Genomic DNA, 288358 nt, shown 5'->3' on the forward strand with positions numbered 1-288358 from the left:
TTCCAGATCACCCCCGCTGGATACCATATTCTGCAGACAACTTCATTTGATTGGTTGTTTCATTTAAAAAGACAAAAGAACTTCTGGAGGTGGATAGTGGTAATGATTGTACAATTTGAATGTACTTAATGCCAATGACCTACACTCAGAAAAGGTTAAAATATAAGTTTTAAAATGACAAAGAAGAAAATAAATTTATTATAAAAATTTCAAATACACACAATAGTAGAAAAATGGTTCAATGAATTTCCATATACTTATCACCTGGATTCAACCTTTAAGATTTTTGCCATACTTGCTTCATCTATCCTTACTTTCTCTCTCTTTTTAAAAAAGTGTTTTAAAGCAAATCTCAGACATTACATCATTTCACCCCTACATGTGAACATTACATGTAACTTTGATTTTATTACCGCACCTGATACAATGAACTGATTCAAATAATATTCTTTTCCTTAGAAGATTTAAAAATTGTAATTTCATCCCATTACAATTATAATCATACTCTGTTCTTTTCACTTCTTACTGTTCTATATGACTTCTTTATTATTTATTGCTTATCTTCTTTCTGCCCTCATTAAACTCTACAAAGGCAGGAACCTTTGTTTTGTTCACTGATGTACCCTTAGGCCTAGGTCAGTGCCTAATAGCAGATACTGGACGGCTCAATAAATCTTTGTGAGATGAATGAGTTTATGAATAGGCAATCTGAAAGGATATCTGAACACAACATAGCAAGACAAAATAAATTTAAAATAAGTAGGAAAAGGGAGATGAAATGAAAATAAGAGTAAGAGGAAGCCAGGAGTCAGGTTGGAAGTAGAACAGATCTGTGAGACCCCCTTACTTACTAGAGATAGGTCACCAGTTTGGCTCTAAGCTTCCTAGCAAGCAAGGCAAAGAAGGAAACTTCATTTATTCACTCAACACATATTTATTGCATGTTCATTATGTGACAGGCACTGTACTAGGAACCGGAGGATATAGTAGAGAATAAGACAAATATGGCCCCTGCTCTACTGGACTTTATATTTGGTGGGAGGGAGACAGATAATAAATTCTTATAAGTCCAGACAGTGATTCATGCTAAAAAGAATATAAACACTGACAACAGACTTGGTGGGGGCTGGTTTAGCCAGGGTGGCTAGGGAATGTGGTGAGACATGCAGTGGTTGAATTGTGCCTCCCAAAAGATATGTCCACCAGGAATCTCCAAATGTGACCTTATTTGGAATAAGGTTTATTGTAGGTGTACTTAAGGTAAAGACCTCAAGATGAGATCCTCCTAGATTAGGGTGGGCCCTAAACCCAATAGTAAACTTCCTTATAGGAGACAGAAAAGGAGAAGACACAGAACATAGAGAGAAGAGGGCCATGTGAAGACAGAGGCAGAGATCCAAGTTATGAAGCCCCAAGGAAGGCCAAGGGTTGCCAGCAGCTCCCAGAAGCAAGCAGAGAGACATGGAACAGATTGTCCCTCAGAGCCTCCACAAGGAACCGACACTGCCAACCTTGATTTTGGACTTCTGGCTTTAGGAAGTGTTAGATAATATATTTATGTTGCTTTAAGCTACCAAGTTTGTGATAATTTGTTATGGCAGCCCTAGAAATTAATACAAGACCCGCATGGTGAGAAGCAGCTGGCCATGAGAGGATCTGGTTATAGTCTTCCAGGCAGAGGAAATGGCATGCGCAAAGGCCCAGAGACATGATTGATTACATCAGTGGTTCTCAGCCCAGGCTGCATCTTAGAATCATCAGGGACCCTTAAAAATTTTTTGAAGAACAATAAAATCAGAACTTCTGGAGGTGAGGCCCAGGAATTAGTATTTTTTAAAAGCTCCACAGATAATTCTACCTTGCAACCAGGAAGGAGTCTACCACTGAATTCCATGATTCACAATCTTTACAAGTCAAAATAAATTCATGAAAAATTAAATTATTAAAATGATTCCTGGTGCCCCTGGTACTCTTGGGAAGCTTTGTCCAGACCTAAGGGGCCAGGCTGTTCAGATTATCACATACAACTGTACAACTGTAGTGAATTGAAAAAATAAATGAATAAGACCACCATTTTTGGCTAATATCATCAACAGGTGGAGTCTATTTCTCCCCCATAAATCTAGGTTTGGCTTTGTGACTTCCTTTAGCCAATAGATCCTTAGCAAAGTGATACAAGCAGAGGCTTGGAAACTGCTGGGGCCTGGGGCTTGTACTCTCTTGCTGCTGAGAACCCTTAAACCATCATGTGAACAGGCCCAGGCCACCTTCTGGAGGATAAGAGACCACATGGAGAGAGACCCAGATATTCTAGCTGCTGCAGACTTGAACTGCCCCATCAACCCACCAAATCGGGAGAAATATTAACTGCTGTTTAAAGCCACTATGCAGCAAAAGCTGATCTACCTACCTTTAATTTTTCCCTAAATGAATAATGGGGACACCTTTGCTATAGAAACAGAGTTGTTTCTTCTTAGAGTAACGCAGCTGTAAGTTTTATAAAGACATTTCTTTATTGTCCTGGATTAGGTGATGGCATCTGTTGCTGTGAGCACTCGGGGGGAGGGGTAGGCATGTCCTGCACTGAGCTCCAGTGCCTAGCCTTTGCCCTTCTGGCCCAGGAAGCGCCTCCTCTCCTTACATGCAACCACGGACTCTCACGCCCTTGCTTCCTTTCTTAATTAAAAACCAAGGAGAGTTCTTCCTCAGGCTTACCGCATTTCTCAATCTAAGTATCAAAAGTCAGGCTTATGTTGGGCATCACTTCAGGGTGAAAAAAGTAGTCAGGACACTTAAGTTTGGATACCAAGGTGTTAGATTTCAGGACAATTTGGGAGATTTATGTGGATAAAGAGAGAATATTTGAAATTAGGATTAATTCCAGAAAATTGAAGGCTGGGCAGCCTCTGCAAGTGTCAGGGATTCCAGATTCCTCGGGACCCGGAGAGCACAACTAATTTAGCACATGGCAGAAACCAGCTCAACCCCCCTCCTTCCTCCCTAAGCCATTCTCATCTCTCACCCACCCAGAGAGATTTATGCCCTGCAAGGAGACCATGTGGAATGCAGCACAGGGCCCTGCTCAGAACTGTGGTTAACTCCTTCCTGACCTGCTGCTCCGTGGGCTGGAAGCCAGGCAGGAGGATGACTTCACCCACCTGGGACCAGTGGGACTTACAGAGTGGCTACCACGCTACTGCTGCTCTTTCAACTGCCCCAGAACCCCAGTTTTACAGATGAGGAACATGAGGTCAGAGAAGTGAATTGAGTTGCTCTAAGTCTAAGAGCAGTCAGTAATGATAGTATTAATAAAAGTAATCATAGTAATCATATAAAATAGTACAGTAATAATAGTAATAACGACAGAGTAACAATACATTGTATTGAGCTCTTCGGTGTGGTCTACTACCTGCCTTACATTTATTTACTCATTTAACCCTCACCGCAACCCTGTGAGGTAGGCACTGTTACGAACTCCATTTTATACAGGAGAGAACTAAGGCGCAGACAAGTAAGGTCACACATCTAGAAAGTGGATGGTGGAGGCTCGAAGCTAACTGTGAGTGATCTTAAAGCCTCTGGTCTCTTTAGGGTCACTTTAACCAACGTAATCACAATGTCAGCAAACATCTATGAAGCGCTTTCTGTGGCTTTCGACTTACGCTGGAGCCTTGCCTGCATTACCTCATTGAACCCTCATCTCAAGCCTGTGCCGTAGATGCCTTTCTGCACCTGTTTCCTCATCTGTAGAAAAAGGCTTGCCATGAGGGTTAAGTGATTTACTTCTTTTATATCACATAGGACAGTGCCAGGCATGTAGGAAGCATCCAGTTAAGTATTATTCTCTTGTTTCACTGCGTTGTATTATTTCCTGGTATTATTAAGGATAACAGCCCCAAATCTCCGTAGCTTTGTGCATGGAATCATTCAGGGGCCCAGGCTCCTTCCATCTCTTCCAGATCTTTTAAATCCCCTCAGCTGAGACACCAGGAGAGGGAAGTGGGGATGGATGGTGTGTGGAAGGTTTATCAGGAACCAGGCCTGGAAGTGGCCAGCACTGTGACTTCTCACTTTCCATGTGTGGCACAAGCCACGTGGTCTCTCTGCACGGCAGGAGGGTCTGGGAAATGCTTTCTGGCTGGTGCTGACAAGAAAAAGGGAATGTGGATATGGTGAATACTATTGTCATTTTAATTCCGTTTACAAATGAAGAACTGAGGCCTGACCAAGGTCCCAGGACTAATCAGTGCAGGAGCTTTAGTGACCCAGAACCACCCACTTCCCTACAGACCTGGAGCCTTATGAGCGAGTGCTAATTGTGGGACACATGGTGTTTTCCCTTTGTCACAGTTCAATGGCTCCCATGGCTATGTCATGTAGTCCATACACTTTCCTTTTCCATGACCCAGCATATTTCACCTCACCCGGAAGATGAGCATGGAATCCAAGGCAAAGCCCTCACTCTGATCAAGCCTCTCACAAGCCCCAGAATCTGGCATGAGCAAGGGGCCACATTTAACGTAAGCCCTTCGCAACAGGATTTCACACGAGGAGCTCATCACGTCCAGTTTGTCTATGGTTTTGAGGGGAGCCGGAAAATGCTCACGCTCTGTCTCCTAATGGGAGAGAGCGGAGAGCCCCCACTCTGGGACCTATTGCAGGGCCCGTAACAGACCCTAACAGACCCCAGAACCCCATCTTAAATTAGCCAGAGGAGAATAGGTGGAGGCAGAAAAGCCTGGGTGGCAAAGAGTGAAAGTCAGCTGGACCCAGCGGGAGACCCAGGCCTGGATCACCTAAAATAAAAATATAAGGGGGGCTAATGTGTAGTAGGCATTTAGCATGTGCCAGGCCCTTTACATGGATTGTCTCCTTCAGTCCTGACAACAACCAAATCAATGACATAGTAATATTACCCCCATTTCCCAGGCGAGGAAACTGAGGCGCACAGGCAGACAGTGTTGCTTGCTTAAGGTCAGGTAGCTGGAAACAGGCAGAGTTGGGATCTGAGCTCTGATATGTCTGAGGCTAAACCCTGTGTTCTTCTGAGTTCCGTGGACCGCTGCCTCCCTGGGGCCGGGAGCGGGGCCCTGGCAGAGCTCGAGAGCCAGGAAGTCATGAGCAGGCTCTGGACCTTCCCAACTTTGTGAATAATGACAGGAACCTCAGGCTGAGATCATCGGCCCTACCTAGAACAACTTTTTTCTCCCCAGCACTTAAGAGACCTTGGTGTAAGCGTCAGGATCAGGGGCCCGCATTCTGGACTTCCACATGCTCCCATCCCACCCTGGGCTTCCCAATGATGACTCCTAGCTCTCCTAGGAGACAGTTCCTGGCAGAGCGTGTGGTCAATAAATATTGGTCAAATGGATGAGTGAATGAACAAAAGAATGAAAAGATACAGCCTTTTCTCTCAACATTATCCTGCTTTTTTCACTTCTATTACTATGTTTTGTGTTTCGTTGATTGTAAGAAGCATACTTTCCACATTTTACCACCTTTGCAATCGTGTTAAGAAATCTCACAACGGCTCTCGGCAACATGGCAGTCATGCCAAAATTGTCATTGCCTAAAAATATCTTGATCCACTTGTTTCAACAATACACATAATGCTGTACACATAATTTTTTTACGTACACATAGATGCTATGTTATATGATAAAGCGACTTTTCCAATGGAAAGAAAAATAAACATCCTAAGTGATAATAGCTTTCCATCAGTTTAATTGGCAATTTTCTCTTTCTTATTGGCACATGAAATAATGGTGTGTTCTTATGATCCAGGACATCTTGGAGTCGATGAATCACAGCATGTCGTAAGCATCTGCCAAGAATGGGAACAGCTGACAAGCACTGAGCTCTTTCCAGACTTTACAGGCACTATCTAATTATAACCTAGATAATTACTGCCTAGACCTAATTATTATTCCCATTTTGCCAAAGGGGAGACTGAGGCATGGAAAAGTCAAGTTACCTCCTCAGGGTCAGTGAGAAGTGGAACCAAGACATGGCCAGTGGCAATTTTACAGCAGAGCCTGGGTGCCAACCACTGGCACACACTCCCCTCTCACTCAATGAGCGAAGAGAAACAATGGCATTATCATTTGCATTTTTAACAGTTGGTGGGGCGATATGTCAGTTTGGCAATGTTTAGTGCCCACTTACTGTGTGCTGAGTGAGCCATGGGGAATCCCTATGAAAAGGCCCAGGCCTCTCTGGGTATACCAGATCATTCTTGGTGTACAGAACCTTTAGCCACCATACTAACTTAAAAATTCCTATAATGGTCACAGATGTTTGTGATGTAAGCACTTTAAGTGCTAGTATGTACAGAATGGAGGGGCTCAGCCAGTGGGATAATCCAGTAGGGCTTCACAGAGGTGATGATAGCTTAAGCCCATAAACCTCTTCCAGGGCTTCAACCAGGATCCAACAGGGCAGCTGCCTTCCTGAGAGAACAGGAGGCAGATTTCCCAGGAAGGTGGTGTCCTTGCCCACAGTCAGCTTTGCCCCTTCCTGACAGTTGGCACTACAGCTCAGACCTTGGCCCTGACCCTTTTCCTGAGCTGGGGAGGCTGTGAGTTAGAGAAATACAATGCCTAGAGCCTCCTGAGGGGCAGACACTCAGTTCAGCTGCTGTGTACTATCTGGGCAGGGACAGCCACCAAGTATCAGACCCTGACAGAGAGGTTGGCTTCTCCATGCTGAGGCCACTGGATCCTCCTTGGCTGGCCTGGATCCAGGACTTGCCAGTTGACGCCAACCCATTACTCATGCAGTCCTAGATCAGTCATTTATAAGCATGACATCGGCTTGCCCTGCTGAGCCTCACTTTCCTCTTTTCTAGAACGAGGATGTTAACGGTACTAACTTCACAGTGTTTCTGGGAGGATTCAGAGACAAGGCCTGTGGGCCCAGTGCTCAGCACAGTGCCCTGACAGCTAGCGAAGGCTCAGGAACAGGATCTGGTGAGTGGGGCCAGGCACCATTCTGGTGTTGAGCAGAGTGGGAGATGCCTGCAGGAGCCAGAGAATCAACTCTCAGGTGCTTGCGGGGAGCCGGACAGTTTATTTTCTCTGAGCCTCAGTTGAGGCCTCTGTAGAATGGAGATGAGAGCAGGAGGGGCTGCCTCATATTGTCATGATTCAATAACATAAACACGCATACAGCCGGTACTTAATATACAGCAGATTTTGTGAAGATCTTCTTCACCTCTGGCAAAAACCTTCCAGTTGTCTCTATTTTTCAAAAAGGAGAAGGCACAGAGAGGTGGAGGACTTGCCCTAAGTCACACAGTGGAAGGGGTAGAATGAAGCCTGACTGAGGGTCTTCAGCCTACACCACCAGCTCCCCCTCCTCCAGCTCTGATAAAGAAGCAGTAGGGGTAAATAATAAAGCTCAGGCTGGGAAAACTGCCTTGGGTGCTACAACTAGCCAGCAGCAGCACCCAGGGCTCCAGACTCCCTGTCTAGCATGTCTGCTGACTTAGGCACCACACCCTGAGTGGGCGGGGCCGGGAGCTCTGGTATGAGTGCCTGAGGGGGGAGTTGCCCCCAGATTCCTGCAGCCACTAATGAGAAGGACAGTGAAGCTACTTGTATATCCACATTATTTTTTTAAGCCTCATAACCCTCGAAAACATGTATTGGATGTCATTAGCCCCATTTTATACAAGAAAAATACAAGCCCAGAGAGGTTAAGAAACTTGCCTGAGGTCACACAGCCCAGACGTAGCAGGGTCAGGATTCTAACCAATAGGGCTGCAATGGTGGGAAAGATGATACGAAACAAGGAGACTTGGAGTAAGGAAGCCCTCGGAAGGGGTCTGAGGGCATGGCGAGCCCACAGACCCTCCTCAGAGGCAGATCCTTCCTTACACGGTTCCATTGCTGGATGGGAAAAAAACAAGGGAAGGAGGAGGAGGAAACTCTATTTGGGGTTATTGAATGTGTTCCCATATCCATTGTCCCTTGTCACTTTAGTGCCCGCTGCCCGACTTTCACCTACCAGCACCTGCTTTCTCCCCACCCTGTGCCACACATCAGGCCTGACAGGCCGCCTTCATCTCAGCCTCTCCAATAGGACTGACGGCAGATGGTGCATAGATACTCCAGCGCCCTGTTCCCTCGGTCCGTCTGTCCCATCCCATTTCCCAGGGTTGTGGTACCAAGCCCCAGCTGATGACCTGCTCATTAACACACTTGGTATCAGCTGTCTTCTCCTCCATCCCACTTCTTTACTCCCTACTTATGCTGCCTGAGATTCCTCGTCTCAATGTTCGCTTCTGGGACCATCTCAAGCAGGGCAATTTTGCCCCAGGGACATTCAGCAAGGTCCAGAGACATTTTCGACTGTTACAGTGAAAGAGGGGAAAGATGCTACTGGTTTCTAGTGGGTCGGGGCCAGAGATGCTGCTAAACATCCCATAATGCACAGAACAGACCCCACAACAAAAAAATTATCTGGCCCAAAATGTCAATAGTGCTGAGGTCGAAAACCCCTGATGAAAATAAGACAACGAGTGGGCCTCTTTGTGGTGATAACTCCTCCAGCATCCTTGGCCCAGCAAATTCTGGGTATGTAAAGTCTCCGTGGGTGGGGAGTTAGCCCCTGGGGTCCCGTGGCTTTTGTCTGCCTCCACCTCTTCCTGTTCCATCTCCCACCCATTCCGTGTGGTTCTGCTACTCTGCTGTTCCAGCCCCACAACAAAGATCCAGTGTGAGAAAAGGCACACAAGCGCAAGGCTTGGCCAATCCGAAAACCCCCTCCCCAGACCGTGGTGATTTGTTCAGGGAAGCATGTGACTCAAGATAAACTGATCTGAATCTTCTCTGGGACTTTTCTGCCAGAGGCTCTCTATTTGCACTAAGACCAGTGAGCTGGCCGGACATGAGCCCGGGGCACCTGGCAGGCGTGCAGAAAACAACGTCAGATCTGACTGATAAATGCTGAGAGGACAGAGTCCTGACGACAAATAGATGGTTCTGTGACATGAATCAGAACCTTCCCTTCTTTGGAATGGTTTTTCTGTCTTGACTAATAGGGCTCTGTCTCTCCTACTGGGCTGGGAATTTCCTGTTCTTTTATCTCGATTTCAAGCACCAGCCTCCTCCCCCTTCCAAGAACCTAGAAGAGGAGCCTGCCTACCGCAGGGCCACGCAACTGTTCATTTATGAACTCTGGTTACTCACCTGTCTGGCCCACAGAGAACACCTGAACCAGTCTCTCATCACATCACACGGATGAGGGAATTGAGGCTGGGAAAGCACCATGTCGACCTTGGTAGGATGCCCTGGGGCAGTGATCTGTTTGAGCGCCTTTGGAGGACCTGATGTAAGCTATTGATGATCCTCAAGGGGTTCATAAAACTCCTGAAGCCCATCCCCTGACCCGCCTACCATCCCTCTGTTTGGATTTTTCAAGAGTGTTGTCTATGAATTTTGGACTGGGCTTGAATCCTGAATCTGCTGCTTCCTGGCTGAGTAAATCTCAGTAATTCCCTTCCTCGCTCTGAACCTCAGTTTCATCATCTGCAAAATGTGGAGAGTGGTAATACCAACTCCTCAGAGTTGTTATTGGGGTGAAGATTAAAGGAGATAGTATAGGCAAAAACCTTTAGTCTAGTGTCTGGTGCTTAGTGGATGGATAGTCAATGCTTTTGGGGAATAATATTCTGGAAATATTTTCTGTTTGAAAAATAAAGAGGAGACACCCTGGGCTGCCCCTCCCTTCCTAAGTTAGCAAGGCAAGGAATCTCCTCTGTGGCCTTAGTCAGGAGGTGGGTGTGGAGGCCGGACACACTCCCATCAGGGATATCCCTTCCCTGGCCAGTTGATGTTTGGTGGGTGGTGCAGGGCCTGGTGTTGCAGGCTCCCCCATCCCCACCCCCACCCCCACCCCGGCACACCCAGCCCCACCCCCATGAGTCAGACCCACTCCTTAAGGCACAGTAAAACCCACAAGTCACTTCCTGGCGGCCCCAAACAGAGACCTAGAACCCGCAGTGCAGGAACTGACCCCTTATCACTCCTCGGGCCTGATAAGAAGGGCAGGAGGGTCTGAGTCAGCCAGGAGTAACTAACTAGCTGTTTCATGATTCTGCTCCCACCCTGCTCCCAGCCCAACCCGCTGCTTCTCCCTCTCCTCCACAGTTATGCTGCCCTGCAGGTCCACCATTCAGCCCTCCAGCATCATCTCCAGAAGAAATCGGCTAAAACCTCTCTGGGAGGAGCAACAGCCATGCAGTGGAGCACTCCCCAGAGTTTATCAGATAGGCAGGCTCTTCTGGGGCCCAGGGAGTGGGGCAGGAGACAGGAACAGTGAAAGGAAGGAGGGAAAAGGTGAAGGGAGTGGTGGGGCCACACCCTCCCAGGAAGGAGCTCCAAAGGGAGGAGCTGGGGCTGCAGTCTCCTCCCTCAGTGGCACCCCAGCCTCCCACCCAGCCCCACTCTGGTCTGAGTATTCTCCACCTAGCAGCTAGTAACACTCTCTTTTAAGCTGTATCTGCTTGTCCCACCCCACCGCCCTTGGGGGAGAGGCCAGGTTTTCTTCTGACTCCCAAGGCCTCATTCCTGCCATGCTCCAGATGGAGCTATTCACAGTTTGTAGAAAGGAACTTCTCACACTGCTGGTTTTTATGCTGCCAGGGCCCGGAGGAGGGGGGTATAGAAACTTTCTGGGTGAGTGGGTAGAGGTTTGAGTGAAGGCTTCCTGGACGAGGTGGCATTTAGCTGTGCTGGTATTCTGACAGGAATGACAGAAGCAAGAGAGGAAGGCAGGTGATTCCCAAATAAGCCAACAACTCCTATTCACCTAGCTTCTCCCTGAGCGAGTGGAAAGAATGAGAAGCTCTGCACTTATCAGCTGTGTGAACTTGGACAAGTATCTCTCTGTCTCTGAGGCTACCTGTCAGAGCTGCCAGAGGAGAGGAAAGCTCACAATATGTATCAATGCCAAGTAAGTGCTTGAGCCATTTGGTCTATGAGGGAGTTTTCTCTGGGATAATCTCTTGGTTGCTCTTCTGGTCTGAGTCAAGGGAAAGGGCCATGCTTGGGGGGAAACAAGGCCAGGCTAATCCGGATTTTCCAATTGTTCCCGGCTATGTGTTTGCTCCTTAGGCCTGGTGGGAGGAAATTCTCTGCACAAAGACAGGAAGGCAGAGGTGCTCTGTGACAAAGGCAAAGCTCACAGTGGCGCCTGGTGTGATCCAAGAGTCTGCACCTAGAGAGCCAGGCAGGGGGATCACAGAAGAGGCTCAGTTACCTCAGCACCACCTACTCCCTCTAAGGGCGTCAATTCATAATGTCACAGACGGGGAAACTGAGACCCAAACAGAGTTTGGACCTGCTCTAGGTCACATAAAGGCTTCCAATTCAGTTCTCTCCTCACTTTTTTTGAAGTTCACAATCATTGACAGAGGACATTCTATCAAGTACCTAGAAGATAGTAATCCCTCACTAATTGTGGTTGTAAGAGAATTCACACACACACACACACACACACACACACACACACACACACGCAACAGCTTTATCGAAAAGCAATTTACATTCTATACAATTCACCCACAGTAAGTATACTGTTTGGTGAGTGAATTTATGCAACAGTTCAACCACCAACACAAACCAGTTTTCAAGTACTTCCATCACCCTGTTTGCCCATCTGCAGTCAATTCCACCCCCAGCCCCAGGAAACAACTGATCTGCTTTCTGTCTCTGTAATTTTGCAATTTGTAGAAATACCCACTCTCTTAAAAAAAAAAACAGTAAAAACCCAGGTAGAACCCAGCACTCTCTGGGCTTGTAAAGGGGAAAACTTTAAGGGCAAAAAGAATGTGTCCGTGAGGGGCCTAGAGAGTGGAGGCCTGACTCCTCCCGGTTCAACTTAGAGAACTCCCAGGTGAACTTAGGGTCAGAGAGGCCTGGGTGGGAAGGGGCCTTCGTGGTCCTACCAACCCAGGCCTTCATTCCACAGACCATATTCAAAGTGGCAGCAGCAATGGTTACTACTCAGGGCCTGGCCTGGCTATGTGTCAGCTACCCCTGGCAACCACCTGAGAAGGGAAGCTAGGTCTGCATGTAGATGGCAGGGGGTCCTTGCTTCCCAAGGACCAGTGCGTGAGGAGCTCACAAGGTTCAGATAGGTCTTATCTTACACAGTTTGGATGTCATATGCCAGGCCTGGAGTCTGCTTAGGCCTCTAACGTGCCCTGCGGGGCCCGGTGGGGGGGCTTGCTTTCTTGGGCTGGGCGGTTCTATTTCCCAACTTTTGCCTCTGGGTCCTGATAAGCTCGTCATAGGTTACAAGCGTTCAAAACTAAAATTGCCAGCTGCATGGACTTATAAATGACTGGGCAAATCACCTTAGAAACTAGACCCAGAGCAAGCAGCCATAAAAGAGCTCATTCACAAAAGCAGGGCTGGCCTTGGCCTACCTGGGCAAGTGAAAATTGGAGAGGCCTCCTTTGTCCTAATCGAGAATTTGCCACATTTTCCAGAGACTGGACTGCAGGCAGATTATAATTTTATTTTTAATTCCATGACAAAGCTCAAGAAGGAAGGGGAACTTTCCAGTGCTTCCAGTAGGACAGCCTTTTTCACCCCCAAAAGAGCAAAGCTGTTAATCTGTGAGTGAGCGTGACTAGGATAATAATAATGATGATAACAGTGAACATTTATTCAGAGCTTCATATGTACTGTTCTAAGCACCATCTTATGGAGGATGTGCCATTATCACCCTTGTTTCACAGATGAAGAAATTGAGGCCCAGAGAGGTGAAGAAGTGTCGGGAGTCACACACAGTGGGGAGTGGAGCTGGGAGCTGAACTCTGCAAGTTGGCTCCATTTATGCCTCGCGTAGTGCTGACTTCTGCCACGGAGATGCCTTGCCTCCCCTCGAGCCTTGTTACTAGGCCATTACTCCATCCTGGAACACTAGAGACCCATCGAAGCTGACACCAAGGGTGGCCATGCCTCTGCTCTTTCCAACATATCCCAAACTGTCCCTATGAAGCCAGGGGTCTGTGATGCTGAATTATGAGAAATGAGTTTGGGAAGGTAGTTTTTATAAGTTGAGCCGTCTCCCAAAAGGAGATGTTCCAGTCCTAACCCCAGCACCTGTGCAAGTGACCTTATTTGGAAATAGGTTCTCGGCAGATGTCATCGAGTTAAGATGAGGTCATCCTGGATTAGGGTGGCTCTAAATCCAATGACTGGTGTCCTTATAAGGACAGGGCAATTTGGAAATCACAGATACACACACAAGGAAGAGGTCTCATGATTGCAGAGGCAGAGACTGAAGCGCTATGTTTACAAGCCAAGGAACGCCAAGGATTGTCAGCAGCTACTGGCAGCTGGGAGAGAGTCATGGAATAGATTCTCCCTCAGAGCCTCCAGAAGGAACCACCCCTGTCTACACCTCAGTTTTGGATTTTGGGCTTTATTAATTGTGAGAGAATACGTTTCTGTTGTTATAAGCTACCCGGCTGATGGTAATTTGTTATGGAACTACCAGCAAACTATTTTTTTTTTCCCTCAAATCTTTCCCAGTCAGCTTTGTCATTGTGCTGGTTCCCTCATTAATGAATTAAACTTTGACCTTCGGTCACTATATACTTGCATGAGAACCCTTTAGAAAATTATACTTTGCTATAGTATAGACCCAGAGCTGTTATTTCGGCTTACTCTGTCCACTGTCTGATAAGCAATGTCCCTCCACTGTCCATCCCTCTGTCCTGGACATTGGGCAAATCCAGGCTAAGCCCCCAGCTCTTCATGAATGGCAGTCCACCAGATGGTGGCAGGAGGTAAACAGCTCTCTCAGCCTTGGTGCTTTTTAGAAGGTAGAAGGCAGGCCAGCCTGGCGACCAAAAGCTGTGAGGTGGGGGATAGGGGTGAGTAACCTTTTTAAACGTAGCCACGTCTGAGGAGTGGGGTAGAGAAAATACTTATAAACCCATGCCAGAGATGCTGGGGGCCGGGGCTCGTGACATGAAACAGAAGGCCAGACAGCCCACTGAGGACACTGAGGTCATTTTCAGGCTGACTCACTCAGCTTGGCAGAGAAGAGTGTGTAAGGAGGAAGTCACCCCCCAAGAACCAGAAACAAGTGGGGTGCATAGGGTGGGCCTGGGAGCTTCATCTTTCATCCTGGTGCTTACCAAGGCTTCCGGTAGAAGCTCTCTCGGGACACCCTCAGAACCCAGGCTTGTGGTGAGATGTGGTTGGGGCAGTGGGCTAGGTTTGAATCTCATCTCCCACATTTACTCTCTGGGTGAATAGGAACAAGAATCTGACCATCAGTTTCCTTGACGAGTAAATGACCACCTTTCCCCACCAATTCCCGCGAGGCCTTGATGGACTCAGGGACAAGAAAGCACTTAGCACAGGGCCTGGCATGAAACTGGTACAGAAAGGCTAAAAAAAAAAAAAAAAAAAAAAATTCACATTAAGTCATCCTCAAACATTCTTTTGGCTTTTTTCGAGGAAATCACTCTGAACATGGGGGTGGGAGGTGAAAGCAACTCTAGTAGTTTTTCCAAAAATGGAAAATATCTTGTAATGTAAAAACATTACTGCATTCCATTAATTCTAAGGTGCACATTTTTTTCGTATTTTAACATCTCAAAAACTCAGATGTGTCTTACTAATTGGTGACATGTTGTTTAATTGATAGCAGTTTTCCTTCAAGCTAGTATATGAAAAAATAGTGTCTTTCAATCAATGGCATCTTAGACTTATGAAATGTGGTCTAAAATTGACAAACACTCATTGTATAAAGTTCAGACATAGAGAAGTATACATAGTAAAGGTTCCTGAATTCCCTAACACCACCTCCCTAAAGACAGCCCCACTCTGTGTGGAAGTGCATGTTTCTGTCTTCATTCTCTTTAATTGCTGGGGAAATATCCTCTGACCAGTCACCTAGACCTCCTCCAGTGTACCAAAGCCAAATTAATGCTCATCTAAAGACAGCAACATGTTACAAGTTGGGATTTCATGATCAGACACCTTCCCCACCCACACCCCACGTGGCTGGTGCCTCTCCTGCTGCCCAGTCCTGTCTGCAGCGCAGTGCCCTATGCTGACCAGATGTGGGGTTGAGGGAGTCCATGACTTCAGCCTTTTAAAAAATGTATGTGTAGTACGGTTTGTAGTTTTACTATTTGCAAGTGACAAAAATCATGGAGTTGTGGGACCTGAAGAGGGAAAGTAGTGGGAAATCAGAAATTTGTGTCTTATGCAAGGACAGGTTTGTTTTTGTGTTTTGTGGGTTTTTTTGTTTGTTTGTTTGTTTACCAACGATAGGATTTAGCAGAACCACTAAGGAGCCCTCGTACTCAGCTCTATGCCAATTTAACCAAACTAGGAGGAAGAAGGCACAGAGTTTCATAATAAGCACAATGTGAATGATGAACAAGTAGCAGCTGTCAGGAGCACTGGACTGAAAGATTCTGAGAACTACATTTTTCAGAGGAGAAGGGGAAAATTACTTGTCCAATGTCATTTGACTAGTGATCAGTGGAACCAGCCTGGAATCCAGTCTAGTCTCTCGGCAAGCAAATCTGGGGCTCTTCCTGCCACACTACATGGCCTCCGACGGGATGCCCTCCTGCCCCCATTCGACTGTGCACAAAGTCTGCTTTGCTCTGAGTCTACCTCCATGGCCTCCTGTGGATCACAACTTGAACAGAAGACTGAAATGAGAGGCAAGGGGAAGGAGGCGGGGCAACACACCAGCCTGGGGGCCCACCGGCTATGAATGAGACTTCTGTTTGCCTGCCCTGTGTGTCTGGAATTTTGTATGAAAACAATGAACTGGAAGGAGGTGAAACTACGTTCCCAAAAGCAAGCCCCCTTCCAATCCCACTTTAATAAAAGAACTGCTTTGTTTCAAGCAAAGCAAAGGAGAAGCTGGGGAATATGCTAAGATTCAGGGGAGTTCAGGAGTTTGGGGTTGACATGCCAATGCCTAGGAAGAGGCAGCTATCAGAAAAATCAGGAGCCAAACCAAAACTCTCATCATCTTCCTAACTGCGCTGATATTGAGCGGTGCTTTACACAAACTTGTAAAATGCTTTCTCAGATATTTTCTCAATAGAGTGAGAGCTTCGGGAGGGACACTAAACACTGATTTCTTCAGGCTTCCCTCTTGTTGTCTGGGTGGCCATGGTGTGTCAGGCACTAAGGGTACACTGCTTTGTCCATCACTGTCCTCATCTTTGGAAGTCTGACAGACTGGCTGGGGTCCTGGCTTCTGCGCCTGCTAGCTTCAATACCTTGTGCAGGTTAATGGATCATAGTACCAGCTGCAAAAGAGAGAATGGTAATGGCTGCCTGCCACGGATGGCTGTGAGGATTGAATGAGCTCCTGGGGTAAGAGGTCTGGCTTATGGCAAGACCTCGTTTGGTGGTGACCATTAGCTATTATGGCTAGTGAGGGGTTTACAGTAAGGCAGAGAGTATGGTCTAGCCTGGAAGCATCTGGGTATGTTACCTGCATGTAAGTCCCATCCAGAGAAACTGGGTGTATGGGGGGCAGGGGAAGACAGGGGGAGCATCATACCAGGCAGACTGAGTGACGCTCCAGGCAGGCAGAGGCCCACAGGTTGGAATCCTGGTTGACAGAGTTGTAGGAGCTGTGCAGCTTTTCTTCTTAACTACAATCCACAAGTACTGACATCTAATGAGGGTCAGATTATATCACTCCTCTCCTTCAACCCTCCCCTGAGTCCTCATCTCACTCAGAATAGTTACAGTCCTTACAGTAGGGCCTGACACAATTGGGTTCCCACTACCTCTCTGACCTCCACTCCTACACTGTCTTCCTTACTCTCTCTGCCCTGGTCACACTGGCCTCCTTGCTCACCCTCAAACACGACGAGCATGCTCCTGCCTCAGGGCCCTTGCATATGCTGTTCTCACTGCCAGATGTGTTCTTCTCCTAGATATTCACACAACTCCCTCGTTTCCTTCAGATTTCTGCACAAATACTACCTTTCCAAAGAGGCTTCCTTTGGCCATCCTATATAAAATAGTAACCTGCCAATGATGTCCCTATCTGCAGTATCAGGCTAAATTTTCCTCCAGTTTACTTATCAGACTATGACATACTTCATAAAATATACACTTTTGTTATCTGTCTCTCTCTCTCCACTAGAACTTAAGCTCTATGAGGGCAAAGATTTTTAGTTAGCTCGCTAGGACTTAGCACTATGCCTGACATGCAATGGGCACTCAAAAAAGTACACACTGAATGAATAAACTTCTGTTAAGAGAACACAGCAGGCTGCTGTACAGTAGTATGGCAATAGTTCTTTTTGGTTGTTTAGAACTAACACTTGTTGGCAATTGCTTTGTACCAGGTATTAGACTAAGCCCTTGACATGAATTAGCTTATTTAAGCAAGTATTATTATCCCATTTTATAGATGAGGAAACTGGATCTCAAAGTTTAGTCCCCTTACTCAGGCAGTAATGGCAGAGCCAGAACTATGTCTAATTCTGATGACCCCAGATGTGTGGGTTCCTAGCTACACACTGTGCTTATTCCTGATGCAGCAGGAATCTGAAAGGATGGAAACCTGACTATAGGAGGCCTATAGGTGATCCGTATGCTTCTTCATATTTTTCTAAATTTATGAATTCTGCACCCCCCACCCCCAATAAGCAGATATTCGTTTTATAATTAGAGAAAGGAAAGGTCGATCGTGTCTGTCCATCTATCTATCCACCAGGCATCACTAAAAAAGTGGGGACCCTAAAAAGGTAGGTTGCCCGCAACTCTGTGCCTCAGTCTCTGAATCTCTGGGAACCTGGTTAAGAGCAGCGGGGATCTGAGGACCCCTTCTCCAGATGATGATGGCAGAAACAGCTTTCCGGTCGGCTGTGAGGACTGCGACTATTACCAGAGGCAGCAAGGGCAAAAGACGGAAGAGAAACTTTCCTCCACGAGTGCAATGGTGCGACTTTTTTTTCCTCTGGATTCTGGCACCACATGGACAATAAAAATGCTTCAAGGTTTGAGACTGGCTCACTTAATTGATGCCACCTTCCCCACATTGTGCTTGGTTTTGGAGCTGTAATGAGGCTCACATTTTCACCCAGAAACAACAGGCAGACTCTTCTAAGAAAACTCAACCCCACCCCTTCTTAGTGTGGGTTTCTGTCCCTGTAGGGCCCAGTCAGGAGGAAAGGAACGCTGTGACACATGTGTGACTAAACCCCTTAGATCAATGAGACAGCCCCTCTCCTCATCCTCCAATTCTCAGTAAACACCATATTAGGGCCAAGAAATCAGCACTCCCAGGAAGAAGTGAAAAACCAAGAGAATGTCTATGTTCTTAGGAAATATACACTACAGCAAAAGAACACCGTGAATGAGCTGACATTCTCAAACAGTTCAGAAGAAAGTATGTGTGTGTATGTGCGTGTGTGTACACATATAGAGTGACAGAGCCAAATGGGCAAAACATAAACAATTAGTGAATCTGAGTGAAGGGCGAATGTGAGTTTCTTGTGCTATTCTTGCACTGTTTCTGTAAGTTTGAAATCACCTCAAAATAAAAAGTTACAAAGAAAAGAAAGTACACGAGTGCTGAATTAACTAAGGTGTTCAGCTCAGTGTTCAGAGAAGCTGAGCGAAGGGTTCAATTCTTTTCTTGTGCTAAATTAGTGAAGAAAATTGTGATCACTTTATTCCTCTTCTTGTGGGTCACTCTGGATCCTCTTAAACTTCCTGGTATGGAAAACATCCTGCTTGGACAAGAGCTTTGATCAGAAAAATGCAATAAATGTCTGGAGCCTGAGATTGGAATCTTTGCAAGGGAAGGTAGGAAATAAAATGAAAGGGAAAACTTGGGTACCTCCCCATGAAGAGGCCAAGGCAGGGTCAACATGGAGAAAATCTGACAACTTGCAGCTTGTGCCTCCCAGGGCAGCAAAGGTGAGTGAGGCACAACCCTGCCATTAAGAGACCACAGTTAAATAGGGGAGAAGCTACACACAGATAGATGACTAGAGGAGTGGAAAGTGCTCGGGGCACAGAAAAATCCTCCAAGGGCTAAGAGCAGGCAGGCTGCTTGGGGAGTTTTCTAAGGAGAATGGGAAGGACACAGAGGGACAGGAACAGAAATGCCCTGCAGTGTAGCCTCCTGATAAATGCCCTTTCTGCTTAAGTCAGTCTGCTGTCTCCTCACTACCAAAAGCACGAATCCTCCTTGCAGTGGGTGGGGCAGCGATTGCTCCCTTCAAGGTCTGCACAGTCAGCCTCCTCTATCTCAACCATTTCTTTCAACTGAAATCCTCTCTTCCCAGTCTCCTCCCAAACTCTGCTCTTCCTCCAGGCCCAGCTCTTCTGCATGAAACCACTCACGCATACCCAGTGCTTTCCTACTTTCCTTGCAATGCCTTCCTGTTTACATCCCCAATAAGTCCATATCTTTCTTGCCCTTCAAGGCCTGTCTGCAAAGTCTTGCCCCCTTCCAATTCCTCAAGCTGCTTCCTGGAGAAGTCATTCGATTCTGAAACAATGAAAGGCATTAGTATGACTTCGTCGTTCAAACATTTAATGCTCAGGATGCATGGACAGAAAGCTATTTTGAACTGCCCAGTCCCACTATATTCTTTGGGGTTCAGATCCTTCTGGGAGCCATTCTTGAAACCCTTAACACACCAATGCTGCTCCAGAAAGCACTCAGCATGGAGGGCAACCTTGTCATATGACAGGGACAGCTGAGAGAGCCAAGCTCATTGGGCCTGGAGAGGTGCATTCCAGTAATTCAAGCGTGTCATGAAAGAAGCAGCTGAGTTCTGGGTAGCAAAGAGATCAGAATTAGGACCAATACACCAATACAGTTGGAGATACAAGGACTTAGGACTCCAAAGGCAAGAAACATTTACGTTATGAAATGCTGCCATAGACGGCGTGTGCTCCCTGTTGCAAGAGGGAGCCAGATGAAAGTGGGAAAGCATATAAAGATTTGTCTTGGCCTACATCAGAAACTCCCAAATGTCTAACCATTAGGGCAGTCTCCAGTGGTCTAGGGTAACTTGAGAAAAATAAGGACAACATGCTGAGGTTTTCCAAAAGCTGGTCCATTTAAAGGACTTTTTTCCTTTTTGATATACGTCTATAATCCAAAGAGGTCTGAAAACCAGGTTTTCTGGTTTGGCACGAAAACTCACTTGGCAGAAAATCCTGTCTTGAACTGACATATGGTTATTTATAGACTTTACTTATTCCACTTAGTTGAATATTGATATATTCACTCAGAAATTTTATATTTTATTATGGAGTGTTTATATGTACTATATTACCTTTCAAAAATGTAAAAAAAAAAAAAAGAAAAGAAAAGAAAAGAAAAAAGACAAACGAACAAAAAACCAAAACACAAAAAATTTTCAATTCCAAAACAAAGCTGGCTTCCAGGGTTTTGTAAGGAATTTTGGACTGCTATTAGGTGCATCCTACTTCTAGGTATATAATGGCCTTTCTTTAATGAAATATTTAAACAGTAGTGCTGTGTGTGTATGTGTGAGTTTTCTTTTCGTGTGTTTTTAATAAAAAAAAAATGTTATTGCTTGGTAAAATAAAAAGCTGGCAACACTATGTCTAGCTCCAAAATTTTGGGAACATTTTATTGTTCTGTGAAGTTCAACTCTGGCATAAAGCACTTCTGGTGCTTTTACAAATTTAGGCTTGATTAGAACACAAGTTGCTAGCTGGTAGCCCCACTAGCCAAACTGAGCCTGCAGACATGTTTTTTTTGCCTCACACAGTGCACTCTTCCCTCCATTTTAATTTGGAAAGTGAACCTAGTTTAGTTTCCAGTTTCTCTTAAAAATTCAGAAGATATTGACAACAGTCCTACATGGAACACAACCAGCTGGAGCCAAGATGCAAGTGGCCCCCTGCTTTCCAGGTGACTCCTCTCTGGAGATTGGAACACCCAGTTTGCTTTACTACTGCCAATGCACAAACCAAACGAGACTGCTTTTCCTAGGTTAGGATTGCTGGTCACCAGCTCCATATAAGAAAGGTGCCCTGGCCAATACCTCCACGCAAAACCAGGAGGCTGCTGCTCCAAGGAAGGCCTGGAGTAGAGTACTGGGAGCCTAGGAGGCCAAGAACAATTTGCTGGGCTCAGCCAACGCCTTAGCTGATGGCAAAAGAACTGGCTTGATGAGGAATTCTTCCTCACTTTCACAGAAACTCCTGCAGAAGCTGCAATTGTCAGTTATATTATCACAGCCTGGCTGATGCCCTCCTATTGAAAGCCTGAATGGAATATGGTCCTTTGTCTACAAGGATGGCAGTACTGTATTCTGAGAGGAAAGTTTCAAAAGATGGCATTAGTGCATTTAAAACATCTTTTTTTTTTTTTAAGGCACAATATAAAAAAGCAAAATAAAACTAGTCATTTTTGGTTACTCAACCTGTACCTGTCCAAACAAAGCTAACACTTTGGTCATAGTGGAGCTTGTACAGTAGTCCCCCCATCCATGTTTTCACTTTCCATGGTTTCAGTTACCTGCACTCAACTTCGGTCTGAAAACATTAAATGGAAAATTCCGGAAATAATTCATAAGCTATAAATTGCACGCCATTCTGAGTAGCATAATGACATCTTGAGCCGTCCCACCCTGTCCTGCCTGGGATGTGAATCATTCCTTTGTCCAGCATCTCCTTGCTATATTCGCTCTCTGCCTGTTAGTTGCTTAGTAGCAGTCTCAGTCATCAGATCTACAGTCATGAAACTGCAGTACTTGTGTTCAAGTAGCCCTCATTTTACTTAAGAATGGCTGCAAAGCCATTCACGTAACTTTTATTATAGTATAATTGCTTTAATTATTGTTGTTAATCTTTTATTGTGCATAATTTATACATTGAACTTTACCTTACATAAGTATAGAAAAAAACATTGTATATAAAGGGTTTGGTACTATCCACAGTTTTAGGCATCCAATGGGGGTCTCAGAAGGTATCATACTCCCATGGATTCAAGAGGGCACTAATGTATAGTATAGGTAGAATATGCCACTCATAGAGAAGGTCTGTTTAATGGAAAGAGACAGAACTCTTTTCTTCGAATACAAAGCATGTAATATAAAAAACACCCACAGATGAACAAATGTTAAATTCTGCCACCTGTGTCTTTTTTTTTTTTAAAGTAATAAAGCATTTATCTCAGTTGAAGTTGATGTCCCTTCCCTGGTTCTCCTTCGCTTCTTTAAAAATCATTTTCCTTGCACCACTACCCCAGAAGCAAATACACAAAGTTAGTATTTCTGCTGTCACTAGCTACAATTTTCCTACATAGAAAACATGGAGTGGTTTTTGTCTTTCATTCAATATTGTTTGAGTTCCAGCAGAGTTGATATACACATAAACCCATTCATTAAGTTTAACTGTTGTATAGTGTTCCATCACATAGCCATATGCCACAATTCATCTCCTTCCTTATTGATGGACATTTAGCTTGTTTCTAAATTTTTGCTATTACATAGAATGCTTCTGTGAATAAAGATCCTTGTACATATACATCTCAGGTTCTCATATAATTAGAAGAGGGATTGTTGGTCAAAGTGTTATACATTTTCAACTTTATTAAATATTGCTCAATTGCTCTCCCAAGTGGCCATATCAAGTTATATTCCTGCATTCAATGAATTTGTTTTTCTACACCTTTACTAATACTTAGTAAGCATCGTCAGACTTTCAATTTTTAAAATGTGAAGATGCATTTAAAACATCTAAAAAAGGAGGAACAATTAAAAGCAAAATAAAGAGGATTATTTTTATATCTCAAAGGTGTTCTAGTTTGTATTTCCCTGATCTTTTTACATTTTATTGGCCATCTGGAGTCTTTGCCTGAGACTTGCTAGTTCACATCCTTTGATCATTTTTCTTTTGGATTTTTCTCACCAGATTGTAGCTACTAAGTTTGGGATAGTAATCCTGTTATATATGTTGCAAATACCTCCAAGTTTGTCTCTTAATTTATTAAATATCTCTCAATGTACAAAAGTACTTAATGTTAGTATAGTTGAGCTTATTTTTACTTTCGTATGTTTATCCAACACCAAGGTCATAAATTTGTCCCTCCCTCCTTTTTTTTCTAATAGTTTGACATCTTTAATTTACCTGGCATTTATTTTTGTGAAAGGTATAGAGATTAGCCTTTTTTTTTCCCTATATGGAAACTCAACTGCCCTCAAGCTGTTTAATTATTTCTCTGTGATTTATAATGTAATGTGACCTCTCTTATAATGTATCAAGATTCCATAGGTGCTTGGATTAATTTCTGAGCTCTTTTGTTCCATTGACAAGTGTCTGGCTCCACCCTACTGCTATATTTTAAATCATTATAGCTTTATTTGAAGTCTTGAAATTTGATGGAGCAAGTCTGCCCTTTTTCATTTGCAGAAGTTCCTGACAATTATTGAAACTTTAAATTTCTTCATAAATGTATCAGTTTTTTATATATAAAGAAAAATCCCATTGTAATTTTGATTGGAATTACATTTATAGATTCATTTTGGGAGAACTGCCATCTTTATGACACTAAGCTTTCCCCTTCATGAACATAGTATATTTCTCTATGAATTCAAAGCTTTATTCCAGGTAATTCATAGTTTCTGTTGCTATCAGGCATGGGCTCTTTTTTCTATTACAATTTAAAATTAGTTGTTACTGGTACTTAGAAACACTATTGATGTTTGTATGTCGATCTTATAATGAGCAACCTTTATTCAATTCTTATGAGTCCTAATAGTTGACAGATGTTCTAAATTTTCTATACAGATCATTACAAGATCTGAAAATGACAGATTTATCTTCCTTTCTAGCCCCTATATTGCATTTCTTATGTCATAGAGCACTAGCTAGATCAATGTCAAGAATTTGGGGGTAAGAATGTGTATTAGGTCCAGTACTAGACTTATAAAAATGCTACTTAGGTTACCCTAAGTATGATGATTGCTGCACATTTTAAAACACTTAAAACTATTGTGGGAAATTTCAAACAGAAGTAAAAGTAGAGCAAATAGTATAATGAATCCCCAGTTACTCTTCTCAGCTTTGACAAATAGTAGTAATCTTTTTCATCTACTTTGAATACTTTTGAAAAGAAGATACTCAGGACTCCCTACATCATATTGCATGCATACTTTTTAAGAGCCATTTTAAATTCACAGCAAAATTGAGCAGAATATAGCATGCATTTTTTAAAAGCTCTGAGAAATTGCTCATTTTCATACTTCTCAATAACTTACTAATCGTACAAACAACACTGACTGGTAACTGACTAGGATTTTTGGTTTGGTTACTAGAAAGCTTAGAGCCAGCCATATGTGCAGGGTGGCACAGAGCAGTTTTTTCCCCCCTCTCAGTTTTGGCTCAGTTTTATATCCTCACGCTTGTTTTTTCTTCTTTTCCCATCCATGCTCATTTTAACGACACTTTCCCATAATTTAGGTATCTGCGTAGGCCAGATACAGAATAAAGCAGGGCATAAATAAATGTGCATTCAGTATCTTTTTACTTGGTAATTGGTAAAAACTAGATCTGGCTTTTTTTGTTGTGATGTTTAAGTGTATATTTTAAATAAGGCTAAAAGTCTATAAGAAACGAGGTCCTCCTCTACAGCCAAATTTACATTCATGGTAACAGAATTTTCACTGCCACTAATGGATTTTATTCCAGACTCGGGGAGCCCATCAGCATACTGTCTGCCAGTGGCTACCACTAACAACTAGAAAGTAGTGCCTCAAGACCACCTTAAGACTTGGCTTCTACTTCCTTTATCCAACTAGTATTTGTTGAGTAATACATGCTAGGCACTGCACTAGGCTCTAGATAGATCAAAGCAAGTAAAGCCCCAGTACTAGCCGTTAGGGAGCTTATAGTCTAGTGGGGAAGACAGAGAAGAAACCAGCAATTACAGCCCAGGGAATGAGAGGTTCACCTAGCCCAGAGTGACCAAAGAAGTTTCCCCTCGGCTTTTAACATAGTGGTCGAAGATAAAGGACAATTTTAAGAGAACTATCTAGTTTGAGAAATCTTGATAAAAACTTCTAAATTTGTTTTTGTTGTCTTGAGGATACACAAGCTTGATAATTCGACATCCAAAGAAATGTATTTTGTTTTGGACTTTATACGACTTGTTCAGAATCAATAGTATCAATGATACAAGATGTGGGGACAAAAAAATAATTTTTTTCCCACCTTCCTAAGTTCTTCTGGTTGGGCTAATAATCAAATTAACATGAGACAGAATAACAGGAGAAAATGTCCAAAATTACATACGTATATGTGGAGGTTCCATAAAATTACGAGACCTGAGGATGCACCGGGCAGTTAAGGTTTATAAGCTATTATGGACTAAGAAGAGAGGCAGAAGTCTGCGACTTCAAAAGGAAAGCAGGTAATTCACAGGTAATGAGAAAGAGCAAAGATGTAAACAAATTCTTGATGAAACATCCAGAAACAATGGGACACAGGGGAGTCCCGCAAACAAGCTTGGCTAGATTTCTCCATCTGCCACACTTAATTCATATATGCTAAGGGGAATATGCCAAGGCTCCCTTCCTGAAAGTTTTTTTTTTTTAATCTGAATTCCTTTAGGACAGGCAAGAGTCAAAGGTTCTTTCTCAGTCTTTTGTTCTTTAATAACTAGCTTAAAATCAGTAGCCCAAAAGTCATATTTTGGGTTGGTAAACTAGGTCCCCCTCAAAGGGAAGGATTGTAATTCTTACAGAAGTCTCTTTAGTCTATTGATTTTGATATATTTCTTAATATCAAGTTGGCCGACAATTCAGAAGTTTCCTAATGGGAAGTTAGGTGAGGAACCAGTCTCCGAACTGGCTTCCAATGATCCCTGCTGCCTCTTGGTATCCGTGCCCTTGGTTACCCGCTCCTCCCCACCTGCAAATTGTACCTGGGTTGGTCTGTGTGACCAGTAAAATATGGCAGAGTGATGGTATATCACTCCAGAAATTAAAAAAAAAAATTCTATCCTTGGTGCTCTTCTCTCCCTCTTCTATCACTTGCTCTGGGGGGGCGGGGGGAAGCCAGAGGCTGTGCCTGAGCAGCCCTATGGAGAGGCCCCTGTGGTGAGGAACTGAAGCGTCAGGCTAACAGCCACCTGAAGGAGCTTAGAAATGAATCCTCTAACCCCAGCTAATAGCTTGACTGCAACTTCATGAGAGACCCTGGTCCAGAACCACCCAGCTAAGCTGCTCTTCAATTCTTAGAATCAGTGTGAGATAACGAATATTTGCTATTTTAAGCTCATAAATTTGGGAGTAATTTGTTATACAACAATGGACAACTAAAACAGATTTGAAGACTTTGAAGACCAAAAAATAAACGTAGTTTAAGTATTCAAAGACAAATGACTTGAGTAGGTAGAAGGTTCTATTTACTCTAGATGTTCTCATAGTACTTACTCGTCTTCATTGATAAAAAGGGCTTTACATGGACACAGCACATATATAATTCATCACCTAATTTTTTGGCTAGAGTATTTAAAATACAAAGCTTTTTTTTTTTTTTTTTTTTTTTTTTTTGGCTAAAGTTGCGTGACTGAATAAATTCTTCCCATGGATTTTTAAAAATGTGATTTCATTAGCTACATAAAGTGTTAAATTAGAATGTCCAACTTTAAAACTATACCAAATTTAGTTTGTCAAAGAAAATACGATCAGCTCTATATACACTGACATTTTAAGGGAAATAAAAATTTGATTAAAAATATCCAAAACACATTAACTCTTTCAAAGTTAGTTATGAAGTATATGAGGAGGATGGGCAGTGTTTGTGATAAGGGCAGTTTAATAGCATATGCTAATTATCTCAGAGCAAGTTTTCAACCAAAACCAGAATGGCATAACTATGCAAAGACTTTATGAACAATGAAATAACATAGCAGATACCTGGGATTCAAGTGGAAATGGTCAAGGTTTTGAGCGCCTTTGCTGTTCCTTCCTTGTCTGCTTGAAGATCCTACCCTGAGGAATAAATCCCTGCCATTTAAGACGGCAAGGAATGCTGTCTAAGCAGGCATGCCTGCTTCAAATTCTATATGGGACAAATACAAATTTAAGATTTAAAATAACCCTCTAGAGTAAAAGTTTAAATCTCTACTAAATGAAGTTTGGCTACCTGGATGTATTCTGGCCAATTCTGAAGGAGTCAAAATGAAAAAATGAAGTGAACAGCAGCTGTGGACAGTGGGAGTATAACCAGCAAAAATTCCTTTTCCCCATGTCCCTTTGCTTTTATTTATTCTCAATGTTCTTGTCTTTTTCATAAGCATATTTATCTCAGTGTCCTTGTATGATAGGATAACAAATCATACTAGATCTGAGCTGAAACATGCTTAATCTATGGGCAGAAATATACAGTTGCTTAATCTACTGAATGAGCAGCATCATAAACACAGGCAATAAGATATGGTGAACTTGCTTCTACGTGCATGGGGTTATTGGCTCCGTCCAATCCATACCTCAGTCCATCAATGAAAGATTTCTTTCAAAGAGCAAGTCTGGTTAAGACACATCCCTGGCTTCAAAAAAATCCTTTACTAGTCATCTGTTACTTGCAAAGTACAGTTCAAACCATTAAATGGCAAAACTCCAAGACGGTACATAAAGCTTTAAAACTGCTGTCCAATCACAATGCCTCTTCTAGGAAAATCAATTTCTAATCTTAATAGTTTATAAAACATGATATTCAAGAGAAACCAGTCCTATTCCCCAGACTAATTGTAAGAGAAATTCACTTCTGGCTCCATGGGCTCGTGTCTTCCTCTAGTTCACTGTATTTTAATTGCCAGCTTCCTTGCCTGTACTTCCCCACTAGGCCAAAAGCTCTATGACGATAGGGACCGAGTAGTACCAGGACCGGGCACAGTGCCTCATATCAGACACTCATTGTTTGCTAAATGAATGGATATAAAACCATCGAAGCCTGGAGATACAATGTAGACTGACAAAAAAAATCATCATCATCATCTTAATTCTCAACTTTATAACTATTATTCTGACTCTAAGTAAAAAATATTTTGGATTTTCTCCCTGATAGGCAAAAAGGTGAAAAACGACTGCTAAGACCTCCTCCAGTACTCTAATTCTATGTACATGTATACAAATGTTTAAAATTATGATTCTTAAATGAACACACCAGAATTCCTAAGTGCAAATGAACATTAGCCCCTTTAAATGTACATACTTTGACAAATTACTTACTCATTTAATTATAGAAATCAATTTGGAATTCTACAGAATTTTTTGTTTCTATTCAAAGAAAAATCAAATAGCTTTTTAAAAATTTACAAAAGAAACATATTTACTACTAAAAATAAATCAGAAATCATAAAAGGAGAAAATAATTGATAACAATTATACAGATATAAGCACCGCTGTAGCTTAGGTATAAATCTTTCTGAGTTCTCCTGCTATAAACATATCTTGTATGTCTACATTATTTCTTTATAAAACCAGGGTTATTCTATACTGGTAACCTCTTTTACTTAATGTACTATGAATATATCCCCATATATTCTGCAAGCACAGTAATCTGTAGAATGGCAAGATTAATTTATTTCACTGCTGGATATTTAGGTTGTTTACCCATCTCTATTACAAAAAGAAAAAAGAGAGAGAGAGAAAAAAAAGCTACATTAAATGCCCTGGTAGTTAAAATTTTGTGCACACAATTATGTTTTCAGAAGAAATTTCCAGAAGTGAATTTTTTGGAGCAAAGCTGTACATTTTTACCATAGTCGATTTGTATGTAGTTTTTTCTTTTTGGTAGCAGATTTCCATCCTTTTGATAGTAGATGTAAACACTGGAAGCAGTCAAAAGTCACTGGGGGTCAAGTTTGGTGATTAAAGTGAGAGATCAAGTTAGGCAATACTATTTTTGGTTGAAAGCCTCTGATTATTCAGCAATGTGACTGGTTTCCACATGAGAATCAAAGTAGCTCTCAGTTGGCAGTTACAACAGGCATTCCAAACTGTTGCAAGCAATTGGCTCATTATCAAACTAGGCATAACCCAAAGACACAACAGAGATTGGTGAAGATGCTTTCTTCAGATTCATTACTTTGTAGTAATATCTCATTCACAACATAGAAAGTCATGACATTTGAGTCAATTCATTTTAAATAGCTGTAATGGTTCACTTAAATGTTTGCAGTATTTTTTTTCTAATATAACATTCATAAACACTTATTTACCACTTGAGTGACACTTCACATACATTATCTTTTAAATTTTTCTACCACCACTAAAAATATAGATATTATTCCCTCCATTTTATAAGTGAGGAAATTGGAGACTCAGAGAAGATAAATGATTTGCCCAAGGCAATATAGCTGATAAAAGGCAAGCCAGAATGCCAAAAACGGTTCTGTTTAGCATCAAATGCCACATTCTTTTCCTTTTCTGACCCAGCCATATAATGCCTTTGAGTAATTCTTAAATGTATCATTATACGGTTGTTTAATTCTTAACTGCTATGACTAAAATTTCTTAATGACTCTATCATTACCAGTGAATAATCCTACTCTTTATTTAACCTGGAAGTGAAGTGGAGGGTATTGCTTATGAATAGGCTCATTTATATTTGTAAGAAAAACTGGCAGTAACTACAAAAACTCATTTATTCAATTTGAATAAAGTAAATATTGATACTAGACTTTATGTTTAGAGAGACTTGTCTGGCAAGTGAGTCATGTTTTAACAATAACCATAGTAAAAGAGGAAAAAAATTAGAGAAGTTAAATAAAAGGCTAATAAAACCTGGAGGAAACAGCTCAGTGTTTTCTTTTAAACCCTGAAGAACACCAAACATATATTATGTTGCATAAAGAGTCATTTTAAGAAAAGACTTATTAACAATCCAATAGCAGAGTCAGCACTAAGAATTTCAATGATATCCAACTCAAAAATACATAGGGAGAGTAAAGTTATTTTATTAAATCATGCACATCACGTGTGTTAGTGCAAATAGTTTAATCTGTACTCCAGAAATTCTATTGTACTTTATATCTTTACAAAATAGATTTAAAACAATTATTTACTTTAAAAAATGTAATTCTGAAGTTAAGCATTTCAGAACAATATTTGCAATAACCTATATACAAGAGGTACTGGGTACCACTGGCATATTAGCATTCTGTGGTGGAGTGGCTTCCTGCAACAGAAAATGATGAAATGAACTATATGACAGTTTTTTCTACAAGTCATTTGTGGACTAATTCCTCCATAAATCTAGTGATCCTCGAACAGCAAATCCCGAATAGCTTAAAATATAACCTTTTAAAGTATAAACAATGACTGCCAAACATCACAAGGCAAATTATATCCTAAACTTCTATTTCAATACTTGGCTAGGCCTGTGGATTGCCACAGAACATTTAAGCCAATTCACTGACATTCCCTCCCAGTCTTCACTGACTGAAAAATTTAACCATGTGATATTTAAGATATTCTATGATCTAAATAAACTTTATTGACGTAACTGTGGTGCCGCACAAAACCATAGCTAAACTTTTACTTCTGTGTTTTAAATTTATAACATCAAGCAGTGTTTAGGTGCTTCATTGTGCATGGAACATTATTAATCTTGGGAATAGTGCTTCTCATTAATAGAATGTCCCAATTAACAACAATAAAAAGAAAATAACCAGTTGCATACCCAACCAGGAAATCTGTTGGTAGGTAACAATAGCTTACCTCGAACATTAGTTAGCTTTGAAATATCATAACCAAATTAAGTCAGTAAAAGCTTATCTAAAGAGATATTAATTCTTTCTTCAATTAAACATGCTTGGAGGAAGAGATGATAGAAAAAAAAACCATGCTTCCTAAAATGCTGTATATGAAAGTAACTTGGCTTTAAAAGAAAATATCTCTTTAAATACATGAGGTTTAATAAATTACATTCCAATTGACTCAACAGTTTGGTTTACTGCACTGAAATGATATAATTACTATGTTTTTGCTCCCAGAAATACTTCAGTTTGCTCAAGAAAATACACACTCTCATGGAAAGTTTTTCAAAGTTGATGTCCTCCACATCATCAAGTCACATTAAGGCTGAACAAGTGTGCACGTACTCCTCAAATTATCACTAGAACAGAATATTTCCCAAGTGCATTATTTCTCTTTAAAAAAAAAAAAAAATCCACGCAGAGTTGTCTCTAAATCTTGTTCCCAATAGCTCAGTGGTTTTATAACAAGTAAAAATGGCGTAAATATGTAAAAAATATATATATATGTGTATATATTTCAAACTGATAGGCACTGAGCACACAGGGCCTCTCTTCCCATGTATGTATCGGTTGTTTGGTTTGGGTAGTTATCGAATCAGAAAAATGAATTATCTGGCCATTAAAATTCAGAGTAAAATACCCATAAATTTAATGTTATAAATAATTTGGTGTACCGAGAAGCCTACTTTAGGCCACCATAATATTCAGAATCTCAACATACTAATTTAAAAATTACATGAAAAATTGCAAGCAAATTATTGCTTACAGAAGAATAAAGTCACAATTTTATATTCTCTTTATAGACAGATACATTTTATATAATTTAAAGCAATGACCCTACAGCTGTATTCTTGCACTTCTGCTGTTTTAAGAGGTAAAAAGGAAGAAAATGGTTCTGTCTCTCCCCAGCATGAGTGTGATGCCAGCTTCTAGAGGGAGACGGTGTACGGACTCAAGAAACACTCTCACGGAGAAGCTCTGGCCAGACCCGGCACGTACAGCACGATGGCTGTCACTGCAACCAGGGCAGCCAACATGGGCATCCAGGGCCAGGGTTTCTGTGTGGAAAGAAACCAAGAGTCAATATCACATTCTCCCCTCTCTTTTCATACCTATTAACCTGTTGGGTTCCAGAGAGTCCTGAGTACTCAGAATATTAGAAAAACCTTATCTTTGCATAAGAATGAATTTTTAAAAAGAAAAGAAATAAAGGTGAGGGAGTGCAGGTGTGAAGAGAGCCATAATAGCAGGAGCTCTTTTAGAGGGCCATTGTGTGGAAGCCTGATATATCTCAGCAAAGTCTTGGGTAGCTTTTAATTTTGTTACAGTTGAAACCTAACAGTGACTTCTAAGAAATGCTCTGGGCTCAGCCTGCTTTATTTATTCTGGTACCCATATATTACGACTAACTTATGTACACAGATGTCTACACTATGTTTCTACCTAAAATGTTTATTTATTGATAAAAACCGGACTCAACTGGTGGGGTAGCTTTATACAAAGGGCTGGCGTATAAGTTGATAGAAAAAAAAGTGGTCTAAGTTTTGATCCTCTCTAATTTGAAACCATGTAAGACAAAATCAGATGGGGTTCAAGATGGAGAAGTGCTATTTAGGGACACTATGTAGTTGATACTTTTGGTAAAGACCATGTCCAGTGTAATAATGTCATACAATCATCTTATATAATCTATTAACATGCACGCCTGCTGAGGCAAGCGTGGATGGGCTGGTCCCTGTTAACTTTCAGAGGGCTTTACATATCAAGTGGCTTTGGTTGATAGCTTTATTTTCACTACGGTCTTAGAGTCTTATTGAGAAAGTTGGCTATTAAAGATATATTCTACTGTTGCAGATCAGGGTTCAGAAAGATGTGGGATAGGTTTACTCTTATAAGTAAATGCACATTGTGGCTGAGATTGTGAGCCAATGGTCCATTATGCTAGTCTCATCCTTTTTAATCTTTATAGCCATGGTGTGAAGAAACTACACTATGAAAAAGAAGAGGGAAGGTAGGAGGGGGAAGAAAGCTGGCTGAAAACTTCAAAGAGGCAAACTCTTCATTTCTCATTCGAATTTGATTAAAAATATAATTGGGAAGGGGTTACTAATATTGCAGAAATTTATAGTTTACTCCAGTTTGCTAGAGACAAAGACCAAGTTAAAGGCAGAATATTAAAAACTGGTTAGGTTGAAATTAATTCATGGTTAGCATTACTACAAAGGCAACAAGACAAAATGTTATGTGATTAGTTGATCGTTCAGTTCATTCATATGACACAATACATGGCATACTAAATGAAGGGTTTGCTTCAGGTAACAAAATACCTGTGTGGTTTTGCCATGCATTATATTACAAATATGGCACAAACAGGTGACGGGGACAAACAGACAAGGACTCAACAGTATTGCTTGTACCTTTCTCTACCACAATGGACCGAAACACCAAAACAGGAAAGCCAGGAATAGGCCGATGAATACGGCTGGGACGGGTTGTAATATGGAAGGCTAAAGAAGGGAAGGGATATTAAAATCATTTTATGCTATAAAAAAATCAGATAAGATGATTTAGACCTCAGGGAGGTAGGAGAAAGGGTAGGAAGACTGAGGTAATAGAAGTAAGAGCACTCAGGTTTTGTACTGAATCAAACATTTTAAAGACATCTAATACAATCCAGAATGGAGTGTGGTATGTAAGCTGGCAGACTATCAGTTTAAAAGGAATAGCTGGAGGCAATGGCATTGTGGGTGTCCCTAACATCCTAATGAAATGTAGCATGTTAAGACAGAGCAATGACAACACCTCAATAACTGATGCTCTGCTTGACAGTACATTATTTTTGTTCCATACTTGGAATCCATTATTTGACAATGAGTACACTGGAAATGGTTGTAGTTTATTTTATTGCTCCATCAAAACCTTTTTTTAAACCAGAACTCTTTTGCCTGAGGTGATACTGCATTCAAGTTTAAAAATAAATGCCCTGTGATGCGTGCTTCCTAAACCAAACAAGAGATATGATACAATGTACGATAAACATTTGGTATATGAAGACAGGCAGCTAAGTTTCAGGGCTTTCAGTTATATTACCAGAATATAATCAATTTTTAAAAGTAAAAGAAAATGACCACAATGAATATTACAGAGTAATATTTTAGTACCATAAGTCCGATATCATAAAAAATTTACCCTTAAGGTAAATTATTTGTACAACTATAAATAATAACAAGGTTACTTTTGAAAGGTTCTAACTACAGGGGGATCCATTCTGATTATGCTAGATGTCTTCACAGGTTAATTTAGTGGAAGGTGAACTGAAATTCCATACTCAGAGGGATATGAATTAAGATAAAAGAAAGAAGTTACCAAACCATTATGATATGATTTCAGAAGAGTTCTGTAATCTACATTTTCAAAATAAACGCAATTTATTTTTGCTTAGCATAAAGCCTCCAGACTCAATTAATCAACTTCTAAAAGGATTCCAACTAAGCAACAAGCTTTATTTTCTAAAAAACTAAGACCTTCTTTAGCAAAGGACAGTTGGACACAACTCATGAGCATTCTGTGATGGCCATGCAACATCATTCTTTCGTATTTGTGCTGCGAGTTAAGGAAAGTGCCTTCCTCTGTAGGAAGTGTGTGACTCACACTCACTGCAGTGTCCAAGCCATGACAAGAGTTTGAAATAAGTCAGAGCACAACCAACTACACTGAACATCATCCATCAGTTAGGGCCCACAAAGGCAATGACCACCAAAACATATAACACGACATTTATTTAGTATAACATCTTTTTAAGACCATCTGCCTTTCTAGCAAATGCAAAACAATATTAAACTCAATTTATACCAAAATGTTCCAACTTCTCTTTCTCTCCCTCCCCCCTGCCATGCATCCCTACAGAAACTCACCAAATACTTCCTAATATTTATAGTAGGCTAAAAAGACACTAAGCTTTTTAGGAATATGCCTTGGTGAGAACATTAACAGTATAAAATGAAAACCATAATTAAGTCTCCATTTTTAGATATAGCCAAATGCTAAGGAGTCAACATGAACTACTCTTTCTTAGGTGGGTCTCTGGTGGTACAGCACTTCATTTCCCAGCAGGGGAAATACAAGAGCCAAATGATGGTGTAGTGACAGAACTTCAGATTCATCTGGGAAAAGCTGACAGTTCTTAGGTAATTATTTTTCTTACAAACAAGGCTCTTCCTCTAGGTAGTCTTTAGGTTCTTCTAGGAGTACAGAGTAAAGGGGAAAATTCTTACTAAAAAAAAAAACCTCGCAGTACAACTATTCCATCATGGCATTTCATAATGAAAAGTTTAGTTCATGTTTATTACAGGCCTTAGTTTCTCAAGTCAGTAATAAAATCTTCTGAAACATCAATTTCAGGGCCCTCACCTGCCTTTCAATCAAAGCTAAGCCAAGTTTGCAAAGACTTACATTATTTCCTTTCTCTCGGAGCAGCTTCAGGTTGTCTTTACACTGTTTGAGCTCATCAGTGATTGACTGTTTTTCCTGCTCAGTCATTTCAAACTTCAACTTCAGTTCTGAGAGTACAGTCTGTGTCTTTTCGTACTAAAGGCAAAGAAAAAAGAGTGTGCAGACTCAACTTAAAATGGGTATGAAGTTATGGTCCTAGTTAGGCTTACATAGCAGATCTATTTCGTTACCTGCAACACCAAAGTCAAGCCTTTTTTGTTTTAAGGAGAATAAGAATCATTTGCACTAATATAAGATTCTTTAATGTTAACTTGATTATATGTAAGAATTTTCTGGAATTAAAAAAATTAAAAATTGAGAAGTCACCATTGTGTCATATAAAGGATCACTTTTCCCACTGAGTTAGAAGAGAAAAGCAAAATTTCAAACTGAGCAAAAGAAAGCAAGTGAAGAAAACTCCATAGCTTAATTAAAGAGCAAGGTTAGGAAGTTTATATCCTGGTAAGCAACGTCGGCCAAGCTATTTTAGTCTTGAAGTCCAAAGTATTAATTCCCATTAGGCCTTTCTTTATACGGGGTATATAGGGTATAACAAGTGTTTTGGATAGCTGAACTTACAGGCAAATGAAGCAAAGAAATACATCTAAGGTACTAACCACTATGACTGAAGACATTTCTATCTCTCCAGTTAAATTTATAAGCATCAATTAAAAATAATTTTTAAAAATCTTTTCTGATATTTTTCCATAGTTCTGAAGCTACTTCCTGCTCTGAAAAAACAGTTCACTGTATATAACTTGACTTTCAGATGCAGTAGCTATCCCTTTTACACAGGTGATGTCAATGTGAAACATAGTATGATTTGCCCCTACTTTAAATGCCCCCGGAGGCAGGAATTTTAGACTGGTTCTACTTTTAGATATTGCATCTTACATGCAAGTTGGGCTCCCAGTCAAAGAACAAAGACTGTTCTGCTGCTGGCTGTGCCTCTGTCTTGGCCTCTGTTGCCCCATTCTGCCATCTCTGAAGGTTTTAGAAGAAAGAAAGAAAGACAAAGGCTGAGTATAAAATATACCATGGGTCTGGCATATCAGAAGGTTTCTCCTTTTCCCTAAATATAGCCCATGAGGCTGGAAAGTCTCCAGCTCTTTTATGCCTATATCCTAGAAATTCTACAATAAAGGATATCTTTATATGGTGTTTCTGAATAATGCAAATATCTTAGAATGATTATTTAGGAACTTATCATTATGCATTCCAAAGATAGATATTAAGAAGGATGCCAATGTACAAAAACATTAGAAGAAATGGAGGCAGGGGAATTAGGGTCAGCAGAGAGGTCACTAGAACGTGGAAGGAAAGATATGAGTACAGAGAGGGAGGTAAAATATGAAAGGAGCTCCCTATTACCTACCAACATTCTCAAAACAAGTCCAGGTAGTATGCCAGAGAATGAACTGAGGAGTAAGATTTATGGACTTTATGACAGCTTTTTTTGTGGGGTCTATGGACTTCCTTCCAGAATGCAGGTTATGAGCGGCTGCCAAGGCAAATTCAGTGTACCTAGACTAGTCTCCAAACCTTAGAATAATCAATTCTCAATAATCTGATTCTTAACAAGGACTAAAAAATAAGTGAAAAGTGCTTTGCTAACCTAAATTTTCCCTTACTTTCCCTTTTCACCATTCTCACACCCAGCCTGCCCTTGACATCAAAGTGCTTAGTCATTTCTCCATTGCAAGAGCTGTGAAGCAGAATGACAGGAAGGCAGCTCGATCAGGAAGATCCGGCTGTTTACCTTCAGCATGTGAGTTGGGTGGGAAGGACTCTGGCCTCAGTGCAATATGGTGAAGCCAAACAACTTGCCTGAGTCAGTCTTTGCAGGGTGGACTTGTGTGTTCAATGTACTACAAATTCTTAAGTCAAATATAAAGGTGATATACCATTATTCTTCTCTTATTACTGATGGTTAAAATTTACTGTTTACATGTACTTTTCCTTTGTTAAATGTTCAAATAAAAGCTGCCATATGTAAAAATTTAATTGTTGGAGCAAAGGTCACCTTCTGCAGCCTTAGTTTGAAATCTCGCTGGATATCATTTTTGCTCCATCTTGCTTTCTAACTCGGTGGTGAGAAACGAGCTAAGTTGTGACTAAAGTGGAAATACCACACAATACACCAACACCTTTGGTTTTTCTACATACAAATAATCCTATCTGGGCCTCCTTATTAGCTTGTAATATTTTAGCCTTTTACAGTGCTGAAGATACATAATCGTGGTACTATGCATATTAATCATGATTCTATGAGAGAAAGAAGAACAAAGGGGAAATATTGAAAGGGAACATATGTGCATTAATAAAAATATTTGCAGTGGATTACACAGATATAAGAACCTCTTTAAAGAACATTTTAGTTACAGACTAGTATCAAATCGCTGACATCAGGACAAACAAGAAAGAGAAGCAATTTTACATTACAAAAGACTGTGATGACTACACGTCATTTGACAATGGAAAACAATGAACAAGAAAATAGAAAAAAAACATATTGACAAGATCAGACATATTTTTAAATGTGCTGCATTTAATGCAATCCAAAGGCTATCAACAATTTAGATGCTGTGGCAACATGCCACTGCCACTTGTGGAAACAGTTAAAGCATTTTTGCACTGATTGGGTAGTGACCAAAAGCAGGCAAACAAATAATGCAACAAAATGGTTAATGCATTCATAGTAACATACAATAGAATCATCTTCCAACCACAGCATTCTTCCTAGATTTTGAAAGAATTATGGCATATGGACTGGAAGGACACAAAGTGCTTACAGTATTAAATACCAGGATATTTACTTTGGCACAAAATTTGTATTCAAACTAAATAAAATGAGATTTCTCCCAAAACAAATATCCTTAGCAAGAGGATATAAATGAATATATTACAAAATCAATATGGCCACATATAAATAAAGAATGTTACAGGTTTTTTTTTTCCCTTTAAGAACAAACATGAAGACAGAAAAACAATAATCATTTCCAAGTTCAAGATACCACAAGGAAAGGAAAAAGCACAAAAAACTATATTAATTAAACAGATCTTCTAAAAACAATTTCGAGAAAATTCATTATTAAAGACAAAGAATTGTCTTCACCTTCCTTCTATTTATAACAAATCCTTCTTTTAAGAGAATCTACAACTGGGGTGGGCCCTAACCAGTAGATCAAGATGCATCATCCTTCTCCATCCCCGAGCTGGTCAGGAGTCAATGTAGGGAGTAGTATAAAGCCAGAAGGACTGAACACAGCTTTTACGGCCCCATAGTCAACTTCAAGGCTTTGCTCAGGAAGAGGCTGGGTGGGGTCACTGCTCCAAAGTCAATTCTCACCCTTTTTAACATGATTTTTTAAAAAGACACCAAGTCAAGGTTTTAAGCAAAATGACATGAAAAGAAAGTATGCAAATTTGTGAAGAAGGGGAAATAGGGATGGGGAGGGTAGGTGGGAAGAAGTAAAAGGTCACAGAACATGTGTTTTGCTGGCTGTCTATACGAATTTTAAGTAACTTCTCAGGCCAGTTTCACCTGAAGTGTTTAAAAAGCATGATAATAGTGTGGCCCTAGTTTGCTTTCCCAAGTATTCTAAGTAAAATAAGGTATTGTCTTTGAAAGAGAAACAATGAATTGAGTGATCTGGTACAAAAGGCTTTTCATATAGGTTAACTAATTGGTAGAGAAAAAATTTTAATGTAACTTTGTATATTTATATTTTTGAGGCCAAACCCTACTAATGAATTCTCTATATGTGTATCATGATATACAGCTAGAAATAACCATGTAGAAATGCTCCAAGTATCAATTTTGTGACAGGTAATGACTTTGTTTCTAACTAGCATGAATATCTGATTTGCCTTTGGCTTTAAGTCCAACCATAATTGGGCTCATGTCTTTTCACTTTACCTCTTTCTGTACATCCTTTGCTTGGTTTTCAGCCTTACTGAGAAGAGTTTTTAAATCAGCTGAATCCCGAAGATGCTGTTCTTTTAAGGATCCCACTTGATTCTCGAGCTCTTTTCTAGTCATCTGAAGGATGCTGAGATCACTGGTAAGCTCTAAACTCTGCTTCTGAGAACTGTAAAATAAATATTGACAGAGTTATTCATGTAGAAATAGACACAGCAGAAAGTCTAATTCCTTATACATTTCACCAGGAGGGATGGACTAGATTTCAGAGGAGAAAAGAAAAGTGTAAAAAGGAATAATAAGTAAAAAGTGTTAAAATATCAAAAAAGGTAACTTTAAAGCTGTGTCTTATTTTCAGATAATCAAATATACACAAAGATTAAAAATTTAAAAAGATTCAGTGTAGGTCTTCTACAGGAAAGAACAGCATATATTTCAACTATTACAAGTTTAAGTACTTAACAAATAGGATGGGGGACAAAACCTTAAAGTTTAGGAGCCACTGACAAATCAAGTAACGATAAATCTACTCAAATGAGAAGATACATCAAACTATGAAAAAGCCCAGGACAAAGAACCAAGAGACTGAGTTCTAGACCCCAGCTCTGCCACTAATTAGCTGTGGGATGTTGAGCAAGTCATTAAACTGGTGTAATTTCATTCTCTGAGTAAGCATTTCCTGAGCTCTTAGATCTGTGCTAGGCATCATGTTTTACAGACACAAATAACACAAGGGGTGTCCCAGGCCCTCCACTGCCAAACAGGAAGACAGAACTCAATATCTGAGGCTGTTTTCTAACTTAAATTGTACAATTACTTTTATATCTTGATGGAAAAAAAATAACTCCAACTTACACACTAGCAAACCAGATTGAGAAGCATAAATAGAAATTCTTTTTTTGACTCCTTCTATATTACAGATGACAAAGAACAAAAGACCTGTATAATGCAGCTGTGTTAAAGAATGAAGTAGTTAAAGGAGGACAGGTTTTCAAAATGACAGCTTTATGCCTCTCAGGATGAACTGTAAGACTCAGACTCAATACTGCAACTGAGGTACTATACATTATAAATCCCATTCCAACTGTATGCTAGGCAGATTCTTAGGGGCAGGTCTGATGTTGTCAGACCAATAAAGCTAGGAACTAAATGGCAGATGAGACCCTGTAAAAAAAGGACTAGCTTCTAAATACAAGTATACTGAAGAGGCTTACCCAATAAATTTAGAGAACTACTAAACCAGAAAAGTTTAAGAAAAAAAATTAATTTGTCTTAAATAGTTTATGAGTTTAGGCAGACAACTTGACCAATAATCTAATATAGTCCACCCTCTGGGACCTAACATTTTTAAGCCACATGCTTGTAACTCATAAGGAGTTTGTTGGCTTATTTTTTAATACTTAAAATTTGAACTAAAAATATAACATTTAATACTCTGTCAGATTCCAATTATTAATCACATTTCAAAAATGAAGGACCAAGTCCGAATTTTTAAAATATCAATAATTCCAAAATAAGAATAATTTAAGATAATCATTACTGGTAATCAAACATCAGTATTTCTTGCTTGTTAGAATACTAAACTAAGTGGATTCATGAAGAGCCAAATGTATTCCAAATATAAAGAATTTGAGTGTCTATATCATCTTACACATACTTTATAACCAAACAATTTGCCTATATGTGTGGTCACATAGATAATCAGTTGATACACTCATATGTGTGTGTATATGTATTCATATATATTTTTGTATTTGGGGCCTTTATTATGTCCTATTCATATTTTGGAATTGCTTTTACAAACTTCTATATGTTATGAACAAATATTTGTTGTATTTTTTTATCATTAATTATCTCTAAACATTAAAAACACACATAAATGTACAAAAAGACTACATAAAGATATGACACTGGAAGAGAAAATGCTTTATAGATATTGATATTGAGAACATATGGTATTTTAAGGAGGAGTTTTAGAGAATAAATCAGCACATCTTGTTCCTTCAACTAGTTCTTGCTTTTTAAAAATGTATAATCATTATAATTGTTTTTGTTTTTATACGCAGATAATGAGGCTTACTCTTTTGATATATCTAGTCTTTTTTTCACTGTTTTCCCTAAAGCTTGTTTTATATGGGAACTGACCTTGACCACTGAGTTTTTGCTAACCTCAATGCCCTTGAGGAGTACAACCACAAGGCTAACGAAAGAATGATGACTTCCATTTTTGGTGTACTACTATCATGTTCTGAATTAGAACACATTGTTTAAATATAAATACAGAACAGATTAAATTTTTAAGGAAAAATTTTGTTGAAATAAATCTATTGTATTCACTGGTTTGCCTGTAAGGTACTGAATATTAGAAAGATTTAACTGGTTTTAGAGAAGTTTTAATCTTATATATTACTCTTTATATAACGCTGTTTGAAATTCTGAAGCTGAATTTGTATTTTTCAATAGTATAAGTTCTTTATTATAGTCATCTCCTGATCACCCTTATTAAAAGAAGGGATCACTGGCATGAAAGAAAAGCAAACTTGTAATTGAAATTTACTATCGTTTAGTTTATAGGGCCAATTCGATCACTAATTATAGATTTTTGCTGTTTGTTTGTTTGAGAGGGAGCATTTAATGAATCTGTATTCCATGAGCACATCAAAAGGAAAGGAAATGTATGATGATGTGGGCAGGAAAAAAATGCTGAAGTATTCATTTACCATGGTTAACCTGCCAAATAGTCAGAGTCTGGCTGAACATTTTGCTCCAAAAAGGTATTTATTTAAGTACCAAAATTAAATTTAATTTAGATGAAAATATGAGATAAAGGAATATCTTGAAGCTAAAAAAGAGTTCTTGCATACTTGTGCAATTCTTTCTCTTGACGCTGCAGTTCTGATGATAGCAAAACATTTTCCTTTTTTAGAGAATGACATTCAGTTTCCAATACATTCCATTCCTTTCTCAACTTCTCTAGTTCACCTAAAAGAGTCCCAAAACATGTTTGTTAAATATAGGAACATAACTTCCATAGTAATTCAAGGAATAAAGGGAAATATTTCAGAGAAGAACATAATTTTTCCTATGTAAAAACAAGTAGATTTTACATGGTTATCCTTAGATTTGTTACTCTGCATCTATACCTCAGGGAAGTTCCATCACCTTGAACTTTTGTAACAATTTTTCCTACTTCATTTTTATAAGACAAATAAATTTTAATAGTATTTAAATAAAATATAAAATTATAAAAAATTTAAGTTTATTGTAGAACTTTGCAGACTTAAAGAATGTTTATAGCCCCAATATAAGAATACTACTTTATACAACTAATTGTTATCAAAGAGAAAAACAGGTTGAATGGTTATTTTGTACAAGTTATCAATGTCAAGAGGTAAGGGCTTTAATGTAAAATACATTTATGCACCTTGTAGCCTTATTGCTTCCTCTCTCTGCTGATCCTCACACTGCTGGCATCGAAGCTGAAAACTGTTTTGAAGACCAGTGATTTCTTTCTCATATTCAGATGCTGCTTTTCGCCACCGCTCAAGCTCAGCTCGCACCTTCTTAAGCTCTTCTTGTAAAGAAGCAATGTCAGTGTCCCGCTCAGAGGCAGCCCTTTCTGCTGCTTGATGAAGAAGCAAAATTTCATCTCGGGCACTAAGCAATTCATCTCGAGTGCTTGTGATTTCACTGTCTTTCTCCTCCCGGAGATTCTCAATATTGATGTGTAACCTCTGCAGTTGGGCTACAAAAGTATATTTATCCATCATTTTCTTAATCCACGGCAATTACGAATAAAAGAACAGCTCATATGAGACTATAGTTACTAAACAGCCCAGGCTGTCACACCTGTTTGTTGCTTTTGATTAAACTTACAAGCAATCTATGTTTAATGCGGAATGTCAAAATACAGAAACACAAAGAGAAAAAAAATCAGTGATCTTTATTTCCCCTACACAAATTGTTTTTAACATTTGCTACTTAATCCTTCTAGATATTTTCTATGCATTTATATACATTAAAAACAAAAAATAAGGAGTGATCATAATATATGTAGTATTCTCTATTCTGCCGGTGCTGAACATCTTTTAGTAACAAAAAATAGCTATACTGTAACTTTTTTGGCTGATCCTTTATTTTAGACATTGTAGGCTATTTAGTTTTTAATTACTAGAAACAGTGTTGCTTATAACACAATCCTGACTTTTTTCCTTAGGGTAAATTCCCTTGACATAGAATTGCTTGGTCAAATGGTAAGCATTAGAAAAACCTTTGATGTTCGATTAAATTTTTCGTTCAAATGTCAATTCTTTAAAGAAGATTTCACTGATGACTTATCTAAAAATAGCTCGCTGTCATTCTCTACCCTTTACTCTGCCTCTACTGGATGTTACATTATATTATTTGCTTATTGTTTCTCTTTTCCACTAAACTGTACATCTCGTGCATGCTCTATTCTCAATACTAGCAAAGTAAACAATCAGGAATTATTGGTTGAATTAATAAAATTAAAGAATACTGCCTAATCAAAGAGGTACATTTTTAAAAGATTTGGTCTCATGCCCTCATGATCAAACCGAAAATAATCTGTATAAAATTATATTTGGTTCAGAAGTAAAATATTAGTCTTGGTTATTATAATTCAAATAAATTATAGATAGAAAAAGTTCCTTAGGTAGAAGAAAAGATAATTAAAATAATTAAGAGTATTAAAGTTGGAAGAGGGGGAGGTTGCTCCATAAATAAACATTAAATATTATGCTATTTAAGTCTATAGGAAGTATCGAGGTAACTGGTTCAAGATCTGAAAAGACACAATGATAACATGACCATGGATTTGTGGATAAAGTCCTGAAATACACATGCTGGCACTAGGGGGCACTCAATGATGCCTAGGTAAGACAGTTTTAAGATAAAAGACAGCACTATGTCACAGAACCTTTAGGGAAAACTGCCCAAACACAATACAGGATGGAAATACAGATTCAAATCAGATTTATATAAGCTAATGGATAATGACATTAAGCTATAAGAGTTTAAAAGTTTTCAACTTAAAAAGATATACAATTTGCCTCAGAAATTCTAATTTGACCACGATAAAGTTAAAATTTTTAAATAATTCAAATGTTCCACTCCAAAATAAGAAAAGAAAACCCCAAAAGATTGTTTTTTTCTGGAATATGTTAGGGCAAATATCATAGGTCTCATACAATGACTATCCATTTCTTCTGAAATAAAATTGTTTGGCTATTTAATTTCTTCTCATCTTACCTCTCAAACTAAAATTTTAAAATAACATTGGTTCCCTCTTTGATAATAAAGGCAAATTAATTTTGCTTTAGGAATTTTATAATGGCATAGGAAAAAAGACCTCTCCTAGGGTATCTCATAATTACAGTCTCACAGTACTAGGAGCACCAGTTTAAAGAAAACCCTTGACAGGCAGGGGTCTTTCTGGTCATTTCTGTAATGACCCTGCAATAGACCACAAAGAGGTAGCAAAACAGTGGGTATGAAGAGCAGCCTATACCATGGAAGGCAGTACAGGGAGCACTATTCCATTCCATGTGGTATATAATTTTTGTTGCAATGTCAAGTGTGCTATGAGCACTAGAAATAATGCCACCAAAAAGCTAAAAGTGCTAATGTACAAGGAGGTCAAAGTGATTTCCTGTCTGAAGGCCCTCTCTACATAACCCAGTAACTCACTACATAATCCAGAAAGTGACAGTCTTACCAAATCCATATCTTTACCCCTGCTCCTCCCATTCCATGTGTCTATTATTGGATTATGAGGGAATCTTCTCTTGTTATCTTCTTTAAAAAAAAACAAAAGTTCACCCAGTTATAGCCTCAGATTCTAGGTTAGAAGAAAGCCATGAAAAATGGGAAACTTCTGCATTCTTATTTTTCATTCCTTTTGACTCACTAAAAATAAGCAAAACAACAATCTCAAATACCCTTGGGGTGTTCCATACCTTGAAGAACCTGTATTTGTTTAGTGGATTCCTCAACTTGATTTCGATAGGCTTTTCTTTCTTCTTCCAAAAGAGCTAAAAGAAGAACATAGTATACCTAATTTTGTGAGTTAATGTAAGTATTCAAAATTGAGCAGCTGGAAATTTGTAAAAAACTCTTTCCTAAAGCTTACTGAAGGAAACAAAAGTTAGGCAGTAAGTATTATCAGTATTTGCAGTTAGTTTAAAGATTTTAGGAACACAAAACAGTAGTAAGTAATAAATCTATTCAATTTAGTGGGGTTTTCTAGATCTTGTATCACCAAGATAATATGTACTATTCTTCACATGAGAAACATTCTTAATAGTTGTTTATCAGCATTTCGATCTATATTTAAAAACCAAACTTAAAATCTTCATGTTTAGTACCAAGCACAAAGTAAGTGCTAAATAAGTAACTGATGTTTGTTAATATTTTTTCATTATAATTAAATAAATTAGCTTGGACCCTCTAAGAGGCTGAATACCAATTCTAATTTCTTTAGGAAGCAGAAAAGGAAGGAAGCAGTAACAAGTTCCCAGTTCTGAGAATCTTGCTCCTTGTCAGGAAAGCCATCTTAGAGAACATGAGGATTCCACAGGCCATTCACTTTCTCTTCATTCTAAGACTTTCTAAGGTACTAACTGACCACAACCAGGTAGTTAGTGTGAATGATATAGAAAATGTGAGCTCTAGGGAATAGCAGACTCCACTGGCCTATGACACTACAGATAAGTGAGCTGCTAGAAAAGAAGTGGTTGAGACATTAGAAGATTTGATACCTTAACCTAGACTCATTCCTCCCATTTACTGATGAATAAATACACTATAAAGTCACAGGGAATAGACATTTCCTTTATCTTATAATGAGTAGCTAACATTAGATGTAACTAAAACTTTGAAATTTATATACATTAGGCTTTTTCCCATTTGTTGTACTTAATATGTATTTAACTATTGAGACTTTTTACTGGTATAGGTCTTTCTTGATCTTCACATCAATAAGATGAAGAAAGTAGAGCAAATGAACTCTCCTCATTTTATTGATCTGAAAAATATAAATGCAAAGAGGTTACGTGAATGTTTCAAAAACATATGTCTAATAAAGCTGTGGTTCTGAAACAAGATACCATGCCTCCGGACTGCAAATTTGGGGCCATTCAGTTATGTCATGTCGTCGCCACATCCCTTAAAGAATTAAAGTAATCTTGATCTCACCTTGAAGTTCAAAGCATTTTTGTTTACTTGCTCTAGCTAGCTCCTGGGCTTCAATCAATTCCTTTCGAAGATGCTGAATTTCTTGTTTTGCCTCAGTTTCTGACTGTGCACCCTGTAAGTCATCTGACGAAAATGTTTATTTTAAAAGCAAGAGTTAGTATCACACTATAATCTCTACAACCAAAGATTAGCAATCTCTTTCATGTTTAGACATGCATAGTTAAACGACATAGCACAACTAAGTTATGTGAAATTTGGAAGGAAATTATGTTAAGCATTTTAGTTATTTGACCTTGGAGAAAGAACACAGTACAGTTAAATACATATTAGTAATTCATGGCATGGCACTATAAAATGTATAATTTTTTTTTAAGGCTACAGCACCCAGTATTCCTAGGTGGTCTCCCATCCAATTACTAACCAGGCCCGACCCTGCTTAATTTCCGAGATCAGACGAGATTGGGCATGTTCAGGGTGGCATAGACAAAACGTATAAAATGTAGATTAATATATACTAAAAGTATATATTTCACTCATGTAGAGCTTATGTAAGGCTTGAAATTCAGTAAGATGAACATCATGCAATTCTTTATCAATTGAGAAATTTCTTGATAACAAGTCAGAAAAATTACACTTGGAACTGAATTGGAAATGGAAAAACAGAAACAAACTTTTCTTCGAGAAAAAGCATTTCAGTACGATTTCCCCAGCTGTGGAATACAAAATAAAAACTAGGCTGAAAGCTGCATTGTGCTCACTTTGCCATCACTGCTTTCCCCAACACTACACACATAACAAATATTTGCTGAATTTTAAATGACACTTAAATGATTATATTGCAATAAATCAGATTTAGCATTACATCTCAAACATGCTCCCTCCTGTAATTTCTTTCTTCTCTACTCACTCTGCTCATCTTTCATTGTATTAAAACTTTCTGCTACTGAACACTGCCTGAAATAAATAAATCATCAGGTAGGCTATAAGTCTTCTAACAAATTCTATTTGACTATTACTTTGGTTTACAAATAGCTCACACATAACAACTTTATCAAAAAAGAGCTGAGAATAAAACTTCACAATATGATCACAGTAGGTCTCAGATGATACATATACACATTTTCATACGCATAGACTATATCTTACTTTTCCCTAGTCAACCTATCAATTCTTCTCTCAAACAGTCTCTTGGTAAGGGTGGGCACATATACATAGAGAGAGGTTTTCCAGTGGCTAAGGCACTGTCACAACAACTACAAAGCTTTTCTTTCAAACCACATGTTGGAGTCTGCAATAGTCCTAGCTGCCCATCTCTGGATTTGTCCTTATGTAGAACAATGTCCTTATTTTTAGGAATATTTAAGAGGGAAGTGTCATGATGCTTAAATCTTATTTTCAAGTGGTTTAGCAAAAAAAAAAAAAAAATCCTTCACTAGATATTTTCTTCGTTGTATGTAAGCATTTTTTAACCTTAGCACTTTTGACATTTTGGGCGAAATAATTCTTTGTTCTGGGGCGTTTGTTGTGGGGTAGTTAGTAGTTTCTCTGGTTTCTACCCACTAGATGCTAGTAGCACTCCCTCTGAGTTGTAACCATCAAAAATATTTCCATATTTTGCCAAATATCCCTTGGGGAGTAAAGCTGTTCCATGTTGAGAACTACTGTTCCATGTTAATAATTTGAAAACCAAGAAAAAACAAATCTATACAAAGCCTTCTTTTCCACAGAAGCATTGGTTGGCAATTCTGAAACTATTTTCTGTGTATTCTAACAATGATCAGATAAATATATTGTAGATAAAAGGAGCCAGGTTTCTCACTGTTGGAGAAGAGAATTACAGATATGGAAATAGAGAATATAGAATTAATCCTGCAGTATAGGGTATAAATTAGAGAATGAACTCTAATAGATTTGAATGTACAGAAAAATAAAGATACAGAAATAAATACAGATATGTGAGATTGTGTAGATATACATACATGTTTGTATATATAATATACATACATATCTATTGCTTAACTCTGTCCATCGAGTGGGCCTAGAATCACAACAAATACTCAGATCTTGGTTTCTAAATACCATTCTCCACTAAAGAGACCTAGGGCTCACTGGAGAAATGGCTGATTTCAGGGCTATGATCAGGAAAAGCATAAGATGAATGGAGAACATCTTTTTCATCAGAAAAAAAAGGCTCAAAGAATGATTGGGTTATGTCAAAAAGACATAAAGAGCTCCCACTGGCCAAACATGGAACACTTTGAGCATCGAAATAATTAATGATAGTGACAGATTATAATCTACCAAATACAATATGAATCCATGAATTCACACTGATACAGCAGAAGGGAGGGAAGGGAGAAGAGGAAAGAGGGGAAAAGAGAAAACTCTTCCTTAAAGTAGAAAGTCAGCTAATAAATGTTGAAAGAATTATGAAATCACTATTCGGCAACTAACATAGTAATAACCGATTCAGGCAAGAATCATCAGTAGATGCTAAAACTAAAGAGATAAAAGTTTGAGGAATTACAGGATTTTACATAAAGTTATCATCATCAGTGACAGAATGATTCAAAATCAGAGACTTTCTGATATGATGCCCAATATTATTACTGTTACATTCTTACTAAAAATGCATAGTTTGAATGTAATCATGAAAAAACATAAGATGCAGACAAACTAAGGAATATTTAATAAACTAACTATGCTCTTCAAAAATGTCAATGTCATGAAACACAAAGAAAGACTGAGGAACTGAAGAGATAGGACAACAGAATGCAACGCATGACTCAGGATTTTCTTTTGTCATAAAGGTCATTATTGAGACAATCAACAAAATATGAATAAAGGTCTGTGTTTTGATAATAGTAATATATCAATGTCAATTTCCTAATTTTGCAACTTGTATGGTGGTTATATAACAGAAACAGGAAATTCACACTGAAGTATTTAGGAATAAAAGCTATCATGTCTTGCAATGTACTCTTAATAGTTTAGGAACAGAGAGGGAGGGGAAAGGAAAAGGGAGAGGGAGATGGAAAAATCAAATGTGGTAAAATGTTAACATCACATGAGGTGAAATGTTAACATTTGGAGAATCTGGATGAAGGGTACATGGATTCTTTGTTCTAGTCTTATGACTTTTCTATAAGTCTGATAGTGTATCAAAATAAAAAGTCAAAAGAAAAATTTCTTCATATATACACAATACAAATAAAATATAGCAAAATACCAACAATTGTTGAATCTAAGCAATAGGCATATATGTATGTTTTGGTCCTTTTCAACTTTCCTTGTGTTTGAAAGTTTTCATGATTAAAAAGGTCTCTTGAAATTACCAATTCTAATGCCACAATCTTAGAACCTCAATCACTTCTTCCTAAAGTCTTATCCTTAATCTATCTTGTCCTTTTACATTCTATCCTTCATTGTGATACTACAGCAATTCTCTTACTTAGATCAAGAACCTGCACTGACTCCCTATCATCTTTATGTGGCTTTTAAAGTTCTCCATAACCATCATTACTTATTTTCCATTACCCACTAATATACTCAATTCCTAATAGTCACCGTCGTAGCTCACACTCATGACTATTTTCTTTACTCATCTTTGCTCATACCATTCTCCTTTACTCCTACAAACCTGCACATCCTTTAAAGCTCAGGCTCGAGCATCTGCATTTAACCCTGTGACTGCATCTAACTCCCAGCACACAATGGTCTCTTTTGCTTGATTTCTAGAGCTTGACAGTAAAACCCAAGCAAACCAGGAAGGCCTTTCAAGTTCCTTAATTGTTTAATAGCATTCAATTTCATTTTTAAAGGACCATAAAACCACGCAGATACACAGGATTTGGAAGAGACCTTTAAGATCAAGTAACCTATTCCTTTCATTTGACAGATGAAGAAATAAAAGTCTAGAGTTCTGAAATGGCTTATACATCTGGGCAGTGGAGACAACCAGAATTCTCACTCTAGCTCAATCGTTGTTTCCATAAATCATGGTACCTTCTTAGTTAAATCAATAACGATTAAGTGGCATGCTTTTCTAACAAACTCTTATTTTCTTCCCCAGAAATAAGAGGATTCCTATCACTGTTTTCATTTAACAAATGTTAAATGTATATATGTTTCACATTTCTGCTCCATACTACATGGAACATACTATATTCCACCTAATACAAAGCTAGACATAGAGTAGGCACTTAACTATCTGATTAATATACAAAATATTTGAACTTAAAATGTATAGATTTTTTAAATAAACACAATAAATGTAAATAAATTAATGCAACAACTAAAGCACTACTTTATTTTGAGGAAGAGAATTCTTTTATAAATGCAGAATAACTGTGTAATTCATCTTGAAAGTCTGTAAAAGCAGACATTTCTTGTCTGCAGTAGAACAATTCTCTTGATCAGTGATGTGAAACAAAACTAATACTTGCTTTTTGAGCTAAAAATAATGGAATAGATTTTATGTTAAGTAATTCTGTTTTGGTAGACAAAATATAATCTAAGCAATAATGAGTTCTGCTAACACAGGGATCTATTGTTTGCAAATTTGTTCTCTGTATCACATAATAAAAAATTAGCATTTAATTAGAGCAAATAAAATGCTATGTGTCAAATAATGTAAATATACAAACTCTATACAGTGCTTGATTATAGAAGTAGAGATATTGTTTAATAAACACAAATTACTATATTCGAACTAATTAAGTAGTTAGTGTGCAGATCCTCTTTTTAGAAAACCAAGTACCATTTTTTTTTACCAAAGACAAATGAGCAAATCTTTTTGAGCTAAGGTTGATCAAGGGCTCACTGCATTTCTTATGGTTGTGGGGGAAAATGCATTACTAGTTTATTGTGGTCTACTCTCACTGTGCCTCACTTTTGTCACAGAAAGGGACTTTTTGTATCAATCTATTTCATGATCTTGGGAAAAGTCTTGTGATGAGTATTAGTGGAAAGTGCTTAAATGAAGATCAATAAATGACTTACTGAGTCAAATCTATTTTATTTAGGTGTGCAAGTCAAAGAGAAAGAAATGATTTTTAGGAACTATGATGCTATGGAAAGATTAACAGAATCTGTTTTTCCCTTAACACGAATGGTGTATATTTAGAAATGCTTGGTATATTATGGGCCAGTGGCTAACTTTTCTCAGTCTAAGGCTAAATCCCGTAAAGAGATCCATACCACACAAGAACCCACAAATCAATCAGCCTTGGCACACAGAATACCTACATGAGATCCTAAATTAAATTTGGTGTGACTACTTCTTTCAAAGAGTGACTGGAGAGTTAACTTAAATACTGCCCTTTGCTCTAAACATGGTTGAGATATTATGAACCACTTGGTAAGGGGCCAAATCAAAGTATCTTTTCCCAAGTTCTATTTTGCATGTGCATGTTTGTTGAAGGCTGATGTAGCCACATCATCTGTTAACTCATCAATTGATAGAAACATCTGACTGAGAGAGCTGGCCGGGTGGGTGTATCTTTTTTCAACTACTAGCACTCTTCCCTTTGAAAGGTCTGTAATTGCAGGCTTGTTTGATGAGAACAAGCTTCACTACAAACAAGACTGTTTTTTTCATCAAGGGTATATGCAGCCATATGAGGTAGTCCTAAGTAGTAGCCTAATTATGAATTTAATTTTGGGCATAGCCTCTTATTGTTAATTCTCACTCTTTTGCCATTCTTTCTGACCAGCTAGGTTCCTTCTTGACAATTGGATCTTTCTGACCAGCTAGGTTCCTTCTTGACAATTGGATCTGTCCTCTTCATTGTCCTCGTTTCTCTGTAATTTTCTCCTGCAGTACTACAGTCCACCCCTACACAGAGAATTCTCAAAACATGGTTAAGCTAGGCTCTCCAAAGTTCCCACCACACCTATTCAAAATACAATTACACTATCAACACTATCCTTCATAATTCTGCAGCTTCTGCATGTGTCTTATCTTTTTATCTCTCAGGTCAATAAATGTCTCGGCAATAAATGACAATGACTTTCTAGTCCTAATTTCTGTCTTGCACTTCCAACTGCATTTCTCATTTCCAGGGTGATAATATGAAACTGGGACACTTTTGAATGTAAAAGGGAGTACTTTCAATAATTACACTGGGACAACAGGCATACACAGTTCCAGGCAAACGAGAGTCTATGGTCACTTTTCCTGTTCAACAGGTACCAAACTAAAACCATCACTTTCCCCACCAGGATACCTCTTCTTCCAGAAATAAATACTTCTTTTAATAACACCACTATCCTTTCAGTCATTCAGGGTCAAACACTGGAATTATATCTGACTTTCATTTCTCTCTCATATTCTGTTTCTCAGGCCAATGGATTCCAGATGATTACCAAAGAAGTGATGATAAAGACAAGAACTGGGCCCAAACCTGAATTTTGTTCTTTGGTTTAAATTTCTCACCCTAGTTCAGACTCTCAATGATTACCTAAGCCTCCTAACTGACTGTCTTACCTCCAGCCTCTACCTATTCCAATTCATCCAACAATCTCCCCAAAATACAGGTCTAATATTTCTGTGCTCAGAGCTACTGAATTCTGCCAAAATAATCACCTCAACTTATAAAATACTCAAATGATTATATGAACAAACTTTAAGTATACTGTACTTGTCAAACCCAACCCATATTATCTAGCTTGTAGTTTTTAATGTTTCCTTTGTCTGAGAAGATATCTCAGTCTTCTCTTAATCCTACTCACAGTGGTAGAGCCACTATGTGTAACAGTCTGGAGGTTCCTCAAAAAATTAAAAATGGATATACCTTTTGACCCAGCAATTACACTTCTGGGTATTTAGCCAAAGAAAACCAAAATAATAATTCGTAAAGATTTATGCACCCCTATGTTCATGGCATCAGTATTTACAATAGCCAAGATATGGAAGCATCCTAATTGCCCATCAACAGACGATTGGATAAAGAAGTTATGGTTCCTTTATTCAATGGACTATTACTCAGCTATAAAAAAAAAAAAAAAAAATGAAATCCTACCATTTGCAATGACATGGATGGACTTAGCAGTTATTATGCTGAGTAAAATAAGTCAAGACAGAGAAAGATAAATACCATATGATTTCACGTATATGCAGAATCTAAGGAACAAAAGGAACAAATTAAATGAAAATAGACTTACAAATAGAGAGGACAATCTGGTGACAGCCAAAAGGGAGGGGGTTAGAGGGCTGGGAGAAAGGGGTGAGGGGTTAAAGAAATACAAATTAGGAGTTGATGGTGTTAGGTCCAGGAGGGCCCTATCCCCCGTAGTGTAGGAACCACTATGCCAATTTACTCGCTCAAAATATTCTCACCAAAAAAACCTGCCTCAAGCCCCACATAAGTTTCAGATCCCCTTGCGCATTCAGGGCTGATGCCATCTTCAGCTCAGCCAGGCTGTCCCTCTGCTACAATAAATCTTGCTTAACCTCTTCAGCCTTGTGCATTCCTCCTTCAGCGAACCTAACTGATAGATGGTCCTGGGGATGACAGCATAGGGAATGCAGTCAGCAGTAATATAATGGCTAGATGCAGAGCCAGAGGAGAGAAAAAGTAATCAGGGGGATCATTTCATAAACTATATAAATGTCTAACCAATGTGCTGTATACTTGAAACTAATAATGAAATAACAAATTTAAAAAATCTATGTAATCTATAAAAAAAACCCAAATGACTAATAACACTATCACATTGACAATAATAAGTAATTCTTTAATATCAAGTATCCATTTAGTATTAAAATTTTCCCACTGTCTCAAATTTCTTTTGCATTTGGATTGTTTGAATGAAGATCCTAATAAGGTTCACACATTGCAGTTAGCTGACACATTTCTTAAATCTCTCTTAATTTATAGGATCTCTCATGGCTCTTTCCTCCCCACTCTCCCAATCTTGCAATTTACTTGAAAAAACTGAGTCATGTGCCCTGCAGAATTTTCCAATCCGAATTTTGCCGTTTTATCCCTACCACATCATTTAGAATACATTCCTAGCCCTTTATATGTCCTGCAAGTTGGTAGCCAAATCTAGAATCTTGACCAGGTTCAGATTCAATTTTTTTAATTACTGAATATGTCATATATGGTATGACACACTTTCAGGGTCATCTCAAATGATATTTCTTCCACGAAGCTCAAACTGCCTTTCTTCTTCATCTTCCAAAATAAACACAAAGAAACAAATAAAAAATCTTTCCTTTCTTTGACTCCTAATAGTAACAACTACCAAGAAGCAGCTTATCATCTATAACTCTCTTATCACCAAGGACAGAAACTCCTTAAACCCCAAGAACAGTCTTATCAGACTTTGAAACCATGAGAGGCACAGTTTCCTAAAAAGAGCAAATTGCATTAGATACTACTTGGACTGAATTTCAGTTCTCTTTTTACCTTTTTTGGAGAAATGATTCCAAGCATATAAAAACTTGTAGTTTGAGTCACATCTTTCTCTTTCGAAAGTGGCATAAATTGGTTGAAAATGATTAATATTGCAGGAAAAATGTTATCTATCATCTTTTTATTTACATCTCATGGTGAATGTTTAATCTACTTTAGATTATTTTCCTAATCCTAGATGACTAACATGAAGGGTAGCACACCGTAATTCTAAATAAAGATTGGCTATAATTTTTAAAAAGGAAAGAATAAAATTTGAAAATAATGGTTCAAGAAGTCAGGCATAGGGTTTCAATGAGGAAAATAAAGGAGCTACTTAAATGTTCTTAAAATTAAGCTCCAAAATCTTTTGACAGGTGTTGATGAAGACACTACTTCAGTAACAACGTCGGTAGTCATACAGAAATGTTAAGAAAAGTTTTGGGATTCTATTTTTGTTTTTGTCACTTGAACAGCACCCCAAGCAATTAATAGCAGCATTAGTACATCCACTCTCCTTCCACAGGCACCTTATATTTTCCAGTCTCTTTCTCTCCAACTTCCCCTTTTATTCCTTCTTCCTTGAGTCTGATTTCCCAGCTTTTATTATGGGCACTTTTACAAATACAATTTAGCCTTCCCATGGTACTCAAAGATTAAAAAAAATTTTCCTTTACTTGTGGCAAAGAAACACACATTATTATTATTTTTTAAAGATCTAATTGGCTTTATGAAATGATTCATGAACTGAGTAGCATCCCATCAAGCAACTAGAAGGGCGCTCCCTATTATTAACAGGAAAAGGTCTACCACCAATTGTTTTGTTAAACTCTACAATCTTATTCAATTAACGAAAAGTTACTCTTTAATAGATAGCTCTGCTTTTATCAATCACTATCATCATTATCAGTGTCTTCACTACAGTGCATAACACACTATGTTCTCTACACCATGGTACGTGATCTACATGCATTATTTCATTTAATCCTCACACTAATCCTATGATGTCAATCTTTCCCAATCTGACCAATGAAAAAAAGTGAAGCACAGAGGAGTTAAGCAGTTTGCCCAAAGACATATTACGAATAGATGGCAGAGCTGAGATTGAGCCCAGAGCTCTCTGATTCTTAGCTTCCTGGCTGGAGTGTGTTATTTTCCTAATGCTCTTATGGTTTTATAACTTTGATGTAAGAGGTCTGTTATTAATTCATTCAACAAATATCTTAGTTTTACTGAACATCTGGCATTGTGGTAAGCAATGGGGTAAAAATAAAATCTAGAACAGATTGACACATAAAATTACAAAAGCACTAATAACAGTTGAATATAATTAACATAATCATAAATGATACTTATAAACCAATCTGAACTTGGCTGCTGAAAAGATTTCTGGGACATTTCTAGAGTAAAAAAGACCACAAGAACAGCTACTTTTGTATGATTGGTTTTCATTATTCATTCACCCCCGCTCTTGTTTCTCTATGTTCCTACAGAGGCCCAGGGGTTCAGTATCAGTAACAATTTTTTATACAATAATAGTATTGCATTTCTGAGAAGAATCAGAAATGCTCCAAGATGAGATTCTAGACTGTGCAAACACTAACTTAGATTTATTACTACAACACTAGAAAAAAAGCATGCTCATCAACACCAAAGGTAAGAGTGCTAGAAACTATGCTCATACTTAGAGATACTTAAAGGTTGGCAAATGGTTGCCTGAGCCAGTAATCCTCAGCGTGTCCCTTGTTAATGGAATTCAATCAAAGGTGGCTTCGAAGAGCCACATGAGCTTCAGTATCTATGGGGAAGAAACGAGAAGTCCAGGATGCCCTAAGGAACTCTAAGAGAATCTAGGTAATCTCTGCTAACCATACCCAATCCCAATCATTGTAAAACTAGGCCAGCAGCAGGGTCATGCAGGGTGAAACTAAGGTTTCCTTATATAATCCAAACTCAGGGCCTAGACTGGGATAGGAGATCCCTTAATAGCCCAGTCAGAAGCATAAGTATTTCTACAGTGAGAAACTTCCACAGGCTGCTTCTGCTGCTGATTCCAGAGAGCTGCCTGGTGCTAGTCCATTGCTACCAACATGTTTGACACACTGGGCTGAACTTACATGTCAACTTTTCTTTGTATAATAGGCAATATAAAAGAGGCTAAATGGTGACAACCACGGATTTATCAATAAGCTATCCTAAGGCATCTTATTTTTAAAAAACATTTATGAATGCTGATTTATTTCCCACCCATTTCATTCTAAACAAGTTAACATCAATAAATAAATGTACTTCTTATTTAGAAGTGAGACAAGAGAAAGAATTTATTGCATGCACTGCTTATTTTAGCCCCACTCAAAATATCTAGAAGAATGTCCTAAGAACCTAGGTATATTTATTGGAGGATGAGGAGGACCAGAAAATGAGGAAATTTACAACTGCTACCATGTATAATAATAAATCAAAAAGGTGGTTGTTTCAAGTTAATATTTTCATCTTTTTCTAATTTGTGTTAAAAGTGGTAGTGAGTTTATATAAGAGACATCAAGGTAAATACAAAAAAACTACAGCTGCATTTCAAATTCTACCACTTACTGCTTTGCCCTTCATAACCTTGATTGATACAATTTATTTTACATTAAATTCTTTGAAACACTGGCCCAACACCAACATTTTAAATTTTAGTTCTTGCTACTTTATAGAACCTGTCAATCTTTTAACTAAAACTTAAAACTTCATATTATACATAGAACTGATTTTGTAGCAAAAGGTAAATAAATCTCATGCCCTGGTTTAAAATATCATAAAAACATGTTAAAGTACCTTTTAAAAGGGACACTTTAGCAAGGGATTCATTTAGGTCTTGCTCATCCATTTGTGCATCTATGGGAGAAAAAGATAATTACAAACAAAAACAATAATCAGCTCTATACTGTTATCACAATAAATAACTTAAATTTATACTGCTATTGTATTTGGATAGTTAAAATTTAAACATCTATTGTATTCAGATAGTTTAAACAATATATCCAAGATTCAAGAAAGTGACTTGATAAAGGGAAGCAATGCTCTGAAATCTACACCCACATTCATTTGCATACTTAAACTGTTTAGCAACAATAACATCTGCAGATCTGTAAACATTAGGTTAAAGCTCACCTGTAGTGTCGTCACTACTTTTCTCCTTGCTTGGACTCAGAGTATCTGATAAATCAGATTCCTTTGCTCTTGCCTGGTTTTCTAACAAGTAAAAGAATAAAAAGAAAAGAATGTCATTATAATTAAATAGCTTCTATCAATAAAACTGCTGCAGGCTATGCGTGCTTTAAATCTACTGGTACGCAAAATACTTTTAAAATTAACTGAGGTCACTGAATCTCTTACTTCTTCACCACTGCTAGTTCGAAATGGAATGATGGTTATTAAATGTAGCTCATATTAAATTATAATGTGGATCATGTCTGCTGAGCAGAGGGCTGGGACTTTTGTTCAAAGCGTCCACTGGCCAATTGGAAACAAAAATGAAGCATGCTTTGCTAAAGTATTCAAGAGAACTGCAACAAATATAGCAAAATTCCCAGGATAATGTGGACATTGTATGAAGATGACGAAAGGAAATAGCTGTTATATAAAAACACTAGTTAGGTTGCCTTAGTACTATTTATTGATAAAATTCTAAAATAATCACAATTATTTGTTATAAAAGTAACATTTAAAATAATAAAATTAAGTCTTTTACATCTAAAGAAAATATTATATCTGAACCACATTGAGAAAAACATTTTTAAAAGTCTTGAAATTATTTCCAAGTGATGTGCTACCTGATCCAATGAAGACATACTACGTCTAGTTTTCAATGAAGTGCTCTCAAAAATCCTAACTGTAAGTCCAACAATTTCATAAAGATGATTGGAAATTAATTAGGCCCGAAATTCTCATCTGTAGTAGCACATCTGTGTACAGAATGGCATGCATGAAGATAGCATTCGCAGAGGTCATTTCTCTGACCATAGTCCTATATCAGCTCTCCATTCTCCACAAGACCTCAACCAAGCTTGACATCCCAGAATTTAGCCGGTCCCTGTATTAATTCCCACATGAGCTCTGTTTCAGCCAGACCAGCCTCTGTACAGGGCTGAAGCAAGTCACCTCATTATGGCCTACAATTCTTTCCTTAAGTTGAATTTCCCTGAACTCAATGACCATTCTCTCTCTACATGGCCTATTCATTCTGTGAGATACAGCTTAAGACCTATTATCTCTAAAGAAGTATTCATATCTCCATCATGCTGCTCCTTTTTATTGCATCTTCTGTGTGTCATATACTTTTTACAATTAATCGTGTTCTATTTTATATCATGCTGTGTCTGTAGCTTATTTCCTTAGTGAGATTATAAATTCACTAAGCATATGATCATTTTTTATATTGTTACATACTTGACTGTTCTGTTTGTGGTAATATATATCAAAAATTTTAATGTGCATATCCACTTCTAGTACTTTTCCTAAGGAAAGAATAGACTACATATAGTATATATAAGGATGTTCACTACACCATTGTCCATTATGGAATGGAAAATATTCAAAATATACTCACTACTATTAGATAAAAATAGTCTGTTAAAGAACAGTACGTATAATATGACCCCATTTAGATTGAAAATAGCTATACATTTAGCTTATGAATATTTATATTATAATTTAGTCTCATATATATATATAGTTGTAGTAGAAGAATCTACAACAGAAATACTAATGGTTACTTTTGGAAATAGGGCCATGGTGGACATTTACTTTCTAACTTCACATAGCCACATATTGTTTGAAATTACAGTGAATATATATTGTTTTATAATCAACTAAGCCAAAAGATATTTTCCATTTTGAAAGTAATCAGAGACATATCTAAAACCATTACTGTCAAAATATTTAATTCAATATGCAAAAATAATTTATTATGGCTATTTCATATAAGAACACCCCTAGAATTTGTCGCTTAACTTGTGAAATGGATGATGGATTACAAAAAGCCTTTTGCTTCTTTTCTCACTGCCATTTCTAGTCAAAGGCCAACTGATGAGAGACAGGGAACTTAGATGAGAAGTAAAGTCACTGACCACAGAGGCTCATGGGAATCCAGTCAGTTCTGGTACATTCACAGTGTGCTATAAATCAGACATTTCTGAATGTTCCAGTTTTGATCACAAAGTTGGTCTCAAATAAGGCAGGCTAATATATCTAATCTATAGATAGATAAAAAAGGATCTGGGAGAACAGAAAGGAAAACAGAAAAATGAGTCTCTTCTGATTTTGATGGTTTTGGAAATTTTATGATCAAGATATTGAGGTAAACCAAGAGGAATATACTTTCTAAAGTATTTTTCTGGCTTAGAAAGAACTTTCATATTTAGAGTATTAGCCAAGAAGGTAAAATTGTCTTAAAAGTGGGGTCAAATCTTTCACTGAGATCTTACTAGAATATAAGCTCTACGAGGGTAGGGATTTTTGCGTTTTGTTAACTGCTATATCTCAATTGCACAGAACAGTGCACAGTCCATAGCAGGTGCTCCAAAAAAATGATGACTGAAGGCACAAATCCACTGTAAGTAAAAAGGCAAGCTTTTACCAAGTCACTGTACTACTTATTAATAGACATGTAGTTACTGCCATTCTTTATTCATATATAAATTTTTTAATTCATATTTTGACACATTTTTTTTCTTCTTCTTAAAGAAGTCCCTCCAACATTTCCTGTAATACTGGCTTCGTGGTGATGAACTCTTTTAGCTTTTTCTTGTCTGGGAATTCTTTATCTGTCCTTCGATTCTAAATGATAGCCTTGCTGGGAGGAGTAATCTTGATTATAGGTCCTTGCTTTATATCACTTTGAATATTCTGTGCCAAGCGCTTCTGGCTTGCAAAGTTTCTGTTGAGAAGTCAGCTGATGGTCTTATGAGAGCTCCCTTGTAGGTAACTAATTGCTTTTCTCTTGCTGCTTTTAATATTCTTTCTTTGTCTTTAACCTTTGGCATTTTAATTATGATGTGTCTTGGTGTGGGCCTCGTTGGGTTCATCTTGTTTGTGACTCTGAGCTTCCTGTAGTTGTATATCTATTTCCTTCACCAGATTAGGGAAGTTTTCCATCACTATTTCTTCAAATAGGTTTTCAATTTCTTGTTCTCTCTCTCTCTTCTCCTTCTGGCACCCCTGTTATGTGAATGTTGTTGCACCTGAGGTTGTCCCAGAGGCCCCTTAAACTATTTTTTTGGATTCTTTTTTCCTGTTGCTGTTCTGATTGGGTGTCCTCTAGTATCCCATCCCCTAAATCATTGATTCAATCCTCCACTTCATCCAATCTGTTGATTCCCTCGAATGCACACTTTTCAGATACTGTTTCTTCATTTATGACTGGTTCCCTTTTATGTTTTTCATCTCCATTTTTATGTTTCCTCTTTGTTAAAGTTCTCACTGAGTTCATCTACTTTTCCTGTAAGTTCACTGAGCATCCTTATCACCAGTGTTTTGAACTCTGCATCTGGTAGATTGCTCGTCTCCATTTTGTTGAGTTCTTCTTCTGGAGCTTTGTTCTGTTCTTTCATATGGGACATGTTTCTTTGTCTTCCCATTTTTCTTGCCTCCCTGTGTTTGTTTCTATGTATTAAGTAGGGCTCCTAAGTCTCCTGGTCTTAATAGAGTGGCTTTATGTAGCAGGTGTTCTGTGGGGCCCAGTGGCACAGTCTTCCCTGGTCACCTGAGCAATATGCTGAAGGTGTGTCCCTTGTGTGGGTTGTGTGCCCTCCTGTTGTAGCTGAGTCTTGGCTGCTATTTGCATGTTGATGAGAGCAAATGACCCTTGAGCTGAATGGTTCTGAGGACTGGCTGGTGAGGGGCTAACCCTATGGAGCAGGATTCACTTTAGTTGGGCTCTGGTACCTGCCCAGTTGGCCCTCTGGGTGTGTCCTCCTCTGATGCTGCCCTGGGTGGTGGTTGAAGTAGGCCACTGGGTGTGCCGGCCCAAGGGCTTCCTGGGAGGGGCCTAGCTGCAGGCCAAGTTCAATCACAGCCTGTGCACTTCTGGGACCACCTGATAAAAGTCACCAAGCAATCTACAGATGGCTGCCACCCATGCTAGGTTTATAGGTGCCTTGAGAGACCAAGCCAGAAATCAAGGCCAGCTGCCGCTAGTGCCAGGCTTGGTGTTGCTCGGCAAGAGGTATGGGGCATACTGAGGACAGAGGCTGCTTCCTTGGGTTTTGTGAGCCTTTCAGAGATTTTAGGAAAGTTGGCAGCATAAGCCAAGACAGGCAATTTGTATGGAATAAATAACTGGAGGCAGCTTGGGTGGGCCCACAAGGTGGAAGTGGGGCGGGGTCTCAGGGAATCACCCGCGTGGAGCGACCTGTATTAATCAGGTTGCTGGAGACTCAGATATGGTGGCTGCTCAACTAAGGAATAATGGATAGTTTAATCTGGGAGAAAGCCACCCCTCCAGCCCTCGATCTGAAGCCTGACAACTCAGTTCCTCCTCGTATGTCTCTGGAACTCTCTGAGCAGCTGCTCTGGCATTGGAGCTCAGAGCAAGTGAGTTCATCACTGAGTAAGTCCAGGTGCAGGCCTTTCAAGAGGAATGTCTGCGATTTCTGCAGCCCCATGTCTCACTCAGCCACAATTTCTGCTGCTTTTCACAGCCAGAAGTGCAGGGACTTCTCTTCCCAGTAGTGGAACTCTGGGCTGAGGAGCCCAGTATAGAGCTGGGACCCATTGCTCCTCCAGGAGGGATGGGGCTCTACAGCCAATATACTCCTCCTGATTCTTGACCATTACACATGGTTGTGGAACCAGGCCATTTCACATCTCCTCCCCTCCTACCAGTCTTGAGATGACCCATTATGTATGTCCTCAGTTGCAGAACTTCTTTTCATCCTGACTTCAGGCAACTCCCAGTGATGGTTTTTCTGTAGTTTTGTTATAATTTTAGTGTGGTCACAAGAGGAGGTGAGCACAGCATCCACCTTCTACACCATCTTGACTGGATTTCTGTATTATTATTCTTAAGAGTGTAGTCTATTCTTTTGCATGGATTTACTTGCTATAATTTATTTAATAAATGCGCTTATTATTGGACATTTATGTTTTTCTCTTTTTGCTTTTAAACAACACTAAAACGAATACCCTTTCATATTTGTTCAATTTGTTCCTGAAGATGAAAACCCAGAAGTAGAACTGCTGAATCAAAAAGCATGCTCTTTAAAGCTTTCAATATATATTTTATAGCCAGGTTTCAAAAGAAAATCAATAACATTGCACAAATCTTTTTCACATAATTTTGAGTAAATATATTATTATTCAGAATGCATTAAAAAGAAGCACCAAGATACTTTTCTTTAATTAAAGAAGTGCTGGGGTCTTTTTCCCTAAGGCTCTACTTCTGCTTCAAAGTGTTGGCTATTCAACCAACTAATCCGAATAGGTATTTAGGTGGTGAAGTAAAAGTTATTTTAATGTCTGTTCTCATCTCACTTTAATAAGATGAAATCAATTGCTGTATGTACTAAAAATAGTTCACTGTTCTGAAACTCAATGCCTGCTTGCCAGAACAACATTAGTGATGCATATTCTACGCATTCTTTCCCCAAATATGGCATCTGCCATGCATAAAATTCAGAATGGAAGCCACCAGATATTTGAAATAACAGAATCCTTTTAAATATTTTTAAAAGCTAAATAGATCCAATTACTTTCCTAAAACAGAATACACTAAAATTCAATATTCCAAACTTTTATCACTCATTTTTAATTCACCAAGATGATTAAGAAGCTAGCTTTTAAATTTATGCTGGTATGTTCTGATGAAAGTCCTAGAATAATAATAAGCATATGCCACCAAATTTATTTGCCTGATCTCCCTATGCACAAAAGTGACTTGACAATATGATGCTTTAAAATTCATTTTTCTTTTCTAACAATTGTAAGAAAAGAATTAACAGAATAAACTACTTCAGGCAATTATAAGATGATTTATTATAAAATATATAAGAAGATTCTACATATTTACTTTTGTTTAAATCAAATTGAGATGCCAAAAATTAAGAAAATATTAAATATCGTAAGGAATGTTAAAGATATGATAAGCCCCAAAACGAAACTGCAAATATTTTTCACCTGTTGTTTTATAAAAGATTTACATGTGTTTGATTAAAAATTTGAGATCAAGGCTGAAAACAATGCTGGAAGTGAGAGAGATTACAACAAATGTTTAATACACAAAGAAATCTATTCCAAGCATTTAAAAACACACACACTCATATATATATATATATATACCCTTTTAAAAAGAAACTTTCCAATTAAGATATCCTTCTTAAAACAGAAAAAACTATTTTATGTTATCTAATACTATTACAGAACTGCCATTTTGTGAGCTTTAAGAAGTAAACTGTTAAAATACTATGACCTTGAAAATGTACACTAACCTTCATTATCCAAAAGTATTGTCGAAAAACAGAAAACCCATAGCAAACAAACCTTTTGAAAGCTTTGCTTCTTCTACCACTTTGGTTAGATGCCCCTCGACGATCAGCTTCTCTGCCAAAGAAAATAAACGTTACTATCCAAGCCCAAACCGAGTAGCATTCCCTGAGCGGGGAAGTGTAACACATTCCATGACCAAATTTAAAGATGATAACATTACTCCCATGACTAGGCTCAAACAAAAACTTGAACCTGGAAGGGGAACTAAGAGAATTTGAAGTATAATAGAACAATCAGATTAATGCAGAAATCTGGGGGTAGAACCATTTGCCTTTTATTTTCACTAGTTTTCACCTTATTTTAAAAGCCTAGACCTTTTTTGAAAAAAGAACTCAGAACAAACAAACAAAGCAACCCTCTTTAAATCAAGAATATTAAGTTGAAATAAAGAAATTCTGAGAAGGAATTTTATTTAAATAAAGAAGTAATGCAAATTATATTATACCAATAGTTTTCTTTTCTCTACTGATGCAATTTAACAGAGATGCCTACATGTTTCAGTAAAATGAATCATTGTAGAAGAGCTAATTATTTAAATAAACAAAAAAAGTTTGTTTTTTTTTGTTTGTTTTGTGGGAGATTCTCTGTAAATGTATAATGGAGCTTCTTTATAATTTATTTAAAGTCAGATTTTCACATTCTGTATTTCACTGAGGATAACATTTCTTTTCTGTAGATCCTCCTATTTAATGCTGTATGTCAGCTGGTCTCCTTCGATTTACACTTTTACAGTATGTAACATACCTTCTTTATTCTTTCACTTTTCACCCACTGCAACTTGGTCTAGATCCACCAGTCACCCACTGAAACTGCTCCAATATCACTATAACCACCTATCTGCCAAAGCCTATGGCTCCTTTCCAAATTTTCATTTCATATAGGCTCTTTGCAGTATGTGGTACTGTTTGCCCTGCCTCCTTAAAAAAAAGAAGTCAAACTAATAGATTTAGATAATTTTAAAAAGCATTAGTTCTACAAGATGTATAATGCAAGCTGTTCTACTGCATTCCACTCTTAAAATTCACTTCCTAGAAGCAACAACCTTTAAATCTAAGCCATTTCTTCTGGCATTTCCATTTATATATCTAAATAATTTATTGCTATTTCTTTATTTTTCCATTTTAGACATTATTTACTGACAATCTCTTATAGATGACTAAGCTCTTGTATGTCCTATCATCCTCATAAGAGTTACGTTTTGTCCAGCTATAATCAGTACTTATAGTATGACTATTATTTTCATAGTGTCATATAATATGCTATGATTACATTTCTCTTTCTATATAGCCATTTAATATTTTTGGAGCATATAATGTCTTGTTTTGCTAATTTTTTACATATCTATCTTAAACACAGAGCAAATTCTTATAGAACCACAAAACTCTCAATATTGTCAAACATATCAGATAATCTATCACATTACATTTCCTTGTTCCCCCATCCTCCCAGCCTTTTAATATTCCTGCCCTAGTCTGGGCTGTATCCAGTGCAAAATCCTATGCGCCCAGATTTCAAATCTTTCTCTTCCTCCTTTATTCCCTTTTTAAGTGTAACATATCCTCTGTTAACTTCCTGAAATAGAAGGATAGAAGGTAAATGCTTTGAGACTTTGTTCATCTGAAAATGTTAATTTTCTACCCTTACATTTGACTGATGGTTTGACTAGATACACAATTTTATAGGAAATAATTTTCCTTCAGAATTTTGAAAGCATTATTCCACTGTCTCCTAGCTTCAAACTAGGTGAGTCTAATGCTAGTCTAACTCCTGTTCCTTAGTATGCACAGTAGAGACTTCCTGTGCTCAGCAGTTCCTGGTTTGCCTGTTCCTTCTGGGCACTTGGGAAGACTGCATATTCTAACTTCCTAGCACTGAAGAAGATCCACACGACTGGTTCTAGCCAGGGCCAAAGCATTTGAGAGTAGGAACTTTCTACACTTTCTTTTCTCCCATTCTAGAAACCACGTTGAGATGGCAACAGAAGATGGCAAAGCCTCCATTAGCCTAGATATCTGAGTAACGATGTGTAGCAGAGTGTTCTACCTCACCATAAACATGTGGCATGAGTGAAAAATGTTCAATTAAGCCATTAAAATTCCAGGCTTTATTATTTTTTTGTTATAATTTAGTTTATTATGAGTAATATAAGATCCTTTGTTTCTCTCTGGCTATTTTCAGAATCTCTTTATCTCTGATGTTCTTAAATTTCATATATCTCAGTATATAGTTTTCTTTTTTTTTTAACTGAGGTCAAATTCACAAAACTCATAATCTTTTAAAGTGAATAATTCAGTGGTATTTAGTACATTCACGACGTTATGCAACCACTACCTTACATTCACAATGTTATGCAACTACTACCTCCATCTAATTCCAAAATATTTTTATCACTCCAAAAGGAAATCTCATACTCATTAAGAATTTAATTCCCATCCTCCCTCCCCAGCCCCAGCCCTCATTCATCTGCTTTCTGTCTCTATATAGTCCTATTCTGGATACTTCTTATAAATAGAATCATACAATATTTAACTTATTGTGTCTAACTTAGTGTGAGGTCTTTTAAAATATATCGTGTTAAGCATTCGGTGCATTCTTTTAGTTTAGAGGCTCATAGTTTCAATTCTGAGGAATTCTCTTTGTATTCTATTTCATTAATAAATTCTCTTTCTGCTCTCCTCTTCTCCTACTCTCTCCTTTCCCAAACTCCGGAAATCTTATTATTCAGATATTAGATCTCCAAGCTTAATTCCCTAATTTTCTTAAAATTTCTCTCCTTTTTTTCTTAAAACAAATAACCTTTTTGCTTTTTTGTTACGTTTTCTGGAATATTTCTTCTACTTTCTCTTCTAATCCTTCTACTAATTTAATTTTTTTTAATGCCTGGTGTCATATTTTTAGTTTTCAAGAATTTTACTTTTACTTTCTTTTTAAAAATAGTGTTTTTATCTTGGTTCATCCATGAACCATCTTATCTGATGAAATTATACATTTTTTTAAAAAGTTTTCTTCTACTCCCTGTATTTTTCAATCTTCAATCATATTTTGTGTTTGCTTTTTATTTGTTTTGATCTCTGTCTTTCTCAGCAGAGAATTTCCTCGAAGTCTGGTGATCTTAGCTGTCTCTTCATATTCACGATGAGGCAGTAAAAAGTTCTACGTGCATGAGCAGGACTTGTTATTTGCTATGAGACAGGATAGTTAGTCTAGGGAGCACCATCCCCCGCCACCCCTCCCCATACAGCTCTGGAATTTCTCCCTTGCCCACTACTCAGCCTTCTCCCAGTTTTGATTTCAAACTTGAGACTCCAGCTTGAGAAACAAGTCAAGGCCAGGATACAAGATAGATGGCCCTGGGCTGCCTCCTCCCCTCCAGGTGGCATGAGAAACAAGCCAAGGCCAGGAGGCAGGATGGATAGCCTTGGGACACCCCTCGCTCCTGAGAAAACAAAAGCCCATTATTCAGAAAGCTCAGGGCAGATTCTTTCTTAGGGCTGCTGGTATTTTTTTCTTAAGCGTGTACTTTTGCTTTAATAAAACTTGTGCTTTCCTACTTGTTGTTTGTTGTGTCCATGAATTCTTTCTCATGGCATAAGACAAGAACCTGGTCACTGGAGCAGCTATCCAGCATCAGCTAGGCCACACACACAGTGACAGGTTGTTTGGAGACTTTCAAATGTCAGTATCAGTGTTTTCTCTTGGTCTGATCAGTTTCCCTGGAGTAGAATTCTCTCAAGCTCCTTTCTGGAGAGTGTGAAGTTGGTCACCAGCACTCTGATTCAATATACAGACTTTCATTTGATTTTCCCACTTTATTTTTCCGGTAAGATGCTCATTGCCCACCCTCAGCCATGCCTGAGGTATCCTAGTCTAGAGACTCTCCATTTCACCTCCAGAGATCAAACCTTCAGTCTTTATATGGGAGGAAAGAGACACTTGTCTGTCTGCATGGACTGGGGGAAGAAAAATGAGAGTCAGACAATTCCTTACACAAACTTTTAAACCTGCTCTCAATACCACCTTGTTCTCCTGCCCTGCCTGACAGGTAATGAGTGCTTCTGATATCTGAGCCATAGTTTTAACGTGATTTTGGGGGGCTTCCTTCACCCTTCCCCATTCACAGGCCCTTAAAATAAAAGAATAAAAACCCAAATCTCTTACCACTCAATTATCTGTTTTATATCTTCCAAATTTTGCTGACATCTATTATCTGCTATAGTCTCCACTCTATTCTTTTTGTCTTTTATAATCTTTTACTATGAATGGCTTCATTTACCATATTAAATCAAAAAATTACTGCCTCTCTTTTAAAACTCTTTTCCTTTGACTTCTAGGATACCACTCATTCCTACTTCTTTTATGTGCTTGCTCATTCTTTCCTTTTCATGCTTCATTGGCCTTCCTTTCTTCTGTTTGTGATCTAAATACATGTTAGTCTTCAAGATCTCTGTCAACAACAAAAATTCTTTTTTAATGGTATTAACAACCTGCTACATTTGAATAATTTCTAAATGTGGATGCCTAGTCTAGATTTCTCTCTTAGGTCCCAGAACACTATTGTCTAACTACTTCCTAAACATCTTCATCCAGAAATCTCACAGGAATTTAATCTCACTATGTCTAAAATGGAATTTATCTTCTCTTCCTTTTTCCTGTAGATGGATTTGGTATTGCTCTCCTCTTCTCTTTCAGAGCTTTTAATCCATATCTCTGTTAAGCTATTGCAACTATTTATGTCTACCTTTTCCAAAATACTATGAACTCTTTAAGGAATTATATAGTCATTCCTTCAAATATTTACTATGCATCATGTATAGTACTAGGTACTTCTCAAAGATTATCAAGAGTGATAATCTAGGAATTTAGAGTCTTAATGAAAGCAGGGAGGTATCTTATTAATAATTTAATTACTAACAATTCCGACAAAAATACAGGTTCCACAAGTGTTTGTTACATGAATATAGCAGATAAAAAAATAATATAAACACAGATTTTGAAAGCCATTCCAAACTTCCTCTAGTATGTTGAATATCTAAATATTTTATTTTAAAAATGATAAACATACATAAATAGTAATTTATTGCTTAAAACTCTCTCACCCTTAGAACAAAATCTGAAGTCCCTACCATGACCTACATGGTCTATATGATATAACCCAGGGGTGAGCCAACTACAGCCTCACAGGGCCAAATCCAGCCTGCTGCCTGTTCGGTAAGGTTTTATAGGAACACAGCCAGGTCTATTCATTTACAGATTGACCATGGCTGCTTCCACTACAATGGCACAGTTTGGTAGTTGCAACAGAGATCTTATAGCTTGCAAAGCTTAAAATATTTACGATCTGGTCCTTTATTATTTTTTAAAGGCATTTTTATTATTCTAAAACTCCAATTTCAGATCCACTTTGGGTTTTCAAACAATTTCTATCTCACACACCCTTTCCCCAGATACATGTACAACTCATACAGCTTTGCTGCATCTCTGATCAAATCCCACACACTACCACTTTCGTTCTCTACTGACTTATATTCTTTTACTTTTCTTCAATGGACTTATCACTACTTGACATATTTTTAGTTTATTAGTTTTTGTCTCTTCAAGAAAATGTAAATTCCATGAAGGCAAAGCTTTGTCTTGTTCATTTCTATACCCATAACAGCTAAAATTACACCTGGTATATACATAGTAGATACTTAATACATAGTTGGTGAATGAATGAATGAATTGAGCATCTATTTTTAAAGAGAGCAAAGTTGAAAAAACTATTTGAATGTTCTCATTCTAAAACTAACAAATACATATAAAAAGTTTTGAATAGTACTAGTACATGAGTGCTAAATAATAATCAACTGCTGCTATTATCAATATTGAAATTATTTAAGGTTATTTTATCAAATCTTGTGAATCATTAGTGGCCTGGGATTAAAGAAGAAAAAAATATTGTTTTTAAAAAAGTTCCTAACCACTGGTTCTCAAACTTGGGGTGGGGACTTCAATTCTTTAGGAGTACTAAAGTCAGAGACCCCTCAGAGACTCAAAAGAGAACTTCCCTGTAATGATAACTGCAGGTCTTAAAAGAGCTATTTGCCTTGGCACAACTGAAAGATAAAGTAGAGGATTTTCTTTCTTTTTGAAAATTCTCTTTTTGAAGGATACTCTGGAGAAACGATTATTCATTTTCCCCTATTTTAAAACCATATTGTGAAAAACAACAACACATAAAAGAGGCATGAAACACAAAAGCACAGGTTAATAAAATTTTTTAAAGCAAATGTCTGCAGACTACACCCCAAATTAAGAAACAGAACCTAACCACCACCCCCAGAGCCTCCACATTCCCCTTTCCAATCCTGACTTTTATGGTATTTAATTTCTTGCATTTCTTTATAGTCACACTACCCAAATATGCATGGCTAAATAATACAATATAATTTTAGTGGTTCTGAACTTTATATAAATGGAATACTGCAGTATGTATTCTGTTATATCAGGCTTCTTTCATCCAATATACCTTAATGTATTTATCCATTTGACTACTGAAGGTCTTTCAGGTTGTTTTGAACTACTGTGAATAATGAAGATGTGAACATTCTTAAATTTGTACCTATACATATGTCGTAAACATTTCTGTAGGGAACCTACCAAGGTGTAGAACTGATGGGTATAATAAGTCTGACATTTGAGAATCATCACCTAAACACTTAGTTTAGTCAGAAAACATATGGTAGAGTTGCAAACATGATCAAATCTTGTCAAAGTCTGAATAGAACAGAACCAAATTTATTTCTAGGCTTATAAAAATAAATTATGTACTAAATATACTACTATACACACAAAATAAAAATTAAAAAAACACAAACAATGTATTCAAAAGAAGCTCAACAGGAGCACAGGGATGCCTAGACTGGATTCAGTTCTTAAAGCTTAAAGAGCCACTTTCCTCACTTAAAAGCTACAACCAATTGAAAACAGAAGATAAACAGTATTGACTATCAGTTACTGATATCGGTTGCCTAGTGATCTTAAATAAATTGACAGAAGAGTAGACAAAAATAAAAGAAATATATAATCTGATGTTGTACTGCCAACGTGGAAAATATTTCTAAATCTTGAAGTTAGGTTTCATTCAAAAAATAATGTTATGACTAGGGCATCAAAATAATGTGCTTGAGACCAACTTTTTAAAATGTCACGCATACTGGTAATTAAAAAGTTAATTTCTAGAGTGTCAGAAACATATTACTTTAATAGGAACAATAACGCTATATCAATCAATTTTCACTATCTTGTGACTGGGAATGCAAAGGAGGAAAAGAAGTTACTTCAATAAGAAAGCTCCCACTAAAATCCTCTCCCCACTGCCTCCCACCCCAAGTAAGTTTTCTACCTATCAGTAATGTGTGTGCCAGGCATTACTTAGAGGGCTCAGTAAATACCATCTCATTTACTTTTCATAATAATCCTATGAACTAGGTACTACCATCCCACTTTATAAATGAGGAAATTGAAGTTTAAAGAGGTCATACTGCCCAGAGTCATAACTACTAGTGAGGGAGCAAATCAAAATTCACATCAAGATTCCTCTGATCCTATTCTAAACATCAGAAATGAAAATAAGCTAAAGTCATCTAAAGAGTTATTAAAGAGAAATGGCAAAGAAACTGAGATTAGAATTAACATCAACATACAATCAAAGTAAAAATTAACAATCAGCATTCAACATCAAGCCAACAATTTCCCTTTAGAGAGTAGCAGTTCGAAGTAAAAATAGAGCTTTAGAACCTCATGGGGGAGGTCCTGTGAGGTTGCTAATTTTAATAATACAGAGTTTCACAAGGTTATTAATTTCTGCAACAAAATAAAATTAGCAAAAGCAATTCCTGCTATCATAGTCTGCATTTTCATAAAAACAGTTCCAGAAGCTATTTGTCCTAAAACCTAAGAATAAGGAAGAACAAAAGAGGAAAAATATTTGGAATTCAAGGGCAGATTAAAAACTAAATGACTTGACCAATTTCAAGAACATGAAAACAGATCTTTAAAAAAAATCTACATACTAAATCACTACTGGCATGAATTTTAAGACTATCTTCTGTGCTGTTATATATTGGGAGGAAATCTGGTAGAAAGCTGGAAAGCTAGCTGACTAGAGAAATGACTGGTTCATAGAAACAACAAACAAAAACTCTCCAATATATTCTAGATTGGACAACTACTCTAAGAACAAAGAAATAGAAAATTAGCAACACCTAATTTAAACTTAAGAATTTTCCTTTAATGGGGACAGGGCATAAACTACTATGAGCCGGGAGGGAACCACACCAAGTGTTTCTATTCTTTGTCATAAACTGCTTTGGCTTAGAGAAATAAAAGTTTAAAAATGAAAAAAATTTAAGACTGTTTCAAGTTGAATATGTAATCAGAATAATTCAGAGATTGTTCAAAGAGGCTGATCTCATAAGTGATGAACAGTAAACAGTCACAAGAACAACACTGATTTAATGTATTACTCCAAATAAGGCAATTTCTGTGTGAGAGCAAAGCCTTAGAAGAGAAAGAGAAAGAAGGAGAGAATGAGAGGAGTGACTGTAGTTTCAAAATGGGGGTAGGAGGCAAGGAAAGAATTTTTTTTTAAATTGGGAAAAAACCAATAAGACATGAAATATCAAGAAAATTAGACTCTTGCCTAATAATAATAAAAACCGGCTCTCTGGATTCCAACCGAGTTTGTGGCGACGTGGCTAAATACATCAAGAAGGTCGTAGTCATTGGTAAATACAAGACCCATTATGGCACCTCCCTCAGGAAAATAGTGAAGAGAATAGAAATCAGCCAGCATGTCAAATACACTTGCTCCTGTGGCAAAACCAAGATGAAGAGACAAGCTGTGGGGATCTGTCACTGTAGTTCCTGCATGAAAATGGTAGCTGGTGGTGCCTAGACCTACACCACCACTTCTGCCCTAACAGTAAAGTCTGCCATCAGAAGACTGAAGGAATTCAAAGACTGGTAGAAGCTCCACAATTTGAAACACTGCTAGCCTATAATAAATGAGTTAATTTGTGTAAAAATAAATAAATAAATAAATAAAAAGCATTAAGTCTCCTAGTAAGCATGGATTAAGAATATAAAGACATGAGGTTTATTTCAGGGCACTTGTTAATGCCATCTTCAAAAGGGAGATGCCCTTGGAGTAGGGCACAGTTTATCTCTACAAAGTATATCTCAGAGGAAAATTTCTCTGGCACCCAGCAATGATGCCTCTGCCCTCTCCCAGGCAGATGACAGCAAGAGAAATCAAAGGGGCAAGCAGCAATCCAGAGAAGGCTGTCTTTCACTCTATGCCCATGAAGTGATGGCAGGGATCTAAGTCCTTAGATTCACATTTTACACTTTATCTTTTCACTCAGCATACAAGTTAACCAAGTGACAAAAGTTCAAGAAATATGTATGAAACAGATTTAGAGATGCACGATTTAACTGAGAAAGCATTTTCAGCAGACAAAAGTCTCAACATATTCATTAAGTTTTGTGGTAAACTGGAAGTAACTAAAATTTGCAGAGAACATCAAATGTAGAGTCCTCCTTAAACCAAACTTCATTCCTGAAACACTGAAGGAGGAAATATTGCTTGAGCTTTATATCAAGTTTTACTAAAGTTAGTGGTTAATTTTAGATTTTATATGGTGTATTTTTATACAGAAAATTTAGTTCACAATTCTGGAATTATGCAAAAAGTTATATTTAAATCTGTTCAAAATCTAATCTCTTTGCCTGGGATTAAGTTTTCTTCCTAAAAAGAATTAAAAGAAACACAGTGTATTTTACCATAAAAGGAAAACAAATTGAAATGTGTTCCAACTCATTTAATTTCCTCAAATCACCTTAAAACTGAGAGAGTCAACAACCAAATTGTCTCTTATGGATTTACACACATAAACTGCAAAAACAAACAAACAAAAAAAACACCTCAATAAATTAAAAATATACAAGTGAATCGTTTGCTTTCTAATTTTTAAAATAAAGGTGAATTTATTCTATATGAGTACAGTAAATAATGAAAGCTAGCTATTTAATATTTGCTTTTTAAGAGACTGGAAACAAGAATATGAAGTCTCACTGCTCACAAATATGCACTTCATGTTCAAGATCATAAATCAGTTCAAGATGCCTATCTATCAAAATAATGGTAAAAAAGTTTGTATGTGCTTGACAAAAAATAATCCAAGTGTTTCAAAAGCTCATTTGTGTAAGATTTTTGCTAAAATTGCCTTGCTTGCCATAATACTTATTAAACATAACAGTTTCTATAATGGCAACCTGTTATAAAATAATGAAAATTTCCCTTCTGATAACAAATTCAACCAAAGATAACCCTTACTATGCCAACTCTATCCAAATTTAAGAGCCAAACATATTTGAAAAAATGAGATAAAACTAGTATCTTCATTAAGCAACTTGATACTGAAACTCAGAAACCAAACAGATTCAGATAATGGGCTTCATTCCGAGCTAAATTTATAGTCTCAACTTTCACTGTTTGCACTTAGGGACCAAATGGATTCAGATGTCTAGAAATATCTGCATTTTTTTTTTCTTCTGCTCCTTGGTTTATTTTTTGTTCACAAGTACAGGATTTTATACTCACTCCTCTCCTCACCCATGTACTGCATTTAGCATTTTCCAACGTCATTACATAGTTCTCGTAAACATTTCACTGGCTAATTTCCCTATTGAGAGGACTGTTGTAATTTACATAAATTCTGACTGTTTATTTGGTCCATTTTCTCCCAGTAACTGTGACTCGATAAAGGCCTCCAAATATCATTTTCTTTACTTAAACATTCTGTGTTATAACTACAGCTAAATATTTTACATATTTTATAATATTTTAAATGATTCCAGAACTGTTAGTAAAACATTCTTTTGATAGTTCTCTGTTCTTACTTCCTTAGGCTCAAAATATAAATCTCAAAAGTTCAAAATAAAGATAACATTAAAAAATGGTTACATATAAAATTTCCAGTCAAGATGGCAGAGTAGGTAAATGCTGTGTTTGCTTCCTCTCATGACACCAAAATTACAACTACAGAACAACCATCATTGAAAATTGCCTGAAGTTTAGATGAACAGAATTTCTACAACTAAGGATATACAGAAGGGGCCACCTTGAGACTGATAAAACACATCTATATCACTCGTTGGGTATAATGCAAAGAGGAGACAAAGATGATATGTAAGCATATTCCTTTTTTGGTCATAATATCACTCCTCGGCTTGTCAAAAAAATCACCTGTTCCTGTCACAGCTTATTCCAGGTCTATCTAAACTATAAAATAGTTTCCAAGGTGCTTAAAGCAAATAGATAAAGGAGGACTCCACTTGTCACCCTGTCTACATTGCAAAATCATTCCCTTGCTATTCTTAGAAAGCTGTACCTTCTCATACATGACAAGTGACAATTCTGACATATAGCTGGCTGAAGAAAGTGTAAATATGTGCAATAAATAAAAATATAGCTCAAATAAGTGGTCGCATGCAACAAAACTAAGTATAAAGTCCTAAAGATTTATACTTTCGATTATATATTCTGCTTTTAATTGGTTTCAGTGGGTACCAATTTCTTCTAAAAGTGAAATAATAAAAAGATAACAAAAGTAATAAAAAGATAACAAAAGATAACAAAAAGATGCACATATTTTTGCTTTATAAATTTTTTTTCCAAAAAATTTTAAAAGTTAAAGAAATGTTATATTTGTTAAATAATTTGCCTCAAAGTAATATTAAACTTATATATGCAACATTATAGTGTCTAAAATGGACAAAAACAGAAGCTTTTCTAAATTATTATGTAAAATCCCTTTAAAAGCATCTCTAAGGAGTATATTTAATCTGCTGAGTTTGTGTCTGCTCTAATTGCCAGGTAAGACCCTTACAAACCCCAAATGCTCCTGAGATGGGGTAAGGGGCACACTGCACATGTGTACACACTCACTAAATGAATTCGTGAGCATAAAAATATGGAAAAACACTCATTTCAAAAGAGAGCGCTAATGGGAAGAGAAAAATGCCTGACAACGTATGTGTCTGATAGAAAAAAGTAAAAATATCATCAAAGAACTATACAACACATAGTGACCTTTAATTGTCACTAACAAGATCAAGAATATCTCAACCTCATGACTAACAAATTTAAGCAGCCACGTGATTTTCAAGTAAGAAAAAATCACGATACTTTTGTTCAGAATTCAGCAGAGGTCTACCTCAAAAGCAAATCTATCTAGCTTTAAAATATTATTAAAGATATCCTTGTATAAGTTCCTTAGGGTAGGCAGTTGATGTCAGACTATAGGACAATCTGTTGCTACTCCTTTCTCTAGAAACACCTGCTACCGTTATGGCCATCTTCATAACTGACTGCCCAAACTAAGTCACTGTTTTTATGGCTTCACTTAATCATTTAAGAAATTTATTTAAGAATCTCAAAATCCAAATCTGTGACAGAATTAGAGTTTAATTAAAACAGGTTAATGTAAAAATAAATAAATAAATAAACAGACAAACAAACAAACAAATAAATGATAAAATAAAAAATAAAACTAAATTAAATTAAAACAGGTTAACAGTATTACTCTCTTAAGTAGCCACACAGAAAGTATAGGTTCTTGACATTCTATTTTATATCCTGCTCAATACCAATTTTTAATTAACGAGCTTCAAACTTCCTCTTTTTCTGTGGGCAATATGAAGTGTTCACCTCCATCTGTGAAGGAGAGTACAACAGAAATATTTTTCTCAAAAGAGAGAAACATAAACAGTATGAAAAAGTTCACTACTATCTGAAGATGGTTCTTTGTACACTGCTACAATAAAAAACACACTGAGATCTTAATTTTTTCTGTTATTTTTCAATTTTAGCCCCTAACTTCATTAAAATCAATGTGAAAAATACTCTGTACTCACTCTGGCATTCTATGAATTGATGAAAAAAAGTGCAGTCCCCGCCACTCTTTGAAAACAAGTGCTCTAATAAAGAAAGAAACACCTTTAAGGATATAGTCTGTTGCTGTTTTTGAAAACCAACAGCAAAGGTAGAAAAAGTGAAACGTTTTAACATGGATAACTCTGAATTAGATTAATAAAAGTTTAATATATTTTAATACTAACAGCAGACATATTTTGGAGTTAAAAGACTGAAAATTGTAATTCAATAATCATTAATTTATACTCTGAATGGTTAGCTTTTAAAGGTGTAGTTTCTATCCAAAGAGCTTGAGAAAACCTAGAAATGTATTGCTTTAAAAAGTTTCTCCCATTTTAAAATACACCTTTCTCCATGAGAGCTTAAATAACTTAAATACTTTCAAATTTTTACATTTGTTCTTACTGAATCCTTAAAATTTTAAGAAACTGATGCAATATTTTAATTCTTACACTTTCATTTCACAGGTAGTCTTCTCCTTTTTGTCACACTTAATCTGTACTTCATATACATTTAAAATATTACATTGTTTATCTCTGCCTAAATGATTAAACTTGATGCCTGCACATTTTAAAATAAGAGCTTGGTAAATAGTTTTGCTCAGGTCAAACAGAATTTGTTTTTGTTTTTGTTTTTGTTTTTTAGGTGCATAAGATCAGACTCTAACACAGTAGTAGAATAGAAGTTTCAGCTTTTTTCTTATAATCTTTGACTTAAAGAGTTAACTTCTAAATCTGGATAACATCCTTCAATTATATATTTGTAGCTTTCAAAACTGCCAAACAGACTTTGGAAGTTCAAATGTTAAAAATATACTCTAACATGATAACTATCTGGAAGGTGTGAAAGCACTAAAATCTGTCAAAGAGGACAGTGAGTTAGCACCACTTAAACCATTAAAGTCTATTTTCTCTTCTCTATCTCAACCCAGTTCATCCCGCTTCATCTCAACTATGCTTAAGAGGCAAGCATCTCTTACTCTGATCACTCATCAACCTCTCTTGACATCCTTACTGACAGCCCTCCTCTTTACCTTCATTCTCAAATCTATCATTATCCTTTATCTAGTTACATGTGTGCAGCCTATAGTCATCATCAGTATAAGACAAAAACATGGGAGAAGTTGCTAAAAATCATGTTTTAGAAACCAATGCATTACATACTTAGAATAGACACAATATAGCCCCAAAAAGAAAAGAAAAAAGAGTAACTGCAACAAAAACTTGAAATTTAACAAAAAAAATCCAATAAATAGTGGTTGCCAACTGGAGCCAAAAAATCCAAATAGGAGCCCTCAGTTGAATAGTAATTACCAAGATAAAAAGTTGTTTTACATAAATCCTATTAAGCTATAATATTTTCAGAACTCAAACTATACAAACAGCACTGTAAAATATGAAAACTCATTTAAAACCAAATTTTAACCTAACTAAAAGACTTTATAAAACTTATTTGAAACCTAACTAACATCACAGGACTTTAGATGACATTTATTAATACAGGGCATCCCACCATCACTCACCAAGCCAAAAATCATCCTTCTGTCTACTCTGATTTTAACATCTAGACTTTACATTAAAATATTTACTTCACTAGTTTAGATAAAATACAAGATTAAGTATATATGTATATGACTTCCACAAAGGCATCTCCTAAGACACATGAGAAAAAACATCTTTCAGATAAGACATGTAAAGGATTTAGATCATGACACTTTTAATACTCCATTACTTAAATTCTGGCTCTTGGGAACTCGCTCGCCAAAACTATAAAAGATGTCACTGATATTCCAAAAGGAATCAGATACTTATGCGGGGGGTGTAGTGGGGACTAGAATAATGTGTCTAAGATACTTAATAGGGTCGTAGGAATGTAAAGAAAAAGATGGATCCATAAACATAATAGAGAACCATGATACTTAAAATGTGTTTTATTTATACATATGAGTTTCCTATGGATTTTGATTGTCTATAACTGTATTGTCCAGTACAATAGTCATTAGCCACATGTAGCTATTGAGCTCTTTAAAGAATGTGAAATACTTCATTTATAATCATTTAATACTGAATACATGTTAAAATAATATTTTGGATATAGTGGATCAATTTTATTATTAATCCTGTTAAAAAATGGGCGGAGGACCTGAACAGATACTTTTCTCAAGAAGACATCCAAATGGCCAACAGACATATGAAAAGCTGCTTAACTTCAGTAGCAATTAGGGAAATGCAAATAAAAATCACAATGAGATACCTCACATTTGTTAGAATAGCTATCATCAACAGGACAAATAATAACAAGTGTTAAAGAGGTTGTGGGGGAAAAGGGATGACCTTCACACACTGCTGGTGGGAATGCAAACTGATACAACCACTATGGAAAACAGTATGGAGGTGCCTCAAAAAACTAAGAATAGAATTACAATATGACCCAGCAATCCCTCTTCTAGGTATTTACCTAAAATAACTTGAAAACATTTATCCTCAAAGATATATGCACCCCGATATTCATAGCAGCATTGTCCACAGTGGCCAAAACATGGAAACAACCAAAATGTCCATTGACAGATGACTGGATAAAGAAGATGTGGTACATATATACAATGGAATATTACTCAGCCGTAAGAAAAGATGAAATACTGCCATTTGTGACAACATGGATGGATCTTGAGATTACCATGCTAAGCAAAATAAGTGAGACAAAAAGTTGAGAATCATATGATTTCACTCATATGTGGGATATAAAACGGAAAGCAACAAATAAACATGACAAACAGAGACTCATGGACATGAACAGTGGATTAGAGGGAAGTAGGGGAGGTAGAGGTAGACAGGGGTAAAAGGGGACAAGTATTTAACTTTGGAAGGAAATTAACGGAAGGAAATTTAACTTTGATGAACACACAATGTAATACACAGTTGATATATTATTGAATTGTACATTTGAAATCTATTTGATTTTATTAACTAATGTCACCCCAATAACTGTAAAAAATTAACTGTATTATTTAAAATAATTACTAGAATTTTACCTGTTTCTTTTTATATTTTTAATGTAATGACAAAAAAAATTTTTTAATTATGTATGTGGCTCTCATAATATTTCTATTAGGCAGCATTTTTCTATATCCTCTAAGATATATTCAAATTATGCTTATTAGACAAGATTTAAAATTTACAGTATAAACCTGTGCTTATAGCAGCATGTTAGATATAAGTAATTTCAAAAATGGGGTTTACTGGAGAAGTTTTAATCTTAATATCTCCAGATATTTTTGAAATTTTTGAAATATTTTTGAAATATTCTCTTATAATTATACTTGGTTCTCTTTCTACTATTTAAAGAGTAATTTTAGTTAAAATCATATCTGGTAGCCTATTATGGCTATAGATTTTGGTGATATTAAAATACTTAATAATTGGTTTATTATTATATCTCAAATAACAAATGATTCAGAATAGATCCATCATATTCCAAAATCCACTCTAAGCCTGATGTAATGAAGCTTTTGTGCATATCCAGATATTTACTACTCAGTTTCTTTAAAGATATTCTTTTTTTAAATTAAATTGATTGAGGTGACATTGGTTAATAAAATTATATAGTTTTCAAGTGTACAATTCCATAATATATCATCTGTATGTTGCATTGTGTTTACCACCCAAAGTCAAATCTCCTATTAGTCACTTTCACACTATTCAATTTATCACCACTAAAAAAATAAACACACCAGCAAGGGAAAAATAATTATAGTAAGGAATACCTTAAAGTATTCAAAATATCTTATTTAGTCTTAAATCAAGGAGTTGTCTACAGCTATTCTCATATACATCTATTGAAATTGGGAAAAAAAATATTTTAAGCAGTAATTTGACAATTCTAACTAGTATAAAGATGGTTCAGTATATATAAAAGAATTCTCTTAACTAAAGGAAAAAATGTTCCCAGCTTGAGTTAACACTAATATTAACAAATGTATGCTTAAGTTAAAAGGGTGAAGGATTTGAATAAAAAGTATTCATGCAGAGGAAAAAAAAGACAATAACAACAGAAAACATAAATTAAGGATGACAAGCTTTTAGAAGATTAGCATTGTCATTTTACATACGTTTGCTAAATATACTTAATAAACAGAAATTAGTTATACTGGTACAATGAATATAAACTACACCTTTAAAAATTCTCAAGTTGAAACTCAGTCAAACTGTAATTTTAAAATGTCAATGTATTTTATAAAACATACAGAATAGTCAAATAACAATGATTAATGAAACTTTTTAAAAATTTAGTTTCAAAGTTTACTATATATTCAATATTAGGTCTTGACCTTGCAGCTTACATATAGATGATTACTTGAGCCAATTTTGCCAGTACTTAATTCAAAACAAACTGACCAAAGAAAAACAAAACAAAAAGTTCCACATAACTTTATCAAAGTTTGGTTGCTGCCCCAAAACTATAAAGATATCACCTGATACATGAAAAAAATATTTAATAAGAAGTTCTGAGTATCAACCTTGATATCTTCCATTAACTTCTGTATAAAAACTGAGATGAAAGGCATACAAATTTGCAAACACAGAAAACAGTTTCATTCATTCTATACTCCAAGCATCTAATGCAGAATCTGGCACATAGTTGGTGTTCAATTAATGTGGGATGGATGGGGAAGGGAAGAGTATGTAAGGATCATCATGACTGAAGTAATTTAGAAGTCATTGGGTAAAAAGTACACCATGCAGTAGTAGGAAAATCAACAGTGTCTATAGATTTTTGGCAAGAGATAATCTAAGCTATCTAGAAAGAAGTGTCATATTACCAAGAACAATAATAGATTTTTCAGATGGCAGAAATGACTGACCCTGTTTTCTCTGATCTATGAGACAGAAGGATAAAGAAAGCAGTTTCTATGACATACATGTTCAAGGGCTTAATGGACTGTTAAGTATGCTCATGGCTGAGGCATAAATATTAAAAACGGGGGCTAATTATCCACAGGAAGCAGTACTTATGGAAGAGGATTATAGTATGGTTCTTTGAAAAATAAAGTGGAGGAAAAGCTAAATTACTCTTGCATCATTTGAATAACTGAAATTTCCATATAACAAAGGATATCTAAAAATAGATTATAGTCTTAAGAATTACAAAACAAAGAGACTCAATGGCCTATGAACAGCATGCTTTTCATTCTAAACACTTAAAACCTTAAAACCCTGACCTCTCTATCCTGCTTAAATAGTAAAAGAATATCATGAAAGAAAAATAGTTAAGTTTTTTACACTACCTTTTTCTGTGCTCCCATTTATTTTAGGTAAGAAGTCATCAACTTGTATCCCTAGGATTAAGACAGTGTATCATTGCCTGATCAAAGAAAGTATTACTTTAAAACTAGTCTAAAGTATAACCATGGCATTTTGAATTCCTACTTACATTAAGACTGTATAAGGATACTTTAAATTTATTTTTTACAAGAAGGTTCAACTTGCTATCTTCTTTCTCTTAACTCAGAGAAAAGATTACAACTGCTATAATAGTAGCTAGCCTTCCAATGAACCTCAAAAAATTGGCGGGGGAGGGATCCTACTGTTCATGTATTTTTCTTATTTAAACATCTCTAAGTAGAATGTCTCAGATGCAGAAATTTCATTCATTTCAAGGGCTAAACAATGGTGCCCACTGGTGGTAATCAAGCATATTTTTAAAGGAAATTTTCTGAAAGAATGTAGATATTTTATACCTAATATGAAAACATCACTCTTAAAGAATACAAGTACACAATGTGATACTGTAAACATCAAAAGTTTAATGATAAAGTTCACCTTTAAATATGAAATTTGAGGACACCTACCTAAACTGCTGCATTCTTTAAGAGTTTTCTCCTGAAGATGTTCTAACCGTACTGTAAATAAAAGTCCAAGAAAAAGATATTTCACAGGTAAAAAGAAAAAAAATCAAATCAAATCAATTTCTGGGTTAGCTAATTTACCTTGTAAAGCTGTTAGCCTTTCATTGGTGAAGTCATTATCAGCCTGTAAAGCTTCTATTTTTGCCTGGAGTTCCTGTTCTTTTTCTTCCATTTCATCTATTTTATGTTGTAATTCTTTTTTCTCAGCTTGTCCTTTCTGTTGGATTTCCTCTTGTTTTCCCTCTGCTACCTGTTGATAAAGAAATAGAAAGTTCAGTTATTTAATAAAAACTTATCTTGTTTTAAGAGGCCTAAAGCAGGACTATTTTTATTCACAAAACTTCTAAGGAGAATATTCAATATTTTAGAAGATATTTGTAGATATTAAAATGATGTCAAAAGTGATCTGCATTGGGGTCATGCCTCCATATCACTTAGGAAAGAAAAAATTGTATCAAGCAAGCAGACTCAATACATTAGAGATAAAGTAGTCAAAATGAAAATCTCCACATTTTAAAAAAGAGAAATAAGTTTTCTCTTGAAATTACTATTGTTTCAATTAGTTTCTAAGTTCTAAAATGTAACTTATTCTGAAATGGAAAAAAAAAATGTTTCGCTAAAGGAATGATGGTAATAAGCATTTTTCAAAATGACCTCCTTTTAATAGGACCAACCTTTAAAACGATTATAGGCTACCCATCCGCACAGAGGGGAGGCATGCTCTCTTCTCTAACAAATGTATACCTTTTAGCTACTCAATTCATGGTTTGAATTATATAAAGATGGGTCTTCACAAACTCTGTTTATAACATTTTATAGGACCAATTTGCCATTACCTATGGTCTGGTCTATCTTTATTTATCCTAAATGTCCTATAGCTACAGGAAGCTGCAGCTGAGGCAAAGTTAACATTATCGTTGGAGGATACAGGGTTCAAGCAGATCATTCTAAGGTTCCCTTTGGGCTTGTTTCAGCACTAACATATCTGGACCCTGCCTTTGGGACTGCCTAAAGATAAGCAGATGTAAGTTAAAAAAAAAAAAAAAAGTCTGAATATCATGGGTTTTGCTGATTCTTATCTACTTCCTCTAATATATGAAAAGATGCCTATCATGAAGTACTATTTCCATTCAGAGGAAATATGTCAGCATTCACAGACTTCCAATTATCTATGGCAATGAGGTTGGGCTAAATGGAATACAAGCATCTTATGTTTGCTATAAATTTCAACCATTACCAAATTTTACTATTTAGCAATACCTAAACTTAAGCTATCTAGTGTGTTAGGGACATTTAACTTAATAACTTTCTGGCTGAGTAAATACATACCTTTAATTTATCAGATAAATCTTTAATCTCATTAACTGCTCCATTATATTTATTGGCTAATTCTCTTAATTCTTCCTGAGTCCGTTCATTCATTTCTTTCAGGTGGGTACATTCATCTTCTGTATTACTCAGACTTCGCTGCAATTCAAGTTTACAGGCAATTGATAGAGAATAAATGCACATTCTAAATTCAATTTATAAAAAGAGTTGCTCTAAATCAACATCTGCCCTGGACTTTACATAAGCCTGAGTTAAATACTTCAGGTACACGTTAAAACAGAAAATACAACTAAGAAAAAAAAACAGGGACAAGGAGTAGAGGATGCTATATAATTACACTTTTAAAGGCCACTGAGTATGACTTCTATTTAGTCTTGAAGATATTTTAAGCCTATCAATTCTTAAAAGCAAGTTTAATAATACCCAGCAATCAATTTAATAACAATATTATAAGACAACTAGCAACTTTCTTTCCTTGCATGTCAAATTAATGATGTGATAGTGAATCAGCCATATGAGATGGGGCCATTATAGAAACTTATCCTTATACTAAGGTATATTTACCACTTAGTTTACAATGGGCATTTTAACTAAACCCAGCAATAGATAACTTCTGTAATTTTGAATTATTACAAAGGAATAACCTATGCTATCAATCAGGTTGTTTTTAAAGCAATGTGAATCACATTATGATTATTTGTAAAAGGCTTAGAAAGGACCTTAGAAATAATTTACCCTTTGAACCTCCAAAGTTAAGATGCAGTGGTTTTCCTCTCTGGAGAATGAGTAAAGTAAGAACAATTGGTGCAAATTCTCTGCCTTATACTGACTATCTTCAATTGGAAAAATGGCACAAATAGGTCTTTGTTGGAGGATGAATCCTAAGCAAAGTGCAAACAGTAATTCCCTGATTTTTAGGCTGTTATTTCCTTAATCACTGACTAAGCACCAGAACTCACATAGTAATGCTGAGAATTCCTGACAATGAAAATAGCATACTGCTCTTTCCCACTTGACAGACAGGAAACATTTCCTAGCTATATAATAATACCCAAGTTTAAAATGTCCTGAAACGTTTGTAATTTTAGGATAAAATTTAAAACTCATACTATTTAATATTTGTTAAACTAAATTACCTCAACTTCTGAAAGTTTTCTAACCACATCAATTTTCTCCTGAAGAACACGCCTCAGGGACTCTTTGGCTGTCGTCTCATAGTTGTGTTTATCCTCCTGTAATGCTATGAGTTCCTTCCGTAAACTATCTTCTGTTTGATTCTAGAATTAAAAAATATTTGTAATTATAGCCAAGTTATTTTTTTTTTAAGTATTTACCATTTGGAAAAATAACACATAATGATACTCTTTGAATTCTACATTAGGGTACTTCCAAACACAAATGATGTTGGGTATTAACTGAAACTGTATTTAAAAGGTGCATTAGTAAATTATGCCTCTAAGAATACATTAATTCACACTTCTAATGGAAAAAAAAAACACAAAGGAAATTTAGAATTTCTCTTAAATGTACAAAATGAATTAACTCTCATATTTTTCATATTCTCTGTAAGCCATAATGCTTACATTTGTGGGCAAAAATAATCTATTACATTTAAAAGGCCCAAGCATTTTAGAACAATGGTTAAACCAAAAGGAATAGCACCGTGGGGAAAAAAGCTGATTCCAAGTTTCAGACAGGAAATGTACAAGATGAGCTTGGAACATCTCGTCTGATATGACAGCAGAAAACTATCAAAGTCTGCTAAAGTTCCATCAAAAAGACTCAGGTGCAAACATGAGGAGGTTCCTATGGATCAAAGATAGGGTAATTTGAACATCAACAAGAAAAAAAATGTAATAAGTCAAAACACATTACATATATTTAAATCTAGGTTAGGAGAAAAAACAGTTCATGATTGTTCTTTGATGGATAAGAAGAAACAAATTCATTATTTTGAAATCTAGTAAATAAAGAGAGAAAATCGCTTATTCTGCTTTTCCTAAAGAAAATGTACCTTGCTGTAACCAAATGGTTTATGAGAAGTTCCCCTTTATAGAAATATCGAAATAATAAATGAAAGAATGACAGGATTACAAAATCACCATTTTTGTAACTGTTAATGAAATAATGAATCTAGATAAGGATCGTCAACGATTGCTACTGCCTCAAAAGAAAGACAACTAGACATTATGGGCCTCCTGGTCAGAGTGCACGATACCACAAATGAAGTGGGTTGGCAAAAAAAGAAAACTGAACCTAAACCAGATCAAATCTATAGATCAAACTACCAATTTATGGTGTGGGATGAGAAGCGAGAAGAATGTTTAAATAATAATCCCGATTGCGAGAAATTAGAGGACAAATGGCCCAGATTCCAATAAATATTACCTGTGATGGAAAAAAGACAGAGTTGAATATGGATATTCACTATACAATTCTTTCTATTTACGTATATATTTGAAATTTCCCATAATGACAAAAGATTTAAAAGACATAAGTGTTTTAGCATGTACTCAAAATGACAAAGAAATGATGCTACATAAAAAATTATGCATTTTTCTTTATGTACTTGAGATTAATACCTACTTTGGAGCATGCCTGTAATTGGTTTCCCATAACTTCTAGCCGTGATAACAGTCTATCTTCATCTATTAAAGCCTGTTGAATAAAAATTAAATATAAATAAAACCCGAGAGCAATTAAAAATGACACATATCAAAAAGGTTGCTATTGCTAAAAAAGATAGAAAATCATAAAACTGACCAACATCCAGTGTAAAATGCTAAATTTTCAATATTTGTTCATTAGGAAGTAACTGTCTTTGCTACGAAATTTTAGTTTTAGTTTAATCAACATCTAAGGGATGTTAAACTATGCTTACATGCTTCTTGAATAAAAAGGCAATTAGAATACCTGCCAACTGGTATCGGAAGCCTCTTGGGTGATGGCTAGTAGCCTCTGAAGTGTGGCTAACTTCTGTTCCAACATCTGTTCCCGATGTAAGGCCTCCTAATATTACAAATCACAAGATATTTTAATGAACTCAGCATGATTCCTTTGAAAAACAATAAATTTTTAGCACATTCTGAAAATACTCTCATATTACATCCCACTCTATCTTACTTTCGAACTTGATAAATCTACTTTGTAAAATATATATAAGCTACATCATTTTAACCTCATTTCTTGGGCTGTAAGAACTGCTGTAAGGGTGTTCTAGCTGCAACTTTCCCTACAACAGAAAACAAGTCATCTTGTTTTCTTTTTATGCATAATTCATAAGTATGAGTTTTAAAAAACACCTATATTAGAAGAATCCAACAAATATTTTAACCCTGCATTTTATAGATATCAATCAATCAATCAATCAATCCAGAACAAACTCATCCCAATCAAGGCAAAACAATCTGGTTGGTAGCAAATACGTCTTAATGGCTTAGTTGCATGGGCATATAACAGCTAAAATAAATATCTTAACTTTTCCATTTTAAAATGTTATATATGTAAATGTGCATATACTATTTTTTAAAAGAGAGACTGCTTTACTCACATAGTCTACTACATTTTCAGGTGTTCTGATTCTCTCTGCATACCAAGTGTATACCATTTGGCAGCAATTAAATATGCTAACGTAAGTAAGTGTCCACCAAGTACTGGTTCAATGTAATTAAGGGATCAAAGAGTTATATAATTACCTGGCAGCTCCAGAGGAATATTTTTACAGAGAAAGACACTGGCGAGAAAAGCCTTATCTCTTGGTCACTTGTTAACATTTGATAGCTGTTAAAAAGTTCTCCTTCAACTTGAAGTCAAGGTAAAAATGCTCACACAGCATTCAGTTGTGGTTTTGGCACATCTTTAAATTTTTCTTTCTTCTATTTCTATCATTATCTAAAGAAGAACACTTACTACCCTAATACCTCTGAGCCATCTTAATAGAGAAGTATATGCCTCAAATACAGTACTTGAGGTTGAAAGCATGCACTTATTGTTTTCCACATCCTTGATAAATAATGATTGGAGTTAGACAGAGGTACTGTTTTTCAATATAACTCTAAAAGTATAGATTAAAGAATCTAATAAAAGCATACTGCCTCAGAATCTGGATTAAAACAAGCTTACAAGAGACTAGTTGCCAAGTTTATTTTAAACTTCTAGAACATTCCCAATATTCAGGAAATTACATTCATGCTGCAAAAAGTTTTACTTAAAAAAAAACAAAAAACAAAAAAACAAATAACCACTCTTTCCACTAGATGGTGTAATTTCACTTTTTTCTTACTCAATTCCATTTAGAGTTTCATAACTCCATGAACCACATCTTAACAGAAATCTAACACTTTCAGGAATAGGCTTTTAGTTTTAAGTCATGAAATGCATCTACCCCACTTTTTATTCAAAAGATTTATAATTTACATTAGAATTTTAGCAATTCAAAAAGATGTACACAGAAAAGACAGTGCAGTAAAATTTTCTCTCAAAGAATTATATAAAGAACAGTGAAAGATTATGCCTGTTATGACTATTTAAAGACCTGACAAGAAAGTGAGAAAGTACTGCAGTTGAGTCAGGGCAGTACTTTCACAGTCCACAATGACTAGTGACAATTGTGTAAATTGGGAAATAAGCCCTATATTTCTCATATGAAAAATGAAGGTTAGACTAAATTAATCTCAAAGTTTACTACCATCTCCAAATATAAGATAGATCTAGGCCAATAAATGTGCCTTCTTATTGAATGGTAAACTGCTAACATTTATGGCATACATTCCAAGTGCCAGGCACTGTTTTAGGTGCTTTACACATATTAAATCGTTTGTTCTTCACAATTCTGTGAGACAAGTGCTATTATTATGCCCATATCACAGATGAGGCACAAAAAGGTTAAACAATTTTCTCAACAGGTTAGAAGTTAAAGCCACAGATCGAGTTCAGGGAATTCTGGCTCGAGTCTATGTTTTTAAACACTCTACTAAACTGCAAGTCTGTAAGGCTTTTCTATGCACCATTACGTCCAGTGGAAGATAAGATTTGATTGATACATTGATAATTTCCTGTTTACATTCACAGAATTTCTCTTACTGATTGATTCCTATAAAAGAATGTAGGGGAAAAAAAAAAAAAGAACATAGGGACCCAGGATCACGGGTTTGGTCCTATTGTTTTAAACAAAAGGTGACTGGAAGACCTACACATGTAAAATGACTCACCCACAGTCACAACACTCATTGAACAGCAGAGCCAAGATAAAAACCTCAATCTCTAAATTCCTGAGCCAGGGTTTTCCTTAACCATGCTCCTTCACCAAAATAAGAAGAATCATAATCCAGCCCAAATCTATCAAAACCACAAAAAAAAAAAATACCCACTTATTTCCTTTTTAGAGATTTATATAGCTCTTTAAATATAGTATTAACTTCCATTCCAAGTATGTATCCTATCAAGAAATCTTCTCCTAGAACCAAGATCTGACTGTCTGGGTTCAAATTCCAGCTCTATAACATGCTAGGTATGTGATATTGTATAAATTATTTAACCTCCCTGTCCCTCAGTTACTCCATCTATAAAAATGAAAATAAAGTACATATTTATAGAATTCCGAGGATTAAATGAATTAATATAGGTGAAGCGCTAGAATCTGGCATATTAGTACTATATATAATTATCTGCTATTACTATCATATTAAGCAACCAAATCTCTCCAGGTTTAATTTTATTTAAAAGTCATCTATAGATAAAGAACTATTTTTGAACTTCCTCATATTTGAAGGAAAAAAACTTCTCTTGTACAGAATCTTATCTTCTCTAGATTTAACAATCTTGAATCTTTTTATCCTTTCTTAACTTATTTTTAATACTTTTTTCTTTAAATTGTTTTGTACTTGAATTCAACCAATATTTCTTTAGTAGATATTTGTGAAATAGCAAAATTAAACCTAAGTTATTTAATTTTGTTTTCAAAAACTAATAATTCTCAAGATTTACTTTTACCTGTAGATACTGAGAAAGCTGGAATAGTTCCTGAGAGTACATACTTGGAGTGTTAGCAGCAACCTAGAAACGAAATGACATAATGTCAATAGTCATACAAAACATTTATATTAAATATTTAATATTAAGACATTAAAGCCAAGTCCTTGAAATGTCTATTTACTGAAATATGCAAAATAAAAATTATTCTTTTCTTTTTTTAATTAAATTTTTTTCTAAGCCTAACCAAAATTATTTTTCAAATTAACAAGTTCCTTTAGTTCTCAAAATATTTCTGCCCCATGTCTAGAATTTGTAAATGGTATTCAATTATGCTAACCAGTTTGAGATTTATAAGCAGGGTGATGAAACAAGTGCTATTCATGAAAACATTCCTTAATAAACCAAATCACAAACTTATATAGCAAGAAGGCTATATAGTCTTTTCTTAATCTAGAAATTATACCTCCTGAATAAATAGATCTATATTTTCTCCTTTCAAATTTATATTTGAAATAGTTCTTCAATATGTGAACAAGTCTCAATTGATTTAGAGGCAGCACTTCAAAATGGTATTTGTATGTAAGAATGGGGAGAAGCAGGACATGAAATATAATACCGTGCCCAATGGCCAGAGGCAATAAAAATAGTTTTGTCTTTTTTTTTCCCTTTAATCTATAGTTAGGTTTTAAGAAGAAAAAGATAGGAAAGCACAGTATTTAAATATTACAAACCACAATCAAATGCTTAGAACTCAAGAGTAAAAGAACAAAAATCTCTTATGAGGTTTCTCCCAACTATGGAATATAAAATCATTGCATTATTCCAAAATAAAACAAAACAAAACAAGACTAAAAACAAAAAAGAAGGGCACTAATAGGTTGTTGTAACATTTACCCATATCCTCATTACTTACCAAGCTTTATACCTTAACTTATTCACAATCATATCATTATTGTTAATTATTAATGATCATTAATAGCATCAATCTTGATTAAGCTCAGAAAGTATCTCTTTATTAATATGCCGACTAGAAGGCAGAGAGATGGCATTATTTTTTAAAGTTAGTTCTAAATCAGCAAGGCTATCATTTACTTCTGAAATAATTCTTAGTATTGCTGAAGTCAATGATTAAATTTTTACTTCTAAAACAGGAATCTAATAGAGAACTTCAGTTTCAAGCAGGTTTTCATTTTTTATCCAAACGGAGAAAAAAAAGTAAAATATTTTTCCCAATAATTTAGTTATTACACTAAAAAAACTCAACATCTACATTAACGTTAAAAAATGCAAAAGTTTTTTTCTTTTTTGCTATTACCAATGATATCTATGGTTTTATACACCATTATTTCTGAACAAAAGAAAAAATATTTCCTCACAATTATTTCAAAGTTTCTGACCAAATGAGGCTAAAACTGATCTTTAAGATCAATAAAAGAGCAATTTCTATAAGACCATATTTCTGTGCTTTTTCCAGGTATATGTTGAGTGAACCATCTAGGCAGAAGCTTTAATAAATATTTCTTGAAAGAATGTAGTTCGGAATAAAGAGTAGTAACACTTCTCACCTCTAGTTAGGCACAAAACAAGTACTCCCAGTCTACACAGTCAGCCATTTACTTGAGATAACAAAGGATTTTTCATAAAAATATCCATCCTAAATTCTCCAGATACTGAAGATCAGAAGACCACAGTAACTATATAGCTATATGCATTCTATAGACTTTGTTACAAAAGAGAAATAAATTTCTAGGTAAAGTATATTAAAAACAAACAAACATTTTCCAAAGCAATATAGCTGAGTTAATTCAGAAAAAATCATTAGCAACTTACTTTGTCAACAGGACTTGGTAATGGAGCATGGATGACGCTGAAAAGTAAAATTTAGAATTTTTATCTAATTTCCTGACAATGGAGGAAACAGAGTATGACAGTATGACAGTACTAGAATATCTTAAACCCCGAAGTTGATATATTGCCTTCATATAGTTAAAACAATGTGAATTATTTTTCAAGCCTTCATAAATGTACAGATTTCTTAGAAAACAAGGTAATAAATGTACAAACCTACTTTTTACATATAATATATTTCTAAACAAAAATTCAAAGTCCAAAATGTATTAAATGCCCTTTCGAGATCCACTACTTAATAAATAATGACTATGGTGAATTAATTACTTGGTTATAAGAACTTCCATATGGAAAAGAAGTACTCCTTAAATTATCCATTTTCAATTTCAAATATGTAAATTAAGTTCTTTTAAAATTAAATATTCCTATACAGAAATAAAAAGCAATGTTCTACTTGAAGGAAGTTATAATTTGGAAATGTATCAAAACAGTAGTACTACTCTTCTCCACCCAGTCACCTCACATAACTAATAACAGAAAGCTCAGATTTAGGTAAAAAACTAAACTCAGTATATCACTTTAAAACTAAAGAGTAAACAGACAGTATTAATTGGTACTAATTGTCTTTTGGCCTTATAAAATACTGCTGACAGAGAGGCTGTACAGTATAAGCATGCAGGCTCAGAAGCTATATTGACTGAGTCCAAATTCTGGTTCTACTTACCAGTTGTGTAATTTTGGGCAAGTTACCTAATCATTTATAAATCTCAGCTTCCTCATCCATAAAATGGGAATAATTGTAAAACCAACAACATAGGGTTATTAAATGTCTTAATACAAATAAAGAGCTTAAAACAGTAACTAGGACATAGTAGTACTTGATCACTAGAACTCCTCCCATGAGGACACAGCAGCTAAGGAAGCCAGGGTTCCTATCTTATAATGCGCGTAAGATACTGTATGTGGGTTGGGAGGTTGGTGGGGGAGCAAAGAGCAAGGATGCCACCCATGTCCCTTACAAGTTGCTAATCATGCCATATCCATCACTCTGGTGATGGTCAGTTTGAAGGTCAACTGGGTAAAGTTCCTAGATTCAACTAGTTAATCATGTGTAAGCTGTTGAGAAACTGATCTTGAAGGACTTAAAAATAAGAACGACAATTCTAATCCCATTGTAGTAACCACAAACATCCTAAGAACTGTTTTAATTCAGTTAATCACAAATATACTAAAATGCTGAATAAAATGGAATATTAAGTACCAGGACTTACCCCCATTCTGAGCACCCATGATATCCTGTACAGACTCACATTGAAACCACATAACCCTTTACTTCTTTGATTTCATGTCTGTGTTGCCCAGTACCATGACCAATTCACCTCTGCATCCCCAGAACCTATCACAAAGCCCTAACAAAGCTGGTGCCTAATGCTTTTAAAACTTAAGTGCAACTTTAGTTTTTTTCTCTACCCCATTAAAATGGAACAGATACTTTAAACAAGTTTCTTTTTCTTGACTATACAAGTAATACATACTGATTATGAAAAATGTATGAAGTAAAGCATGAGGAAATAAATAAAATGACCCAATGCCAGCACCCAGAGAAGACCATTTTGGGTATATATCCTTTTATCTGTAGATATGCACATAGAGGGGAATGAACTTAAGAAAGTCTAAATAGAAGCAAATGGTATAAATGAAGTTTTTTTAAATCCAGTTTTCTTACTGACCCAAGTACAAAATTGTCTGTTCCTGTAAAAATCTGATTAACAAAGTCTAAAAATCCAGCAAAATATTCCATAAGTAATATATATTTGTATTTTATAAAAACTATCTTGGATATAGGTGTATTCTATTTGAATTATAGAAAAAGTTGATATGCAACAAGGAATGCAGAAAAGGAAAATCGTTTAGTGTTAGGGTAGTGGGATTTGTTTCATTTAAAAATGATATATACAAAATCAAGAAAGAAAAAGAATAAACATTTTGAGAACTACTAAAGACTCTAAAAACATGAAATGCTATATAATGTATATGATGTACCTTAAACTCTTAAGCATTCTGGTATACCTGAAAGCATCTTAATTGCTAAAAAATATTAGATTAAAATAACAGAAATACCATGTGTTTATTATGTGCCAGGTAATTATACCAAGCTCTTTAAGTGAACAATCTTGCTTAATCCTCCTCATAAAATTCCAAATGAGAAATTTCAAATGAGAAAAGGGAGGCCTGATCAAGTCATAGCACAGGTGGAGTCAGGCTTTGAACTGGACAATCTGCCTCAAATGACGATTCTGATCTTCTTCCAGCTCTAGAAACTTGCCTGTTCAAAATTCATCTTGTCCAGAAAGTCAGCTAGATTATGTACAATAAAACTGGCAATAAATTTTTAATGATACTAATACTTAACCACATAAGGAAAACCAAACAATGAGAAGGAAACAGGAGCAAAGATGAAAAGCATTGAGGAAATGAGAGGGATAGGGACACAATTCACTGAAACAGGTTTTGAAAAAATTAATGTGCCCTACTAAGTAAAACCCAAGAACACAGACGACCTTTTATATAATTGCTCAAAGCTTTTGACTCCATAAAAGAAAAATCTCATTATCAAATGCAAACATCATGGTCTTTAGGAAGCCATATTTCATTAGTTGATTAATAGTTACTCTTATTTTTTATATCTTAACTCTTGAGTCATAAAAGCTGAGTCACATTAAAGTTCCCAACGTTAATTTCATTTTAAATAGTGAACTACAATTCAGAATAAATTTAAAATGTTTTGCTTCAGATATCCTTGAAGCTAAAAAAAAAAAAAATGATAGCTTCTAACTGAAGCATAATATAAAATAATTCTAATGAAAGCACAGACTATCACAGTAATAGGAGGGCCTCTCTGCTTTCTTTTTCCTTTTCTCTTTCCTACTCACTACTCTATCTACTTTGCCTTCAATTCGATGCTTCTCTCAACCTCTTACCCTCAGATCTTTCTCTCTGCTTTTGAAGAACAGAAAATATTATGTTGGATACAGAAACAAGCTTCTAGTATATTTAAGGTGTTCTCCCAAAATAAAAATGCTTAAGTTTAAAGACTGTTTAGCTCCCTTCAACACTTCATAATGAAAATCTGTGAAAAGCACAAATCGAAATGTACTTATGTTTACATTTCAACATTTACATTTTGACTAATTTTTCCCTTTCAAGTTTGTCCTCCTCTAAGTGATCTTTCTATTGCTGCATAAAAAAAATAAAAAAAAAAGTTACAGCATTGGAAAATCCCTCCAAAAACTCCCATCAAAGTAGGTTACTAATTGTATCAACATCCTCAAGGTCCTATTAGATTGTGACACTGGCATTAACCTCAAAGGCAATCATAGTCAAAGAAGTCCTAAATATTAAATGCAGATCAAAGTGAATACAGTTATCACTCACCAATAACTTATATATTCCAAATATTTTGGAAAACAACTACCCATCAAAATATAAGCTAGAACATTAAATTTGGAAACAACCTGTACCTTCTTAGACCTTAATATTTACTTGAATTGCAACTAATATGAAAACCAATTAAACTAAAGTGCATTATATTCCAAAAGTACTCATAAACTTCCTGACATTAGAATAATTCTGAAGTATTAATAGTACACCATCATCTAGAATATTATTAACCAAGGTAATTAATACAAAAACTTCATAACACTAAATTATACTCACTCTGAGCGGAGCCGGGCTTCCATACCATCTGGTAGAAAAAGTTTTATTGTGGAAACAATACACCCATGGGTCACTGGTTAAAATAAACAAATAAGATGGATAAAATAATTGTTTAAAAATATATGTCTTTATACTTCCCATATCTAAACATATATTTTATTTTTATATGTAGTAACTTCTGGAAAAGAAAATAAATCTGGTGGTTTAATGACAGCATTCATTCTCCTAGAGAAACACATCCCTATCCATAATAAATCACAATTACAAGATAGAACTACAGATAGAATTGTTTCAAAAAGTGTCCTAATCTCCAATGCTATAACAAGTCAATAAAAGGTCAATGGAATACAGGGAAATACAACTGGAGTGGGGTGGGGCTGGGGGTGGGGGGAAATGCACTTTTCCCCTAATCTGCAGGCATCAAACCTAAGTCTAACTATTCCCCAGTTTAAAATTTAGCTCTTATTCATAATTCTCCTGTCCCCAATCCATAACTCCTATCTATACCTCACAAAACTCTAAAAGTTCTACATAATGCAGTTTGGAATATGCCATTCAATTCCCTCATTTTATGAGTGAGAAAACCAAGATCTCAAATGAAACTACTTCTACAACTTTCTGCCACTAAGTATCAGAGCTGTCTGCTGGAATTCAAGTCTAAAGTTTCCAGGTCAGTATTTAAAATTTTGGTTTTGTTTTCTTGGTGGTTGTTTCTTCCTCTACTTCCAAACCTCTTCATACCAGTCATTATATAGACAACTTTTAACCCTTGCATCTTACTTTCTCTTTTTTCTTCTGAAGATTTCAAGAGACCCCCACCCAAAAGGTAGCACTTATCCAGAGAGCTTTTCTTTGTATGAAGTTTTTATAAAAAAAAAATTTTTTGGCTGGTTTAAAGGTTGATAGTTTTTTTTTTCTTTATTCTTCAGATATTATGTCTTCCAGGGTTCAAAGAGTTAATTTTGTTTACCAAACTCTAATTAAAAGTTAATGCAGGGTGATGAAAATATCCTTTATCATGACTAGAAGAGTGGTGGTTATCTGACTATACATTTGTCAAAACTCACTAAATTGTTCATGTGAAATTGATGTTGTACATAAATTGTTTCTCAATAAAACTGGTTTCAAAGAATAGAGCTAATGAATTTATAGGAAGGTAATTGATTAAGTAATCAGGCTCATGAATCATCAAGATGGTATTATAAACATGAGGTAATATGATTACTTGTCATCTGGAAATGCACATTAAATTTAAGTAATTTAGTATAGTTTACTCAATATTAATTTTCATTAACTAATTTATTATATGCAAAGTGCTAACCGATCAGGAACCATAGATGGGACAGCATTTTAAATTCTCAACCAAACAGCATTGACCACCATAAACTACTGGGCTCCTTCCTTCCTTTCGGGCTTCATCCTCCATCCTGTTATCACAAATATCCTATACTAAAACAAAGCTACTTTTATCTTCAAATACCTCACTTTTCACAAGCATGCCTTTTACCTCTATATTAGCTGCCCTCTATATTAGAGATGTCCTTTGTCCCCCGGCCTGCATAATCAAATGCTACTTATCCTCCAGGCTCAGACTTTCTACTTCCTTCACCAAAGCTCAGTTAGGTATCCCCAGAGCCTCCTATATCTACTTATTATAACACTAAGCACACTGTATTTTGAATATTCTCATCATTGACACAATAGTTAGATTCAACTGTTTGAAGGCAGCAAGGATTGGTTGCTTCTGGTACAAAGCAAGCATTTAATATATGCTTATTGAATATGTTAAAGAACTTCCCTGGCAGCAGACAGGGAAAGGACAGATTTATCCCAGCTCTATGGCTCCCCCAGAGATGTGCTATAAATAAGCTACAATAAATACAAGAATACAACACAAGAAGATCCAGCAATACTGACACTTTACCAATACATTTAAGTTGATAATAAAGTTGCTTTTTAAAAATAAGTATAGTGAGTTACAGTGCCAAGCTGATAACTGTGATATGTTACATGGGACTATAGCTATATTGTCCGGAAGCCCAGCAACTGAACTGATAAACAGACTGTGAGATGAACCAAGGGCTAATACAGAGTTGCTGCACTAATGAAGGCATTTAAAGACCATGTCTGACTACACTAACAATCTAGTCTAACTAACCCTGCCTTTGAAAAGGTTCTTGTGAAAACCAGATGCACAGAAAGTTATTTATCACTTTAATATGCGATAGGCAAGTATTTAAAGCAACCTGGTGGGGAAAAAAATACACTTATAATAACCAGTTCTACATAGCAGTATTTCCCCAAATGGAGTGCCGGTAGATGTTAACAAAAAGAGGATTTGGGGGTCAGATGAGTTTAGAAAATATTTGGTTAAAAGAAGTTAAAAGAGTTAAAAAATATTTTAACCATAGGCTTTCTTGGAGCTTAATGGACTTTCTGTCCCTCATGATGCATTTCCCAAACTTATTTAACCATTTGAGCATTCTTGTCCCCTTTTTAGGAACACTTAACACAGGCTTGTGTAATTATGGCATTATATAGATTGCACAGATGGTATTATAAAAAAAATACTGTGAAAAATGCTGCTGTAGTCTATGAAGTACTGTAAAAACAAATTTACCCAGAACATTATTGTACTTCCAAAATTCAAAGACAAAATTGATTGTAAAACACACAATTTAAAAGTTTCTCAGGCAGGGTAAGGAGGACATAGGTACATTGCCACATTAAAAATACACATGCATTGTATGACACATGCAAATTTCAGAAATGTTAAAACATGAAAAAAAGGTGTCTGAATTGGGGAAACAAGGTATCTGCAGAAGAAAAATCTGCAATTACCTGCTGTAGTTATGAGGTTTTACTAAAAATCAGAATTAAGACTACACGAGCTTACTGCCATTTGTGTGGGGTTTTTCTCTATTACCTTGTACAGATTATTTATTTACTTTTGAGTTAATATATTTACTTTATGGTATGTAGTCGGCCTTTTCTATTGTCTCTTCACACAAACATCACTTAAAGGACCAATGTTTACTCTGATAAATTTAAAAATTGTTTAAGGCCCTAGACTAGAAACTAAAACTTTTAAATAATATTGTAGTCTGGTTCTATCCCCATTCCTGCCCTGTGGAAGAAAGTCAATACAATCTATGTATGTTTGAGCTGTCTGAAGGATCTCTTGAAATGACTGGCAACAACAGAAAATACAATGAGTAAGGCCATAAAAGCCAAAGAAATATTTAAAAAACCAAGACCTAAATGAGAGGTGTTAACATTTCCTACAGAGGTGTTAATAATTCCCCAGACTGGGAAATCACTTAATTGCCTTTTGACTATAATCTAAGATAAAACAGTTACTAAACTTTCACTCCTGAACTTTTGCTTCATAAAGCTTCTGATTCAGACTTTTTTTTTTTTTTTTAAAGCTATAACCGAGGCAGGGAAAGTTAGATGAACAGACAAATACTCTTAATTCTGAAAAATATTTTTTAATTGATATTGTATCATTCTGTCTTTGTGAGCTGGATCTCAGTAATAAAAACTATCTCAGGTGGAATTCCTACAGGAAAGGTAGCATAAATGCTTTATTCTCTTCTCCTGTTTTAAGAATGATAAATGGGTTTCTTAAGTTCTTACAAAGGTGATCGAATCTTCTTTTTAAAATCATTGTAAATTCATGGATTTAAACATATCTGATCTATTTCAATCCACTGCTGTTATTAATATTTGATTTAATTCCTGAGTCCTTCTGACAACCCCAGCAGTCTTAGATAGCTTCATTGGTTTCTGATAATAACAAAATCTTCTAGACTCAATTTATATATTTCCTGCCTTAGACTCAATTTGCTACTCTCATCCCCAGGGATCATGTTTTTACCTATTTATTTGGTGGGAGGAATCCTTTCTCTAGGTATGTGGATTCATTTACCACTTTCCTCTAGCATACTGTGGAGTGATAGTTCTCATTGGCTTATTTTTAAATTTATTTATTTTAATTAGTTTCAAGTATACAGTACATTGGTTAGGCATCTATATAGTTCATAAAACGATCCCCCCAATTGCTCCCTCCCTCCCCTGACCCTCCACCGAGCCAACATATCAATGCTAACTGCATTCCCTATGCCGTGCTCCCCATCCCGGTGACCATCCATCAGCTACTAATTTGTACTTGCCCTTCACCCCATTCTCCCAGCCCCTCAAACCCTTCCTCCCCTCTGTCCGTCACCAAATTGTCCACTATATTTGTGAGTCTGTTTTGGATTAGTTCGTTCTTTTTATTCCTTAGATTCCGCATATAAGTGAAATCATATAATGTTTATCTTTCTCTGACTTAAATACCTTCTAAGTCCATCAAAACAATATCTTTTTCCATCCCCTTCCTTTTCATATGTAGGGGTCTTGTTTTCTTATCCTTTCAGCCACTCTATCTTTTGGTTGGAGCACTTAATTCTTTTCCATTTAAGGTACTTATTGACAGGAATGTAGCTGTTACCATTCTTTATTTGTATTTTTGATACATGTTTTTCCTTCTTAAAGAAGTCCCTCCAACATTTCCTGTAATACTGGGTTGGTGGTGATAAATTTTTTTAGCTTATTTTTGTCTGGGAAGTTATTTATCTGTCCTTCAACTCTGAATGATAGCTTTGCAGGATAAAGTATCCTTGGTTGAAGATCCTGGGTCTTCATCATGTTGAATATTTTGTGTCAAGCCCTTCTGTCTTGCATAATTTCTTTTGAGAAATCAGCTGCCAGTCTTATGTGTGTTCCCTTATAGGTAACTATTTGCTTTTCTCTTGCTGCTTTTAATATTCTTTCTTTGTATTTAACCTTTGGTATTTTAATTACGATGTGTCTTGGTGTGGGCCTCTTTGGATCCCTGATTTTTGGAATTCTCTGAGCTTCCTGGAGTTTTATGTTCATTTCCTTCACCAGGTTCAGGAAGTTTTCCATCATTATTTCTTCAACCAGCTGTTCAACATCTTGTTTTCCTTTAGGTACGTTGATCAGACAGATATTTTGACACTTAATAGGGTCCCATGTACTCCTTAAATTATTTTTATAGTCTTGGCATCTTATCTCTTGCCATTCTGATTGAGTGTCCTTGGCTTTCCCGTCCTCTAGATAGGGCATTTGATCCCTTTTCTTTATTCACTTTGTTGATTTCTTTGTTTATTCCATTTAACATATTTCTCATCTCAGATAATGTGTTCTTCATTTCAGACTGGTTCCCTCTTATAATATCCATTTCCAATCTCTTTGTTGAAGTTCTCACTGAATTTATCTACACTTCCCAAAAGTTCATTGAGCATCTTTATAACTAGTGTTTTGAATTCTGCATCTCTTAGATTACTCGACTCCATTTTATCTGGATCTCTATCCTGTTTTGTCATATGGTTTCTGCTTCTTTGTGTTCCCATTTTGGCTGCCTTTCTGTGAATGTTTCTATGTACTAAGCAAAGCTCTTAAGTCTCCTAGTCTTATCAGTGTGGCTTTGTGAAGTAGGTGTCCAGTGGCACAGTCCTGAGAGGGGTTCAGCTGCAGACCAAATTTAGCCCAAGCCGTTACCTTTCCAGGTCCACCTGTTAAGATTCAGCAAGCTATCCATAGATGCTGTGCTTACAGTTGCCTCAAAAGGCCACACCAGAAACAGAGGCCAGCTGCCTCCAGTGTGTTTAAGCACTGCTCAGCAAGGAGCACCTGATTCGCTGAGGATACACCTGGATGTAGCTTGAGTGGGGCCGTGAGTTGGGGGAGGCGGGGTTTCAGGGAATACTCTGCGAGGATTGACCTCTGTTATCCAGTTTGATGACGTCAGGGCTATGGCATCGCTGTGTTCATGCACTGGGAGGGAGAGGGCTCAACAGTGAACAATGGATACTGCCAGCACTTCTGTACAGAGCGAGTCTCGCCTCTGCCCTCACTCTGACAATGTCTCCCTGGAAGTCCCTGGTGCCCCCTGAGTGCAGCTGAATGAACACTGGTGCTCACAGAAAGTAGGTTCATCACCGCGAAAATCCGCTCGAGGCACGGCCCCTTTAAGAGGCTTCTGTAGCTGCCGCTGCCTCGGTCTCACTTAGCCGCCCGAGACCAGACAGCCTAGCGTCCTTGCTCTGTCCTACCTTCTGCCGTTGCAGAGTGCTTTCTTAGATTTCTCCCTAGTTATATGGCTTATTCCTCTATATCCCAGGTGAATTTTCCTTGCTGCTGCTCCTTGTTTCCGTCACAACTTTGATTTGGTCACCAGAGAGATAAACAGAGCCTCTATCATCTATGCCATTTTTTTCCGCCTGCTTTTTAAGACTAAGATCAAATTCAGCTGTGAATGCCTTTGTTTCTGGTCAATCTTCAAAAACTTTTTAGTCTTTTAAGAAAATTGATTTATTCAAGTTTTCCACATCTTGTGATAATTTTGCTAGAAAAACATTAATTTTCTCTAGATTTTTTTTTCTTTACCATAAGTTGTCATGAGTCTCTTAGAATTCTCTTAGTATATCCTGTACTTGTCTCCTTTTTCATTCTTTATCTTGTATAATTTTGCTAGTATTTTTTTAACCTAATAAATGAATCAAGGCTTATGAATTATCTATTTTTAAAAAGCAGAACCAGCATTTGGGTTTGTTTATCCCTTCTTGAGTTTTTAATTTCATTAATTTCTGCTGCTGCTTTTTCTAATTTCTTTGTTGTTCTTTTTCTGATTTCTTCTAAGTGCCAAGTTTCTTCATTGTTTGTCTTTCTTCTTTACTACTGAAGGAATTTAAGATTATAAATTTTTATCTGAGTTAAGGATTTACTGCATTTTGGTATAAAAGACTTTCTACATAGTCTGAAATTCTCCTTTTGATTTCTTTTTGATTCAGGGGTTATGCAGTAGTGTTGTATAAATTTAGTAGGATTTTCCAAGTGGTAAAAAGCTTATAGTACTTTTTAGCATAGAACAAAGTTTATCTTCTTTTTTCCTGGCATATGCTTAAACAGGCAGTACTCAACTTGTGACAGAGCTGTATCCCAAGAGTCCATGCATAACACAAGTCAACTTTTTGAAGCCAACAAATACCAAAATAAACAATACTTAAAATGAAGATATTTTTCTTAATTTCCTTAAAGTTTAAAAAGATATTTAAATTTTCAAAGAAGCCTGCAAGAATCTATGTTGATGAAATAATATTGTACTAACACACAGTAACCCTGTTATGGGTTACCTTAGCTTTCTACAGCATTTCCTAAAGAGTGACCCTCACAGCTATATTGGGAAAAAGAGTGGGAAGGAGATAGGACAGAGTTGCATTCTATAATAGTCACCCCTTTAGAGATCTGCATATGCGTTAGCCTATTAAGAGTTCTGAGAAGTACTGCTTGCCTTTGGTTAAGATTTCTAAATATATTTGATTACTTCATTCTTTTATCAATTAACACCTATTAACTCTCTTTGGGAGATGCAAGCCAAGGAGATAAGACACTCCTTGGAGAGAAAGACAGTGTAATCAAATTCTGTCTTTTCTGTGGGTTACTCACACCTGGGGCTCAGTAAATGTTTGCTCAATGACTTGGTACCAGAGGAGGTGGGATGTAGCAACAGCAGATGTTAGTGTCCACTGCAGCTATTCTCAGTATGGTCATACATAAGTTGCATTCTCTTATTAATGAGTACTAAATATTTTGCATCAAAACATAAACTTTATTTCCTATTTCACAACTGTAAATGGAAATTGATTAATCTTTAGCCCTACCCAAATTCAAATATCAAAACCTAACACCCTGAGGAGGCCAACAAAACCCAGTAAAAATAATATTGCAGTGGCAGCACCAACGAAAGTAGGTGAAAATATATACACACGTGCGCGTGTACACACGTGCACACACACACGCACACACATACACACACACACACTAGCATCACCACTACCACCCAGTCCCCGTGTATACTGAGTGAAATGTCAGAGACTGATGACTTAGGGAATCGCCAGACCAGAGTATGTATATGACCTAACCATGTGGCGAGTGAGACAAAAGGAGAAATCTGCTGGGAAGATTCTATGAAAGATTGTTCTTTCAACATAGAAAGAGAGCTACACAGAAGTCATTTTGTCTCCACCTCATTCTTTTGCCTAGAACACTGCTGTGAGGAAAATAATACCTAGGGCTGCAGCCATCACTTTCTGACCATGAGGCAACAAACAAAACATAAGAAACCAACATGTTAAGAATGGGAGGACAGTAAGACCCTGGAACCCTGATAGCATCATTGAGCCTATCTCCAGACTTCTTGTTAAATTAACAATAAATATCTTTATGGTTTAAGCTCCTCCTGATTGGGTACGAAGTCAATGTAGCCAACTGTTTTCTAACTTACACAGTAGTGCCCTGTGTTTTCATACTGTGACGAAAGATATAAATTATTAATATTTCAGAATTTAAAATTTTATAAAAGGAATAGGGGATATGAAAGACTTTAAACTTTCAGTGCATATAATGCCATATTTAAACTGCTTTTACAAGCACAAAATGGTTTTTTTTTTCCAATTAGAGTTGACATTCAGTATTTTATATTAGTTTCAGGTGTAAGCATGAAATGTTTTGTAACATTTAATGATAGAATTTTAAAAAAAAACTTAAAAAGACACATAATAAGAAAAATCGATCCATACCCGTACCTTTCCGTGTGTTCTCCGTCACATCTACCCCAAACTGGATAATGTCACCAGAAAGAATTTCACATGGTGGACTTTCTTCAGAGCCTCGACTCAATCTCTGGCTATTTATAAAGGTACCATTACTACTTTTAGTGTCTTGGAGATAAAACTGCAAAAATAAAATTGAAAAAAAAAAAGATTAATAGTAATAATTCCAAACCTACTTTAAAAAGAAGTACTTCCAGTTTGCAAACTGCTGCAGGTAGATTTTCTGCCCCTATCAATTCAAACCACTGTTTCAGCTAAGGTTCTATATATGTATATACACATATACATATACATATATATATATATATATATATATAATATATATACACACACACACACACACACACACACATATATATATATAAGGTTCTCTATATATATACACACACACACACACACACACATACATATATATGTATATGTATGTATAGAACCCTAAAAAGTGATTTAAAATCTAGCTAGACAAAATAGTACAATCATTTTGGAAAAGTTTATAAGGTCCTTGAAATGTTAAACATAATGTTAGCATATGACCCAAGAATTCCACTCAAAATATATACTCAAGAGAACAGAAAGCATATATCCTCACAAAAACTCATACACAAATGTTCATAGCAGCATTATTCATAATAGCCAAAAAGTAGAAATAATCCAAAAGTCTATCAACCAATGAATAGGTACACAAAACGTAGTATATCCATATGATGTTATATTATTTGGCAATAAAAAGGAATGAAGTACAAAATCACACTACAACATGAACCTTTAAGACATTATACTAAATAGATGAAGTCAGTCACAAGAGACTATATATTACAGAATTCCATTTATATTTACTATCCAGAAAAGCAAATCCACGGAGACAAAAAGTATATTATGGATTGCAACTGCTGAAATGCCAAGGAATGGAGGATAGGGTAGGTGAGAATGACTGCTAATGTGTAAAGTTTCTTTTTGGAATGATTAAAATGTTCTAAAATTATACAGTGGTGATAGTTGCATAACTCTGTGAATATATTTAAAAAACCTCTGAATTGTACACTTTTTTTAAAAGGGTGAATTTTATGGTACATGAATTCTATCTCAATAAAGCCATTATTTAAAGAAAAAAAGCCAGCTAGACAAAATTCTATCTTTCCATTTCACTCTGACTTGGTAATTTTCCTAGGATGTCTGGTTGAATCAAAGGAAGTGTTGTTTATTCCACAGGCAAGGACAACTGGTCTTAGATAACACTTATAATTAATAGCTATTAGTTAGCTAACATACTTGATATCAGGACCAACACACCTTCAGTAAATCCTCTGTGATAAAGCAGATTGGGGACACTAGAAACCAAAATACGGGAATCAACTACGAAGGTACTACTTCCTGGCTTTCCAAACTTGCCTTTCATCACTTAGGTAATCTTCTCTCTTTAAAAAGGGAAGGGATAGGAAGAAGCACAGGAAGCCTTACCCATTTATCACCTACCTAACCTAAAAAAAATTAGGAACAACTGAGAGCACACACGGTAGACTACCTAAGAAGAGAACAACCAATAAAAAAAGATGTACCTTTCTTTTTGAATTTTTCTACACTCGCCAACTCTGCTTATTCTAGAAACATATTTTCACTGAATTGTTTCCTAAGGAAGAAAGGAAAGGAAAAAAACCCTAATATTTATTAAAATACACGTAACATCACCAGGCCCTCATTTAATGTTAACCTTAACATTAAAGCTGTGACATAAAGATATTCCATTTATAAATGAGAAAAGTGAGGCACAGGCAAGTATCTTTCTAAAGGTCACAGAGCTATGAAACACAGGAGCAAAGATTCAAATAATAGAATTAAAAGGACCATTTTTCCCATGACTTCACATTGACCTTTATGTTTCATTTATCCTTCACTCCTCCCACAAGTTCTCATCCAAAATGAAACACAACAAAATAAACAATTTGCAGAAAATATGAAAATGACATTTTATTAATTCCTAGGTGGCAATTTAAAGGCCAGCAGGCTGTCTATAAATGACTTATTCTCCATTTATAATTCAAAAGAGATCAACTGTTACTTTGGCTAACAGCTTGTATATTTAATTGCAGACCACAATAAAGAAAATTGTGTTGATATTTTACAAGTCTATTTGAAATTTACAGGCCTAAACATTTTCTACCAGGGAGAATAGCACAGGCAATACACTCAAGTAGGAATATCCTCGCAATTTTTCCTACACAGCAGTGGAACCTACTGTTACACTATATAAGGGAGTATGGTTTTTGCTTTTTAATAAATATATTCTTGGGAAATGCAGCAATATCTGGATTCTGGGTGATTATTTGCAGTAATGTGTGCCTTGGCAAACCAAATAAAGAAACTACACTAGATTTACAATGGTTTTCAAACTTCAAGTTCTGATCCATTAGCGGTACTAAATCAATTTCGTGGGCAGCTACCAGCATTTCATTTTAAACATTAAAGAGAACAGACTAGAAATAAGAATATATGAAATAAGGTTCAGTACTGTTAAGCAAACTGTTTGGAAAACAATGTGTGTGTGTATGTGTGTGTATCTCAATACCTCATATCTGTAACTCTTACACAACTCTAAAACCACAATTTTCAAATTAAAAAAATTTAAATTAATATTAACCCAGGTTCTTTTCATTTTGACATGTCTATATTACTGTCCAAAACACTCCGTGGTATTTTTGGCATTCCTTTAGCTTGAATATATCATTTACATTAGTTGCTCATTCTTCTTTTGCTCTCAAGCTAATGGCTTCCACACACTTTAGAATAAAATCCAGCATTCTTACCATTACAGACTATAAAGCCCTGATCTGGCTCCTGGGTTCCTCTCCAAACTCATTCACTTCCACCATTCTCTTTCCTCATCCCTCTCAGCCACACTAACCTCCACTCATGCCCCGAAGCCTCTGAACTTGTACATAGCTAGACAGTGTTGGTTTACTTTCCTGCAGAAATATTTTCATTGATACAATTTAACTTTCTGCCCTTGGCAGTTCTGAAAGATTGATATAAAAACTGTCTCTGCACCACCTATGAAACAATCTGTTATTATTAGGTCTACACTGAACAGAAGATACTCAATTTAAAATTAGGTTAGGTTCCTCAAGGTACATATAAAGAAGTTAATTTGTTTGCAAGGGACAGAGAAAGGATTGTGCTTACAGTCCCTGGCTTGTATTTCCTGTAAGTATGTTAGTTGGTCCTTTGTCACTTTCAAACCAGAAAAATCTTTCTTCTCTATGCTGATAACCTTCCATCAGTCTACCCACCCCTCTCCCCTCACCAGGGGAAGAAATTAGTTTTGGCTACGCTAAAAAAAAAAAAAAATCAGTTGAAGTTTTAACTATCTTAATTTCCGAATAGCTTAAGGAATGTCCAAGCAGCTCTAGTACTTACACTAGCCACCTGCCATTTATTTTGATGTTGAACAGCTATGTAAGTAGCACTGAATTTATAAAACTTTCTGTAGCTTGTGGCCAAATTTCACCTTTCACTGTATTCAGGCTTTACCTTGAATTAACCCTTTGCTTTCTTTCCCCTAAATGAATGTTAACTCCCAGAAATCAGGCATTGATAGTGATCCTTGAACTGAAAGGTTGTTTCTGCCCCATCGGTCACTTTTCCTCATCTCTGCATCATCATTATGCTTATTTTAATGATACAACACAGCTACAGCACTTCACAGGTGGCATAATTTGCTCTTTGGCCTTCTAAACATTTCAGAATGAACAGAAAAGTCCTGATGCTCATTCCATAAGCAAATACATTTTGAATCACTTTCAACTTTGTTACAAACAGCAAATACTTTTATTTCCACTATAATAATGAAATGTTTTTTTCTAGCCCTTTTTACACTGATAAGTTTCGCAATATCCAAACGCCAAAAAATTTATGCCATTTGAACAAAGCAGACACAGTAGACATGCCAAAGCCCAGAGGTCAGAAACTCTTAAGTCCACACAGAGGAGTTTTAAAAATGTGAACACAGAATGAAATATGGATTCTAGATGCCAGATGCTGTATCATATCTTTTTAATCTACCTGAAATCACCACCTAAAATTAGAGTGACTAAGATAGCAAAACCAAAATCCCATAGACAACATTTATAACAAAAGTAGGTGACAAGGTATCCACATGTACCTCAAAATACAAGTGAGTGGGGAAAACCATCAACAGCTACAGAATCTGCATGAAATCAGCATCTGTGCCGGAGGATGCATAGGGAAGCAATGGGGCATTTGAGGGACTTGAGGAGAACATCAAAATAGTCAATAGGTATTTATTGGACAGTATGATGGTCAGTTTGAGAAGAGAAGCTGAAAATTAGAAAGGTTTAGCCCAATCTAATAACAAGAGAGTGGCAGGTTAAGTTCTGGAAAAGGCTGGAGCAGTCTGAGTCATATAAATTCTTAAAATTAACCTCTCAACAAAGCTGCCTTCCAGAACAAGGCCCTACACTGAGGGAAAGCTGCAAAGTGTAGAAAATTGAGCAAAACAAGAAATACAGTTACAAGGAAATAAAAGTCTAGATAAAAGTGGAGATGGGAAAAAGTCCCCATACTTTTTTAACATTTTATGAAAAAATAAAAATAAAAACAAAAACAAAAGCAAACAAACGAACAAACACCCAAAAGAGGGAGCTCTGTGACATTAGAAAAGTTATTCTGAATCATGACCCCTTGTAAAAGTTCAGGAAAACAAATTTCACATAAAAATGAGCAACAGAAAAATGTCAAGGTCCCATCCCATACAGTTATTTTAAGAAAAAATGAGCTAAAGAACAGAATAACATCCCTACAGATAGACAGACCTTGAGCACAGATCAAAATTATACAATTTCAAAACAAGCTAAAAGGCATTGAGAAAATAATTCAAAACATGAAAGAGAAATACAAATTACAATTACAAAGAAAAGGTGAAAGAACTCAAAACATAGGAATAAAAGGGAAAATCATTTCAGAAATGAATACAAAATTAGAAGGTCATGAATGCCTAAATATAATGCATTAAGAGAAATGAAAGGTAAAAAGGAAGAAATTTTTAAAAGTCAAAAAGAAATTAAGAAAGTGACATCAGCAATGTAGCGCAGTAGGCAGCTCTAAGCTCCTAGCTCTCTTCAGAAACATTGAAAAACAAGCAGAAACTGTCAGAAATATCTTTGTTAGAACTCTGGAATACGTTCACAGCAGCCAAAGGAACACTGAATCAAAAACTTAAAAATGGTAGGAAATCTTTGTGGTATTACTTACCCTTGTTCCATCCCCTTCTCCAGAACAACAAAAGTCTCTAAGCCATGACTCTGCATTCCCAGTGCAGGACCTTGGTACCTGGTTCCAGAGTGAGCAGAGCAGACCTAAATCTCAAATTTTTGTGTTTATCTGTTCTAACCTGTCTGGGGGCTGCCTGATGGACTGACGCAAGGCTCTTATCTCTGTTTAGCCTAACTTGGAACTAACCCAAGCTTAAAAAGCTGCCACTGGCTAAAAAAGTGGGATTTATCCCAGTGGTCCAAAATAAGAAAGTCAACCAATATACCACATTAATAGAAAAAAGGGGGGGGGGAATCCAAACAATTATTTCAGTTGATGCAAAAAAAATATTTGACAAAATCCAACACCATTTAATGATAAAAGGTAGGACCAGAAGAAAACTTCCTCAACATGATAAAGAACATTTATGAAAAACACACTAGTAACATAAGACTGAAAGCTTTCTTCTTAAGATCAGAAATATGACAAGGAAGCCTGCTTTTACCACGGTTGCATAATACTGTACTAGAAGTTCTAGCCATGCACAAGAAAATGAAATAAAACACATCCAAATTTGAAAGGAATAGACAAATCCAAAACACTAATCCGAAAAGATATACACAACCTATGTTCACTGCAGCATTATTTACAACAGCCAAGATATGGAAGCAAACTAAGTATCCATCAATAGATGACAGGATGAAAAAGATGTGGTACATATATATAATGGAATATTACTCAGTCATAAAAAAGAATGAAATCTTACCATTTGTAACAACACAGATGGACCCAAAGAGTATTATGCTAAGTGAAATAAGTCAGACAGAGAAAGACAAATAGACATCTGGAATCTAAATTAAACAAAATAAATGAACAAACAAAACAGAAACAAACTCATAGGTACAGAGAACAAATAAATAGTTGCCAGTGGAAGGGGGTTGGGAGGCTGGGTGAAAAAAGGCAAAGGGATTAAGAAGTACAAATTGACAGTTACAAAACAGTCACAGGGATATAAAGTACAGCATAGAAAATATAGTCACTAATATTGTAATAACTATGTATGGTGTCAAATGGGTAGTAGATTTATCGGGGTGATCACTTTGTCAGTTATATAAATGTCTAGCCACTATACTGTACATTTAAAACTAATATAATATTGAATGTCAACTTAATTGAAAACAAATTATTTTAAAGACTCTGTGTAAGGCACCGCTAGAAATAAAAGTTGAAAAGGGGAAAAAAATTGGAAAAGGATAAGTAAGCTATGTCTATTCACAGATAACACGATTCTATATATGGTAAGTCCCATAGAACCCACAAGAAAACAACCAGAGCTAATAAATAAATTCAGCAATGTTACAGCAAAACAAGATAAACACATAAAAATCAATTGTGTTTTTATATATCAGCAATGAACAATCCCCCCCCCAAAAAATTAAGAAAGCAATTCCATTTAAAATAGCATCTAACTAAAATACCTAGGAATAAATTTAACCAAAAAGATAAAAAGACTTGTACACTGAAAACTATAAAATACTGCTGAAAGAAATTAAAGACAAATAGAAAGATATTCCATGTTCATGGATAGGAAGACTTAATGTTTTTGTCAATATTAACCAAAGTGATCTACAGATTCAATGCAATCCCTATCAAAATTCCAATAGCCTTTTATACAGAAATGGAAAAGCTGATGCTCAAATTAAAATGGAATTGCAAGGGATCCTGAATAAGCAAAACAATCTTGAAAAAGAACAAAACTAGAGGATGTACACTTCTTGGATTCAAAATTTCCTATAAAACTGCAATAATCAAAACAATGAGGTACTGGCACAAGGACAGACATAAATGGAACAGAATTAAGAGTCCATAAAATAACTTGTACAGCTATAGCCAACTGAATTTCTACAAAGGTGCCAAGTCCATCTAATGGGATAAGAATAGTCTCTTTAACAAATGGTGCTGGAACAACTGGATAACCACATGCAAAAGAATGCAGTTGGACCCATACTTCACTCCAAATACAAAAATTAACAAAATGGATCAAAAACCTAAATATAAGATCTAAAACCATAATATTCTTTTCAGTGATTATTTCTTCTGAATATTCAATTCTTTTTTCTGTCCCTTTCTCTTACTCTTCTCCTTCTGGAATTTCCATAATGTATATGTTGGTATACTTGATGGTCTTCCATAAGTCCTTTTGTTACTCTTCATTTTTCTTCATCTTTTCTTTCTGGTCCTCAGACAGGGTAATTTCAATTGCCCTATTCTCAAGTTTTTGATCCTTCTTCTGCCTCCTCAATTCTGCAACTGAATCTTCCATCGAATTTTTATTTCAGCTATTGTGCTTTTTACAATTTCTATCCCTCTATTGATATTCCCCACTTGTTCACATTGTTCTCTTGATTTCCTTCAGTTCTTTGTCCACAGTTTCTTTCAGAATTCTGAGCATACTTAAAATAGTTAAAGTCTTTGTCTAATAAGTCTAATGTCTGGGCTTCCTCAGGATTGATTTCTATCAATTTCTTTGTTCCTGTGAATGGGCCATAATTCCTTAATACTTTGAATGTTTTGTAATCCTTTTTTGAGAATGAGACATTTTGTATATCATAATGTGGTAACTCTAGAAATTAGGCTCTCTCCCTTCTCTAGGGATTTACTTTTGCTTCTTGATGAAGTCTGCAGTAGTCTGTTTACTGAGTTTTCCAAACTTTTGGGGGGAGTTGGGGGAGGGCAAAGACCATATTCCTTATTGTGTGTTGTCACTGAAGTCACTGTTCTGTTATCTCTGTGGTCAGCCAGTGACCTGACAGAGATTTCCTTAAATGCCAAGGTTCCAAAAAGAAAAAAGCAGGGAGGGGTGTTTATCTCTTTAAATCCCCTTGGCAGATGCCAGGGAAGCCACTAGGCCTGTAGAGTTTGAAATGGCCAGCTTCTGTGCTGGCCCCTCAGCAACCAAAAGCAGCGATCACAACACACAACCCCAATTTCTAAAGGATAAACAAGTCACACCAGGCACCACAGGCCACCATATTCACAGCTGCTGCCACAAAGCTGGAAGATGGGAGATGGTAGCCACTATGAGAAACATAAAAATTTTTGAAAATTTACCAGTTTCTTTTTCCATTAAGCACTCCACTGGATACTGCAAGTGTCTGACTAGACTCCAGAGTTCCAAATTAATTGCTTCAGACAGTTCATGCTAGCTTAACAGTCCTGGTGAAGGAAACCAGTTTTTGAAGTTCCTTCTCTGACTTTTTCCATTACACTACTCCCATTAGCCATATTTCAACCTACAAATCTTTTCTTGGGCCGAACCAGTCCCTAATCTATAATAGCTACCATTTATTGACTACCTGGTACATGTAGACACTTCTGATCCTCAAAACAATCCTACTAAGTAGATATTACCAACTCCATTTTCTAGATTAAGAAACTGATATTCAGATATATTAAGTAGATTGCCTTTGACACTGTTACTCTTTCAAAAACTCCATAATGCCTGCCCCATCTACCACTTTGACTAAACACTCTCTGGTCTTTGAGTCCAAACTTATGAAATCTCACTTTATTTATGAAGTTTTCATGAAGCAATTAGAATAGAAAGAGCCAGTTTCAACTCCAACTTTAAGGCAAATCAGTTTATAACATTAAGTTTACTTGGCACCTATCTCAGAGAGATCACACATCTATAAAATCAAATGCTGAGTAACTCTACACTGACAATAAATTAAGAGAGTATGAATTAAGTACCAAAATATTGGGAGGCTGGTGAGAAATAAGTTAGGCACCGTCAGTTGCTAAGGATGCACTTATGAGTGAGGATGGTGATCTGAATGAAAGGCAAGTAAGAGGAGGATGAAGAGAAGGAGGAAGAAGAAGAGAAACAGGTTACTGCAGTACATTTATATATATAAGTAAGGCCCAGCCCCAGAGGGTAACAAAAAACAAAAGAAGAAATGATAGAGTGAAGCTGTAAGAGAGGGCTTTGCGCACTGGACTAAGGAGTTGAGATTTCTTAAAAGAGAAGCCACTACCAAAGGATTTGTTTTAGGGAGATTATTCTAACAGCTCTGATAAGCAAACAGCTGCATGTAGGATGGACTGCAGTGGGAGTCACTAGAAATAGGGAGATCCCTGATCTGTACATTTTTTTCACCAATAATTTAGTTATTTCTTAGAGTATACAAAAGTCTTTATATGCATATCATATGCAAATTTGTTTGCATAACCTTCTTAGCTTCCTGACTAGCAAAGTACCATGTGTTTCAGAAGCTGGAAATTTTAAGTTGTGACAATGATTGCGGAAACATAAAGTTTTATTCATAAGCTATAGGAAAACACATCGAAAAGTGGTAAAATGTTCTTGCCAAAATAAAATTTCACATGTAAACTAGAAGGAACTTGTCAACATATATCCAAAGGTCTTATGAATGTTAGGAATTTGCCAGGACTTTTTTCCATCTCCAAGTGACATTCCAGACACATTCAATGTACAGCAATTTTTTTCTCGTGGAGCTAGCTCACAAGAGAAAGAGGAGAAAAAGTAAGTCTATCTCTCTACATAGGAACAGAGAAAAGATTATGAAGAACAAAAGTAGAGAAGGTAGAAAGGAGAAATTTTTAAAATTTAATGAGAACACTACAAAACATACAAAACATAGCTAGAATGATTACATCCTTTAAATATACAATCAAATTGTGACAATCTTTCACTAGGATTTAGGACAAGGTAAATTAGACTTCTGAAGCTCAGCAAGATAAAAAATAAACATATCATCAGAACATTATAGTTCTCAGAGATAAGACTATTGAATGCCTACACCAAATTCTAATTTAGAGGAGATTAATCTATTTTCAACATCCCAACTGATGGGTTGACAAAGAAATTCTGATTATTTTCTCCCCTAATGGTGTGTTAATCACAGCAAGATGCATTTAACTTAGTAATTGGTCTTAAAGAACAAATACTGATTCCAAATTCAATCTTTTAGACCCCAAGAGGTTTCTAATTATCTCAAGGAATGTCAAAATTTTAATTCCAATATTTAAAATAAGTACATATTTATTAAAATGCCATTAGCATATTAAGGATAGAACAAGAAGATATTGTGATATTTTAAATACACAATACTCTGACTGTATTTGATAGGTCAATATTTTCCTTACAAAATGTGAGCTCAAACCATCCTGAGATCAGCTGAAACAACAAAATAATTGCACCACCACTCTTTATCCCTGATAGTTAAAAATTTAAAAAAAACTCATCCACAGAAATCATTGTGATCACATTTGTGGAAAATATAAAACAAGGTCATTATGTTTAAAAGATGTAGCCTTATATATTGTTTAAGAATGCACACAATGGGCTTGCTCTAAGGACAGCTGATAATGATTTATATAGTCACTAAGAGGTAGGGGAGAGGGAGAGACTTTCAAAAACATTTTCCATTAAGACTGGCAAAACTGGTAAAACACAGGAATCTATATCTTATTTAGCGGGGGAAACTGCCCACACATAAAACAGTTTATTTGGCAAACAAACTCAACAGAAATTTTAAAAGATGCAAATAGTCCATTTGCCTCCAAAAGGAATATTCACAGCTTTTTAAAATGCTTGCTTAAGCATTTAAAAGGGAACAAGCATTAGCTTATGCCAGGGACTATGCTAGGCACTTTATATACATTACCTCATCTAAACTTCAGAATACTGTGAAATAAGCAGTATACCACATCAATAATAGATAAGGTTCGGAGTTCAATCATATGCCCAAAGATTTAAACAGAAAGTAAGAACAGCAAAGAAGGCCTACTGGCCTCCTCGTGACTATGGTAAATTCCTTTAAGTTCAAGATCAGTGGTATTCCTTCTTAGTGATATTACTAGACTTTAACAAAATGCCTGCTATGAATAGGCACAAAATAAGTATTTTAAATAAATATTTCATGAATACAACATTTACAAGCCAGACTCATTCCATCATTTACCCACCATTTCCTGAATACCTCTGGACAGAAATTCAGCCATCATCCACATTCTAGTAATAGAATGAATATGACTATCAGAAGCCACTTAGAGCAAATGCAAAACAGTAGTTATAACAAATACTATTAGTAATAAGTAATATCTATAACCTCCTAGGGTATTTAACATGTAACCAATTCTTACGAATTCTGATTCAGAACAATCTCTCAATTCCACACAGCCTTTCCCTTCCCATTACTGTTCCTCTAACCCAGGCCCATAACAGTTGCCAAGGTGATGGCTATGACTCCACACTCTTCCTCCTCCCACAATGATGCTAGAGTTACTTCCTAAAATACAAACCTGATTACTTTATTTCTCTTTATAAAAGAGCTATTGACCCTCTGCTGCCTTCAAAATCAAATCCTAGAGCAGTGATAACTTTCAAAACGACCCCAATCAGCCCAGCTAACCTGATCTTCCACTCTTCCTAAAAATACTAGCCATTCCATCCTTGCTTATCTACTGGAAATTCCCTATAGAAGCCCAGCCTCTGTGTGTTTGCTTATGCTGTTCTTGGACCTGCTTCCAACCACCCACACTGTTGACTTGTTAAAAGCCTTCTTTTCTTTCTGAAGCCCAGTTTAAACATCTTACCAAATTAAGATTTCTGTCTCATATACCATTTCTCACTAAATAAACACCTAAAACAGAGACTCAAGGCTTTATTCCACTTAAGCAGCTAACTCCCAAATCTTTACAGCCAAATCACATTTTGAACTGTACTATAATCCCATCTTTTCTATTCTATAACATTCATTCTCTGTCAGAAAGTTCCAGTAGGCACAAGTCACAAATAGATTTTTTTTAATATAGAATAAATAAAATAATTCATACTCTAGAATGGAAGTTACAAAGTTTTGATTTAACATAGGATAGCCCAAACTGTATTACATCTAAATAACAATATGCTATATGGAACAGACACACATTAAAAGTTTGAATTCCAGTTCCATTACATTCTAATTTATTGTGTGACCTTGTGCATGTTTCTTAACCTCTCTAAACATCTCTTTAGTTATAAAGAGATATTTATAAATCTCTATGTATAAATTGAGGATAATATCAGTACATACCTCAGTGTTTGTGATAAAGGTTAAATTATGTTAAGCATGTTAAGTATTTAGCACAGTATATTTACATACTAACTATTAAACAAATGGCAGCTATTATTGTTAAATTCATAGAATATAGCATAAATATGTAATTGCTTTGACTTTTTTCAGTCAGGGAACTGATATAAGACTTCCCTTTACGGGCTAAAGTTCTTAAAAATAAAGTTCTTTGCCAATTAATTACTTAAAACAGTCAACAGCTGATAGAGATATAAATAGATCAGTAACAGCTGAACTCTAACACATACAGGTATTAAAAATAGTATGCCACTGACGCTGTTACACGTGAATATTACCCTAAGTAACAACAACCTGTGTAGCTAAGCCTCTGTCTCACAGCATAGTCTAAAAACCTTTTATGAAAAATATGACACACTATGGATCAGAGAATTCTCTAATCAAAGTTAAATCACAAGGAAATTACTACTCAGGTACACATAAATGCACTTAGAAAATATTAACATAGATTAGCAATCTACAGCTCACTTAACAGTGTGAACCAGCTTATGGATAAATTAAGCCAAGTGATATTTAGCAGACCTCACAACTCCATTTCTAATGTACTTCTATGTACTCCTGACCCTTAAGTGACAGGGCTTAACCTCAGACAATTCTTGGAATAATACAAACAGAAGGCCGTAACTCAGTTCAAAACTCCAAATGCTTACGTTGGACACCCTATAAACTGTTAGGGTGGGGGCTGATGTTTTCTCATTATACCCTCCTATACTATTTGAACTTTTATTTTTGGGGTGGGGGCACACATGCGTGCGTGCGCGCGCGCACACACACACACACACACACACACACACAGAGGAAGGGGAAAATAAGCATCTAACTCCAAAACTCTCAAGAGACCTAAAAGCTCAGGAAGATGGGCAAGTAACAAAATGATGAATATCAGTTTGGCAAAGATTAAGACTAGTGATACTTGGCTCTGGCAACAATGTGGAGAAACAGCACTCTCATACTCTAGGCATGAGAATATAAACTGCTACAATCTTTTTGAAAAACGATTCAGCAATACCTATTAAAATTTTAAATGCTATACTCTTGACTGAGTCATTCCACATCTAGGAATCTAACCTATAGAAACATGAAATACACACATGTACAAAGACAAATGCATAAATAAGTATGTTCACTGAAGCAAGGTTAAAAGAAGTTAAAAACTGGAAACAACTAATGCCCAACCAAACTGTACTATGGTCATCTGACAAAATATCAGACATCTCAATCGCAATATCACAATCATCGAAAATAATGAGGCAGAGTTATCGATACTGAAATTAAAATATATCAAGATATACAGTGATCCTTTTTTAAAAAAGAATAATATATTCTAATATATCAAAACAAAAATCTATAAGAATGTATACAAATTGTTAGCAGTGCTTATCTTCACAAAAACAAATCTTAAGGAGTTAAACTTTAAAATTAAAAAAGCTGTAAAACTTTATTCAATAAGCCTAACAAATCTTCAATTCCATATTATGCTCATTTAGTGGAGAAGAGTGGAAGGAAAATGAAAAGAAGGGGAAAAAAAAACAAAAAAACAAAAAAAACCAGGGAGACAAATATAACTATGCAATGACAGAAAAACAACAAAAACAATATTTGCCAGAAAGAAAAGAGGCAAACATCAAGGGAGATCAAAGAGGAAAGAAGTTCAAAAAATTTAAAAAGGTTAGTAAACCAGACATCACCTTGCACATGTGAATAGACTTCAGAAGTAAAATTATTGACTTCAGGGGTAAAATCGCTGACTTTTGAAATGAACTAAAGAGTTTTCACAGATCACTTCCTCTTTCAGTTTATAGGACTCAATTCTGGTGGAATAGCTTCAGCAAGATGGGGAGTGTAATTCAAATCAAGAGACCTGGTAAAACAATGGTCTTCAAGATCCCTACTCTTAAAATAAAATAATGTTGTAAAACTGAAAAAGCATAACATTAACCTTATATATATACAATGTAGCACACAGAGAAAATGGTAATATTTGCACAAGATTTCCTGACAGATTGAATAAACAATATAAAAAGAGTCAAGGAGGATACCAGAGTTTTTGACCCAAGCAACTTAGGAGGTAGTTGCCTTTATGTGAGCTGGGAGGGCTGAAGGTTGGAAGCTTTTTTATTGAGGTTGTCAAGAGTTTAGCTTTGGACGTATTAAATTTAAGATAATATTAGGTGGACATGTCAAAAAGGCAGTTGGATATGAGCCTGGACTTCAGGGAAGAAGTCTGGAGTTGAGACAGAAACTTTTGGTTGTCATCAGCATATGTGTACAAAGAATCTAAAGATAAGAGACAGGATGAAATCACCAAGAGAGAAAGCAAGTACAGACAGACAAGAGGACCAAGGACAGACACTTGGAGCAGTGTAAAGTTTACAGGTCAGCGAGATGAAGACTAAACAAATAAAATGTAAAAGGTGGCCAGTAAAGTATAAGAAAAACCAAGGCAGAGTGGTGTGCCCTGAAAGCCATGTAAATGTTTTCCAAGTATACAGGAGACATCAACTGCATCAAATGACACTAAAAAGATCAAGTAAGATAAAGAATAAGAATTCACCACTGGAAAAGCAACTTAGAAGCATTGATGATCTTAACAAGAACTGCGTGGATATAGCAGAGAATGAAAGCCCAACCAGAATAATTCAAGAGAAAATAGACAGGAAGGAATAAGAAATCACACACATAGACAAATCTTTTAAGGAGTTCTGCTTTAAAGGGCAGAGAAGAAATGAACATGCATAGAAAAGGAAACCATAAACAAAATGAAAAGGCAACCTACCGAATGGGAGAAAATATTTGTAAATCACTAATCTAAGAGGCTAATACCCAAAATATATACAGAACTCATACAATTCAAAAGGGAAAAAAATCAGATTAAAAAATGAGTAGAGGATCTGAATAGCCATTTTTCCAGGTACATGAAAAGATGCTCAACCACCATCACTAATCATTAGGGAAATGCAAACCAAAACTTCAATGAGATATAACCTCACACCTATTAAAGAGTAGCTAGTATCAGAAGATAAGAAATGACAAATGTCAGCTAGGATGTGGAAAAAAGAGAACCCTTGTGCACTGCTGGTGGGAATGTAAATTGGTGCAACCACTACGTTAAACAGTCTGGAAGTTGTTCAAAAAACTAAAGCTAGGACTACCATATGATCCAGCAATTCTACTTGGGGATATTTATTTGAAGAAAACACTAACTCAAAAAGATATATGCACCCGTATGTTCACTGCAGCATTATAATATCCAAAATATGACAACCTAAAAGTCTACTAACAGATGAATGGATAAAGAAAATGTGTTATAGATATACAATAGAATATGATTCAGCTATTAAAAAGAATGAAATCTTGCCATTTGCAACAACATGGATGGACTTCGAGAACATTATGCTAAATGAAATAAATCAGACAGAAAGATAAATACCACATGATCTCACTTACATGTAGAATCTTAAACAAACAAACAAAAACAAGCTCATAGATACAGAGAACAGACTACTGGTTGCTAGAGGTAAGGGTAGGTGAAGTGGGTGAAGGGAATCAAAAGGTACAAGTTTCCAGTTATAAAACAAATAAGTCATAGGAATACAATGTACATACAACTATAGTTAATAATACTCTATTGTATACCTGAAAGCTGCTAAGAGAGTATACCTTAAAAGTTCTCATCACAAAAAAATTCTGTAACTATGTATGGTTATGCACATTAACTAGACTTATTGTGGTGATCATTCTGCAATATATATATATATCAAATTATTATATTATACACCTGAAACTAATATGTTTCAATTATACCGCAATATGTTTCAATATAATAATATAATTGACATATCAATTAAACTTCAATAAAAATTTTTTTAATGCAAAGGAGAGAAAGAAATGAGCAGTAGCTAGAAAGGAAAGGTGTCGAGATATATACATATATATTTTAATACGAGAAAAATAACACTGTTTTATACACTAACAAGAATGATCCATTAAAGAGGAGGGGCACTTGGCCCAACCCTGAAGAATCAGAAAAGGCTTCCTGAAGGAGCTGTCCTATGCTGAGTCATGAAGGGTAAGAGTGAGTCAGGATGAGTGGGAAGGAGACTGAGACAGCATGAGCAAATAGAGGTAAGAAACAACAGTGTATATGTGTGTGTGGCAGTGGGGGGTGGGGAGGACAAAGGGGCATGTAAAATACAAAACTGAGAATGACAGATGAGGGTGAGGCTGGAGAGGTGAGCAGTCATCAAGCCTTTTAACAGGAATCAAGCAGTGCAACCATTATCATATAGATAACAGGGGACTTGCCACTACAGGGTTTTCAGGCAGGGATGTACTGAGATCAAACTGCCAATTCACTGAAGGAGGGCATGGCTTGAGGGGTATTAGAAGGCAACGAGACCAGTTATAAGGCTATTGAAATAAAGAGATAATAAAGTCGTAAACTAGGATAGTGTTAAAAATAGTAAAAGGGGCTTAGTGACAGATCCTATGTACTCAATGTTGAAGGCAACAGTTTTGAACATGGGCTGCTGGGCAGATGATAATGCCATTACCTGTATTTGGAAATACTGATGGGAGGTTAGTGAATGATTCATTTCAGTTTTCTGTATATTGCTTTTGGAGTCTCTGGAAGACATCTAAGTGAGTAAATGTTAGCAGGCAGCTGGGTAGACAACTCAGACCTGACGGCTTGAGACATCTGAAAGTCATCAGCATTTGAATGGTTATTAAAATTATTGTAATATATAAGATAATCCAAAAATATTTAAAGGGAAAACAATAACTGAACTTTTGGAACACTAACATTTAAGTAGAAATTAGTAGAGAAAATGCTTGAAGGAATTCCAGATAGAACAGTGAGAAAAGTATAAGAAAAATCAGAAGAAACATTCAAAAGGCCAGGGAAATAGCCAAGAGCTAATACCTCTATCAGTCAGTGTAAAAACAACACTATAGTGACCTGAATAAGCTGGCAGAGATCAGAGATGAAGAAAAGTCACATCACATAACAGTCTGAATTTTCCAAATCTGTTGTACTAATTTTTCAAAACTTAGGGCCATCTCTTCACGAGGTTCTTAAGTAGTGAAGCCAATCTGACTGAAAAAGACTAAAGAGATTATACAGTTGGTATACTACCTATAGCAGATTACTTACAGTTGTAATAGGGGAGTATTTATGGTTGCTCTATACAAAGAAAATTGGTAATATGTTTCTTGATAAAACAAAAATTAAGCATAATAAAATAGAAAAATGTTTACTTTTTTATCTTTCCTGACTTCTTGTCACACATTACCTCACCTATGACTTCATATAAACTCAACTAACAATATAAAAATCTTACAGCCTTATGTAACAAGGAAAAGTATTTAAGCATAAAAGACATAGGAATCTATAATGCGAATAATTAGGGAAAAATATTACAAATACAATAAAAATTTATCAGAAATGGAAAGAATTTTTGATGTTAGAAGGGAAAAGATAACTTGAAAGATATAGAGAGAAATAAACAGAGCAAGGATCAACTTCCATTTCTTGATTTTAGCCCTTCTTTATCACTTTTTTGGCAGACTATTTGTCAAACTAAAAATATCATTCTTGGATAGTTGTACTGTACTGTACTAACTGGGAGTGATTCCCAAGTGTTTGGTCCCACCTATACAGAAGAACTTCATGAAGAACTTTTAAAAAAAATCAACAGGAAACATATTATCAGATAAGCAATTAAGCAAAATCAGTAAAACATAGAAAGGACATGACAGAATTATTTATTCAAAATGGGAAAGGTAATAGAATTTCCTTGGTATGGGGTGGGGGGAACTCCTAATGTATGTATCATCAGATTAAAGGATGATACATACATCTAGGATTTAGCCAAAACAGGAAAAGCAAGATTCAGACCACCACAGAGCTTTTCTTTCTCTAGGTCAGAAAGAAAAAAAAAGTTTGCTGGATTAGTGCCTCCAGAGTTTGGGTGAGTCAGAGACAGAGTAGAGAAGAAAACACCACCAGATTTGATTTCAACATAAGGGTAAAACGTGCTGCTGTCTTACCTTTTGGGTTATTGCTTCCTTTATTAAATTACTATTAAAACATTTTAATTACATCCAAGGAAGCTAAAATGGAAGTTACCTCAGAATCTTACTACTCCAAGGATCTGGACAGGTTTTGCCACATTGCCTTCCACATGGACCAGACCAAAATACAAAGCTAACATCACTAGCACAACCTTTCTAGTAGCAGATATTTTGATTTTGTTAATTAAATATAACAATCAATTTGTAAAATATTTATTTCTACGGTTACTAGCAAAGATGAATGTTTATTTACTAAATATATTCATCTTGAACTAACTGCTCGTTTCTTTGGCCATGTTTATCTACAATAATCTTTATGGCCTTTTATTTTGGTAAGGGCATTTTAAGCATTACATATATTCATTTTTCTATCATAACAAATGCACATGATGTCCCATTTCTATTTTTCTTGGAACAAAAGTTTTCAATATTTATTTATATGCTCATTGATTTTATTTGCCTTCACTTGGTTTTAGGCTGTAGTAATTATTCATTAACCAATAAATCCTGAAGTGGTTTCCATTACTATACAGTTATACTACATGTCTTTGAACTTGTCACCTGCCAGCTCCAATCATTCCACTTTAACTGTTTCATATCATTTAATTGTGTTTCTTCTCAAGTATAATGCTATCATCCATTTCCTAAAAGAAATGGGTTTTTTGGTGTGGCTAAGTAACAATACAAAATTTAACAGGTTCCAAGCAATTCTACTCCTAGGTATCAACCTGAGAGAAATGAAAGACATAAAGAACTGTAAGCAAATGTTCCTAGCAGCATTTTTCATAATAACCAAAAGTTGGAAGCAGTACAAATGATTGTATATACTATGATTTTGTTTATTTAATATTTCCACAGTATGTAAATCTATAGTGACAGAAAGTAGATCAGTGGTTGCCTAAGGCTGGGTGTGAGATCAAAGACTGAATGCAAATGATGCACAAGGGAACTTTTTGGGGTAATGAGAAGTTTTCCAGCTGGACTGTGGTAATGGTTACAGAATCATAGATATACTAAAATCATTAACTTCTATTAAACTCGACTTACATATACAATGGGGAAATTTTATAGAATGTAAATTATACTTTAACAAAGCTGTTTTTGAAAAGCCAATGGACAGAGAGGAAGGAGAAAAAGAAATATATACACACATATTAAGTCATCTTGAAATATAAAAATTTAAGGGATTCATTCTATTACTGATGAAAGTAGCAGAAGGTATTTAAAATAACAAATATTCAGTGCTTCCAAGAGTGACATAAGAGAAACATTTACACAAGCTGATCATGGGAGTATAAATTGGCACGACCTGTCTGGAAAGCAGTTTGACAAGGTTTACCAAGAGAGCTTTAGACATGTGTCCTTTGACTCACTTCTGAGGATCCAGCTTAAAGAAGTAATAAAAAATATGAATGAAGATCTTTAGACCTCTAGATAAAGGTCTAAAGACAGTCATCAAAGCAAAATTTATAATAGTTCCTAAAAATAAAAACTATGTAAATATTCGATAATGGAAGAATGGCTAAGAAAATTACAGCTCATCCATGAATGTTTTACAGCCTTAAAAAAAAATGTTTGTGGGCCCATGGCCCAGTGCAGAGCATGACATTATCGCCACTGCCACCACAGCCTCACTCATGAAGAAGATGCTCTAAAAGGTAGATAGTTTCCTGCATGTCATGGCTAGCAGAGTGCTGGTATTATATCCTGTAACTTTGCAAATATTGTACATTTGAAATTAAGAAATGTTACCTTCATACTTTGGAAGAGGGTCCTCCTACCATAACAGTGATCAGCAGGGAAGAGGGACTCGATACAGATGATATAGACTGTTTGCCAGTGGTGTTAAACAGAAAATCATTGGTGGTTTCTGTCACTGTGTAATGTCAAGAAGCTTGGTGGGGGGGCTTGGGTTGGGATAAATATCAAGAGTCATCTCATCACAGCCTATTGGGCTCCTGTCTTTAGCTTTATACTTGTAGACCTTCTATTCCAGAAATTTGAAGACTTTACAGGAAAAAGAGAAAGCTGCACTAAAGGAAAAGCAGAATCAATACACATATACACCACGAAATTCTACTGAGGCAATGGCATTATCAGAGCTCAGGTCTCCCTGGGAGTTGGTACTGGTCTGGCCTGTAGTATAATGAAAAAGATGAGGTCTGTTTGACTTCCTATTTGAAGTTCATAATATAGAAGCTTTGTGGAAATCACTGTTTATTTTCATCTGTTAGAATAACCACAATGGAATGGGAGTATCTATTGAGAGAGCAGTAGCCAGCATTGATCACTACAAGAAAGGCAATTTTATTTCTGGGCTAAGGGCAGATGGAATAGATGCTCTATGTGTCCAGGAGGCAACAAGGATTTCAGCTGTCTATTACAGATCTGTAAAGGAGATCATGCTGATGGAGCAGCAGACTTAACCATTATCAGGGACATAGTGTGAGTGATCCTAGAGTCGGTTATCATATACGAGAAGAAATTCAATGAGTGATCTTATTATGCTTCTCAAAGACGGAATGGTACACAGCACTGCCAGTGTTGAAGAATTAAAGGAAACTGATGTTGAAGTGAGGAAAGAAATTGAGAATATGGTTTAGTTTGCTACAGTTGATTCCAAACCACCTTTAAAAAAATTAAGCCATCTCATATCTACAGTAGTGATATACCTTTTGAAGTTTATGCAAACCAGTAAGTCAAGTTTAAGTATATCATTTAAAAAAAGACTGTAAATTTATTATTATGCCTTCAATGAGACATTCACGATCAACTTTAAGAAATTTTATGGTCTCAATTTTAAAAGGAATAAAACCCATAAAACAAAAATTTGTGAATGTGTTTATGCTATGCTATAAAATTAAGTTTAAAAAATTGTTTAAAAAAATTGTAATAGGTTACAAAGGTCTAGTGGCGGAGTGAAAAATACATCATCTTCCCTATGTTCTACGGTTTCCCAATCTCCCTTCACAGAAGCAAACATGTTACCAGTCTCTTCTATATTAAAAACAAACAAACAAACAATTTTTTTAAACTGAAACGAACTGACACAAAAAGACTGCTCAAAATGATTAAAAGAAAAGCCCATAAATTCTTACATTCACAAAGAAAAACACAGTGGGAGAAATACAAACACTACGTAATTAACACAATCCAAGTAGAAGATACAAAAAGTATACACTTGGGGAATTTGGAGGCATTAAGTTAAAACTCTGGGAAGACAGAATAAGGTATGTGACATGTAGGGTAGGAACTCTCTCATATTTATACTTACACAAATAATTAATCCTAAAATAAAATCCAATCCTTAAGACAAGCAGAACTCTCCCCTCTTCTGTTAGTGAGTCACAATGCTTTCTCGGGGTGATTTTGCACATTAAGCCCAAAGACATACCACCTCTTTCCTGTTATGAGGGTTTAGCTAGGTATGTTTTATAAACAAAAGCGATGATTAGAGGAAAATATCCTCTAAATACCAGTTATAAGTAACAAATTGTATCCTTCAACTGTGGCTGTCAAATTCCTATCTTTTGCTTCCTGGCAATATTACTCTATTAAATTATCTCTCTAACACAGAAATAAAGACCCCTGTAGTGGGCTGCCTAAAGCAGCTAACACTATGCAGAAAAGGGGAGAGTTTATGAAGATCTAAAAATAAATGTATAAAAATACAACTTTCATTCTTACCTCTAGTAAGAATGAATGCCAATATAAACTGAGGTATCAGAATGACTTGCTCACAGACAAAAATTTCCAAAACGATGGGAATAGCTGAGTCACTTATTCACTGAATACTTATCTCATATAATCAGTGAAAAAAAAAAAACAATATAATATTATGAAAGTCATCTATTTCTATAGTCTTTACTCAAGTTTCCAAAATTCAACATGGTTCTGACTCTGAAAGTGATTTTCACATATTCAGATTTATCTCTTAAAGCATTTGGTCACGCCCTACCAACTTCTAGCTGAACTTCCATTATGTTAGCTTTTCCTAGGATGGGCTAGTCAATTGAGATATAACATTCTCTTTGGAATGAATGGCTTTAAGCCATTTTCTACATTTAAAATTGAAACATCAGTTGAAGAAAAATAGGTACAACCTAACAGCCTATGCAAATTGCAGATCAAGCTGCACCCACTAGCTTCAGAACAAAAAGTCAAAAAAACTCTAGAAAATCAAATCTGAGATTTTTACTGCTGAAAAGGTTTAACTCATCGACGAAATAACTTAGGGCCCCAAAGATACTGCCTGTATAAGAACGCAAGACAAATAAGCAAAGCTGAGGAAGGGGCCAGGGACTCCAAAATATTCTATTTCACAAATCAGTAGTCTCAACAATCTCAAAAATACCTAGATAGAAAATTAGCCAAAGCTTCAAATGATAGACAAATTTAAAAAGATAAATAACCTAATTTTTAAAATTCAGAAAAGATGCAAACAGACATTTCTCAAAAATATACATATACAAATGGCCAATAAGTACATGAAAAGATGCTCAACATTGTTAGTTACCAGGAAAAAACAAATCAAAAACACAATGAGATACCACTTCATATTCGCTAGATGATTATAATAAAAAAGACAGACAAAAGAAGTGTTGGCCAGGAAGAAGAGAAATTGAACCTTCATATACTGCTGGTGGAAATATATAATAGTCGAACAACTTTGGTTATAGTTTGGCAGTTCCTCAAAATATTAAATATGGAGTTGTGCTATGACCCAGTGATTCTACTCCTAGGTTTATTACTACCAAGAGAACTGAAAACATATGTCCACACGAAAACTTGTACATGTATGTTGACTGCAGCATTATTCATACTAGCAAAAAAGTAGAAACAACCCAAATGTCTATCAACTGATGAGCAGGTAAATGGAAATGCGGTATATCCCTACAATGGAATATTATTTAGCAATAAAAGATACGAAGTACCACAACATGGATAAACCTTGAAAACACTGAAAATGCTGAATGAAAGAAGTCAGAAACAAAAGGTCACATGTTATGTGATTCCATTAACATGAATTATCTAGACAGACAAATTCTATAGAGACGGAAAGTAGATTAGTGGCTGTCAGGGTTAATTACTTGGCTGGGAGAGGAGGAAATGGGGAGTGACTGGTAATGGGTACAGAGCTTCTTCCGGGACAATGAAAATGTACTGGAATTGAATAATGCTAACAGCTGCAAAATTTTTTAATATATTAAAAGCCGCTGAAGTGCACACTTTAAAAAATTAAAAAGAAACTAAAAATATGGTTAAGAAATTCATAAGGAGATAAATTCTGAAATAAAGTGCTTAGAAAAGTCTTTAGGGAAACCACAGACAATGGAAACAAAAATGGAGATGTCAAAACTGTCAAAAATTAAGAACTAGGAAAGTACACTGTCATACAAATAAACTTTTGAAAAGTTCTATTAAAAGACATACTGAGGAAGATGGAAAAGTGAGTTTCTAAGCAGGGAGAGAACAAAAGGAATAATCACCAAAACAAAATCATTCAATGACTCATCTAAGAGGTTCCCTGATGACTTTATAAAATAATTTAAGTGAAGGTTAACCTGTTAGTAAAGAACAAGAACAAGAAGATACGTATGTAATCTAAATTTATAAAATTGAAAGAGATATGAACGGATTTCACCAAATGCAGAGCACTAGTAATTGAGGGCAAAACTGAAATTTAACAAGTACACATTGGGGATATAGTGATAGTATTGCTTTTACACAGCAAATTTAATGGATTCCCTGTCAATAAATTAGAAGCACTCTCATTTGTCCTAAATAGGCTGAGATGATGATGAAAGATGGATGATGAAACACTGTACACTAGAATATCAGCTCCATGGGGCCAGATAATTTATATTGTTCAACTGCTATGTGCTTGGCACATAGGATATGCTCAATAATAATGGCTAAATGAATCAACAGCACTCTGAAATCTACAGAATACTGTGCATAAGTTTTAGGAATTCATATCTAAATTAGGGAATTCTACACATCTGGAAGTGAAATTTTAATGGATGAAAAGCCAGAGATATCTGAGATCTAAAACTAGAGTTTAGGGGTGGAAAAGAATTTCCCTCTAAATACCACAATGATCGGAGGAAGATAAGCCTATAAAACTTGCTTGTATTATTAAATGTTTAAACTTATTCATAAATTTCCCTTATTTTTTACATTGTTAGTATAATAAAAAATATAAGTGAATCTAAACACTTCTAAAGAGTTAGCTACTTAAATGATAAAAATAACTATAAACACTTAGAATTCATTATGGGCAAGTTAACAGAACATAAAATATAGAAGATAAAATCCCCCAAAGATGACGTAAAATATAATAGACAAAATCAGTATCTAAGAAAGTATAAAACCTGTTAAAATCTATTCAATACTAACTAAACTTAGAACAATGAACACAGAAGACAAAGTCTCCCACCTTAAAGGAATTCAATTCAGGATAACAGATGAGAAAAAAACTATAATACAGTGACAAAAGTTACAACAGAGATAAGGACAATTTCTAACAATGACTGATTCGTCTAATTATAAGTTTATATGAAGAATAAAAAAAGATGCATCTTATTTTAAAGCATTAGTACATGTATAAAAAGTTTCTATACCTGTCACTTAAATACTAATAAAATAATAGTATTTATATAACAGTAACATTTAAACAGGGTTGCATTTAAATATTTAATCGACGTCATTAATATAAAATTCTGTTCTTTAAAGCACAGTACTCTATTGTTAGAATAATGACAGAAGTCACTAGTTAGTTCATTTTACCACACTTTTCTTTTTAACAAGATATCTGCAGGCAATAGACACACAATTAAAGCTGTAGCTCAAGTTCAAACAATTCCCTTTGAACACACCAAAAAGAAAGCCCACTAAAAGGACCTGTTATACTTCTCACATTTGAAAAACAGTTTTAGATTTACTTCTATTAAGAACTTCATTTGAATCTAAAATATCAAGCTGGATTTCTGATGAAATGTTTTGCTTTCCATTAACAGATATGTCTTTCAATGGATCAGTTTCACCTCCAAAGTTTAGTAAAGAACGAATATTGGTTCAAGTATGAGAGACTTCTATTACTCACAAAATTACAATTTTTGAGTACTTAATCTGAGTGAATTTCGATGTAATGCCAAAAACAAGCAAGAGTTCATTTGATAGTTTTTGAAAATTATATTGAAAATATTAAAATGAACTTTTAAATATTTATAACTTAAAAAATTAAGCATACCTTAACTTTTTTTCATTCTCAAACTGTTTTTCAAGATCCTGAGAAATGTACACTGTTTTAAGCATGTTATTTTAGTAGCAGAGCCGGACTTACAATAAGGAAGTGACAATGCAGATTCTGGGTTTTGACATATATGCTTTACAATAGAAAACATTGTGCAAGTAAAAGAGTACTAAGGTTCAGAAATGCAACACATGCTAAATAAAATGGTGCATTTTTTAAAAAGTAAGACTGCTGTTATATACTTATACTGGGACAAAACTCATAAAAAGTTCCTCCAAAATCTCCTTTTTCCCTAATCCCCTGTTCAAAATAAGTTTTTCCATCCTAAAACTCATAAAATATATTTATAAAACATATCTCAGTACATCTTTATTCTCTTTACATTCACGGATATAACTCTCTAAAACTGAAAATATTTTATTTGACTCTTATGCTCTAAAGTAACTTACGTTTTCCTATTAAATTTACAGAGAATTTTAAATATTTTTCCTATATTTAAAATTAACTTCTTAATTTCTATCTAGTTTATAGAATAGTTCCACATACATGACCTCATTTTATATGGTATAAATTTAAGGAATCACATTTTACGTGTTTAATTAGAAATTGCTTAATATCTTCATTTTTACTTAATGTTGAAACTACATTTTAATAGTCCCATATTCAGCTCCTACCACAAACACAAGAATACAAAACTGAGGAACTGTTATAAAGTTATATAAATAGAAAATAAGTGACCAAAGCAACATAAAATTAAGCAATACAATCTGATAATTCACAAACTGGATCGCTCACTGCAAAGACATTCAAATTTTACCATGGTATTTCACTTTTTTTTACCTTGGTTTATAAGTTCCTTTAACTATTTTTAATAGGTTTTTGTCAGGATAGATACTAAAACATTAACCCTTTTGTTGACTATTACAGGATTTATGCTAAAAATTTAATTTTGGCCAAATGTAAAATAACTATCAATCATCCCCAGGTTAAGCAGTCCTCAGAGAGTCTCTCATACGTATTTTTTGAGTATGCGCACGTGCTCAAACACACACACACACACACACACACACACACACACACACACACTTTGCATAGAAGTACTTGTATTTTTAACCAACAGAGATGCAAAGATAAATTCCTAGCTTTAAAAACTCAGAACATTAAAAAATACTAGGGAATATCATCTATGGCTACTGAATTTCTAATTTGTGTGGAATTATAAAGTTTTAACATTCCTATATATTTTTGACATTTGTGACTCATGTCCCATTTACACAAATTATACTTAATTTCAGCTTACATTTAAGTCTATTGAAAAATTAATCTGGATAGGAGTGCCTAACCTATATAGTTTCCTCATTCCACTCCTCCCCACCCCTGCCACCACCTCAGCCCAAGCATGTGGGGAACCACTATGGTCTCCTTGAAAGTAGAAACTAAAATTGGAGAAACAAATTATCATCTTTGAAGTAGACACACATGTATTTTATATGGAAATGCCCTTAATTACCCTCTGCATCCACTCAGCTGAGCACTTCCAGAGCTGTCACACTCACAGCCTTCTTAACCTATTGCCAGTGAGTTCCCATATCCACCAATCTATTGAACAGTCCTCAAACCATTGATGAGACTCCTACCTGCCAAACCCATGGACTATTTTCAGCCCTTATAAGGTGACTCCAGAGTGTTACTAACAGCTACCTTCTTAAAAACTCTCCCTTGTACCTCACAAATCCAGTCTTTCGTGGTCCTCTTTCTTCTCTGGTTGTTCTTTCAACTGTTTTCTTTTACCTGCCAGCTGTTCAAATGTTGATCATCCCCAGGGTTCTTCTCTAGCCTTCTAGTTTTCTAGGAATGGACAAACTTCCCTGGGAGTGTATTTCCTACAGTATATTTCCTACACTGGTTGATGACTCTCAAATCTGTCTCTCACCATCCCGATGATTTATTGAACTCCAGGAATTTATTTCTAACTAGTCTTTTTACTAGATCACTCTACCATGTCTCTTTGTCTCTAGGCACAATTCCAATATCTTCCACATTATCACCAAGACTGCTGCTCTAAACACAGCTAACCATGTGATTCTATTACTTAAAATCTTTTCAAACTCAATACCTGTCCTAAAGGAAAAAGCAGCATGAAATTAAAATATTTCAAACCTTGGTCCTAAATTACTTTTTCTTCCTCATCTTCTGTCCCTTCCCCTACATGATGTCACACAAAATCACTCAAAGTTTCTGAAACAAGTCATCTATTTTTACTCCTTCATGATATTACTCATGCTATTTAGTAGTGCTGCCTAAAATGTACTTTTCCCTCATTTGCATGTTAAAACCCTGCTCTTCTAAGACTTCAGATATCACCTCCAGTGAAACCATTTTATTCCTTCCTTTATTGCCTTATCAATTGATCATTCCATCTTCAACATTTCTACCACAGTTCATTTGAATAGTATCTCTCTTAGCAATTATTTCACTGTATTGTAATTATCTGTAGATATGTCCACTTACGCAGAATCCCTAAAAGCAAGGGTCATATCTTTTCACCCTGTATCCCTCTCAGCTAGCAAACATGCCACATGGTAAACAGTTAATAGATGCTCAATAAGCAAATGCTATGTAATTTATGTCGCTCTCTATTTTAACTATCCTAATGTTTGATTCTATAAACTAATATATCCTAGGGTTTTATTTGGAAATATAATTGATATAGATTCAGTCTGTGACAAAGCAGATGAAGAAAAAGAAAACTGAAGAAATTTTGTAAAAAAACACATAACTAAACCCCATAACTCAATGTCAGAGTTATTCACAAAAGATATTAAGTAGTGTATCAATGATATAGTCTTCTATCTCTCTACTTTTTCATCTAAAGGCAATTTATTAATAGAAAACAATAATTTGAGGAGTCCTGTTCACAGATGGCGATCACAGCAACCCTCTTCCCACAGGTGCTGTTGGAGGGGATGGGAATGACATCCTCAATCTATCCAATCTTCATTCCTAAGCAGGCAAGAGCTCTACGAGCTGGCTGGGCCCCTAGTCCAGAGGTCTTGGTCCTATTTCTTCCTGTGGCCTGGAGTTAGATGTGGAGGGCAGTGATGTCCAGCTCCTTGCACCTCTGGGCCACATCCTGGGCAGCCAACACGGCAGTGTATGAAGAGGACTCATTTCAGTCAGCCTTTATCTTCATCCCACCAGTCACACAGTAGATGGTTTCCTTGCCAGAAAGATCGGTGATATGGATAAAAGTGTCACTGAAAGATGCAAAGATGTGGCAGATATCAAATACATTTTCTCCTTCAGCCACTTGAGGTCTGAGGCTGATGACCTGTTCTTCCTTCTTTTCCTTCCCCTCGCGAGGTGCCATTTCTACACATCTTCTCCAGACTCTCCCACCAGAAAGCTCTTCTATCTCTCTTAAGAAGAATACTACTTCAAATTATAATTTCTTTATGCTTTAATTTTCTCTTCTCTGAGATATAAGCCATTTAACTTATGGATATTAGAATACCCATAAAGGACTGGAAAAAACTTCATTTTCTGCTAAAATGCATTCTTATTTGATAGCTCCCAAAGCTACATAATTTTCACTTTGAGTTGGGAAGAAGCCGAGTGTAACAATGTATGACTGTACTCAATTATTCCACTGCTTCTTCCTATACAAATATTAATTACACTTCTCTGCCCAAATGTTGGCCACGTGACTTGCTTTGGCCAATAAAATGTGAGTGGAAAAGACAGGTGCCACTTTTGAGCAGAAGCTTTAATGGTAATTCCATGGCTCTGCATAGCTCTTTGCCTTCAACTACCAGAACATGTCCCGGATAGGAACTACTCCTTTAGCTTGAATTCCAGAAAAGAAAACAACTGTGGATAGTGCTGCCATCTACCTAAACAAGTAACATGAGCAAGAAATAAATCTTTGTTGTTATAAAACACTGAGGTCTTGGAGTTATTACCACAGTATAACTAGCATAAACTAACTGATAACACTGAATTAGATGCTCCTCCTCTATAATATCATGACACCCAGGCATATGCCAGTATAAAAATATTATTCTATACAGATGTTTCTTGACTTACAATGAGGTTACGTCCCAATAAACCTATTGTAAGCTGAAAACACCGTAAGTGAAAAATGCATTTAATATACATCATAGCTTAGCCTAGCTTACCTTAAATGTGCTCAGAACATCTACTTTAGATTACAGTTGGGCAAAATCATCTAACGCAATTAATATACCAGAGATTATTGGCTGTTTATTCTTGTGATTACATGGCTCACTGGCAGCTATAGTTCGCTGCCTCTGCCTAGCTGCCTCAGGAGAGTATTGTATCACATATCACTAGCCCTAGAAAAGATCAAAATTTGAGATTTGGAATTTGAAGTACGGTTTCTACTTCAAATGCATATTGCTTTTGCATCATTGTAAAGCTGAAAACTCATTAAGTTAAACCATTTTAAGTCAGGGAACTTCTATAAACTGAAAAGTTTTCCTTTCATCCTTATTTCATATCAACCTGGTCTCCATCCCTATCCCACTCCCAGGTAACCAGTTACTAATTCCTTATGTATCTTTCCAGATTTCTTTATGCATAAATAAATGTCAAATAGAGATTCTTATTTTTTCCTCCTCTGACAAAAGGTAGGTTATTATATACACTGTACTGTACCTCATTTGTTGTGTTGTTTTGTTACCTGACAATATACATCCTCATTCTTTTTATAGACTTTCCAATGAAACAGGATCTCAAAAAGTTAGCCCCTTTACTTTATAGCTCATTTTATAATCCTCTTACAATAATCCCAGCAAAGATATACATAATGCAAGTGCAATAAGAAACCTCTGGAATTTAAAATATTTTATCTGATATTTTTATTCTAAAGAATTTATTGAAGTATGGAATACCTACAAAGAAGTGAACAAATCAAAAGTGAATAACCCTAAGTGAATGCACTCTTCTAACTAACACTCAGGTCAAGACGTAAAACATTAATAACATGTCATCTATCTGATTTTTTAATATTTCATGATCTATTAGCATCTAGGAAATATGTCAGAGGAAATTAATAGTACTGACCTTCCATCTGGGATTGTTTAGGGAATTACGTTTCTTACATTCCATTTCAGGTGACTTGACCTTTGTCATTTTCTTTTAAAATTTTATTAAATAGTTCATACATACAAAAAATAAACATAAATATAGGAATAAAAACTAACAAATAATAAAAATATCCATGTACCTAACACTCAGCTTGAGAAGCCTCTCTCCTCCTCCCATCAGGGCAAGCAGTATGGCTTAATGGTCAAGAGTACAGACTCTGGAGCCAGACTGCCTGGGTTTTATTAGGTTTACCACTTACTGGCAGTGTAATTTTGGGAAGTTAAAGTTTTCTGAACCCTAAAAGTTCCTTTATTTGTAAATGAGAATAATAATAAGAATATTATTCTTCACAGCAAGTATTCACACTTATGAGAAGTATATATTTGTAAAGTATTTAAAACTTTCCAGCATATATTATGCAAAATTTAGCTATTTTTACACTCTCTTCCTCCCTCATAAAGAATTATGTTTACCATTCTATTACTATATATGTAGTAAAATAGATTTGTGAATACTGTGATTTTTAAATTTTATATTAACTAGCATTACAGTCTAAGTATTCCTTTACAACTTGCTTTTTTCATTAAACATTTCTTAGATTCATCTAATTTATATATACAGCTGTTGTTCATTCATATTCACTCCTGCACAGTATTCCATGGTGTAAATTAACAGAAGTGTTTACATATTCCTGTCAATGGACATCTGGATTATTTCCATTTTGTTTTTTGCGATTATAAAAAACGCTATTATGAACATGCTTGAACATGTCTCCTGATGCAAATATAACAAAGTTTTTATAGAGTATATACCTAGGTGAATAACTGCAAGGTCATTAGGCATAAGCAAATTTAGCATTATAACAAATTGTTTATCGAGATGGTTATGTTATAGCATTACATGCTTTTATTAGAAGTGAGGTCTTACGTGAATGACCTAAGGCAGCAGTTTCCAACATTTTTGGCACCAGCGACTGGTGCTCCTAAGAGAATCTAATGCCTGATGATCTGAGGTGGAGCTGAGGTGGTGATGTTAGTGCTGCAGAGCAGCTGCAAAGACAGATGAAGCTTCGCTCACTGGCCCACCATTCACCTTCTGCTGTGTGGCCTGGTTCCTAACAGGTCACGGACCAGTACTGGAACACGTTCCAGAGGTTGGAGACCCCTGATCTAAGGTGTTCAATTTAAGAAATTAGAATATAGAAGAGGAAATTAAACCCAAAGTAAGCAGAAAGACTATAATAAAGATAAGAACAGAAATCCAAGAAAAAACAAAAATATCATAGGAAAATCCATTAAAAATAACTGATTCTTTAAACTTCCGGCCAACATGACGAAGAAAAAAAAAGATACAAATTACCAATACTGGAAGCAAGAGAGGTGACATCACTATGGATTCTATAGATACTAAAAGGATAGCAAAGTACTGTTACAAATAATTTTATGCCAATAAAGCCAACTTAGATGAAATAGACATATTTCTTGAATGACACAAACTATGAAAGTTAACTGGAGAAGAAATAAATGGCCTGAAAAGCCCTATATCTATCAAAGAAATTGAACTTAGTTTAAAACTTTCCACATACACACACACACACACACACACACACACACACACACACACACACAAAACAAAACAAAACAAAAATAAAACACAAACAGATTCAGATGGCTTCATTGGTGAATTCTAACAAGAATTTAAGACAAATCTTTCATGAACAGAGATGCAACAATCTTTAACAAAATTTAAACAAATCAAACCCAGCAATATAACAGGATAACACAATGTAATAGGATTGTACATTGTGAAATTTATCCCAGGAATGCAAAGTTGGTTTAATATTCAAAAATCAATCAATGTAACTCATCATACCAACAACAGAACATGAGAGTCTCTATTGCTCTATAGTGTCTCCCACAGTTGATATCATCCAACTTTGTAAATGAGTATAAATGATATCTCAAGTTTAAGTTTACAGTTCCCTAGTTACACTGAACATCTTGTATGTGTTTATTGGCCATTCTAATTTCTTTTGTGAAATTCTTGTGTGTCTTTTAACCATCTTTTTATCTTTTAGGTTGCATTTTTTATTATTTGGAGAAGTCCTTTCTATATTCTGGATACTAATTCTTTTCAAGAGATATGTATTATAAATAACCTCCCATAGTTTTTTTCTTCTTTACTTTTTCATTCTATTTGAATGAAAAAATTAATTTTAAAGTATCTGAATTTATCAATCTTTTACTTCAGTGTATGCTTTTTGTGAATTACTTACTATTCTTCCCTATCCCAAGGTCATAAACATATTCTACATTCTCTTCTTAAAGCCTTTAAAAAATGTCAAATTTCTTAAGTTAGTACTTCTATAATTTCTTTGGAGAAAAGTACAGTGTTGGCAATTTTTTTAACTACCTACTAGATACTTGGCACTGTACCTATTTGTAGAGCTACAAGGCAGCATAAGCTATTACAGTGGCCTTTAAGGAGATTATAAACTAATTAGGGCTGTAATAATTACAGAGCTAACCCCGAATAATATATAATCAAGGGTTAACTTTTATGATATAAATTATCAACGTTTAAAATATTAAGAAAAAAGGATAAATCAGTGAGAATTGTGGCAATCAATAAAATCCCATGAAGAAAGCATTAAACTTTCACTTAATTCTGATTTAGAGTAACAACGAAATCCAGAATTAACCCAAAACATATCCATACTTCAGAGCCAACAGATAAAAACTACAGTCTGAATTAATGCAAAATGTGTATGTGACAGCAACAGAAAATGGAAAATATAATAAAAGCAACAATGTAAAACATACATAAACATTACATTTGTATTTTGTGTGTCGGCATTACTTAGGGCCATACATAACTAAGATATTCTCAGCCCAACTCTGCAGACAATCAGAAAATTCAAATTTCAAAAGCAAAAGAGCATTGACAGGTTAAGTTAGAAAGATTACAGAATTAACTATTACTATCAGAATATTACAAAGTTATAAAACTAGAAGTATGACACCAATTCTAGAAACAAGAAAAAGTACTCTCTTCAAGCAATTCTTTTTAAAAGTGACTGAACTTAAAAACGTGAAGTTTTTCCTCCAGCCCCAACATTCACATACCAACATTCCAAATATTTTGTTTTGGTGAATAATATTTTGGCAGCAGGACTTAAATATCAAAAATGAATAATTTATATATGAAACAGCATAGTAATCAATCAGAAAACCTATAAAAAGGAGTCATTTCAGAAAATAATTGTCTATTAAAGTCTATAATTTACTAGCATTTAAGCCTCTATATCGCTACGATGACAAAGTTGTAATAATAAAGATTAGTAGAAGAAATAATGACTAATTTTTACAACACAACCATCTAATATTTAAAAGTGCTTTTTAATCACTTTCTCACACATTATTCAAATAGTTTACCTACTGTTAAATCACCTTTCAAAATACAAAGGATAAAATTTTGATAGAATTCTCAAATCAGGTCACTGGCAAGAGAGAGGAGAACTATTAAAACCAAGTATAATGCTTACCTGAAATCTCTGAAGTCTCCTCACAACTGACGATTATGACCAAAAACCTCAGCATAGAGTATCAATTTAAAATGGCAAGAAAAGTACTACTACCTAAGTCTTATGTTTTAAAATATATTTCTATTGAAATTCTGATGTAGGTTCTATCACTTAACACCTGCCTCTGACTTGGACATTTACATGCAATATTTTCTTCATCATTATCCTTGTAACTTCTTTTGTTTTCATTCAAAATATTAAATCTATACTCTGGCAAGATCAGAAATGGTATTTAAATGAGTTGATTCCAGAATTAAAAATGACTGACAAAAAATACACCTTAAAATGCTGCACACAGCAAAATGTTTTAATATGCCAAGAGAAAAACAATCTTGAAAATAAGAAATTATACTTTGGAACCTTTAAGTCTTGTCTACTCACTACATCTACAAATCTAATCCTCATCATTTTTGAATCACCCTATTATGAAGTCAACATAATAAAGCAGATGGGTGTTTCATAATCCACTACAGAACATACCAATTTAGTTATGTGAATGGATTAAGGGGAGGCATGGCTTTCCCAAAATTGCAAATCCAAAATTCTCACCCCCAAGGTTTGTGCCTTCATTCCCTACAGGTTTCTGCCCTATTGCCCCATTAACCCTGAACTTCAACCCTTATACAACCTTCTTGAAATGGAACCTTACTCAGGTTCACCTCTATCCTTTAATCTGACCAATCCAGTAGTAGGGCTCCTTAACATGCAATTTCCTACTGACTACCATTCTGGTCTTAAGCCTTTTTATGCAGACCTCTATATACCAAGGATACCTGTTACTTTCTACCCTGAATCTTCAGAGTCCAATTCAAGTTCCCCTTTCCAGACAAATAAGCCTTCCCTACCTTGATTACAAGGAGCTCTAAACTCCATCTTAATACCTCCATAATGCCCCATGTTGCCTAATACAGCATATACTTTTACATGTTTCCTGATTGACTAGATTATATCATGTAACTTACTCAACACATTTAATTTCAAATCTTCAAGTAAGACAAGCCAAGTATGCTACTGATTTTTCTTGCTTTTAACAGGGAAACTATACAAACTTGACAGTACTAGATAATGGATATTAATTATAAGACTATTTGAACTGTTTTTACTTATAACACTTCTAACACCAAATGTGTGGTGTCTTTTCCAACATCATTTCTCCAACTCTCCAGTACAAACTGGGTGTCCTTCAATTTAATTCTGACACAATCTACCTGGAGTTAATATAGATTCCACAAATTAAGGGCTCAGTCCCACAAGACTGCCCCCACTTCAGATGCTAGTCCAAAAGTTCCAGGTTGTCACTGATACTTCCAACCAACCAGCTATAAATTCAGGGAGTTCCCAATTTGCTACCCAATGGGTTCAATGATTCACTAAAATGACTCAAAGATCTCAGGAAAGTGTTTTACTTACTATTACTAGTTTATTATAAAGGATACAACTCAGGAACAACCAAATGGAAGAGATGCACAGGGCAAGATGGAAGAAGGGGCTCACCCCTCTAGGTGAGCCACCCTCCCAGCACCTCAATGTGTTCACCAAACCCAAAGTTCAATGAATCTATATGTTCAAGAGATTTTATCCCTCTAATCACTTGGTCTTTCTGGTAATCAGCCCCATTTCGAAGCTATCTAGGGGGTCCCAGCCACCAGTGAATTTATTATCATACAAAAGATTTTCTTATCACTGAGGAGATTCCAAGAGTTTCAGGAACTGTGTGCCAGGAACCTGTGACGAAGACCAAATATTTGTTTTTTATTATATCATATTATTTCTCTAGCACTTTCTAAAAAATTTCAAGGTATCAAAGAATCATCTTAGTTTAGGTACCTCCAAAGACAGTTATCAAAAAAGAAAATTTATTTAACAATGAAAAAACACATTTACAGACAATAAGCATACAGGTCTTACTGTGCAAGCACACCAACTAAAGCAATAAAGAAAAATTATAATAGCCACAAGTTATTGAGTACTTATTCTGTGCTAGGCATTCTGTTAAGTGTTATATATGAATTTTCATTAAATCTCTATAACAATCCTGTGAGGTGAATCCCACTATTAGCCTCTTACAGATGACAAAAACTGAGGCACAGAGACTCCCAAAGGTCACACATCTAATAAGCAGTGGAGCCAGGATTCCAACTCAGGTAGTCCAACTCCAGAACCAGGGTTCAAATACCTCCAAAGATCTGATAGCAGCTCTACTGCCACTACCCCCACCCCCCCTCACCACCCAAATTCTGTTAACTTCTGGGTTTGCATTTCCCAGAATACATCATTCTCTTTCATGCTTTTCTGCCTTAAATACATACTAGTCCCTTGGGCTGGAATGCCCTACTCTTTTTTATTCAGCTAGTAAAACCCTACTCATTCTTCAAACAGCAGCTTAAAAACAACTTTCTCTGTGAAGCCCTCTTCATTCCTTGCACATTTTCTGCCCCCAATCTTGGGGGAAGGAATACATCACTCCCTTAGCTCCTTGGAAACAATGATTCACAGGTACTTCTATTGTTTTACTTATTTGTATCGTAATTATGTTTTTCAGAACTATGTACCTACTGGGCACTACACTGCACTGCAAGCATGAGATACTCAGATAACTGGTTAAAGACCAAGAATGCATAATGGTCCCAGTTTAAGTTCAACTATAATTTAAATGAATACTTTCTTCTAGTCAAGACAATATCATTCATTCTAACAATAATTTACCACTCTCTATGTGCCCGCATACACAAAAGATGCATTAGTGAGTAAAATTCATATCTTAAGCTTTCAGGTTCAAACTAAGACTTTTAAATTGTATTTTTCCAACCATTTCTCAACTTACACATTAAGACTTTGGCACTACAATTTCTCAATAATATACCAACTGTGCCTATTAACAAGTATTTTGAAATTAGAAACACACTCTTCATCTACTAAATTTGTTAAAACAAAAGTCTAATCAAGAGTAAGACATTTACACTAGGGAAGTAGTGACAAAAATTAAGCTACACAGTACATCAAAAGCTGCTCTACTATTTCTACCCCCATCTAATGAACATTTGCTCTACACTCTTCTACCTCTTACACTCTAATCTGCTTTCACCAAAATATTACTCTATCTAACATTTCCTTTTTTTAAATGAGCTTTTTTGAGATATAATTCACATACCATACAACTCACCAATTTAAAGTACACAATTCAGAGTGTGCAACCACCACAATCAACTTTATAACATTTTCATCATCCCAAAAAGAAACCCATACCCATTTAGCAGTCACTCCCTGTATTAGCCAGTGTTCTCCAGAGAAACAGAACCAAAAGAATGTGTATATATACAGAGAAAGAGAGAAATTTAGTTTAAGGAATTGCCTCCCATGACTGTGGGGGGCTATAAAATCAGAAATCTGCAGAGCAGGCCAGCAGGCTAGAGACACAGAGAAGAGATGCTGTTGCAGTCTTGAGTATGATGGCTCTCTGAAGGTAGAATTCCTTTTTCAGGAGAACCTGTCTTTCTCTTAAGGCCTTCAACAAATTGGATGAGGCTAATCACATTCTGGAGGTTAATCTGCTTTACTCAGAGTCAACTGATTTAAATGTTACATTTTAAAATATACCTTCATAGCAACATCTAGACTGGTATTTGACCAAAAACTGAATACCATGGCAAGGCCAAGTTGACATATAAAATTAACTATCACTCCCTGTTACTCTCAGTCCACTTTTTGTCTCTATGGATATGCCTACCTAGCACATTTCATATGAACAGAATTATACCATATGTGGCCTTTTGTGTCTGGCTTCTTTCACTTAGCATAGTTTTCAAGGTTCATCCATGTTGTAGCATCTATCAGTACTTCATTTCTTTTTATTACCAAATAATATTCCATTATATGGTATACCATATTTTGTTTATCCATTCATCAGTTGATGGACATTTAGATTCTTTCTACCTTTTTTTGACTATTATGAATAATGCTGCTATGAACATTCATACAAGTTTTTGTGTGAGCATATATTTTCATTTCTCTTGGGTTTATATCTAAGAATAGAATTGCTGGATTATATGGTAACTCTGTAGCATTCCTTTTTACCATGCAAACTTCTTGAAAAAACTCCAAACTACAAATTTTGTTTATTCTACAAGTAAAACAACCATACCTACACTTATAACATACAACATGATCTTATTTTCTATCCCTGAATTTTTGAAATGGAAGGAAACTTATAACTAGCATCTAATAATATAATTACTATTTCTCTAGTTAAATAGTTAAAAAACCAAATATAGTCACTTTTTCTAAATTAGATTTACTTAAAGGAATGGGGAATATATATATACGTGTGTATGACATATATATCACACACATATTATATATCACACATCCGAATAAGTATATATTCCATTTAAAACACAAACCCCATAGTACTAAACTTAGAAATTAACCAATGAAAGAAAAAAAGTATCTGTTTTTAGTATATCTTGGTATCTGAACAGTGATACTCCAATATATTTATATGTAAGGAATTGTTTTTATTCAATTTGTAAAATGTTAAGTGATGAATACTATTTGAAAAACTGATCTTCAACTAAAACTCTAGACTGATTTACAACCAAAATATCTAAGAGTTAATAGACAATAAGGTTTTTATTTCAATGCATTTTTTTCTTTTGACTACCTAGTGGTAAATGAGTCCATGATCTCAAATTGAGAACTAACTCAAATGACCTTCCGCCCTTTGACCTTCCTCAGGGTTTGCAAAAATAGACTGTTCCATTGTTCACATTTTGCTCATTCAAACATTTATGTAGTACCTACTCCCTCATTCACTAACAGGTTGGTGATGAGATTAATGGCTAAGAGTGCTGAGGTAGCAAGCAATAGAATGTGCAGCATTCTGCGATCAGATGGTTTGAATCTTGACTCTGCCATTATCTGTGTTACCGTGAACAAATTCCTTCACCTCTCTCAACCTCAGCTTTTTCATCTGTAAACTGAAGATAATAATTCTACCTACTCCAAAAGTTTATTGTGAGGATTAAATGAGATAAAGTACATAAAACTCTCTGCACACCACCTAGTAAGTACTCGCTAATGAATGATAGCTATTAATTTTACAGCAGCCTAGATGCTGGTCTGAACTTAGAGCATATTAACACATTTCAGATAAGCTGACCACAATCCACTTGATATTATTGGCTAAAATGTACATTTTAAATTATGATCCCATAGCTTATGAGAAACAGTAGCAACAACAAAAACTATGTTTCTTTACCTACATATCCAAGTAGGTAAACGCACAGAAAAAGTTCTGAAAAATTATATACTAAACCATTACTTCTAGAAGAAAAGGAAGAGAGGTGCCTATGTGAAGGAAGACATATAGACTCAATGTACTTCGCTACTGCTTGAATTTTTTGAAACTTTATTCCTGTTATTTCTATAGGTTAAAAATAGAAGATAAATAACAACTTGAAAGTCCATATTAGAAATTCATTTCTGCTTGGTTCAACTAGAACAAGTCAGTAGTTATAAATGTAGATAAAACTATAAGACTGAATGAAAGTATTGATACCACCTTAATACAAATAAATAAGAAAACAAAGTTGCTTATGTCTTTAAACTAAAATCTAATCTAAATTGTATATATGACAAAGGATGCAGTACTAATCACCAAAAACTTCCATGTTTTCAAGTGCCTATATAAACTTTACTTTTTTTCTTTATATCTATCAGTTATTCTCTTTAAAGGATAAAAAATTTACATGGCAAACAAATTTTTCCAAGGCTATTTCATTCATTCACATAAACACCCAAATCTAAAATAGTTGCCTGAATGCAAGCCTAAGAAAAAACATATTTATTGCTCAGAGTAGTACAGATATGTAGAAAAAATGCTAGCTAACTCAGAGAAATAATTAACTCAGGTGCTCTCTGTCTTTGAAAGTTTGTCATATGATAAGCATTTTAGTTATGCACCCAGAAAATAAGAGCTTAGATTATCTTTCAAGACAGCAAAAGATAGATTTCATTACAGTAATTATTTAGTCCATAATAATATAGATCAGAATAAATGTCTAGCAGTTAGCTTTTATTTTAGGAAGAGGTGGGAATCTAGATTCTGGTTCCAATTCCCATGGTTCCTAATAGATGACCTTGTGCAAATAACCTCTAAACATCAAACCCTTTTGGATAAAAGGGAGCCTGCCTATAGCTGCTCTAACCTACTTCCTGAGAGTGTTCTACAGATCAAGCGAAATAAAAAAGCACTCTGATTATTATAAAATCCTTAAAATAAAAGTATTGTTTTTCATGAGAATAGATACACTTGTAATAGTTCGAAATTAATATCAATAATCACAGATCACCTATGATCCTAAAATACTTGGCAAAGTCTTTCTTGCACATTGCAAATTCTCAATATGTAATGATTTGTAAAGACTACTTATTGGTAACTGAGTCCATGATCTCAAATTGAGAACTTGAATGACCTTGTGCCCTTTGACTTTCCTCAGGGTTTACAGAAATACAGACTGCTCCATTGTTCACATTTCACTCATTCAAACATTTATATAGTGTCTAGTTCCTTGTTCTCAAGAGCTCACATCTGGCAGGGCAACAGTACATTTGCATCATAGTTATTTTGTTGTCTGTTTCCCATAATGAAATTATATACAAAGTTCTGTGGAAGTACAGAGGAAGAAGCAATTAATCCTTCAGTTAGTGAGAGTCAGGGAAGGTTTCACATTGGAATTGGGCCTCAAGGGATGAAGGGGAAAGGTCATTCTGGAAGACAAAACAGCAAAAAAGGCACTTGTTCTAGGAATAGTCAGCACTGTCACACAGCTAGTACACAGAGTTTAGGGAAAAGGAAAAAAGAATACTAGAAGATGGAGCTGAAAAAAAGGAAATGAGAGACAGATTTTCAAGAGGTTTGTATATCATGATAAAAATTAATGGGGCAAGAACCAAGATTTTCAAGCAGTGGTGTAAACTGTTCATTTATCTGTAGTGGCAGTAAGAGAAACATGGGCAAGAAAGAGTCCTTAGAACATTTCTGCAGCTAACAAATGCCACCATTTTTCTTGATTCAAGTAACTGACATACATTAAGAACCAATCTCACTTTTCACTTAAAACTTTTCACTTAAAACTCTAAATGACAGACACCCTCCTCCCTATTTATCGAAGAGAATAAATACTAAGCTCTAACATAAATACCACTTGAGAAAACCAAATAGGAGCCTGAGAAGGTAAATTTAACCTAAGGAGCAAAGTCAAATAACTAAGTAGGAAAAAAATGTTTTAAGTGTATATACCATCCATATTTTTTTAGAATTTGAAATAATAAAGTATTTCATTAATTTTCCACTACTTTTCCATTACTTTTCCACTGTGAAAAGTAACATAGAAGGACATGAATATGCTTCGAATATACAATGTGGTCTTCTGAACATATTTACATTTGTGTGCCTTAAACATAATGTGTTGAATATCTGACTTCCTCACAAAAAGCAGCATCTCTTAATGACCTTTATACTTCTGTCAACCAAAAAATTAGGTACCTGTTAAAACAACACACAAATAAACAATATCGATGAATGTATGATTTGCCATTCTCCCAAAAGCTGAGACCGGAATCTCTGCTGTCATGTTTAGATATGAAGATAAAAAAGGAAGAAATGATTTTGGTTATAGAATTCTGGAGAGTCTTCCCTTGCAATGACTTCCTTGCAACATCCTTGGAACATGCCATATCACTCTTTCCTCTATGCCTCTACTTGAGCAATTCTTTCCATCCAAAACTCCTTTCCCTGACTGATTCTATCTACCTTCTGCCTTAGTAAAAAGGCCTAAGGTCTAGCTCAAATTGCATCTCATTCATGAACCGTCTCATTCATGAAACCATCTCATCCATGAAGCCTTCTCTAAAATCTCCAGTCCATACAGAACCTCTCTCTTTGCTGAAGTCCTAATGGATAAGTTAATACACTTGTCTTTTCTTGCTTTCTGGCATTTAATTATTTTCATTCCTATTGTGAGCCTGGTCTATACCCTTACAAAATGGCCTCATATCTAAACTATCACAAAGCCTTGGAATAGCAAAGTGGATAAAAGCTTGGGTTATGGACTCCAGAATCAAGAGTCAGAATACCTCAGTTCATTCCTGCTCTACCATCTATTAGCTATGTGAACTTGGGCATGTTAACCTAATCTAACCTCTCTGTGCTTTAAATTTCTCATAGGTTAATATGGGATAATATGTACCTATCTTGAACAGTTATTTAAGGATTAAATAAATTAACATGTAAAGCATTTAGAACGGGGCATGGTACACAGTGCACAAGTATTGGTTAAGCTGTTACCCATTTTTCCTTGCTCCAGGCCTCTCTACACACTGCTGTATGTCAGTACTCTGCACAGAACTCTCCCTGGCCTTCCATAGTCCATGAATCTATGTCATTAGCTTGGTAATCAAGGCACTTCACAACCTGGGACCACACTATCTACTCAGCTTCAGTTACTCAATATCTACTTTATACAAAATAAAAGGAAACAGACACATAAGGCAGAGACCCTCTCCTCCAGGGTCTGACAACCAGTTACAAAAACAATGCACAAATATAAAACCATCACATAGAATGGATAGTTCACCCTTAACTGCTCTCTAAAAGAATTCTACAATCCAATAAAAACAGTTTCATCAATGTTTGGAAGATGCCATACTCACTCAAAATTATCTGCTTTTGTCTGTTTTAGTCCACTTTCATCTCTTTAAAACATACAAAAACACCCAAACGCACTTTTTCTTAACTTGTATCCATCCCTTATTTTAAAGTCTAATTCAAACACTATCACTCTCTTGCCATTTAAAGTTATATAATACTCACATCAATCAACTGTTCTCAAGGTTTAGTCACCCTCTCTATCTAAAATATAAACTCCTAGAAAGAAGAAACAACAATTTCTTTCCAGTTCTTGCATTTCCTCCCCCTTCACCACTATGCCCTCCACTAAAATAGATCATGCTGCAACAGGTGCCAAAAAATGTGTTGAATTTAAGTAAAAAAAGTGAAACTGGAAGTAAATAACTACTACTATAACTACTTACTACTAAGTAACTACAGTGAAACTGGAAATAGGCTATATACTGTGTGGACCAATAGACTACCACCTATCCACAAGCCTCAAATCAGATAGGACCATCCAAAGAAGCAGTCCACTCACTACCCTTTCCACCATATGGGTAGATTTGCTTGTTCAGTGGTATCCTGAGTCAAAGGAAGGATCAACAAGCATTCTATTATCTACCACTTAATTTGAAAAGCTTGACCTCCAAAGGATGCTACACAGGGCCAGCATCTAAGCAGGGCAATATCCAACTGCTATATCCCTGAGTAGATGATCTGGGAAAGCTAGTTAAATTCCACTTTGTGGCAAATGTGTCACCCTCCAACATGCAGGTTTTAAGTACCATAACACATTCCATGAATTTAGCATTAAAAAGTGTCACCTAGATTTCCATGTGCCACATATTGCAAATTTTCTACAATGAGCATGTATTACTTGAATAATCAGAAAGTTTCAAGTGTTTATTTCTTCCAGATTTTAATGGGCCTGCCATAATGGCCAATGCAGAATGAGACAATCACAAGTTCAAAGTCAACCAAAGGGCATATTACCCCAACTTTCCACCTCCCAAGTAAAGTGCAATTTGGACAAAGTTCTCAACTTCGTATTTTTCAATTTAAAACACTACTTCTACATATGCCATCATATGAAAGAAAAAAATTTCTCATTACCTTCTTAAGACTCCACATTACTACAGCAAATCTCAAAGAGCTATCTAGATGGTTCCCTCTTCTGCCCATCCGAATATCCCCCTCCCTAAGTACTGAGCCCTTAATAAAGGCCAGGAAAAGGGTGCCAAATGATTTACATTATTATCTGAATCCTCAAAACAACAGTAGGTACCATTATTATCCCCAGAAGAGAAAACTGAGGCTTAGAGATGTTTGGGGGGAAAAAAAACTTGCCTGAGGAGACGCTCATAGAAAGAGGGGATTCTTGTGGTATACAAAGGAATTTGCTAGGACTGGCCAGGGGACTTTTGTTATGAGAAAACTGTAGCAGAAATCCTCAAACTGGAAATTTCACAGAGAAAACAATAAGTGATACTTGGTCAAACTATGGATTTTCTTTGAAACTGTGTGCCTCACAATAACAGACACATAACGGATGCTCCCTAAAAACTTGTCCAAATTTAAATCTTAAGTAGTTAATCCCTAAAACAATTGATCACATGGCAAAATCTGACAGATTATTTGTTTTAACTAGATTAGGTGGTACAATAACCAACCTAACATAATAGCCTCATATCCTGGGTGTGTTTTAGCTACTAACGAAGGAAGAAAAAAAAGGAAAAATGGCAGAAATAAGTTGTGTATACTTTAAAGATAATTTTTTCTAATAACAAATTTAAAATTTTAACATGTCATCACAATTTATACAATAAGCACTCACTATTGATTTATTCTTAGTCATCTCAAAATAACCTATTGTAGGGGTTTTAGTACAGCTACGAAAAGCACTGTTAATATAATCAGTTTTTCAAATAAAAAAAAAAAAAAAAAAGCTGAGTCTCCTGAGTATTGAATCAAAGAAAAGAATGTACATTTGCAGAATACGTATTTTAAGCAAACTTGTTATCTGATTAAGTTGGACCTTAACAGTCACCTAAGAACATAGAGAGACAAAAACGTAAAAGCTGCTTGAGTTAAGGCACCAGCAGTTAACTGATGTTTGAATCTGATTGCTAGAAAGATGAGTTCTATGAATATTCACTTTAAATTATTATCGGTAATCTAAGTCTTTTAGACACTTAAACTTTAGTTTCCATGGAGGAAAAAAAAGGGTCTGTTCCACAGGTAAATGAGCATATGAGATATGCAGATAAAAGATATGCAAGCACACAACCCTTGGGCAATCTTTTCCTCTTTTCTTTGAAAAATGATTTATATAATAATTCCTTAATTCAGTAGCATCAGAATATTACTTGCTTCTTTTCGAGACTCAGGTTTCTTTCATTTCAAAATACTACTCTTGAAGACTTAAATTCTTCTTTTAAAAAAGACAATCATTTTAACTTAAAAAAGGGAGCAAAAAGTCAGGAGTGAAACCAGAGATATTCTTATAAGACTTACATAATTTACCCTAAGTTAGAATTGATTCAGTAGCTCAACTAAAATTCAAGATTTAAGCACAAATATGAACTCTTTAGTATATTCTTCACACTATGACATAAAGAGTTTTAAAAACTGAAAGGTTCCTACTTTAATTTTTTCCTTGTATTCTTAAATATAAGCACTAATATGTATAGTAAATTAGGGTGCCAACATAAAAATGCTAAAATGGTCACATTTGCATCTAGGTAATGCAATAATTAAGAGAACTGAATATAATTTCAAAAAATAAATTAATTTCCTAACACTGATTTTTAAATATCACCTCTGTAAGTATGCATTAAATATTTTAGTAAGTACTGCAGGGAACATCAAAAAAGTGATTTCCAAAAGCAATAGGTATATGTTCACTCAACTTGCAAGCAAAACTCTGACAATGTAGTAAAGTTGCTCATGCCTAATTAAATTAGCTTTGATAATTACAAATTACTCCTTCATAGGTATATATGTATCAAACCTTTCAAAAACTAACTTTACACAAATGATTATCCTTACCAGACAGGCCCTGATCTGAACTCAACTAAAAGCTATGTGTTAACTACATCTCACCACTGAGACACTTAAGCTCCAGTGTTAATAATGGGCCACGGATTCCCTGCATTGCTTTGAGAACTGCTGCTTGCTTAATCAAGCACTAAACTGCAAATTCACCTTTCTAAAAAGACTGAAAGAAGCCAAGTTTCACTATCTGGTTTTCCTAAATGAATTAGGGTTTGGGATTTCACTGGGAATGACCATGTTATCGAGATGCCATCACCCTCCGGAGGCATTTAATTACAATACCTTCTCTGTTTTCCATTCAACCACCTCAATTAAATTTCCACTAGAACCAGACACAAAAAGTTGATTCCGTAGCCCTGCTGAAAGTCTCCTCCGAGTGCAAACCCTGGGATCCCGCATACATTATGCCGAAAGGGCGAAGGGAAACAAAAAGTAATGATTATTAGACAATGTGGTGACATTACCTTGCCGGTCTTGTGATCAAACCAGACGAGAGCATGGTTCCTTGACAGCACCTTGCAATCAAAGGTAGCATTATTCTGCGCGGGTCGACAGCGGGCCACGGAACGGCCGATTTTAATGGGCTCGTCCAGGTAGACATGACGCTCCTGAAACGGGTGTGAGTTCGGGCGGCAAGTGAAGATGGCCAAGGCTGACGGCATCGAGGACAGACTGGGGGTGTCTCTCCTACCAAGGGACAAAGAGGAGTTCCACCAGATCCGGACTGCCCTTTACAAGCCTATGCCCCTATCCCCCCCAAAATTTTAAATTAAAACAAAATGCGCATTGTCTAAGCATAACCAGTGAACATCAACAACTCTTCACTTGAGTGGGAAGACAAGCCAGCGCAAGCCCCATCACCTCCTTTAAAACTCACTAGCGCCCAGATCACAGTAAGTCCCCAACTGACAGCTTTCAGTCCATCTTCTTCCTTGGGAAGAAAAGACTCAAACATTGGACAGCTTCAGCCAAGAAAACTCCTGGAAGACAGTTTGAGGACTGGAGGTATCCAAGCAGATGAGTCACACACCAATTCTTGTGTTTTGTTTGGGATCGCGGCCGCTTTTCCCCCTCGGTGGCGGAAATGTTGCAGCACTGCAGCATGAAGGAAGGGTCGGTTCGATGCGGCCAGGAAGGTCCTTGGGGCGAAGGAAGGTGTTGCCTAGCACCTCTGGGCAGCTACCTCCCGTCCTCGAGGGCCTCGGGAGAGGAAGAGCAAGAGGGGCAGCGAGGGGCACTAAATGGCCAGCGGTACTGTCTGCATTGACCCCTGATGCGCGCAGGCCGCCAGGAGGTGGCACGGGGACCCCGGCCCGCACGAGCCGGAGCGGCGGTGGATGGGGTCCTTGGCACTAGGAACAGAGACCAGTAGGGGCGCGGGCAGCGGCCGCGTGTGAACTCCTGGGCACCTGGCTGGTGTCCCCACGACCAAGGCGGAGATCCGGCTCCGCAGATAGGTGCAGACCGAGCGAGGCGCGATCCCACGGAAGCCTGGGGGGTCTCCTCCCGCAAGAAGTTGGTCCCTGGCCGCCTGGGCTCCTGTCTGCTTCTGAGCACACTGGGCGCCTTCTCTTAGGGTCGCCCCAGGGAGGGTCGCATCTCAGGGACGGCAGCCGCAGCTCCGGGCGGACTAGGAGGTGGGGGAGGGAGGCTGGCCCGGAGGTTGGGGAAGAGGCCTGGAGGCCCCAAGCTGAGATCGCCGCAGCCTCCACCACTGTTGGCGGGTAGGACACGCTCAGGCTGTACCAGACGAGGCAGAAAACTTTCCGACCTGGTAAGGAAACATCAAAACAAACGGCCGTCAGGCGCCGGTGCCCGCCCGCCTCAGCTCTCGCCCTCCTCAACCCGCCCCCCGCCAACCTCTACGACAAACTGCAACCTCGGCCGATCTCTCCGCATACGGGCTGCGGAGATTTGAAGCGCGGACGCCACGACAGGTCCAGCTTCCCTTGCCGCCGCCGTCACCGCCGCCTCAGCTTACCTTGCCAGCGCCGGCCGCCATAGTGACTCTGACTGAAACCTACCCGGTGCACCGCCACGGGAACGCGCACCCTTCAAGGGCCCTCCTACCCCCTCTCCCGCGCCGTAGTCCAGGGAGGTCACGTGATCGACGCTGAGGCAGCCATGATGGTCAGGGGCAAAAAGAGGGCAAGCTAATTTTTAACTAGCCTCCAGGAGCCATCTTACTTAAGGGCCAGATGCTTCAAACCATGGGGTAACCTTTACGGCCATTTTCGTTAAGGGCAAGAAAGAATTTGACTCTATGAAATTTTGTAAACAAAATGTGCTAACTTCCTATTTTATCACTTTGGTCATAAGACACAACTTTTACCAAAATTTTTTCACTCCAGCAGTGGTTGAAAATACCAACGAGCAAGGAGAATGAACCCATCCAAAGGAGATGTTATTCACAGCCATCTTAGCTGTGGGTAACTGTTTCTCCACAGCCGCCTTAGATGTGAGCAACCGAATTCCCACAAGTCCTCCGATTTGTGCATCTAAGATGCGAAGGTCCATCCACCCTCTGCTGGAGTCTTCGATGTGTATTCGTGTATCTTCCCCAGAGAAAAACTCTTTTTTAGTCCCAGCGTCCCGTTTTGAATGACCGGTCATCTCACTGTGCTTATTGTGTCTCCCAGGGGTCCAAAGCAGATTCTGCCCTGGAAAGAGTGTGACTTCAGAAAGTTTAAAACAACGTTGATTCCAGAGAGAGGGCCAACGATTTCCAATATGAAAAAAGGGGGTATTGCTTACACTCAATATTAAAGCAGATGAGGAGTCATTGGTCTAAAGAAGAAAAGACTGCAAAATCTTAAAAGTTTAAGATGGTGGGAAGGAGTCTTACTCATTTAGAACCAATGGTGGTTTCATCAGAATCCTTTGACAACAGACCACCACTGTGTGACAATTGGGCAAATTTCAAGTCTGGTACGTAACTCTCCTGTTATTGTGAGAATTAAGGTGGTAATCTGTGTGGCTCAATAAAGAGTAACTATCATTCCTTTCAATATGTATGTAAGTTGTGACCCTGTCCTAAACTCTGTGCTGAGCCCTGGGAATGAATACTCAGGTGAACAAAACCTCAATCCCTGCCCTCTGAGAGCATGCTTGAATATTGTAGAGATGGGGGTAGGGAGATGAAAAATAGATACAGATAACGTCACTTTGATGTAATCAGGGTTAAAGATGGAGGCAAGCGCTGGGTCCTAAAGAAGTCTGGGACCACCTTCTAGGGGAGATAACTGAACTGAATGAAGGAAGGCAGGAAAACTACAATAAGTGTGAAATTTGCTGAATGGCTTCAAAATTTCCAGGAATAGGGAATAGCAAGAAAAGGAACAAGGCTATTTGAAACACTGCACCGATATGCCTTGCACATAATAATGACTCAATATATATAAATATTTGATACATGAATGAAAATTACATACTATTACTCATTATTACAGGATAAAGCAGGAGTGGCACAAAATGAATCTGGAGAGAAGAATATGCATTAGTTTATAAAGAACTAGTATACTTTTCTAAAACTTCACTAATTCAGCAAATATGTATTGAACTACTACTGTGTTCAATGTACTTCATTCTAGAGAAAAATAATATGTTGAAAACTTTTAGAGTAATAGGATGACGAGTTTTCATTTCAGGTAACTTTTAGACTTATGTGAAATCAAGTAATATAGGTCCCTCCACAAACCCCTAATGAGTTCCGTATATCAATTTATGTCATGCATTCTTTCATTCATTCATTCTATATTTAATTGAATGGCTACTGGGAAACAGATACTTTGAAAGACTCTGGATATGAAAGAATAAAAAAAAGGACGCCCTCGAGTTGCTCACAATTTAGATGATGACAGTAAGATCCTTGCCGTAATAATATCAAGGGTAATAGGACCATAGTAGAAAAGTTTACCAGCAGTCCTCAACCTTTTGTACACCAGGGACTGGTGCTCTATGAGACTCTAATGCCTGATGATCTGAGGTAGACTTGAGGTAGCACTGGGGAACAGCTGCAAATACAGATGAAGCTTCACTTGCTTGGTAGCCGCTCACTTCCTGCTGTGCAGCCCAGTTCCTAACAGGCCACAGACTGGTACCAGTCCGCAGCCCAGGGGGTGGGGACTCCTGGAACCGAGACTTGAAAAATGAGTAGAAGTAGGCCGGCTAGTTCGGTAGTACTGTGCTAATAAAATTTTGAGGCCAAGAAAACAAAGATCCAGTAATTTGAGACAACAGGACTTTAAGGGAATTACACGTAGGTCTGTATTACTGGAGCATGGGGGTCAGGGATCAAGGACAGGGGCGGGAAAGTGTGGTTTCAATTGCTGAAGGACTTGGGGCTACTCAGTGGAATTCAGAATAGTTCCATTTTTCTCCTAGAAGATCAAAATAGAGTAATGAAAATCAAGATTTCAGAATCAGACATTGCATCACCATTTACCAGCACTGTAAATGGGAAATTATTTAGTTTATGTAAGTCTCATATATTCCTCATCTGAAAAAAGTGGATAATGCCTCACAGAGTATTGTTAGGGTTAGATAAGATAATACAAGGCAAAATACCTACAACGATGCCTAGAAAATAGTAGCTATTCAGAGACTGTTAGTTTTAATTATTACTGATAATTAGAATTCCCCTAGCCTTCCACATACAGTAAGGAACAAGTTATGTTATTCCTAATTTGTATAGGGAGAAACTTGTTCATAAATGTGAAAACAAAATGTCTCCTTATGTTCAGTTCTACTAAAATACCTTTAAAAATTAATATTAAACAAACAGAATAGGCCTTTTTTTTCCTGCAAGAAAATCTGGGATCGCTATAACCTGGAAAGAAAAAGCATCTTAACAAACTGAATGCCAAATGGCATCGAAGGCGTTCTGCACCCACTGGTATTTGGTAGGCACAGAAAGGCTTAAATTAAGACATCTCATACATGAGATATTTAGAATTCTAAGTCATGTGGGTGTTTTTCTCTATGATTCTGTATCCACACAATATTTTAATTAAATAAAAACTATATCATGTTTTGAGAAATTTGGAATGGTAATGTTTCTCAATGTTATAGCTATCTCTCCCTTTTTTTATTTTTACCTTTTTAATAGACTAATAACTATTACCACTGCTATGAACGATGCTACTTTTCAATCTTGGAAAAGCAAATAGGGAATTGTAAAATCGTTACTCTGGTACCATGAAAGATAGGCAAATATTAGCATTTCAGTTGTGTAAGAGACAATTCTGTAAACTCATTTAATATGCAACCCTCCCTAAGTGATAATGATCTAATTGGACTTTAACCAATGATATATGATGTCATGAATTATGGAACACTTGCATAACTGCTTAAGCAGAGTATCTGGATTGCAAATAAAGGTAAGCATACTAGTTAAAGAGGAGGCCTGGAGTAGTCAAAATTAAAATTGAGAGTATATAATATTTTTAATGGCACTCAGTGGCTTATTAAAACTAAAATTTGATCCTCTTCACAATAAGGAAGTCTCTCCTCATCAGGGAGATTCTAATGAGTGGAAATTCCCCGTCATTTCCCAGGTGCTGAGGGTGGGGTGGCCCAAACATTCCAGAGGTACTGCTCATCTGTTTTTGGCTTCCTCATTCTACAGGAAATAAAAGAAAAATAATTACCTGAAGACAAGTAAAGACATTTATCTTTCATTTAGCAAACTTTTTCTGTGAATATAAAAAGAGGGTATTAGAATATTAACTTGCAAGAGGATCACAGACAACTAATCTATCTCCCTCATTTCGTAGGCAAAGAACCTGAGGCTCAGAGAAGGAATCTTTATTGAATGTGTATTTGCCATGTGGTACGGTGTTTTTCTCATGATATCTCTTTGTGGTATTAACCCCATTTTATAAGTAAGGAAACTGAGACCCGAAGAGATTAAGTAACTGATCCTAAATCACCATGCTAGATCTAAAGTACGTACATACTGGTGGGTTTTTTTCTCTTTTAGAAAAATCTCTACTAATTTTTTTCAAATTGATGAATACATATTCATCGAGTATATTCAAATTAGCAGAGTAAGGAAAGTAAAAGTCCTCTAGCTTCATTTCAAATCCTCAGTCTAGAGTTAATCACTATTAACAATTTTTTAGCTATATCCTTCCAAATGTTTTTCTAATCCATGAGAGGCATGCCCTCTTAAAAAATACCGTATTATTTATTAGAAATGGAGAAATCAACAGTAGGAGCCTTATTCCTAAAAGTGATAAGTACTTTATATCAATAGCAAAAAGCCTGCATTGCAGGGAGAGGGAAGAAGGGAAGAAATTATATTCTTGTCACTCTTGTGTAAGCCCTCTTTTGATTACTGAAAGTGTTCTCTTGTTGTTATAATCAATTTAAGAATGTTACTTGGAATGTAACAAATGCTTAAGAATAAAAAGAATGGGTCAGAAAGCCACATGAGGCATTTTCTTTCTGAAATTTTATTGGTATATTTGGGTTGGTTTTTAAATAACTTAGTTAATTAAAATATCAGACCATTTATATGTAGTGGTTTTTTGCACCTAGTGATTTTAAAAATATTAAAGTATATTCTTTGTTCTGGGAAAACTATGACTTTTTAAATCATCATTTTTTTAGTATAATTATTTGTTTTCTTCTCATAAGCTAGCTCCATTAGAGCTTTTGTTTAAGATAAATGCATTGTTACTGCTACTGTATAACACTGTCATTGGCAATGGTCAACAGCATATCGCCAAATGGTTATACTTCGGAGAAATGATAGATTTCTCGGGGATCTTTGGTCTTAAGTAGTCCTAAGAAGACAGATTGAAATGGAGTGAAGAAAACGTACACATTTAAATGAGTCTAGAGTGGCTGTTCCTCCTCCACCCCCATGTCCACCGATTATGCCCAGCATACAAAGCTTGGTGGGAGGAAACCATTTGTGGAGTCTGCTGGGCTTTGTGTAGGGCTGATTTCATGGGTATGTGACCTTACATTGAGTCTGCACTCAGAAGGAATCTGTTGTCTTGAAATTCTTAATAATTTTTTAACGAAGGAGCCTTCATTTTCATTTTGCCTTAGACCCCTTAAATTATGAAACTAGTACTGCTCTGGGCATAGTGCTTTGAGAACCCAGTCTCCGCTACACAGGTCTAGCATGTTGACAAGCATGACACATGAAATAGTATCGGAGAAATTAGTGGGATCTTGACAATGACGAAGCATCCCTACAGAAATGAGAATTTTAAAAGTGAAACCAGACAGGTCCATCTCCCCATTTCCTGGGATTTAATTATATAATTTGGTATCAGTGGCAAAGATGGTTGCAGAGGAAAATTTGCCTTGATTTTGAACTTATCATCCCCTCTAGCTTAGATGCTAAAGTTATTTTTGAAAAAGATAATGAGAATAATATAAAATATAGAATCTGTCCATTAAAATTTTGCATTTTATTATAACTTATTATAAAAAATTCAAATGTACAGGAAAATTGAAATAAAATTACAATTAATATACATATATACTCCTTGATTCAAAGTTGCTACCATTTGTCCATATTTGCCTTATCTTTCTATGTATGTGTTTTCTGAACTTTTCAACAGTAAATTACAGACATGATGACATTTTGCTTTAAAATAGATCAGGGTGCATTTCCTAAGAGTATAGACATTCTCCTAAATAACCACAATGTATGTTTTTCTTTTTAAGTATTTTATTTTTATTGTAGAAAACTTGGAAAATAGAAAAGCATAAAGAAAAATTACCCACAGTTCCACTGCCCAGAGATAACCATCGTAAGCAGTTTGGTACTATAGAGAAAAATGGCATCATCTTGTACCTATTGCTTTGTCCACACAGAATCAAATATCTCTACTTTTTTTCACCCTTAACAAGAACATTTTCCACACCTTCTGTGGTTGGCAGAGTAATGACCCCTCAAAGAAGTCCATGTCCTAATCCCTAGAACTAATGAATATGTTATGTTAACATAGCAAAGGAGACTCTGCTAGTATGATTAAGAGTACAGAACTTGAGCTGGGAGATTATTTTTAATTATCTGGGTGGAGCTACTTTTAATCACATGAGTCCTTAAAAGTGCAAGAGGGAGGCAGAAATCAGGTCAGAGAGATGCGATGGTGAGGACTCGACCGTTGTTGACTTTGAAGATGGAGGAAGGGGGCCAAAAACCAAGGAATGAAAGAAGCCTTTAGAAGCTGGAAAAAGGCAAGGAAACTGATGCTCTCTCATAGCCTCCAGAAAGGAATTTAGTTCTTCCAACACCTTGATTTTAGCCTAGAGAGAACCAGTCAGACTTCCAAATTATAAAATTTTAAGATAATAAATTTGTGTTGTTTTACACCACTAAATTTGTGGTCATTTGTTACAGCAGCAATAGAAAATGAATATGTCTCCCCATTTGTATTTGCCTTTGAAATGATAGTCTTTTATCCTTTAGGATATTTTGTCTGAGTGATTTTCTTCTTCTATTTGGCTTTGAAAACATTAATGATTGACACAATGAGGAAATAAAGGCAGAATCCCAAGGTTTCACTCTGAAGGGGGCACTAGATCTTCTATGGTTTTTTTGACCAGGGCTGTGCACATACATTTACAGACTATTTAAGATTAATGGAGTAGGAGGAAGAATTACCCTATAGTCCTTTTAAGAAATTCACTTGGACTTATGGAAACTACTTGTTTTGAGGAAAGCAGTTTACTCTTCTTATTCATAGCACTGGTAACAATTTGTAACGGGGTACTAAGATAACATCTTCATTAATGTTTGTTTTCCCTCTGGACAGTAAGCATCGTAAGAGTTTACAATGTAAAAATCAAAAACAAATTTTTTTTCAACTGGAGTCAACATTCAATACTATTTTATATTAGTTTCAAGTGGTACAACATAGTGGTTAGACATTTATATAATTTACAAAGAGATATCCCCGATTAGTACCCACCTGGACCCTATCTGATTTTGCTTCCTGTTGTTTCTCTAGTACCTAGCACAGTACCTGGCACACAGTAGGCACAAAAATTTGTTAAATGATTGGATCTTTTGCTATGCAAAGATTTGGTTCTTGAGTGGCTAATGAGAAGCTAAACTTCTATGCAATAATATTTTTAATGTTAAATTATATAACAATTATATATAATTATATCATTTTAAATCATATTAAAATAATTTTTTTAAAAAAAGGAAAAAGCTGTTTTCAACATGAACTTAGAAACCTCTTTGCAGATGATTATGCTTTTATAGAGATTTTTTTCCTGGATGCAGATTCAGACTACACGGTCTGAATGCCATTCTGGAGACATTAATGCGTTCTTACATACATGTGAGTTCCTTCCAAAAGTCTTCTCAGGAGGTCAGGAACAGATTGTCAGGGAAGACAATGAGTAGTGTCTTCACTTCCTGCTGGCAGCAGGCCCTAGAGTCAATCAGGCAGAGAGCCTACTTTGGGACTTTGAGCTCAAATCAGATTGTATTTCACCATTCCGACTGTCCAGATGGAGCAGTCTGGGGGGCAATGGAGTTAAAATAACCACTGACTAAGTGGTGCCCCCATAGTGGTGACATTTCTAAGAGCTACAGCTTACAGAAAGTTTTCTGGTTTTCCAGGAACAGTCACTTCTGGGAGTGTGAAAGTGGAGTGTTATTAGTTAGACTAAAGAGCAGAGAGATGAGTTTAAAAAACATTTCCACAGTAAGCTTTGAGAAAGGGTATACCCAGGTCCAACTTTTTTCTATGCAACCTAAGTCACAGTTCTGCTTAGGCAAGTGTTTCTGAAAGCAGAATTTTTTTCTAGTCTTCTGTTATTGGTTAAGGTCCTGTTTTTGCAAGGAATAGATTTTAACCCTGGCCAACCTAAGCCTATGGAAATTATTGGAAAAGCATGGGGGTAGCTTGGAGAATGAAAATAAACGCTGAAGAAGCAAATCTTAGGTGGGACGGGAAGCAGAGCTGGTGAGCAACAAAAGCCAATAAGCAGCCTCTTCAGGGCAATACCTTTAGGAGAAATCAGCTCACCCATCTTCATTCCTTGAGTCCTCCTCAAGATTCAAATGCCTCAGAGACTATTAACGCAGGTTGGGTTACGTTCCAATTTCATGGCCAGAAGGGCGGGGCACTTTGAAGGACAGTCCCACTAATTCCGTATCAAATGGAAGAGGGATGGTATCCTAAACTTCTTGCCAGAGGAGGGAGGAGTATTGCAGGGCAGGCAAAAACAGTAAATATCCATTTAGCTTACTAACAGTATGCATTCGGGAAAATCAGTTTTCTCCTTGAGCCCCTTAGCAAAAAGGTACAGCTGCCTATGGAATCCAGGCAAGTAACTTCCTATGTAAACTTAGACAAATTATAAACCTTCTCTGTGCTATAGTTTTCTCACTTGTAAAATTTGTTGAACAGTTTGGACCAGATGATCCCTAACGGCTTATAGAATGGAAAGAGCCAGAAGAGAAGATCTCCTCCCAGATACTGGCAATGTGACCTTGGCTGACTCATTTGCTAATTATGGGTTTTCCTGCATGTAAAATAAAGAGGTTAAACCAGACACCTTTAGGTTCTTTCTAGTTCTTAAAGTCCATAATTATCTAAAAGAACAGTTGGAAGTAGCCAGGTCAGCCTCCCTCCATCCCCACCCCAAATCAATGGAATATCTTTGTTTTTAGGAAAAAAGACTTACTGGGTAAAGGGGCATTACGTATGCAACTTACTCTCAAATAATTCAGAGGAAAAAAAACCTTATATAGTATATATGAGAGAGAGAGAGAGAGAAAGAGAGAGAGAATGTGGCCAAATGTTAAAAAATAGTGAATTCGAATAAATAGTATGTGGGAGCTCTCTGTGCTATTCTTGAAACTTTTTTCTAAGTGTAATTATTTCAAAATGAAGTTTTAAAAAAAGTCAATGGGAAGGGCAAAAGGAAATCTGTTTCTCTGCTTACATGTCCAAAGGCCTTTTGATGAATTATTTGTGTGACAAATGAATATTTGTTTGTCTGTATTGCTTGATTCAAACTCTCTAGGGGAAGTTCTTAGTGCCAAGGCATGGACTCTACAATAAGTTTTCACTATTAATGTGACAAACCTCCACTGCGGACCTGGAAGACACTGGATAAGGCCTATCTATTTATTCCTCTCGAGGAGTCTGACTAAGTGGGTGGAGATTTCCTGTTGGCTTTCATGGTTTTCTTTTGTTTTAACAATTATTTGGGGGAACGTATTTCGGACACAGCATATATATTGAAAGTATTTACTTTTAATATTCATCTGTAACCCAACAAATGTCTCTACCAAGTACTTACCAACTTGATTTGAAGCCAACCATTACTACCTTCTCACAGCCGTTTCTTATTCCAAAATGATTTCAGTATCTAGAAGCATATTCATTGCAGGATCACATTAGCAAAATATTGGGACCAACATAGGGGTCAGTCAATAGAGTACTAGTTAAATACATTCATGCAATGGAAAATCGTGTTGATGATAAAAAAAAAGAATGAAGCAGCTCCCTAAGAGTTGCTATGGAACGATCTCCAAGTTGAAAATAAATGAAGCAACTCTTTAAGAATGGATGTAGAACACTCCCCAAGGTATAATTTTAAGAGCAAAATGCAAAATCATGTGTAAATATAATACTATTATATTAAAAAAATTGCTTGAATGAGTAAGCGATGAGTGAACAATGAATGTTTTTGCCTACTCAGCACATGCCTGTATAGACATATATGCAGAGCATTTTCTGGGAAGATATACAGGAAATCAATAACAGTGGTAATCTCCGGAGAGGGGAACAATACGTAGGGGTGTGGATCTGGGGAACAAGGATGAGAAAGACATTTATGTCTTTTGAGTGTTACCAAATTTAATGTAGAAGTCAGTGCCCCTTTAGGAGTAAACTGCTTAGGATTCATTCTCATTATATAGGCTTAAGTGAAAATAAATCACTGTAGCCAAGGAAATTGTCTTATTGGAGTGTGAGTGTTCTGAATATTGAATTCATAGCTTCTCATCTTTCTGCTCCTAGTAGCTAGCCTTATCTTTGCATTTAGTAGGTGCTTAATAATTGTTTATTGAATTGAGTTCAACTGGATTGATTTGCAGTACTTTTAGGGGCACTTTTATATACATTCATGCTTGCTGGTTTGAATCTAGGCATATTAGCCTTTCATGTGTTTCCCCTTTTTCTATCCTAAAGGAAAAAGAAGGATAAAACAAACACTTATTTTCTATTCTTAAGAATTTAAAACTTAGCCAGTCAGTAAATGTAAATTGGTGCTTCCTTTTTGGAGGGCATTTTAATATCATAAATCAGCATGTAAAATGTACTCAAGTTGTAATCCAGTAATTTCAACTCTAACAATTTATCCTAAGGAACTAATTATACACTTCAGAGAAAGATATATGTATAAGGATGTTCATTGCTGTATTACTGATAATATTGAAAATTTGGAAACAATCTTAAATGTTCATGGGTAGGTAACTGGTTAACTAAAGAATGGTATGTCCATCTAGTGTGCCCATTAAAAGTGATGATTCCACTCTATATTTACTGATGAGGAAAATATCCATAGCATATTGCTAAGTGATAGAAACAGATTATACATGTGTTTGCCATTTTTTTATCAAATTTCATACATAGGACATTATGTACATATAAATAGATATCTATGAGAAATTTTCATCAAAATATTTAAAATGTTTATCTCTCCATCATGGGTGATTTTTAATTTCCTCTCTGTATTTTTTATATCATTTACATTTTTTTCTGGAGTACACATAGTATCACTTTTACCAAAAAATAAAAATATTTTTAAAAAAGCCATCAAGTGACTTCCCTAGTTTCACTTTTTGACTCAACAAGTATTTGTTGAATGCACTTGAGTATCCTAGACTTATCTTTCCTCTTTTAAAGTCTGCAGAACATTCTATGCACCCATGTAAGAAAACACTGAAGCTAAGTACATATAAAGGCCCCCTTTGAAAAAATTAAGCATACACACACGCAAAAATCAGAATAGTAGTTGTCTCTGGGGGAGGTTGGAAAGAAGTATGAAGAAACATTTTAGGGCTATGATAATGTTCTAGAAGTTTGGGTTACAGAGATATATGCATTCATCAAAACTCAGCATATTTACTCTTAAGATTCGTGCATTACTCCGTATGTCCATTTTACATCTAAGGAATAAAAAATTAAACAAATTGGACTTTAGTTAGTGATAGTGACCTCTGGAATTTACTCTGAAATGCACCAAAAACAAGATAGATTAATTGATGGTTTGAGGGTGGATAGATATAAAATAAAGTATTGTATAATATTAAATTATATAATAAATTAAAAATATTAAATAAAATGTTAATTGTAGAATCTAGGTAATATGTAACATGTGTTCATACAAAATTCTTGTAATTTTGTTATTTAAAATTTTTTCATAATAAAATGTTGAGAGAAATGTGAGCACCAATCACCTATTGGTATATCGAATATGTTTATCCTTATAAACTAAATTCAACAGATGGAGTTCTGGAATCTGCCCCCAGAAAAATTCAGTCTTTTTGGATAGGTAGCTATATACATATAAATACATATGTATATGATATGATTAGTGATAGGGCTGTCTTCATGAGTGTGTTAATTGTGCAGTCACACAGGACCCCACACTTGGTTTAATGCTCTACTACTGTGCTATTGAAATTCTTAATAATTTTTTTAAAAGGAGGCCCTGCATTTTCATTTTGCACTGGGTCCTGCAAATTATGTTGCCAGTCCTAACTAATGAACAATGATGTTAACACATATTATCTTCTCCCTATACAAAGCATTATGTTAAACACTTTACATACATTATCTCATTGAATCCTCAAAAAAGTACTGAAGAGATAGATACTATTACTATCCCCATTTTGCAAATGAACATACTGAGGCTCAAAGAAGTTAAGCTATCTGCCCAAATTCACACATTTATTGTCCCCTCAGTATGCATAGTAACACAATATGTATGATAGATACTCAGTAAATATTTATTGAATATAAATAATAATAATAATAGCTCTCATTTATTGAGCATATTCCAGGAGCCTAGAATGCTCCAATTGAAACCTGACATGTTCTCCCCTTACCCAGACTTCCACCGTTGGCGCCACTACCTCAAGGCCACATTTCCTGCCACCCTAAATTAGGTCAGTTCTTTTGTGAGACCCTAGTTTTCTTCTTTATAACATTCATCACAGTTGTAATTAGTTAGTTCTTTGTTTAATGCCTGCCTTCCCTTCTGGACTGGAATCTCAGTGAAGACAATGACTCATTTTTATCTGTTCACTTTATTCCCAGTATCCAGTGCTGTACCTGGAGCATAACCTACCTACCAGCCTGCCTGCCAGAGCTTGATTACATATTTTCTTATTTATCCTCAACCCTGTGAGGTGAAGAAACTAAGGCTCAGAGAAGTTCAGTCTGAGTTATCCTACCATAGGGAAAGTAACTACCATCTAGTGGACTCGAAAAATTTCTTATTGTTTCACTGCAGTCCGCTGTTTTCACACAACAATCTGCTTGACATTATTTTTTTTTATCTCCAGGAACTATTTATTCCTTTAATATCTCTTTCGGTTCCTATTTTTACTGTCTGACCTCCGGGCTCTCTAATGAAGAGGAGACATGTTTTCCAAGAAGTAATTACAGCAGGTGATATAATCAGGCTAGCTGAAGCCAGGATTTTATTTTTTAACCTTGAGTAAAGCAGCTGGAAACACTGCCATCTAAAAGCAAAAGACCCAATTTCCCTTTGGTACTAACCCTTCCTTTGCCCTGGGAAACACCTCAAAGTGGTCTCTTGGGTTATGTAAATAAAAAGCAACCACCTATGTCTGTTTAGTGGGAAGGCTTGAAATAATTAAGGTAAAGCAAATGTAGATGCTTCAAGCTGTTAACAAAATGTCTCTTAGTTTTTGCCTCGATAGATTATGATTTCTATAAGAAAATGTTTTTCCCTAAGTTGGGGCAGAAGAACGGAGGGACTGTTCCTGAGAACACAAGAGCAACATCAGAAATACAGAAGAGTTTGCTATTTCTCAGAAATGGGCCATGAGTACATATGCCGTCATAATTAGAACATTAAAAGTAAGTATGATCTTATTTCATAGTCAATGACTAGTGAGATATGATGTATTTTTGTGACTTTGTATGCTATAGTTAGTCTCTAAGATGGCTCCCAGCGTTCCTTGCTTTTTTGTATTCATGTCCTTATGTAGTCTTCTCCCACAATGAATTAAGGCTAGTCTATGTGAACAATAAGGTATGGTGGAGGTTACAGTGCGTGACTTCAAAGGGAAGTTGTAAAGGACTCAGAATTTCTACTGTGGTCTCTAGGATTGTGGGAGGCCAGCAGTCACCTCATGAAGACTCTTAAGCAGTTCTGTAGAGAGGCTCAAAAGAGGAGAAACTAAGGCCTCTACCAACATCCAATACCAGCTTGCCAGCCATGTGAGCAAGCCATTGGAAGTGGTTCTTTCAGCTTCATTCAAGTCTTCAGATAACTATAGCCTCAGCTGACATTCAACTGACCCTCATGATAAACCCTTAGCCAGAACTTCCTAGCTAAATAGTTCTCATATTCCTGACCCATAGTAACTATGAGAGAGATAAATATTTATTACTCTTTTAAGCCACTAAGTTTTAGGATAATTTATTATGCAGCAATAAGTAAAACACTATACTATTAGATTATATAAAATAAATATCTATATGAAACTATGCCTAAATAGGTCAGGAAGGTCTTCAGAAAAAAAGGAGACATGAACTGAGTGTTCGAAGATAAGTATAAGCATGCAGGTGGATTTAAGATAGAGAAAGGGAAGTCATATCAGGCTGAAGGAACAGCTTGACCACAAGGCCAGAAGTAAGAGAGCATGGCTTGCTTGAAAAACAGCAATGAGTTCAGCATGACTGGGTACAGTATGTTTAAAGAATGAGGTAGAGAGAGATTAGAAGAGTAGACAGAAATCAGCTCACCAAGTACCTTACGCCATGCTTGTGTATCTGTTTTTTTTTATCCTGAAGGCAATGAAGAGCCACTGAAGAATTTTTAAGCAGGCAACTGACACAATCAATTGTATATTTTAGAATGATAATCTAATGGAAGATGGATTGGAGGCAGATAAACCATTTAGAAACTACTACAAGTCCAAATGAAAAATAATTAGTGACTGAACTAAGGCCTCAGTAGTGTAAACAGAGAGGGGGAAATGGATTCAGAGGCCTTTTAGGAGGAATAAATTTTAGAATTTGAGGTATGAGGAAAAGGGAAAATGTGGGATCCAGAAAAAGGAGCAAGTTTTCAGGGAGTGAGTTTAAATGGTCTGTGAAACATTCGGGTAACATGGGCAACCAGAAACACTGGTCTGGTATGGAACCCAAGAGGGAGCAAGGTCAGGCTGAAGATGGACACTTAAGTTTCTAAGGCTTTTTCATGTAAGCAATCTTTATTAAAATGTAAATACTTCCATAGGTATAATAAAATCTAAATAAAATTTAGAGAGTTACATTTATCTTTTACTAATAGCAAAGCCATTTAGAAATGAAATTTACAGTAAGAACCTGAGATTGGAGGAATGTTTAAGAACCAGGTACAGGTAGTGAGAGTAACTCGAAGACCATTTTTTAATATCATCCAGTTTTGCTGGAGATTCAATCATTAGCAGAATCTGATGACTAATTAGAATAGAAATAAAAGGATAGAACAGAGTCTAAAAACTATTCCCCCACCCCAAAATGTTTCCTTTTTAGATCTACTTGTTTTATCACCTCTAATATCTTATGGTCTATACCATTTCTATATCACTGTTCTAATTTTTTTAAATTAAGTTTTGCTTCTGTTTATTTTACCTATTTTCCAGTAAATTCATATCAGTTTCACGATCTTCTACTTCCTCCTTCCCTCTCCCCACCCCCCTCCACCTTTTCCTCTTCCTGCTTTTATGAACAAAAGAAAAGAAAACTTCTCCTTTTATTGAGTGTATAACAGGTATAGCAGAGTTTTTGGTTTCCTTATTGAGTATTTTACTCAATAAGGTATGGTACACTTCTTCATTTCATTGTTAATAGCCATCTAATTCTTTGAAATTGTTTTTCAACTAATACAGTGATTTTCATTTCTAACACCTAAGTTTGGCCTAGAACGTAACTCTCTAAGACTTGGAATGCAACCAATTTACCTGATTTGACCTGATCTACTTATCTAAGAGCTGTGTACTTAGAAATGTCACATACATCATTGTAGTTTCCATATCATTAGCATTTTAAGTATTAAAGAAAAAGTAACTTGCAGATCATATACTTTTATAATCAAGTTGAGAAGAAGAATCATTGTGATAAACATAATAAAATCCCAGACACTGAACATTACTTTTTCTTTTGGTTGTTTCAAAACTATTTCTGCCTCAGTAAAAAATTAGTGTCAGTGGAATTCATGTCGTCTTATTTGTGGAAATAACTGTGGTTTTAAAAAGTAACCACTTAATTTTCATTAGCAAGAAAGTCCAAAGAAAGTAACATTAAAAATGAGTAAATGGAACTGAGTGTTTTTGCCAGAGTACTTAGTGGTAAGTGTAAAGATACACCACTTAATGTACTTAACTTTTACAACATTTAATTGAAAATGGAGGCCTAACAAAAATTTTCTAAGGTGCAAAATGTATAATAAACATCTTAAATTTAGCTCTAGATAAAACAGCTTTACAGCATAATAAAGGTAAAAGTATAAAATTCTAGGTAATAGATTTTTCTGATTATATAATTGAGACATGCTTATTTTTAAAAAAAATTCTGTTAATACAGAAAAGAAGGAAATAAATTAAATTACGTAAATCTTACTAGCCACAGATAAGCACTGTTAACATCTGGTGGACTTGCTTCCAACCATCTCTTCATGCATATATTTATATATGTATATGTATGCACTTGATTTGACTTACACAGAATCATATTCTACATACTGTTCTATAAACTGATCCCTTCATTTTGCAACACATTGTGGACACCTTTCCACATCTATAAATATAGATCTGTTCCAGCTTTCTAAAAAGATGCATATAAATACCATATTTAATCAGCCATTCCCATGTTGTTGAATGTTTAGATTGTTCCCAAGGTGTCCCCTTAATTAGCAATGCCATGGTGAGTATCCCTGTCATATTTCTTTATTTATTCATTCATTCATTCAAATAAAACATGACTCAGAGCCCCCACTCATTAAAGTGGACAAGCATTATTTCCGGGATTTTTTTTCCTCATTGCAGTGAACTATACAAGACCTCTAGGGTTTGAGTGGTCCTGGGAAATCAGATTGGAGTTATGCTGTTGATCCTCCTTTGTCTGGCCAGAGACAGCACTCTTCAGAGGTCTTCTCCACTCTCTGCAGTAAAGCAGCCCAGCACTCTTATGGCTGCTTCCAGTGTCTCAATGCTTAGTAAACTGTCTCCCAGGTATCTTACAGCCATCTCAGCCTGAGCCCTGTCCTTTGCTGGATGCTGCAAGAGAGAAAGACATTTGGAAATTCTAAAATCCCACAACCCCTCCCCAGCCTCAGTGTTGTATTTACATTAACAAAGGCTATTTTCTTAAAGAGATGGGAAACTACCCTTTCCAGATAAACCTGTAACAGACAACTAGACAGTTGGCTTTGGAGGATTTACTTAACCTACTTAAACCTTAAATTCTTTATTATACAGCAGCAAATAGCGACTCCATCCTGCCAGCTCTATAAGCCAAAAAACTTACTTATCTTTAGCTCCTCTCATTCTCTCACTGCCACTCATATTCTACCTCCTGAATCTTCTAAATAGATCCAAAGTCTGACTACCTCTCCCCACTTCCAGTGTTTCTACCTTAGACCAAGCCTGCATCATGTCTCACCCGGATATTTACAGTAGCCTCCTAATAGCTCTCCCTGATTTTGCCTTTATTCCCCTGTGATTGGTTTTCAAGACAATAGTCTGTGAGTCTTTTAAAAAGGACCATGGTTTTACATGTAACTTAGAAGAAAAGGCAAAATTCATAGACTAACTTATAAAACCCTCCTGTATGATCAGCCCCACCTCCCCCACTTCCCTGACCTCAACTCCAGCCATCCTCTTCTTTAGTCACTCTCCCCTTGCCAAAACATGTCAAGCATGCTTTTTGCATTTGCTTTTTTCTCTGCCTCCAACAATCCTCAAGGGTAACAGTTGTATCCATTCAGGTATTTACTCAAACCATTACCTTTGTTAGTACCCCCATACTCTGCTTCATTTTTTTCACAGCACTTCTCATTAACATATTGTATGTTTATTTATTTATTATTTATCTCTTAAAACTGGAATGTAAGCCTGTTGAAGGAAGGAACTTGTCCATTTAGTTTTTTAGTGCCTAGAATAGTGCCTGGCACATGTTAGAGACCTACAGCGGGGAATACCCTGTCGGTGGGTGTGACCTGTACTATAAATGTGTGAAAAACTGGATATTGATAAGAGATAGGGTTAGAAATGTAAGGAAGGGGCAGAATGTGGAGGAAATTAAACTCCAAGCTCATAAGTCTGAGTTTGTCCATTAAAAATGGAGAACCATTCAGGATTTTCAGCAGAGGAAGATAAGATCTTGGTTTTTGAAGCATCTGTGGTGATAATCAGTCATCCTGTATTGCAAAGTTGCATTTCCTAGTTTGTGGGAGGTGGGTTTGTTAATCAGAGAAAGCAATGAGTTTCTTTAAGAAACTTTGCTGGACTTTTTCAGGTATAGGCTGAAAAAGGACCTGGCCTGTGACCTTGTGTATGACCCCCACTTTTCATGTGTGCGTGACCTTATCTATGACTCCTTCTTTTCAAACATGCTCCATATGGAGCAAAAATAAAAGGCTGGGAGCCAGAGGCTTGATGATTCACTCTTAGCCAGTCTGAGTTGCCCACTATACCCACTTTAATGATTCTAATGCTTAACCTTTGGATTGTCTTCTTCAGAACTTGGCTATATGTTATGTTTTGGTTTTTTATTTTGCATGCAATTTCTTACCATAACTTGCTCCATTATATAACCCTACTTTCAATGAAAACCCTACAATTCAAAGTATGTTCCTGGGACCTGTGGCATCAGCATCACCTGGGATCTTGTTAGAAATGTAGAATTCTCAGCACCCGCCCAATCCCACTGAATTAAAATCTGCATTTTAACAAGTTCCCTGGTGATTTGTGTGCACATTAAACTTTAAGAAGCACTATTCTTAAGCATCCCTTAACCAATGGCTTTACCCGTGTCCCTCCGGAGCCCCATATAACCTCAAACAAATATACAGGGTGTTCACTTTCCAAACAAACTTTCTGGATGAGTCCCCCTAGCAACTCTCCCCAATTAGAGAGCTTTCCATACTCTATCTCTGTGTAGAAAATATGAAGCAGTGACTGCTCTGAATGTATAGTGTTTTTCAAGATACGACCCTCAGATCACCTGCATCTGAATAACTTAGAGGTTTTGTTAAAAATGCAAATTCTTAACCCATATCTTACATCTACTAAATTTGACTCTTTAGGGGAAGAGCACTGCAAACCACTTTTCCAACTATAATCTGATACGTACCAACCATCAGAGAACAAATAGAGAACTCCTGGCTGCAGAAACAATTGTCATTTCTAATTTTACTAGCTCCCCCTTCTCAGTTTTGAATCTTCTTTCCAGCTTTGACCTCATTCCTTCATCCAGTCCTGCAATGGGTTATTTGAAATACAGTAATTTAATATGACCCTATTAGTACTATTTTTTCAAGACCTCTCACATAAATGCTGTTCTGGTACCTGTTTTTCAGTAGTGCACAAATAGCATTATAGAATTTCATTTTTAATTAGTTATTGGTCACCAATATACAAATGAAATGTAAATGTTTCTATCAAATAATTTAATGTGTATTTATCTGCTTCTTAGCTTTTTTATGTAACAAAAAAGAATGCTTTTTTTAATGTCTGATGCTTTCTTTAAGTCACTGTGCTCCTCTTCACCAATATCTTATACCAGGCCAGCTAGTTTCATAGTCAATGCTATTTGAAAAGTACATGGGAAGAGGAAGGAGGAAATAGCAGATAAATTATTTGCCGGCTCGTGATATTATATAGCTAAACATGGCTTTATTATACCATTCTCCAGGGCCTGGGAGCTGGGTCGAGGGTTGGGGGGAGGAAAAGACAGGGACAAATACTGAAACAGGTGCTTGATGCCTGCAGTTTGCTGGTTTACCTCTTTGTTGCTATAGACTACATCAAGGGCTCCTGATGTGACATGAAAGCTGAGCAGAATGGATGAAAGGATGGCATCACTAGTTGTATAATTATTATGAAATTTAACTATACAGTTTAAATTACGTTAATAGATATTAAATGTTAAATTAATAAAATGACACCTCTTACAAACAAAATTTAAACAAAGTCCAAATCTGTATCAAGAGGGATCAAGAGAGAACAAAATGTATTCCAGACTTCTACATATACCCCAAACAGTGTTGTTTTAGATTTAAAAATCCTTTTTTCAAAAAATTAGAGAATCAAAACCAAAAGTCTCTCATCTCTCTTAAAGACGCTTAAGAATTCAAGGGCATTCTTTAATGAGTCTATATTTATGTATCCTTTTCAGAGACATCAGGAAAATTTAATCTTGTGCTTTTAGAGCCCCTATTGTGCTTCCTTTCCTCATTTCTGGTTCTCTTACTCTTCATTGATTTGTGGTTGTATCTAGGCCTCTTCTTGGTTGTATCTCCTTGGACAGTTATAAACTCCCTTAGGCAGAAACAGCGTAGTCTTCTTTTTGTGCCTATCAAGTATTTATTGCATTTTCTATGCCCAGCAAAGTGAGGCATACAAAAGTATAAATTATGAAACAAATAGTTTAACTTGGAAGAAAGAAACCTTATCCATGTAAAACTGTAGTAATTACTATAAGAGAGTATATAAGTATATACTCTATGATTTGTAGAGACATGAGATTTGATCCCATGCATCAGGGGTACCCAAATCCTGGTCTGTGGCCTGTTAGGAACAGGGCCTCACAGCTGGAAGTGAGCGGCAGGCACCGAGTGAAGCTTCTTCTGTATCTGCAACTGCTCCCCAGCGCTAGCATCACTGCCTCAGGTCCACCTCAGATCATCAGGCATTAGATTCTCATAAAAGCAACGGTCTCTGGTACCAAAAATGTTGAGGACTGCTGCCATACAGTTCTGTCCTGGGATATGCAAAACTACTGAAGAAGATGAGTATGGATGCCTGGCCTCTCGACGCTAAACAATTTAGCCTTGGGATCTGCAGTAAAAATCCCAGTGGTCTAGAGAGAGTAGATACACTCAGTAAATCTAATTATGTTCAAATAGAAAAAGAAAGTGAATTATCTCCAAGCTATCATGATGAAACAAAGCCAAAGCTCTTGGTTCAATTTTCCATAACTTGAATTCCATAATTTCCAGGATCTATGTATGCTTTGGGTAGTGGAGAGGCATCTGAAGGTTAGTCATTAACATTAGCCAAGTAGGTGAAGCCAGTACCAAAATAAAGATAGGTGAAATTTCCACATGGTTGAGGCAGTTCATGAGGTTACATGAATTATGGTGGTCATAGATTGTTTTTTGCCTTCCAGTGCCTCATCTTCTGATAACCTTATCTCGATTTTCTTTTAGGAAATCACCTTACTTCATTCTGTGTCCACGTAATTCAGACAGAGCTCCTAGTTCTGGGAGTGGAGCATGTGAATCAGATCTGAACAGCCAGCATCCAGAATCTTACTTACTACAGTGTTTGTCCTGGGATGGTTATAACCAATTCAAGACAGAAAGGGTGAATAGCTTGAAAATTTCTAGGAAGAAATTCTATTTTTCCATTGGCTTTGGACCCTAGATGATGTGAAATTGTAGCTTTGTAGGGGAGGAGGGAGGCAGAAATCACATAGGTAGAGATTGAGGATAAAGCCAATTCAGTGGAAGGCAGAACCCAGAAACAGAGAGCAACCAAATCCTGATGATATTACTAGAGCTTTTGGATAGAGCCCCCAATAAAGGAAGATATACTCTAAAATTTTAAGTTACATCAATCACTAAATTTCTTTTTATTGTTTAATAAATTCACTTGAGTTGCATTTTCTGTCTCTTGCAGCCAAACGAGACCTAACCGATATAATATGGTATCTATATGGTAGCTATATTATATGGTATCTACTCTAAGTGTTTTGGTTGAGAGGGACTAAGGAGTACAGTCAGGACAGAGCCAGGTGGGGAAAGCTTTGTAAATAAAATGGAGCTTGAATAAGTCTGAAAGAGATAAGGAAAAAGAAAAGAGAAAAAGTCCCTTTATGATGTTGACAACTCCTTCTCCCCAAACACACCTCTTGCCAAGCTCCTCAGCATCACCCTTCAGTCATATTGACCTCCACCAGTTTCCAAAACATCATGCCCAATAGAACTTTCTTTGATAATGAAAATGTTCTTCTGCACTGTCCAGTTGTCTGTTGGTGTCCACCAACTGCACATAGCTGTTGAGCACCTGAAATATGGCTAGAACAACTGAAGAAATGAATTTTTAATTTTGTTTCATTTTGGTGAATTTAAATTTAAATAGTCCCAATGTGTCAAATGGCTAGCATTTGGGCAGTGTAGTTCTAGAACACATTGAGCTTTTCCTATGTTAAGGCCTTTTGTTGTATGGATAATTACCTTCATGCAATGGTAAACATCAATTATACTATCAGGCAGGCTATCCCAAAGGTTACAGAACAGAAAGGATCACAGACCAAATTAAAATGCCCAAATCACATAGCTTATTATATCAACTTAAAATACACAGCACAAAGCAAGAGGAAAGAGATGGGATAAGTTAACACATTATTAGGAAAAGATGCAAGAGAGGTAGAAGGATCACACTATTTAAATCCTGAGTTATATGTTTGTCCATTCTAATCTCTCAACTGCATCAGTCTTCTCTGCTGATGGGCCAGAGCTGACGTTCAAGCAAGGCGTCCCACAGACAGAAGACCAATGACATATGTTTACTCAACCAGAAAACATCGAGACAAATCACCTGGCCAAAAGCTGTAGCTTGCAAATTAACCTCCTGAACAGCTATGGGTTTTATTTGGGTTATGTGTTTATGTGTTTGAGGCAGAGGACACATGGATCAGAATAGTTATTACCAATGAGTGGCTGAGTTAAAACCTTATAAATATCAAGTGCTCATGTATATTTAGTGTATCCTGGACGTTAAGTATGTTGTATATACTTAATTTGTCATGAATATTTAGTGCTTAGATGCCTCATGTATATTTAATGCCTCTTGACTACTACTCTTGGTCCTTTAATTCTTTTCTACTTACATTTAACATACATGTGTTCTACCCACTACTTATTTATATTTATCTATACATCTTATAAGTTTCATTTATCCCATTTGTATTTTTATTTTACATTGTAACTCAATAGTCCCAAACATTATACCTCTGTACATATCTTTTCTTTGTATAGTGATCTTCTTTTGGTTTACCCCATAACAAGATCTTATAGCCTTTAAGTCTCAGTGGAAATGTCACCTCCTCTGAAAGGCCTTTTTTGATTACCCATCTGTTATAGACTGAATTATGTCCCCCACCTCCAAATTCACAGTTGAAAAACTGATTCCAATGTGACAATATTTGGAGACAGGGCCTTTAGGGAGGTTAAATAAAGTCATAAGGGCGGAGCCCTATCCGATAGGACTGGTGTTCTTATAAGAAGAGGAAGAAACACCAGATTGCCAGTCAGCGCTTCTCGTTTGTCTGCCTCGCCTTCTCTTCTCTCTCTCTCTCTCTCTCTCTCTCTCCTTTCCTACTTTAGAGGTATCTGACATACAGATGAAAGGCCATATGAGAATACAGCAAAAAGGCAGCTGTGAACAAGCCAGTAAGAGAGGCCTCACCAGAAACCACTCCTGATGGCACATTGATCTTGAACTTTTAGCCTCCAGAACTGCGAGAAAATAAATTTTTGTTGCTTTAGCCACCCAGTCCATGGAGTCTGTTATGGCAGTCTCTGAACTGCTTTTATTCTCAATACTTCTGACACTGAATATGTGGACTTTTTCCTTACAACAACCAATTTTCCAGCTCTCCCAATTCTGAGTGTAGAACAATTCAGTTCGATTCAATTCAATTCAATTCAATTCAATTCTGACACCATCTACCTGGAGTTAGCACCACATCCCACAAGTTAAAGGGCTCTGTCCCACAAGATTGCCCCTTCTTGAGACACCAGTCACAAGTCCCAGGTTGCCACCTGGACTTCTGACCACCTAGCTATAAATCAAGAATTCCCACAACTCTTTCCTCAGGTTTGATAATTTGCTAGAACAGCTCATAAAACTCAGAGAATCTTGTTATTATTAGTTTATTAAAAAGATACAACAGAGAAACAGCCAAATGGAAGAGTCGAGTAGGACAAAGTATGAGGAAGCAGGTGAGGAGCTTCCATGGCATGCCACCCTCCCAGCATCTCCATGTGTTCATTGACCCAGAAGCTTTCCAAACCCCAAAGTTTAGGGGATTTTATGAAGATTTCATTACATAGGCGAGATTGATTACATCATTGGCAATTGGTGATAAACTCAATTTCCAGCCCTCTTCTCTCCCGGACATCAGGAAGTAGGGCTGAAAGTTGCAACCCTCTAATCATACCTTGGTCTTTCTGGCAACTGACCTCCGTCATGAAGCTATCTAGGGGCCCCCAGCCACCACTCATCTCCTTAGCATCAAAAGACACTCATCACTCCATAGACTCTAAGGGTTTTAGGAGCTCTATGCCAGGAATCTGGGACAAAACCCAAATGCTTATTTTTATTATATCACTCAGCCCTAGCAGCCTAATATACCATCTATCAGATCGATCTAAAGCAGATCTTTCCCACCCCCATTAATTTGCATCTTATCACAATGTTTACTTCTTCACACTTATCATAATTCATCATTATTTAAGTTATTTGCTTAGTGTATTTTCTTTTTACCTGTTTCCCCCAATAAACTATAAGCTCTGCTATGGCTGCAACTATGTCTGTTTTGCTCATTTTTGTAAACTCAGCAAATTGTCAATGAATATTTATGAATAAAATTTCAAAGCACATATTTGAAATGAATGAATGAAACCCCAAAGTACATATTAGTGTTTAAAAAAAAATCCTATAAATCAGTAAGCCTGGCTCTTAAAAATAATTTTCAATGGACTTATGTGCCTGAAGCCAAAAATTTTTATTGTGGTAAAATATCCATGACTTAAAATGTACCATTTAATCATTTTTAAGCATACAGTTTGGTGACATTAAGTCTATTCACATTGTTATGCAATCATCACCGCTCTTCATATCTAGAACATTTTCATCATCCTAAACTGAAACTCGATACCTGTTAAAAAAAAATTTCCTCTTGAACTATTCCAAAAAATTGAAACAGAAAGAATGATTCTGAACTCATTCTACAAGGCCAGCATTACCTTCATGCTAAGAGCAGACAAACACACTACAAAAAAAGCAAATTATAGGCCAATATCCCTGATGAACATAGGTGAAAAAATTCTCAACAAAATATTAGCAAATCGAATTCAACAATACATTAAAAGGATTGATTATATACCATGATCAAGTGTGATCTATTCCAGGGAGCAATGATTCAATATCTGCAAACCAATTAACACGATATACCAAATAAACAATATGAAGGATAAAAATCATATGATCACATCAATAAATAAAGAAAAAACATTTGACAAAATTTAAAGTTTATATATGATAAAAACTCTCAAGAAACTGAGTATAGAGGAAACATATCTCAACATAATAAAGGCCATACATGATAAACTCACAGCTAACATCATACTCAATGGTGAAAAGCTAAAATTTGTCCTCTAAAATTAGAAACGAGACAAGGATGCCCACTCTTACCACTTTTATTCAGCATAGTATTGGAAATCTTAACCACAACAGACAAGAAAAAGAAATAAAAGGCATCCAAATTAGAAAGAAAGAAGTAAAACTGTCACTATTTGCAGATGACACGAGACTATAAATAGCAAACTCTGAAGACTCCATCAATAGACTGTTAGAACTAATACATGAATTCTGTAGAATTACAGACTATGAAATTAATATTCAGAAATCTGTTGCATTTCTGTACACTATTAACAAACTATCAAAAGAAGAAATTAAGAAAACATTTCCATTTACAATTGTATCAAAAAGATTAAAATACTTTGGAGTAAATTTAACCAAGGAGGTAAAAGACATCTACTCTGAAAACTATAAGACACTGAAGATGACACAAATGAATGAAAGGGTATATCATGTTCATAGATTGATAAGATTAATATCGTTAAGATGCCCATACTATCCAAAGCAACCTACAGATTTAATGCAATCTCTATCAGACTACCAATGGCATTCTTCTTAGAACTAGAACAAATAATCCTAAAATTTATATGGAATCACAATAAGTCCCAAATAGCCAAAGCAACCTTTTAAAAATACTTTTATTTTTTTCAATTATAGCTGACATACAATATTATATTAGTTTCAGGTGTACACCACAGTGATTAGACATTTATATAATTTATGAAGTGATCAACCTGATAAATCCAGCACCCCTCTGACACCATACATAGTCATTACAATACTACTGACTATATTCCTCATGCTATACTCTACGTCCCCATGACTATATGTAATTATCAATTTGTACCTCTTAATCCCCTCCGCATTTCACACATCTCCCACACCCCAATCTGGCAACCTTCAAAATGCTCTCTGTATCTGTTGTTTGTTTATCCTGTTCTCTAAATTCCACATATAAGTGAAATCCTATGACCTTTGTCTTTCTCTGTCTGGCTTACTCCACTCAGCATAATGTCTTCAGCATAATGTTGTTGCAGATGGAGCTATTTCATTCTTTTTTATTAGTCAAAGCAATAACTACAAAAAGTTGGAGTTATTATGTCTCCAAATTTCAAACTATATTACAAAGCTATCATAAGCAAAATAATATGGCACTGTCACAAAAATATACACAGAAATCAATAAAGAGCTCAGGAATAAACCCTTACTTAAATGGTCAATTGATCAACAACAAAAGAGGCAAGAATATACAGTGGGGAAATGACAGTCTTTTCAACAAGTGGTATTCAGAAAAAAGGATGGATATATGCAGAAAAAAAAAAAAACTGGACCAGTTTCTTGTATCATATACAAAAATAAACTCGAAATGGATTAAAAACTGAAATGTAAGACCTAAACCCATAAAACTCCTAGAAGAAAACATAGGTAGTAAACTTTTTGACATTGATTAGCAATAACTTTTTGGATATGTCTCCTCAAGCAAGAGAAACAAAAGCAAAAATAAGCAAATGAGACTACATCAAACTAATTAGCTTCTGCACAGTAAAACAATGAAACAAAAAGACAACCTACTGAATGGGAGAAGATATTTGCCAATGATATATCTGATATGGAGTTAACATCCAAAATATATAAAGAACTCATACAACTCAACAACAAAATTTTTGATTAAAATATAGGGAGAAGATGAGAATTTGATATCTTGTTCTCTGGTATATATTATCAGTTTGGCTCAAATAAACTGCTATAAAAATTTTTTTTGAAATGGGCAGAGGACTTAAATAAACATTTCTCTGAATAAGACATACAGATGGCCAAGAGACAAGTGACATGGAAAACATGCTCAACATCACTAATCATTAGGGAACTGCAAATCAAAACCATAATGACCTGTCACCTCACACTTGTCAGAATGGCTATTATCAAAAAAGTCAACAAATAAAGGGTGTGGAAAAGAGAGAACCCTTATACACTGTTGGTAGGATTGTAAATGGGTGCAGCCACTGTGGAAAACACTATTGAGGTTCTTCAAAAAATTATCAATAGAACTACCATACAATCTAGCAATTCCACTTCTAGGTATTTATTCCAAGAAAACAAAAACACTAGTTTGAAAAGATATATGTACCCCCCTGTGTTCATTGCAGCATTATTTGCAATGGCAAAGATATAAAAGCAATCTATATGTGTGCAGCAATAGATGAATAGATAAAGATGTGGTACATATATACAGTGGTATATTAGTGGCAAAAAAGAATGAAGTCTTGTCATTTGTGACAGTATGGATGGACATACAGGATATTATGCTAAGTGAAATAAGTCAAAGAAAAATACCATATGATTTTACTTAAATATGGAATCAACAACAATAAAAACAACAACAACTACAGAACAAAACAAACAAAACAAAGCAGAAACAGACTTATAGATACAGAGAACAAACTGATGGTTCTCAGAGGGGAGGAGGAGTCAAGGAATCAGCGAAAAAGGCGAAGGCAAATAAGAGGTACAACATTTAACTTTTTGAGGAACTTCTATACTGTTTTCCACAGTAGCTGCATCATTTTACATTCCCACTAGGAATGTACAAGGGTTCTAATTTCTCTACTTCTTCACTAACACTTATTTTCCATTTTTTTTTTTGTTTGTTCGATTGTTTGTTTTTGATAATAGGTATCCTAATGGGTGTGAAGTGGTTTCTCATCGTGGGTTTGGTTTGCATTTCTCTAATGGTTAGTAATGTTGAGCATCTTTTCATGGACTCATTGGCCATTCATATAACTTCTTTGGAGAAATGTCTATTCAAGTCCTTTGCCCATTTCTGAACTGGGTTTTTGGTTTTTGTTGTTTGTGTTGTAGAAGTTCTTTATATATTCTGGACATTAATCCTTTATCAGATAAATGATTTGCAAATATTTTCTCTCATTCTGTAGACTGCTTTTTCACTCTGATGATGGTGTCCTTTGATGCACAAAATTTTTAATTTCGATGAAGTCCAATTTACCTATTTTTTCTTTTGTTGCCCGTGCTTTTGATGTCATAGTCAAAAAACCATTGTCAAATCCAATGTCATGAAGATTTTTCTTATGTTTCCTTCTAAAAACTTTATAGGGTTAGCTCTTATGTTTAGGTCTTTGTTCCATTTTGAGATATTTTTGTATATGGTATAAGGTAGGGGTCAAACTTCATTCTTTTACATAAGGGTATCCACTTTTTCCAGCATTATTAGTTGGAAAAATTATTCCTTTTTCATTACGTGGTCTAGACACCCTTGTAGAAAATCTCTTGACCGTACATACAATGGTTTAATTTTGAGCTCTCAATTCTATTCCATTGGTCTATATGTCTGTATGCCACTGTCTCATTCTTTTGATAATGATAGCTTTGTAGTAGGTTTATAATCAGGGAATATGAGTCCTTTGACTTTGTTCTTTTTTGAAATCAAATTTTTAATTCACTTTCTCAAATTTTTCATAGGAGGTTGCCATCTCAGCAACCCTGCAAAGATACATACTTAATGGCGATTATTTTTAATGAGAATTAGTCTTCTTTGTAAATTCTTGTCAAGAAGGTGTCAAAGCAGTCCTGGTTTGGAATCATTATACTTCCTTTATTTGCCTTAGATAAAACTCTTTCTCACAATAGAATTAGAATTTGCACTACAGCTAACATCATACTCAATGGGGAAGGACTAAAAGCATTTTCCTTAAGGTCAGGTACAAGACAAGGATGCTCACTTTCACCACTCCTCTTCAAAAATTGTATTGGAAGTCCTAGCCACAGCAATAAGACAAGAAAGAGAAATAAAAAGATATCCAAATTAGAAAGAAAGAAAACTCTTGTTATTTGCCAAAGACATGATACTATGTAAAGAAAACCCTAAAGATTCCACCAAAAAACTGTTAGAACTGATCGATGAATTCAGTAAAGTAGCAGGATACAAAGTTAATATTCAGAAGTCAGTGGCATTTTTATACACCAATGTTGAACTTTAGGAAAGAGAAATTTTAAAAACCATCTCATTTACAATTGGATCAAAAACAATAAAATACCTGAGAATCAAATTAACCAAGGAGGTAAAAGACCTGTTCTCAGAAAATTATGTCATTGAAAAAAGAAATAGAAGATACAAATAAATGGAAGCATATACCGTGCTCATGGGTAGGAAGAATCAACATCATTAAAATAGCCATACTATCCAAAGTAATCTATAGATTCAATGCAATCCCTATCAAAATACCAATGGCATTTTTCAGAGAGCTAGAACAAATAATCCTAAAATTTATATGAAACCGTAAAAGACCCCAAATAGCCATGGCAATCTTGAGAAAGAAGAACAAAGTTAGAGATATCACACTACCTGATATCAAACTATACTACAAGCCTACAATAATCAAAACAGCATGGTACTGGCATAAAAACAGATACACTAATCAATGGAACCAAATAGAGAGCCCAGAAATAAACCTACGCCTAAATGCTCATTTAATCTATGACAAAGGAGGCAAGAATATACAATGGGGTAAAAACAGTCTCTTCAATAAATGGTGTTGGGAAAATTGGACAGATACATGCAAAAAAAAAAGAAACTAGATCACCTTCTTACACTGTAGATAAGACTAGACTCGAAATGGATTAAAGACTTAAATATAAGACCCAAAACTGTAAAACTTCCTGAAGAAAACATAGGCAGGAATCTCTGTGATATTGCTACTAGTAATTTATTTTTAGACAAATCGGGCAAGGAAAACAAAAGAAACAAAAGAAAAAATAAAATGAGACTGCATCGAACCAAAAAGTTTTGCACAGTAAAGGAAACTGTCAACAAAACAAAAAGATGACAACTGAATAGGAGAAGATACTTGCTTTTGATACATCTGATAAGGGTTAATATCCAAAATATATAAAGAACTCATACAACTCAACAATGACAAAAAACAAACAAGCTAAATAAAAAATAGGCAGAAGATCTAAACAGATATTTCTTCAAAGAGGAAATACAGATGGCTAATAGACACGTGAAAAGAATTTTCAGCGACCTAGTCTTTTGTGTGGGCTGGCACTATCCAAATAGGAAATCAGCCAAGGAGGACTTCCAGGGTTAAGTTTAACTTCAGTAATTCTTTTATATATTTTTTAAGAGAACTTTTGTAAGATTTTATTTGAGCCACAACTTAGGTAACTCTTTTAGTTCAGGCTATCAGACTCCATTTGTTTGCCCAGAATACAGAAGAGAACAAATACATTCAAAACAAACTATTTTGGATTTTTCTCAGGCAGGGTTGCTACACATTCAAGGTTAAACTAATAACAAACAAAAGTCAGTGAGTGAAAAGCCAGGTCAGAAAGTTGAAGGCAAACTCAAACGGTGGCAGAGACTTGCTGCTTTGCCTCTGTAAATGATAAGAAGAGAATCGAGCTTATTTTAGTTTGGTCTCTGAGATTCTCCATTTTTCATTTGTGTGGAAGAAAAATCATAGTTTGAGAAATTTTTTGGTATTTTGCTCTTCTCCTAACAGAGGTAGGGTGGGGTAGTAAGAAAGAATGTTGGACTGTGTTTAAGGAGGTCTGGCTTCCAGCGGGATATTGCCATTGACTTGTTATGTGAACTAAGCCACTGGCTGTCTGAGCTACAATTTCCTCAACCATGTGTTGAAAGAACTGTTGAATCTCTAATAACTTTAACAGCTTTAATAATATTACAGAATTTTTTTTACCTCCCCTAGATATTTTTCTTAGTATTCTCTTTTTCTTAAAAAATATGATGTATAACTGTTGTTAGCATTCATGTTTTATCTGCTCTGCTAAACTGTAAGGTCTAGACAACATATCATATTTAGTTTGCTATTCCTCACAATTTAACACAATTTAATTTATAAGTTGAATAAATATTTGAAGGTAGGAAAGAATGAGTTGAACTATTTTTTTTGTTTTGAAGATTATTTTTAATGATCATTGTTTTATTTTTTGTGAGATAAATATCCTTCAGCTAGGTGATAACGATTACATTATAGTAATTATATTTCCTCCTATTTTACATTATAAAATGTGGATTATTTTATAATATAAAAACTCAGAAATAAGGCATTATGTTAGTATTCTATTGTACTGCTTTTCGGTAAATAAACTCTTGGAGATTTTCTATTAGCACGCAGCATGGTAAAAAGGCTAAGGTAAGGAATCAGGATTATTTACCATGTGTAACTATATTAGTCAGGACTTCTATAGCTACAAATGTCAGAAGATCTAGCTCAAACTTGTTCAATCAAAAAAGAAAATTTATTTGACTCATGTATCTGAAAAGTTCGGGCTTGGCTGAATCCAGGGCTGAATGATGTTATTAGGATTTAGTCTTACTCTTTTATTTCTTCTTTTTTTCTGTTGGCTCCAATCTGAGGCCAGCTCTTCATTTATGGTAATAAGGCTACTAACAGCTCCAAGCTCACATTCTATCCTCATGGCAATTATGGTGTTAGGACAGTGCCACTTTCAGAACAGTTTTAATGACTCCCAGTGTTGACTTGCATTGTTTGATTGGGTCATGTGTGGGAAAGTGCCTGCACTCATCATTGTTCTAGGTATAAGGAATACACCGATTCACTAGGACTGGGTTATATGCCCTGGGTTATATGCCCACATTGAGTCAAAGGGTAGCATTCACCTCCTTTTGTATTGAGCACTGAGAATGATGGTGGGGTGGCTGAGAATGAACTGAGATTAATGATGGTAGGGGTGGCCCCTTTGGGAAAACTGGGAACTCTTAAGCAGAAAACATACAATGGGCAAGTAAGAACAGTTGGAATCCACAACAAAACTAACAAAAAAGAAATTCTAGTTCTGAAAAACAGATGATTTTAAAGTCTGTTTTTATATAAAAATAATTAATTGAGAAGTCACCTCTAAACACAAATTTGTTTCTAATGTCTACTAACCATTTGAACTCTCTGATGTAGCTTTGTCCATTGCAAAAGTTTAAATGTAAAAGTTTGTAAATTATGAATTACATTTGGCTGCAAATGACAGATCTAACTACAATGGCTTAAACAGATAAGGGTTAATTTTTAAGAAGTCCAGCAGATTGTTGCTGGCATTGGTTTGAGGCCTTATGAATGTGAGTCTCTTGGTATTTTCTTTTTGGTCTTATAATGGCTCCTCGAATTTTGGCCTTTATGTCCAGGTTTGCAGTAGGAGGAAACACAGGAGTACAAAAGGGCAAGAACTACCTGCTGAATTTATTTTTTCTTTATGCTTTTTAAAGAGTATTACCAGATGTTCCAATCAATACATTTGCATACATCTTATTCATAACGTGGTCACGTATATCTTCTATGGAGGCTGAGAAATATAAGAGTCTTTTAGTTGGGCTCAGTGCCCAGGCCACATTACTCAGGAAAAGGGGGATAAATGGATATTGGGTGGCTGTCTTGGTCAGCTTGAGCTGCTATGACAAAATACCATAAACTGTGTAGCTTACACAATAGATATTTACTTCTCACAGTTCTAGAGACTGGGAAGTCCAAGATCAAGATGCTGGCTGATTTGGTTCCTCGGTGAGTGCTCTTTTTCTGGCTTGCAGATGTCCCCTTCTTGCTATGTCCTTGCATGGGAGAGAGAGAGAGGTCTGGTCTCTTCTTTTAAAGAAACTAATCACATCATGAACCCCACCTTCAATACCTCATCTAAACCTAATTATCTTACAGCTTCAAATACCATCACATTAGGTATTAGAGCTTCAACATATGAACTTGTGAGGGGACACATGCAATCAGTCCATGACATCCTATCCCTGGCTTCCCCAAATTCCTGTCCTTCTTGCATACAAAATATATTCATTCAATCCTAATAGTCCCCCAAATCTTAACTTGTTCTAGCATCAACTCTAATGTCTTAAGTTCAAATCTCAACTAGATGTCTAAATCAGATATGAGTGAGCCATGGAGGTATGATTCATCCTGAGGCAAAATTCCTCTCCAGCTGTGAACCTATGAAACCAGACAAATTACGTGTTTCCAAAATATATTAGTGGGATAGGCAAAGACTATACATTCCCATTCTGAAAGGGAGAAATTGGGAGGAAGAAAATGCTGTTGGATCCCAAGTAAGTCCAAAACCTAGATCTTGAGGCTTGTGAATAATCTTCTTTGGTTTGAAGCTCTATCATTGCCTCTTCACCCCTCCCCTCCTTGAAACTGAAGAGGTAGCCCTGATGATCTCTAAATCACCTTTTTGGTCATTCTTCCTTGGTATTGAAGAATAACGAATGTTTGCCCCTGCATAGCTCCATGGTCCTGTCCGGTAGCATCTAAGAAGTCTGACAGCCTTACTTCATTTTTTGCTGGAGTGGCTGATTAGATCTGTGGTCCACATTCGTACTAACCTCCTTATCAAACTGTTGTTTGGCTTCACCCTTAATGTTCTCTTCAGAACAATCTTTCTCATTTTTTGCAGCATGAATAGGGTGAGAATATTCCAAATCTTTAAATTCTGGTTCACTTTTGCTTAACAATTCCTTTTTCTATTTATTTTTTTCTTCTTGCATTTTACTGTAAGCAGTCATGAGGAACTCAACTGTTCCTTCAACACTTTGCTTAGAAATCACTTCAGCTAACTATCCAATTTTATAGCTTGCAGGTTTTACTTTCCACAGAACACTAGACAGTTCAGCCAAGTTCTCTGGCCATTTTATAACAAGGATCACCTTTCTCCATTGTCTAATAACATGGAAATCTTACTAGAATGGCCTTTATCATCCATATTTCTACTAACATTCTATTGATGATTATTTATTCTCTGAAAAGGTGAATGCTTTCTCTCCAGTTCTCCTCTTTTCTTTGTGAGTCCTCACCAGAACTATTGCCCTTAATGGGCTTATTTCCAGTATATGCCTCAAAACTTCTCTGGCCTCAATCCATTATCCAGTTCCACATTTTTAGGTATTTATTACAGTAGCACCCCACCCTCAGTACCAAAATCTGTATTAGTCTCCAGAGAAACAGGACCAATAGGATGGATGGATAGAGATCGATCTATCAATCGATCTATCGATCTATCGATCTATCTGTGATCTATCTATCTATCTATCTATGAAGAAAGAGAGAGAGAAAAAATATATTTATTATACAAAAGTGGCTCATGTGGTTGTGTAGGCAAGCTGGAGACCCAGGAGAGCTGATGGTTCAGTTCCTGTCCAAATCCAAAGGCCTGAGAACCAGGAAACCTGATGGTGTAAGTTTCAGTTTGAGTCTGAGTCATAAGGCAGAAGACCAGTGTCCCAGCTGGAAGACAGTCAAGCAGAGAACTTATTCTTCCTTAGTCAGCCTTTTTGGTTCTATTCAGGACTCCATGGCTTAGATGAGGCCCACCTACATTGGGGAGGGCAATCTGCTTTACTTGAGTCTACCAATGCAAATACTAATCTCATCTAGAAACATCCTCATAATTAATATTTAACCAACTATCTGGGCACTCCATGGCCCAGCCAAGGTGACACATAAATTAACCATCAGAGTGATGTAGTTTCTGCCACAAAGATATTAGTGAAAATATTTTCATTTCTTTCCCGTTTCAGCTGTTTTATTTTTATATACATACATTTATGTCTATATATATCTTTTAGTTACATAGATATTACACAGATAAAATAAATGTTTAATTCCAAGCAAAAAACTTTCTCCTATGTCAAGATATTTTTATTAACTGTAGTAGTCTTTTATTTTTCAAATAATTTATAAAAACAGAATCATTTATTATATTCTATTTTGCGACCTACCTTTTTCTTTCTTTTTTAAAATTAATTTTTATTTCCAATTACAGTTGACATTTAATATTACTTTATATTAACTTCAGGTGTACAGCATAGTGGTTAGACATTTATATAACTTATGAAGTGATCTCCCTGATAAGTCTGTTACCCACCTGGCACCATACATAGTTATTACAATATTATTGACTATATTCTCTATCCTGTACTTCACATCCTTGTGACTATTTTGCAACTACCAATTTGTATTTCTTAATCCTTTCACCTTTTTCACCCAGCCCCTCAATCCCATCCCATCTGGCAACAATAAGTTTGTTCTCTTTATCCATGAGTCTGTTTCTGTTTTGCTTTTTCATTTATTTTGTACTTCAGATTCCACATATAAGTGAAATCATATGGTATTTGTCTTTCTCTGTCTGACTTATTTCATTTAGCATAATATCTTCTAGGCCTATCTATGTGGTTGCATATGACCTACATTTTCTACTTGAAATACATACTTTGAATATTTTTTTTGCTACAGAATATTCTTCTATGACATTTTTAATGACTGCAGAAAAGTCTATTGAATGAATATATGACATTATGAACATTTAGGTGGTTTCTAATTTTTCATATTATAAGCAACTCTATGACACACTGGTTATCTCTTAATGTTTAGTTACAAAAGCAGTACATGCCCTTTCTAAATAACTAACTCAACACAGAACTGCGTAAAATAAAAAGCAAAGTTCCCTATTTCTATTCACCAGCACTTTTATTTCCTAGCATTTCTATTCCCCATGGGGCGACCACTATTAATCGTTACCTGTGTACCCTTCTGAACTTTTTTATTTTCTGACTCCTTTTTTTCTTTCTTTCCATTCTATTAACTTATATCCTTTTGTTTTCTGCTCTTTTCATGCTCAGACTCAAGCACCCTCTTCACCCTCTATGTTTGCTAGTTAGTCTGGGAAACCAGAGAAGCACATCTGTTAGAATTATGTATAAATTTAGATAAAATAATTTATGAGTGAAGGCCTCACATCTCTCCGATTAAAGAGCATGAACTTCACTAGTTATCTTTTCTGTTTTATATTTCGACGGCTAGTAGCCCTATTAAAACAGCCTCCTGGAACTAACAGGGTCAGACAATTAGAAAAGTAAACTTCAAATAAGTAAGGTGTTATTATCTTTACTTTTCATAAGCTAAGAGTGAACTAACTACATTTAAGAAATATTTTTTATGTTCTTATCATGTGTTCATACAACTGACCTTAAAAGAAAAATTCTGTCAGATACGAGAACAGTAGAGATTGTTTTTTTAGTGTATCGATTCATTCATTAACTATTTACTGAGTGCCTGTCATGTGCCAGGCACTATATAGATATTAGGAATGTAAATATGAAAAACCAAAGCTCTTCACCTTCTTTTTTTTTAAGCTTTCTTAAACACTATTTAGAAAGTACCAAACAGTGGGGCTTATTGTATTCTTTGCCTGAATCCTCCCTTCAAAGTCTGCACTTGAGCATATTGTCTCTCAGAGATGAGTGGCAGTAAACTGAAATCTCTATTGATAATACATTGGCACTTGAGCCTCTGTGTATTTCCCTGTGTATTTTCTTGCCACTGCAAATATAATTATGGCCCAGCATTTATAGCAGCATTTAGCTTAAGAGCAAGAGGGAAGTCCTCTGATTGCCCAAATAGGTGGGTATCTAGGGCATTTGGATTCCTTTCAGGTCCTCTTGGCAAAACTAGGTCCAGAGACCTGGCATTGCAATTCACACTATCATCTAAAGTTCGTTCTTTCTTCTCTCTCTCTCTTTCTCTCTCTCTTTCTTTTTCTCTCCCTCTTATTCTTTTTCTTGTACTTCTTTTTGAATCTAAAAATTGATGAAATGCCAGGAGTTTGGTTAGGGGTGAATAGAGAAGGTTGGAATGTTTTTAATCCTGTGCTCAGTGTTGTTGGTAATATTAGAAGAGCAGCAGAGCCATGAATTCAGTCATGCTCTTGGCTAAAACAGCCTACCCTGACTTAAGCGCTCCTCACATGAAAAAAGATCCAGGGCTTTAGTTGACAATAAATGCAAACTGAGCCAGTGATGCAACCTAGCTGCCAAAACAAGCAAGTGTGATCTGAGCCAGCATTAATAGAAGGCTAGTGGTTGAAATAAGTAAGGTAGTAGTCCCAGAGTATACTCTGCAGGGGTCAGATCACACCTGGAGGATGGTGTTTCCTCTTGGGCACTGCATTTTAACAGCGATGTTGACAAGTTGGAGTATTCCCAATTTGGACAACAGGATGATGAATGATCTAGAAACTACATCCTTTGAGGAACAGTTGGAGGAACTGGGGGTAGTTTACCCTAGAAATTAGAAGGCATGAGGATGTGGGATAACCATTTTCAAATATTCGCAGGACTATCATATGGAAGAGTTGGACTGTCCTGTGTAATCTCAGCAAGCACAGCTTAGACCAATGGGTGTATATTACAGAATGGCTGATCTTGTCTCCATGAAAGGAAGAATTTTCTAGCCCTTATAAACATCCAGAAAATAGCAGCTTTGCAAGGTAGGATTTTACCTTACTAAGGGTGTTATGATGGTGGCTGGCTGACCAAACATCAGAAGATACATTAATAGGATAGGAGATTTAGAGAGAGAAACCAATCCAAGCTACTTTCCAATTCAAAGTTTCTAATGACAGAATCTTATGAAGAAAGGAAGCATTAGTACTATTTCCCTCAGGTCCCATACAACTATTAACCACAGAAATTATGTTAAAATTGACGCTAAGGTCAATAGCAAAGTTATGAAGTTAGAAGGCAAAAAGTCATATGAACTTTTCTGTTTTCCCTGGTGGTTCTGGATTTTGTTTGAGTAGTAGTGTTAGTGTTTTCTAAAATAAAACTGAATTTTTTTTTCATTTGTATGATTCTTTAGAGCCTGGAGTGCTTTCTTTCTTATCAAACTTACGTTCCTCTTAATATGTTGTTTTCAGGATACTACATTTAGATCAGATTGCTCTTAATCCAAAATTATAAAGCAGCATTTCAGAGAATAGTAATGTTTCTACATTTCAAACAACCAGCCCTGTGGAACAACTGGTGTTTAAAGCTCATTATTCATTAATAATGATGTCGCATTTAGTAAAATGTGTGCATCGGGGGTAGTTTGGCTCTTCCTGACAATCTGAGAGGTAAGTAGGTTGGGAATGATCACTCCTATTTTACCAGTGTAGAAACTGAGTCTTGGAGCAGTTTGCCTACCGTGGTCATGGGTGGAGGTGGCTCTAGAATCCCAAACTTCTGATTTCTAGTTCAGTGCTCTTTCTAATACTGTTTTTAATAGTAAAGACTAATGTTCTGTCATAATAGCAGGTTTAGAGACTTACTTAAAAGCAGAATATAGTTTTTCTTCCCCTCCTCCCCCCTTTAATTCCCCACCCTCTTCTACCCCTGTTCTATGAATGTTGCTGTTTCCCCTTAAGAACTGGATCTCTGAAGGTGGGATGTCTCCTCCAACATGCTCGCAGTGTGCACCTGGGGCCTGGCGCCCCTAAGGTATGGTTTGAGGCTCCACCTGGGGTGGGAATTCAGGCCCTTCTGCATGTAAAGCAGATGTGCTAACCACTACACTATGGAGCCACCCAATAGTCTTTCTTTCTTAACTAAAGTGGTTCTCTGGAGTTGAAGGCCAAAGAGTGGGCCTTCAACTTCAATACCCCTAGTTCATCTTATGTCCTAAAGAAAGTTTCTAGCGAACATTATTGATGTCTGAGGATACTTGACCCTCTCCTTGAAAATAGGGACACTAATATTTCCTCCAAATAATCCTAAGGATATGTACAGAACAATGTCAAGTGGGATAGATTTGACTGGGCAGTACAGCAAAATGCTTAGGAGCTCAGGCTCAGTCAAAGAGATCCAAGTTTAAATCTTCTGCCACCTACGGGCTCATGTCATCTCATGGAGACTCAGTGTTGGTATGTGTAAAACGAGAATAATAGATTTGCCTTTTGGGGCTGTTGGGAGGATTAGATAAGATAATGTATGTACAAACATGAATACTGTGCTGTTTTTTAAAAATACATTTATTGTGAGTTATTAACCATTGTCTTTTACCCATTTTTCTATGGGATATTATTGTGAGTTTAGTATTTATTTTCACTGTGTGACTTCTATCTAGCATAGCAGGTGCTGAATAAATCCTAGTCAGTAATATCATGCTGGACCAATAGTCAGTAACAGTTCAACAATGCAAGTGACTCCTGAATGTCCAGCCCAGTACTATCTCTGAGAAAAGAAAACTGCCTGAGCCTAGGCCCTTACTAAGAGAGAATGATCCATAGGCTTCTGTGGAGGCCAACCTGGTGTTTCAGCACCGTCTGGAGATTTGTGAGAACTTACAGGCAACCAAGCCAAGAAAGGTGGGAGGGGCCTTAGTTAATAAGGAAACGTTGAGAGAAGGCACAGAACTCTAAATCAGCAGACTGTGTAAGTGAATTGTAAGCCGGCATTGGAGTTGTAATACTTGTTGGGCTAGTCACCGAACCTCTCAGAAACTGTTCTCTATCTGTAAAAAATAAGTAATAATATCCACCAACTAGTCAAGATGTTTAGATTCGGTGAGGTAACATTTACTAAGTACTTGCTTGGCACATCAGTTGGCACAGAGTAAGTGTTCAATAAGTGTTTGACACCATATCCTTTGTTTTAATTTAATAATACCTTATAATTATGAACAGTGTCAAACCAAGAATAACACATTCCTCGGTCGCTGGCCTGCGAAGGAGGGTGCCACGATTCATAAACTACTGTTCAAGTCTTAAGAGTTTTAAGACAATGAGCCCAGGGCTGGCTTCACAGTTCCAGTCAAGCGCTAGCGTGACGTCCCCACGTCGGCGCAGAGGCAGAGGAGGACCCGCGCAGAGCCGGGCTCCAAGGGTCACGTGGGCCCCGGCCCCGCCCGGGCCGAGCCCGTCCCCCACGGATGCGGCAGCGCCGGCGGTGGCTGCGCCTGCGCGGAGCCGACCGCGCTCTGCGGCTCGGTCCGCGGTGAAGGCGGCGCGAATAGCAAGGGGGCGGCGGATGGCTCTGCGGGGCCTGGCCCACTCGGGGCCCAACTCCCGCGGGCCGTCAGAAGAGGTGGTGGCGGCGGCCGAAGAGCGCAGGGCACCGGCCGTGGTGCCGGTGGGAGCCGTGCGGGAGGACGATGAAGAGGACGACGGCCGCGGCCGGGGCCTGCTGCGCTGGGACGGCTTCTCGGCTTGGCTGCATTGCGTGTGTGTGGTGGGCTTCGACCTGGAGCTGGGCCAAGCCGTGGAGGTGAGGCCCGGCCGCAGCGTTGTCCCCGCGCCCAGTCCCGGTCCCAGCACAGGGGCGGCCCCAGCAGAGCGTGTGGCCCGCAGGGCTGGCCGGCCTGGACTTCGCCCGCTGCGCATCCGGGCGTGGCCGGCCGCCCCTCCGCCCCTCCGCCTGGGCAGCGATCCATCGGCAGTTCCTGTGGGAGGATCTTGGGCTGCGGCTAGGGGTGAAAAGTTCTCTCAAGGCCCTTCCTAAATACTTGTTGATGTTCATATTTTTTTTTTAAATTTTTCTTTTTTTAACCAGTGTCACAGGAATAACTAAAATGGTTAGTGACACCCGGAGGAGGCCGCAGGCAGGATGTTTGGGGCTTTATCAAGAAGAGAACAATGCTCCTGACATATGGTGAAATATAATAACCCAGCCTCACACAACCAACTTTCTAGACCCAGAGGTTGTTTTGATCATTCACAGTAGGAACTCTTAGAGCATTCCACCCAGCCTGAACCACAATGCTTATCCTCAGCATGCATTTTCTCTTATTCCTCCTCTTGTTCCTCATTTATGTTATTTCTTATTGTTGCTTCTGAGACCGTTGACCTTAAAGCCAATATCAAAATGCACACGGAGAAAATTGTTTGCTTGTGAAACTCAAATTTTCCATCTTTATGGCGCCTTATTGTAAGGCCTTCGAATCTTACCTGTTTTGACATTGTTTAGGGTACTTTCTGTAGCATAAGAAATTGCTTGATTTTATGTGTCCAAGAAAAACGTAATCAGGAGGATATATGTTTAGAAGATTTTTTTTTGGTAGTGATGGCAGATTTTAATGAACCATCTCATTCTGACTTTAGTGACATGAGTTGGCTATGAAAATTGGCCAGGGAGGTTTTTCTTAATGCGAAGCACTGCTTTTGTGTTCAACCTGTCTTCTCTGTGTTTTATCATTAGGCAGTTCAATACACATTAAGTTTTCATGAATATCTAGGCTTATGCTGGTTGCTGGGCACAGAAATATGAATGACATACTCTAACCTGTTATTTGTAGATTGAGACTACATATAGGAGAGAACCAGGAAATAATCACAGTAGCAGAGCTAAATGCAGTGCCTTACACATAGTGGTGTTCAATAAATACTTATTAGAATGAGTGACTACATGGATAATTCTTTATCTTACTGAGATAGGACCAACAGTTCCCAAGGAATTTGAGGAAGTGATTTAAATGCCATCTATTGTTTACATTGACAGTTAACCTGAAGTTATATGTGTAGCTAAATACAATTCAGAAAGCATAGAATTGGGTTGTTGTATTCGATTGCCTTTTTATATAGCTAAAGTATTGACTCATCATTTGAGATACTCTTTGTAACATGAGTATGTTTTTCTGACCAAATAAACAATACTTAGCATAATTAAGGTGCTACAAAAAATGTAGATCATTAAAGGACTTATTTTCAATTTTGTTTCCCATAGTATATGCTACTGTACAGAGTTTTCTTTAGGTCAGTTCTTAATTTTTTTGTACCCTTTAAAAAAATATGATAAACTCTATGAACTCTTTATTAGAAAAATGCTTTCTAATACAAAATTATGTTTTTGCTTCCATGGACTTTTGGGGGATTATCTGTGGACCTTATAGTCTATTGTTCCCTGATTAAGAATCACTGATTTTAGAAGGTGTAAGATGAAGGCGGGGAATATTCTCTACTAAAGGATCCAAAGGTAGATGAACACATCTTAAATGGGACAAGAAGGTGAGTGTAGAATTGTGTTGGAGAAGTGACATAGTAGCCCCAGCCCTATTTATTATAATGCACAACCATGGGGACTCAAACGGGAAATTAATGGAAGAACAGGTAAAAACTAAGTTTGGACAATAGTATCCTAGAACCTACCTGTGTTATCAAAAATGTAGTTATTGAATTGTAGGCTTGAGAGACTTAAGATTTTAAACAAGTGTATTTAAGCTTAAATCCCTACTAAAGAGGCAATATAGAATATGGATCAAGAACTTAGACTCTAGAGGTGGACTGCCTAGGTTTCAATCTACGTGACTCTGGATGCATTACTTAGCTTCTTTGTGCCACGTATTCCTCCTCTGTAACCGGATAACAGTATATGTGTCATGGTATTGTTGTGAGAAATGGATAAGTTAATATTGGTGAAGCATTTGGGAACAGTGCTTGGGACCCAGTAAGACCTGTTTAAGTTTGTATTTGGGAAGCATTGAGATTCCCTTTTTCATTTTTAGTGGGGAGAATCCTTAGCTTTTGCTTTGTGAAGATGACGCCTTTGGACCTTATTTTTCTTACTAGTAAAATGAAGTTGAGTTACTAGAATCAGTACTTTTTTTTTAAGTGGGGGAACTTTTTTCCCTGTGTAAATAAAAATCTAATGAGGTACCTCAGTAGCTTAATCTGGTTGAAATGGGAACTGTGTGTGTATATATTTGGCTATAAACAATAGAAACTAAGCTATAGCCTAAGCAGAAAAGGGGAACTTGCTGTAAGGCCATAGAGGCATTTTCAGATATCCAAGGTACAAACGTAGTGGGGCTTCAGAAAATGACTAGAGCCTAGAACCAGGGAAGCCTCTTGTTTATGCTCTGTTTTGTGGATTTTGTTCATTCTTCATACTCCCTGCAAACGGACTTCCTCTGCTTCTGTGGTCTTTATGGTGAAGTTGCCCCTTTCAGCCACTCTGATGAAGAGTGTCACTCTAATTCCAAACTCCAGAGGAAGGTACTCAGGCCTGGTCTGAGATTCTCATATTCTCTGATCTAATCTGCTGAGGACCTGGTTGAGGATTGGTCCCTATTGCATCAAAAGTCTGTTTGGGGCACTGTCCTAGGTGAAGGGAACAGTTAAGGGAGTCTTTTGAGCTGGAAGAGACTGCAAAAGGTGTTGACTACAGGAGGTGTGCTTAGCTTTTTTTTTTTACCCTGAGATGCCCCTGAAGCATCATCACAGAATTCAAATGTCTTCTGGAATAAGGTTTGAAATTCCCTGGATTTTATACACTCTTTGTCACTTCTAGCTCTGAAATTACCTGATTATATAGTAAGCTTTACTTATCTGAATCCAGAATTGCCTCATTTATTCAATTTTTTTTCCTGAGTGGGTAATAATATGCTCATTGTTGAAAACTTGACAAGAAAGAAAATTATAAACACTAGAAAACATCACTCATAATTATTCTAAGAAACAACTTCTATTAATTAATATTTTTGTTAATTTTTTTTCTTTATATAATTTCATATCTGTCAAGGATTAATTTGTTATTAACAGAAACTGTCTCAAATAAATTTAAGTCAGAGTTATTGTAAGGAGTCTCTTGGACCCAGTTGCAGGAAGTAGCAATAAATCTCGTGGGACTTGGAAAGCCTCAGGCTTTTCCCTTTGTCTCTTTGGAGCTGTGTGGTCTTTTGTCTCTGCTTCGTTTTGCACGTCTGTTCCATTCTCTATGCTGAGGATGGTTTCCTCTGCAAGCTTCTCAGTATCAACCCTCTACCCCCACACTTTTGTATTCTGGAACCAGACTGAAATGTGTAATTCAAATATTGGAGTATCTCTCTGCATGGGTCAGGTGCTCACTTTTGCTTAGTTAGCTGTAGTCAGGAGACAGGGTTTCAGTAACAATTGTGGCCACTTAGGCTCACCCCTGCAAGAGGAAAGATGGGATACTTCCAGAGCATGGGCTGGGCAGCAATCCTCCAAACAAGTCTACTGTAAGAGGCCGCTTTTATGGATAAACATTATCAAACAATTACCAGATCATTAAAGATTCTTCATAGATATAATTTTATAGACCATAATTTATTTAACCATTTCCCTTCATTTGGATATTTAGCAGTTTCCTTCCCCCCGCCCCAAAGTAGAGATTTATTTGCTGCCCATGCACTTATCTTAGAGATGTTATGCATTTTTGATTTTTGCATTTTTGAGGGCCTGTAAATCATGTGAACTCATAGAATGTCATAGGAGGTTGATATTTTTATAACTTGAGGTGCCTCCTGAGCCTCTCTGGCCCCACATTTTATAAGAATAGAGGCATCGTTGGTGGCTTTCCCTCTCTTGAAGACTATGACCTATCAACTTTTTGGACAGAATTTCAATCTAGTGAAAAGAGTACAAGCTCTGGGGTTTTGAACATTTGTTAATTGTCTGATTTTTAGTCAGTTTCTTCAATTCTCTGAGTTTCATTTTCCTCAACTATTAAATGGGAAAGTAATATCTTGAGAGTGTTGTTGTAGGTACTGAGATAATGCATTTAAGAATTAATACCTGTCATTTAATGCATGCCCAATATGTTAGTCCCTTTTATAGTTAGTGTGGTACTGTTCTTGGCTATTCTCTTATTCTATCTTGCCTTAAATTGATTTTTTAAAAAATACACATCTTTGGATGTGAATCACATATAGTTAAAGCACTTAATGGGAATCCAGTTAGATTTCATTTTGCTGATGATTTGTATGTGCATATTTGTTTTCCACCTCTTGCTGAAAAGAATTTCATAGATAAATTATCTATAAAAAGTAGGGCAATTTATCATTAATATGTTGTGTGAATCATAGATTTCATTCAGCTTACTGATCTTCCCTCCTCCCCTGTCCCTGCTTAAAAAAAAAAAATGAAGATAAAGCTCTGCTCTGAGATGAAGACAAATTTTTATGCTGTTTTTAAAAGAGCAGTTAGCAAAATTGACTCTTTTCTTTCCCACTTCTGCTTTTAAGTCACTGCCCATTCCACCTTATCCCCTAGCAGGGTGGAGGCTGGAGTAGTCACCAGTTTCCTTTATCTTAACAAAGTTTCTGTTTATTTTTCTGAGAAGGATAAAAGCAGTGTGTGAAGGGTTGTTTCCTTTGTTTTTTTTTTTTCACTCAAACTGGGTGAACCATGCCTCAATATTTGATTCTCAGCAAGTTTACTATTTTAATCAAAATGGATGTTATGTGTAATTATTTGTTGCTGTACTGTCTCATTAAGCCATCTATTCAGCAGACATTTATTGGGCAACTACTATATCTAAATACTGATATGCTCTGGAGATAAAGCCTTGATCATCTCCCCCTCAATTAAGTTTACAATCTAGCAAGGAAGGTAGGTCGTTAACACTGAGTGTTTTCATAGAAGGATTTTCAGGATATTAATAATGGCCTTTAAATTTCTTTGTGAACTAGTACTACTTCTTAGTAGCTTGATGAAGTTCTGTGATTTGAGACTTAAAGCCTCAGTGTCCTCTTGAGTTTCTTAGGCTCCTAGATTTTACAAAGGCTTCTTCAGTGTTACTAAATCTCTGATTCTGTTATGAAATTATATTATCCCAATCTGGAAAGAATCTGGGACATTCTCTTGTCCAGTTAGTCCTTTCACAAGTACTGTATGTTTTTGTATTTACCATGAAGCATGATGTAAAACACGGACAGTTGTAGTTAAACCACTCCTTTTTGAGAGAAATGCTTCACTGTCCATTCTGTGTTCAAACTGATTTAAGTTTTCCAGTAGCATAGTTTAGTTTAGATCTTGAATGAGGCCAGGCTGTCCTAATATTGTGATGTCAGGCCATTTTTTCCACTTTTAAAATAAGTAAATATTTTTATTGAAATATAACACACATATAGAAAAGTACACAAATCCTCAGTCTGTAGTTTGGAGAATTTTCATAAAGCGAACCTTGCATGTCACTACCATAGACATAAAAAAACAATATTATCATTACTGCAGAAATTTCTGTTACCTTCTTTCAGTTATGGCCCATTCCCCTCTCCCTGCAGCCCCTGGCAACCATTAATCTACTTTCTGTCTCTAGAGATTCTCCTGTTGTGTACATTTCATATGCATGGAATCATATAGCATATGGCCATTTATGTCTGGCTTCTTTGACTTAGTGTAATATTTTCAAGGTTCATCCAGATTGTTGTTTCTATTAGTACTTCACTCCTTTTTATGGTTGAATTTTTTTTTCATTATATGGATATATTAGATCACATTTTTATCCATTCATCATTTGATGGAAATATGGATTGTTTCCACTTTTTGGCTATTATGAATAATGCTGCTATGAACATTCATTTACAAGTTCTTGTATGAACATATGTTTTCGCTTCTCTTGAATGTATACATAGGAGTGAAATTGCTGGGTCATATGGTAAACCTACATCTACTAAACCATTTTCTAGTGTGGCTGCATTTTCACATTTCCATCAATAATGTATGAGGGTTCTAATTTCTCCATATTCTATCATCACTTGTTATCGTCTGTCCTTTTGATTACAGCCATCCTAGTGGATATGAGGTGGTATCTTATAGCTTTATTTCCATTTCCCTAATGACTAATGATGTTGAGTATCTTTTCATGTGCTTATTTGGCTATTTGTATATCTTTTTTGGAGAAACGTCTAATCAAATACTTTGCCCATTAAAAAATTGGGTTACTTGACTTTTTATTGTTGAAATGTAAGTGTCCTTTATGTATTCTGTATACTAGACCCTTATCAGATATATGATTTGCAGATATTTTCTCCCTTTTTGCAGGATGTCTTCACTTTCTGGATGATGTTCTTTGAAGCACAGAAGTTTTACATTTTGATGAAGTCCAGCTTATTTATGTTTTCTTTGGTCGCTTGTATGCTTTTGGTATCATATCTAAGAAACCATTGCCTAATCCACAGTCATAAAGATTTATTTCTATGTTTTATTCTAAGAGTTTTATGGTTTTACCTTACACTTAGGTCCTTGATTCACTTTGGGTTATTTTTTGTATAGAATATGTAATAGAGGTGTTACTCTTTTAAAACCTTATTTTGAGATGATTTTAGATTTACAGTTACTACAAAAGTAATTGATTCAGCTTCCTCTAAAGTTAACATGTTACATAAACATAGTATAATAATCAAAACTAAGATTATAACTTTAGTATGGTACTATTTACTGAACAACAGAGTTTGTGTGGATTTCACCAGTTTTTCTACTAATGTCCTTTTTCGGTTTAAGTATCCAGTCCAGGTTCCTACATTGTATATAGCTATCAATATCTCTATAGTCCTTTTCAGTCTGTGGAAGTTCCTCAGTTTTTTTCTTGTATTTCATGACCTTGACACTTTGGAAGAATACTGGTCAGATATTTTGTAGGATCTCTCTTAATTTGGTTTTGTTCTGATGTGTTTTCATGATTAGTCTGAGGTTATATGTTATTGGGAAGAATACCCCACATGTGATGATTTATCTTCTCTTTGAGGTTACGACGATGTTTGTATGTGAGTTAATGTTTATGTAGGAGATCAAGGCAGGTGTTTCTGGGGAAGTGTATTCTCTTCCAGGCCTGGGACACTAGGTGGGGTTGTGCAGTGGAGACAGACATGAATCAGCATGGCAACTGTCAGGCACCCATTCACGCAAACTGGGGCGCATGGTAGGCATGAATTTTTTCCCATGTCCAAGTGATACTAGCAGTAAGTTAACTGTTATTCCTAATTTTCCTTTTTCTGGGATCATGATTATTCCTACACTGAGGTGGGAATGTTAGGGTATGCAGGGGCGAGTGGAAGATAGACATACCTTTGAAAAAAATAGCTTCATTTAAAACATAATACTGTTTTCCAGTATATATATTAATATTTTTCTGAGGCACATTTTTTTCTTATCAGACCATGATGTTAAATATATATGTTATGTCATTATTTTTAGGGCTTAATAATTATATCAAATAAAACTTTTTTTTTTGTTTTTTTACCAGCTGCCTCTCCTTTATTTGTTATAACGTGGGAGATCTTGACATAGGTAACAGAACCAGGGTCACATTTGTTGATGCTCTCTGTTCCCCTTTGATGCCTTAAAGAATGCCAGTGACCTAGGGGACAGAGATGTCTGGACTTGAGCTGTGGAGCGAGGAAGCTTCAAGTGAGACGCGTCTCCAGATCCTGGGGCCAATCCACAGTTGATTAATTCCCATATAGATGTCAGGAACTGACTGACTAAACTAACAGTAATTGTCTAAATTTGTATTTAAACTTTTTTTCCACAAAATAAAATATATATAGAAAATAATTCTGGTAACTCTTGCAGTTTTTGTAGTTCAAGATACTTGGCAGTGGTTACTTTTTTTTTTTAAATAGAGAGTTTAATTGAGTTTTTAAAATTAGGTATGAGTTTTTCTGATGTTTTTAATCTTAAGTGAAGTAGACATTTGGATAGCTATAGCATATAAATATACATTGTTTCTTTTTGAATATCATATCTATTCTAAAATAAAACACTGGGTAGTCCTAACGTAGTACATTAAAATAAAATTTTAGAATACTGCTTGACAGTCTAGTACAGTTTCTAAAAGGCAGACTTGATAGGTTATGTAGTTCTTATATCCTTTTAGCTTACTTAAATATATATAGCATATATAAGCTTCCTAAATACACACACATATACATATATACACATACATGTTATATATAGTTAAGGTACTCATATGTATAGGTAAAACATACTAGCATTTTTTTCTGTATTGTCATGCTGGTATTTTAAACCATAGTAAACCAAAGTCCAAAGGGAACCACTGTGATGTCTTTATGTAACAAAAAACAAAACTTTGCATATTTGCTTTTGAGTTGATGTTTTAATTGCAGAAAATAAAAATCCGAAGGGCACTTACATAAAACTGATTTTAGAGTCTAAGATTAAGCTATTAGAGACCATTAAACTTACCAATATGTTTTAGACCAGCAAACTCCAGGGTAATTTAGCTGTAATAAGATTTTCATAAAATATGGCTGATAGGTTATAAGCTTGTCATTTCTACTTTAAAAGGAACAAGATAAAATGGTCTCAAGGTTAAGCACAGGAGTTGTATGTACATATAAATAAGAATTACATATTAAATACTGAGTTGTTGAATTAATTTGAGGGTATATCCACTGATCGAAGAAATGGTTTTTTTTGTTTGTTTTTAAGGCGAGGCAACCCTTGGTTGACCTCACAGATTTCAAAGACCTTGTCAGCTTACAATCTCTTATTATTTTATTTTATTTTTTTACACATGCAGCATCTGGTCTTCCTAGGTGATCTCCCATCCAAGTACTAACCCTGCTTAGCTTCCAAGATCAGATGAGATCAAGCTTGTTCAGGATAGCATGGCCATAGATGAAGAAATGTTTTTTTAGTATCTACTATGCACTAGAGACTGTTCCAGGTGTCAAGATAAAGTGGTGAACAAAACAGACCAGATCCTTGCCTTCATGGGACAGAGATTGAGTCAGGTTGGCTAGAACATGGGTTACAAATCAGAGTAAACAGAATGTGCTTTGGCATCATTCTCTATTCCAGGAATGGTGGGTGGTTTTCATGTAACATATCAGCTCTGTAGACCCTCCCCATAGACCTGGACTGAGAAGGATTATATGCCACATACTGGCTGGGAGGAAAGAAGGGCTACGATTATGTGTTAATGATCACTACTATGGGTGGAGTGAGAAATAATGGCTTGTATACTTTGGAATCAAATCTAAATTCAAGTGCTAGCTCTGGCACTTACTAGACGAATAAGTTTTGGGAGAATTATTTGACTGCTGTGAATTTATCCCCTCTTCTGAAAAGATGGAGCGAATTGACAGTTGCGAAAATTAAGAACTCCAGAAGATGCTCATTAAGTATTAATTCTCCATATCTTTTTTCTTACTTTAGTTTTCTTACATGTAGCCAGCCTTGTCTCTAGTGAGAACTAAATAAATGAAATAAATATGTACATTCACTTTAATATGGTTTATAATGTAATATTACTATGTATTATTTCTGGAAAGGGAAGATTTTCAGGTTCTTGGGCAGCTCTGGGGACTGGAAGACCTCTCTGATTCTTCCAGAAGTGGAAAGTCATGGATCCCCACATGAGCAACCCAACATTAACATAATTTAGCTACTCTTCCTGTTTTCTCTCCTTTTTGTTGTCAGTGTTAACCTGCTGCTCCTAATCCCATCTCTTCTTCACATGCCCAAGAGAATCTGGATTGGCCCACTTGAGCACTGGTACTCTTTTGGGCAGTATTTTCACACCTAGGCATGTCTAGGCAGTTAGTTGATTGACCTGTAGAATGGGTGCCCTTGGATCTGGTGTTTACTAGTGCTCTTCCCATGGTAGTTGTTCTGGCCTAGTTTTTCTTTCTTTTCTGGGGCTGTGGGGCAGGAGTTGCCCTCAGAAGGTGGCTGTGATCATTGCAGACACAACCCACCTATCTAGGAAAATGCAATGATTATTTAAAGGAATTGGAGGGAATTGGGGTAGGCTTTATGGTGGGAGATGGCATTTGAGATTTCTTAAACTGCAGATAATTACTTTTTCCTTTCCATTTCTCTTTTATAAGAAGTTAGTGATTTGTACTACCTCTTAAAATCAAGTGAAAATTATTATTGCTTGAAGTAGATCAGCTAATAGATCAAGTTCTCTTTAAGTTTTAGGCTTACAAAGAAAAGACTCAATAAGCTTCGAATTATTGGTAATTTAGTTGGTAAATTATTCTTGATCACTCAGGATTTCACCAATCTTTTAGAGATAACTTTGAATTAGAAAGGTTTTTTTTTTTTTGCCTAATATAAATCCCACTCAATTGTCCCAGTTTTTCACATGTTTTATTGTTAAAGATTATGAACATTTCTTAAAACTGTTTGACCACAGCCAACTAGTATTTTAGAAGTAACTGCTAATGTCTATAAGATACACTCAATATATTTGTCTAACAAAATTTAACTCTTTTTCTTCCAGGTAATTTATCCTCAACATTCCAAACTTACTGATAAAGAAGTAAGTAAAAATATTTCTCTGTATAGTCTACTGTTGTATTTCTGTTTGTTTTTATTGGTGTGTGTGTGTCAGCATATATGCTTTTGTTTTCTTTTTCAGAAAACCAATATTTGCTATTTGTCTTTTCCAGATTCAAATTCAGGTAACTATTTTTCATGTGGTGTTTCTGTTGAATTTTATACTGAGAATACTGATTATACTCTTAATACATGAAAATCGATTGAATAGCGTATTAGAATGAAACTCAGTTTCAGCCTAACAGGTCAGTGATTTAGATTCCTAGTTTTTGATGTCTTGTCATGTCTTGTCGATTTTAGTTGGTTCAACTTTTAGCTGTTAGTTGTAATGAGGTAAAACATCAAGGAGCAAAAAACTGTTGAGATAGTGAAGAGATTGAAAATCAATGACATGGGTATTTTGGAGGATTTATAGTAAGTCATTTATGTTTAGTTTAGGATTTGAGAGCTTGCAAAGAACTCTGGAAAAGCAGTGAGTTAAAAAAAAAGTGAATCTGGTTATGAAGCATGACCATCAATTATTTTCAATAATTTATATGAATTTGTATATATAAAGCACTTGGAATAGTGCTTGGTGTACAGAAAACACCTTATAAGTATTTGCTATTATTTTAAACTTGGTTCCGTTGATCTGTTTCAAGCTCTCCCTTTGTGTGGTCCTAATTGTTGAAATCTTTCAGATTACCTCTTGTATTTCATTTTTAAAACAGCTTTTCAGGCTTATAGTAACCAGAACATTCAACTTCTTAGACCACACACAGTTGGAACCCTATGGAGCAAAGACATTCCAGTTTCTTTTTCTTTCGTGGTTACTTCTAATATTCTGTTAATATAGTTTAGTTAACCTGATTTGGGAGATCTGACTTTTTAATTTTTTAAAGCATTTTTTTCCTTTCCTTATAACTGCGTCCAGAGTTTTTCCCTATATATTTGGAACTCAGTTTTCATGACGTAGGTAAAAAAGTGATATCATGATTTAAAAAAAAAAAAAAAAAGATGTCTTTGAGAGATCCCAGTAGGCATTTGTTCTAACCTGGAATTTTTAGACTCTTTTAGTATGTTTTGCCTATTAATGAAATACTGATAGAAAGATCTTATAGCATCTCTCCTCATTCCAGTTAACATTTTCCTTACAAAGTTCACCCATGCAGTTCTGAATGCAGTGAGTATTGGATTGTATTTTCAGGACTCCGGGTAAATTGAGTTGTACGGATTGCAGGATCAACTGATTTTATAGGATTGGAGTCCCAGTAGATTCTACTGCACATTCATCTCTTTCAGATCATAACTGGTTTTTATTGCTCTCTTTCTTTTTTACATCTCTACATGAGCATCAAGGCTAAGAAGTTAATTTTATGGTATTTGGATAGCCTTTTTCATTTCAAGTTTTGTAAATAGTCTCTATGCATCATTTTCTTGTTTGAAGTTAAACTCAAGAGCACCAGCTCCAGAGTTAGACTTCTTGGCTTTAAATTCCTGCTCTGCCATTTAGCAGATGTATTTCTTTGGATGATTACGTAATCTTTCTGTGCCTTGGTTTATACCTCATGAACAGGAATAATTGTGGGACCTACATGAGAAGCATGAGGACCAAATGAGTTAATATATCTAAAGCATTTAGAATAATGCCTGGCACAGAGTAAGCACTCAATGAACATTAGTGCTCAACTCATGTATTTGAAGGGAAAAACATTTTCTGAAGTAGTGACAAAACAATGAAGATCATTTTGACCCAGGATTTTATTTGATTTCTTTATAAAAACTTAGTTATTTGGAAAAGGATGGTAGGGGAAGGTTATAGAAGTTCTTTTTTATTTAAAGAGTGTTGGATTATTAGTTCTGTTTTCTAAGCTAGTTAAGACTGTTAGACTAATTAAAATGAAACTTTTTCTAAAGCCATGGGGTCTTACTGAGCAGATTTGCTATTTCCTTAACACCGGCTACTTATCATGGAAAAGAGTTTATGTTGTTCTTGATCAAGAACTCATGTTAAAGCGTATTTTTCTTAGCGAACTGTCATTTAATCTTAAAATTTGTATAAATGAATCTTTATACCTTGGTTAGTATAAAGTAAAAAATCATTTCCATGAAAATGTTTTCCCATTTTTATCTTAGTAATCAGAAACTGATACACATAGCATAATTTTTAGGTCTTTTGGAGTTTTGTAGGTCTTTAGTTTTCTCGGTGAATATATTGGGTAAGGTGTTTGATGCTTAGAAATTAGTACAGTTGTAGGTCAATTGTGGAGTTTTATTTTAGAATCATTCAATATAACTTCTGGAAGTGACTTTAGTGATTATCTTATGATACCCCTCACTTTTGTTGACAAGGAAATTGAGAACCTTAGATTAAGTGACTTCTAGAAGGCTAATTATCGACAGACCTAAGACTAGATCCCATTGACTGTGGCTTCTTTTTCCTCAGATCGTAACTTTTTCCTCATGATCACACTCATTTAACCATCTTTCACATGTAATCATTGTGTTGCTTATGTAGTACTGCAGTCTCTTATTATATAGACAAATGAATGAGTCATACTAACAATATAGATTTATTTTTGATGAAGTTGTAGAGTACCAGGATTGCCTTTACTTCTTAGGTATCATTTTCTGCAAGGTAAATGTGAAAAATCTAGTTGCCAATCTCTAATGCCTCCATTCCTATTATAATGGTGGAGTCAGGATGGAGAACAAGGCGCTCTACTAAGCCAGATAAGGAGTTGATATTTCTTTTTAACTTTTCCTGTGCAGAGAGACAGACCTCCGAAACAGACCTCTGAAATGTAATATAGGAACCATTTACCTCAGTTCACAAGGACAATATGGCTTAAGCCTTTAGACCTGATGAGCTAGTTGCCTGACCAATTCTGTACAGCTTGTGCATGGAGCTGGTCACTGGAAAGTTCTCACAGCATGTCCACGATTTGGGAATGGAGCCAGATGGGTAGGGATTTGAGGCTATGGGAGCTTCGTACTTCCCTTCCCAAAGTTCAGCATTCCTTAGATTTTCCAGATGCTGTAATATCTCTTTTTAAAATCCATTGCATTTTCCTGCTTTCTCTTACTGTCTTAGAAATTAGTGTTTACTTCTTGGTGGATTTTTTTCTTTCTTTTTTGAAAGATTTAAATGTCTTAAAACAACGAACCATCAGTATGTAAATCCGTTGAACTAAAACGATGCTAGAAATAGTTTCCATTTTCTCGGGTTTCACGTCTTTCCCTTATTTTTAAACTATCTGCTTTAAAAAATAAACTGAATTGACCGGCCTTCCAGTTCCCTTTATTTCTTCCTTACACCACCAAAGAGACATTAGTTTCTATAACTGCATTTAGGCATACATACTGAGTTTATTTTTAAAAACCTTAAACGTATTATCAAGTTTTTACTTCCTTTGAGGACTTCATGTGCTAAATTAATACTTCTGTGGATAATAATATGTAATAATAAAATCTTGAGCACATTTCATATTTAATAGCTTATTCTAAATATAGTAATCAGGAAGAATTTGAGTGACAAGCTACTTCATTTGTCTTTTACTTTTTAGAATATTTACAGTTTTCGCAATTATTGCTTGACAGTTTAGGTAAAATTTACGTGTTTAAAGAAGTTTGCTAAAGGGATTAAAGTTTTAAAACTTTATTTTTAATTAACCCATTTACCATTTGCCCCGAGAATACTCACTGGCAGCACTTGGCAGCTGCAGCATTTACTCCAAAATAACTCGCAGATTACAGTCCTAACCTTACCCCTAAAGTTTGCCACAAAATATCTTGCATTTACTCTTTTCGCATGGCTCTAAATATATCAATAGTCTTTGGAAACAAATGACATCATTCTGTGTATAGCATTCTGTTTTTAGTAGTGGTATTCATGTTTACAAAATGTGATTTTTGATCGCTGAAAGTGTCAAATCCTAGAAAACGTAGCATTCCTACGCATGAGGTTAACATTGTTTTCGAACAGTTGTTAGCCAAAGATTCATTTGATGAATTCGATTTATGTATACATTTCTGTTACATTAGGATTAGAGACAAGTTCTATTTAGAAATAACTCCAAGGACAGTTTTTATATTTTATTTTCACATTGAAAACCAGTCAGATTTGTTTCAGCCTCAAAGAGCATGTTTATGTAGAATTAAATTAACACTGGCAGCAAGCTGCACTTTTTTTTTTCTAAACTGGAAATGGGTTAAAATGATTAAAATAGTCTGTTACTTGGACTCTTTCTGAGTCTGTTATTTATTTATTTATTTTTTAAGTCTCATTGTGAAATGTGAAACACATACAAAGTCAAGAAATAGAACTTCGCCAGCACCTCAGAAGCCCCCTCATGTCCCCTCCCTAACACTGTTTCCCTCCCCCTCCAAATATAACCACACCTTGATTCTTATAGTAATAAGTTAATCGCTTTTCTTTATAGTTTTATCTCTAACCATATATCCCTAAACACTATAGTTTAGTTTTGCCTGCTTTTTAAAAATAACTATAAAAATGGATTTGGCTTTTTGTGTTCATTATTATGCTTATGAGTCAAAATTACATGCAGACAGTTTTTAAAAATTTTTAATTACATGGGGAAAATGGAATAGGAAAAATAATAGAAGGACTTAGGAGTTAAGATGAATGTTTACTAATGGCTTTATCTCTAACCAGCTTTGAGCAAGTCACTTGAACTCTCAAGATCTCCTTTTTCTTCTCTAAAACATGATAGAATGGGTTTAAATGATAGATAGGACCCCTACAACTCTAACATTTGATGAAACTGGATAAATAAGTGTTATACTGTGCTATCTTTAATTTCTTTCATTTTTGTTTTTATTAGGTTGTCTTGGAGATACCCAGTTTTGTTTTAGATTTCGACAGTCTTCTGGGAGGAGGGTGTCACTGCATTGTCTCCTGGATCAATTTGACAAAGATTTACCAGTTTACTTAAAGGTTGGAAAAGTAGTAATAGAAGAATATCCATGGAGAGGAAACTTTAGAATTCAATTAATTACTCAGTTACCTCTTATAGCATTCAGAACTTTTTTGCTTTTGTTTTTTTTTTTATATTATGCTGCTGGATTTCCTGAGTCTGATTCATAAAGGTTTAGTATGTGAGTGAAAGAGACTTTATAAAGTTACTGTTCTTGTAACACATCATAATACTATTGTGAATTATAGAAATTGATTAGAATGCTGAGGTGATTTTCTTTCATTTGTTAATAACTGTTTAGATGTGGAGGTAGGGTGGTACTATACCAGTAGATAGCACTCAGAGTTGAAGAATCCCTGTGGTAATCCCTACCTACTGTAGGATAGAATTATAGTTGTCTCTTTTTGATTTTTTAATGAACTTTGTGTATTAAAAATAATTTTAATAAATCAGATGACTCCAGATTGTAGGTTTCTGTTTGGTACTGCACACTGAAGAGCATTTCCATCATATCAGCACATCCAATATGAACTTGACATTGTTTGCCTAAAATCAACATTTACAGTTCACGTCCCTGGTTCTGACCTCCTGGTAATGACAGGAACCCTCTCCCAGTTAGCAAAGATATTACCTTAGATTTAAATGTCTCTTATAGCCATCTACTTCTTTCCGTAACCTTTGCTATCACTATTAACATATTCTTTAACTGATGATAATAATTGCTACTATTTATTAGAGCTTTTTACGTTCCAGGCACTGTATCAATAATCATGTATTATCTCATTAGTCCTCCCTATTGTGTTCTGAGAGCATTCCTTTTGCAGATAAAGGAATCGAGGGCTACTGAGGATTCGAAAATTGCCCAAAGATATCCTATCTTTTTTTTTTACAATGCAGTTTATTTTACAGTGTTGCCAGCCAAAGTATACATATTGTATAAAAGAAATAAAATTTAAAACCTGTTGTTTTATGAATAAAGAGCTAATGATAGTACTATTTCTTTGTCCTCGATTTTTGGCCTTTAACTTTCCAATTTCCAACTTCACCTGTTTTCTGTACAAGTGCCATATTTTAACCCAAATGAACTACATTCACCTTGCTTTTTCCTGGGATAGCTTGTTTTTTTCTGTCTCTGTGTGTTTTTGCTCAAATTCTTAGCCTTCTAAACCCAGAATATCTTTATCTTTGTTTAAATCATATCTATCTTTCAATGTCCACTTCGAAACCAGCTGCCTCCAGGAAATCTTTACTGATCCCAATAGACAGAGGTAATCTCTTCCCCGTTGGCCTCTTTGTAACACTGTACTTTCTTCATAGTACCTTCCCTTCTATTCCATAATGGTCATTTTTGTGCTTTTCTTATCCTTCTTAGATTGTTATCTCCATAAAGAACTGCCTTATGCATCTTTTTATCTTCTCTAACACAATACCTTGCTCAAAGTACGTGTTTGATAAGTACTTGTTAAAAGAATAACAGATAAGGAACTGGGCCAAAGTTTATTCCATTAGGATGTTAAAACATAAAAAATTTTTTGGAATGTAATTACCTTTCAAATTGTATGTTGGTAAACATTCCGGTGTTTCATTATTTTGGGGTAATATTTAAGATTCGGATTGGTATTTAACTCTTTTTATTTTGTCTCTTGAAATTTTACATTTGGATACCTCATTTTGTTAAGACTGACCCCAAAACAAAATTATAGGCAGAATTTTTTAAAAAACTGAATAACGTTGGGGAAAACAGAATTTGATTGTTTCCTGACTCCCATTAACTAGTACAGATATGAATAAAAGACATAAGCAGAGTAAGCTGTAGGAGGGAAATATGACTTTAGCACTTTAGTTACCATTATTTTATCTTTGGACAAGTTAGCAGGTTATTGTCTCTTACTATCATTATTATTGTTAATGTTGATGGAAAAGCATAACTGGCTCTTCAGTTCAGGTTTATAGAGGAACGTGATGTTTAATAATAAATATAAATATATTCAATTTGTCACTTCTTTCATAGAAGGATCCTGCTTATTTTTATGGATATGTGTATTTCCGACAAGTTCGAGATAAAACTCTAAAAAGAGGCTACTTTCAGAAGGTAATTTTATATAGAAAAAAATATTTTTAAATTGTGGTTAGAAAAATAGAAACTGTTTGAATGAACAGTCTTTAAAGTCTTTGATATTTTATCTTTAAACATAATAGAATTTATATATTATCTTGTTTTTTTTTAGATTATAGACACCTATTCCTAGATGTTTGTTTATAATATAACCTGTTCCTAGATTTTCAACTGCTATTGTATTTTGCCTTTCTGCTATCCCTGTACTAGATTCCTGACAATAAGTTATAGTTATTTTTGGAACCGTTAAAAGCCAGAAGAATCTGCTTAATTTTTACATTTTAGAATAAAGGAAAAAAAATAAACAGATTATAATATAGTTACAACTAATTAAAGTCCACATTATCTTTTTGAAGAATCAGTAAATACATGTTAGCAACATCTTAGTCGTTACTGTTTTTACTGTAAATGTACAACCTTTTACTTTCTTAAAAAAAAATTAGTTCAGGGTTAATCCTAGCTATTATGGACCCACCTTCACCTTTCGTAACCTTGACCAGTAATTAATGCTGAATACAAAGGCAAAAAGTAGTTTTCAAGAAAAATAGATTTTTAAAAATTAGCAAAATCTATATCTAAAGTGATCAAAGTATAAAGTCAATTTCTAAGCATGTAGCTATGACCATTGAACTCTAAAAGTATTAGTCATAGGTCTTAGTTTGAAAAAGCATCACAATTTGCTCTTTCCTTATTAGAAGAGTTCATTTAACTAATTCCTGATATTGCTTTGCTAACAACAGTTGTAGCTAGGATTTGGAAATTACCTATGACATTAGTCTGTTTATTGGAAATTCTTTTTCCTAGAGAGCAGAAAAATCTGTGACTATGCCTTTGTGCTATTAAAATGTAGTTATAAGGTTAAACTTTCTGCATTCTGCAACTGTAGTATTGTTTCCTTTTTACCATTCACTGTAAAAGCCTTTTTATTTCAAAATCCACACATTTGCTGAATTTAGCTTGTTAGTAATTGATTATGTAAGAAATGACAAATTATAATCATTAGGAAATTTTTAAAAATTGTTTCTTTTTTCCATCCAGTCTTTGGTTTTGATCAGCAAACTACCTTATATTCATTTTTTTCACACTGTGCTCAAACAGATAGCACCAGAGTATTTTGAAAAGAGCGAACCTTATTTGGAAGCAGGTAAGTTAAACATTATATAAGTTAGGTACCTTTGTGAAAGTTTTAAAAATTTTACTGGAAATGATCTGATAAAAATGAAGTTGACCTAAAAAAATTAGTTAAGAATTTTAAGGGCTATATGGTGGGAGAGAGATGTAAAACTATTCTTCTGGCGTCTTTATCTAGAAACACCAAAGACTGTATCTTTTTATCTCCTTTTGCAACATAGATGATGCCTATTTATTAGGATAATAATACACAAATATTGAGTTGACAGTTCGGATACTCTGAGTACTTACTATTAAACAGAAATCCTTATGTCACTCGATATAGAGAAGGGCTCTGCCAGGTGGTGTGCTTTCGTAGCTAATTTTAGTAGTAATAAATGAATATGAAAACTCTTTATACCAATTATTTTGTTGCTTTAAAAAAATTTATTAACCAATTTATGTAGTAAAACCTAGGCGTATTTCTGGTGAAATGTAAGATTCTTTCACTACTTTTCTTTTACCTTTGATCTTCCATCCTTCTCAGTGTATTTTTCCTGCTCTGTAGAAAATAGAAAGTAGCAAGTAGAGTTTTAATTTCTAATGTTCCATTTTTCATGTTTCAATGGTTCCACTTATACTAAGGAAATACTTTATTATGTTTTTCAGCTTGTAATGATGTTGATCAGTGGCCTGCTCCAGTGCCAGGGAAAACATTACATCTTCCTATTATGGGGGTGGTAATGAAGGTAATAGTTTCTATTTAATTTGTCTCCTTTTTTAAAGATCTCTGAGTTCACACATGAATTTTACTTGTTAACTACCTGATAACATTCAGACTTGTTATTGCTTTCACTTGTTTTTCTTTGATATGAGGAGTTATGGAAATACCACAATTCATACTGCTGCACAGAACCATTAGTCACACAACCCCAGGGGCTACCAGTCTCATTTCATCCGATGGAGTTTGCATGAGGGGGCCATTCTTATATAATACACGTGAATGTAAAAGCCACCTAGAATTCTGCTACTCCATGGCCCTCCAGTGATGGGTGGTATTGCAGAATACTTGCAGAATGGAGTATGAATTACTAAAAATTAAAAGAAATTAAGAAAGCCATTGGTTCTTAGTCTTAAATGATCTTAACATGTAATGTCAGATTACACCTGTCCATCATAGGGTATTGTTCTCTATTAAGTCTTCTTTCCTTCATTAAAAAAAATGAATTACCATTTTGCTCTCAGGCTTTGTATGAATGTACTCTAAGTGCTTTTGCAATTAATTTTCAAGTTGGACTTATTTTTGGCAGTGCTTTCTCTTTAGATGTGCTATTTCTGTGGGAGCTGTTCTGTTTTTTTCCTTGGGAAATCATCAAAAGTAGTACTCATAGCTCTGGGTTCAGAGTTCTCATAGTTTCCTGTGAGATTTATCCCATAGTTTGGCAAGCTTGAGAGGGTGTGTTTGGGTGTGTGTATATTAACAAAGCAAAGATTGGAACAACAAACAGGAAGTGGTATGAAGTTGATGTCCTTTTTGTTTTTCAGCACATTTACTTCTCATTAGGTTAGTTATTTCGATGTGTATGGGTGTATGAAGACTTAGTTCACTTACTTTGTGCTGTGACTGAAAATAAATATGACTTTAGTTTTTTAATCTGACAAATACTTTGCTTTTATGGATTTTTAGGCATTGTTCATGGTACCTTTTTTAGCAGCAGGATAGAGAATTTCTGATTCCTCATTGTGTTAGGACTGGCAAATTATAGCAAGGACATTCTTTGTAGCCAGAGTTAATTTCTTGTCTTTATTTTTAAGGTACGGATTCCCACATGTCATGACAAGCCTGGGACAACTCAAATAGTACAGTTAACTCAGCAGGTAGTATGGTACTGTGGTAGAATAATCCAGCACATACAGTCTCTTTAACAGAATTTATAAGTAGCAAATGTAGTTTCTTGGGTTTACATTTCTGAATGTTACTGAAATATCATATTAAATAATTTTTTGATAAACTTCCTGATGTTTCTCAGATTTTTTTCTTGTTCTTTGGTAGATACTATTGAAAACTCAGAGCTTATACTGTAATTGTGAGGACAGGGGAAAGTAAATATATATTTTTTTTAACAAGGTTTAATTTTAGCAAAACTCTTACCTTAGAGTGGTCAGTAGACTTTCATTTTTAGGAAACTCAGTCAAAAAGATTCCATAGTTAATGATTGCCTTTCATTTTTCGCAAAGCTACATCTACTCATGGGTGGGGTTGAATTTTTCATTTGAATTGTTTTAATTGGTATTATTAGTGCTCACATTGTTCTTTGAATTGAAGAAAAATGGAGAGCAGCAGAAAAACTAATTTTGCCTGTTATATATATCAACTAGTGTTATGGTAGTATTAGTACAGTTGTGAATTAATTTAACATTTGACTATTGGATTAATGCTTTATCCATGGAATCTGTGTTATCCTTGAACTTCGGCTATGTTAGGGGAGATTGGTAAGACCCACTCTTTTTGTGGCTTTTTTGGAGGAAGAGAATTTCAAATATATAGGACAATAAGGCTTAAAGATCATGAGATAAATAGGCATATTTAAAAAATTAATTTCTGTAAATTTTAATTACAGCTTCTATTTTTTCTTTTCTGTCTCTTAGGCAAACACACACATATCTGTTATTTTACCTACTGTTCACGAGGTGGATCTTTTCAGGTAAAAAGTAAAAAATTTCAGTTGTCTTTTCTCTTTTTTTTGGGTGATGTTAATTTCTTAGAAAATGAATTTTCTTAAATGTGGAAAAAACTGGGAGAAAATAGTTATTATATTTCATATGTTATAAGTTAATGGTTCATCCTTAAGTACATGTTATGAGTTTTGACAGGGAAATTTGGATGTGGATTGCGTATTAGTACATGGTAGAAATAAATTATTTTTGTTTGGTTTGATGTGAAAATGGTATTGTAATGATATAAGAAAACGTGCTTATTTTTTCAGACACATTTTAAAGTATTTTGAGGTAAAACGTCACGAGGTTTGTGTTTTAAAGTACTTGAGTAAGAAAAAATAAATGAAGTAACAATGGCAAAATATGCTAGATGATATGTTTAAGGGGGTTCTTACACTATTGTCTTTATTTTTCTGTATGTTTGAAACTTTTCAAAATGCAGAATAAAAAAAAAGAGAACCTAGCACAAAAAAGAAAGAAAGAAAAAGTACCAATGTTCGTGCCTTATACAGAGCGGCTAAATAAGAATCTTTGGATTGGTGCCTAAGTTCCAACTCCCAGATAGTTCTGATGTGTAGCCCAGCTTGAGAAACCACTGCTATAAATGAACAATTACTAAATACTAATACATGTATTCAGGAGTCACGTGAAAGACCTAGAATAGGTTTTTTGGTTTGATTTTTTGTGTATGTATAGGGAGTGTGTATGTGTGTGTGAGATCTTTAAACTGCATGGAATACTGCTTCAAAGATTGATTAGTTTTATATGCTAGATTTGTTTTATAAACTTGGCTCTAGTACAGCCCAGTAATCCTACTTCTAGGTATTTTCTCAATAAAAATGAAAATATGTATCTATACAAAGACTTGTATGCAAATGTTTATAGCGGCTTTATATACCAGCCTAACTGGAAACAGTGCAAATGTCCATTATTGGTAAGTGGATAAACAAAATAAGATGTATATATATGCATGGAATACTACTCAGCAATGAAAAAAATGAACTATTGATATAGTCAACAACATGGATGACTCTCAGAAGCATTATGTTTTAGTGAAAGGAGCCAGATTTTAAAGAGCTTCTCACTGAATGATTCTGTTTGTATAATATACTGAAGAAGGCAAAACTATGGGGACAGAAATCAGATTAGTGGTTTGCCTGCGAGTGAGGGAGGCAAATAGACTACAAAGTGGATGAGGGAATTTTGAGGGGTGATGGAACTTCTCTATATCTTTGATAAGGGTGAATTTTATCAAAATTAATTACTGGTAATTACTGGCGATTAGTTCCACCACTAACACCTTTGATTAGTTATGTGTCTTTTCTCCCGAATATAAATTACATGTTATTTTTAAAGTAAGACAAGTTAGTTTGTTGTTTTTTAATTTTTGATGCTCGAGATGAGAAAACCAAACCTTGACGAATAATAACCTCATAGAGATAGTACTATGCCAAGCATTTAATATCTGATGATCGGATTAATGCTGTATCCATGACAACACTTTATTTTGTATGTGTAGAGCTTACATTTTATGTTTATTAGTGTGAATGAGAGCTTAAATGTTTGTATTGAAGGTGATTTTTTAGAGCAAGGCTCAGCTTGGACCTGGAAAGATGTTTGAAGTTGAGTGACATACAGTTGAGTAAAAGGGACCCATTTTCCTTCTTTCACCAGGTCAAAGTTTGTCAAGCTACTACTACTCCACAGACTGTGCCTTTGGTTCTTGCGCTCTCTTGGTCACAGAAATAGTCTTCTCATGTAGTTTTCAAGTTGGGCGTGGAACTGAAGGACAGTTTTCCGTCAAAAGAAACTGACATTCTCTTGCCTAGAGTCAAGGACATTTCACCTCATGATACTTGCTGTTGGTTCTTGGCACAGCAAGAGGCATATAAGTTATGTGTTGTGTTCCCCTTCCCCAACACCCCCCCACCCCTACCATCTACAACCCCAAACCCTGGGCCACAGACCTGTACCCATCTGTGGCCTGTTAGAAACTGGGCCACAAAACAGGAGGTGAGCAGCTGGCGAGCAGCTGGCGAGCAGCTGGCGAGCGAGCGAAGCTTCATCTGTATTCGCAGCTGCTCCCCAGCGCTAGCATCACCACCTCAGCTCCACCTCAGATCATCAGGCATTAGATTCTCATAGGAGCACTGGTCCCTGGTGCCAAAAAGGTTGGGGACTGCTGGACTAGAAAGTAAAGCAATTTTGGCTTTCTACCTCGTTGGCAGAGTAGACAACAGTTATGGGTTTCAAAGACTAATATCTTTCTGGAAAAATTGAAACCTACCTACCTACTTACCTATCTACATCTACTTCCCTTCTTGCCTGCCTGCCTTCCTTTCTTCCTTCCTTCTTTCCTTTTCCTCCTCTATTCTTTCCCTTCCCTTCCTCTTTCCTCTTCTCTCTTCTCTCTTTTCTCTCTTTTCTCTCTCTTTGTTTCTTTCTTTCTTTCTTTCTTTCTTTCTTTCTTTCTTTCTTTCTTTCTTTCTTTCTTTCTTTCTTTCTTTCTTTCTTTCTTCTCTCTTTCCTTCTCTCTTCTTTCTTTTCTTTCTTTCCTTCGTTCCAGTTTATAATTTTTTTTCTGGGGGATGACATTTGGGTGGATGAGAGGGAGGTGGATGGGCACTTGGCATAAAGCATGATACTTCAGAATGGGGATATAAAAGTGATGCTAAAAAAGACCTTATGATTTCCCTACAGACCCCTCATTTTAGTAACTCTACACTGTAATTAATTTGATGTATATCATCAATATTTGTTAACATTAGAGCTGGAGATAGGTTTTCTTTCTTGAATATTTAATAATTAACCTCCCCCCAGTAGAAACTACTTTGTATTACCGGTATTACTTGGCGTAATATGGAGATTTCAGAGACTGTTTCATCTTGTAACTGTACTCTTATCTATTTGTGCCCATACTGATAATATATTATTGTATTTGAGAGAAGAAGTAATTTGTAAGTTTGATGCTTTAGTTTGAGGGTATCCCACTTTAAAGTCAGTTGGTCAGATGTTTCCACATAGACCTTTTCCATTTTCCTTTGCTGTTTTTTATTTTTAAATTACAGTTGGTCCTCCATATCCATGGCTTCCACATCTACAGATTCAAGTAATTGGGGATCGAAAATATTTGGGAAAAAAAAGTTATATAGTATTAAGGAATGACGAGGAAAAAAAGTCTGTTAGTGTTCAGTACAGATGTAACTATTTATAGGCCTAACTAAATAATACATGTCAGCAACAATATAACGACTACTTACATATCATTTACATTATATTAGGTATTGTGAGTAATCTAGAGATGATTTAAAGTATATGGGAGCATACAGTTTATATATTTTCCTATATGCAAATATTATGCCATTTTATATAAGGGACTTGAGCATCTGGATTTTGGTATTCACAGGGGTCCTGGAACCAATTCCCCTATGGATTCTGAGGGGCAACTGTGTATGTGTATACTTAAAATATAAAATATAACAGTATTTAACATGATACATACGTGTGTGTGTGTACACACACACACACACACACACACTGCGGTAAGTAGTAAGTACAGTACAGAACACTCTTTTTCTCTGAACCATTTGGTAGTAAGTCAGAAACCTGATGCCTGTTATCCTTGAATACTTTAGTGTTTATTCCTACAAATTAGGATAAAATGTAACCATCAAAATTGGAAAATAACATGAATAAGTTAATACCATCTAATACTAAGATTGTATTCAGATGTCACCAGTTGTCACGGTAAAATTCAGTTCAGAATTGTCTGTTGCATTTAGTTGTCATGTCTCCCTAGTCTCTCTTTTTTAGTCTAGAGTAGCTCCTCAGTCTTCCCCTCACTTTTATGACCCTGACATTCTTGTGGATTATAGGACAGTTATTTTGCAGGAAATACCTCAGTTTAGGTTTGGGATTTACTCATGACTAGATTCAGGCTCTGCGTCTTAATAAAGAGGTAGCACACAAGTTTGGCTTGCCTTGTTACTGAGAATGTTCACTTTGATCACTTGATTAAAGTGTTCTCCAAGCTTCTCCATTGATAAGTTGTTCTTTTTCCTTATGTAATTTAGTATTTTGTGGGGAGGTACGTATATAAGTTATTTATTGCCGTGTGTAATAAATTACCCCAGTACGTAGAACATAGAGGCTTGAAAGAGCAAACATTATTTCACACAGTTTCTGAGGCTTAAGAATCCGGGAACTGCTTAGCTAGATGGTTCTAACTCTGGATCTCTTATGTGGTTGCAGTCAAAATGTCAGGTGAGGATTTAGTCAGTTGGACAAATAGGGCTGGTAGATCTTGCCTAGGGATGGAGGTCTGCTTCCCTAGAAGGCTTACTTACTTGGCTGTTGGCTGGAGGTCATAGTTCCTTTTGGCTGTTGGCAAGAGGCCTTATTCCTAGCCATGTGGACCTCTGCATAGGGCTGCTTGAATGTTCTTATCATCAGCTGGTGATCTGAAAAAAGGCTGAAGCCACAATGACTTTTATGACCTAATCTTCAGATTTGTACATTGTCACTTTACCTTATTCTCTTCCTGTGAGCCTTTAATCCAGCCCATACCTAAGAGGGGGATAATTAGACTCTATGTTTTAAAAGGAGTGTCAGTGAATTCGTAGAAATATTTTAAAACATCAACATTATTTATGTGTATCTGTATGGATTGTTGGTTTCTCATTTTATTGAACAGGTTATTAAAATCCATTATTGTCATCTATTTTACTCTTCAGATTATTTCCAATTTGGCCAGTGAGAATCCACTTCAGGCTGGCTTCTGTTTTTTGACATATCCTTGTCATTCTTTAAATACTTTCTTGCTTTCTGGTGTAAAATGTTCCAGGCTTATCTCTTTTTTTAAATTAAAAAAATTGATACATAATTCCACATACCATAATATTCACTCTTTTAAAGTATACAGTTCATTGGTTTTTAATATGTTTATAGAGTTGTAAACTATCACTCCTATCTAGTTCCAGGACATTTTCATCACTTCAAAAAGTAACCCTGTATCCATTAGCAGTCATTCCCCCATTCCCTCTTCCTCTAGTCCCTGATTACCACTGATCCACTTTCTGTCTCTATGGATTTATCTATTTTGGACATAGCATATAAATAGAATTATGCAATATGTAGCCTTTTGTGTCTACCTTCTTTCACTTAACATATTGTTTTCATGGTTTATTCATGAGTAGCATGAATCATTACTTCATTGTTTTTATGGTTGAATTAATGTTCCATTGTATGGATGTAGCACATCTTATTTATCCATTAATCCATTGAAGGACATTTGGATGGTTTCCAGTTCTTGGCTATTATGTGTAATACTACTATGAACATTTATCTGTAAGTCTTTGTGTGGACATCTGTTTTGAGTTCTCTTGGGTTCCAGGATTATCTTGTATTTTCTCTTCCCCATTCCTGGAATCAGCCTTTTCTCTAAAAAGCCTTAGCTTCTTTTAGTGGAGAATAGGATTTAGAAGCCAAGATCTGGACACTAGTTGTGCTCATTGCTATTAGGACATCATCGATTTTAGGCCATCTCAGTGAACAGAGCTAAGGAGTATATATACACATGCATACATATATACACATAATATATACATTTATATATTTATTTCTACATCCATATATATTGAAAACCATAAAGTCACACTGATACCCCCAATTCCAATCAAACATGATTCTAGTTTTCTCTCTTTTCATATTTGTATTTTTCTCTGACTACCTCCCATTATTCTTAATTTCTTAAATTATTTGCTCAGTCCCCTGTTAGTAATTAATCTTTCATTTCTGCTATAACTCTCTCTTCTGTGCAGATGCCTTTATCACACCTCTTGGGCCCTGTCTGGCACTCTAGACCTAGTTGCCCTTTTTCATGGACAACCTCCTTACCCTGCTCAGGCTCTGTTGCATGCTGGATTTACCTCCATGTGGTTACCTTCCTATCCCATTCAAGGTTCCATATCCCACAGTAGGCCTCCCCTCCATTTGGATACCATCCTCACCCTGCTTGTGCTCTGACTCCTGATGCCAGGCCAATACCCACACAGATGCCCTCCTTACCTTACTTGTGCACCTACATTCACTCCAGGCCACCGCTCCATGTGGACACTCTCATTCCCCTGCCCTAACATCCCACCATCGACAACCTCCTTAACCTACTCTGGCTATGACAGACTATACCATGCTGCCCTTCCATGCCTCTCACTCTTCCTGGGCTCTGTCATCCCAAACCAGATCACTTCCACATATGTATTCCTTTCTTACCACATTTGGGTTCCAACAGCCCATAGTAAGCCACCCACCCCTCCACATGGATGTCTACCTTATCTCACATAAGCTCTGACACCCCTCTCTGGGCTGATGTGGCCCTCTTAGTAGAGATGCCTACAATGTTTCATATTCTGCTTTAGGATTGAATTATTTAAGTAGGAAGAAGGAAGAAGTGCCCCTTTGCCTCATCCTTGAACTATTTTTTTGCACTTTACATTTGTCTTCTTGCCTCTAAATAGTTAAAATTAAGTTTTCCTAAAATTTCCATCTCACAAATTTGATGTATATTTTTGTATTTAAATATTATGCTTTTTTTCTTTTTCTTTTTTTGTGTTGTGTATATGTTTTCAACTAAGAAGGTTGATTATGATTTTTATAAATATATAAGTATTTTTTCCCCTAATATACTACAAAAAATCATTACCCTACTGGGTGGAATTATTAAGTAAGTAAGTAAAAGTTACCAAATGTCTGAGACTAAGTAATGTACCAGAGTTCTGTCCTAATAGGTTTCCACCTAATTCCAGGGTTGCTATAAAAATATGCAGTATTTCTGTAGGAGGAGAATCTGCCCAGGAAATCATTCTGTTGTTGGCAGTAGAACTTCTCCTTGCAATTTGTTTTCATCATTCTTTAATATGGAAAGCTTTTGCTTTTAAATTAAGTACATCCAATAAACATCCTTAAGAAAATTAATTTTTCTTGTTTCCTTAAAAATATTTAGAATAGAACTTCAAATGTAACAAAGCAATATTGATAAAATAAATCTACCATGTGGGACAACAATTTAATAATTATTTTATTTGCATATATTGTTTATCAGCCATTCTGGGTGTCAATATACTGCACTTAATCTTGTAAAAATTGAAACAAGTCAAATCGATATATATTTTTATGTGGATAAAAGGGACTTATCTATATGCGCCACCATATTCTAAATGAATTTGTCTATCAGATCAAGGTACAAATAGCTGGAAGAATTTATATCACTATGAAGTTTTTAGAAGGATTATATAGGAATTTAAAAAAACAGATTGGATAAACAACAATATTTCTGTGGTATAAATATGTTTCAGGTGTTTCTGCCCAGTTTTCCTTCACAGTCAGATGCTTTGGGAGCTGGTGCTGTTGGGTGAGCCCCTTGTAGTCATGGCACCATCACCATCGGAGTCTTCAGAGACTGTATTGGCACTTATTAAGTGAGTATATTTGCTTCCTAATGGTGATAGTTACAGCATTTTCCCATCTGTGATATGTTTGTATACTCATTGCATTGCATTGATCCACACAACAACCCTGTAAGAAGGTAATGCTCATGATAGCATCGTTTTATAGATGAGCAAATTAATTCAGGCTCCATGAAGGCTGGAACCATGTTTTTCTGAGCAACAAACACATTCATTCACGTACATGAAGTTGGCACCTGATAAATATTAGTTGTGTAAATGGTTAGTATCTAATAAAAGGCATATAACTAGTGAAGATAAAACCAGAATTTCACCCCATCTTCTGCCCCAAATCCAATGTTCTTTCAATATGCCATTCCACATTTGGTATTTCCTTTTGCTTTCTAGTTTCTTGGAATGAGTTTACCACTTATTGAAATAGATAAATTATCTCATTGGGGGTATACTGTATATATAGATAGTTTATAGTTATTGAGAACGGCCTTTAATTTCTGTGTCCTTTGTTTTACATATTCTTCTTGCTCCACAGCTGTATTTCTCCGTTGAAGTACGTCAGTGATTTCAGACCTTATTTCACTATTCATGATAGTGAATTCAAAGAATATACTACCCGTACTCAAGCCCCGTGAGTAAACAGAATAACTTTTATTAACCAAGTATTATCTTTATAGCCAAATTATTTAGAATTATTTTTGGTAATGACTTTTGATTTAATTTTATATCATTTATTTGTTTTCAATTAGATTTGTTAGGGTGAATTGGTTAATAAAATTATATAGGTTGCAAGTGTACAGTTCAGTAATACATCATATGTATATTGCATTGTGTGTGCACCACCTAAAGTTAAGTTTCTTTCCATCACCTTATATGTGACCCATTTTACCTTTATCTGCCTTCCCCATTTCTCTCTGTGGTAATAATTTCAAAGTTTAAATTTTAACTTAATGGCAGATTGATTTTATAAAGGAAGCTTTAAGAAGCTGCCGGGTCACATTTCAAGAGTCAGTATCTTATTTTCTTTGAATGATTTTATTTATTAGTGGAAGCTGTATTGTCATTAATAGCCACCCAACTGTACTTTCAGTTCTATCTTCTTTCCTTACCTCAGGACCTGTTACAGCATCAGTTATCTCTTCTTGCTCTGTAACTTCCTTTTCCTTTGTCCTCTTCATTGAATCAGCATATAGACATGAAAATTCTTCCCAGTTTGTAAAAGGGGAAAGGTTATCTTACCTTTTCTCTTTTAGTTCATGCTCTATTGCTCACCTCTTTTTCATAGCTAAGTTTCTAGTATAACAATAAAAATTTCCATTTACTGTCTTCGTTTCTTTGTTTTCTAGTTGCTTCTTAGCCCATTGTAGGTTGTTTCTCAGTCTCCACTAATGTTGTTCTTGCCGAAGTCAGCAAGACTATTCTCACTGCCTGATCCAGTGGGCACATTATTGCCCCATTTTTCCTGCTTTCCCTTTCTTTTAACATTTAAGCTGTTGACCTTAAAAATATTTTAAGGGGATGGGGCAGAAAAAATATTTTAACCCAGGATACCACTCTTACCTGACTGTCTGGTGGTACATCTCACTCTCCTGTGCAGACTTCTCCTCTTCTGCCAAACCCTTAAATGTTGGTGTTCCTCCAGTATTGTGTTCTGGGTTCGGATTTCAGACTGATAATTTTTTCCGCACAATCTTATCTGTATCCATAGCTTCTGTTAACATGTATATACTAATAAATGACATTTATCTTCCTAGTCAAGATCTTTTACAAGGTCCAGAACTATATATCCAGGTTTTTTTTTTTCTAAACCACATTGCTACCTGGACATGTTAATGGCACCAGAAACTAAAAATGTTCAAGCTGAATTCTTTTTGTCTCCTTTTCTTTCCTAATTCCATGCCTCTTACTATTTTCATGAATGGTGCTACTTTTCACTTAGTTATCAAAGATCTAAATTGTGATCAGTTTCTCTTTAATATGGTACACATCAAGTTTTACCAAATTCTGTCCATTCACACCCTAAAATATCTCTCTTAACATTTGTTATTTTCTTTCCAAAACTGTCTTCCCAATCTTACTGTCTTCAGTCTGTTTCATATTTGCTGATGCTTTTTTCCAAACCTCTTCCCCTCCTCATAGAGCATATTCTAAATTTCTCTCAGAGTGACCACTCTTATAAGTACATTTTCATTCATGTGGTATTCCTCCACTCAGTTCTCTAGTAGCTTCCTTTTGCCAAACAAGATTACATCTAAATTTCTGAGCATATTAACTTGGTGCTTAAAGATCTGGCCAGCATCTCCCCATCAATTTCATTTCTGACTATTCATCCTTTCCACCTTGTGCTCTAGGAATGCTGAACTATTTGTAGTTCTACAAACAGACCATGATCTCACTTCATTGCTTTGCACATACTGTTCATTCTCCTGCATCACCTTTACCACCCTAAGCACTTGGCAAAGAATTACTTATCTTTCATATCTGTGCAAATGTCATTTCTTTGATGAGGCTGTCTTTTAATCTCCTGGAGACATAGTGTCTTTTTTGTAATTATTGTACATTTTATTCCACCTTCGCTGTCTTCTAATTTCTGACATCATAATTGAGTTTGTATATCCTTCTTCCTTTGTGCTTTTAGAAAGACCAAGTCTTTTCATCTGTACATGCCTACGGCTAAACATGGTGTCTGGCATGTAGTTTATATGTAGTACATTGAATGAAGGAAAATATAATCCATTTATTGTTCACTCAAAAGAAATTAGAAACTATTCTTGACTGATGGAACATTCATCTTTTTCTCACTATGTTTTTGCTTTGTTTGTTTTTATGTAGGCCATCGGTCATATTAGGAGTAACCAACCCTTTTTTTGCGAAAACACTTCAGCACTGGCCACACATTATTCGAATAGGAGACCTTAAACCAGCAGGTAAAGTATAAACTATTTCTAGTGTGTAATATGGCTGATCAGGTTTCTTTTTTCTCCTTTGTTTTCATCTTTTGGTTACTTTTTAATTATGCCAATAGCAACCTTCTTTGAGGCAACCTAGATAAAGGCCTTTGGAAAAGAGCATAACTCATTAAAATATACAGATTCTTATATGTGTAACTCATTCCTGCTACTGAAACATGTACTTACAGTGTTACAAACATTGAATGAATTATAACAAAATGAAACCTCAAAAATTCGAGCTACTTTTTGTATATGTATAGCCCAATTAAAAAGGGATTTCCAACAATGCTTGAATAAAACCTTATATAAGCTCAAATTAATTCAGCTTGGCACAAAATTCTCAGCTCGGTCTCAAAAAATATATACATTTCTGTGGTACTGGTATTGATTAAGGAAGTGGTCAAAAGATTATGCTTTTCTTAAGGAAATAAGATATATATGCCTTGCTCATGGTAGCTGTTTAAAAAGTGTTTTTAAATGAGTAAATGAATTCTGAGGTTGGGAGTTTTGTTAACTTAGATGACACTTTAATGGTACCTCTGACATTCCTCACTGTATGCTCCTGAATTATCCATTCAAATAGTTAAGACGATATGTAAAAATATTTTTAAAAAACTTTATGATGTGATACTTTTAAAGATTTTTCTTTTTAGTATACACAGGTATATTTAAAACATTATTTAATAATATTATTTTATAAGATATCCCTTCTGGTATATGCATAAATCTAGATAGACATGATTAGAGTCAGGGAATAACATTTTAAATTATATTATTTATGAATATTAGACTCAGTCTTACAGTGAAATCCTTAGATGCCTTATGAAATAAAGGAAAGAGCAGAGGGTTTCACCCTTGCAGTCATATCTGTGTGGGCTTAGGCACAGTGGCCTCCTTAAGCCTCATATTTGTCTGCTGAGAAGATTAAACACAGTGACTGAATAATGGCACTCTGTAAATGTCATGGTCTCTTGCCATTTCATTAGTGTCCTGTCTGATTATTAATGATAATTCAGAGCACAGCAATCACCAGGTCTTAGCTAAGAGATGATATGAAAAGTTTTTTTTTAATCTTAATTTAATCTTGACATTGACTTTCATGGTTTTATCCTATTAATAGAGGCTATTTGATTACTATAATTGTAATATAGTAAACTACTATTATTGTCTTTTTCCAATGGAAAAAGCCTCAATGTTGGGGATGCAAGTAGAGAAATTCTTGCATAAAGTCATTGGTAAAGTAACATGGATTGATAAGTCTGTTTAGCTTTTTAAGAAATCCAAACTATTTTCCAAAGTGGCCCACCATTTCCTATTCTCACCAGCAGTGTATGGGGGTTTCTATCTCTTTATATTCCTTCCAACATTTGATATTTCTGTCTTTTTCATTGTAGCAATTTAGTGGGTTTGAAATGGTGGTTTTAATTTGTGTTTTTCTAGTAACTAATGATATTGAGCATCTTTTCATCTAATTTTTCTTTGACGAAATGTTGATTTAAATCTTTTGCCCATTTTTAATTAGATCATTTGTCTTATTTAGTTACAAGAGATCTTTATGTATTCTGGACATGTCTGTTTTCAGTATATGATTTGCAGATATTTTCTCACAATATATGCTTTCTCTTTTTGTTTTCTTATTGCTATATTTCGAAGCACAAAAGTGTTCACTTTTTCCCCCAATTCTAGTGAGATACAAGTGACATACAGCACTGTATAAGTTTAAGGTTTACAGCATAATGACTTGACTTACATATATAGTGAAACTAGTTGATATCCATCATCTCATACATATTTTAAAAATAAAGAAAAAAAATATATTTTTTTGTGATGAGAACTTTTAGAAGTTACTCTCTTAAGAATTTTCAAATACACCACACAGCAGTGTAACTGTAGGCATCGTGCTGCATGTTACATCCCCAGGACTTACTTGTCCTACAGCTGAAAGTTTGTACCTTTTGACCCCTTTTTTCTAGTTCCCCCACCCCTTGCTTCTAGTAAACACAAAAATGTTTAATTTTGCTAAGTCTAGCTAATCATTTTTTTCTTTTATGGATTGGCCTTATGCTGTTTTATCTAAGAACACATTGCCTAACCCAGGGTCACAAAGATTTTCACCTATGTTTTCTTCTAAAAGTTGTTGTATTAGCACTTATATTTAGGCCTGTGAACCACTTTGAGTTATTTTTTGTGTATGATTTGGGTTAAGGGTCTGAAATCTTTTTTTGCATGGTGATATCCAGTTGTCCTAGCACCATTTTTTGAAAAGACTATCCTTTTTCTATTCACTCACATTGGTACCTTTGTGGAAAATCAACTGGCCATAAACAGGGTTTATTTCTGAACTTGTAGTTCTGTTGCACTGATTTATATGGCTCATCTTTACAGCAGTACAGTGTCTTGATTACTGTACTTTTATAGTAAGTTTTGAAATCCGGAAGTATAAGTCTTCCAACTTTGTTTTTCTTTTTCAGAATTGTTTCAGCTATTTTTGGTCTTTTGTATTCTATCTAAGTTTTAGGATCACTTTGTCAGTTTCTGCAAAAAGCCAGCTTAGATTTTGATAGAGATTTTGTTGAATATGTAATCAATTTGGGGGAGAATTTCCATCTGAAAAATACTGAGTCTTTCAATCCAGGAATTTGGAATGTCTCTCCATTGTTTAGATCTTCTTTAATTTTTCTCAGCAATGCCTTGTAGTTTTCAATATATAGGTCTAATTATAATGTTAGATGTAGGCTTTTTAAAGATGTCCTTTATCAGGTTGAGGAAATGCCTTTTTCTTCCTGGTTTGTTGAGAGTGATTATCATGAGTTGGTGTTGAAATTTGTTAAATGTTTTTTCCATATTTATACAAATCATTATGTGATTTTTGTCCTTCGTTAACATGGTGTATTATAGTAGTTGATTTTTAGATGTTAAAATATTAAATCAGCCTTACATTCCTTGGATAAATACCATTTGGTCATGGTGTGTAGTCCTTTTTTATGTTTCTGGATTCGATTTGCTAATATTTTTGTTGAGGATTTTTACAGCTGTATCCATGAAGGATAGTGAACTGCGGTTTCTTTTCTTGGATATCTTGCCAGCTAATTTTCTTGTTGCTCTGAGAACTCTCTTTAGGCAGGTGAAGTTACCAAGGACCGAAGGGAGAAATGGGGAATGATAGAAAAAGGAAAAGAGAAAGCCTTTTAAATTTAGTATGTTTATAACACTTTTAAGTGTTTCTCTTGAGATATTTTTCTGCTAATTAGAAGGGCGGTTTAGGTTGTACCTTCTCTTAACCTCAAGACTAGAACCACTTCATATACTAGATGAGTTGTTCACAGCAGGCCTGCTGGAGTCCTGTCCATCTGTGACTCAGACCTTTGGTTGTGACATAAACTATCACCACCTGGTGGCAGTGTTAAGTTTCTACAGTACAGAAGCAGAATTTTGGGAAGTGCCAGAAAAGAACCTTTGAGTACTATATCTGCAAACTAATTGAGTTGCTTTCAATTCCATTTACTCTTAAAGGATACTCTATTCATATTTGGCACATCAATTTTCGATTTTATGTATTTGGCACAAATATTTTAAATTACAAGTTGAGTGATAAAAGGGAAATTTTAAGTAATGATAGATAATAATGAAAAGACAAGTACCCATTTTATATAATTTACACAGTAATAATTCAGTGTTCCATTTATCCAGTTTTAAGGTACCAGGAATACTAACATTAACTGAATATTAATAATGTTAAGAATACATTAGTTACAACGTCTCTAACTAATAAATAGTAAATTATTAATCTTATGAAATTCCAGTTTTGTAATACGTGAAATTTGAATAATTGTAAGAATTTTTGTGATGTTTCTTTCAGGGGAAATTCCTAAGCAGGTTAAAGTGAAAAAATTGAAGAACCTAAAGACTCTGGATTCTAAACCTGGTATTGACTTTTATTAATTTTTAAATATATACCTGTGTGGGTACTTGGTTAAAAAATTACTGTTTACCTTGTTTTCTTTGCTTCTTAGGAGTTTATACTTCTTATAAGCCATACCTAAATAGAGATGAAGAGATTATAAAACAATTACAGAAGGTAATTATTCACTCATATTATTAATTTAAGTTTTCTTGTTCAGGTATGTAATATCCAGTTAGTCAATATGGAGAGTAATGAGGTCTATCTTTTGAACCAAAGTTTCATAAAAATCAGGAGACTAAAGTAGCAGCAATTATGGGCTTGAAATATGGAGCTGCAGCTACAAACTAGTGCCAATCTTCCTAGAAACTTGGAAGTTATAGTGAAAAAGTCATGGACTCTACCATGAGGTAACTTAACACTAGGGGATAGTCAGCATTTTTTTGGAAAATGTAAATAATATTAATACAGCAAGTATGAAATAAAGATAATCTTTGTTTGTACTGATATTTTTAAGTATGAAGTGAATGTCTTATGTTTTGCTCTTAGAATTTTTTCATAGTATATTGCATAATAAACCAGATTAAAATAGTTCGTTTGTTTTATATCAAGTAAAATATATGTATTTTACATATCAGTTGAACTTCTATAATTATCCATTGTTTTACATTCCCTAACTCTATAGGTTCTTATTGTTTCCTCTTTTAAGGGTGTACAACAGAAACGTCCTTCTGAGGCTCAAAGCGTTATTCTGAGACGCTATTTCTTGGAACTGACACAAAGCTTCATCATTCCATTAGTAAGTTAACATATATATTAATTTGATTATTTGTTGAAGGGCAAATTAATGTTTTTCCCATTCACCAAAACTTTATGTTAAGGTGTGTATTTTGCCTGCTCATGTGTTTAGTGATTTAAAATAGAGGCCTTTACAGGAGACCTGGATTCTTTATTCTAGTTGGGAAGTTACTTCCTCTCCATGGGTCTAAATTTCCTTATCTGTAAAATATGGTTAATTCTACTTTTCTTAAATACTTTTCAGGATTGTTGTGACTATCTTAAATGATATAATTGTAGTAAAATGTTATATAATGTTGCATTTTGTACCTTAATAGGTTATCCAGTAGCTTTTCTCTGATTTTACTTTCTTGAGCACAGTTTGATATGATATCCATGAAACTGGATCATCATGATAACAGGGGCCTTATCTGTCTGTTCATTATCTTTTTCTCAGTCTGGTAAATGGTAGTACTTAATAAATATTTATGGAATAAATAATGATGATATGGTTATTCCATGAAATTCAGTGGAATATCATTAAAATACTAAAAGAAGCATCACAATATCAGGCAGTATCATGATGTGGTCCTAGTCTGGAGACTGCATTGGAAAGAGATTCCATGTAATTGTTAATGTAAAGTAGTCTATCTATGAATCTTATATGAGGACAACCTGCAGATCTTTGCTATTATATTTTGTGAAGAAATATTCTTTCTCGTTCAATGGATGTCAATTTTTTTTGTTCCATTTAAATTCGTTTAAGTAAATGAACTTTAGCTCTTAAGAGCATGAACTAAAATTAAGTAGACCTGAATCCAAGTTCAAATTGTGTGACCTTGGATAGGTTACTTAGCCTTTTTTGAAGCTTTAGTTTCCCAGTAATACCTGCCACATGGGATGGTTGCAAAGATTAAAAGAAATTATGAATGTAAAACATTGAGTATATTTTCTGGAACATAGTTATTTACTAAGGTTATTATCACTAAAAACGTGTAGTCCCTTGGATTGTCTAAGATTTAGTAAAGTATTATTAAAAAATCTGACTTCTCAATTCAATCTGAATTTAGCTATATCTATTATAGGGAGCAATGGTGTTGTTGATGTCCGTTGAAAGATCATATAATGAAAAACTTGGAAACCCATTTCTTTTAAGTAGGTCTATTTAAACATTTTTGAAGATTCTGTGTAAGAACATCTAACTTGATTAACTTTTTTTTCTTGGTTTTAGGAAAGATATGTGGCAAGTTTAATGCCTTTGCAGAAAAGTATTTCTCCATGGAAGGTATAAATATATTCAGTTAAATTTCTATTTGACTTCTCTAACTGTAAATTCAGTGAACATATCCATTTCTAATTTTTAAATATTGTATGCCCTTTTTTCTAGAGTCCACCCCAATTAAGACAGTTCCTTCCAGAAGAATTTATGAAAACACTTGAGAAAACAGGACCTCAGTTGACCTCTAGAATAAAAGGCGATTGGATTGGACTTTACCGGTTAGCCTTTTTTCTTTTTCACCCATTTGTAGAGCTTTATTTAAAACACACACACACACACACACACACACACACACCCAAAAAAATGGACTTAAACTTCTATTTTTTTATTCAAAATTTCGTCGTTTCACATGGTTCTTCTAGCTATAAGTAGGAAAGGTATCAAGGGGAGGAAATAAGTCATAACCAAATGTTGCTGTTTTGAAAATTATTTTTATAGGCATTTTCTAAAATCCCCAAATTTTGATGGTTGGTTCAAGACCCGGCGGAAAGAAATGACCCAGAAGTTGGAGGCTCTCCATTTAGAAGCTCTTTGTGAAGAGGTTAGAGAACAGCATGTTTGTGTGATATTAACAACTATTGAAAATAAAGATAATGTTACACTTAGAAGATGGAAAGATATCTATATCCACTACTTTATAAATAGTAATAGCTAACTCTTCTAGACCATGTACTGTATACCAAGGACTGTGTAGGTGCTCTGTATGGGTAATGTCTTTTAATTTTCACAACAATTCACTGAAGTAGGTATGTTATGATCTGCATAATGGGACACCTGAGGATTGTAAGTTCCTGCTACGTAGGGGAGCCAGCAGTGAGCTAGACTAGAGCCCATTTGCATTGGCTCACAAGAGCTGACTATACCTCTCTTTCCAGCTCTGCATTCAGTGCTCTCAGGTTAGTAGCTTGAAATCATCTACAGTGGGAGTATTACACCATAGAAATTGGCAAATGCAACAAACCAGAGACTTCCTGGAGAACTGGTTGTTAAATATTTTCTAGCATACCACTGGATGGAGTTAGGATTCAAATCCAAGTAGTCTAACTCCAGATTTTTTTTTAGCGTGCCTTATTAACCTCTTCCAGTTACTATTAATAATTTTTTTCCTGTATTTGGACTGACTTTTTATATTCTATAATTTGTCACCAGACTACTTTAAATTAGGTAAAAATATAAAGGATAATGTCATTTTCATTTGTATTTAGCTACATTTATATTTAGGCTAGCCTCAATATTAACTTTCTGATCACAAAATTCCAATGATTGTGGTTTTGAGGGAAGAAATGCGATGAAGTCAACTATAAATAAGCCCAAGAAGCTTATTTGAAGATGAGAAGTTTACATCCAATAAAATATTCATGTTCACAGTTATCTTGATTTGTTAGCTTATGTTCTTTTTAAATTAAAATACTCACTATAGTAGTAGCATTGTGGATTAGTATTGTACTTTGAGTTGCAGTTTTGTTTTTCTTAATTGATCTGAAAGGGCTACCTCAGAAAGGAATTTAAGTTTTGTTTTACTGCCAAATATTCTACAATCATTTTGCCTAAATGTCGAAAGATATCTAATTAACATTGTTAGAATATCATGTACGGAATTATCCTTATACTGTAATGCTATATTTGGGTTAAATGCCCCGTTTTCCTCTTTCTTCCTGTCCTTCTCAGTAGTTACATCTATTGAAATAGAGCAGTTTGAAAATTATTTTGAGTATTTACTGATTTGGGATTTATTCTTCTAGGATTTACTTCTCTGGACCCAGAAACACACAGAAGTAGAAACAGTAGACCTTGTATTGAAGCTGAAAAATAAGCTGGTATGTAGCCAAAAAAGCCAAAGATCTGTGAAGATGTTTTATTCACATTTGAGGTGATAGTCCATGATGTATCATGGAAGTAACATAATCAAATGAGAGGACTTGAGATTGTTCAATTGATGGTAGATCTGACTGAAAATACTTGGTCACTCAAGCAGATCATAATGATGCCGTAATTATTTTAAAAATATTTAATGGAGTCTAATGACCTCTACAAAAAACATCGTCACTTACATTTTATACCACATGGTATGCGTTAAGTATTAATTTACATAGAAGTCCTTTATTGAGCTCAAACAATATATTATTTAAATGGCATGTTTTTTGCTTTTTTATAGTTACTATAAATTCTGGTTGAAATCTGAGGTTTCTAATCATTAGACTATTAAAAATGTTTATTTAGAAAATATAGCATATTAATACAGACTCAGAGGATCATTTAAATACTTCTAAATGTTCCTTATATAGTTGCAGGCTGATCGAGAGCATTTACCTGTGAAACCTGAAACTATGGAAAAGTTACGGACACACATAGATGCAATTATCTTCGCATTGCCAGAGGACCTACAAGGCATACTGCTCAAAACAGGCATGACATGATATTTGCCAGGATTTTCCAGCCAAAAAGGACTCTGCACCATGAAACTTACTGACATTTCAACTCAATGCACAAAGGAGATCTGAAGTGGAAAATAGCAGTAAATGCTAGCTAGCTACAGGGTGTGAAAGACTATACTTTATGAACAGACTTTTTTTAGTGCATTATTTTTAAAAATGGATATCTGTGGTGGTTCCATTTTAATACTGAAACACCGAAAGGCATTTTTATATTTTTAATCATGCTCCAAAGTGCTCTTATGAGAGACCTGTGGGGCTATCAGAATAAGTGATTCCAAACTGCAGTGCTGGCATTGCAGATATTTTTTTAAATTGGTGCTGTTTTGCCCAATCATGTTAAAACTCAGGGGGATATAAAAATAACATTCGCACTGGCTATCTTCTTAAGAAGAAGGAAAAGGCTGAACTGTCCAACTGCAGTTAGAGGTAATTAATGCTTTTGTAGTGCCTTCCGTTGTCCTACATGTTTCACAATACCCAGCTGCTAGTCTTGAAGCTTTTTCTTAACTTGATTATTATATGTAATTATATAAGGCATTCTTTTGCATAATCATTGTTTTAAAATGATGTTTCTTGCCTCGCATCATGTTTATTAGTAGTGGCATGGTATTTTTCTTCCAGTTGTCATGCAGGTTCATTTTATTATTTTCTATACCATTTTCAAATTTAATCTTATCAGTTTTTCCAAAGGCAAGAAGGCATCTAGCATTAATTATAGAAAAGTTAATTTCCTCTTACCCTTTACTCTTTACTAATTGGGCCTTTTTGAGTTAGCTTGGATGTTTTTCAAATACTTTCTGATTATAAACCTCATAATCAGCTGTTTTGTAAACTGAAGTATTCTTATTTTAAAGGCATTCATAAACCTTTTACGTGATAGTTATTTGAGTGATTATAAGATCGATTTTCAGCATTATTTGTTTGGTAGGGTTTTTTCCCTCCAAATTAATACTTCTCAGAACACTTTCCATACTGTAGTTTGACATGGGAACTTTTGCCTGAATCACTGTTATAGCTATTTTTTGTTGTTTTTGTTTGTTTTGTTTTGTGTATAGTACCTTGCCAAAAATAGAAGATTGTGGTTTGGTTTACTTCGCCAAAGTTGTTTGGTTTGTGTTTGAATAGGAGTGTCCTACAGAAGCCACTATTTAAAACAGGCACACATGACATAGCACATATGTAAATAGCTGTGTCTTGAATTACCCTCTCAGTAACCAAATTTAATTGTGTTTGTAAAAGAAATGGCTTCAAAAGCTCCTCTTTTCTGTTAATACGACTCTTAAGGGCACTCCTGACCCAAGAAAGGTTCCTTGTGTTTGTAACTGTGGTCTTTTACCCAAATATGCCCTTTTCTCATGGGTAGTCTCTTGAAGCATACCTCAAAGTCATAGAGAGAATATGGCATTTGAAAGAAATCATTTGCCTTGGATCACATGAGTTATTTTGTGAAACAACAGTTGTTCTTATGGAGAAGGAGCAACTACTTTTATATGCTAAAGCATTTCATATCTTTCTGGGAAACCTTATTTAGGTATAAATAGTCATCTTATTATTTTTCAAAAAGGTGTATTTTAATAATCTTACAATTTATATGCAGTTTGTGACCAGAATTAGAAAGTTATTAGTGTCATATCAAGGATCTTTTAAATTATACCACTACAGTGTATATCATTTCAGGTTTATTTTGCACAGCTGAAGAGTAGCAGAGGATGGTGCCAATTAGCATAATAATGGCATCTTTGTATTTACTGTATTTAACTAAAGCCTAACAAATGTTGAAAACCTTATCATACTTAGCTGGTCTATTAATTTCAAATTATGTACTTGTAAAAATAACTTAAAATTGTATTGGGAAGGACTGAGAAAGACAGACTGGTAACTTCATTTTTTGTGATCTTGAGAGTTGTCTTTTTTTTTAAGGAGACATTGTTAAAATCTAAAACTTGCCATTTAATGTTTATCTCCACCAGCATCAGAAGGAATCACTGCTTTCAGGGTGTTAAGTAATGCCTAGTGCCTTCTATTTTCAGTGAAAAAGAGGTTTTGTGAAGGCATTTTTGGTCATTACTGAAAAACAAATTAAAGGCCTTTGATTTTAAAGTACTTGAATATCTTCTGTTATTTCTGAGTAAGAGAATGCTTGAAAAAATACACAGTAAATGAAACTTGTGCATTATGGGATTTTACTTCCTGTTATTTTTAAAAATTTGATTGAAAACTTTCTTATGTTTATTTCACTATGAACAGGTGAATAGTCCAGTTTAATAACAGACAGATCATCTAAGTGACTTCATATTCTTCCTAGCAGTGTATTGATTTTATGAAATGTCCTGTTGAAAATTTTTTAGCTTAATGATCTAGATATTGTTAGATTCTCCTTTGTTTGCTACCTTTTCTTTTTAATCTTAAATCTCAAATTACTTTTATTTCTTCCTCTTTTTAAAAGTAGCAAGTATACGATACTATTTTTTGGATTTTAATTTATTAATAATAAATGACTGGATGTTACTTCTTTTTGAAGTTACTGGGTAATATCCTTCAAAGTAAACTATAAAATATTCTATTACATTTAAAAGAGATACTATTAAAAATTGTCCTTATTTTACTTGCTCATAACTTAATTCATTTGTTTTTATATACCTGAATTTTAGTAACTTTCTTCTTTTAGCCTAACTTGGGGAAAAATTTAATTACTAATTTTCAAATATTAGTCCTCTGAAAAAGGATAGTTGAAGACAAAAAGCTTCTCTAATTTAGGATAAATGTTATTTAAATAACAAAATATATTAACTCAGTAATGACTAAATTAATAATTTGATATCCCTTCATATAGCTAAGCTATAATACTTACATGCCATCTACAACTTGGTTGAACTATGGTATTTATTATACAAGTAGAAATTAGTATGTGTTAATAAAACACAGCTTCTAGAATTTTTTTAAATTACACTTCCCTTTTTGTTTGAAATAAAGCAAGATACAAAATCATGATTCCTAAAATTTAACCAGTTTTTAGAAAAGCAAGCTTTAGGTTGATGATTGGTTAAAGAAATTGGTTTATGACATTTATTTTGCAGTTATAACATTGCCTAGCTCATGATGCACAAATGTTGAGTGGAAAAAAGATAGTAGTAGAATTCCGCGGCATCCTATTTTCATGTGTTACTTCTTCACTTTTGAACACCAGCCTTTCTCTGCTACCCATTACTTGAATACCACACTATTACTTGAATGCCTTTCTCCAAATTAAGATTATTGTCGTCTAATAATCATAGGTCTCATTCCATTTTACTTAGCGTCATCACTAGGCTTGGGTTCCTCTGTTTATTTTTGCTTTCTCATTCTCTTCGTCATTATAATACCATTTTTGCTTACCCATTGGAAAACTAAACTTCATGGATTCTTCATCTTTTTTCTGTCTCTCATGTTTTTCATATTAACCAGTATGAATACATTGTAGTATAAATTGCTTCTAGATTGAGATACTTTTGAAAAACAGTAACTTCATATGTCAGAGTTGTCATACTTGCTATTAAGTGAATAGATTTTTAGACTTCAGTAGGAAACTATTGAAAACGATGGATTTTGATCTAATGAAATGGGTAAATGTTTTATAGCCAGAGGCTCTGGTGGTAGAGCCTAGCAATTTTTAAAAACCAGCTTTATTGAAGTGTTATTGACATACAATTAACTGAACACAAAAAGTGCATAATTTGATAAGTTTTGACATTTGAATACACCCATAAAACCATCACTACAGTCAGGATAGGAACATATCCATAACCCCTCCCTCAATTTCCTCATGCTCCTTTGTACTCCTTCCTGCCCGCCGCCCCCGCCCCCCGCCAACAACCACTAATCTGTATTTTGTCATTATAGTTTGTAGGTCATACAGTTCTTCTTTTTTTCAATCTGACTCCCACCCCCACCCCCTTTTATTAATATAGTATTTATTTGTCTTTCCTCTGTCAAACCCTGAGCCAACTGCTTTCCCCAGGCTATCTGGGAATGTATAGGAAAAGGAACATTCAGGGCAGATGAGACTTGGGAGAAAACTGTGGGATGTGGAAAGGGCTTCTTAACATGGTGAAGAGGATGGAAAAGGCTATCATTAGGCATGGAAGAGCTGTTGCCTCGAAGAAGAGTTCCTGGCATAACCAATGATGAGGCTCCCAAACAGTTCCAATCCCAGCTCCAGAGCCAGCCATCCCAACCGTGGCAGTTGCAGCCCCAGTGAACCTGGCTGCTTTGTCAATGTCCCTTGAAATGGCTCTGGTTTGGAATTTATGGCTAGGGATAAGTAAGGTCAGGGAAATGAGGCTGCCACGCACCTGAGGCACTCATCTGTCTCTGGATGTTTCAACACTGCTGCTGAGAGCAGTTGGATCAGCATCTGAGAAGTACTCCTGACCATGGAGAGGATGGAGAAGAATTTGGTAAGGCGTACATTTTCAGGGAATGAGGGGCTGTGACAGGAATGCTGCTCTCAGTGTGGAAAGCAATCTTTTTTCACTCAGCAGAATAATTATGAAGTTCATTCATGTTGTTTCATGTATTGATAGTTCATTCTTCTTATTGGTGAGTAGTAGTTTCATACGACTATAACACAAATTTCTTATCTACTTACCTGCTGGTGGGCATTTGGGTTGTTTCTAGTTTTCGGCGATTATAAATAAAGCTACTGTGAACACTCGTAAAAGTCTTTGTATGGGCATATATATCCTTTTCTCTTGGGTAAATTCTTAGGAGTGATATGAGTGGGATGGCTAGATCATATAGTAGGTGAATGTTTAACTTTTTTAAAAATTTATTTTAATTAGTTTCAAGTATACAGTACATTGGTTTGACATCTATATAGTTCGTAAAATGATCTCCCCAATTGCTCCCTCCCTCCCCTGTCTTCCACCTAGCCAGCGTATTAATGCTAACTGCATTCTTCATGCCATGCTCTCCATCCCCATGACCATCCATCAGCTACTAATTTGTACTTTAACCCACACACCATTTTCCTAGCCCCCCAAACCCCCTTCTTCTCTGTCTGTCACCAAATTGTCCACTATATTTGTGAGTCTGTTTTTGATTAGTTTGTTCTTTTTATTCTTTAGATTCCACATATAAATGAAATCATATAGTGTTTATCTTTCTCTCTCTGACTCAAAGCAATATCTTTTTCCATCCTCTTCCTTTTAGTCTGTGTATGTCTTTTAATCTGAAGTGAGTCTTTTCTATTTTTTCTTCTTACAGAAGTCCTTCCAACATTTTTGTAATACTGGCTTGGTGGTGTAAATTCCTTTAGCTTATTTTTGTCTGGGAAGCTCTTGATCTGTCCTTCAACTCTAAATGATAGCTTTGCTGGATAAAGTATCCTTGGTTGTAGATCCTGGGTCTTCATCCTGTCGAATATTTTGTGCCAAGCCTTTCTGTCCTGCACAGTTTCTTTTGAGAAATCAGCTGCCAGTCTTATGTGTGTTCCCTTATAGGTAGCTATCGGTTTTTCTCTTGCTGCTTTTAATATTCTTTCTTTGTTTTTAACCTTTGGCATTTTAATTATGGTATGTCTTAGTTTGGGCCTCTTTGGATCCCTGATTTTTGGAATTCTCTGAGCTTCCTTGGGTTGTATGTTCATTTCCTTCACCAGGTTCGGGAAGTTTTCCATCATTATTTCTTCAACCAGCTGTTCAACATCTTGACTTTCTTCTGTTATGCCAATCAGACAGATATTTTAACCCTTAATAGGGTCCCATACGCTCCTTAAATTATTTTTATACCAAGGCATCTTATCTCTTGCCATTCTGATTACATATCCTTAGTTTTTTCGTCCTATATATAGGGCATTTGATCCTCTTCTTTAATCACTTTGTTTATTCCTTTGTTTATTACATTTAATATACTTCTCATCTCAGATAATGTTTTTCATTTCAGACTGGTTCCCTTTTATAATTTCTGTTTCCAATCTCTTTGTTGAAGTTCTCACTGAATTTATCTACACTTCCCAAAAGTTCATTGAGCATCTTTATAATCAGTGTTTTGAACTCTGCATCTGTTAGATTACTTTACTACATTATATCTGGATCTTTGTTCTGTTCTCTCATATGGTTTCTGCTTCTTTGTCTTCCCATTTTGGCTGCCTTTCCATGTCGTTTCTGTGTACCAAGCAAAGCTCCTAAGTCTCCCGGTTTTATTAGTGTGGATTCATGAAGTAGGTGTCCAGTGGCACAGTCCTGAGAGAGGTTCAGCTGCAGGCCACGCTTAGTCTAAGCTTCTACCTCTCCGGGGCCACCTATTAAGATTCATCAAGCAATCCACAGATGCTGTGCTTATAGTTACCTCGAAAGGCCACACCAGAAACCAAGGCCAGCTGCCACTAGTGCGAGTCTAGGCACTTCTCAGCAAGGGGCAACTGACTAAGCGCGGACACACCTGGATGTTGCTTGGGTGGGGCCACGAATTGCGCGAGGCAGGGTTTCAGGGAATCCTCTGGGCAGAGCAACCTGTTATCCAGTTTGATGATGTCAGGGCTACAACACACTGTGTCCGGTGCACTGGGAGCCAGGAGGGCTCAACAGCGAACAATGGATGCATATCGCCAGCACTTCTATACAGAGCAAGTCTCGCTAGGGCCCTCACTCTGACAATGTCTCCCTGTAAATCCCTAGTACCCCCTGCATGCAGCCGAATTGGCACTCTTGCTCAGAGTGAGCAGGTCCCTCACCGCGAAAATTCGCCTCGTGGACACAGTCCCTTTAAGAGGCTTCTGCCGCTGCCGCCGCCTCCGTTTCACTCAGCCACTGGGGACTGGTTTGCCCCGCATCCTGGCCTTCTGCCATTGCAGGGTGCTTTCTTGGATTTCTCCCTAGCTGTATGGCTTGTTCATCTAGATCCCAGGCGATTTTTCCTTGCTGCTGCTCCTTGTTTCCATCACGACTTTGATTTGGTCGCCAGAGGGATGAACAGAGCATCATCTACACCATTTTTTTCCCTCTCTAAGGGCTCTTGAATGTTTAACTTTTAAAGAAACTGCCAAACTGTTTTACTAATTTGTTTCTACCAGCCATGTATGAGAGTTCCAGTTTATGTAGTGAACATCCTAGCCAACACTTGGTATGGTCAGCCTTTTTAATTTAGCCATTGTAATAGGCTTTTATTGCTATCTCGTTGGGATTTTAATTTGTATTGTCATAACAACCTGTAATGTTGAACATCTTTTCATGTGCTATCAGTCACCTGTATATGTTCTTTGTTAAAGTGTTTGTTAATACCTTTCGCTCATTTTTAAAATTGAGTCGTTTAATTTCTAATGGTTGAATTTTGAGAGTTCTCTATCAAGTTCCTTTTCAGATACAGAATTTGCAAAGATTTTTTTTTACCATTTGGACTTTTTTCATTTTCATGTGTCTTTTTGAAGGAGCAGAAATTTATGAATTTCTGCACAAATTCCTGTTTAGGTTTTAATTGGAATTGTATTAAATCTATAGATAAATTTGGGAGAAGTGACATCTTAATAACATTGTCCTCTGATCTACAAATAAAGTATGTCTCTGCATTTATTTTTATCTTCTTTAGTTTCAGCAATATTTTGTAGTTTCAGGATACAAATTTTTCACATCTTTTGTCAAATATGTCCCTAAAACTATCGTATTTTTTATGTTGTAAATGATAACATTTTAAAATTCAATTTTCAAGTTTTTATTGTTCAGTTTTTAAAAGTTCAGTTCAAAATACTAGTATATCATTGATTTTTTAAAATATATTGATCTTGTATCCCGCAACCTTTCTAAACTCATTTATTAGTTCTAGTAGATTTTTTTTGTAGATTTCATCATTTTTTAACATAAAAGATCATGCCATCTGTGAATAAAGACTATTTTACTTCTCCTTTCCAATATGGGTGACTTTTATTTATTTTTCTTGGCAGATTGCACTAGCTAGAACTTCCAATACAATGTGAAATAGCATTGGTGAGAGTAGACAGCTCTGTCTTGTTCCTGATCTTAAGTATTTTATTATTAAGTACAATATTAGCTGTAGTTTTTTTTGGTAGATGTTCTTCATCAAGTCGATGAAGTCCTCTTCTATTCCTAGTTTGCTGAGAGTTTTCATCAGAAATGGGCTTTGGGTTTTGTTAAATGCTTTTTCAAACTGTATCCAGCTTTATTAAAGATACTTTTCAGAAACAATCATGGTATTTCAGGCATGGGCAGACAATCATTAACAGTATACAACAACTTTCAAACTCCCTTCTTCAATGGACAACCAAAATCAGAAAGCCACTATAAAACCCTACAAAGTCTTCATTTGATGCTCTGAACAGAGAAAGTTTAGAGTGAGGGTTGACATTTTTTCAGTTTGTGAATATGTTTGATTGACTTGAATGTTAAAGTAACTATTCTTGAGATTAACCCACTTGGTCTTGATGTGTTATCCTTTAAATATAGTTTTGGATTTGATTTGCTAAAATTTTATTTAGAATTTTTGCATCTGTGTTCATGACAGGTATTGTAGGGGTTTTTTTTTGTGTGTGATGTTTCTGTCTGGGTTTGGTATCAGGTCTCATAGAGAGAGTTGGAAGAGTGTGTCAAGATGGTATTATTTCTTCCTTAAATATTTGGTAGAATTCATCACTAAAGCTATTAGGGCCTGGAGTATTCTTTGTGGGAGGGTGTTTACACTTTCGATTTTCAAAAATAGATACAGGGCTATTAAGGTTATAGTGAGTTTTACTACTTTGTGTTTTTCAAGAACTTTGTTCCATCCAAGTTCTTGCATTTATGGGCATAGAATTGTTCATAATATTCCCTTATTTTTTTAAATATCTGTATAACCTATAGTGATGTTACCTGATACTGATACTGAACGCTTAGGAATTTTATTGATCTTCTCAAAGAACCAGAGTTTGGTTATACTGGCTTTCTCTAGTTTTTTGTTTTCCATTTCAGTGGTTCTTACTTTTGTCTTTTCTTTCTTCTGCTTACTTTGGTTTTAATTTGCTTTTTTTTTTTTAGCTTCTCAAGATAGAAACTGATTTCATTGATCTGAGACCTTTCTTCTCAAATACAGGTTTTTAGAATTTCCCACTAAATTGTTTTAGCAGCATCCCATATTCTGATGTTTTATATTTACTTTCATTGAGTTCAAAATACCTTATAATTTCCTTTTGCATCTCTTTGATCCATGGGTTATTTAGAAGTATTATTTACTTATTCAAATATTTGTAGGTTTTCCAAAAATTTTATTATCAATTTCTAATTTTATTTCAATGTGGTCTGGGAACATACTCGGTATGATTTGAAACCTTTTAAATTTATTAAGATTTGTTTTATGGCCCAGAATATGGTTTATCTTCGTAAATGTTCTGGGTACACTTGAGAACAATGTGTATTTTGCTGTTGTTGGGTGGAATGTTTTCTAAATGTCAGTCAGGTCAAGTTTGTTGACAGTACTGTTCATGTCCTTGCTGATTTTCTGCCTACTTGTTCTATCAATTATTAAGAGGGTTATTAATATCTATTGACTATAATTGTAGACTTGTGTATACGTTGCTCTGAAATCTACTTTGTGTGATATTAATAGAACTTCAGCTTTTGACTAGTGTTAGCATGGTATAACTTTTTCATACTTTTAACCTATTAACCTATTTGTGTCTTTATATTTAAATAATTTTCTTGTAGATAGCATATAATTTGTTCTTCCTTTTTAATTCCAATCTGATATAATTGCCTTTTAATTAGTGTGCTTATACCATTTACAATTAGTATGATTGATATTGTTAGTTTTCTTAGTTTTCTATTTGTCTTATCTGCTGTTCCTCTTTCTTTTTATCTGACTTCTTTTGAATTAATGGAATATTTTTTTATGATCTCATTTTATCTTCCTTGTGGGATTATTCATTTTATCTCCTTTGTGGGATTATTAGGTATTGCACTTTATTATTTTAGTGTAGTTAAGTTTTATAGTACCTATTTTTAACTTATCGTTTACCATCTAGTGATGTTATGCCACTAGAATAAGAATGTTACAATAATGTACTTTTGTTTCTCTCCTTCCAGCCTTTATATAATTGTTCATGAATTTTACTTTTACATGTTATAATTCCATAATACATTATTGTTATCTTTTTAGTCAATTATCTTTCTAAAGTTTTAAATAGTAAGAAAAAATTCTTACATATATTTTTATACTTAACCTTTTCTAGTATTTATTCTTTTGCATGCATCTATATGGTATCATTTTCCTTTTGCATGAAGAACTTTCTTTACAGTTTTTGTAGTGCAGATTTGCTGTTGACTAATTCAACTTTTGTGTGTCTGAAAATGTTTATTATGCCTTTTTAAAATATATTTTTGCTGGATATAGATTTATAGGTTGTTCTTCCCCCCGCGCCGCCCTCCCATTTAAAATGTTGCTTCACTGTCTTACTTGCATATTTCTAGTGAGAAATATGATGTCATCTTTATCTTCGTTCCTATGTAGTTAATAAGCCTCTTTTTCTCTCGCAGCTTTTAAGATTTCCTCTTTTATCACTAGTTTTGAATTATTTGATAATAATGTGCCTTGGTGTGGTTTAATTCATGTTTCTTGGGCTTTTAACTAACTGGGTTAGTTAATCTGGACATACAGTTTTATAGTTGTTATCAGATTTAGACACGTTTTGGCCATTATTTCTTCGAGTATTTTTCCTCTCCCCCCTTTCCTTCTTTCAGGGTTCAGTTATTTATGTATTAGGCTGCTTGAGGTTTTCCTATAGCTTACCAATGCTCTTCATGTTTCTTTTTGTTTTTACTCTTTCATTTTGGACAGTTTCTGTTGCTGTGCCTTTAAGTTCATTTATCTTTCTTTCTGTACTGTCTAATCTACTAATTCCATGCATTATTTTTCATCTTAGACATTGTAGTTTTTATTTCTAGAAGCTCGATTTATGTCTTTAGGTCTTCCATGTGTCTGCTCATTTGATATATGTGTCAGTTCTGAGTTGGTTTTGATGATCTTGTTATTATGGGTCATTTTTTACTGCTTCTTTGCATGCCTGATCTTAGGTAGATGCCTTGTTTCTTGTTGGATGTTGGATATTTTTGTATTCTTACAAATCTTTTTGAGCATTCTAGAATGCAGTTAATTCACCTGGAAACCATTTGGTCCTTTCGGGTCTTTTATGATTTGTTAGGTAGATCCGAAGCAGTGCTCAGTCTAGAACTAATTATTCTTCACTACTGAGGCAAGACCTTCTTGAGTTCTCTACCCACTACCCATAAATTATTAGTTTTTTTCAAGATGGCTGATGGGAATCATCATTGTTCCCAACCTACCCTGGGCACTGTTCCCTTTGATTTTGATGGGTCCTTTCTTTGCTTTGGGTAGTTTCCTCACATGCATGTGCTGAACAGTATTTTGCTGAATATTTTAGGGGAACCCTCTGCAGATTTCTTTCTGTACAAGGGATTTTTCTTTCTGTGCTGCTCTCTCCTTTCTGGAGTTCTCTCCTAAAAGTTTGGTTTCCCCAGACATTCAGTTTAGAGAGTTCACGAGGAAATCCTTCTGTTCCCCCTTTCCATGCTATGGCCTGGAAACAATCTCAAGGCAATAAACTGGGACAATCTCAGGCTCAGGGCTTGGTGCATTTGTTTTCTTTCAGGAATCATTGTCCTTCACTGCCTGGTATTCACTGTCTTGATCACCACTGTATATTATATTTTATCTGGTTTGTTTGGTTTTGATTATTTTATGTGAGATTATAAATCTGGTCCCTGTTACTTGACCTTGACTAGAAGCAAGAACTCCAGTAATCTGGTTTTAATAAGCCCTCCAAGGAATTCTGATGCATGTTAAAATTTAAGAGCCATATAGATATATAAATTTAATGTCTGGTGATTATTTTACTAACACTATCAACCATTTACCATGAAGACAAGATTACATGAGTCAGTAAATCTAATTTTTGGAGGAAAAAAAAACATGTTGTAAGTAACTTCTCTCATGTCTATGTTTTGTAGCATGGAAGATATGTCAGTAATTGTGAGACATTTCAAATATTTATACAGTCAGGATGGAGATTTGGGCAATGGGAAGAAAGTTTTGTGAAATAACCTTATTTCATTAATATTGCTATAGTACAAAATAGTCTTAGACATTTAGCTTTAAGCTATCTAATTTCTCTAACTGAAACTTTATAAATGTTAGGTGGTAAATACAAATTTTGGTAGAATTAGTGGCCTCAAGATATGTTCTCATATGCTTTAAAGGATCCAGAAAAACAGAGAATCTGTTCTTCCGGAAGTCAGGAATGTGACTGCTATAAATCTTTTGAAGGAAACTAGTCAAGTAGTTGTATTTCTTTTTTTTTTTTTTAAAGTTTCCTGCAAGAAACTTTAAAATAGTTTAAAACTTATGTATAAAATCTATGAAGCAAATAAAGTGGGAAATGTTTTAAATTAGGAAAGTAGGTGAATGTTGACTTAGTAAAGTCAGGAAGACTTTATATTCTTCCAAGTCAGCAGTGTTTATCAAAATTATTTTTAAAAAAATAAAATAAAACTCTGACTCCTAGGAAAGATGAGGGCATAGATCCAGATATACAGACCCTCCCACAATATCATATGAAATAAATAAAACTTTAAAAAAAAAAAAAGACGACAATAAAAGGCACTGAAACTAAGGAAAGACCTTAACTTCATGGCAGAGGCTTTGAGATGCTGAGAGGTAACAGGTTGGGTTACAACTATCCAAAGACTCAAGGAGTTCACATACTACTCCCCTTCTGGGATAGAAAATGTGTGGACAAGATTCTTTGTAGAAGCATAGATACATTTCCACTATTGCAGATAAAAATGTCCAGGGAACATGAACTTTAAATAAGATCAGTGATAAGTTAGAGTCAGAGAATGAAATAATAGTTTACAGAGGTTGTGGGGGCAGAAAATGAGGGCAAAATTACACTATTGTACAACTAACAAATAGACTAGAAACAGCTGAGTAATTCTTGCAGTGAACAAGGTGAATGGCAAAGATTAAATTGCTGAGAGGATTAAATGGGATATAAGCACAATGCTTAGCAGACAGTACCCAATAATATTTGTTGTTGCTATTAAATATTAGCACTATTTATAGAATACATATTCTCAAGTGCTTTGAAAATGATATGGTTCCCTTAAGAAGCTTACATTCTAATGGGACAAACAACCAACAAAAATGTTACACTATTAAATTTAAATGACTAGAATATAAATATACATGTGTAATTGAAAAGATCTCATTTAAAAAAAATTAGAGATAAAGAAAACATAACACCTAGTGTAGTATTTTGTCTACGAGCACATGCTTTAGAGTTGGGACCTTATAACACCTTGCTCAAAGTAGTTAGGATTAACTGAAGTATAGGACTTGGTACATGGTAAGTGATTAATAAACAATAGCATTTTTTTTCCCCTCAGGCTCAATTTTCTCATTTTTAAAAATAAGAACACAGTAACTATCATGGTTAAGGGTGTTGACATCAGAAGAAATAGGTTCTTATCCCAGTTCTGCTTATTAGCTTTGAGACCTTGTGCAGGTTACTTAACCTTTCTGGTTCTGATTATCCTTATCTTTACATTAGAGACATTTCAGTTAGCCATCAATATCTTGTTTTATAACTTCCATGAGCTACTTGATATGTAGCACCTCTTAAATGGAAATCTGAAAAATTATTCTATCTTCCTTTTTTTTTTTTTTTATCTGGGCCAGGGTTAGGATTTGGAGGCTAGAGGTGGAGATCAGAATTCTTACCATCTATTTTGCTTAACTAAAGAGAAAACATGGATTAATATTTGGAAGAAGTTATGAGAAAGGGGATCCATTTTCATTTGTCTTGAGAAATTTAGTCAATTTGAGAATACCCTTAGAATCAGGTGAAAATTGTTTTAAAGAATTCCATATAAAACTCCAAACAGACATAAAGACTACTTATAATACAAGAATTTTTTTTTTTAATTTAGCAAGCTTCCAAAATGCAGTTTTAAGTTATTCAACTACGAAGCAACTCTTTACATGTATCTCCAGTGCAAAGGAAGATTCTTTACAAGGGAGACAGTCTTTAATTCCATTTAAGTTAAATTCTAGGAATGTGTGGCTCTCTGAAGTAATTGCAAGACTAGGTTATTTCAAAATTAAGTAGTATTTTGCTTCAACCAGAAATTAATAAAGATTTCTATTAAATTGCTTAAAGAGTTTAAAAGTCTGAGTGCAGAAAACCAATGGCTTCCCCTTTGCATTTCCCTGGTTTTCTTTAAATGTATATTTAATTACTTTTAATTTCAACTTGCTTAGGAATGTTATCACTGGAATATTTTGAAATTAAAAAGAAGGCAGGATAAATTCATTGTAGAATATGAAATAGCTTTACCTTATCCACCTGAATAAAGAAGTTTTTACTTTTGATTGCTCAGGATTACTCTTGAGAAATGACAGTTTCTGAAGGGTAGTTCTACCAAGTGGAGCTATACTCAACAGGCCATCAACAATACAAAACAGCTTACTCTTTTTGAAACTGTAGATTTTTCAAACCCACCCTGCAGAATGTGCCAGTTGGAATAAGCAACTATAGAGTGCCTAGGATGGCACTATTAGGAAAAAGATGAAATCTTTATTCTGGCAATGGGTCTAATTTCTGTCTTAATTTATCATTGTGAATTTGTAAAATGTAGCAAAGCAAAAACAAAACTGGAATATCTAGGCTAGCGATCAGTGAGGGAAAGAAAGGGGGATTTAAATATTCTTTTTAGAAAAATCGGTGTTTCCAGTTTTCTCCATTACAAGCAATGCTGAAATGAACACTGAACTTTTCACATAGCAAACTTGAGGGAAATTTTCATTATCATGAATTCCTGGAAGTGGAATTTTTGGATCAATGAGTATATATGTTTTACAAATTGAAAGATCAGTTAAATAAGCCATCTTACAGGCATACAATGGAATGTAGCTCTTAAAAAGAATAAGTTAGGGAGCATTTGAAGTCGTGCTTCCCAGCAACTGTCATCAGTTTTGGCTTAAACTTATAAAACTTCTCTACAAAAACAAAGAATGAGTTAAATTCATAAATAGTGATATTTTATATGTCCATAGTATATTATTAAATTGAAAAAGTTGCTTTGCACTGTAAAATCCCATTAACATTTACATAGAGATATTAGTATTTCAGAGGAAAATCTGGAAGAATATATGTAAAACAGTGGTTAATTCATTCGATTATTTTTTAAATTATGTAAGTAGTACAGGGATAAATACATCTTGTAAAAATAAATTAATACAGATGCACAAACACCTGTACCAAAATGTTCAAACAATTTTATTCATAAAAGCCCAAAACTTTATATAACCCAAGGCTCATCAACTGGTGAATGAATAAATAAATAGTGGTATATCCACGCAACAGAACACTAATAAAAAAGAACAAACTATTGATACATGCTATAACATGGATGAATCTCATAATCATTATGCTCAGAGAAAGCCACACACAAAAGCCTACATACCGTATGATTTCATTTATATGGAATTTTGGAAAGGGCACAGGTATAGTGACATCAGGTCAATGATGGGCCAGGGGCTGGAGGTGAGAGAAGAGGATGACTACGAAGGAGTATGAGGGAACTTTTTGAGGTAATAAAAATGATTGATATGATAACGATGTTGGCTACACTACCATATGTACGTTTGTTAAAATTCATCAAATTGCACACTTGAAATTGGTGAATTTTATTGTATGTAAATTATATCTCAACAAAGCAGATTTTTTAAAAGTACAGATAAAGCTCCTTTTTGACTATCATTGCAAAACCAGGTTCCCTTACTTCTTGGGAAGGTTACCTCCTTTCTCCACACATGTTAAACAGGTAACCACTAACCATTGCAGATTCTACTTCAACGTTCTTGTTCTGCATTTACACACACACACATACACACACACATACCAGGGGAAATCTACTATATATTACTTTACAGTACTTAGTCATTATTTAGCTTTATTCACTAACAGTATCTAGATCTTTTCATTAGAATTTGTAGTTCTATATCACTCTAATTCATTATAGTATTTCATAGTATGGATATGCCAGTTTGTTCAGCATCCCGCTATCATTTAACCATATTTAAGCGTCATGATGTGTCAAATCCAGGGAAATACAATGGAATATAAAAACGGACTGGAGTCCTGCCTTTTTAGCATTTCCAGACAAGTGAGAGAGAGAGGAAGGTTGTCAATAGTAATATTTAAAGTGAAATGATTATGAAGAGCAGTTATGATTCTTTGAGACTGAGTTATTTATCTAGTCAGAAGGTCAAGAAAGTATTTCCAAAGGAGTTAAACTTTAAGCACCTGAAGAGTGGGTGAGCATGACTTAACTAAGGTAAGAGTGGAGGAAGTCAGGGACACTAATCGTAAACTGCACCAACAGTGTGGAAAAGCTAAACGGGAGGAGGCGAAGATTATGAGGAACTTGCTTTTTTTAATACATTTTTGGGGGGGACAAGATGTCTTATTTTGTAATCAGAAGAACATTAAGGTTATAAATACTTTTAAAGCGGGGAGGCTTCCCACTTCAATATAAGGAATCAATCCTTCATGATTCTGTGAGAAGATAGAAAAGCAAGCCCTCCCCGCTGGCATCTCTTAAGAAGCTGCAATAGTCGTTGAAAATGTCTGAGTTCTCGTCTTGACATAGGACTTTCTAATCTATGCCTATCATCAGTATGACGTGGGGGTCGAAAAGTCTAGGCTTGGCTTCTTCATCGGTTGCCATAGCCTCTCCGCCTGCAGGTCAGCTTTTAACCACTTATTTCATAGGAAAGCAGGGCCCTCCTTCACTCCTCCACTAGGGCAAGTGTGTGATCCCGCACGTGCAACGTGTACGTTCGTGGGAAAAGGGAATCCCCAAAGCGCGTCGCGTTACAGGAGGACGCCCAAAAGGCAGAAAGAACGAAATTAACTACCAAACCCACAATGCACAGCCCACCTTTCCGGAAGCAAGGTTTACAAGCTCCTGGATGCTCTTATCCGGGCGGAAGCGTCTCGCTTTGAGTCTGATTGGAAGTGATAAAAATGAAGCATTGTGGGACTTTGTCTCCCAGTACGCATGTGCCAACTGGCCTCGCGTTGCTTCAGGAGCCACGTCCCGGAGATGGCGGCGACCAAAGATGCACGTCAGCGAAGCCGGCCAATCCGTTCCGTGCGCAGGCGCAATGGCATGGACAGCACCGGAAGCGCAGGGGGATGGGGCGGCGGTGACGCGATTCTGTCCGCGTTGGAGGGGCCGGGCCGCTGCTGGAGTCGCCGCGGCTGCCGCGTGACGTGGCACAGCGAAAGCCTTAATACTAGAGCCGGAGCTGCCGCGCCAGTCGTAGAGCAGGTCCGCGCCCCACTAGTACCTGACCTGGAGCTTAGTCCGAAACGCCGGCTAGCGGGCAGTTCCTGCCGCCGTCTTTCTTCCTTAGCTTCTTTTTCTCGCTCAGTTTGCCGGGAGCTTGGAAGGAGAAGGCCCGGGGACGCTCTGAACCCCTTCTGCTCCTGCCCATCGCAAGTGCCACTACCGCCATGGGCCTCACCATCTCCTCCCTCTTCTCCCGCCTCTTTGGCAAGAAACAGATGCGCATTTTGATGGGTGAGTGAGCGACCGAAAACCGAGTCCCGGCTCTCGTGGGGTCGCGGAAGGCCGGTTCTCTACGCTTGGGGCGGCCTCGGGGCCTGTGTTTTCCTCTGCCGGCTGTGGTGGGGGAGGGGCGGCCGGCTGGGGGTCGGGAGGCATTCTTAAGGGGGAACAATGGGGCGAAGGGTGTTTGGTCATCGCAGACCTGTCCTAGAGGCCGGGCAGCGGCGTGTTGCAAGGTTTCCTCCTGCTTTTGTTTTTCGCTCCTTGATCTTATTAAAAGCCTAACAAGATTGGGTGGAGATGTGGGAGAAGCGAATTCTTGGATCTCGCAGAGCCCGGAAGACACTGGCAAGGCCCATTCTGAGAGTGCGATCTGGCTCCCTTTTTCCACGGGTATAGGCAGCGGTTGGGAGGGAGGCAGAGCGACTCCAGCCTTCCTCCTCCCCCTTTCCGCCCTGGGTACACACTCTGCACATGCCAGTGGTATTTGAACGAACGGTCGCCGAGAGCTCTGAACTGGCCGTAGGAGGAAGTGACCAGGCCCAGTGCAGTGGCAAAGGAGCACCCAAGGTTTCAGAAGAGTCCGGAGTCCTCAGCGCTCACTTCGCTAAACTTTGCATCGCGCTGAATTCCCTTCATTTTTTTTGTTTTTCTTGTTAGTATTCCTGAAAACTAACTTTTTCATGAATATGTTTCTCTTGGTTACTCTCAAACACTAAATATATCTGGTTCCTCCCTTTGGGTTTTAGACAGATTTTCTTGTTACTAATTTTATTAGCCCCCTGGCTAAGGTTTAATGAAAAAAAGTTTTAGAAACTAATTTTTTTAAAAGCCGATAACAAATTTTCAGTAACTGAATATCATGACGCTTAATTTTAAGGTAGCTTTACAAAGGTTCTTTTTTAATTCTTTTGAAAAACAGGCTTTTAAAAAACGGCTTTTCGGGGTCTTTTTTGCTCAGCTTAGGGAGAAGAGGCTTGCCACTTGTGATGTAAGCAACCCCTCCCCCATAGAACTGTGAGTGTCTGCATCATAGCTAATACCCATGGACCTGAATAATGCTAAAAGGAGCTCCTCTAACTTTAAACATTGAAACTTGTTGGCTCATTAGTTTGTTTTCTAGAGAGTAGAGGGGATAAAAAGTTTCATTTTCGAGTTCTACTGTGGAAAATTTTCCCAAGCACGGTACAGTAATATTTCAAGGTGTTCGTGAAGATTAAGGGTATACACATTTGATTCTTTTTTTGCTTTACTGTTATTCCAGCTTCTTCACAATTCATGAAACAGTTGTTAATGGTTCATTCACAAAGGTAAATCAAAATATTTTCTTTTTGAAAGTTTCTCAGATTTTATTTATGAAGAAGAATTTTAGGGGGGCAAGCATTGTTTAAGCTTTAAAAGTTGCTGAAAAGTAGCAGTTTAAAAAAGAATCCGAAGTCAATAGGAAGACTTTGGACTATGATCTATGAATTTTCAGCTTGTTCCTTAAAGAGATTAACTAGTATGTTCTGGAAATGCAGAATGGTTGGTCCTTTTACTGAAGATTTATTGGAAATGAATTGCTGTTTTTCATTTTCTTAGTCTTTTGTGATGGCTAAAAGTTTCAGAGGGAGAAGAAAAGGAAAATTATGCTATAAGCACTTCTCTATTATTACTATATTAGGGTAGCATTTCTCCCCCGTCCCCCAAAAATGATGGAAAGAAAATGGAAAAGTATTTAACTTTGTGCATTTGCTCAGAGGATAGAAGTCATGATTTGGAATCATTCAATTTATGTTAAGTGTTTTATTACTCAGGTTTGCTATTCTTGTTTTGTATTTTCATTTTGGGATAATCAAGTTTCTTTGATTAAAAACAATTCAGTCACAAGGTCAACTTCTTTGGTAACTCATCAAATGAAGTATAACCATGTGAAGGATGTGTGCATGGATAGGGAAAGAGGTGATTTGGAAGTTTGATAATTAGTTTTTTTGGTCCTGCTTTATGAGTGACTGCATAAATAACATCACTCCTAAGGTGTCTGCCCTTATTGAAGTATTAGAATGGTTAATGGTTGTTTTTTCCATATTAATATTCTCTGGCAGATACTGTGCTTTCTTTTCCTTTAAAAGGGTTAGATAAAAAAATTCTTGCCTTTGTGAGTTGGTAATTTTTTCAGATTTTACTGTCTTGACTCATTATTAAAAGATAGCAGTTAGCTAGAGTCTGGTTTGCCAAATTACTGTGGAGAAGTTATTTTATTTCTATGCCCACTCTCAAAAGTTAAAGTAATTTAGAAAGGTGTTTGAAGTTACAGCTTGTAGTTAATTAATTAAAAAATTATAAAACAATGTCTTATTTAAAGTCAAAGTGTAGATTGACAGAAGTTGTGTAGGTTTTTTTTTTTTTAAAGGAGAAATCCTCGTGATTGACCACATTGAGCTTAAATTCAAAGTTTCTACCTTATATTTCTCATGTAGCCCTGCATTATCCTATTTTTAGTCTGATCTCCATATCCTGATCTGTGATTAGAGGTAATTTTGGTAAATGACTCCCCAGATATTGTGTATATGTAAAAGCACTACTTTCTGTAGAGGAATTATTAATTCTACTCTTTGAATTTGTGAGTTCCTGTCGAAAAACTGGAAAAATGTTTCTTTCTAAGATTGTTCATACCAGTAAAGTTCTGCCTTACTCTTATATGTGACTGGTTTTTTTAGGACCGGAGAGGTTCAGGAGGGAGGATACTCTATTTGCTAATTTGAAAATATTGCCAAATATATTAAGTTAGGCTTTAAGCTCAAAGTGGTGCTTCATACTTTTTCCCTAGCATATTTTGTAAATACATTTATTTTGTAATTTTAAATTTTCATCCTTATTCTGAAAATATCCTTTTTGTTAAATTAGAAAAAATGAAAAAATAAAGACTATCCTATAATTCCACCATTTCACTATTGATAATATTTGTTATATTTACTCTAGCCTTTTAAGAGGTTTTTGATCCCCCAAAACTTATACTTGTGATATATAGTTTTGTGGTGTTGTTTTTTTTTTGTTGTTTTTTTGTTTTTTTTTGATTTAGCTTATTACGAGCATTTTCTCAGGTCATTAGTTGAAAGCATAATTGCCAGCCTTTAAAAGGAAAGGCCCTTGTGATTAATTAGGTGATACAGGGAAACAATAGAAAAGGCAAAATCTTTAGTTTCATGTCACTGGAAGTTGGTACAACCATCCTTAGATGTACACTCTTATGTTAGGTATTATAAAATATGGCTGTCAGAGCCATTGATAACTTGCTGCCAATTAACACATTGATCAGAGTACAGATATTCCTATATATGGATAGAAGCAAAACTTAAGCTCATTGTAATGTAGCTTTAGTTTCCGTTTTGATGGTCAAACCTCTGAGGAATTAGATAAAATATTAAGATAGTGTCTCCACCAGAAAAATTTGAAGGCAAGATATATAAACACTATTTGAGAGTTCTGGCATCAGACCTAGGTTTTTTGTTTTTTTTTTTAATTGGGATGTAATTCACATAACATGAAATTCATCCCTTTAAAGTGTACAGTTCAGTGGTTTTTAGTATATTCACAAAGTGTGTAACATCACCACTGTCTTAATTCTAGAACAGTTTCATCAGCTCAGAACGAAACCCCATGCCCAGCAACTCATTGCACTCCCCCCCGCCCCCAGTTCCTCTTGAAACTACTCATCTGCTTTCTGTTTCTAAGGTTTGTCTATTCAGGGTATTTCATATAATAGAATTATACAATATGTGACCTTTAGCTGCTTTTACTTAGCATAATGTTTTCAAGGTTTATCCGTATTATGGTATTTATCAGTACTTCCTTTTTATGGCTGAATAGTAGTAATTCCTTTGTAGAAATATACAACATTTTGCTTATCCATTCATCAGTTGATGAAAATGGTTCTTTCTACTTTTTGGCTATTATGATTAATACTGCTATAAACATTCATGAACAAGTTTTTGTGTGAGCATATATTTTTAATTCTCTGGTAAATACCTAGGAGTGGAATCGTTGGGTCATATGTTAACTATGTTTAACATTTTGAGGAACTGACAAACTATTTTCCAAAGCAGCTACACCATTTTACATTCCCACCAGCTATGTATGAGGGATTTAATTTCTCCAAAAGACCTAGGGTTTGAATATTTGTTCTGCTACTCCTGTGATTCTAGGTACATTTCTGAACTTCACCTGCTGTGTCTGAAAGATGGAGGGTTATTGTAAGGATTAAATTACCAAAATATGTGGAATCGCCTAGTATTGTGGTTGGAACACAGTAAACACTCAATTTTAAATTATGAAGTTGTATTTCAAGCTTCCTTATAGAAAATTTGAAAGAAAAGGAGAACACGGAGAAAAATACCATGTCTAAAATTTTACATACCTGAAAATAGTTTTTCCCAGTTTTTTTCCTTACTGCATCTGGATTTTTTCCTCCAGGTTGAGATAATTGGAATCTAGCTGCCATGTTTTGGTAAACATACTTTTTAAAGATTGGCAAAGATTTTGGGGGTAGTTTTGCTGCTAACACTTTGGTTAAAGTGTAGGTCTTGTTAAGAATAACAAATAATTCCAGTCTATCTTTTAATACATTGAGTTGTTTATAGGGTGAGAGGGAGGGGAGGACATCTCTGGACTGTACAGATAGAATCTTTATCTTGGCTGGTTGAGAATTGGTTATAGTTTCATTTTTATGGAGAAGGCTCATTGCCAGATATTGCAAAATTAAGGAAATACAAACTTAAGAAATGACTAAAGTGGTTCAAAATTGTTAGACCAACATGTTTTTGAGTAAAGAACTATGTAATGAGTTTTAAGTGATGGCATACATTAATTTGTGCATCTTAAATCTTACAATAGAAATAACCTTTTTTTGAAAAAAACTGGTTTGCATTTATACAACAGTATCATTTTGGGTATAAGATACCTTTGCGATTTTAGAATCTTCTATGTGGCTGCAAGTCATTTAATCTTCTGTGTGGCTGCAAGTCTTATAATTTTTATTTTAAAGATACTCATGGATGCTTAAAAACCATTTGGTTGCATTATTTTGGAAACTCCTTTAAAAATAAATATAAGTATATAAAACATATTCAAAGCTCTTAAGGAGTCATCTTCCTAGAGTATGCATCAGGAACTGTAACCAGCTCAGCATTTTAATAAACGAAATCTACTTGAGAAAATTTATTATTTTTTTAATGACAGTAACAAATGTTTTTGTGTAAAAAAAAAAAACTGTGGAAGTAGAATATTAATTGTGTATACAAGCAAGTATACAACTTTTATTAAAAGAAAAATTGGATTACTGTAACTTAAAGTAGTTACATAATCATAATTTAACCTGGATATTTTCCATTCTCTGTCAGTATTTTTGGATTTACATTGTTTTTAAATGGCAGTATGAGATCCAGTTAGACCTCCACTGAGGACTGGCATGTACCATATTTCTCAAAATCTAACATGTTTTTTCCTAATTAGCATCTCAGTTTCGATTCTGACAGGCTTAATTGTATTTGTTTAATCATATTTGTGTATGTTTTCTGATCTTTTTACTGTTTCATACTCAAAAAATTAAACACTTCCTGGTAACAGTGGTTTTTCTTATGCCCATGAATGAGGGCTTACCTTGGGCTGCTCACTCTGACTAGTGAGTATGTTATAGTACTTGGAAAGAATAAACATGAATCCTGGGTATGAAGAAATGGGGAACAAAGTTTGATTAGGGGACACGAATAAGAAGGCATAAGATGCCTAAGTTTCCACGGAGATCTTAAAGCTACCCTTTATGGATGCAGAGTATAAAGGTTGTCATATGGGTAGGAGTTTGAATTGCCTGTAGCCTTTAGTTCTGTTTTGAACTGATAAAAGCTAAACTTACTTGCAGGGGAATGTAAATTAGATAAGTGAAGTGAGGTGTTTTGTTGTTGTTGTTGTTTTTAAAGCATTGGTTTCTTGTGCCAAATATTGCTTTGATTTAAATATTGAAACATCCTTGCTTATTAAATCAATACTCAGTTGAATTTCAAAATCTGACAGCAGAAATCCAGGTGGACAAATGTGATGTTTTTAGAGCAGTTATACATCCAATTATGTTATTAGATACTGACCTTCCATTTATGAAGGTTTTAGCAAACAATATAGAATATGCGGGTTTTGAGAGATTCATACTTAGGCATTTAATTTGTTCTTCACTATTACTGTAATAAAGTGGTAAAACCTCTTGTTTTAGTATGTCGGTTGTTTTCTTTTTCCCCCCAGAAACAAGCACATTCCTCTGTACTTGTATTTGCCTCTAATCATTTTAAGAATTTACACGTGACTTACATTGGAGCTGAATATGATAGGGCTAGTTTTACAACCTAAATTAACCTTAACCTAAATTAATACTTTTGTTCTCATTTCTGCACATTTGATGTTGAGATGGATTTAGGTAGGGATAAAATCGGCCTTCTCTTATAATTCAAGAAGACCAGGGCATTGTGTTTTACCCGTGCATTGAAACCTTTTACTCTAAATTGCTCTTTACATAAAAGGAAATTGAGTTTATGAACCTTACAGTTAATTATTTACTCATTCCTATGTGTTCTCTGACTCAACTTCTAATTTGTGTGTTTATTTTTATTTATTTATTTATTTGTTTGTTTGTTTTTTAGGTGAGGCAACCCTTAGTCGACCTCATAGATTGCAAGGATCTTGTCAGTTTACAATCCCTTATTTTTTAATTTTTTATTTTTTTACGCCTACAGCACCTGGTCTTCCTAGGTGGTCTAATTTGTGTTTTTAAAAATGGTAGTAGTTCATAGAATTAATGACTTGAATTGGAGGAGATTGTAGAATATCTGATCCAATCCCCTTGTTTAGCTAATTCTCTGACCCGTTTCCTAAAGTGATTTCTTTAAAGGCACTTGACTAGATTTTGGCAAAGCAAATCTGGAGAGTAGAGCCCGAGTCAGCCAGGTACTCTTTTCTTTTCACTGCTACATGCTATCTTTCTAGGTTTAGAAGGAACAATGAAAAGGCTTTCTGTAGAAGTGTTGCCTTTGCGAATTAGAAATGAGGTAATTTCATTTCTAACTCATTTGTGCCTTGCCTAGTCAACTTTAGCTTTCAAACTATAAATTTGTTTTAAAATTACTTCTTAATGTGTGCTTTTGGTCTAAATTTAAAATCTGTGATGTCTTTTTCTAGTTGGATTGGATGCTGCTGGCAAGACAACCATTCTGTATAAGCTGAAGTTAGGGGAGATAGTCACCACCATTCCTACCATTGGTAAGAAAGTTTACAGATAACTTTAATATATATTATGACAATATATTATAAAGTGAAATAGAATACGGTTTAATTTTGAAACAGCTCTTTTTTAAAAGACTTTATTTTTTAGAGCAGTTTTAGGTTCACAGAAAATTGAGGTTTCCCATATATCACTTGCCCCGACACATGCATACCTTTCCCCTATTCACTCACGAGAGTGGTACATTTTGTTAAAATTGATGAACCTAGATTTTCACATCATAATCACCCAAAGTCCATAATTTACCTTAGGGTTCACTTTTGATGTACATTATATGGGATTGGACAAATGTACAGTGTCATGTATCCATCATTATAACTCCTAAGTTTTTAAGTTTGTTGATTATGTAGTAGGACTTTTAAAAATCCTGAGAGTTCCACAATAAAGAGGTTTATTTTCTTAATGACATTGTGCACAACAATCTTTTTTTCTTTGTAGGTTTTAATGTGGAAACAGTAGAATATAAGAACATTTGTTTTACAGTATGGGATGTTGGTGGTCAAGACAAAATAAGGCCTCTCTGGAGGCATTACTTCCAAAATACCCAGGTAAGAAATGCAATACATTTTTATAACTTTTCTTATAGGTTTCATGCTCTAAAGTTTGTGTTAATTTCTACCGTTTAATTGGATGTTGGTGTGTATTGTATGAGTTGGCATTCTTCTTTCTGCTATTTCCATATTCTTCAGTGAACTGTCTCACTTATGCCTTTGAAGGCTAAATTACCGAGGGTAGAAGAGTTACATAGCTATCATAGTAATATTTTGGAAGATTGGATGTGGGTGGGGGTGTTTCTCAAGATTGAATTAAGATGTCTCATCAGTAGTTCTGTTGGTTTCATTCTTAGTTTAGGAAGTAAGATCTGTATAACTTTCTGTCATTATAGTTTTAATGAATGTAAGACATTAGTCCTTCGTTTTGTCTAGTTGTTTACTTTATTAAAATAGATCTGTGCTGTTGATTTCTAAGATATTTTTATATTATCATAGTATATATAATACAGGCATGGAAGAGACATTAGTGATCTTGTAGAGCAGAATTTCTCAATTTGGCTGCATGTTAGAATCGCTTGGGGAGCTTTAAAAATCCCAAACCTTTGATCATAACCCCAGACCACATGAATCAGAATCTCGGGAAGTATAAACTAGACATCAGTAGTGCTTCTCAAACTTTAATTTACATATTAATTACGTAGGTATTTATTAAAATACAGATCAATTCAGTATGGCCTGGCTGAGTAAGGCCTGAGATTTTTAGCAAGTTCTCAGGTGGTGGTACTGATGCTGCTGGTTTAGGACCTTATTTTGAGGAGCAAGTCTCAAGTATAGGGGTTTTCATCAGTAGCACTGTTGACTTTTCGGGCTGAATAATTCTTTGTTGTTGGGTGAAGGAGTGCTTTCCTTTGCATTGTAGGATGTTTAGCAGCATTCCTGGCTTCTGCCCACTACGTGCCAATTGCAGTACCCTCCTTCCCCTTAAACCAGTTGGAACAACCCAAAATGTCTCCACATCCTGCAGAATAATTCCCGAGGACAAAATTCCTCCCTCTTGAGAACCACTGCTCTTTTCTTACTCTTACATATGAGGAAACTGAAGCTTGGAATGACTTACCTAATACTGGAGAGCTAGTTCTTGTTCTACATTTCTGTTTAACCTGGTTCCAACTCTGTTGTGTTTCCCAAAGTAATGTATGATGTTACAAGTACTTCATATATTTAAGATTTGCAGATGTCAGTAATTCATTCTTGGTCTCCCAGTTCCTTTAACATTGTATACAAGTGAGGTATATTGCCACCAGGTGGCAATGAATACCCTAGGTGAATGGCTGGAGCAACCAGGTTTAAGTAGGACGTCATGTTAAGTGGAATGCTTGTTTCTTTAAAATTTAGAATGTATTAGTTCATTAACATAGCTGTGGTTAGAAAAGATATTTTGGTAGGAGTCACATGCTTTAAAAAAGTTGTTATGGAAATTTGCAAATATACAACAAAAGAGAGAATAACATAATAAACTCCCACGTATTTGTTACCCGACTTCAATTATTCAGATATGGCCAATATTGTTTAATTGGTACTCCTCCCAAATGTTCTTAATAGTTTAGATTTATTTTAAAAGTAAGTCATAGGCATTTCATTTAGGGACATGATTTTGAAGTAAAATGAGATATGAAGTAAAACTTTGCTAATCCTAAACCTTATAATTCCTAACCAAGGCTAACTCTTCTGTTAACTCCAGATTTGTTTAGAATGCTTTGTAATTTACTTAATTAATTTGGGATTAGATCTACTCCTGGCCTCTTTGGATCACCTTAGAATCAAAAGTTCAAGTACTTCTTCTTAGGGAGTTCATGCCTGCTGGAGAAAGCTTTATGCGTTACCTGATATAATCACAGCTAAGCTCTTACAGCTAGCTTTTCTAACATATTCATTCAATTCATGCATGCATTGCAAGGCAACCCTTGGTTGACCTCACAGATTGCAAGGACCTTATCAGCTTACAATCCCTTATTTCTTTATTTTTTACATCTACAGCACCTGGTCTTCCTAGATGGTCTCCCGTCCAAGTACTAACCCGGCCCAACCCTGCTTAGCTTCCAAGATCAGACGGAATCAGGCTTGTTCAGGGTGGCATGGCCGTAGACTTTTCCAGCATTCTTGACCAGTTCTTTCAGCTATAAAATTGAAAAGAAATTATGCCATTTAACCATGTTTCTAACGTATGTTAACAATCCAGAACACGTTGTTTATTATAATAGTTCCAATTAGTTTGTTCTAAATAATTAAGTAAATATTTGGTCGTTTAAGTAATCTTTTCTTATCTTTAGAGTCCTAGCTTTAATATACTCTTGATTCTACACTATCCAAGGAAGTGAATAATTTAGAATTTATTCCTAAAATAATTTTCCCTCTCGATAATAATACTTTGGGACTGATAGTACTGCTTATATTTTAAAACAATAAAAATGGATTATTAGTACAGAAAAAAATTGGATCCCTTTTGGAAGCATGGGAGGAAAAGGAAAAGATAACATTAAATGTCTATGATAAGGTAAGCCAAGTGTAATTCTAGATTCTTGCATACCTCTTTGATTACATTTAATTTTAAATAGGCTTACAAAGTTGGTGGTATTTTACAGAAGAGGATTAGGTAATTTACTAATAAGTAGTGTTGAAATTTGAATTTGGGTATTACTTCACTATGCTATACTGGCTCTCATAGCACCAAGTTTTTTCAAAGGATAGGATGTTTAAAATGATGATTTCCAACAGAGATAAAGGAAATGGGTTTGAAATTTGCTAGGTTAAAAGGAAATTATATTATTTAATGACTATAGCCTAAAATAAGTATTAGGTACTCTGGCAAACTCAGTGCTGTGGTAATAGTGAGAGATAAATACAAAATGATATAGCCCTCTGCCCTTAGTGGATTTAATCTAGTTACTTATTTAAATAATAGCATAAGACAATTTGTGGTAAAACTGATGAATGTTCAAAAATACTTTAGCAGTCAGGGTTTTGGGGAGAATATTCAAAGTAATCACTTTAGTATTAATGGGAATAGATTTTAATAAAGCTATAAAATGAATCTGTCCTCTCTCCAGTTGAAAAATTTATTAAATTTTCTCATTTGAAAAATTTTAGAAAAGTCTTAATTCAACTGATTGCTTCTCAATTCCATTTCTTTTGTAGTAGAGAATTCTAATATTTTTGAGTATCTTTAAGAATGGTTACTAACTTCCTTTTTGTTAAGAATTTCTTATTTGATCAAATCAGCCTTGAATTTTTCTTGATATATTTTGCTTAAGATTTCCTTACTCTGATACTAGAGTTGGCAGGCAACATTCTGGAACAAGGCTAACTTTTCCTGATGAGGCATATAAAAACTGCTCTTCCACCCCCCCCCACCCCCCCTTTTTTTTAACACTTTGTGCATGCCTTTGACTGAATAAGCTAGTTTAGTTAGTAAATTCTGAATCTTTAGGATATTTGGCTTATTCTTTTCCTTTGGTCCCTACTTTATGGCCTTTTTCTTTTTCCTTCTATTTCTTTGCAAATAAAATTTATTCTTGGCATAGTTGAAGAGTGAGATTTCTTTTGATTTCGAATATTGAAATCAGAAAAAATGCTCAGCTTTTTTCAGTACTTAGAGCTCTGTTCTTATTCTTTCATTTTATAAGGGTACATTTTCTTCCTAACATTTTGCTTCTTGATATGGTTTTGCTACCTGTCTTTAATGTTTCATATATAATGTATCCTTTAAGTTTAACTGTTATAGTTTATTTAAACAATTTTTTTTTCCAGGGTCTTATTTTTGTGGTAGATAGCAATGATCGTGAAAGAATTCAGGAAGGAGCTGACGAACTGCAGAAAATGGTAATGTTTTTAAAATTCATTGTTTCCAATGATGCATTTTTCTGGGCAACAGTGGCGATATTAGTGGTTGATGCATTTTAACTGATTAGATTACACAAATGAAATTTTTAGAGCTAGAAAGAACTTTGAGTAACTATCATCACAGGTTCTTAAAGCATGTAAAAATCTTGTATAGAGCTTTTTAAAAAACACATAGAAGAGTAGCTATTTCAGTAAGTTAGGAGGAATGCCCAGCTTGTTTTTAGAATGCTCCATGAGTGAGTTAATTTATTTATTTATTTTTAATTTTTTACACCAATATAAAACAGTAATTATTTGACCTTTGCAAAAAAAAAAAAAGCACCTGGTCTTCCTAGGTGGTCTCTCATCCAAGTACTAACCAGGCCCGACCCTGCTTAGCTTTCCATGGGTGATTTTGATGCATATTTCTGGTTGAGGATTAGTCCAGTACTTTATAAATAGAAAATATACAGTTTTGAAACTTTTGTGTTGTAGAAATCCTGGTTCAGATTCCTTGTTATCAAGGTCATTGGGTTCAGTTTCCTCTATATTGTGTAGTAATGTATACATTGAAATGTTTTGTAATAGTAACCATGAATTCCACTCAAAGGTAATAGGATTTTGGTTGACAGTGGCATTTTGGCCTTACCATGTATCGAAGTAATGTTTTCATATGTTCATATTGCTGAAAAGCCTGAGGTGGGAGATTATTGAGGAAACTTGTCATGGTTTCAGACTTTTAGCATAAAATATTTACTCAAATGAGATCTTAAATTCTACTTCATTGCTCCTAAGACTGGAGCGGTTTGTAAAACCACTGTGTCAGTGTATGTGTAACTAAATAAGTGGGGTTTTTTTTGGTCTAATGAGTTAAGTATCCCTTCTGCTTTTTTTTGGTAAACAGCTTTATTGAGATATGTCATATGCCATAACTTACTTCATTTACAATGTTCAAGTCAGTGGTTTTTAGTATACAGAATTTTACAACCATTACCACAATATAATTTTAGAACATTTTTATCACCCCATTAACAAATCATAGGACTATTAGTATTCATTCCCCATTCCTTCCCCAACGCTACCCAACATCACCAGCCCTGACAACCACTAATCTACTTTCTCTATACATATGCCTGTTCTGGACATTCATATAAATGGAATCATGCATTATGTGGTTTTTTGTTACTTTTTAAACTTTTTGTTACTTTTCACTTACCCTAAGTTTTTTAAGGTTCATCCATGTTGTATCAGTACTTCATTCCTATGGTTTCAACTCTTGGAATTCTTGTATTTTTCATAACTGCAAATGCCCTAATTATTGTATTATTGTCTCAGTGTTGTGTGGTCCAGCTGGCTAGAAAGGATAAAAGTCCAAAAAGAATCATTATGGAAATACTTTTAATATTAAGTACCATAAGATCATGCCATAAATATTTATTGCCATATGTGTTTCTTGTCCTTGCCAATCTTGACCCTCATGGGATGATCTTGAACGCTGAATGAATGGTTTACCTTAATAGAGTGTAGGATGATTGGCTTGAAAGTTTTGCTTTACTCGAAGGCATGTGATTATTTCTTTGGGACTTAAAAACTGAAGGATAAGAGATTTGTAGGAGTACCTGAACTTTATGTAGGCACATTGAGTTGATGTTTAATACTGTATTTAATGTTTAATAAATAGTATAGGAAGACAGTGGCTTACCTAGTTTGTTAAAATAATTGGATACCAGTTTTGTAGTTGTTCATTTCTTAGCTTTTATTTCCAGCTTCAGGAAGATGAATTGCAAGATGCAGTGTTGCTGCTTTTTGCAAACAAACAGGATTTGCCAAATGCTATGGCCATCAGTGAAATGACAGATAAATTAGGTCTTCAGTCTCTTCGTAACAGAACAGTAAGTATTAGGATATTAATTGTTATTAGGATAATTGTTTTAGAATTATTATGATAATTGTTTTAGCTAATATTTAGTTTAAATATTAACTAATTGTCCTCTCTGAAGAGATAAAGAGTACATTAGTTTACAGTAATACACTCTTGCTGATACAAACATGAGCCCTTTCAGGCTTTATTTCATACATTTTATAAATGATGTATTCAGTTTTACTTTAAAGTATGCTGATAATCTTCTTGGTTTTTTAGCTTTTCATATAGCTCCTTTAAGGATCCATAGATTTAAATATCTTTATTTTATTTGATTTTTCTTAACTTTGTCCTCATATGTATCGTATTGATAAAGATGTGGAAAACTGTAGTGTATGAGAATTTTAATATCTAAAGATTATTGATATTTTTAACTTTACATCTTTTAAATAGCTGTGCAGCAAATATTTAATAATTTGGTTTTTTCAGATAATATTGTTTCATGCTGTTTACATGATATCAAAAGCTTATATGACCTTTAATTATGATATTAAATAAGTTTTGAATTTAAAATTATATAATAAGAGCTTATATTCAGGATTTAAATATTGACAAACTATAACATACTATTTTATACATAAAGATATCACAAACTTTTAGTGTAGCTTGTGCTTTATAATAGTTTTTCGTTAGTTTGTTAACAGGCAAATACTGTGCTATGGCAATAACTGTATAGACTGTTTGAGATGGTCCAGGCTGATTTAAATAAGATGAATCGCAAATGATACCAGTTTTTCTTGCTGTGAAGATATGAATGAAGATATGAATTCATGCTTTTTCCCAGCCTTCTATTTTATTTGGGGTGTTTGGTATTTGAATAATACTTGGTAGACTAGTAGTCTTGCAGTTTCCATGCAATATTAAAGCAGTGTCTTTAAGGCAAAATGGAACTGGCCAATAAAATTAATAAAAATAAACTATCTCTTACAGGTAATTAAATTGTTTTTTAGGACTTTATCTTGGTATTTGTAACTTCTTATGGCAGTACATACAGTTAATGGAGATGAGAATCATTACCATTTTAAAAAGTAGAACTTTTTGGAATGCGTAAGACTAAAGATAGTGAAATTATCTAAAAAAACTTGTCTCTAAAATATCAACAAGCCCATACTCTTTCAGAATTTTACCTCTTGTACTCTGAACTTCTTTTTTTATGTTTGAGAAATGAAGATTATAAAGAGCAGGTGGATATTTTATTTGTTATTAATCTTTTCATATTAGCGAACAGTTGATTAAGTTTAATGAATATGTAGGAGTAGCTTTAAATGTGAGAAGAGTTTTATGAGAAGCAACAGTTATGAGAAAACTCCCAATCTATACAGTTACTGAGATCATCCAATATAAAATTAATCCTTCGTGGAATGTAATATTTAACGTATTTATTCATTTACTCCTATGGTTTTATATGATTTTTATTTCCTTTTTTCCTATACTTTATGGTAACTGCTGACTAATACCTCTCAGGAATTGGGAGAAAATATTTACTTTTTCTGATTAAGAAATTTTGAACACTGTTATAATAATCCTATGTTAATCAAGTATTCTCTTGTCCTTTTTTTATAGTGGTATGTTCAAGCCACTTGTGCTACACAAGGAACTGGTCTTTATGAAGGACTTGACTGGCTGTCGAATGAACTTTCAAAACGTTAAATGAAACTGGATATTTAACCAAGGACACGTTTGATAGAATTGGTCTAGGCTTGTTACAACAAAATTAGTTTGCATCTTGGTTATTAAACAGTATCTGGGACTGGTTTGGGCAGAAGATTACAGCGTTTAAACTTATTTTGTTGCCAATTATTGTTTACCAAGTATAATGTTGCCATTTAGCAATATGCTTGGTTTTAAAGAAATTCTCCTTAACTTGGAAAAAAAAGTGTCCTCTTTTAATTTTACTTCCCTTAAGCCTAAATGCCTGGACATAGCTATTGTGACACCTTTAAATAAATCCGTTTTGAATGTTTTTTGAGCCCACAACAATAATGTTTTAAAGTTTTTCCCTTGCTACTTTACTGATACCTTTATCATTCCTGGGACAGTCTGCTGATTTAAAAATGTAGCATTCCATTTGTATTTATTTTTCTCCCTTGCCAAAAAGATTTTTTAATATCGCTTGTACCAGCCAGGAAATGTTCCAAAACACTATTCAGATCTGTTGCACTGAGGAACTTATTTTTTTGCCTGTCATTGACTCCTGGCTTCCATCAGCCAAGCTTACCTTGGTGCGGTTTGGATTTGTTAGCTAAATAGTTCTTTGCTGATTGCAAAGAGTTCATATTGAGAAGAGTTTTTAATATCCAGCAGATTGTCTTTCTTTATATTGTATCTTTTTTATGTTGCATGTTGCTTTTGGTATCAGCCTGACTCTTTACCCAGTGTATGATAGTTCTGCTGATGTTTTATTGTTTATTGGTGAACATATCTTCATTAAGAGTTTTTGGAAAACTCATCAGACTCAAATGAATAAGTTTTCTTCATAACCCATTTGAAATTATTCCTAATAAAATGATAAAATATGTAATTGTGTGTGTTCTTTTTTAGTCTTAAAGATGTTTGAAATGGATTTTCTTATTTAGCAAAGTTGATTTGCATATTTTACATACTGTGAACAGTAACACAGATCCCAGTGAATTTACTAATCTTGTAAATTGGAAACAAAATACGGATTGCTATTGTGTGTATATAACAGTGGGGAGCAACTTCAAAAATTTAGTTTTCTTTGATAAAATACCATTTTGACATTGTACGTTTTTAGACTCATCAAGAGTAAAAAGCTGTTGTAAAATGCTCAAAAAGCATGTATTTCACAGCTAAGGTTAAAAAAATTCAAGTGCTGTTTGCATGGCAGAATGCAGACTGTTAGTGATGCTCTTCTATGTAGAACAAAGTTCACCAGCACTTTTTGGCTTCACAAATTTCAGAACTTTTGCAAAAAGGCTGGATGGGACTGATTTTTTTGTTAATAAGGCAATAAAGGTATGTACCTCATTAATTACATCTAAGTTATTAAAAGAGCTTGGTAATCTCATGGGTCACTTAGTTTTTGTCTATATTTTATATTTTATAAACCTTGCTTTTTTTATAAATTAATGGCTTGTATAGATTCAGATAAATTTAGGGACTGAAATTTTATTTTCTAAACCAAATACATGCTTATAAAATGTAGTTTTGAATTGCAAAAACAAAACAAAGCTATTGGATCAAATGAAAGATTGGAATTAAGTAGTTGATGCTCATCAAACAGGTTACTGGGGCAAAATTTTGTGTTTAACATGTCACATGACTTAAGTGCAACTTTCCTAGCCCATCAGATGAACTCATTCTTCTCTCCATGTAAGAAAGGTATCATTTCTTGTTGGATAAAACTAAGATCCTGTATAGTATGTGTAGTGTTACGGGGTTCAACTAGATATAAATTTTCAATAAGTTTCATGTTAGGAGCATAGTTAAATTATCTCTGCATTAATTCAAAAAACTAAACCAAGTAAGTTAAAGATGTTTTCATGGACTCTGAAGAGAGTGAAGAGAATTCATGTAATCTTAAATTGTAAGACAACTCTACGGCTATTGGAAATGGCTGCGTTAAGAAACTAAAATGGGTTAAACAGATTTGCAAAAGTGCCCTTTTTTTTTTAAGCATTAACTTTGCAACTTGGTATGTTTTTTACCTCAAAAGAAATTACTCTTTAGTTCTAGTGGCGGTAGGGTTTTTTTGTTTGTTTTTTTTAATGAAATTGAGAAGTTCTATTTTTTTTTTCCAAGTAGAAGTGAGTAAATTCTTTGGGGAAAACTATAAATCGAGAGAGAACCCCTACAATGCCTTTCCCTTCATTTTAACATTTTTTGCAAGCAGCGCAAATATAAAATCACTATCACTATCCTAATTCGTTGACGTGCAGTACTCTTAAGAAGTACTTAACACTATCAAGATTCAATGCTTACTGTTCACACAAAGGTTAAACTTGGTGGTGGTCAATCAGTAAGAGGTCTCTGGTTATGTAGAACAGTTGATTATATTCCTAGATTAAAAAGTGTTTTGTCAAGTAATGTTAACAGCCACAAGTGGAATTGTGGTTTCCTTAAAGACTAGCAGCATCAGAGTTGGGGATTGAACCATTATCTGTTTTCTATCCGCCTGTCCAATAAGCTTTTGTTTTGGTCCATACTATTTCATATTGTCTTTTGTCTAATTCAATTGCTTTTCTGTGATGTAATATCTTGACATTTTGTTGCATATTTCTGTTTCCATGGATTTTCGCTTCACCTTATATATTCCCCATTGAAAATAAAACAAGTGAAATGTGTTGTCTTAATTTTCCAGAGTATCTGTCTCATTCACTGAGACTTCCAGTTTTTTTTAGCATTGTACAGAATTATCTCAGTAATAACCAGATCATTTATAGGATCAAACTTTTAAAGTCCGTGGAATCTGTAGTGATACTCTGGTATTAGTAATTTGTGTCCTTTCTTAGTCTGGGTAGTCTCATCAATTTTATTCTTTTCAAAAAACGAGCTTTTGGTTTAGTTGATTTTCTCTCTTGGTTTTCTGTTTTCACTTTCATTGATTTCTGCTTTAGGTTTTATTTCTTTTCTCTGCTTTGAATTTAATTTGCTCTTTTTTTAGTTTCCTAAGGTGAAAGGTTAGATGATTGATTTGAGATCTTTTCTAATACAGATATCCTTTTCTTTCCAAAAGTCCATGTTACGTCACTTGGTTTTTACAGAAGGACCTACATTAGTATCTATCGTCCTTAAGCAGAAGAAATTCAAAGAGGATTTTTGCTTTTACAAAAAAAAACCATTACAGTACTAATGTAGGTCTTTCGTAAAAGTGAAGTGGCGTAACATGAACTTTGGGAAAGCAGGCAATACTCCTCACTTTAGGCTATATAGGTTTATAGGTTTCACAGAAACACTACTTTTGGATCACAGAGGAAACCTGTATGTGAATTCAATGTTGTAAATTCCTTTCCTAGCACTTCTTTCACTGCATCCCATAAATTTTGATTGATTTTTGTTTTTGTTTCAAAATATTTAAAAATTTCTCTAAGATTTCTTGTATTACTTAGAAGTATGTTGTTTAATCTCTGAGGGTTTTCCAGCTATCTTTCTGGTTTTGATTTCTTGTATAATTCCATTATGGTATGAGAGCAGACACTGTGATTTCTATTTTAAATTTGTTGAGGTATGTTTTATGGGTCAGAATGTCTACCTTGGTGAATTTTCGTTCTACTGTTGGATGAAATAGTCTATAGATGTCAGTTATACCCGGTTGATTGGTGATGGTGTTGATTTTGTCTATGTCCTTATTGATTTTTTGCTAGCTGTCGCAGTCTTGAACTGTAGCGGATTCATTTATTTCTCTTGTAATTCTGTCAGGTTTTGCCTCACTTCGTGTTGTTAAACACTCTCTTGTTAGGTGCATACATGTTAACAATTGTTATGTCTTCTTGGAAAACTGACCCCTTTATCATTATGAAATGCCCCTCTTTATCCCTGATAACTTCTTCTTATTCTGAAGTCTATCTGAAATTCAATATTGTTACTCCTACTTTTTTTGATTAGTGTTAGCATGGTATATCTTTCTCCATCCATTTACTTTTAAGACTATTAAAAATTTTTTTTCATTTTGTGGCTTTACAGTTTACATTCAATATTAGTTTCAAGTGTACAACATAGTGGTTAGACATCTATATAACTTATGAAGTGGTCCCTCCAATAAGTCTAGTACGCACCTGACACCATACATTGTTATTACAGTATTATTGACTATTCTCTGTGTTCTACTTTATATCCCCTTGACTGTTTTGTAACTTGCCAACTTGTGCTGCTTAATTCCTTCATCTTTTTCACCCAGCCTCCCTTCTCATCTGGCAATCATCAGTTTGTTCTGAGTTTGTTTTGTTTATGTTTTAGATTCCACATGTAAGTGAAATCATACTTTATTCACCTCTGACATTTCACTTAGCATATAATACCCTTTATGTCCATCCGTGTTGTTGCAAATAGTAAGACTTTATTTTTTATGGCTGCATAATATGTGTACATCTTTTTTATCCAGTCTATTGATGGACACTTAGGTTGCTTCCACACCTTGGCTATTGTAAATAATGCTGCAGTAAACAGGGATGCATATATCTTTTTGAATTAGTGTTTTCTTTGGATAAATACCCAGAAGTGCAATTGCTGTATTATATAGTAGTTCTGTTTTTAATTTTTTGAGGAACCTATATACTGTTTTCTCTAGTGGCTGCACCAATTTGCAGTTTCACCAACTGCACAACGGACAGTTCCCTTTTCTCTACATCCTTGCCAACATTTGTCTTGTGTTGATTTATTGATGATAGCCATTTTGACAGGTGTATGGTGATATCTCATAGTTTTAATGTGCATTCCCCTGATGAATAGTGATGTTGAGCATTTTTCATGTCTATTGGCTGTCTGGATGTCCTCTTTGGAGAAATGTCTATTCAGGCCTTCTGTCCATTTTTTAATTGGATTGGGTTTTTTTTTTGGTGTTCTATGAATTCTTTATATATTTTGGATAGTAACCCCTTATTGATGTATCATTGGCAAGTATCTTCTCCCATTCAGTAGTTTGCCTTTTCGTTTTGTTGATGGTTTCCTTTGCTGTGCAAAATTTTCTTCTTTTGGTTTCGTCCCATTTGTTTATTTTTTTCTTTTGTTTCCCTTGCCTGAGGAGACATTTAAGACTTTATTCTTTTTAGAATAGTTTTAGGTTCACAGCAAAACTGAATGGAAGGCAGAGTTCCCATGTACTCCCTGCCCCCACCCATGTATAACACTCCCTATTATCAACGTTCCCTACCAGAGTGGTACATTTGTTGCAATCGATGAACCTATGTTGACACAACAATCACCCTGAATCCATAGTTCAAATTAGGGTTCACTCTTGGTGTTGTATATTCTATGGGTTTGGACAAATGTATAATGACATGTATCCATTGTTAGAGTATACAGTTATAGTCACTGCCCTAAAAATTCTCTGTTTCTTCACCTGTTCATCCCACCCCCAACAACTGGCCACCACTGATTTTTCACTGCTTCCGCAGTTTTGCCTTTTCCAGAAGGTTACATAGTGGCAATTATACAAGATGTAGGCTTTTCAGATTGGCTTCTTAATAATGCATATTTTCATGGCTTGATAGCTTATGTACCACTTTTTTAAAGAAATTCATTTACTTACTGAAGGACATCTTAGTTGCTTCCAAGTTTTGGTAATTTATGAATAAAGCCACTGTAAACATGTGGAGATGTGAACATAAATATTCAACTCCTTTGGGTACCAAGGAGCATGATGGCTGGATTGTATGATAAAATTATGTTAGTTTTGTAGGAAACCACTAAATTGTCTTCCAAATTGGCCATACCATTTTGCATTCCCACCAGCAATGTATGAGAGTTCCTGTTGCTCCACATTCTGACCAGCATTTGGTGTTGAGAAGTGTTCTGTATTTGGGCCATTCTATTAGGTGTGCAGTGGTATCTTCTTTTAATATGTCTTTCTCTGATGACATGATTTTAGAGCATCTTTTGATATGCTGTTTGCTCTCTATGTCTTTTTCGTTTCAGTTTAGGTCTTTCAGCCCATTTTTTAAATTGTGTTTTCTTATTGAGTTTTAAGAGTTCTTTGTATATATTTTGGATAACAGTCCTGTATCACATGTCTATTTTGGAAATATTTTCTTCAGTCCGTGGCTTGGCTTCTCATTCTCTTGCTATCTATCTACTTTTAATCTATATGTCTTTATGTTTACATTTAACCCATTTCCTGTTAAAAAAAAAGAAGTACAGCTCACTGTCAACATTAATTTAATTTTACATAAACATGCTCTTTGAGGCTGAAGAAAATCTGACTGTTTTTTAGTGTGTGAAAATACAATATAAAAACAAGTTATTTCTAAACAACTTGTCTCTAATCTTAATGTAACAGAAATGTATACATGAATCAGATTCATCATATTAATCTTTGGCTAACTGTTTGAGAACGATGTTCTACATGTAGGAATGCTGTGTTTTCTAGGATTTGACATTTTCAGCAATCAGAATTACTGTATTTTGTAACTGGAAATACCACTATTGAAAACAATGCATTAAATAAAATGATGTCATTTGTTTCCAGAACTATAGATACACTAGAGTGATGTGAAAATAATAAAAGCAAGATATTTCGTGGCAAACTTTTGGGGTAAGGTTCGGATTGTAATCTGAATTATCTCAGGGTAAATGCTTCAGCTGCAAGTGCTGCCGGTGTGTATTCTTGGGGCAAATGGGAAAATGGGTTAATTTGGGCCTCTATTGACAATCTCTAACTTATATTTGGTGCATTTAGACCATTGGTGTTTAAAGTGATTATTGACATAGCTGGATTTAATAACTTACCATATTTGTAACTTCAAAATTGCCATCTGTTCTTTGTTCTTATTTTTGTCTTTCAATTTTTTCTGCCTTTTGTGGTTTTAATTGAGCACTATGTATTCTGTTTTCTCTATCTTAGCATATCAGTTATACTTTTAAAAATATTTTTTAGTGGTTGACCTAGAGTTTGTTATATACATTTACAACTAATCTAAGTCCACTTACAAATAACACTATACACTTCATAGGTAGTGGGAGTACAGGCATACCTTGTTTTATTGCACTTCACAGATGTTGCATTTTTTACAAATTGAAGACAATACCCTCCACCTACAAAAAGATTATGGTTTGCTTTATTGAGATGTTTGCTTTATTGTGGTGATTTGGAACTGAACCTGCAATATCTTCGAGGTATACTTGTACCTTATAAAATAATCCTAATTCTTTCCTCCAGTCCTCATATTATAGTTATTCATTTCACATATATATAAGCATATAAATATAGTTAATATATGTTAATAATTATAGTTATTCATTTCACATATACATAAGCATATAAATATATTTAAGCATACATAGTCAAATACAGTATTACTGTTCCTTTGAAGAAACATATTGGTTACATCAATTAAGAAAAATTTTTTATTATACCTTCACTTATATAACTTCTTTGATGCTGTTTATGTAGATCTGACTTGTGTCATTTTCCTTTTAAAGAACTACTTTTTATCATTTCTTGCAAGGACAGGTCTACTGGAAACAAATCCCCTCAATTTTTGTTCGAGAGTCTTTCTCTTTCACTTTTGAAAGATAATTTTGCAGAATACAACATTCTAAGTTGGTGAGCTTTTTTCCTCTTCACATTTTAAATGTTTTATTCCACTCTCTTCTTGCTGGCATGGTTTCTGAGAAATCAGATGTAATTCTTTGCTCCTGTATAGGTAAAGTGTTTTTTCCTCTGGTTTCTTTCAGGACTTTTTTTCTTTGGATTTTCCGTAGTTGGAAATTATATGCCTAAGTATAGTGATTTTGGCATTTATCCTGCTTGGTGTTATCTGTTTCCTGGATGTATGGTCAGGTGTCTGACATTTGATTTAAATTCTCAGTCATTATTGTTTTAAATATTGACTCTTATTCCTAACACATACACCTTTTGTAGTTGTCCTACAGTTCTTGGATAGTCTGATTTGATTTTGTTTGCTTACAGTTTGTGGGTTTTGGGGGTTTTGTTGTTTGTTTTTTGTCTTTTTTTTCTCTGCTTTTCAGTTTTGGTGGTTTCTGTTGAGATATCCTCAAACTCAGATTCTTTCCTTAGCCATGGTTAGTCTATTAAGACCATCAAAGGAATTCATTTGTTACAGTGTTTATCTCTCGGATTTCTTTTTGATTCTTAGAATTTTCATGTCTGCTAACATTGCCCATCTTTTCTTATATATTGTCTACCTCTTAACATAATTATAGTTGTTTTAAATTTCTGGTCTGGTAATTCGATCAACTTTACCAAATTTGAGCATGCTTTTGATGCTTGCACTCTTATCAAACTTTTTTGCCTGTAATCTTTTCTAGATTACTGAACATGGTATAGTGGGTAAAAGGAATTACAGTAAAGAGGCCTTAAATAATACCGTGGTAAGGTGTGGAGGTAGAGGAAGCATTCTATAGCCCTGTGATTAGATCCTAGTCTTTTAGTGAGCCTATGCTTCTGGACTGTGAATTTTGCATGCATTTCTCAAGATTTTTTTTTTTCTCTACCTTAGGTGGGAGAGGATGGCTAGAATGGGCCAGAGTTTAGTATTTCCTTTCTGCCTGGTCAGTTGGGTTCTGATAAAACCTCTGTAAGTAGGGTCTGGTTAGTTTCTCCTGAGGGCAGACCTTGTTAAGAACAGGATTCTCTGGCATTTTTCAATGATTCCTTTCCCCTGCCCCCCGCTGGAAGTATTAGGGGATTTTTCTATTCACTATGAGGAGCTGGAAGTATTAGGGGATTTTTCTATTCACTGTGAGGAGCTGGCAGAGATCTAGGAGGAAAACTCATGAAAGTGTAGGCCCTCCCCTGATGACTGGGTTCCCCTGGAGTTTTTAACTCCCAATTGTCCACACTGAGCCTCTAGCAACTCCTTAAATTGAGGTTTCCCTACCTGGCACTGGTTCCCACAGAGGTTTCTGCTCCTTTAAGCTGTGTTTTCTGTAGTCACCTGTTGGTCTCTCCAATTTGGGGGGCACTGGTTTGCCCTGTGACGTTTCTCTTAGTTGATATTTCAGTTTTTTGAGTATTTTCTTGTTAGGACAGAGGGACAACTTCCAAGCTTCTTATATGCCAGATCAGAAACCAGAAGTCCTGGATCAAACTTAATAAGTGTGAAGTTTCTGGTTCTTGGTTGTGGAGGTGAAAATGACTTCTGATTTGTCATTGGAAATAAGTGCTTATGCTTCCTGGTGTCATGTTGGATGTTCCTTTAATATAAATATTAGTTGCCAACTTTGGCAGAATTAATATGAAAACTTTGAATAATAAAGAGCAAGTGGTTGGTATATCTGCAAGAACATTATCTGAAGTTCTGGTATAGAGAAAATTAATCAGTTCTAGGGTCTCTTTACCTATTCAGAAGGTTGAATTGAGAAAGTGATTTGAAATAATCTACCAGCAGGTTACCTTTTACAAGAATCAGCAGAGTTAGTGTTGAGATAGTATTGGCACAATAAATCTTCCCAAATGATGTTTATTTAAAATCAGCTCAGTTATTTTTAGAAAAAATGTTAGGAATGAAATACTAGCTTTACAGTTTTAATTTCATTAAGGTCATCTAAATATTTTATTTTAAAGTCTACATTAATATAAACATGGAATTGATTAGGTCTTGGCTCTAAAATTTACTCCCAAGAGTCATTTAAGCTCAAGCATATTCTTGATAAATTTCTTCTAACATATAGGTTTGACATTTTATTCAGATGCCTAACTTGAAGTCACCACTACTTGACTGCTTTTGTTACTTACTGTTACTTTTAGACATATATCCTTTTACCTTACAATTATTTACACAAACCATATAAAATTCCTCATTGGTTATATTCTAGTAACAGAGATGTGAGAAATAGCAAAAGCATCAATCTCGACTCAGGGAATAATTAAAGCAGCTGTATTAGTAAGTAGATGCCTGCAAGGTCCTTTGTGTTTTAAAGGATAGTTGAGTCAAGTGCCTTCCTGACCTTGCCAGGGATTTCTGCACTGTTCTCATGGTATGCTTTTTTTTTTCTTTTTTTTTTAATAGAGTCAAAAAGAAAGTTTATTATTATTTTTTAAAATTAATTAATTTTTTGGTGACATTGGTTAACAAAATCCAGTAAGTTTCAGGTGTACAATTTAACAGTAAGGCATATATATATTTACATTGTGTGTTCCCTTCCCATAGTTAGATTTCTTTCTGTCACCACATATTTGACCCCTTTTACCCCATCTACCTCCCCCATCCCGCCCCCCCACCCTCATAACCACGAAGTCTATTGTCAATGTCCATGAGTCTGTTTGTTTGTCCTGTTTGCTTGTTGCTTTTAGGTTTTACCTCACATATAAGTGACATCATATGGTTTTCAACTTTTTCTGCCTGCCTTATTTCACTTAGCATGATTATCTCGAGGTCCACCCATATTGTTGCAAGTGGCAATCTTTCATCTCTTATAGCTGAGTAATATTCCATTGTATATAGTACCACAGCTTCTTTATCTAGTCATCTATCGTAGGACATTTCGTTTGCTTTCATGTCTCGGCCACCATGAATAAAGCTATGAACATCAATGTGCGAATATCTTTTCGGATATGAGTTTTTAAGTCTTTGGGGTAAATGCCCAATAGAGGGATTGCTGGATCATATGGTATATCAATTCTTAGTTTTTTGAGGAACTTCCATACTGTTTGCCATAGTGGCTGTACCAATTTGCAGTCCCACCAGCAGCGTATGAGGGTTCCTTTTTCTCTGTATCCTCTCCAACATTTTATTACTTGTCCTGTTAACAGCTATTCTAACAGGTATGAGATAGTATCTCATTGTGGTTTTGATTTTCATTTCCCTAATAGCGATGTTGAGCATCTTTTCATATATTTGTTGGCCATTTGTATGTCCTATAGGGAAAAGTCTGTTCAGGTCTTCTGCCCATTTTTTGATTGGATCATTTGGGTTTTTTTTGTTGTTGTTATTAAGTTGTGTAAGTTCTTTGAATATTTTGGATATTAGGCTGTTATCGGAGGTGTTGCTTGCAAATATATTTTCCCATTCAGATGGTTGTCTCTTTGCCTTATCAACGGTTTCTTTTGCTGTGCAGAAGCTTTTTAGTTTGATGTAGTCCCATTCATTTGTTTTTGCTTTTATTCCCTTTGCCTTTGAGGTCAAATTCATAAAATACTCTTTAAATCCAAGGTCCATGAGTTTAGTTCCTATGTTTTCTTCTATGCGCTTTATTGTTTCAGGTCTTATATCAGGTCCTTAATCCATTTTGAGTTAATTTTGGTTTGTGGTTATAGACAACAGTTTAGTTTCATTCTTTTGCAGGTGGCTTTCCAGTTTTCCCAGCACCATGTATTGAAGAGGCTTTCTTTTCTCCACTATATATTTTTGGCTTTTTTGTTAAAAATTATTGGCCCATATAAACATAGGCTTATTCCTAGACTCTCGATTTTGTTCCACTGGTCTCTGTGTGTGTTTTTCTGCCAATACCATGCCATTTTGATTATTGCTGCTTTGTAGTATAATTTGAAGTTGGGCAGAGTGATGCCTCCAGCCTCATTCTTTTTTCACAGGATGGCTTTGGTGATTCGGGGTCTTTGTGCTTCCCTATAAATATGATGATTTTTTGTTCTATTTCTTTAAAAAATGCCAATGGCATTTAGATGGGGATTACATTAAATGTGTATAATGCTTTAGGTAATAAGGTCATTTTAACTATGTTGATTCTTTCAATCCAAGAATATGGAATATCCATTTCTCTGTATCGTCTTTGATTTCTTTTAATAGGTTCTTATAGTTTTCATTATATAGGTCCTTAACATGTTTTGTTAGATTTATTCCTAGGTATTTTATTCCTTTTGTTGCATTTGCAAAAGGAATTACTTTTCCACTTCTTTTTCTGACACTTCATTATTAGAGTATAGGAACGCTATGGATTTTTGAGTGTTGATTTTGTATCCAGAAACTTTACTGTGCTTGCTTTTTGTTTCTAGTAGTGTTCTTGTGGAGTCTTTAGGGTTTTCTATATAGAGAATCATGTCATCTGCAAATAGTGGCAGTTTGACTTCTTTATTTCCTGTTTGGATGCTTTTTATATCTTTCTCTTGCCTGATTGCACTCACTAGGACCTCCAATGTTATTCTGAATAACAGCGGCGATAGTGGACAGCCTTGCCTTGTTCCTGATCTTAGAGGGAAGGTTTTTAGTTTTTCACTATTAAGTATAATGTTGGCTGAGGGTTTGTTATATATAGCCTTTATTATGTTAAAGTACTTTCCTTCTCTACCAATTTTGCTAAGTGTTTTGATCAAAACTGGATGCTGAATCTTGAAGGCTTTTTCTGCGTCTATTGATATGATTGTATGATTCTTATTTTTTAATTTGTTTATGTGGTGCATCACATTAATTGATTTGCATATGTTGAACCATCCCTGTGCCTCTGGTATGAAGTCCACTTGATCATGGTGTATAATTTTTTTAATACGTTGCTGTATTTGATTCACTAGTATCTTATTTAGTATTTTTGCATTTCTGTTCATGAGAGGTTGTAGTTTTCTCTTTTTCTGTTATCTTTACCAGGTTTTGGTATCAGGGTAATATTGGCTTCATAAAATGAGCTGGGAAGTATGGCCTCTTCTTCGATTTTTTGAAAGAGTTTGAGGAGAGTAGGTATTAAATCTTCTTTGAATGCTAGGTAGAATTCACTGGTAAAGCCATCTGGTCTTGGACTTTACTTTTTGGTAGGTTTTTAATGATTATTTCAATTTCTATACTGCTGATCAGTCTATTTAGATTTTTCAGTTCTGAGTCTGTCTAGGAAGGTTATATCTTTCTAAGTACTGGCCCACTTCTTCTAAGTTATTATATTTGATATTATATACTTTTTCATAGTATTATTCTTGTGTAATCCTTTCTATTTCTGTGGTGTCTGTTGTAATTTCTCCTCTTTCACCCCTAATTTTGTTTATTTGTGTCCTTTCTCTTTTTTCTTTAGTGAGTCTTGCCAGGGGTTTGTCAATTTTATTAACCTTCTCAAAGAACCAGCTCTTTGTTGCAATCATTTTTTTCTATTTTTTTTTTCATTTTCAATTTCATTTAATTCTACTCTAATTTGGATTCTTTCTTTTATTCTGTGATTTTAGGCTTTATTTGTTTATCTTTTGCTTTCTGGTAGCTCGGTGTTTCCATTGCTTCCTTGTCCTTGTGTATGTTTTATGTGGGTTTTTTTTGCGGGGGGGTTGGGTTTTGTGGGTTTTCCCTCTGGTCCTTCTGGTTTTATGTTATATATCTCAGTTCTAAATCTTCGGTGTGTAGTTACCATTACAAACAAGTAGAGGATAGTTATGTATATATAGCAGTCCATTTTCTTCTGCATGTGCCTTATCTCCATTCCCTTTTGCGAATTTGGGTCTTTGAATCCTCCCCTTTTCTGTCATTGTTGTCTCAATTTGTCCCTATGTATGCTGAACATTCATTACTATCTTGCTATAGCAAATCTCTTATTGTTTAAGCTTATAATGCCCTGTTCTTAGAGTTGCACTCCTCTGCTTCTACATGCCTGCTAGTTGCCTTACTCCTAGTTGTGGTTTTTTTTTTTTGATCATTTTGTTTTAGGCGAGCTGACCCCTTTCAGTATTTCCTGTAATACAGGCCTTGTAGTGGAGAATTCCCTCAATTTTTCTATGTCTGTAAAGGTCTTTATTCCTCATTCATATCTAAAGAAGAATTTTGTTGGATACATTATTCTTAGGTGGTGTAGTTTCTTTCATTTAATAGTTTGAATATTTGATTCCGCTCCTTTCTGGATTGTAAGGTTTGTGTGAAGTCCGACGATAACCTAGTGGTTTTTCTTTATAGGTTACTGTCTTCTTTTCCTTGGCTGCCCTGAGAATTCTTTGTCATTGATTTTTGATAATTTTAATATAATGTGTCTTTTGGGGTTGAGATAATTGGGTGTTCTTTTGACTTCTTGAATTACAAGCTCCAATTCATTCCTTAGATTTGGGAAATTCTTGTCAACTATTTGTCTGAAAATGCTTTCTAATCCCTGCTTTTTCCTCCCCTTCGAGAATGCCCATTCTTATTATGTTTCCTCTCCTGATGGTATCAGCTAGTTCTTGTATTTCTCTTTCATTATTTTCATTTTTAGATTTCTCTCTTCTTCCTTCTGATTTATTTCTAGATTTCTGTCTTCAATATCATTTATCCTTTCCTCCATTTTGTTGACTCTATTTCCCGACCTTGATATTTCATTTTTCATCTCTTGAAGTGTGTTCTTCATCTCCAGAAGTTCTATTTGGTTCTTTTTGAGGGTTTTAATCTCCTTGCCAAAGGAACAACTGCTCATCTAGTTGTTTTTTCAGTTCCTGAAATTGTTGATATGAATTGTTTTGGATCTCATTGAGTTTTTTCAGAAGTACCATCCTGAATTCTCTGTCATTTAAGTCACATATTTCTATGTTTTTAAGCTTATTTTCTGGAGATCTTCCTTCCTTCCTTCCTTCCTTCCTTCCTTCCTTCCTTCCTTCCTTCCTTCCGTCCGTCCGTCCGTCCGTCACCTTGGTTGTTAATGGTGTTTAATGGACTATTTCTCTGCCTGGGCATTAACGAAAGTATTTTTTTTTTCCAGAAAGATTTATTATATAAAAGTCTCTAGCCTGTTGCAAAGAAGTTGTTTTTCTTTTGATTTCCAGTGAGTGGCGTCTAAGCCTCTCGGATCTTTGCTTTATATAAAGCCTTAATAATGCTTTTTTTCCTCTTATATTCATTCACGCTCGCTACCCTCAGTCTCAGTCCTTTTCAATGTTAGCAACAGTTTCGGTAGCATTTGCTCAGATTCCCCTTGGGCTCCACGGTGTTTGTTCCAGAAGATATGGGGCAAGGAGCCCTCTGGGCTCAGCCTCACTTTATGCAGCCATGACTGGTAACAATCAACTGTTGTTTCAATGCCATTCCCGCTTCTCTGCCATCTCCATTTCTCTGCTTTTTGCCCTGAGCCCCGAGCCCTGCCATGGGCTGCATGGAGCTCAAAGCTCTCCCAGGCAGGGCTATTCAGCGAACCCGCTGCACCTTCTCCCCTACTCCTCCTCATGCAGGGAGCTCCAGCTGCGAGAGGCAGCTTCTTTGTTTCTCCCAGTCCACCACCCAACATCCAGGGTTCTGACCTGTGGTAGCTCTTATACACAGATCTCACACTCAGAGGTGCTGGTATGCAGTTTGGGTGTTTTTTGTTGAGTGTTAGATGTTCAGCTTATTGTTGTTTCAAGAAGAAAGATCTGGGGATGTCTCTCATTCCACCATGTTTTTAGGAATGTTTCTATGCTTTTAAATTATTTTGGGCATCCAAGTACTCAGTTGGTGTTGTGGGGCTTAACACTGCCATCTGCAGGCAGGGAGCTGTTTCAGGAACTGACTAGTACTTTGGTGGCAGTAGATTTTTTTCCAGGCTGGGTTGAGTGCCATTCAACTAATTAAGGGTGCATTAAGCTTAGATTGAGTAAGATTTGCCTCTTGGATAGCCCCGAAGAGGTGAGGGGTGATTATTTAAAACAGAAGGGGGGCGGTGCTCAACAAAGACAACTCAGTTTTTAAAATGGGCTCCAAAGATACACAAATGGCCAATAAGCACATAAAAAGATGCTGAACATCATTAGCCATCAAGGAAATGCAAATCAAAACCACAGTGAGGTGCCACTTCACACTAGGAATAGATGTTATCAAAAAGATGATAAGTATTGGTGATGTAGAGAAATTGGAAGCCTCAAGATTGCTGGTGGGAATGAAAAATGGTGCAACTATTCAGGATAACAGTGTGGCAGTTCTTCAAAAGGTTAAACATTTTCTATATGGTTCAGCAATTCTACTTTTAAATATATGCCCAAGAGAAATGAAAACATGTCCACTCAACATGTATGCAAATGTACAGCATTATTCAGAGGAGCCAAAAAGTGGAAGCAATCCAAATGCCTACCTACCAATGGATAAATAAAATGTGGTATGTCCATACAATGGAATATTATTCATCATAAAAAAGAATGAAGTACTGATACAAACTACAACATGGAAGAACCTTAAAAACACACTAAGTGAAAGGAGCCACTTTAAAAAGACTATACAATTGTATAATTCCATTTATATGAAATGTCCAGAGTAGGCAAATGTATAAGACAAAAAGTAGGTAAATGGTTGCCAGGAGCTGAGGGAAGGAGAAATGGGAGTAACTGTTAATGAGTATGGGGTTTCTTTGTGGGGCCAGACCTTGTCAATTCAATTGAGATGCAGTGACAAAGAACCTTTAAGAGGAAAAATCAATTTTTAGATTGAAAAACCAAAGCATCATGGGATTCTTCCATTTAGGAGAAGAAAAAGGACACAAGCCAGGATACAGGATGTTTTTAGGTATGTAATAAACATGAGGGGAGTAATGTAATTACATTATTTATAATAATTAAAAATTCTACAGCTTCAGAAATAATCTTTGGTTTGATATCCAAAACACTATCCTTAACTCAGCTTTTCTGAAGAAGGGCCAGCTTTATTTCTAAATAATTGTATCCTGGATACATTATTTCTTCACACTACTCCACAGGGAAAAAAAAGATATGCAATACTTTGAAAAGTGTATATTGTTCATCCAATATAAGAAAGCCAACTAAATAAAGTCCAACCAGTTCCTTACTGAACCATTTGCAATTTTAGAGCACAAATGAGATGAAATCAGTAAAAATGCAAACTAGGAATAGTTTAATACAGTTAAGATGTACATCGGCAACTCTAGGATAACATTAAAGTGGAGTTACTGGGCAAAATGGATTGCATTATATAAACACTTTGACATAATCAGTGCAAAATGGAGAAGATGGGAAGTGATTCAGTTTGTTTTCAGTGAAGTTTCTGAAGAAAATTGAAAATTGTGAGTAAAAAACCCTAACAATATGAACATGATTTTGACAAGCTAAGAGTTAGAATGAATCCAGCTGTTGTTGCTAGTTATATTTAGGGTGACATCAGCCAACTGAACTAAAAGGTTTAGTATTTTGAAGGTCTACAATTTAAAGATGATCATTTATATATAAAATGTTAATTTTAGCACCTGGCTTCAATATAATTTAATACACTATGAAGATGGCCAACTTGCAAAAATATTTTTTCCATATTATAATTTTTAACGTCATTAGCTTAATGGATTTTTTTTTAAGCTTACCTTGGATTTAAGGTTATTTTCAAGACAAGATTTTTAATAAGAAGTTTAGTCTTTTTTATGATTATGCATTAGAATTTGGTAAGGTACATTCAGCCACAGCCATCTGTTTCTTAGGAATTAGTATTTAGACATTCTTGCTCTCTACTACTGTGTACCTAAACTGGGATTTAGGAAGTGGTAACAGTGTAACATGGCTAAACCATTTAGAAGCCAACGTTGGTAAGCAAATTCATTCCCTGAAATCACTGAAATGGACTCATATTTTTAAAGTGACTTTTATTTTTTTGTTATACTAAGTTTTTAATTATTTGTATTTATACTCCAGACTTTGGTATTTTTGTAACGTTCTTCCCAAATCTATTAAAAAGAAGCAATGAGCTTGTAAAAATAAGTAGGAATTGCTGAAGAAGAGCTCTCTGGAAAATATATAGGTTGTATAATCCATTGTGAATAATTTAGTTCATGACTGCAACAACATGATTGCTTAGACTAAACAAGTTTTAAAATTCATTGGTAGAGATTCCACTTCATATCTACTTTGATGCCTAAAATAAAAAAATGTAAAATAAGTTGGCGAGGATGTGGAGAAATTGAAACTCTCATAACTTGCTGGTGGGAATGTAAAACGATGTGGCCACTTTTGTGGTAACATTTTGGCAGTTTCTCAAAAAGTCAATTACCATATGGCCTAGCAATCCACTCTTAGGTATATAACCAAAAGAATTGAAAACAGGTGTTCAAACAAAACTTGTACACAAATGTTCATAGCAGCATTATTCATAATAGTCAAAAGGTGGGAACAACCCAAATGTCCATTTGTATAATTAAAATGTGGTATAACCATACAACAGACTATTATTCACCCATACAAAGGAGTGAAGTACATATACATGGATAAACCTTTTAAAAACATTGTGCTAAGTGAAAGAAGTCAGACATAAAAGATCACATATAATTCCATTTATATGAAATATCCATAATTGGGAAATCCATTGAGGCAGAAAGCAGATTAGTAGTTGCCTGGGAGCTGGAGGGGAGGAGGGAATAGGAAAAGACTGCTTAATGGGTAAGGGGTTTTCCTTTTCGGGTGATGAAAATGTTTTGAAACTAGAGATGATGGTTGCTCCACATTGTGAATGTACTAAATGCAATGGAATTACACTTATAAATGGTTTTATGTGAATTTCAATTTAAAAAATGCTTTGGTATTGCCATCTCAGAATGTAGTTATTCTAAAGTTAGTGCTGTAAAAATCACCCAAATTAATACAACTAATACATTCAATAAGTTAAAGCATGGACTTTCTCATTAAGTGGGACCACAGAAGTGGGATATTACCCACATCAGTTAAAGCTCTTAAAGGTGTTTCCTCTCCCAAAATTAAATCTAGATAACATTTCCTTCTAGTACTATATTAACAAAATATTAAAAATTTCAAGACATTTAAATGTTCAGAAAATTAGTGTTGACTATAATTTTTGAAAGATTTTCCTTATTGAATTGTCATGTGAATCTTGTGATAAACTAGCAGAGCAAACTATTACCTCTCATTAATTTGGATTTTGGTTTTGTCTCAAACCATTTTGAAGAGAACCTCTTGTTTTTCATAGCTGGAGAATAGGCGGCCTATAGCTGTCAGTTTCCACCAGAGAGATCTTACCACAGTAGTGTTCTTTGGACCCCCTCTGCCTCTATTATGTTCCTCAGAGGACTACCTCCAGACCAATACTATCACATTATATCAGGCCTTGGCCTCTCAGAAGTTATCACTCAGTGAAATTCTTGGAATTTTGGAACAACCGATTTTAGTATTCAGAATTTTAAAGAACATTACAGCCTGAAATGATCTGTTAATAAATTATGAACTAGTGTATATGTCTACAGTGGCAACTGTGCAAGAGTTCATAGAACAGGATAATGTTTTATAATATTCTTAGTCATTTATAATCATTATAGAATTTTGGAACGTTAATTCCTACAGCAAGAATTTGTGACATAAAATGTGGTTTACCATAGGACTTTTCACATTAAAATTAAATGTACTAAAAATCCAAATGTAATTGAAAAATTCAGTCACAAAGATGGCTTTAAACACTTAAACATTTCTGAATAATGCTTTATTCTAACTCGTGAATACAAGGAAATTTTTGTATGCTATTTATTGTTTTCTTAGTGTTCCCTACCTTTGGACTCCTATATACTAACATCTGTATACTGAAGATTTAACCAGAGTATATGGCACTTCATAGTATTCTATATTTTAATATTCTGAAATGCCTATATACGATCTGATCACATTGTTTCGTCAGCAAATATCAAATTTAAAGATTCTGGATGTGGAATGTTTGATAAGTGCTTAAAGTTTTCTGAACAGAGTTCAATTTAGCTAGCCATGTTATTAACATAGGACCTATATATTTTTCTCATGGGCATGAGTATGTCATGTTACCATTTTTCTTTTGTTTTTCAACTTTTTGCTTTAAAGCTGTTTTCTCTCAAGTTATTTTAAGAGTTCTGTCAACATGTTTGTTTTAAAGCAGACCAAAACCAAGTTTTAAAAGAAAAGCACATTTTGCAAAACAGATTCTGCTTTTAATATATTATTTATGTATTTGTAAACTTATGTTAAAATGCTCTCAGAAATGTTATTTACGAAAGCACAATTCGGTAGCATCAATTTTTCATTTATAGCTTTTTCTAAACAAGATTCCAAGAAACTGCCACCTTAATTTTTCCCTTCAAGTACTTTTAAGTACTTCAAAGTTCAATGTGAAGTGCAGGTAAAACCCTCTGACATTCTCAAGCTTACTAAACTAAAAGTTAACAATATATTGATTGGATAGTGAGCAGAGTATGAAAGTATAGGCTACTTTACCAAAAGGGGAACATTCTTATGCTGTTGGGTTTAGAGATGAAATAATTTGGAACAAAGGCTCTCATGACTGGAAAATCAGCTCTTGAAGTTGGTGGGCTTTTAATATCTATAAGCTAGAAATTAAATGCAGAAATGAGATAACAGTTATCCTGAACATCAAAAAAGCAAACAGCTAAAGCATTTTACAAATTAGGTATGGTAATAATTGACTGAGAAATGCTTGATTACCACTCTAGGCTAGACAGTAATCAGTAAAACTGTAATTTCTAATTTTAAAAAGTTTGGCTTTATATTAATTTTTTACAGTATATAAATTATATATACAATGTTTCCCTGTAACTCAAACTATAATGTTCAAATCTATAAAAGGAATAGTTTTAGGTGCTCAAAAGCCGCCCTACTCCTTTCTCCTATTTGTAAAAACCAACAATTTCAAAATATTCTAGCATAGAAATGCTCAATAGTTCATCCAAAATTTAAAGCCCACATCAGTAGGCAATTTCTCACAAAGTAATGTATTGTGCTGTATTCTTTAATATCACATGGTCAAATACCCTGTTGATTTATGAACATTTTTCATGAGCAAGAGTTATTAAAGACAATGGGATAGGGTTGACTTTGTTGCTCTTCACTTTGAATACTAAATTGTGCTTGCATCTTAAGAAAGAGAATATAAATATACCCATTTGTACCATACATTAAAAACTAAAACACTAAAAATAAGAGAATGAAAATATGTTAATTCAAAATGAAAGATGAGAAGCAATAACAATTGATGATGGTATATTTTAATCTTTTGTTAAAGCTCTGAAATTGTATTAAATTGCTAACCAAACTGAGGTAGAGGTAGACCTTAATGTTATTTCTTCCATGTGTCAGAACTTAGGCCTCTCACCTTAACTTGAATGCATTTTTTCTATAATTATATAAACATGATTCCATCTGACATATGTTATGACAGAAAAATTATAGCATCATTCAAATGGTTTTTTACAAAACTCTTAATTACTAGCTAAAAAAAAGTACTTATCAAATGTACACAATAATTCAATGTTCTTCCTGCCAGTCATAAATATGTCTGTTTTTCCTCCAAGTGTAAGACAAAAAAGGGTAGGGAAACTGTATTATGCAAAGATTACGAACAGTCATGTAATGAAGACACTGGAACATAACTAGTAGCATAAGAACACTGTACCTTAGTGTCTCATTTTCCTCTTTGAAGGTTACACATAAACTTTGTGTTAAATCTCCTACTAAAGCAGACTTAAATTCCATTACAGAAAACTCTATTTCCATTTTAAATCACATACAAGTGCTATGTGATCAGAGGGATGGGAAACACTAGGTAAGGCCTGGTGGGTGGTAACTTCTTCATGACTAGGTAGTGGAATCACCTGTTCAACCTCTAAAGCATTTAAGTCAATGAAAATGTAATCCAGACATCCATGAAAGCCACCAACATAATTTGTGTAAGCAGGTTCACCACAAGCACTTTTCAGTTTCAAGAAATGGGTAAGAGACATGTTGCATCGTTCCTCTTCCCCATTGGAAGCCCAGTCTTCATGATCCTCTGGAATGTTGCCATTGATGACAAAATGATACATTCCTGTTGATGGGGTACTATTAAAGTCCCCACAAAATATAACTGGTATGCCAGGATACAGATCACATGAGACATGTCTAATGTGAGTCAGGGCTACTGCCATTTGAATGAGACGAATGTATCCACCTATAAATATAAAAAAACATGAATGTAAGTACTTTTTCAAATTGCCTTTAAGTTAAAAAAAATAATGCACAAACTTCAGTATCTAGGTAACATGCAAGATATATATTTGTGTGTGTGTGGTGGGAGATTGGATGAAGGTGACCAAAAGATATAAAGCTTCCAGTTATAAGTCCTAGGGACGTAACATACATGATGACCACAGTTAACACACCTGTATGGTATATTAGAAAGTTGCTAAGAGGGTAAATTCTGAAAGTTCTCATCACAAGAAAGAAAAATCTTTTTGTATCTATATGAGGTATTGGATGTTAACTAAGCTTGTTGTGGTAACTGTTTCACAATATATGTAAGTGAAGTCATGTTATGTTATATACCTTAAACTTATATAGTGCTATATGTCAATTATATGTCAA

General features: G+C 35.5%; 4 protein-coding genes, 2 long non-coding RNA genes and 5 pseudogenes across 41 annotated transcripts in view; 6 read left to right on the top strand and 5 right to left on the bottom strand.

Annotated features, from left to right (window-relative positions):
* The first annotated feature begins 9957 nt into the window (after window positions 1-9957).
* Window positions 9958-14389, top strand: LOC120599493 (uncharacterized). The gene is made up of 2 exons (XR_005651919.1): window positions 9958-10956; window positions 12749-14389. It is a non-coding gene; the product is annotated as an uncharacterized LOC120599493 (long non-coding RNA).
* A 15563-nt stretch (window positions 14390-29952) lies between these two features.
* On the bottom strand, window positions 29953-153057 carry SLMAP (sarcolemma associated protein). Of its 36 annotated transcripts, XM_039858567.1 has the most exons (25): window positions 152915-153057; window positions 151398-152704; window positions 104738-104885; window positions 96084-96156; window positions 92349-92385; window positions 90537-90599; window positions 87459-87554; window positions 87132-87203; window positions 85682-85822; window positions 84546-84683; window positions 83298-83466; window positions 83160-83210; window positions 82596-82646; window positions 77293-77355; window positions 64327-64386; window positions 57961-58041; window positions 57625-57684; window positions 46406-46528; window positions 45169-45243; window positions 42615-42935; window positions 42055-42172; window positions 39188-39359; window positions 35230-35364; window positions 33195-33284; window positions 29953-31835 (listed from the first exon to the last, which is right to left on the bottom strand). In XM_039858567.1, exons 2-24 carry the CDS (start codon window positions 151593-151595, stop codon window positions 33201-33203), a joined length of 2529 nt encoding a protein of 842 aa, XP_039714501.1. In that variant the 5' UTR covers window positions 151596-152704; window positions 152915-153057; the 3' UTR covers window positions 29953-31835; window positions 33195-33200. The 36 variants fall into 36 exon arrangements, with proteins under 36 accessions (XP_039714501.1, XP_039714505.1, XP_039714521.1 ...); XM_039858571.1 differs by lacking the exon at window positions 83160-83210; XM_039858587.1 differs by lacking the exon at window positions 46406-46528.
* Window positions 46778-46896, bottom strand: LOC120599558 (uncharacterized; annotated as a pseudogene).
* On the top strand, window positions 68158-73359 carry LOC120599492 (60S ribosomal protein L37a-like; annotated as a pseudogene).
* Window positions 122940-125983, top strand: LOC120599509 (pyruvate dehydrogenase E1 component subunit alpha, somatic form, mitochondrial-like; annotated as a pseudogene).
* LOC120599508 (40S ribosomal protein S14-like) lies at window positions 127786-137233 on the bottom strand (annotated as a pseudogene).
* Window positions 153058-192650: 39593 nt separating the features above from the next.
* Window positions 192651-235431, top strand: DENND6A (DENN domain containing 6A). Its single transcript, XM_039858626.1, has 20 exons — window positions 192651-192887; window positions 203613-203651; window positions 203751-203793; window positions 208492-208604; window positions 210596-210676; window positions 211739-211844; window positions 212480-212559; window positions 213626-213688; window positions 214460-214515; window positions 221881-222003; window positions 222521-222616; window positions 224818-224912; window positions 228796-228861; window positions 228950-229014; window positions 229547-229636; window positions 230846-230899; window positions 231002-231111; window positions 231332-231434; window positions 232636-232710; window positions 233179-235431. The coding sequence occupies exons 1-20, from the start codon at window positions 192651-192653 to the stop codon at window positions 233308-233310; spliced, it is 1827 nt and encodes a 608-aa protein (XP_039714560.1). The 3' UTR covers window positions 233311-235431.
* Window positions 235432-250642: 15211 nt separating this feature from the next.
* On the top strand, window positions 250643-267061 carry ARF4 (ARF GTPase 4). The gene is made up of 6 exons (XM_039858628.1): window positions 250643-250955; window positions 258144-258224; window positions 258685-258794; window positions 262548-262619; window positions 264386-264511; window positions 266104-267061. Exons 1-6 carry the CDS (start codon window positions 250889-250891, stop codon window positions 266188-266190), a joined length of 543 nt encoding a protein of 180 aa, XP_039714562.1. The 5' UTR covers window positions 250643-250888; the 3' UTR covers window positions 266191-267061.
* On the top strand, window positions 250962-256232 carry LOC120599532 (uncharacterized). Its single transcript, XR_005651926.1, has 2 exons — window positions 250962-251598; window positions 252208-256232. It is a non-coding gene; the product is annotated as an uncharacterized LOC120599532 (long non-coding RNA).
* LOC120599566 (uncharacterized) lies at window positions 260769-260887 on the bottom strand (annotated as a pseudogene).
* Window positions 267062-285443: 18382 nt separating the features above from the next.
* The window catches only part of PDE12 (phosphodiesterase 12), a 6317-nt gene continuing 3402 nt past the window's right edge, over window positions 285444-288358 (bottom strand). The window contains exon 3 of the mRNA XM_039858620.1: window positions 285444-287945. Coding sequence (XP_039714554.1) covers window positions 287503-287945 — 443 coding nt within the window. The 3' untranslated portion in view covers window positions 285444-287502. The remainder of the gene's footprint in view (window positions 287946-288358) is intronic.

The sequence above is a fragment of the Pteropus medius genome, unplaced genomic scaffold, assembly GCF_902729225.1.
Source record: "Pteropus medius unplaced genomic scaffold, Ma_sr-lr_union100, whole genome shotgun sequence".
NCBI lineage: Eukaryota > Metazoa > Chordata > Mammalia > Chiroptera > Pteropodidae > Pteropus > Pteropus medius.

Bases quoted from the DNA above. Each gene is read 5' to 3' on its own strand.
- ARF4 (XM_039858628.1), top strand. From the start codon at position 250,889: ATGGGCCTCACCATCTCCTCCCTCTTCTCCCGCCTCTTTGGCAAGAAA. The intron at 250,956-258,143 runs GTGAGTGAGCGA...GTCTTTTTCTAG, and splicing joins ACAGATGCGCATTTTGATGG to TTGGATTGGATGCTGCTGGC. The intron at 258,795-262,547 runs GTAAGAAATGCA...TTTTTTTTCCAG, and splicing joins ATTACTTCCAAAATACCCAG to GGTCTTATTTTTGTGGTAGA.
- SLMAP (XM_039858564.1), bottom strand. From the start codon at position 151,595: ATGCCGTCAGCCTTGGCCATCTTCACTTGCCGCCCGAACTCACACCCG. The intron at 77,356-82,595 runs GTAGTGTAAAAA...TTTCTTTATTAG, and splicing joins AAATGGGAGCACAGAAAAAG to AGCACTTGTTTTCAAAGAGT. The intron at 42,936-45,168 runs GTATGGAACACC...ATACTTTTGTAG, and splicing joins ACAAATACAGGTTCTTCAAG to CCCAACTGCAGAGGTTACAC.
- DENND6A (XM_039858626.1), top strand. From the start codon at position 192,651: ATGGCTCTGCGGGGCCTGGCCCACTCGGGGCCCAACTCCCGCGGGCCG. The intron at 203,652-203,750 runs GTAAGTAAAAAT...TTTCTTTTTCAG, and splicing joins CCAAACTTACTGATAAAGAA to AAAACCAATATTTGCTATTT. The intron at 224,913-228,795 runs GTAAAGTATAAA...TGTTTCTTTCAG, and splicing joins AGGAGACCTTAAACCAGCAG to GGGAAATTCCTAAGCAGGTT.